The sequence below is a fragment of the Chelonia mydas genome, chromosome 26 (genome assembly GCF_015237465.2).
Source record: "Chelonia mydas isolate rCheMyd1 chromosome 26, rCheMyd1.pri.v2, whole genome shotgun sequence".
Taxonomy (NCBI): domain Eukaryota; kingdom Metazoa; phylum Chordata; order Testudines; family Cheloniidae; genus Chelonia; species Chelonia mydas.
Window position 1 is genome coordinate 1,261,271 of NC_057859.1, and position 236,189 is coordinate 1,497,459.

General features: G+C 44.8%; 6 protein-coding genes across 12 annotated transcripts; 1 reads left to right on the top strand and 5 right to left on the bottom strand.

Moving 5' to 3' along the window:
- Positions 1-2,833: 2,833 nt before the first annotated feature.
- Positions 2,834-41,265, bottom strand: LOC102946289 (disintegrin and metalloproteinase domain-containing protein 18). Of its 3 annotated transcripts, XM_043536414.1 has the most exons (15): positions 40,248-41,265; positions 38,469-38,530; positions 37,824-37,902; positions 35,979-36,055; positions 35,660-35,837; positions 33,977-34,042; positions 19,824-19,913; positions 18,603-18,801; positions 16,752-16,857; positions 13,409-13,592; positions 13,021-13,101; positions 12,498-12,606; positions 11,093-11,249; positions 4,258-4,290; positions 2,834-3,138 (listed from the first exon to the last, which is right to left on the bottom strand). In XM_043536414.1, the coding sequence occupies exons 1-15, from the start codon at positions 40,287-40,289 to the stop codon at positions 3,132-3,134; spliced, it is 1,470 nt and encodes a 489-aa protein (XP_043392349.1). In that variant the 5' UTR covers positions 40,290-41,265; the 3' UTR covers positions 2,834-3,131. The 3 variants fall into 3 exon arrangements, with proteins under 3 accessions (XP_043392349.1, XP_043392350.1, XP_043392351.1); XM_043536415.1 differs by lacking the exon at positions 4,258-4,290; XM_043536416.1 differs by lacking the exons at positions 2,834-3,138; positions 4,258-4,290 and adding an exon at positions 6,485-9,750.
- Positions 41,266-43,382: 2,117 nt separating this feature from the next.
- Positions 43,383-78,884, bottom strand: ADAM32 (ADAM metallopeptidase domain 32). Its single transcript, XM_043536417.1, has 21 exons — positions 78,833-78,884; positions 75,526-75,599; positions 68,767-68,828; positions 68,103-68,181; positions 66,750-66,826; positions 66,340-66,530; positions 64,901-64,977; positions 64,047-64,118; positions 62,112-62,278; positions 61,721-61,802; positions 60,882-61,018; positions 58,906-59,086; positions 58,527-58,616; positions 56,159-56,357; positions 54,445-54,553; positions 52,410-52,593; positions 49,493-49,573; positions 48,364-48,481; positions 45,505-45,667; positions 44,088-44,120; positions 43,383-43,559 (listed from the first exon to the last, which is right to left on the bottom strand). Exons 1-21 carry the CDS (start codon positions 78,882-78,884, stop codon positions 43,553-43,555), a joined length of 2,235 nt encoding a protein of 744 aa, XP_043392352.1. The 3' UTR covers positions 43,383-43,552.
- A 1,533-nt stretch (positions 78,885-80,417) lies between these two features.
- On the bottom strand, positions 80,418-130,088 carry LOC102946973 (disintegrin and metalloproteinase domain-containing protein 9). 2 transcript variants are annotated; one of them, XM_037886323.2, is made up of 22 exons: positions 129,899-130,088; positions 111,930-112,027; positions 110,811-110,875; positions 109,545-109,623; positions 106,213-106,289; positions 105,106-105,295; positions 102,242-102,307; positions 101,627-101,698; positions 99,839-100,008; positions 98,311-98,392; positions 95,226-95,359; positions 93,114-93,285; positions 92,887-92,979; positions 92,406-92,601; positions 91,781-91,886; positions 90,854-91,037; positions 89,893-89,973; positions 86,688-86,793; positions 84,729-84,867; positions 84,127-84,223; positions 82,468-82,592; positions 80,418-81,654 (listed from the first exon to the last, which is right to left on the bottom strand). In XM_037886323.2, exons 1-22 carry the CDS (start codon positions 129,987-129,989, stop codon positions 81,576-81,578), a joined length of 2,502 nt encoding a protein of 833 aa, XP_037742251.1. In that variant the 5' UTR covers positions 129,990-130,088; the 3' UTR covers positions 80,418-81,575. The 2 variants fall into 2 exon arrangements, with proteins under 2 accessions (XP_037742251.1, XP_037742252.1); XM_037886324.2 differs by lacking the exon at positions 129,899-130,088 and adding an exon at positions 119,052-119,070.
- Positions 130,089-134,019: 3,931 nt separating this feature from the next.
- TM2D2 (TM2 domain containing 2) lies at positions 134,020-137,195 on the top strand. The gene is made up of 4 exons (XM_037886477.2): positions 134,020-134,322; positions 134,803-134,890; positions 135,757-135,872; positions 136,263-137,195. Exons 1-4 carry the CDS (start codon positions 134,090-134,092, stop codon positions 136,474-136,476), a joined length of 651 nt encoding a protein of 216 aa, XP_037742405.1. The 5' UTR covers positions 134,020-134,089; the 3' UTR covers positions 136,477-137,195.
- Positions 137,196-137,815: 620 nt separating this feature from the next.
- HTRA4 (HtrA serine peptidase 4) lies at positions 137,816-160,925 on the bottom strand. Its single transcript, XM_043536166.1, is given in 13 exon segments — positions 137,816-139,324; positions 139,326-139,428; positions 142,829-142,864; positions 142,866-142,922; positions 145,842-145,899; positions 147,755-147,869; positions 151,042-151,074; positions 152,581-152,775; positions 154,217-154,421; positions 155,827-155,926; positions 157,922-158,194; positions 158,197-158,274; positions 160,865-160,925. Coding segments are annotated over 13 exon segments (1,398 nt in total). The 3' UTR covers positions 137,816-139,240.
- Positions 160,926-162,043: 1,118 nt separating this feature from the next.
- Positions 162,044-216,474, bottom strand: PLEKHA2 (pleckstrin homology domain containing A2). Of its 4 annotated transcripts, none has more exons than XM_037886336.2 (12): positions 215,975-216,474; positions 207,018-207,181; positions 204,174-204,230; positions 199,409-199,457; positions 197,708-197,805; positions 188,657-188,803; positions 181,346-181,492; positions 180,828-180,896; positions 179,650-179,720; positions 173,101-173,164; positions 168,596-168,673; positions 162,044-168,153 (listed from the first exon to the last, which is right to left on the bottom strand). In XM_037886336.2, the coding sequence occupies exons 2-12, from the start codon at positions 207,156-207,158 to the stop codon at positions 167,785-167,787; spliced, it is 1,290 nt and encodes a 429-aa protein (XP_037742264.1). In that variant the 5' UTR covers positions 207,159-207,181; positions 215,975-216,474; the 3' UTR covers positions 162,044-167,784. The 4 variants fall into 4 exon arrangements, with proteins under 4 accessions (XP_037742264.1, XP_037742265.1, XP_037742266.1 ...); XM_037886337.2 differs by lacking the exon at positions 215,975-216,474 and adding an exon at positions 205,435-205,547 and having other exon boundaries at positions 207,018-207,154; XM_037886338.2 differs by lacking the exon at positions 188,657-188,803 and having other exon boundaries at positions 215,975-216,197.
- Positions 216,475-236,189: the final 19,715 nt, after the last annotated feature.

The following is a 236,189-nucleotide window of genomic DNA, read 5'->3' on the forward strand; positions in this document are numbered from 1 at the left end:
CGCCCCCCGCTCGTGCCGCCCGACCCGACCTCCGCCCCCAGCTCGTGCCGCCTCACCCGAGCTCCGCCCCCCGACCCGAGCTCCGCCCCCCGCTCGTGCCGCCTCACCCGAGCTGCGCCCCCCGACCCCAGCTCCGCCCCCCGCTCGTGCCGCCTCACCCGAGCTCCGCCCCCAGACCCGAGCTCCGCCCCCCACTCGTGCAGCCTCGCGGCTTCCCCTTCTCGGCCCCCCGCATCTCCCCGTAGCTTCCCCTTCCTCAGCTGCCCCACCCACCGGCGATGGAGCCGCGGGTCAGGGCCCCCATCTGTAAAAGGGGGAGTCAAGCCCCCCACGTTTGACAGGGGTATAGTTTTGGGGAGCAGGGCCACCCTTGACCCCTGCACCGGGAAGCCTTTGCGGCGGGTACCAGCTCCCGGGGTTTGCAGTTGGGGGGGGCGGTACCACTGTCTCCCGCCCCCTCCGCTGTTAAAAAGGCGGGGCCTGGCGCTCGGCCCCCCATCTACAAAGGCTGCCGCCCCCCGCACCCAGTCCCGGCTGCTACCAAGCGCGCTGTCGGGTCCCGGTGCCTGGCCGACCGCCCCCTGCTTCTCCGGGGCCCGGGGAGCCCCCGCTGCCTCCCTCGGCCAGGCAGAGACCCTGCCCCCGCGTCGCCGCCGCCGGCGCCCAGGCAGCTGCGCCCACGGGGGCTGGGCTGGCTCGGCCCAGGCAGCCTGCGAGCGGGGGAGGCCGCAGCGCCCAGCAGAGCGCCAGCCTTGTGCGGGCGGCGCCCTCGCCCCTCTCCCAGCGTGCGAGGGAGAGACCGGCCCCGCGCCGTCCCCTCCCCCCGCAGCGCTCGGTCATGCCACAGCCCGCGGTCTAGAATGTGCCTCTGGCATAAGAGGCGGTACATGCACAGCGCTGACTTCAAGGTGTCATTGTAGCGGGGGCAGGCCGGCACACCCAGCCCCGCTTTAATTTACCCGCCACAGGTAACAATTGTAGAGAATCGGGCTCCGGTGCAGATTCGCAACCTCAGTACCTAGCCGGGGTCCTCAGTGCGCCGTACCCCCAGATCTACGCCCCATTGCTGCCTGGCTCGCTGGATTAAAGCTCGTGCCGGTGTACCTACCCCTGCCACAATTGTACCTTGATTTGTGGTGTCCCGATTTTATAGGGACAGTCCTGGTTTTTGGATCTTTTTCTTATATAGGCTTCTATTCCCCCCACCCCCTCTCCCGATTTTTCACACTTTCTGTCTGGTCACCCTATGTGGTGTAGATGTTCCCTCAGCCAGGGTTCATGGGCATGTCGCCCTGTATATACTGTGTGAGATAGCTCCTTACTGGCATTTCGGAAACTTTGATGTTTCCCTTTCAATGTTTGTTTTCTTACTGGTTTTAATGTCTCTAAAGGCAGGGCATTAGATTCCTTTTCGCATGATCAAATGTATAAAGAGAGCAGCTGCGGTTTCTTCATTGTGCTGGCCACAGAAGGTGTGTCTGGCCTGGAGCCAGAACCGGTACATTCTGCGCTAGCTCTGAGTAAGAAGTGCAGCCAAGGTGGTGCCAGGGGCTGGTTGCCCTGAATAGGTACTTTTGGTCTCTGACTGGATCATACTTGGAGTGGCTAGTCCTGCTATGGCCACATTTCTCTTTTTAGTGCACTAGCTAGATCTGAGCTAGTCAGGTATGTCTCCTTTACCTGGAAGTTACACCTTCCAGCTCTAGTGTAGACAAACCCCGAGTAAGGCCTTGTGTACACTAGGAGGGTTTTGCCTGTGTACTTACACTAGTATAGCTATACTGACAAAACCCTCTAGTGTGGATGCAATTATGACAGTCTAAAAGTGCTTAAATTAGTAGAATTTATGCTAGTTTGAGAACATGCTCTGTTCAATTGCCCAGTCTTCAGCTACATGGTTCTCAAATTATTGAATTCTGCAGATCACCAGAAAAGGCTCCTTTCACCTCATTTAGAGAAATATTTAACATCACTAAAAATAATCCAAGTCAAAATGGTAACATGAACTTCTGGATTTACCCAGCTCAAATAAGATATGTAGCTGTTTCCAGATTTTTTTTTTAAAAAAAATTATTTTGTAATTAACATCCAGTTGAGAATTACATAAGGAGAAGACGCCTCCAAAACAAAATCAAAAGGTTACAAACATTTCCTAGGCAAACTGAGAATCCATAAAGTTCACAGTTGAGGTGCAGGAAGAGAAAATATTCCCCAATTTTCATTGCAATAGCCCAAAGAAAAAAATATAATGAAGTCAGGTCAAAAAACTACTCAAGTCTAGGGCAATTATTATGAGTAATCAAATTACTACCCTTTAACTAAATTATTTAAACTACAGGAATTCTAAGGGCTTATACATGCCTTCTAGGCACTAGCCTACATTAGGCAGAATGGAGTTCTCACTGGGAACTCCTACATTCCCTAAGGAGGATGCAGTATACTCTCCCCAAATGCTTGCCAGCTCTGCTGGCCAGTGCTTGTGGTGACATGATCCTACCTCTTCCGAATCCTCATCTTGTGGTGTTTGCTCCTTAAGTGGTTTATGAGAGAACAGTTAATTGAACATCCTTTTGAGATGATTGTGGGAGCTCAAACCTCTAACACCAAGCTATTGTTTCAGGCTGTCTAGAGGCAGACTCAGAGAGCACTATGTTGATTATATCTGTCGGGCTGTCTTTGCAACTAGGACTAGAAACATCCCACCCTCAAATGAAAGCTTGAATTCTGCAGAAAGTGAAGTAACTCTCACCTCCAAAAGCTTCAAACTCATCATTAGCAAATGGGAAAGTGCAATTTTCAAGCCCTATGTCTGGCATGAATTTAGACCACTAGATAGAGATCAGTAAATACGTTTAATGGTTATGTACAGGAAAATGTACAAATACAACAAATTTAAGTTCAGTCTTTGCTTTACAGTACTATTACTTTTTTTTTTCTTAAAAAAAACACAACAAAACACTCAATCTTTATGGTGGGACAGAAATAGTTAACCTGAATAATTAAAAAAACAACTCCAAATTAAAAGCTCGTTATATGTTGCACTGTCCATTCAGAGGTTCCATGCTGGAAGTACTTTGCCATCTGCTTTAAACTGACTGCTTATATAATTTCCAGCCTTCTGGTGTTATTGGCTATACACTGTGGCAGACAGAAGAAGGGGGAAAACATATTGCTGTTAACAGAATCAAGAATAAAACAAAACATAGCAACATAAGCAAATTATTTAGCTGAGAATTTAGCCATAATAAGTATGTTTGTTGTCCGTCAGAAGGCAGACTCAAGCCCACTTCCATCATAAGGTAGCTTTCACTACTACCAGTCTAGCCTCAGACAGCAAACTATATTTGATGTTATAACTGGGCTTGAGTTTACCCTCCGACAGACCGACATATTTATTATGGCTGAATTCAAAAGATACATGGTGGTGAACTTGAAACAGGATACAGTTCAGCACTAAAAATACAGCAACAGATGACCAATATTGATGATCAGATTAATTTTGAAATAGTTTAGTAAATATCTTCAGACAAATAGTCAAGAAACAGGCTAGATTATTACTTTAATGATAGGGGTGGAGACAACTCTCAGACTGACAGTGTTTGAGAGTATTGTGAACACAGCTTGCTCCACTCTCGAAGGGGGAAGTGTACCTTATCACTCCAGCAGCGTGCAGGAAGCGCTGGAAGGGAGGGGGAGGAGCAGGGACAGGGCATACTTGGGGGAGAGGGTGGAAAGAGGGGGGGTTGGGTCTTGGGGGAAGGGGTGGAGTGGGGGCGGGGCCTGGGGCTGAGTGGGGAGCTTGGGGGGTCCGTGAAAAATTTTAAATCAAAATGGGGGTCTTCGGGTTGCTAAAGTTTGAGAGCCGCTGCATTAGGTGCGTATCTGCATCTTTAGGCACCTACATACCTTTAAAAATCTGGCCCAACACCACTATTCTATAATATGGTAGAGGAGCTATTTACAGAGACTGCTAACTTTTCTAAATAATTTAGGGATGAAATTTATCTTTCTTAATCACAGTTGGTAAATTTAAAGAACATGGTTTTAGCCACACAAGGTATCAATGCAGTGAATTTGATTGCTTATTTTGTTTCTTTCAAACTGTACTTTAAAATCAAGTTGGCAATGAAACGTTCAAATGTGCTTCAAAGTCACATTGCAACTACCAAATGCAGATTTTGACATGTAAATACTAAGCATATTCTAAATAAAAGAAAACTAGATACATGTTCTACTGCACTGACATGTGAAATTTACCTTACATTTTCTGACTGATCCATGTCTTCTAATCTAGATTATAAAACAGAGTGCTATGAGTAAAGCATACCATACACAGTCTCGTAGCTCTTCAGCATACAGTAAATTTATTGTGAAGATTACTTTTACTCAAGTAGTTTGGCTCTCTCTTTAACCAGAGGACACCCTCTCATTCTCCGTAGTGCTAAAATGGCCTTACATGCTTCTCTTTACCTTCCTATTTAGCCCTGTGGGTTTTCGTTGCCTTTTACACTGTTTCAGTTTTTATTGGAACATGTAGTCTTTGTTTGTATCTTAAGTGCTTTTTGCAGGTATTATTGAATTCAAACAATTTTCTTTAACTCCTTTTGCATTCTCAGAGAGTTTTATTTTCTGAAGTCCAGTATTTTGCTGTTATAATTCTTTCTACAGAAACTCATCAGACTTTACAACCTGATGAAATTATGGTTGATTCCATCTTGAGAGGACAGCAGTGTTAAGGCCAGCATGTCCCTGCAGCCCGCGCCGCTTCTTCACAACATTATTTTTACAAGGTCCAGGTTATCTGTAGAAACACCTTCTAGTCTCCCATCTAATTTCTCCAAGAAATCTAGAGAACAACCAAGGATCATCTATTTTTATCTTATTCTTCAATCCAAATGGTCTGTGCTGTGTAACCAAAACACTAATCAAGAATAAATAAATGTATCCTAACGTTTGGGGAGACACAAAAATAGTTGGTATAAACAGGGGGTTGGCCCGGGAGTGCAGTAAAGTAAAAGTATCCCATCCAACTTTGAAAACCTCAAGGATATAACTGAGCTTCCATTTAGCAGGGTTGTATAGCATCTCCTTCTGTAAACGAGGTTTCCTGTACTGCAACCCCTCATCTTGCTTTGTTTTTATGCCCCTTCAGTAAACTTTCTTTATTATTAATTTCATCTCCCAACTGAATGTCTTGGTTTAACCAAGTCTCTATCATTCTGGTTATATCACACTTCCTGAAAACATTCAATATGCTACTAGCATTTGTAGCAAGCACATTTATCCTTTACTTCTTTCACTCTTTTCTACATTTTTTTACTGGTTTCATTTTACCTTAAGAAAGTTGCCTTTGTGTCTGACCAACCTTTTGTGTATCTCTCACATCCACTATTGAAAGAGTCAGCCTGGAAATTCCATCTATTATGCCCTACACACTTTAAAAAACAAGTACTTTCCAATATGCCCCTGTGATAGGCTGTCTACCTCCCTATACAAAGCCTTTCGCTGACAAAACGGGAGATGTACACACTACCAAGCTACTTTTGGTGGCAAAACTCCACTATTATGCTGACAAAATAAAACCACCTCAATGAGAGGCTGTGATATTATCTGATTAAAATATGACCGTGTAGATCATTGTTGTAACCACTGTTATATATTTGCAACAAATCTTGTACAAAGGTTGTCAAGTAAGGTGCCTATGGAAAGGTTATGATTTGCTGAATATGATTATGCTATTTGTATGTATCATTTTTGTACGTGAAGTTATGAGTATTGGCTCTATACCTATATTTCAAATGTTTGCTCTTGGGGTAACGCCCACAAGGTATTTAGCCTGCACATCTTGAAGGAACTATACAAGTAGAATGGCCCATTAAAGAACACTTAACTTACAATGGAAGACGCCTATCTACTCGTAATGGACTTTCCTACTGTGACTAGGCAAAATCATGCATGGACGTGTGACTTGTCCATGTGAGTTCAAACACCATCTTGTTACTGTAATTTTCCACAGTAAGAACAATGGGATTCCCTCCACATGGCAGAAGATATAAAAGGCACTGGAAACATCTCCATTTTGTCTTTATCCTGCTCCAGTCTCTTTCTTGCTCAAGCCTCTTAGACTATGAACTTATACAAATGGAGGCATTCTAACCAAGGAATTGAGGACCTTCCAATGATTTGGAAGCAGCCAGAGACTTGACTTAAGCCAGCACTGGTTCACTGCTACAAGCCTAAACCAAGAACTTTGCAATCAATGTATGTATTTGATTCATTTAACCGATTTTAACTCACTTTTCTTTCTATAAATAAACCTTTAGGATTTTAGATACTAAAGGATTGGCAACAGCGTGATTGAGTAAGATCTGAGTTTATATTGACCTGGGTGTGTGGCTGGTCCTTTGGGATCAGAAGAACATTTTGTTTGATGAGCCTGGTTTTAAAGAACCACGCATCTTTAAATCCAGTGTTTTTTGGTGGTGATGCAAGGACTGGAATGCCTAAGGAAACTGCTTTCCTGATTTCTTGTTAGCTAGTGTGGTGAGACAGAAGTTTACTTTCATTGATGGTTTGGTAGATCTTATGGAGGAATAAAAAACAGTTACTCACTTCTCGCAACTGTTGTTCTTTGAGATGTGTTGTTCATGTCCATTCCAATCAGGTGCGTGCGTGAGCACGTGCACGTTGGCCAAAAGATTTTTCCCCTAGCAGCATCCATCGGAGGTCGGCCTGGGCGCCTCCTGGAGTCGTGCCATCATGGTGCCCAATATAGAGCCTTGCCGACCCGCCACCCCTTCCGTTCCTTCTTGCTGGCTATTCCGACGGGGGTAGGAGCGTGGGTATTGGAATGGACATGAACACCACATCTCGAAGAACAGTTACGAGAAGTGAGTTACCGTTTTTTCTTCTTTGAGTGCTTGTTCATGTCCATTCCAAATCAGGTGACTCCCAAGCCAAATTTAGGAGGTGGGGTTGGAGCTGTCCACTGGTTGGAGTGCTGCTCTTCTGAAGGCCGCATCATCTCTGGCCTGCCGGGTGATTGCACAATGCGCAGCAAAAGTGTGTACAGAAGACTACGTCGTCGCTCCGCAGATTTCCTGGGTGGGAACTTTAGCCAGGAATGCCATCAATGAAGCCTGTGCAAGCCTACAGAACATGTTGTAGGGCGGGTCTGAAGTCAGGGCCCTGAGCTCAGACACCCTCCTGGCTGAAGTTATTGCCACCAGGTACGCAACCTTGTAGGAGAGAGCAGAGAGCATGTTGCTAAAGCTCAAAGGGCCCCCCCCCCCCCGCCCCATGAGCTTAGAGAGGACCAAGTTGAGGTCCCAGGCAGGGACTGGTTGACAGACATGAGGGTACAACCTGTTGAGCCCCTTTAGCAATCGGCCAATCATAGGGTTTTCGAAAACCAAGTGGCCCTGTATGCCCGGGTGGAAGGCCGAGATGGCAGCCAAGTGCACTCTTATAGAAGGCAACAAGAGACCTTCCTGCTTCAGATGTAGAAGGTAGTCTAGAATGTGCGGCACCAAGGCTAGCGTCGAGGGCAAGTCGCGCTGCGCTTTTCCAATCTGAAAATCTCTTCCACTTCGCAAGGTACGTGGCCCTCGTCGAGGGTTTCTTACTGCCAAGGAGGACCTGTCTGACCTGGTCTGAACAGGAAAGTTCTGACAGATTCAACCATGGAGCTTCCATGCTGTAAGATGGAGCGACTGTAGGTTTGGGTGTTGGAAACATCTGTGATCTTGTGTGAGAAGGTCCAGGGAGAGCGGCAAGGTAATCGGGGCTTCTACCGACATGTTTAGGAGGGAAGTGTACCAGTGCTGACGGGGCCAGGCTGGTGCTATCAGTATGACCTGAGCACGATCTCTGCGGATTTTGAGCAGGACCTTGTGAACGAGCGGTATCGGTGGGAAGGCGTATAGGAGAGCCCCTCCCCAATGGAAGAGGAACGCATCCGTGGTGGAACCCGTGCTGTGATTCTGGAAGGAGCAGAACTGCTGGCACTTCCTGTTGCGTCGCATGGCGAATCCATCAGGGGAAAGCCCCACCTCTGGAAGATTGAATTTGCAACGTCTGGGCGAAGGGACCACTCGTGGCTGTGGAACGACCTGCTGAGGTGGTCTGCTAGCTCATTCTGAATCCCGGGGAGGTACAACGCCTGTAGGTGGATTGAATGTTCTACACGGAAGTCCCAGAGCATAAGGGCTTCCTGGCACATGGGAGAGGAGCGTGCACCCCTGTTTGTTGATATAGAACATTGCAGTCGTATTGTCCGTCATGACTGATATACATTGTCCGATTAGGTAAGGGCGGAATGTTTGACATGCCAGGCACACCACTCTGAGCTCTTTGACACTGATGTGGAAACGCAGATCTGCTTGCAACCAGAGGCCTTGATTTCTGCAGTCCCCGAAATGAGCTCCCCAGCCCAAGTCCAATGTGTCCGTCACCAACAACAGGGATGGCTGTGGGGCAGCAAAGGGAACCCCTGAGCACACCTGCTGGCCATCGATACACCAGAGCGAATCGAGGATAGGGCGAGGCAGGGTCACGATCCTGTCCAAGTTGTCCCGGGCTGGGTGATAAATTGATGCTAGCCACGACTGGAGCGGCCGAAGCCTGAGTCTGGCATGTCATACCCCGTATGTACAGGCTGCCATGTGCCAGAGAAGCTTCAGGCAGTTTCTCGTACTGGTGGGAAACTGCATGACTCCCCGGATCATGTTGTTGAGGGCTTGAAACCTCACCTGTGGGAGGAATGCCCTGGCTTGGGTCAAGTCCAGTACTGCCCCTATGAACTCTATCCTCTGGATGGGGAGACAGTCGATTTTGCTTCGTTTAGGAGCAGACCCAGGTTCTCAAAGGTAGCTCTGATAAATACGACCTGAGTTTCCACTTGGATCCTGGAGGAAACACCTGTACCTGATGCCTCCGCAAGAACGCGGCGACGACTGCTTTGCACTTGGTGAATACTTGAGGTGCTGCTGACAGGCCGAACGGGAGGACAGTAAATTGGTAGTGGGAAACCATTGACCACAAACCTGAGGAACTTCCTGTGGTTGAGAGATTGCAATGTGAAAATATGCGTCCTTCAAGTCGATGGAGGCCAAGGAGACCATGCGGAACTTGAGTTTCTTCACAAACTTGTTGAGCTCTTGCAGGTCCAGGATAGGCCTGAGGTCGCCTTTGGCTTTCAGTATTAGGAAATACCGGAATAGAAACTCTCACCCCTGTGCTCCAGAGGAACCTCCTCCACTGCCCCTACTGACAGGAGCAACTGCACCGCCTGTATGAGAGGTTGCTTGTGAGAAGGTCCCTGAAGAGGGACGGGGAAGGGGGCTGGAACTGCAGGAGGGCACAGAATTTGATGGAGTATCCCCGCTCTACTGTGCAAAGCACCCAGCGGTCCAAGATGATACGGGACTATGCATGGTAGAAAGGGGATAGTCGGGAGGAAAAGGTAAGGCAGGTTAGATCCAGTTCATGATCTGGTGCACCGTCCTCGACCGCACCTTCAAAAGGCTGGTTTAGGGCCAGAGGGCGGTTTGGGCTGGCCAGAGCCCTGGCTCGAGGATGGGTGTTGCCTCCTCCTGCCACTCCTGTTCCTCCTCCGAGAACCGTCCTGTCGGTTCTGCTGCTGGAATCTCTGAGGAGGTTGTGGGCGGAAGTGTCTCTGCTGCGTGGAGGGGGTATGCAGGTCCAAGGACTTGAGAGTGTCAGAGTCTTTCAGGCTGTATAGCCTGTTATCTGAATTTTCAGAAACAAAAAAAAAACAAAAACAAAAACAAACAAACAAACAAAGAGCGTCACCCTCAAATGGGAGGTCCTGAATAGTTTGCTAGATCTTGTAGGGTAACCCCAAAACTTGGAGCCAAGCACCCCTCCTCATAGCTACCCCTATCACCACAACCCTAATGCGGCCTCTAGGGAAGCATCGGAGACTAGCTTGCCTTCCTCCACCAAGGCTGTGAACTCAGTCCGGGAGTCCGAAGGGACAAGCGCCGTAAACTTTGCCATTGCCACAGGTGTTATACGAATACCTGCTTACAATGGCCTGTTGGTTCGCGATACGGAGCTGCAAACCCCCTGTAGAGTAGACCTTTCTCCCCACAAGGTCTAGGCGCTTAGCATCCCGTTTTTTTGCGGAGGGTCCTTGGAAGCCCTGTCTCTCACGCTGGTTAGCTGCATCGACCACCAGCAAGTCAGGAGGTGGGTGAGAGTACAAATGCTCGAAGGCATGAAATAATGCCTGGAGGGCACGAAATAATGCCTCTCGTTGTGCTTGGCAGTGGGTGGCAAGGAAGCTGGCGTCTGCCATAGGGTCTTAGTGGTGTCCACAATGGTCTTTATAAGTGGAAGGGCGATATGCGAGGGTCTGGAGGGTACTAGGATGTCCACCATGGGATCAGTCTCCTCTATCACCTCCTCAGCCTTAATGCCCAGACCCATGGCGATCGAATTTCCCCTGTAGCATAGACAAGATCTTAGTCCTTCAATCCTGCCTTGGACTACAGACTTTGGCAAGAAGATAGGAGGGGTTAGGTAGGCATGGGGGAGTGTAGGAAGTACTAGTGTTAACCAAGAGGTGGTCCAGAAGAGAGGTAGGAGGGAATCCAGGGGAACAGCAACAGGGTCGGTGTTTGAGCAGACTGTGGTTGCTGGGCATAGAGTCCCTGGGTTAGGACCTGAAGTAGTGGGCAGGCACAGGTTCCCCTATCAGCCACTGGGAAAGTAGCACAGAAGTGGATCAGAAGACTGCCTGAGACTTCAGACAGTTTGTCCAGTGGGACTTTGATACCCCTGGAAGAGGAAGACTATAGTGACCCAGCAGGAGGGCTGAGTCACAAATAGAGAGCTGGAGCTGCCATGGGCCAAACGAGCAATGGAAGGAGGTGCTAGACCTGATGAGAACTGATCCCTAGACCCAGCCATGAGGAGGCATCACAACAAGTGTGCACATTACAGCACCACTCAACTATTCCACTCCTATGGTCTTGCTCATGAACTCACCACCTTCCCCAGTGCCCAGGAAGATTCCAGATCCCTAAAAGAAAGGTCAGAGTTAGACAGGTGAACAAAATAAACTTACTCATCAACTTGTGATTCTTCCTTAGTGCAGCATCTATTCAATTCATTTCGTTTTATAATCATGACGACAGAACAAACAAGGACAGGCAGAAAGAGACAGAAACTTAGCAGAAGCCAGTTCTTCAAAGTGTTCCGGTGAAGTCTGTCAGTGATTGCATCTATCAAGGAAAGAAATATATCACAGATCTTTATGATCTGGGAAGTGGGGCCTCCACCAGAGGAGACATTATCCTGTATTTACCTGTTAGTGATAGAAAGGAATGGAACAAAAATGTGAATATAGCAGACACTTGAAACCTGAAAACATGAGATTCCCCAAACTGTCACACTTTCAAAAAAGGATGCTTTGAACAAGCAAGATACTTTGATACTTTAAGGAATGATTGCAAATAATGTTCAAAACATGGTACAATTGCCAGCTGGTATTCAAAAGTAGTTCAGGACCAGAATAGCACACTATTCCATTGTAGGACTGAAATGCATTAGCACAGCTATGATCAACAAAATCACTTAACATGTAATTGAGATTAGATTTTAAATCAGATCTGTCATAGTAAGAGTCTTAGATTCCACATTGTTACTTTATAACAGCCAGTTGACTGTACATAATCAAGATAGTACAATACATGATCACTTTCTTGTATCCAATAGCAATTTGTTTATTAAAATGCTGTTATCCATACTATTAAAGTAATAAAATAAAAAGAAAGAATAGTATTAAACTTTTCTCTTCTTTTTCACATTTAAGATGTAGAACCTCAGTTTATGTATTTCCCCTTACAACTCAAACTCTTAACTGTTCCATGGTATATATTTCAGATATTTTTTCTTTTTTTAGTGATGGAAAAGTACAGAGAAGGGCAATAAAATGATTCAGGGTATGGAACAGCTTCCATAGGACAGGAGATTAAAAGAACTGGGACTGTTCAGTTTATGATAGAGATCTATAAAATCATGAATGGTGTGGAAAAAGTAAAGAAGGGAGTGTTATCTCTTCACATAACACATGAACCAAGGTCACCTAATGAAATTAATAAGCATCAGGTTTAAAAACAAACATAAGGAAGTACTTCTTCACACAACGCACAGCCTACCTGGGGAACTCATATATTTGGGTTCAAAAGAGAATTAGATAAATTCCTGGAGAATAGGTCCATCAATGGCTATTAGCCAAGATGGTCAGTGATGCAACCCCATGCCCTGGGCGTCCATAAACCTCTGATTGCCAGAAGCTGGGACTGGATGACAGGGATGGATCACTCGATAAATTGTTTTTGTTCTGCTGGATGACAGGATACTGGGCTAGCTGGACGATTGGTCTGACCCAGTAAGGCCATTCTTATTTTCTTAAATGTTGCACTGGGAAAACAACAACACAGGGTACAGAATTTGCCAAGATAACTAACCACTTTTGAAAATACTGTCAATACTCCCTCCATATCCTTTTGATGAAATTTTGCAATCTGGTGGCAGCCAGCCAGACCTACAGTGACAATTTCCTCTGTTGTTGCACACCTGAAACAAAAAGGGGGAAAATGCTGTTTAATTACTTATTATACTTTGTAGTTGGAAGTCTCAAAATATGGGGAAATCCCATTATACATGCTTTTAGGAAACAGTTTCTCTTAGAGATCTCTCTTCTTTATAACCACATTCTCAGTTCTTAAAAACTAATCAGTCTGTTTCAGAAAATACATCAAATGTAAAGTACCACAGACTATTGTCTATAAAGAAAACCATGAATACGACTCTAAGTATCAGGAAAAACCAAACCAATCAGCCATAGCACGAAGACTTTGCATGCCAAAAGTAGCTTTTTCAGCCCAAAGTAGCTTTTTCAGTTGACGATTTATAAGGAAAATATCTGCAAATCCAAAATATTATTAATCCAAACAGTATTATTATAATAATAATGTTGCTGTTACTTACTCCATGGTCATTACATTTTTTCTTTACATCACAATTATATTTCAGGACAGCAGCATCTCCACATTTCTGGTTCATACAAATCTAAAACCCAAACATACATACAGTTCAAGGTCAACAGAAAGCATAGAAAAAATTCTCTAGGTTTAAGGGTCCTTTTCAGGCTGTTTAAGAGCAGAAAGCTGTTTACCAGATCCTGTTTTACCTCAAAATATTTGGAAACAGCTCTTGATTAGTTTAGAGTAAATCAGGGGACAAAACAGTTAATTTTATAACTCAGTAAGCCAGTGCAGCTCATCATTGCTCCAATATGAGTAGCAACTTCTAAAAAAAGTGTATGTTTACATGGAAAACATTTACATTGCTAACCATTTAAAAAAAGATTTGTTACCTTTTGCTTACCACAGAGAGTACCATCCTTCACCAACATTGGATCCTTCACTCGAGGCCCCTTCATATAATCTAAAGTTATGCATAAGGAATTCTGCACCCTAGCATAAATGACAGCAGCCTTTTCCTTAATGAATGGTCTATGACTTGGATATTGACAAACTAACTTCCCACACTGGAGATCTCTACAAACATATGAGAAGAAAATTAAAACTACATATTTGGCATTTGACAGTTCAAAATATTAGATATTCAAGCATACCATGATTTCTGTGAGAAGGGATAACTATACTCTATACAGAGGTTTGCTTTGGTTCCTTGATGCAAAACACCAAGCAAAACACCAAGCTTGGGGTGGATTCTCCAGGAGAATCCACCTCAAGCTTGGTAAGTTGTTTCAATGGCTAATTACCCTTACTGTTAAAAATGTGTGCCATATTTCCAGTCAGAATTTGGCTATTCAACTTCCAGCTATTGGATTTTGTTACACCTTTGTGTGCTAGATTGAAGAGCCTATTATTAAATTTGCATTCCCCATGTATTACTTAAAGAAGTACTGCTACAACATATATAAAACACAGGCAAAGAGACGTTGCACATGTGAAATATTCCATGCACAGTAAAAAAAAAGGGGTATTAAAAAATTAGTGTCTAGGTTCCTCCTCCATGTGAAGCACTTTCCCAAAGCATCCCGATACTGTGGCAAAACCAGAGGGACACCTCAGAGAACACTTCTTCCCACATAATACGACAATGATAGCTGATATTTTCTTGCCAGAAGTCTCTAGATTTACATGTCACTGACTGAGGACAGGCTGTTCTTACTAGAGGGACCAGAATGCTGGAATTTGTTTCCTGTGTTGGCCCAATGAAGCGTGAATTTTACTCCTGAGGGCATTCTGTGCCAAAAAATTAAAAATTCTGCACAAAAAAAAAATACCGTGCACAATATTTTAAAATTCTGCAAATTTTATTTGTCAAATAAATATGGAGGCTCCGGCATGGCACTGGGGAGCATAGGCCACTGGCAGCACAGAGGTGGGAGATCACTGTGCAGCCCCCCCTGACATGGACTCAGCAGTGAGGCTGCACCCAACCCTGACACAGCACAAAGACCAGGCTTTCTCCAGAGCCCTGCCCTTCCATGTGGGCAGGCAGGCTCAACAAGGCAGGATTCAAGTGTGGAGGGGCTTAGTGTGGGGGGACCCAGATGTGGTTTGAGAGGGTTCTGTGTGGGGCAATCTGGGTGTGGGTGGCTCAGTGTGGGGAGGATCTGGATGCACAGGGGCTTGTTGGGGGGTTCTGGGTGCAGTGGTAATGGGACTCTGCAGGGGGTCCAGATGAAGGTGATTGGAGCTCAGCGGGGGGGGGGGGTCTGGGTGGGGGAGATTGAGCTTGGCAGGGGAGGCTCAGTGAGGGGGTCCAGATGACTTGTCAGGGTGGTGCAGGGGAAGTGAGGCTCATCAGGGTGAGTTCTGAGTGCAGGGGGGTGAGGCTTGGCAGGAGGGTCTGGCTGCACGGGGGCTGGGCAGATGGGAGAGCAGCTTCCTGTACAGGGATCCCTCCCCCTGCAATTAAGGAGCTATGGGTGCAGGAAGTGGTGGGGGAGGGAGGAATTTGCAGAGTTTCCTGCAGCTGGGGGAGAAATCTGGGGGTGGGTCTGGCCTGGGTCCAGATCGTGCAGTGGAAGAGGAAGTCCCATCCTCACTAGCCCAGCCGGAACTAGCAGCGGAGCATGGTGCAGGGTAGGAGCCACCAGCCAGGTCCACAGTGATATACCTCTCTACCAGTTCCCTGGGCACCCCGAAACATACAGCTGAGGAGGGTTGCATGACCACTCTTCTGGCTCCCTTTGCTTCCCCATCAGAAAGTCATTTTTCTGCAGGGAACATTAATTCTATGCATGCGCAGTGGCACACAATTTCCCCAGGACTAGAATTTGCTAGTCTTGACTCTTCAGGGTATGCTGCAAAGTCCACCAATCCACTCAGACTTCTGCTTGAAATAAAGTGGTTATTTCTGCAAGGACTCTCTGGGTCACTGGTTAGGAATGACATTTTTCACTTCCTTGCTTTTTTATCATGGTATGGAGTTAGTGGTCAGTTTGTGATTTTTTTTTTAATGCAGCCAGTTGTCTGATTAATTGGTTTGTTTTTTTGCCCACAGGACTAGATAGTGGATATAAAAATTTTAAATTAAAATAAATTGCACCCCTCAGATCCCATTAAAATTAATTTAGAAGCAGATTTTTAAAAAAGGTTTTAAAGCATCTTTTGAAAGTATTTTATCAACAATAAAACATTCCAGTTTTAAGTTAGTTTTCTCTTCAATTTTAATTTCTGTAGGGCAAGAGGAAATGTAAAGTTTAAAGTGTATAGACTACAAATGTTTGTCTATCAAAGCATTTATCTTAAAGGCAAAAAGAGGTGAACTGAAATGCCTGGCAAGTGAAGAGAAGCTACACAAAACAGGAATTTCTGAACCATGGTGGGATGACAATAATCAACGGGATCGTTATTTACTATTTGTATTACAGTAGCGCTAATGCCCCCATTTGGTAATGAGAACCCTATTGTGCTACACACTGTAAAAACAAGTTAAAAAGATAATATCTGCCCTAGAGGGATCACAGTCTAGATTTCTGCTGAAGCAAACAGAGAGAAGGAGCTAACAGTAAAACAAGGACATTTTGCATAATAAACAGTCATTAGTTCTCCCTCTACCTAGCCTTTGTCAAACAGGATACTAGGGTTTATACTTTTGGCAAACCTACAGAAGAGCAGAATAGGTCAGAGAGGAGAATGAAGTAGAAGTATACTGTGTAACAGGGTGCCTTGCCCCATTAGGGTCCAATAAGCCTGGGGCTGGCCAGCCCTGTTCAATTTTTAGACCCTGCTGGAAGGAAGCAAGTGATTATAAAACCAGCAAGTGGCTCAGCTGAAGAGGCGCTTCAGGTAGGAGAGAGGCTCCTGCAATAGATCCTGAAGCAGAGGGACTGAAGTGCATGGTGTGTCCTCCTTTCAGTACTGAGAGAGCCAAGTGGGGAAAAAGCCTGTAGGAGCTGTAGCCTATGGCGGGCAGAGAAACTGTTTTGGTTTGATACTTTGCCTGAGTTTTCTGCTAAAGAATAAAGCTATGCCCTGAAAAAAAACCATGGGCATGGCAGTGAACTCTTCCTGAGCTGGGAAAACAGGCCAGCAGCTGTTTACATATAGTAAAAGTTCAGAAACAAACCGGATAAAAATTTTCAAAATCCAAGTTACTTTCAACACAATCAGCCAAGATGCCATGCTTCATCTTGTACTTCTCCCTATAGGGAGACATTTCTATTTCTCAAAACATACTTCCATTCGCAAGCCTGGTAACCGTCCCGATTGGAGCCGCAGTGTCCCATCCTATCCTTTTGACCATTAATTTCTTCATAACATGCGAGAGAGCCACTTTTTGAAGCTGCAAATACAATAACATTGATTAGACTTCGTCATAGACTTATAGAAGTCAGAGTTGGAAAATGCTTTGCTGGAACACCTAGCACATGCCAGTGCAGAATTGTTCTCTGCCATGTCTTCAGGTGCACTGTCGAGTCTAGTTTGCAGGTCAGAGACACAGGGCTGCTTCAAGCCAAACTCGGGCTTCCTTCACAGCTATTCAGTCATGGCCTCCTCCTAGAACAAGTGGGCGACCGTCTCTTTTTCATAAGTCCCAAAATGCTCTGCCAAGGCTGACTTCAAGACACAGGCAGAACAGGCAGTTGCCTAGAGCAGCAAAAATTAGTGGTAGAAAAAAGTACAGTAATTATTTATTTGGGTGACTATAGATTGGTAGAGGTATCTATTCACCTAGATCAGCAGAACCTCTAAAGCCAGTCCTGTGCTCTACCATAGGAAGGTATGTGTGTCAGGTGTGGTACTGAGAGTGTTTGACAACCATTGGAAATGTGTCAAAAACGTGTGTAAGTTGTTTCTGGAGTTAAAGGAATAGGTATGGAGATTTCCTATTAAACAGAAGATATGGAGAATGTGGGTGTAAGATAACACACTTAAGGCCACTAGAAACTCTGTTCAGTCACATACATAATAGGAAATGTTCTAATTTACAGGCTAACCTGGAGTATCCTCAGCAAGTTTCTGAAGCTAAATTAGCTTCACAGTGATTTAACCAGCCCTTCATGTGGAACCTGTGATGTGTTCCAGTTAGGGGCAAGGAAAGGGCTCCAGTCGTTATCAAAAGAGTCGGCATGAAGCAGCTTTTATTCCATACCCCAGGAGTAAATAACCTGTCCCTGATGGAGTAGGGGGCCTTGTAGCTGCAGGCTGACAGCATTTTATGAACCAGATCAGCCTGGACAAGGATGGCAAAGAACCATCAGATCATCTCATTAGGGTTACTAATATAATAATGTTTTCAACAACTGCTATAGTTATGCTTGCAAAACACTTTGCATGATAGCCTTAATGTGTGGTATGCATCTTTCTAATTTTCATAAAATGTGGGTGTAAGATAACACACTTAAGGCCACTAGAAACTCTGTTCAGTCACATACATAATAGGAAATGTTCTAATTTACAGGCTAATCTGAAGCTAAATTAGCTTCAGAGTGAATTAACCAGGCCTTCTAATTGTTCCAAACCAACCAAAGCAACTTCAAAAATGATTTTAGAAAGTCTATGATATGGTTAAAAAAACAAAAACTCTTCACACCAAAATACCACTGCCATTATCTCCTCTCCACTCCCCCCAACCAAAATGCCATCTGGACTTAGGGGAATGTGCAGGCTGCTAGGATACAGGTAGTCATGAGTTCTAGTCTCACCCTTTACACTGACTGGTCTTAATAAATCTCTGCACTACATACATGTATTTTATGTAGGGAGCTTTAACAGCACTATCAGCGGTATAGAATATAGTTATCCATATTTTAACCATGTAGTCACTGAAGCATAAAAAGGTTAAGGGAAATACTCAAAGTTACCTAGAAAGTTTGTGGCTGAGCTGTGAACAAAACCCAGATCTTTGATGCCATAAACCCAAGTCTTACCCAGCAGACCACAGTGCGTCCAGGAAGTTGCCTCAAGTATCTGTGCTTAATTATGTCATTTGTGACAAATAATAATTATCCACCTTCATAAGGTAGAAACACTGATGATAGCATTCTCTAGAATTAGATTTTGGAAACAAATAACTATCATTATTACCTTTACCAAAGAGTTTTTTACACTGTTTATCAGCAGTTTGGCAAACTCCTTTGAAACAATAGGCTGTGTTACGGTTGCATGGGTGTCCATCCATGACCCAGAAATCAGGTGTACAGTGTGCAGAGGAACCATTGCAATACTCTATTAGATCACACTCATCTTCACTAGTGCTTCGACATAATGTACCATTTCGCACAAACTAGTAGAAAAAAAAAACAGAAATAGGAGGCCTGTGCATGATATATAGAAAGGTTATAACTAGAGCTGTGTGGAGGATAGAAATTTGCAAAGGATTTCAAGATTTTGATATCTATCTTCTGATTAGGAACAACACCCCTACACTTCAAACTTCTCTATGAAAGAAAATAGCATGGGGAAAATCATTTAAAGTTGATCTAAATGTTTCATTTTGATTTCACAATTTTTATTTTAATATTATATAATATAATATCAAATAAAAATATTAAAGACAAAATTGAAATTATATTGTCAGAATTCTTTTCCCTTGTTTTCTTTTTAAATTTAGACAAAATTTACGTGATTTTGCAAAACATTTAGACTTTGACAGAACTGCACTCTCTGGCTGAAAATGGTTTCACTGACATTTTTCCAATCAGCTCTAATTATAACTACTAAGGAACAGAATTTATGCAAATCACAATATTTGATATTTATACTGATTAGTCAACATAACAGGAAAACCTAACAATTAGAAACACTTTTTTTAAATATAAGAAAGCTAAGTCTTTCAGCTTTTTGTTTTTAAAAACAAGTTTTTGCTTTGATGACTCGAATAACAAAAAGCTGATCCCATGAAACAAAGTGAAGATCAGCTCCCTTTTTCGTCATTTGAGTCATTGGCCTCTGCTTAACTCCTATGGCATGTGCACGCTCAGACAGAGTATTAAGTACATGTTTATACAACTGCTTCCATCAGGTCTCATTTACAATATTGCCTTGAATTATCAATATCATTTTGACAATATTTTAGGTAGCTCGATATGTCAACAGTGACTTGTTCTCTGGTTCTTTCTGTATATAAGTATAGAAAGCAATAATATATAGTATGCACAGTTTGCTCCAATCCTAAATACTGAACTGGATTATTCACATACTTAAAAGTTAAGCATTAAGTATCTGCAGTATCGGGGCTATTGTTAGATATGTGGGTTATAGTTAGAAAATGTGTTAGGTTCTGATCACTCAGGATGTATAGCTTACCCTACATTTCCAACAACAATCTCCAGTGATACATTTGATGTCTCGTCTAAATTTACAGGTGCGTTGGCAACACGGATCCCATACACATTCCTGAAAACAAACAATAGAAACACTATAGATTTTAGAATATACCACATTTTAATCCTGGCAAAAGATACCAGTTTGGTGGCCCTGGAAACTGAAGTCTCTTCCCCCCCACCCCCAAGGAAAGAAGTTAATTAAAAGTCCCTTTCTGACAGGAGGCGTTTCAAAAACATTCTCAAGGGGGCGGTTTGGAGGAAGTTCCCAAAGCTTCGGCTCATGGCTTACTGAATAATGCCAAGGACCCAGATATCTGAGGTAACTAAGCTTTGGCAGAAGGCTTCTGGAAGTATCAGTAGTAGTAGCAGTTCCAGAGGTTGCATGCTGTTGAAGTTGACACTTTAACATCTGCACTTGAGGCCACAGTGATATTTTAATCCCTGTACTGAAGCATGCAACATGGAAAGCGCTGATGCGTTCATCTATCTAGACTACAAGCAGAGTTCAAACAGCCACAGCAAACCAGACATTATTGGACAAACAGGTCTTGCCAGCTCCTGTATGAAATCCAGGTCTCAATTATGAATGCAAAAATATCATTGCACTGAGACAAAGTTCAGGATGTATCAAATCTGTGTACTACCTGTATTGCTATATAGGTCAGAAACCTGGAGCCTCTTGCAGGCAGACTTGGAGCAGCTAGAGGCATTCCATATGTGCTGTCTGAGCCAAATCTGAGTACAAAGTGGCTTGACTTTGTGTGAAATGTCACAATCTCACAGAGATTCGACCTTCCTTCAATAGCTCATTATATTCAAAAGCAACATTGCATGCTCTTCGGCCGATACACCAGAATGGACAAAAACACCCCAGCACAGCATGCTCTCAAACTCTCCATTGACACATGAAGGGGTGTACATCCTGACCTACCCAGCGCCATCCAGGAGGCCACCCCAGAAATTCATGGATTTGCATTACTGAGCCAGATCTGGGAACTTCATTGTACAATGCCTGGTGTGATGCTATCAACCATGATCAGTCTGACTGGTGCAACAGTCCTCCACATGCTGTATGTGTTTGACCATCATGGTGAAGCTCGCTCCTTCCAGTTCTCCCATCTCCCAGCCTGCAGTGGTTGACAAACAGCCTGATTCTTCACCCAAAGTCTTCTTCTAGAGACCCCAAAATGGAGTGATAGGCAGAATAGCTCATCTTCTCTTTATTCAATACACCAATTAGGCCTAGTTTCTGACACTCCAATTTTCGTTAGTTACTTTCTGGTTCCACACTTCTCTTGTTTGCCAGACATGATCTTAACACAGTCCTTTAATAGGCTTTTTTGTTTGGACTAATTTAGTCATTCTGTCTCCTTTTACATATTTTTCCAACAATATTTTGTTATAGGCATTATTACATTTTATGAACTTTCACTTCTCACAGCTGAGTCCACAAATAAGGTAAATTTTAATTTGTAGGCCCAATTATTACAACACCTCCTGCATAACACAGGCTATAGAAATTCCCAATATATTTCCTGTTTGAACTACAGCAAACCTTTTAGAAAAGCATCCAATATTGATTTTTAAATGGACAGTGATAAGAGAATCCACCATCACTTTTGGTAAGCTATTCTGTAGCAAGGTCGAGACTCACCAGAGTGGTGTCTCCTACTGGTCGCCCTGGGAATTAGCTCTTCTCCAGCCTTGGAGCGCCCTCTGCCAGCCGGTGGCTCACCTGCTTCTGGTCTCCGTGTCCCTCCCATACCCTGGTGCCCCTTTACCTTGGGGTTCTTCCCCAGCAGTACCCCCACACTCTGGGTCTCCCCTCCCAGGGAACCCCCAACCCTCTAAGCCCACCTTGCCTCAGTGGCTACTGCCAGTCATCATCTAGCCCCTGTTCTCTGGGGCAGGCTGCAGTCTGTAATGGCCGCTCATCACTGGCAAGGGGGTAGGACCAGCTGCCTCTGCCTATCCCTGGGCTACACCTCTGTAACCCCAGTCCCTGCTTAGGCCTTAACCAAGGCCTCACCTTGGAGCTCCCCAGCTCCTCTTGCCTTTCCCGAGCACTGCACTGCACTGCTCTGCTCTGCTCTGCTCTGCTCTGCATCAGGTACCCTGTGCTCCCAGGCAGCTAGGTCCTTCTCCCTCCAAGGCTGGAGAGAGACTGTGACCCAGCTCCTCCCTTAGGCCTTCTTATACTCCCAGCCTGGCCCTGATTGGCTGCCTCAAACCCGCACCTAATTGGCTACCCCGGGCAGCCCTTTCCCAGGACTGTTTTTAACCCCTGCCGCACCGAAGAGGGGTGACCGCCCCTGTACATATTCCAATGGTTAATTATCCTCATTGTTTAAAATATGTGCCTTATTTCCAATCTGAATTTATCTGGCTCCAACTTCCAGCCATTGTCTTCCAGACTGAAGAGCCCATTATTAAATATTTGTTACCCATGTGGGTACTTATAGGCTGTGATCAAGTCACCCTTGAACCTTCTCTTTGTTAAGCTAAATAGATGGAGCTGCTTGAGACTATCACTATAAGGCATGTTTTTCAATTCTTTAATCATTCTCTTGGCTCTTCTCTGAACACTCTCCAATTCTCAACATCCTTCTTGAATTGTGAACACCAGATACAATATTCCAGTAGTGGTCACACCAGGACTAAATACAAAGGTAAAACGACCTCTCTGCTTCTACTCGAGATTCCCATTTATGCATTCAAGTACTACATTAGCCCTTTTGGCCAAAGCATCGCACTGGGAGTTCATGTTCAGCTGATTATTCACCAAGCCCCCCAATCATTTTCAGAATCACTGCTTTCCAGGGTAGAGTCCCCTATACTATAAGTATGGCTTACACATTCTTTGTTCCTTGATGTATACATTTACAATTGGCAGTATTAAAATACATATTGTTTGCTTGCACCCAGTTTACCAAGCAATTTCAGCTACACTGGTTTAAGTTCTGGTGAAGTCACTTATAATAGAATCGTGCAGTAGCTCCAACCTTAACTTCAGAGAGGCTACTGTCTCTGAAATAAGCAGAAAGTCACTACACTGTTTTAAAACTTTAGTACTGGAGAACATTTTCTGACCTACCAGTATCAAACCAAATACTATTAGAATATAAAAACGGTTATGGTTGTTACACATATAACATACCTAATACAAAAACACAAAAGCAAGGAAATTAAAAGTCAAGTCACCTTACAGTACATATCCTCTACTCTTCTACCCACAGGCACACATTTTATCTTCATCACAACAGCCATACACCACAGATCATGAATCGCATCCTTAACTCTATCTCCTCAACCTCCCCTTCTGTGCACATCCTTTTACGGAACGTCCCCATCCCAATGCTATTAGTTGTGAATGTCTAATATAGTATATTTTTGTGTTTGGAAGGAGTAGATTAGTAATGGAAGACTGTCATCCCCAGAAGGGGCAGATAACATTGTGATAGATGGTCTCTGCTGTATACTAATTGTAGTAGAGTCAAGGTGTGTGCTTGTGGAGGGAGGAATATTTTGTTGGGAGGGAGGAGGTTGGTGAAGGGTGTGATAGAAAGCCAGCATGTAGTGTTCTTAACTGTTTTCACAATGAATTTTTTTGTATAGATTCATTTTGTAGGGCTTTTATGGGGCTTGATCCTGAAAGGTGCTGAGCTCTCTGATCTGAGCCAACAAAGTACTTAAACAAGTGTTTAACTTTAATTACATGAGTAGTTTCATTGACTTTTTCATATTTTTAAAGTTAAGCACATGCTTAAATGCTTCCCTGGATTGGACCTAGAGTACACAGTACCTTGTAGATACATTGAGATTGACACTTGTCTTAACATTTCAGAGAGGAGACAGATGAGTGAAGGAAAGGTATGCCTGGAGGGGTGGTTCCTGGAGCTGTGCGACAGAAGTATAGCTGCCAAAGGAAAAGGTTTTATCCGTCAGAAGCTGCACATAAAACATACTTGGATATGGGATAAAATATGGCATAAAAGCGTAGTTAATGATGGTGGTTTTATCTGTCAGCTACCTGTTGGTGAATAAACTGTCAGTTAAAACAAATAACATCTGTTGCACGAGCTTCCTTCAAGTTTATCAATTTTGAAGATGTCACTTAACAATCAAAAAGGCAGAATGCCATGGACAAATTTTAACAACAGTAATTTCAAATGCTTTCTATTATAAATTTAAAAAATCAAATAAAGCTACATTTGAAATTCAAAGAGAAATTTCACATTGAACGTCTATCTACATTTAGAGAAAAACAGAAATTTATGTTTCATTTTAAAGCCCATTTCAGAACACAACCCTGACTATGAGGTTGAGAAAAAGCACCTCCATAGCATTTCCAAGTTGAATGGTTTTCCTCAAGGGCTCCAGGTGGCCTTTCATCCAGAGGTCTTGTTAGCACTTCTTGGACCCATAAGGTATCTCTTATTTTTTTAATTTTCTCTTCAGTCTCAAGGTATGGAACTGTGAATTATTTATTCATATTAAATTTCAGGAATTTATTTCCTAACCTTTCGTGTGCCACAGTCACAGTCCTCTCCTTCCTCCACTATTTTGTTGCCACAGACGGGAGCCCTATAAGATGCATTCAAATACGGTTTGTTCAAAAGGCATTCTCCTTCTCCACTTGCAATGAAACTTTGAAAGTCTCCTATACTGCAGTTGCTAAAGGCCTTTGTCCCACTGGAATGTCTAAAACATAAAGTACAATATCATCGTTAAAATATTCTCCATGCTTTGTAAAATATATATCCTTTCATGCCACTGAAATACTTTAATAAAACAAAAATGACTTTGGTTGCAAAATTAAGGATTTTTAAAAATATGTCAACTGTCTGCCTTGTGGGTGAATGTGGCTATTAACCTGGCACCTTAAGTGCATTCACTTGCCTTCAACATTCTTCTTGGCTGAAATAAATTAAATAGAACTGGCAACCTCAAATTAACATAATTTCTCCAAATTGGAGGCCTCTGACGCAGCATGTCTGCCTCAATGAAGGAATAAATATAATTTTTTAAAATATGTTTGCAAGTTTGTGCTAGAATGGTGTTTGGGTCCCAGACAGACTGCAAGCTGCAGCCAACTGAGGGCAAGAAGCAGGCATAACATGCAATGGAGGATGCCCTCGTTAAATTAGGAAAACACAAGCAGAGCAGCAAAACCTTTCTAAACTGTTATTGTCTCAATCTCTCCACTAAAGATACTGCAGGCCACACCTTTTCTGTCTCTTCCAGAACACTTGTTTATTCTCCTCAGTGAAAACTTGACAGCAATTGAGGTTAGTTTAATAGTAATCAATCTAGCAGCTACAATTAGGAAACCTATAATATAAATACCAGATTTTTTTTTCTTTCCTGTCATCAGCGGTTATATTGAATTGAGTGTACTACCATGTACAAGCCCACTGAGAGAAGTCTGGAGCCCCAGTACATCATGTTTGCTGTGGTCCCATCCCCTCCCATTTCACCCCAGTTCCAGACATTCCAGTTACAAACATTGGGGGGTGGGGCCGAGATTATGGGGCTGGTACAATTGTCTCCCTTTTCCCTCCTCTTGTCATCACAGACAATAAAGCATCTCACAAGAAGACGGAACTCTCAGTAAATTTTATTTTAATGACAGATTACATTATACTAATATTAGAAACATTTAGGCCCTTGAGTAATTTTACATAATAGAACTAGTCATGTGAGTAAAGTTACTTACATCCATAAGAGTTTGCATGATTGGGCCCATAGTGAGTACACATCTGTACATAGCATAAACTGGAAAGCTTAAAAAAAGGGTGGAGAAAATGGAGAAGTGTGGACTAGTTTTAAACTAAGAGTGATTGAACATTTGAAATTTGATAATAAAAGACCTTATGATCTCTGAAGGTCCAAGTTAGGGCTTTTCCTGTATTCAGTGGCACATAATGAATTAGTGTATTTAATTTCAAGACTGTAGCTCAGCGGGAACATAGACATTAAAAGTCACATTGTTATCAACAACTGCTTAGATAGAGAAATAGGACTTAAAAGATGAGGGTAGGAGAGAGATTTTGTACTTAAGTGAAAAGCGAAATATTTCCTGTAACTGTTAATCTGTGAAAGTACTATTTATTTATTTTAGATTTTTACATCAAATTAGTGTTCATGGCAAGTACCTGACTGACAGGCAGCCTCAGATTGAATTACTCCCTTTATGCACATGACAAGCAGCAACAGTGCAAGTTTTCCTGCACTATGTCATTAATCTGCTTTAAATCTTGTGGGACCATCTCGGGGATGAGAAAGTAAGTCAGTCTGTTGGCTCCTCTGCAGAGATTCCCAGCTGATGACATTTGTGTTGGGATAGTTTGGTTATATGGAAACATACCAACAAAGAGGAGGACTGTGACCTATACCTATATCTATATCTAACACGGCAATCACTCTGAAACCTAATTCTATCTAGATATCCATCCATCCATCTATAGGTCACAGCCCTATTCTTTGTTGGTATGTTTCCATATATCCAAACTATCCCAACACACACAGGCGTACACACAGACAACTTCCAGCCACTAATGAACTGGGATGGATTTAAAACAGTGATATAGAGGTACAAAAGTCTACATACATCCTAATATGGCATTATTTAGAACGATAGCACTTGTATGCATATTAAAATGGTTCTAAATATAATAAATAATGCAATGCTATGTGAGGTACATAAATTAATAATAATTAAAAAAAAACTTACACTGCTGTGGTGTGCATTATGCAGGTGTATCCTGAACACTGACAATCCCTAGAATCATCATATGCTATTCCCAGACTAAGCCCGAGCAGCTGTGCAATGATGACTGAAAATGTCTCCAGTGTTATTGTTCTTTGATACTAATATAATAAGAAAGAAAGTGCTAAAAGTTCATTTAACTGTGGAAACAAACTGTGATAAAAATCTAATTTTTTTGTTTTCTGCCCTGCCTAACATACACAAAGATATCTGTACTAGACATAATATATGAACGGAACGCATACGCCATTGTAAGGAAACTGCTCTGTCCACTTCCAGGACTAGAAGGAAGTTACAAAGAACATGTGTAATCCTGAATTCAAACACTCATTAACGTACTTTTTCTCCAGAGGCCGAATCCTCTGTGCAGTGCCTAGTCTAAGCAGACAAGATGAGTGCAGAGTAGAAGTGTAGGGGCAAGAATCTTTCCATCTGATCCTATGGAGTGGCTACCGAGCCCAGTGGCTCAAATAATCTGTGATGCCTTTTTGGAGCCACCACCCAGAGCAAAAAACCAGAGGACCCCAGACAAGGATATCCTTTGGCTCCATTTCTATTTCATCATCCCTTGCATGCTGCTCCACAGCATGTGAGACAAGGGTCCTCTTCTCATGGTGTTTAACCTCTGAATGGCCCTGCTAAATTCTGTGTTCCCCCTGCACAGCATAGCTGCATTGATTCTGTTGCTAGGGGACTCTTCTTAGTTGTAGAGGTGGGTGCAAGATTTGCCCCTACAAGCAAAGGTCAGAACTGTAAGTAACCAATACAGTATATTACTTGTACAGGTAAGTAAATTCTATTATATCATACCAGAGCAACCCCTCCGGAATAGTTTCTCAGACACAGCTTTCCTGCAAAAGATGCCCCTACATAATTTGGTTGGTCCCTGTAACTAAAGCACAAAAAAGATTCTTGATCATAAATATATTCTTTCTAAAAACAATGACAGTCTAAAAGATTTCTAGTGCATCTTCTTTAATAATAAAGTAATGTTCTTCTTACACAAATAAATATGCTATGTCATGTGGCCGTAGAATAAGATGGATATTTTTCCACTGTAAAAACCTTTGTAATAATTCATCAGCTTCCCCTGTTATAGGAATTTTGTTACTATCTGCCCAGAACTCCAATGAAGACAGCACAATTGTCATATTAAGAGAGGTAAACATCTGAAAATGTAACAGAGGAAATACAAGATCAATTACATTATATGCACTGTAGTATTGGAAGATCTATAAGCAATGGCCATGAGTGTAACAAACTATGGATTGGACTGTCACAGAGTGTATAGCCACAGATGTCCCCATAATAAAATGTTGTAATCTATGTTAAGGAAAACACACTACTGAAAGATCCTAAAATCCAACATCTTAGTCCATATCAATCCTTTTCAACCTAGTCAATCAAAATAAATTCTCAGTTAGTGCATCACAACTGTCAGTTCTTTTTATTAGAGAGACAAGGTGAGTGAGGTAATATCTTTTATTGGACCAACTTCTGCTGGTGAGAGAGACAAGCTTTCAAGCTTACAAAGAGCTTTTCTTCAATTCTGTGTGAGCTCAAGAAGCTTGTCTCTCTCACCAACAGAAGCTGGTCCAATAAAGGATATTACCTCACCCACCTTGTCTCTCTAATATCCTGGGACCAACACGGTTACAATGATGCATACAGTTCTTCTTATGACCAAGTTAACTTAAAATAACTAAGATTATGTCTACACTGAAAAAAAAAAAACCAACAGGTGCATTCTTAACTTGGGTTAGTTAACTCAGGCTAAAATACCAATGCAGACACAGCAATTTCGATTTCAACTGAGGTTAGCAGTCTGAGTTCAACCCCAGATCATCCTATACACTTTAAACTGCACTGCTAACCCACGTGAAAAGTTGAGTTTGGAAAATTGCCCATCTGGGGAATCCTCGTGCCAAGATTGAGGCTCATCATACTACCAATACTGTATACACCACAAACATAACCTAAGGAAGTTTAAGACAGAAAAAGATTCACGGATATCATAACAACAGTAACAAGTGCCCACAATGAAGGTAGTCAGAGTAGTTTTACAATAAAAAAATTCTAAAGGGGGACACATTGCAGGTCCCTTTATTTTCAGATGGCTCAGAGTACCTGGCGTCTCTGATGTCTCTCAGGGGTGAATGATCTAATCCTGGCGGTGAGGAACATAAAATGGTTTTTAATCTAATTGCTGCAGACTGAGTATCCTGAGGGTGAAAACTGGTATTAAATAATCACCAGAGAATAGTATCATCTATAAAATATCTGGACTTCATGCGGTAATAATATTTTCTTCTCCTACTGCATCTTTCATCCAAGGTTCTCAAAGCATTATAAGTCTCACATAACCCTTCTGATGTAGGACACAGATAAGTATTATATCGAATTTACAGAAGAAAAAGACACAGAAATGTGAGGTGACTTAGCAAAGTCACACAGCAGGTCGGTGACAGAACCAGGAATAGAACCCAGGAGTCCTGATCCCAGCCCCCTGCTCTACCTGCTAGGCTATGACTACCAGCAAAATGACTCAGAACAGCCACATTTCCCATATGAATATTGAACAGAAAAAGACAGTAACTTACACTATTGACAAAGCCAATAAGCTGGACTATTTTCTCCGTTACAACATCCTTGTCTGAACCCATATAGTCATACTGAAAAATAACACAACTTTTTAGATTACAACAACATATCACTGCTGTGCAATGTTTCTTTGAATGTAACATTTCCCTTAGGAACTGATGCAGTATCCAAATGAGTTCTTTCTATTTGTGCCATTTCCATATTCTGGTACCTGCCTTAAAATATTCTCACCCAGTTCTCAGAGAAACTTTATCTGTTTTTCTTCATGTCATATCCTCCCAGATCATTTGGTAGAATGGACAAAGCAGCCATCATAAGAACATGAGAATGGTCATAATGTGTCAGACCAATGGTCCAGCTAGTCCATTATATTGTATTTCAACAGTGACCGGTGCCAGATGCTTCAGAGGGAATGAACAGAACAGAGCAATTTATCGAGTGATCCATCCCCTGTCATCCAGTCCCAGCTTCTGGCAATCAGAGATTTATGGACACCCGGAGCATGGGGTTGTGTCAGTGACCATCTGGACTAATTGATGGACCTATCCTCCAGGAACTTATCTAATTCTTTTTTTTTACCAAGTTATACTTTTGGCCTTCACAACATCCCTTCACAATGAGTTCCACAGATTAACTGTGCATTGTGTGAAGTACTTCTTTACATTTGTTTTAAATAGACTGCCTAATCATTTCATTGGGTGAGCCTGTGTTCTTGTGTTATGAAAGGAGTAAATAACACTTCCTTATTCACTTTCTCCAGATCATTCATGATTTTATTGATCTCTATCATATCTCCCCTCAGTTTTCTCTTTTCCAAGCTGAAGAGTTCCAGTCTTTTTAATCTCTCGCATATGGAAGCTGTTCCGTACCCCTAATCATTTTTGTTGCCCTTCTCTGTACTTTTCCCAATTCTAATATATCTCTTTTGAGACAGGGCGAGCAGAACTGCACACAGTATTACAGGTGTGGGCATACCATGGATTTATATAATGGCGTTATGATTTTTTCTGTCTTATTGTCCCTTTTCTAATGTTTCCTAACATTCTGTTAGCTTTTTTGACTGCTGCTGCACATTGAGCAGATGTTATCAGACCACTATCCACAAGGACTCCAAGTTCTCTTTCTTGAGTGATAACAGCTAATTTAGATGCCATCATATTGTATGTGTAGTTGGGATTACGTTTTCCAATGTGCATTACTTTGTATTTATCAGCACTGAATATCTTCTGCCATTTTGTTGCCCAGCCTCCCAGTTTTGAGAGATCCATTTGTAACTCTTCACAGTCAGCTTTGGACTTAAGTATCTTGAGTAATTTAATATAGTCTGCAAACTTTGCCACCTCACTATTTACCCCTTTCTCCAGACCATTTATAAATATGCGGAACAGCACTGTTCCCAGCACAGATCCTTGGAGGAGCGTACTATTTACCTCTCTCCACTGTGAAAACTGACCATTTGTTCCTACCTATGTTTTCTATCTTTTAACCAGTTACTGATCCATGAGAGGACCCTCTTATCCCATCACTGCCTACTTTATTTAAGAGCCTTTGGTGAGAGACCTTGTCAAAGACTTTCTGAAATCTGGATCACCCATGTCCACATGCATTTTGACTCCCTCAAAAAATTCTGATAGATTGATGAGGCATGATTTCCCTTTACAAAAGCAGTGTTGACTCTTCCCCAACATATTGTGTTCATCTATGTGTCTAATAATTCTGTTCTTAACAATACTTTCAGCCAGTTTGCCTCATACTGAAGTTAGGCAGTTACAGGCCAATAAGCCTATCTGTGAGTCATCTGGTACAGAAGCAGATTTAAACAATAGGTTACATACCACACTTAGTAGTTCTGCAATTTCATATATGAGTTCCTTCAAAACTCTTGGGTGAATATCATCTGGCCCTGGTGACTTATTACTGTTTAATTTATCAATTTGTTCCCAAACCTCCTGTATTTGTCCCCTAAAAGGAATGGCTCAGATGTGGGAATCTCCCTCACATCCTCTGCGGTGAAGACCGATGTAAAGAATCGATTTAGCTTCTCTGCAACGGCCTTGTCTTCCTTGAGTGCTCCGTTAGCACCTCAATCATCCAGTGGCCCCATGGATTACTGAGCAGGCTTCCTGCTTCTGATGTACTTGAAAAAAAATTGCTGTTAGTTCTTCTGTCTTTTGCTAGTTGCTCTTCAAATTCTTTTTTGGCCTGCTAATTATATTTTTACACTTGACTTGCCAGAGATTAATGTTCTTTTCTATTTTCCTCTGTAGGATTTGATTTCTGGTTTTTGAAAGATGACTTTTTGTCTGTAACTGCCTGTCTCTGTGGATAGACTGAGCCCAGCTCCCTGGACTTCTGCCAGTGAGCCCAATCCAGCTAGTTAAAGAGGGCTGGGCTACACCTCGGCCTGTAAAGGGCTGCTATGCTAATAGGCACCTGGAAGGAGGAAGGACTGAAACAGGCTGAGCCCTGGGGAGGAAAAGCCACACTGGAGTGGGAGAGGTCAGAGGCTCAGAGAAGCAGTCCTGCAGCTGCTGCTCCTCAAGAGGAGCAGAGCTGACTGAGGCTGGGAGGCTACCAGGAGCTGGAGTGCCAGAGACCCCTGGGAAGGGTGGCCCTGAAGCCTGGGGCCAAGGATGGAGTTAAGACTATTTTCTGTTTCTTGATAACCTCTGTTTAAAGAAAGAAATCTCCTTGAAAAGACTGGGTATGGCAGCACATGCTTTAGAAGTGGGGAGAAGCAATGGCCCTGGTGACCTGGCATCTCTTACTCTGTTGTTTAGCCATGGTGGTATTTTTTGGTCCTCTTACAGATTTTTTTTTTTTTTAAATTTGGGGTATACACAGAGTTTGAGCCTCTGTTGTGGTGTTTCATCCTCATAGGGGGGAAAACACCAAAGAAACCCACCACGGTAATATTTAACTTCTAAAAGGGGAACTATACAATTGTTCTCTAAAGCATGGGGATGCCATTAAAAGTTTGTTGCTGGGGTTAAAAGTACTGTGGCATTGTGGTGGGGGAGGTGACATACATACCCAGCCACAAGCCAAGCAAGTGTTAAGGAACTCCCGTGGTCATAATCAACCCCACCCTGTTGCACCTGTGAGGCTTGTCAGGCCTGGAGACAAGCCCTTGAAAGAGAGGAACTCCTTGCAGTTGCAGTGGCACTCAGAAGCAAGTAGACCCTGGCTCAGGCACGCAGACTGGGGGCCCTGTGTCACTAACTGACCTATAGTTTGTGAATGCTACCTGCCTAAGCCCACTGAGAAAGGAGACATGTTGGGCTGATTTTCCTTGTTGAAATCCCACCAGGATTAAGCCCTGACCTGTGTTCCCTCTAAGCTGCACGGTTGGGCAGCCACCCAGGAGTGATTCAAGTGCCGTGCACATCCAGCAGCATATGTTCAGGTGCCCCTCCTCCCTGTTACTTTGCATCCACATTGCTCCTGCAGCTGCTCCCATGACCCTCCTGCTGGCTGTGCAAAGTGGGGAGGGGGGAGGAAGGAGAAGGTGTTGATGTCAGGGTGTCCCTGCCCTCTTTCCCCCATCTCCACAGAGCCGGGGAGAGGGGACAGGACCCAGGACTGAAGCAGGAGAGAGCTGCTGTGGTCGGAGGTCTGAACTAGCTTTCCGGGTGAGTGAGTGTGCCTTAAAGGGACAGCACATGGTCTCTGAGACTTCCCCATCAGCCAGCTCACACAATTTCTGTCTCTGTCTCCCTCCTGCCCATGTCCATCTCCGCAGAGTGGGGGAGGGAAGACAGGGCCAGGAGACCTTTCAGTGAGTGCCTTAAAGACACAGTGCATGGTGTCTCTCAGAAACTTCCCCAGCAGCCAGCGCACACACAGTCTCTGTGTGTGTGTGTGTCTCTCTCTCTCTCTCACACACACAGACTTTCACGCTCCCCTCCCAACACATACTTGTATGACTGTTGTTGTTACTTCTTGGTACTTCCTGCAATGCACATATATTCTCTGTAATTTTATTCTTTCAAAGTGTGTTATTTTAGTTTTTGACTGGTCTATGCATTTCATAATTTTTTATTTCTCTCTTACACTTACATTTAATTCTTTGAGTGGTGAGTTCTAAAATGCCTAACCTGTCCTGGCTGGAGTAATTATTCCTATGGTAACTTTTAAAAAATATATATTATATCTAGGTTTTTTGTTTCTACTGGTGGTGCACATCCGCACATACCTTGCTTCACATAACAAAATTTATTCCACACATGGATGGAAAACTCAGAGGAAATATTGGCCCTGACCTTTATTTGCACTGAGGACTGGGAACTGAAACTGCCTGAAAGACTGCTTCCCTCTCCCTTACACAAGGAAGAGAGGCAGGTAAATATTTTCCTTTGTTTGGATTGTTTTGTATCCCCTGAAAGGGGATGGACTCACTAAAGGCACAGCCAGAAGGCTGTACCCATACCCCAGAACCAGATCACAGGGCTGGGGCTGCCCAGAGAACAATATAGGAGTTAAGTGAGGTGCCTGCTCTCTCTGCAAGGGGGCAATCTTGGGACATTAACCTTAGACAGTCAGAAATATGCATCAATTTTTGAACCTGCCATAGGATTAATCAAAATGCTTAAAACATCAGTGGGGGTAAGAGAGAAGCCACATCTACATTTTGGAAAGTGTGCATGCTCCTACTATGTGCTGTAGAGACAGAGAGGAAGTTTCTAGAGCTGGAATCAGCTTTTGCAATAAAAATTAAGACAATACCATAGGAAAATATAAATGATTAATTAGTTTAGACTTACCAGAGCCTTGTCCAAAATCACATGCATTTCCAGATATCTGGAGTATCTGATGAAACTCTGTTTTGACTTAAGGAAAAAAGTATATTAAGGAATTACTTCTACATTATATCTCTTGTGCTCATTAGTAGCAGTGTGAATGAGACACAGAGAGTAGAAGTCACAAAATAAGATAGAGCGAATGGCCAAGCTTAAATTAGTGCTATTCAGAAACAATTAAATCAATCTGTGGAAATAGCCCTGGACTTCTGAGAAGTCACAAATTAAGGAATGTACGAGATTCTAAAATCATCAACAGAGTTGGACTTCTCTTAGTTACTAGAATTTAAAAAAAGGAGAACAGTAATGGGAAAAATTAAATTAATAAGTGATCTCACAGCTGAGAATCCCTTTGACAGTGACATTCACTCTCCACTATTAGCAAAACCTCTGAACCAAAGTTGCGGAAGCAACATGTACAGCTGGTTCAGACCAGCCAAAATCTATCACAGACTCTAGAAAAGTGAAAAATCTGACATTTTGGAGCCAAATTTGTTCAGTCAAAGATTACTTGAACTGGTCCCCCCTGCCCAAAGGAAAAATTATGTGAGGTCAAGACCGCAAACTCTAAACATCTGTGCGGAATCTACACATCCCATCTGGCCTCGATCCATATTTTGACCTTTGAATGCCGCCAAAACTCTCTCTCTGGTGGGATAGTTAGGTGTCCTGCCATGCATACTGCACTGGCAAGTCACTGGCACCACCACCATTTAATTTCTCACCTTAGTTCCCAATTTGACCTAGTAATTTGGATCAGCACAAAGTCTGAAGAGATAAAGCTATATTGTTCTCTGAGGGCATGGCTGAAAACCCTTCTCCTAACCAGTCGTGTAGGGGCATTGATGTTGAGAAGTGAAAGTGGGAGGTAGAGATCCAAAAATATCAAAGGAGACTGTCTACATATGTATGTGTACTTAGACTCACACTTTACATCTAGAACTACCAATTTTCAGGTGCCCAGAGCTATGTCAGGTGCTGAATAGAGAGAGGATCCAGGGAGGATATTTAGGAGTCTAAAGGACTGGTCCCCCCTGCCCAAAGGAAAAATTAGGAGTGCTGTCCCACTGGTTGTTATTGGGCTTGTGTGCCAAAAGCCCTCCCCATCGAGATGGGAATGTCCCCTTTAGTAATATTACATCTCTGAGCAAGGTGGTGACATAGGACATCATGATCTCTCAAACCAGTTCAGGGCACTTGATCACATTCCCACAAGCATCCTAGAATCACTGCTTCCCAGCTACATTCTTTCCTAATAAAGTAATGGCTTCTTCTTGCCGTGGAGCAGCCCCGTGCTTCAATCCACGGTCCAGGAAGATAATGTGTGTTACCACAATGCCCAACCAGAAGAGGCAAAAGACTGTTCTTACCACAACTGAGTTGTCCAATGTCTAAGTATCAGACATACTGAATAAACCAAAATTACCACCGTGTAATAGCTTTGCCTTGTCTTTCAGACAAAACACAAACTGACAAATTCTGCCCTCGGTAACATCCTCGCAACCCCACACACTTTATTGAGGATGTACAAGTGTAACTGAGAAAAGAATTTGGCTAAAAATACTGAGGGTAGAGATTGTAAAGTAGATCAGATACTAACCTATGAAACATTTTCTCAGCAAAGCAAACAAACCAGAGAGCACCTACTTTTATTCCTGTATCCAGCTTCCGTGTCATCCCTTCACTCCATATAACAGAATCATTTTCTACAAAAAGCAGACTCTCGATGTTTTCATTCCATATTTGATAAACGAGATGCTGAAATCCAGGTGTAGAGTCCAAAGGTTCAATTCCATAGCTGACATTCTTTAACTGCAGTATCCCTCTGAAAAAGCCAAAATTATGTGAAGCTATAACATAGTTTGAATGAAACCACAGTCAGTCTGAAAAGCAACAGATACTGTAAATACAAAAACACCTTCTGAATTATTTAATTTCTGTATTTAAATAAAAGTGATGCTATTACCTAAGTCCAGAACAGGTGCTGAGTGTCACAACTGAATTTGGAAAACCTGCAATATATCCTTTGTAGAAACAATCACGCTAGAAAAAATAATTAAAGAAAAATTAATGGCTTACTCATCAGTAAGGGGAGTTCACCAGCCAAGAGCTGGAAATCATTTCAGTATTGAAATGTTGAGGAAGTGCACATCGATAATTATTTAAGCTGTGCTGTCACTCTAATTTTAAAGGACATGCTCCCAATGAAAAGATTCAAAGTATATGGGGACAAGGGGACCACAGTCTATAAATGTGAGTAGATACGAGTGAATTGGAAAACTCTAAATGATCAACTTTTCTGTCTTTGTACACCTCTCAGGGCTAAATTAACTTTTGTGGACCCCACCCCGCACTCAGCCCATGCTCTGCTCCGAGGCCGTGCCCCTGCTCTGCATCTTCCCTCAAGGCCCCGCCCACCCCTCAAACAGAGAGGGGAGGGAGCAGAAAAGAGGGGGGGCAGAGAGGAACAAGCAGTGGGTAGGGGTGGGGCGGAGAAGAACAAGCGGTGGGAGGGGTCTTGCGGGGGAAGAGGCTGAGTGAGAGCGGAGCCTAGGGGCGGAGCACAAACAGAGTCGGGGGCAGGGCCACAGTCCAGGCACCAGGGCCCCTTCTGAATGTGAGCCTGATGCCAGGGTGCCACTGTAAACCCAGTACTGTTCCCTCTACTGCAGGGGTCTCCAACGTGGTGCCCCAAGAAAGGTTGGGGACCACTGCTCTACTGAACTGCACTCTTCGGGAACTATTCTCTATTTATCTTAGGTACTTATATGGCCTCCATCACCATAGTGTCTGAGCACCTCAATGTATTTATCTTCGTGGCACTCATGTAGGGTGACCAGATGTACCGACTTTATAGGGACAGTCCCGATATTCGGGGCTTTGCCTTATATAGGCGCCTTATATAGGCCACCCCATCCTGATTTTTCACACTAGCTATCTGATCACCCTACACTCATGTGAGGTAAGGAAGTTCTATTATCCTCATTTTACAGATGGAGAATTGAGGCACAGAGAGACTAAGTAACGGCCCAAAGCCACACATGAAGCCTGTGCTGAGGAGAGACTTGAAACTAGGTCTGCCAAGTCCTAGACTAGCGCCCTCATCATTGGACCACCCTTCCTCTCCAATATTCCAGTACTATGAGCAAGTACTTTGAGAAGGTACTGTTAGCCTGTCGATAAAATTAAAGAGAAAACCTTAGGGTGCATCGCTCTTCTGAAACCAGCATCTGCCATTGCCATTAACTGCAGATTAAATCCTACTTTGGGGATCTGGGGAGAGCAGTTTATGGATAATAAGCTAATGTTATCTATAGTGAAATGCTCAGGATTGTAAGAAACCCATATTTCTTTTACATCTATGTTTTTCTTTTGATATTACATACAATTGAGATCTTCACAATTATGATATTGATTTTTTGAGTTTCAAAAATGTTCACAGCATTGGCATAACTCCACTCCAACTAACTTTAATGGGAACAAAGTTAGGTCAACACCAACATCTTTAGAAAATCCCACTCTAAAACTCTGTTATAGTGCCTTTACCACAGATGCTTTCTTGATAAGGCTGTTCATTTAATACAGTTCTAAATTTGAAAATAATAATCTTAGTAATTATAATGGATATTTGCACCTTTCGTTGAAGAAGCTCATACCAGGATTAGCAATAAATAAGAAAAGTCTAAGATACTTTCCAACAGGAGAGTCATTTTAATACTTAAAAATACAAGTAAAATCCCCAGAGAGTATTTCTAACAGCAAGTCTATTTTGAAAAAGCAAAACCTGCAAGACACAGTAAATAAATCTTACCTTAATATGTGGGAAATCAGAATGAACAGACCCCTCTTGGCTGTAAGTATACACCCTGAAATTATTGGGTAAAAAAACTCTATTAAAAAAAAAAGAAAAGAAAAAAGTTTGAATTCCAAAATAAGTATTATACATTCCTGAAAAATTAAAGAGCACTCACATTTATTTCAGCATGCTGCAATGATTTTTTCCACCCTTTAGTTCAGTTTCTTGGGTGATAATTTAATGTTTTATGTTTTCTTTCCGATTGGAAAATTGTTGAGTTACATGGGGTGACAGTAATGTTCAGCCTTCAAGGTACACAGCTACAAACCCTTTTGAGGATTCTAAGTTCTTTTCTTGTTTGCCAGTCAGCTTCTCAATCTTCTCCTTAAGTCTTGAAACTCAAGGATCTGTGAGAGTATTTCCTACTGAAGAATCTTAGATTCACCAATTGTCAGTGCATACTAATAAGAATAACAGGCTAAAGCAACAAGATGGAGAAGTATAAGTTTGGACTCTTACAGACAAAGAATAATAAGACTGGAACACAAAGGGAAGTTAAAAACAAGTCATCCAATACCTGACAGGATTTATTAGAAACATTTATAGTAACAGATCACACAGTACCCAGCCAAAGGGTGAGGAAGAAAGTCAATAACTTACTGTTGCTTCAGGAGAAGGGTATATGACCTCTCTTCTATTGTAATGACATAGGACACCTGATTCTAATGCATCCAGAATGACAGAGAAAAAGAAATTTACTAACACAGTATTTTAACTGGCTCAATAATTCTGCATTTACTAAACATGAACATAAATTTAAAGTGCTCGATGAAGAAGTACACTGCAAGTGTTTCTCAAGAGAAATGGACAAATTGAGATTAAAATACGCCAGACCAGGGTTGGCCCCTCTTGACATCTACCAAAATGTATTGTGTTGTGCTCTTCCAAAGCTCTACGCAGTGCAGAGTGACTCAATCTTTGATTTCTTAAACTGAATCATATGTTCCTTTTAAAAGCTCCTTGTCTATAAGCAACCACAGCTAAGGAGGAGGAGAAAATGTAGTTACAATCAATAAGCTGTGTGAAATCCTGCTCCAATTACCACAGGGGACAAAGTCATATATCAGTGTACACTATATAATTTACAGGAATATTGTATGTGGCAATATAGTTTCTATACAAAGGGATACAGCATGGAAAGTTATTTTCATGGAAGCCAAATAATTATACTGATTGTGCAAGTGAGCACAAACCCACCAGGGTTCATAATATCATGATGTACAGCTATCACAAAAGTGACTGTAAAACCATTTAAAAATAATTAAATACACTCATCAATAAAAATTATTAGATTTTAAAAGACAGGTAACATTATGTGCAAATTATTTACATAAGAATTGCCATAACAGTTGAGACCAGTTGTAGTCTAGTCTATTATCCTATCTCCAGTAATAGCCTGTACCAGATATGTCAAAGGCAGGTACAAGAAGTATAGTGGACCATTATGGAATAATCTGCTCATAAATTAAGTTTATTCCTAGCCCCCTTTCATTAGTGTTTGGATTATACCCTGAATAAGGAGGGTTTATATCCCTTATAAAAATTATGTTATCCAACAAAATTTTTGTTTCCTTTTAGCAGTCACACATAGGTTGCCTTTCATTTCCACTGAATATTTCATTGTGCTTACTCTTATTTTATACATATCATCATCATGTCCCCTCTTGTTCATCTTCCTTCTCAACTGAACTCTCCTAATCTCTCCTCAGACAGAAATTTTCCCATGTATCGAATTGTTTTGTTGCCCAACTCTGGACCTCTTCTATTTCTGTAACATTTTTCAGAAACAAGGTGTCTAGAACTGAATACAATATTTCAGGAGAGAGTGTGATATCAGTTTGTGTAATTGGCTAATAGTTTCAGCATTATTTCTATCCCATTATTTATATACACTTTATTTGTTTTTTTGACTGGAGCTGCACTCTGAGCAAATGATTTCAATGAGGTATTCACAGTGAACCACCGGGATCTTTCTCCTGTGACATTACATTAATTTAAAACACTTCAATACATGCAAATAGTTTAAATTATTCGTTCACTGAGCATTACTTTGCATTTGACAAGACTAAGACTGCCAGACATTTCAAGCCGATACCTGTAAGATTTTGGAATCTGAAACTTTTAAAAAAATGTTGTTCAAGAGATTTGCAGCTCCCCTTTAAATCTAAAGGTTTAAATGCTCAAGCACTTGGCCATATCTAGCTTAGTATATCAAGATGTTTGACTGTACAATATTTCATGATGGTACACAGAAATTATAAAAGCCACAAGAATTTGTGCATGGAAGGATTTCTAGTTGTACCTTCAGCTAAGCAAAATTATTATATTCCAGTCCATAATTTTTTAATAATTAAATTTCTTAATTATAAGCACTAGTACCCGATTTCCATTTTGATTTGATGTCATTGACCATGGAACCATGATTTGTATAAATGTTCGTTGAGAACCTAGAGAAGAAAAAATCTTCACTAACTATATTTATTAATATTCCCCCTGTCATACATCACCCTTCACTATCTGCCTAAACTGCTCCTTCCTATCTATCCTCCCGTTTCAATCACCAACCATGGCTTCCTCTCCATTTCTGAATGCATTATAAAACTGCCATCTTGGCGTCTGGCATGCTTGACTGACTCTCTCTTCAATCTGCTCTGTGTCCACACCCACCTTATTCCCCATATAAACGCACACTACTCCCCTAATCTTGGCTTCCTCTCTTTCTGCTTCATTCAGCGGACTGGAGGAAGCGCTTTTACGCTCTTTTGTTTTTGCTGCCTGTTTACCAGGCACTTTCTCCCTCTGAGCCAGTCAAGTTTCTTCTTCAAATGCAGGTTTAAAACTTTTCCCTTCACCTAGCTAAATGCCTTGCTCCCTTCCTTGAATTTGTGTCCAATGTGAAATTGTTTTATCAATGCCCTGATTTCTAGCTCTCCCCTTTTCTGCAGGCCCTCGGCTCATCATGCCCTGTCTCACTGTCCCCAGTTCTACAGTGTCACCTCCCTTAAGGCCTGTTGCTCTACACTGCTTGGAGATATGCAACACAAAATATCTTTCTGGAACACATAATGATGAACCCTGGGTGAGAGAACAAAATCTGCCAGGGCCTGGGACCCACAGGACTCCCTGAGTACCAGTAATTTACCTCAGAGGCCTGGCTCTCCACCAAGCCCCTGCCTTCTTCTCTTAGCTGGAGGGTATGGGATAGGGGAGCTGTAGGAGGGAGAGCAGAGGGCTTCTCAGTGCGGAGGGTGGCTCTTGAGGGAGCAGTGACACGGGGACAGAGTTGATGTTTCTGGGGGTGAAGCGGCATGGAGATGTCTGTCTCCAGGAAGCCAGTGAGATCAGGAGAGCTCTCGCAGCACCCACCCATATCGAATGACACCGGGGGGGGGCGTTTATCCCTGAAGCAGGGGCAGTTGCCAGAAGACCATACAGTGAAATGGGGATCTCTCTCCCTGGAAGGAGGGGGCAGTAATACAGGGTAGGTCTCTGCAATGCAGGAGAATTGGCATGGGGGAGTCTTTCTCCTTGAGTGGGGGCGGGGGGGAGGTCTCTCCCAGGGGGTCAGTGATGGGGTGTGCCTCCAAGGGGGGGCAGTAACATGGGGGTCTCTCCAGGGGGTTATTGATGGGGGCAGTGACATGGGGGGGTCTCTCCTGGGGGGATGTGACGGGGGGTCTCACCTGACAGGGGCAGTAATATAAGGGGTGTCTCCTTGGCAGGGGGGCAGTGACATGGGGGGGTCTCTCCTGGGGGGATGTCTCCCTGGCAGGGGGAGAGTGATGGGGGCAGTAACATGAGGAGTGTTTCCCTGGCAGGGGGACAGTGACATGGGGGGGTCTCTCCTGGGAGGGATGTGACATGGGGGGGTCTCACCTGACGGGGGCAGTAATATAAGGGGTGTCTCCCTGGCGGGAGGGGGAGTTAAATGGGGGGGGTCTCTCCCTGGGGGGCAGTGGCATGAGCCATGTCTCCCAGACGGGCAGGGGCAGTGACAAGGGATCTCTCCCTGGTGGGGAGGCAGTGACATGGGGGTCTCTCCCGGGGATGTGACAAGGGGTGGGGGTGTCTCTCCCAGGGAGGCAGTGACATGAGCCATGCCTCCTGGAGGGGTGGGGGGCAGTGACATGAGGGGGTCCCTCCCTGGCGGGGGGGTGGGGTGACATGGGAAGTCTCTCCCTGGGGGGCAGTGACTGGGGGGGGGGTCTCCCGGAGGAGCGGGGGGCAGTGACTGGGGGGTTGCTCTCTGGCAGGGGCCAGTGACTGGGGGGTCTCCCGGAGGAGCAGTGACGGGGGGGTCCCGTAGGGCGGGGGCCAGTGACGGGGGGGGTCCCGGAGGAGAAGGGGGCAGTGACTGGGGGGTCGCTCTCTGGCAGGGGCCAGTGACGGGGGGGGTCTCCCGGAGGAGCGGGGGGCAGTGATTGGGGGGTCGCTCTCTGGCAGGGCCAGTGACGGGGGGGTCCCGTAGGGCGGGGGCCAGTGACGGGGGGGGTCCCGGAGGAGCGGGGGGCAGTGACTGGGGGGTCGCTCTCTGGCAGGGGCCAGTGACGGGGGGGTCCCGTAGGGCGGGGGGCAGTGACGGGGGGGGGTCTCCCGGAGGAGCAGTGACGGGGGGGGTCCCGTAGGGCGGGGGGCAGTGGCGGGGGGGGGGTCTCACCCAGCGCCGGGAGGAGCCGGGCCAGGAGCAGCGCCAGGACGGGTCCCATGGCGCGGGCCGGCGGCGCCGGTTGGAGCCGGGAACGGTCGGGCGGTGACACGGCCCCGGGGCCTCGAGCCCGCGGGCAGCGCGTGACGGAGACCGAGACCCCCCCCCCCCCGCCGCATACACCCACAGGGGAAGGGGAGGACAGTCGGGGCCGTGTGGGAGGTGGGGGCAGTGTGGAGGGGTGTTGGGAGGTGGGGGCAGTATGGAGGGGCGTTGAGGGTCATGTGGGGTTGTGGGGAGGTGTGGGGCAGTGTGGAGGGGTGTCGGGGCAGTGTGGGAGGTGGAGACTGGGGGTGTTGGGAAATGGGGCAGTGTGGGAGGTGGGGGCAGTGTCGAGGGGTGTTGGGGGCCGTGTGGGGAGGGGACTGTGGGGTTGTGGGGAGGTGTGGGGCAACGTGGAGGGGTGTTGGGGGCCATGTGGGGAGGTGTGGGGTAGTGTGGGAGGTAGAGACTGGGGATGTTGGGAAATGGGGCAGTGTGGGAGGTGGGGGGAGGTGGGGGCACTGTCGAGGGGTGTTGAGGGTCATGGGGGGAGGGGACTGTGGGGCAGTGTGAAAGCGTGTTGGGAGGTGGGGACACTGTGGAGGGGCGTTGGGGGCAGTATGGGAGGTGGAGACTGGGGGGGGGGGGTTGGGAGGCGTGGGGCAGCATCAGGGGTGTCTGTGTTGGGATGCCAAGTGCTAACACATGCATTTCTCCCATTATGTTGGCAAATCTGTCACACATCCACCCTCTGTGCAGTGCATGTGGGAAGGAGAACACACCGGGAGCTACCTGAAGGCACGAACTACACTGCACTTTATGGACAAGCGAGATTTTATTCACCAAAAGCAAACAGCTTATAAAATACGTCACTGCAGCTATAATCTAGTCTCATTTTTTCTTCCCCAGGAACCAGGACCTCAGCTTTCTTTTCCTAGCTTCGGTTTATGCCTGGTCCATTTTAGTCTTCAGGTCTCTGCCAGCTGTAGCTCTTTACCTACATACTGTGGCAGAAAAGCAGAGGGTGGGGGAAGGGAACAGACATATCACTGCATATAGCAACAACAAGTAAATAGAACAACCAGGCCAGACTCTTCAAAAGGGAATTTTTGTTTGTTTGTTATGTTTATGCATTTCCTTAATGTGTCTAGTTTAGCATTAGGAGCACAAATAGTTTTAACAAAATGGACTTGATCAAATACACTGCATGCCACTGATTATTTATAAAAATATGCAACCATAACATTATGAGGTTTATATTTTTCACCAATACAAATATAATTATGGATATTCCAGAGCAGACGTTTAGAAAAACCTACTGCATAATGAGTAGATCGTATTTTGAAGAATAAACTGGTGTGTATTGAAACGACACCACTTCTGACCAGCTTTCTCAGAGAATCTGTGTTTTATCCTCTTTTCTGAACTGTGCTTAACACAATAGGATCCAACCCTGATTACGGTCTTGGAGTACTTGTGTAGTACTTGTGTAAATGGTAAGTGAGAGAGTGTGCTACATATTTGAAACTTACCTTCGATTATCTGGCAGGCTCAAGTCTTCTGATCTAGATTTAGATTGTTAAAAAAATGAGAGAGAAGATTATTTAAAACGAATTAAATGCTTCATAGTCTCGAAACTACAGAGTGTATTCAATTCTATCTCTTTAAAATTCCAGCAATTCAGAAGAGAATTTCTTGGTATCAGAGGTAAATTCTACTGACGAATACAGAGTTCCCATAAAATACATTATTTTCCTGCAGGACAGGAAGACTTTTAAAGTGCAATTTCTGTAAAAAAAAAATATTTATTATGAAAATGCCATATATTGATTTTGGCCCCTGTCCTGCATCAGGTTCCACTCGTGCAAATCCCTTTGTCCATGACTTACATGTAGCCTTGGCAGAATTAAATTTTTATTTTTTTATAACTCTGATGGATAATATCAATGTTTACTTTTATCTATTTAAATGTTCACAGTTGTGCAATATTATGGGTTTTAAGAATTTTTTTTCAATCTGAATTCATTTACATTTTCACAGTTGTAGAAAGTTATGGTGGAGGTCAGGCAATAATTATTTAACGACAGCAGACACTGAGATTCAATAATTTCAAACTTTCTGACCATTAAAACAAATTGTCAACATCACATGTCAAAACAGCCAAATTAAATACCTTTAAATCACAGTCTAATAACTTCTCAATCATTTTCCTTACTTTGCCTAGGGGCAAATGTTGATTACCATTGATGGAAATTTTTGTTGTTGTTGTTTGGTGTGTGTTTGGTGAAACTGACATTTACTGACACCAATGGAAATCTCATCCTTCCAAGCCTATTTACATAGGACTGAAACGGAGGCACAGGCACAAGGGCCCAAGCCAGTAGATTGAGAGACACAATTTGGCTCCATCTTTCTAAGACTAATTTGCACATCTCTCTTTTTCTTCATACAATTTAAATGCCCATAGTTGGTCTCCTACACTGTTCTTCACATTTCCATTTAGACTGGTGGATTTTGGTTGCCTTTCAAGTTTTTTAGTTTTCACTGGCATATGGAGCCACAGTTGTATGTATCTTAAATATTTAATTTCTCCCTTTTCCGTTGTGATTTTCCCCAGTATTACTGAATTCAAACCAATTTTCTTTAACTCCTTTTACACAGCTACAAGCCTGACTTTCTGAAATCAGTTTTTTCTGATACTGTCTTTTCTACTGCAACAGCGTATTTTAGCATAGCGTGTCCATTATTGCCTAGCTCACGTGTATGCTTACGAAACCGTCTCAGAAGTAAAAGCATACCGTTCCCAATGCACACCACTGACTGTACATTCAACCATCTCATATTCATGATCTTGCTCATGAACTCATCACCTCTACCACTGCCTAGAGAGATCCCAGATCTGTAAATGAAGGCTTGGAATTAGTTAATTAGGTAAAAAAAATTATTTACTCATCAGCTTGTGACTCCTCCTCCTCCTTTGAGCAGAATCTATTCAATTCATTCCATTTTACAATCATGATGATAGAACCAACAAGGACAGGCAGAAAGATACAAAAACTTAGCAGCAGCCAATTCTTCAAAGTGTCTTGGGCAGCTCTTTCTAAAACCATATCTAGAAAGGAAAACACATAACAGATTTCACAAGTCCAGGCTGCTCAAGTCCCAGCATTCTGTGTCGTTTATAAGGAGAAAGAGAGAGAGAAAGTTATCTGAGATTATAAAAGCATACAGTCCTTTCTAGAATAAAATATTGTTTCCATTTGGTTAAAAAATGAAAATTGTGATAACTTTGTGTACAAGTTTACTCATTTCCTGAATCTTCTTTATAGTCATGGCTTAATAATAAATGAGGGTTACTTACTGGAATGAAGTTCTTGGAGTATATTGCCTCTGCATACCCACAGTCTGTGGCATAAATATTTAGAGCAGTAAAATTGTTGGGACCACATACAACCACCCTCATAGGGTGACCAGATGAAACGGACAAAATATCAGGACACATGGGGGAAGCAAAAAAAAAAAAAAAGCAGCCGGAGCAGTCAAAGCTGCAATATCGGGACAAATGGCGTCCTGACCGCGCATCAGTCGGGACACCGGACAAAGAACTAAAAATCGGGACAGTCCCGATTTTATCAGGACATCTGGTCACCCTACACCCTCAGGACCTAGCATTCAGAACTGAGGTTACTGAAAGTTGACAGACTCACTCGTCCCTTAGTTCCAGTCACACAGTTGTAAGCCTGATTGAAAACTCCAGTGAAGTAGGGTGCATGAGTGTGGATGAGCAGAGGAACTCCAGTAACCTTCCTTTCTTGTTCATGAAATTGCATAGGCACATCCTTGCTCTTGGAAGATTAACATGCAGTTACTACCCAATTAAAAGGTATGGGGTAGGATCAACTGACTGGAAATTGTAATACTGCTCTCCGTAAAGGGACATCTGACGTAGCTCCCAACTCAAGAAAGTAGCTCATCTTTCAAAAGGCCTGAAATATGTTTCCCTTGCTTTTTTTTATCTTAGATATATCAGGAATATAAAGTCTTCTGTCCCTCTCCCTTGTTTTTGCTGGAAGTTTCACTTGGAGGACCCAGAGCAGTGGATTTGGGACTCAGGAGGACGTTGAATAACTAACAAAAGAGCTTTTCTTGTGAATGTTTGTTAGGTGTTTGAAGTAAAGTTTTACATAGTTTGAATAGAGTCACTTCTGACCAGTCAATCATATTTCACTTCCTTTACATCTGCGACATCAAATGTACTTGGTCATCAGTAGTGTCTTCTAGTAAAAACAAGGCTGGTAAGATCTGAATTTTTGGCATAAATTAAAAGGAAAAAATCCAAATCAAACAAAGACCCACCATACACTAACATTCAATTCCAGACCTTCTTTATACATCATAAAGCAGAATTAAGGACACAAGCCCTTTTTATTTTTATTTTTTTTACCTTTGCAGGTCAACTTTAACACTGAGCTTGTGAAATTTTGACTCCCCATTTGAGACTATATGGTTTAGAAAAAAAACTGACATAATAATAATACTGCGGTTTAGGTCGAATTCAATAACCATCTTCAGTAAAAGTTTTAGATTCACAGCAGCACCAATTTCTCCTTCTAGACTGAAAGCTCTCTAGTGCAGAGATTATCTTTATTCATGTACCTTGTACAGGGCTGAGCACATTGACAATGCTTAACCAGAAACGAAAAAGGAAGAAGATCTGTAAAATGGGGGATTACCCAGGAAAGCATGGATATCACAGACCCTCCTCACCACCAACACTGGATTTTTTTTACCCAGCTTCTGTTTCAGTTTTGGTTGCAAGTTTTAATTCCACACAATTGTATTCCCTAAAGTATTTTTTTTTACTTTCTTTAGACTTAACAGTTTTGAAATCAAAGTCATGGATTATGTTTTAAAATTAACTTCAAAACTAAGTGAATATTTGTATTTTGTAGTTTAAATATTTAGGGATCAATTTTAACAATGAAGAAAGAGAGAAAATGATTGTGCTAACTGAAGTGGACAGAGTGCAGGCAGGGATTATGAAAGCTTTTCCATGCAGTCTGATCCTCAGATGACAGATATCTTTCCAGATCTCAGAAACATTGTACAATATGGCTTGAATTGGAGACACTAGCAGTGTGTTGAGAGAGATGATTCAGAGCCTGGTGTATTAGCCCAGTGTGCCATCTATCTGCCAACAGAGGCTGTATATCTGTTTATAAGATAATACAATACTTCAGCATTTTCTCAACACAGACACTATTCTTATTATTTATTTGTATTATGGTAGTACCTATTAATAAGTATAGGTCAGACTCTGCTCTCAACTGTGTCTGTGTAAATCAGAAATAACTGAGACTAGAATCTGATGCTATGTCATTAAGCAAATGAAGTCTACTAGTATTATTTATTTATTTGTATTTATTAAAAAACTAACAGAACATATCTGGACACCCTGTGAACCTCAAAAATTCAATAAATTAAAAAAAAAATCCCAGCAACCTCAGTAGTAATATAATAATATTTAGTAAGCACATAGCACAAAAAAATATACCAAATTCCCCATTTCCTGTATTACAAATGTTTTCTTTTTTCACAGAAATATAGAATTTCAGTTTACAGGTTTTCCTCTTAGCTACCCCCATCATTGGTGGTGTGATTTTGTGGATATTATGATGGTATGCTTATCTAAGATGCCCATCCCCAGAGTATCATATCCCCACTCTTTTTCAGTTAGAGAAGAGTCTCTGAATTCAGGTCAGTGAGATGTAGGGCATTTGATTTACCAGATTTACTTGGATTACTAACCAAAGTCCAAAAATCGAAGCCCACTGTCAACACTTCCCCCCACTGGAGAGCCTTTCGTTTTGCAATTTGGAGGATTCCAGCCAGGATTACAATGACAATGTTTCTTATTGTTGCATACCTGAAAACACAGGGGAATGTAGCAAAATTACTCATTCAGTGAGTTTTCCTCAGAGATTAGTACTGTTGGGTACCTTCTAAGCCAGTGGGTTTCAACCTTTTGTCATTTGTGGACCCCTAGAAAATTTCAAATGGAGGCGCAGAGCCCTCTGGAAATCTTAGACATAGTCTGCGGACTCCCAGGGGTCCACGAATCACAGGTTGAAGACTACTGCTCTGAGATTACACTTTTCTTGTCAACCTCCTTGTTCTAGCTAGACCTGCTAGAACTGATCCTGCTCCCACTGATATCAATATGAATTTTGCATTTACTTTAGTGGGATAGGCTCAGGCCCAAATATTACTGAATAGTCTGACACTTCAGAAAATACACCAGACAATGAGCTGAAAATAAGACAGCATCTAACCTCCTCAAAAAGCTGTATAAATATAAAGCACAAACCCCTGTGAGGCAAGTATGCTATACTGTACTATTCCTTGCACAGAGAGGTGGACTGACTTGCCCAAGGTCAACACCAAGGTAATGGCAAAACTGAAATTAGAACTCAGGGACTTCCTAGTTTTCCCTGCTGTCCTCAATCCACTACACCAGCATGGTTCCTCCCATTGTCTGCAGCCATGTTAATTTTTTTTATAAATCTACACTAATTTGGTCATGTGCAGCTCCCTCCTGTTCAAAGATACAGATCTTGGCCCTTTTTTGATTTTTTTTTCCTTTTACTAATCTGCCCAAGCAATTCATTTCATAGTTATACTGTGCATAACAATCTCTTTCTCACATTCTAATTTTGTTACTGGTTCTAAGAAAGAAAAATGGTTTAAATTATTTTACTCAATTATTCCCATAAATAACTGACGGTAGCATAGTGATTTTGGACCCCAAGCGTAAGCCCAGAAGGGCTTTTACAGCCAAACCATAGACACTACAAAATGGGGTTTTATAAAGAAAGAACTTCCTGAACAATATTAATAGAAGCAGTAACACGAAAATAGTAACAGTATTGTTACTTACTCCACGACCGTTGCATTTTACTTGTGGATTACAATCATACCCCAGGACTGCATAGAACTGGCATGTGCGGTTTATACAAACCTAAACAACAAACAAACCCACAGCATAAAATTCCAATTCAAATGAGTCCGACAATCTTAGCATTCAGTATACCTCCTGCATGCTCTGAAAAGAAGCCTAGGATGGAAAGACCATAAATATTACACCTGTATGGAAATACCTTAATGCTTGCCAAAAGGCAACTGCCAATGCAGAATGAAGACAGTTTCATTGTTGCTGCCTGTATCCTATAGGAGTTGCAGATTAAGAAGGGATGCTCAGGAAAGATACTGTTAATAACCACATCTACAAATGGCATGTATGATTCTACTTTGAAAAACAAGGCAAAAGCATTTTGATTTGTCAATACATATGTTTTCTTAAACTGAATACTACTGTAACTGCTGGTGTTCTTTCCCTCCTCTGGTATAGTTTATATTCCATAGGCTGCTGAGTCCATTGCTAAGGGCCACTTTGTGCTTTTCCCTTAGAGGGGTGCATGAGATGTGGGAGGAAGAAAAGGTGCCTTTTTTATTCTGTTGTACAGCTCCAGTATGGGCCACACACAACTGCAGTTGCCTGCAATGCCAAGTTGGGGAAGGGAGTCAAAGAGTCCAGGGACTGCCTCCTCCTTGCAATCCTGGGGTACACCCCAAAAGGGAAAGACGGCCATGGCCTCAGACCCCCTCTGCAGTGATCTGTGGAGAGAGACTAGTGCACAGGGCAAAAGTGTGGAAGAATATGCTGCACCCCATAATGGGGTACAGTAGCAAAAAGCTCCCATGTGCATTCGGGAGCTTCAGGAATTCTGACTCTGAGCCTCCCCCTCAGTGGCATGGATTAGCATCACTCTTTGTTCTGGGCTGTGTTCAATTTCTACCTTTTTTATCATGTCCCCTCTTATTAATTTCGTTTCTGAAGTAAACAATCCTAATCTTTTCAATCTCTCCTAGTATGACAGTTTTTCTTGCCTCTAAATACTCTCATCACCCTACTCTGAATTTCCTCTAATTCTGTAATATTCTTTATGAGATAGGGTGACCAATGCTTCACACAATATTCTAAATAAAGGTTTACCATCAGTTCATATAATGGCATTATAATATTTTCCATATTATTTTCCATCCTATTCTTTATGCATCCTAACATCTTGTTCAGTTTTTTGACCACAGTTGCACATTAAGCAGAGGTCTTCAATAAATTATCCACAGTGATGCCCAGGTCCCTTCCTGAGTTGACACAGTTAATGCAGAACCATGCACAGTGTATCAGAAGTACATATTTTCCCCACCAATATGTTTTACTTTGCATTTGCCAACACTGAACTTTATTTGCCATTGTGTTGCCCACTTACATAGCTTGGTTATGTCTTTCTGAAGTTCCTCACAGTCTTCTCTGGTCCTGACTACCATAAATCGCTTTGTATCATATGCAAATTTGCTACTTCATTGATCACCCATATCATTAATAAATATAGTAAACAAAATTGGACCTAATACAGAACTATGAGGCATCCCACTGTTAATCTTTTGCTGGGATTAAAACTGCTCTTTGCTTCCTGTCTTTTAGGCCAGGTCTACACTATACATTTTTTTCAACGTAGCTCTGTTCAGAAGAGCGATAGGCTTTGGTTTGTTACGGACATGCCTACACCAGCAAAAGCTCCAACTGTAGATGCAGTATCTGTACTGGCAAAACTGTGCCAGTTTACTTTTGCCAGTAAAGTATATTTCGCTCAGGAAGGTTGGAATAACCTATGCCTGAAAAAGCAGCATTTTGCTGTTATAAGCTGTTTTTCCAGTGGGAGTGATTTTTGACAACACTTTGCCTCAAACCCCGTGACTACTTATTATCTTTAGTAGTCTCTTGGAAAGGACTTTGTCAAATTTAAATAAATTGTGTCAGCTAGTTCTCCTTTATCCACTACTTTACTAACACATTCAAAGAATTCTAATAGGTTGGTGAGACATGATTTTCCTTTGCAGAAATAGTGTTAGAGTCTATCATCTCATGATCTTCCAGATATTTTACTATTCCATCTTTAATTATAATTTCAGCCAATTTACCAGGTACAGATGTAAAGTTTACAGGTCTGTAATTCCCTGGATCACACCTAGACTCCTTTAAAAGCCGCATTTGCTACTCTCTGATCCTCCGGTTTAGTCGGTGCGGGGGTTTTTTGAGAGAGAGAGCAAATTTTTATGAGCAGCTCAGTCACATTGTACTTGAACTCCTTCATAAATCAGGCCTCTTTCAGTGCCTCTGTTGGCCAGAATTCTGTCCTCCACTTGTACTACTGCTTATTATTTTAGTAAATATTTGTTTTTCAATTATCTTCTACTCTAAAACCACATTTCAACCTAGATTTTATTTTTTATGTTGGTGGAGGGAGGAATCCAAAATCAAGCTTAGAACATGATCACGGTTGTACCCTTAACTAGGGTAACACTATTTTGTAGCTCCCTAATGACAATTACTTAGATTGTTAGCAATTTGTGGAAGGGACTGTCTTTTTTATATATGTTTGAATAGCACTGACCACAATGTGAATAGGACCTCTAGGCACTACTGTAAAACAAATAATAATGATGATTAAGTAGTAATACAGTAATTCTCTAACACCGTTTAAAATACATTATAGTGAATTAAAACAAGGCACAGGGATTAGTCATGTGGCTAACACTAAAGGTCTATAATAATCATCCATAATCACTCCAGACTGAAAATTTTCCTATGTTAAGTGAGTAAGTAAATAAAACATTAGTAATGAATAACCTTGAGCTATGTTGCCAAAGGGTAAATATTTCTAAAACTTAATCAAGTTTATAAAGCCCACATACATACTGACATTTTAGATGCTTATAAAATATTTCCTTACTTTACCAGGCCCACACTTTGTGCCTTCTTTAACCAGTAGAGGGTCAGTCTCTGTGGGTGGCTTCATATAATCTAAAGATACACATACATGCTCTCGCACTTGAGCATAAATGATAGCAGCTTTTTCTTTAGTGAATGGAATGCGACTTGGATATGTACAAACTAACTTTCCACATGTGACATCCCTATAAAATTCAATAGCAAAGGAAAATAAAATGATACATGTGACATCTGATTGATCAATACATTAGAAAAACAAAACTGCAGAAAACGAGTGGGGTATTGCACATACTAGATCGATATAAAGGTCATAAGCAGAGCAAGGAAGGCAGAAAACTGATCTTTGAAATAAGGAGAAAACTGATGCACATCCACCAGATTACTCTTGCCTGCAAATGGGAACGAGGCCACAGTGGGGCACACATAAGAACCTCAGAATGGCCATACTAGGTCAGACCAAAGGTCCATCTAACCCAGTAGCCTGTCTTCCGACAGTAGTCAACGCCAGGTGCCCCAGAGGGAATGAACAGAACAGGTCATCATCAAGTGATCCACACCCTGTCGCCCATTCCCAGCTTCTGGCAATCAGAGGCTAGGGACACCATCCCTGCCCCAGTAGTTATGTGCTTCATGGACATACAAGGATTACACTTAAGGTCGTGGGTTTTTTTCAGTTACGTTCATTCATGGCCCATGTTGGATCATATTAAAGAAGTTCTGTATTAAAATCACAAATGAGTTTGATTCCCCATAGTTTAAATTCCAGGGTATTACTAATTAAGAGGTCTCTTGGTTTTTGATACTGTTTCTCTCCCTCTCTGTGTGAAACTTGCAAGCTGCTAATTGGGTTAGTACATTCTAAGACAGAGTCGGTTCTCAAAGCAATTCTTTGTAACAACAACTACTCACACAGAGAGAGACTCAAAGCAATACTCTGTAACAACAGAAACAGCACCCAGAGGCTCCCCGCCCTTTTGTTGTATTCATCTCGCTTTGTTAACAATTGTGATTAAAACAGAGACAGAGGATGTATGTGGATGGATGCTTGGTGTGGATAATAACTGAATGATCAGGGAGGTGCCAGCCTGAGAATCCAGTGTCCATCGGCTGAAGAAGGCGTCAAGTGGAAATAACCAGAGGACCCCCGGAGGGCAGACTGGAATCCACCCAACAGCCTCAAGAATGGGAGAACCAAAGAACAAGATAACATCTGGCAGCATGGAGCCGTCAGGAATGTGCCATCTGCCGATTGATTCGGCAACAGCATGATGAAGCAATTCCCACAGACTGGCATAGAAAGAAATTCCTATAAAAATGGACTCTAGAAAGTGAGAACTTTGGGGTCTGATTCTGCAAACCAACTTCCAGGAGCGTCAGATGTGCATCTGACAAGGCCCTGCCCCCTCCTCATGTCCAGGCCACCTGGCCAGTGGCTTGGCATGAGCAACTCTAAGGCTGGTAACTATGATAACAACCTTGCAGAACCTGTGTGTGTGTGTGTGTGTGTGTGTGTGTGTGTGTATGAATGAATGAATGTGTGAATAAATATGAGATTGAATGGAATGATATAACTATAACTAACTGCTTACTATGATTCTTTCTGTATTCACAATAAATGTGGCATTTTGCCTTTTCCCCTTTAATAAGATCCTGCTGGTTTTTATTTTATTGGTATAACACCCACACCTCAACCTTTGTGTACCAAGTGCTCTTCTGGTGGAAGAGGAAGCAGGTGTGCAAGGCACTGAGGTCTATTCTGTCCAGTGTGGAGCATTACACCTAGTCAATAACCTTACTTGGGTCCAAGCACAGCTTCGCCTAATCCTTGCATTCCATGCTACAGGATCACGGTCTAGATGCTCACCAACTGCACATACTTTGAGAATGGCCAAGGCTAATGTATACAGAACACCTGAGACTAGAAGGAAATTTTATAAAGAAATTAAAGCAGCCTTACTAATGAACAGATAGTAAACGTTTGTCCCATACAGTAGAGGAAAGCAGAAAAGAAATATGTTTTTTCCTTAAAAACATACATCCAACTACAGATCTGAAATCCTTTCTTCGGATCATTCCCACAGTGTCCAAACCTATCTGTTTGACTATTGATTTCTTCATAACATGCAAGAGGAGCATTTTTAGAACCTGTAAGTTTTGAGATAAGATTGAGTATAATTAAAAGGAACACCAGATCATTTATTAATCTATCAGTACTTCTAACATGCCTATCATTGCCGTACCTAGGTGCTACACATGGATTAGAGAAAACCAGGAAGGATAAAAATCTGTATTAAAAAAATCAGATATCTTTCTGTTCAAATTGTATTTTTATTTAAATTAAATTATTTTTTACAAAGAAAAAAAGTAACTTATTTTAAAATTAAATTTCAAATTGTAACAACCTATCTTAAGGCCTAAATTTACTATAATCTACTAATCATTTAAATTAAATACAAAAATAATATTAAGCAGTATATTTGCTGCTGAAGTTTTAAAGAAAGTCAAACCACTGAACTGGTGGAAGTCACCGACTAAGCACCTGGAACCAGAGTTTGCTGAAGTCTTAAACTAGCTTTAGACATCAGTAGCCTCTTCTTCAGGTGCAAAGAGAATAATTTATACATTCAGTTTATTCAACTAGTTCAGTCCCATAGCTAGTTCATTCAAAGTTGAGAAACCAACTGGCAGATGAAAAAGCAAAAAGCTTGTTCTCCTCTTTGAATCTAAGAATAAAAACTAGGTGTGAGAGAATAAGATCTACTAGGTTCTAAAATCATGAAGGAAATGGTGACCTGAAGCAAACAATTCGATTCACTAAAATATTTCCTTTGTTTAACAAATCCATTAGTTTTAAAGTAAAACATGTTTTGATACATTGTCTTGTGTATCCAGCACATTTAGGGTTGTTTTATTTAACTAATTTTTAAAAATTGTAAATGTTGGGTTTTTGCAGTTTTAATTGAATTCTAATTTTCATCCAAATAGAGCTTGACACAAATCAGAAATAAAAAATGAATCACCGTTTATTTAAAAAACGAAATGCATCATTCAAAATTTTCTAACAACAAAAAAGCAAAAAATAAAGAATCTGAATAAGTGTATATTAAGCTACATAACTGCTTAAATAAATGTACATATATTGTATATCCTCCTGATTAGCAACAGGTAGTACCAGAATTCAAAGTAAAGGCTATATTTAGCTGCAATTCAACATGTTTTAATGGTTAAAATCAGTGAGAAGCAACCCTTCTCTAGGAAAATAGTGAAAAAGTACAAATGCAAAACATGATTAAATCTGATTATTTAGATCAAGGTTTCCTGCTTGCTGATTTGAATAATGATTTAAATTAAGCTACCCTGCAGCAAACAGTGAGATCTGTTCGGAACTGGTTTTCTAGTCTGCTATTTGGTTAGCAAAAAAGAAGACATATTTTACAAATGAATTTTAATTTACAGTCACCACTTCATTTTTACTTTACTTCTATAAAATCTAAGCTTCTGGATAACCTCCATGCCTTTATAACAATGTTTAATATCACTGGACGACTTCAGACAAGTCATTTGGCCTTCTGTACCTCATTTCCCCATCATCAATAAAAAGGAATAAACATGGTTAATCACTGCTATAAAGCGTTTTGGATATATGGATAGAAGTGGCTATGTAAGTCTTTCTTATTAATTATTATTATTATTACAGCATTTAGTGGAACTGGATTTTAGAACAAATTAGAACATAATTGTCTCCATTACCTTTTCCATAGATCCTCTGACACGCTTTATCAGCAGACTGGCAATGTCCTTTGTAACAAAAGGCAGTATTGTGTTCGCATCTGTGTCCATTCTGAACATAAAGATCAGCTGGACAGAATGCAGATGACCCATTGCAGTACTCATCGAGATCACACTGACTATCAGCCATGGGTCTACATTTCTTATTCTTTGCCTTAAACTAGAAAAAAGTAGGAATAAGGAGACTGTGCATGGTTTACAAAGATTATGGTCTATAATGTTTAAATAACAGAATTTATGTAAAGCACAAGAAAAGATACTTACAGTGAATAAGTAAATACCACCACCACATATATGCTGTTTAATGTGGTTGTCACTGACTGTGATGAATGTGAGAATTCTTTGTAAAATTCTTATATACTATATGTATGACTCCAGGTCACCCAGGGTTCTTTTAAATCATTTTCATCAATTTTTCCCTTGTCATGAAACATAAATTGATAGACTCCCAAGCCCTCTGTCAGAGTGGCCCTGGTGATTTAGCATATGGTACTCTTCCCCTACGGCAGTACAGAAAAAATGTCCCACCACGATGCCAGGAGACATCATACTGTTAGAGGTGTCATCTTTTGGATGACATGTAAAAGTATGATCCTTAATCTCAGAAATATTTCATTTTAAAGCCCTAATCCTGCAAAATTATGCACATGCTTAATTTTACACACGTAAATAGTCTGCTGACCCTGTCTGGAGAACTTGTTCCACTAGAAGATGCAGAGGTGGGATATATACCAATCTGAACTTCAAAGAAAGGAAGAGATCATCAAACCCTAGTGCTAAGGGAACCCTTATATGGGTGAAGTAAGGGAACTAAGCGGAAGCACGAACTGTAGATAAGGCACTGGACTGGGACTCAGGAGAGCTATGTTCAATTATCATCTCTACCACAGACAACCTTGACCATGGGCAAGTCACTTAATCTTTCTGTGCTCTGTTGCCCCAGGTGTAATATGGTGATACTAATATTTCCCTCTCCCAAACTTTGTCTGTCTTGTCTATTTAGTCTGTAAACTTTCTGGGGCAGAGACTATCGCCAACTATGTTTTGTACAAAAATCTGTATAATTAAAATAAACACAGAGGTGTTTGCGCTCCCTTGTGCAGTACTGTTCTCTTATTCTTTAAGTTGTAAAAACATTCACTAGCACTTCACATTTTCAAAGAAGGCAAAATTATTTAGTGTCATGCAGGAGACTGTGATTGAGAAGATTTGTGTTATAATCCTGGCTCTGACTGGTTTATAGTGTGTCACGAGACAAGCCCATTGTAGCATAGTGCTGACTCACCACCACGGCACCACCTGCTGGTCATCCAGGAATTAGCTCTCTCAGCCCCGGAGCATCCTCTATGGGCCGGTGTCTCACCCTCTGTTACCTACCCCTCTGCAGTCCCTTTATCTCCCCCACGTGTAGGCCCCACGTCTCTCCCGAACTACGGTGCCCCTTACCTTGGAGTGCTGCCCCTCACTCAGGGAACCCCACTCCCCTGAGCCCATCTCGCCTCAGTGACCCACTGCCAGTCCTCATCTAGCCCCTTTACTCAGGGGCAAACTGCAGTCTGCAATGGCCACTCATAATTGGCTAGGGGGTTGGACCTGCTGCCTTTCCCTGCAGCCCCAGTACCTCCTCAGGCCTTCCTGTCAGGCCTCAGCCAGGGAGGTCACCAGGCCTGAGCTCCCCAACTCAGCCTGCCCCATCCCCAGCACTGCTCTGTTGAAGTGCTCCCAGGCAGTTCAGTCCTTCCCACCCCAAGGCTGGAGTGAGACTGCCTGCCTCCTGTCTCACAGCCCTCTTTATACCAGCCCTATCGGGCCTGGATTGGCTGCTACCTGCCTTCCCCTGATTGGCTCCTCGGGGCAGCCCTTTCCCAGAGCTGGTTTTAACTCCTTTCTGTCCAGAGCGGGGTGCTCACCCCGCTACACCCATGCAGTACTCAGGAGCTCCAGTGGAGCCCATTGTGGCACTTAAATTCTACCAAACCCACAGATTTGTTGAGCTTTGACAAAGCTGATGAACTTCACCAGAAAGTTTCTAGGCCAAGACATTGACTAAAAAAAAAGAATAAAAGAATTTTCAAAATAATATTTTTCCCTGAACATCCATATCAGAAAAGTGTTGTCTGACTGAAATTAAAAATGTTCGTTAAAATGCTCCCTTTGGCCAAAGACCACCCAGGCAAATGTCAAGTACGAAGGACAGTTTTCACAAGGTGTGAGTATGGGTGGACACAAGTGGAAAGCTGGTTTTCATCTTTAACTATGCAGTGAACAGTGTCTCTCCAAAATTTAGAAATTGTGTTAAACATCTGATAATCCTGAATATATACCTTACCTTACAGTTTTGGCAACATAATCCAGTACCACACTTTGCTCTTGGCTTAAGTTTACATTTGTTAGTACAGCATTTATCTTTTGCACACTCCTGAAAAATAAACCATAGACTCATTAGATATTCTAAAATTTTCCTTCTCTAAAGAGTCTGTCCAAGATTCTCATCCCTTAAGAATAACAACTTGAAAGATCCCCAAAGAAAAATGAGTGTCAAGCTACAACAAGGTTAATACCAACATGAAAACTGTTTATAAATATAAGTAAGATCTTCAGTGACTTTCCTAAATTTCAGCTGGGTACTAACTCTCAAAGCTCCATTCTTCTAAACTGAGAACAGTGGAATTTTACACTACTTAGGCTTTCTGGTGTTGAGTACTAACCTTTGCTGAGCCACAGTCACACTGCTCTCCTCTTTCCACAATACCATTGCCACAGACTGCCCTCTTGTAGGACAGATTCAAATAGGGTCTGTTAGAGAGGCAGTCTTCTCTCCTATGTTTCATAAAACTTTTGAAGTCTCTAATGCTGCAACTGCTAAAGGCTTTTACCCCACTGGAATGTCTAAAAATAAATTATCAATGAAAAATTATACCAACTGAAGATATTTAAAGATTCCGGAGTACTTAACATCATTAATGCTACTTTCCAAAATATTCAGCTGAGGGTCTTTCACTTCATTTTGTAAATCTGCATTCAAATAATTTCTTAAGAATAAAAAATGGCAGAAATTAGCAACTAGAACATCATCCTTTTGTTTTATTATTGAGAAAGATATTAATATTCCTTTATCAGAGATATTGGCTAACTTAATTGTGCCTTTATCTTTCCAGAGGTAAAACATGGGATACCTAAATACGTTAGGGTTATTAACAGATAATGGAAATACATTTTCATTTATTTTCTTATAAACTAAAACTTTATGTGAAATATTAACAAAATCACATCACTGGATCATTTATAATTGCCCTAGTTTCCTTTAAATCACATATACACAAACATTACATAAATTATAAAGTGTTACAATATCCTGAGACATTTTATCAATATACAGATCAAATCTCCCTGTACCTGAAAAAAAAAACTGAAGTTGAACAATCTCATTGTAGAGCTAGATTCTGGTGATGGTTTTTGTAACACGGGCATCTGTCCATTAAAAACTAGAAAAGATATGCTATAGCTCAAACAGAAGTTATTGATTCGATGAACAAATTACCAGGTGAGGTTCTATGGCCTGTGTTATGCAGAACGCAAGAATAGATGAGCATAATATAGTTCCTTTTGGATTTATGAACTCATTTCATATAAATTAATTGCCACCAGCTACTAATGATTATTTGTCACAATTGACCTAGGCCCCAATACTGAAAACACTTCAGCATGTGAACAGTTTCACTGAGTTAGTCACAGGCATCTGTTTCCATAGGGCCCTTTGGCTGGATTTGACTAAGTGACAGCAGGGTTAAATGATCCTATTGAGAGTCCCCTGAGCCACTGGTTAGCTTATTGGCTTGTGAACACTTTCAGAAGCTTTCTAGAGCAGTACAGAGTAGCTCATTTTTAGCTTGTCTTGATCTGATCTGAATTGACTATATATAAGTAATGTCTGGTAAGACATATGTTATTGAAAATACAATTTGAGGCTTAGTCATATGACCTTGTATGTTTTATCCAAAAAATAATTAAAAGCAGTTTCCTGGAAAAAGAGCAAAGTAATGCCCAGTGAATGCCATGGGACAAATTTTGCATTGTTACATGCATGCAATCCCACAGATTTCAGTGAGATTGCCCCCTTATTGCAGACTTTGTCCAACAGAGTTTAGACTCTTTCCACCACTTTCAAGGGTTGAAAGGATTTTAAGCACATGACTTCCAGTAACTGTAATGATCATGCCAGACTTTGAAAATTAACCCTTTCCATGCAGTATCACACAAACAGAAAACTAATTAAATAAAGCATTACAAAAATATGAACAAGCCAATAGTGAATTCTGTTCCACTCAAAGCTCATTAACACAAGGAAAAGGTAACAAAAATCTATAATCAAAGCCTACTCTGAACCTTTCAATATAAATATGAATAATGTATACTTGCATTCAGATGTGAAAAATTATTTTCAGATATGTTCTTTAGAAATTAGTTATTTTTTTGGCATGCATAACTGGCACCCAAGACTTCCATTGACAACTGCCTAATTTGAGGAATCTCACACTTCACAGGAGGCACTCAGCACCTCACACAACCACTTAAATACGAATCCATGGTCGTTTATAATGATTGAACTTGCATGCCACAGGAAAACAGTTCTCAATAATAATAATGTCATGTTACATGAGGTATATAAATAAAAAAATCTTACACTGCTTTGGTGTTCATTATACAGATAGATCCAGAACACTGACAGTCCCTAGAATCATCATATGCCATTCCCAGACTAAGCCCCAGCAGCTGTGCAATGATGACTGAAAATGTCTCCAGTGTTACAGCCCTTTGATACTAAATAAGAGAAATAACTGAAAATCATCATCAAAGTAACTCAGATAAAGAAACAAAAACTATGATAAAATTCTAAACCTTTCTGTTTCCTTCCCAATGTAGTCAGGTCATATTTTATAAAAATGTCTGTACTTTTATGTAAAGAACCTCAAGATGCTTGTCTTCAATACAAGGCCAAAGTTCATGCTGACTTACATTCTGGAAAACTCAAATGAAAGCAATGAAGATGCCCAGGGTGTGAAAAACAGTGCAGAACTTGATATGCCATATGTAAAAGAAATGCATATTGTATTGCATATGGTAACTGTTCTTAAGATTCAATCCTGCAAAGTGCTAACTTCTAGCCTTGATGTAGCAAAACATTTAAAATTGTGCTTAACCTTAATTCACGAACAGTCCCAAGATAATGGGACTGCTTAAGTGTTTTGCTGGATTAGTGCCAGAGTACTCAGCACCGTGCAAAGTAAAGCTCTAAAGTACTCTAAAGGGCTAGGAGGAGACTATAGAGCAAGTAAAACCTAACATTCAAAGTTCTACTGCAAATTTTTCTAACCAAGTGCCTAAAATCAAGCATCCAAATGCATATTTAAGGCATCTAAATACAAATGAGCTGTTTTTCACAGGTGCTGAGCACCCACCACCGCTCCTTCTGAAGCCAGTGTTACAATGTTCGCTAGCAATGTAGATCCAATAATACTATACCAGAGCAACTCCTCCAGCATAGTTTCTGAGACAAATCCTTCCTGCAAATGTTGCCCCTACATAATTAGGGTGGTCCCTGTAACTAAAACACAAAAACAGATTCTTGAATATAACTATGTTCTTCGTAGCAGTGTTTAAAAGGACAATGTTTTTTGTGTCTTATAGTTTAACTTTTACTTTCTATTGTTTACCACATAAACACTCTGAGAAACCTGAAAATATTTTGTAAACACAGTACATCTAGAATTATATTTATAATAATTCATAGTATCTGTTCTATTATTTTTATAAGAGATGTTTGTTGGTCATGTGGAATTGTGTTGGTCCATGCTACGACAGTCTAAAAGATTTCCAGTGTGCCTTTTTAATAATAGAGAAATGTTCTTCTTACACAAATAAATATGCCATGTCATGTGGCCGAAGAACAAGGTAAGATTCTTTCCATTGTAAAAATCTTTGTAGTATCTCATCAGCTTCCCCTGTTGTGCGAATTTTATTATTATCTGTCCAAAACTCCAAGGAAGACAGTACAATTGTCATGTTAAGGGGTGTAAACATCTGAAAATACAACAGAAGAAACAGATGTTCAATTACGTTTTATGCATAGCAGTCTGTTAATTTTATAAAGAATAAGCTAAAGGCCCAACTTAGCAAAATGGACATCAACACAACAGCACTTGGTTGCGGGGGCACTTCTCTCCAACACCTGTAAAACTAAAAGGGGAATGGGGAGAGAAAAATGCAAGCAAAATACATAGTGCTTGCCCAGCAGACCAAACCCAACAGTTCTGAGAGGAGGGGTTTCTGTAAATAAAGACAGGTTTCAGAGTAACAGCCGTGTTAGTCTGTATTCGCAAAAAGAAAAGGAGTACTTGTGGCACCTTAGAGACTAACCAATTTATTTGAGCATAAGCTTTCGTGAGCTACAGCTCACTTCATCGGATGCATCCGATGAAGTGAGCTGTAGCTCACGAAAGTTTATGCTCAAATAAATTGGTTAGTCTCTAAGGTGCCACAAGTACTCCTTTTCTTTTTGTAAATAAAGAGAGGATTCATAAGTAAAGCATATATTCAAATAAATAACAGGTTTTAAGTCCACAACACTACAATTTCAGAGGCAAACAAAAATTTTCCTTTTTTTTTTAGTACAAAAGGCTGAATGATTGGAGGGGGGGGAGGATTTTCCGATTGGCAGCTGTTTAATAAGCCTAGAGATGCACCAATACAGCAATCTCTTCGAAGCTCCTCCTCCTTTGTGAGAAATAAGGAAGAAACTGAAAATTGGAAGCACTGAAGAGCAACCCTGGCTGGTGTCAACAGGTTTAGTGATATCAGGGCTCTGGACCAGTGATTACAGAGTGGAGATCTGTTACTGTTTGTATCTCTGGAGTCAAGCAGACACCTAGAATCAAGTTGACTTATGGCAAACAGAAAAAAAGATAACAAAGCTAGACAAAAAACTTTATAAAAGAAAAATACAAATTAGAAACCAAAAACAAAAGAACCAAGAGTCAAAACAAATGCTGAGAGAGGAATAAAACAGTTTTAGGGCTTGTCTACATGGGAAAATTTTCCAGTTATACTGTTATAATTATACTGGTATAGTTAACAGTATAATACCCCTGTGTGGACACTCATATGCTGGAGTAAGGGTGGCTTTTTTCAATTTAGCTTAAACTGCTAATAAACTAATCCAGAAAAAGGGACTCTTATACCAGAAGAAGAGTGTCCACTTGGGGAGGTTACACTGGCATAACTTAGTGGTTTATATTCACATGCCACCTTATATTGGTATAACTGCCCCATGTAGACAGGCAGACAGATTTTCACTTTCCTGAGGGACACAAATGGACAAAAACTGGGGACGGTATCCTGCAGAGTTCCTACACTCCCAGATGGATGAGAGCACCAGGGTCTGTGGGTGGAATCTAGGGTTGATTATGATTGGCTAACATTGTGAAAGAGGCTAAACCTGCCCACACTAGGTGCTAATGTGTTTTTAAACAGCACTGAATTAAAACGTTACATAACATATCTGTCTGAGGCAACAAGTTTAAAAAAAAACCACCTTTTTAACCAATCTAGACAAGACTTCAGAGAAATACAACACAAGCTTGAGGTGAAGCACTTAAACGTTTTTTCTCGAATTGCTATAAAGATCTCCTGGCTATCATTAGCCAAAAACTTGAGAGCCAAGAATTAAAATCAAGACTAAACAACTCCCTGGAGAAAATGAGAAAATCTATAAAATCTTTGACCTTTAATAACATCCAAGTAAAACATCCAGATTTCATTTCAATATGAAACAAAAAAGGCAGTAACTTACACTGTTGACAAATCCAAGAAGCTGGACTATTTTCCGTGTTATAACATCCTTGTCTGAACCCAGATAGTTGTACTGGAAAATAACACAATTCTTTAAGTAACAGCTAAAAATCATTACAGAACAACATTTTTTTGGTCAGTCATTTCCCTGATGAAGCAGTGGAATGTTCACATGAGCCTCAAATTCTGAGCATTTAAATGTGTCTAATTATTTTAATTCTCAGTTTCCTTCCAATTCCATAAACAAAATATGCATTGATCCTTTGACAAAATGGATACTATATATCTGATAATTCCAGATTCCATTACTTTAAGCGACATCCATGACTTCTTTGGCCTCAGCCTGCCACAGCAGCAGGGCTGGAGTAGCTGTCAGCCCCTGCCCAAGAACAACGGCAGGAGAGCGGCCTGGGGATGGAGCAGTCCCCAAGGCCGGAGCAGCAGCCTGGGGCATGGGCAGTGGCCTCAGGAGCAGCAGCTGGGTCTGGAGTAGCCCTTAGGGCTGGAGCAGCAACCAGGCTTGGTAAGCCCCCACTGCAGGAGCAGCAGCTGGGGTTGGAGCAGTGGTAAGCAGTCAGCCCCCGGTGCGGCTCTGACTGTTAGTCCTCCCCACCCCCTGAAGGGTATTTTTAGTAAAAGTCAAGGACAGGTCACAGGCTTACGTGAATTTTTGTTTATTGCCCGTGACCAGTCCGTGACTTTTAATAAAAATTCCCAAGACAAAATCTTAACCTTACTGATTATTACATCCCAGACCTTTAGAAGGACAGCCTTAAAACGATGCATTTTTATGACATGTTTTAAAAAGTAGCGGAAATATATGAAGTAAAGCAAATTTGACTGATATGGACTTACCAAACCCTTGTCCAAAATGACATACATTTCCAGGTATCTGGGGGATTTAGTGACATCTGACATTGACTGAAAAAAAAGCCTTCAACATTTCGTAATTATTTCAACATTTTACCTTTTGTATCACTTATTAACACTGTGAATATGAGGTACATTCCTTAACACTAGATTTTTAGCTTGAATACCTATGCTCAGCTGTGCTGCTCAAAACCACCACCATCATCCTTTCATGGAAAGAGTTCTATATTTCTGAAAACAATCATAACCTTAAAAACGTATGGTACATTATTTGTTAGACTAAAAATTTCAGTAATACAAATCACAATAACATTCCAAAAACTTCAGCATAATTTGGTCTTAAAATTTCTGTACCACAATATTAAGAAAATAGAGATGAGTATAAAACAAACAGACTACACAACTGATAACCCCTCTGATAATGACACTCACTCTTCATTATTAGCAAAACTTCTGAACCAAGGAGCCGCAGAAGTAATATGCACAGCTGGCCAAACCAGCCAAATGCCATCACTTTCCAGATACTTGAAAAGTGAAAAATTGGATATTCTGATGCCAAATTTTAGTTTCAATCAAAAATAATTTCCCCCTCCCACTCCACTCTATGAATTGGTCTCCCTCGTCCAATGGAAGCTTCTGGGGGACCAAGGTCTTAAGCCCCAAACATCTCTGGAGAACTTTATGCCTCCTATGCCATTTGGGTCTTATTTTTGCCCTTTGAAATGCCACCAGTTCTCTGGTGGGATAGTTAAATGTCCCTCCAGTCAGTCTCCACTCTCAACATTGGCACCAGCAACATCTTGTCTGTTGTCTCTGTGGTCCTCAATGCCTTCTTTGACCCAGCAAATAGGATCTACACATGAAGTTCTAGGAGAGGGATTTTCTTCTGTGGAAGGCCAAGATTGAAAATCCACCCTCTAATCAAGCCACGGTGGAAGGGCATCAAGAGTGAGCAGTTAAAGTTGAAGTAGGGAGCCAAAAATAAGGCATGACTGTCTACATTTGCAAGTGGAAATTAGACCTGCAGTTTAATGCTGACAGTGAGACTCTACTCAGGGAGATTTACAGGCGTTATCCTCATTCAAACACCTGAGGCCGGAGCTGTGCATGTGTGGTTAAAGCCACCCTGACTGAGATAGAACTATTCCCCTGAATATGGGACAGCATTAGTAACATTGTGTCTGCAGATACCGTGGTGACACAGAGCATCATGTTCAGGCTAATGGATCACACTTCTTTATGAATAACTTATTTCCAGTACTATTGTTTCTTACCAAAGTTACGGCTCTCGTATGCCCACTTTCTGCATATCATGCACATAATTAATAATTAAATCCAGATTCAAGACCATCACAGTGAATTTCCTGTGCCCTGGATTTCAGGTTAGACATAATCTCTATCATTATGATAAAAAGCAGAACTCACTTCAATATCTGTATGCAGCTTGTAAGACACCTTTTCTGTCACCTTTTCTCTCCCTATATCAGTGTAGTTGTTTGCTAAAAGTGGACTCGCAGTGTTTTTATTCTTTATTTGATAAATAATGTGCTCAAACCCAGGTGAAGAATCCAAGGGTTCAATTCCATAGCTGGCATTCTCAAACTGCAATAGCCCTCTGAAAAAGCAAACAGTGCAGGTTACATAAAGTTATAAAATGATCTGAATTAATCTGCCATCAGCTTGAGACCTTAAATGTTAGATACTATATATAGTGGGCACCATTAAAAAGTCAGCATTTTCCAACTGCTACCACACTAGTGTCTGGGATACTGAATTTTACTAGAGGTATTATTATAATTAATTATATTAAAATTATATTAAAATATTTCATTACTTGAGCCCAGAGCAGGTGCTGAGTGTCACAAGTGAATTGGGAAAGCCTTCAATATATCCTTGGTAGTAGCAATCATCCTAAATAAAAAAAATTAAAAAATCAAAGAAAAATGAATAGCTTGCTTATGCGTAAGTATAGTTCTCCAATCAGGTCATCTCCACTTATCCATACATTTTGGAGCTTCCAAAGACACTTATATGGAACTTGAAACCATCTAAAAATAGAAATGTGGAGGTAGAACACATCTCACTATTCTGACTCAAAATCTGAGGTCAGTGCCCGCCAGAGCAACTGGGCAGGGAGCTGGAGAGATGAGTGAGGGACTATAGGAGGAGGAACCTTTCCCCAAGGCTACAGAGTGGCTCCACAGCTGTTCTGCACAGGATACTTCATCCTAATGGCTAAAGTAGTCTATGCAAGGCCTTTACATGTTTCCCTGGTAGGATAGGAGAAAGGAGTTGGGAAGATCTGCATTGCAGATCCCCCAGACCACTCCCCAGCATGTTCATACTCACCCTGGCCTCCTCCCCCCACCTTTGGAGAGACGCCAAACCAGTAAACAATAGAGTCGTGAGGAGAAAGAAAAAAGATTAAACACTTTAAAAATTAAATGGAGGTGAGGGAAGGGCGTGCATCTAGATGGGATGACCCAATGGGAGAGCAACTAGTGACCCTCTTTTCTACCTCTTGGGATCCTTTCACAGATCCACCCTGGAGACCACAATAAAGCAGCCTGAGAGAAGGAATTAAGGGACCCATCCGGAAAGATGCTGCACTTCCTCAACTCCTATTGTTTTCAGAAAAAGCACATTAGCTTGTGTGAGGAAATCCTAATAAGTTAAGCAATGGATTACATTAGGAGAAAAGGCAGCTAGCGTGACACCAGCCTCAGCTAAATCCTGGAGTAGAGAATCTATGGGGGACAGTTTGTGATGGAGGATCTAAACATTACCTTAGGTAAATGTATAGGACAGTAGAAAATCCCCAATTTTCCTGTCCTGGCCTTCCCCTCTGAATTTAAGCACAAGTGATATGTTTGCTCCTTTAGTTTCCATTCTGCAAGTTAACTACTGTAAGCACATTTCAGTCTAACTAGTCGTTTCTTTGAAAAATTTGGTAATTAGCCAACCAAAATAAACTTGAAGTAAGTAATCTTATTGTTAATTCTCCATGGAGAATGTTTCCTTGAAGAAATCTCATGCCAAGATTAGTAGAATGTCAGCAATAAATAAGTAAAGATAGGGAGAGATTTTCTGATACTTAAAAAAATGTAAAATCCCCAGAGAGTATTTCTAACAGGAACTCTGTTCTGAAAAAGCTAAAAAGCTGCAAAACAAAGTAATTAAATCTTACCTTAATATGTGGGAAATCAGAATGAACAGCCCCCCCTTTGCTGTAAGTATAAACCCTGAAATCATCAGATAAAAATAGTCTATAAAAAGAGAATAAAAAATGTTTGCATTAAAAAATAAAGATTACACATCACTGCAAGTTTAAAGAGCACCCACACTATTTTCAACATGCTGCAATGATTTGCATCACCCCTTAGTTTTGTTTCTTGAGTTACAATTTAATGTTTTATTGCTTCTTTCAGACTGAAAAATTGCTGAGCTAGATGAGGTGCCAGTTATGTGCAGCCTTCAGATCACATAGCTACAAACCCTTCTGAGGATTCCAAGTTCTTTTGCTGTTTGCCAGTCAGCTTCTCAATCTTCTGCTTAAGTCTTGAAACGGAAGAATACATGGATCTCTGAAAATATTTCCTACTACAGAATCTTAGATTCTCCTATTGTCAGTGCACAATACTAGTAATAACTGAGGCTACAGCAAAAAAGATAGAGAAATATCAGCTTGGACTGTTACAGACTGAAAATTATAACCAATGATTGGAAAAGAAAGGGAAGTTGAAGACAAATTATCCAATATTTAATAAACCTTATTAGAACCTTTTTTGAGCCACATGACTGGCTTATAACAGATAAGAGCCAAAGGGTTAGGAACAAAGTCAATCACTTACTGTCGCTTCAGGTGAAGAGTATACGGTGTCCCTCCTACTGTAATGACATAGGACACTTTGTCCTAAACCAGCCAGAATGATAGAGAAAAAAAGAATTCAGTAACACAATATTTTGCAAAGCATAGTAATTCTGCATTTATTAAACATGAACATAAATTAAAAATGCACCACAAATGTTTCTTAACGGGAAATGGATGGACAGTAACATGGTTATCAGCGCAGTTTTAACATCTCGACAGCTACCAGAACAACTGCCCTGTATCCTTCCAATACTCTGTGGAATGATTGTCTGTGGTTTCCTAAAAAGGCTCATCCACCACTCTCCCTTTGACTGACATACACTGTATTCCACATGTTCAAGATGTGTGTCTGTGTTTTATGTCAAACACACAGGAGAAATAATTTAATAGCCAATTCCATCTCAAGATATCCAGATGTGTGCAAAGGCAAAAAATGCCAGTGATAGTTACCAGGTGATGGACATTGCAGTGAATAAAATGGGAACTGGTACATCGTAGCTTCGACTGGTGAGGGAATTTGCTGAAAGTATTATAGACTGCTGGAATCTAGAACCCGGAATCCAGTGGACAAATAGGATGGAAGTAGAAATAACACATTTCACCTAATTCAGAAGAGCATCATTCTGAAGTCACATGAAGGAATTCATCATTTTAGAATCAGCTGCTGCTTCTTACTTTTGTGAACAAACAGTTGAATGCTCTTGTTAATTTGGGGGGAGAATTACTGAAGATTATTGTTCAAGTATAACATGATTTAAGGCCGCTTCCTTAATCTCCAAGACATGTATGTAAATATAAGTTTTCATTGCCACTCTCTATTGTTATTAATAAAAAAAAATGGTGTATGTCAACAGAACCTTTCATCACAGGATCTCGTAAAGGTTTATAAAAATTCAAATAGAAAAACTGAAGCACAGAGGTGACATGACTTGCCCCAAAACAGACTATACAAAGAGAATTTAGAGCCAGAAATAGAACCTGGGAGTTCTAGCCTGTCTCCTACTCTGACCTCCAGACAGGGTGAATAAAAATCAATTATTTTTTTTAAAAAAAATTTAAAATCTGATTTTTTTTTATTTAAATCAGATTTTTGATAAAATGCTTTTTTAGAAAAAAAGCTATCTAAAGATAGTTTTAATTAAGATACATTATAGCTCAAAGACATCATGGAATAGGGATTATAAATTATAATTCTATAGTATGAGACAATATATTCATGTAATGTCTAAGAAAAGTTTTGTAAATGAGTTCCAATAGTTCATGGATTAGGGACCCAATCTTATGGGGTTCCAGGGGCTTCTGTATAGATTATTTAGGTTAATCTTTCTATCTACCCAATGGGACTCAGTGCTCAGTCTAGAAGATACCATCAGAGATGCTTAGTTTTGCAGTTCTCAAACTGTGCATTTGGGTCTCCAGAGATAACATGCTTGTTAACAGCAAAAATGTTTTAAAATAAAATAAAATAAATAAATAATATATAGAGGTGAGAAATAACAGACCTCAATCCTACTGTCCCTCTGCAAATTTGTGTAGACAGAGTCAATCCCTTATCTCTCTCTAAAAGTGCAAAGTTTCAAAATGTTCAATGAATAGAAGATTGTTGGGAGCAAAATAGACAAGAAGAAGAAGTCTGGAGATAAATGTAAGAAGGGAGGGACAGGCAGTAGAAACAAAAGTGAAACTGTTGGAGCAGCATATTCCAGAAGTCTTGAGGTCTTTCTGAGTGTAGCCTTAATTGATTTGAGATCTACCATACCATTCTCTCACTAGAAGGGAAAACCTATAAAGGCAGCAGGCCGTAAAAGAGACCCAGTTTGGGAATATTTTAATGAAGTTCCTCTTCCTGTAGCATGCATGCAAATTGCAAACAGTGCAACAAAGAAATGCAAGGCCTGGTTACCCAAATGAAACAACATCATAAGAAGTGTTCCTTCTCAGGAGGAAGCTGCATTGAAGATGATGAAGGGAACGTGTCTGAACATGGTGATGCAGGATCTTCAGGTTGTGACCAAAGACTTTTTTATTTCATACTTCTTTCGAAGGACTGCCTGTCTTCCTTCTGGACTATTCTTGAATTCTCATGTTGGAGCAAAAAATATAGTTGTTACTCTATGGTACTATCATTTTAGATGCAGCTGTGATAAAAAATAGTTGAAATAGGCAGATCTTCCTTTTACAATTTCACCTTTAAAGTAGTACTGAGTGTCAGTGAATGCAATGAATAATACTAAATGAGCAGTATGGTAATAATAATTAAATAACTGCATTGACTTATTTTGTTTAGGAGAATCCATCCTCAACATACAGGATTCTGAAGACTATCCACCTTCAAGATCACCATCATTTTCTGTAGTTTCAGAGTTAACTGCCAATGACAGTGTTTCAGCCACATCATGTATGTCACATAGCCATAGTATACCACCTGTAGCAAAAAGAAAAAAAAACACTCCACCATCCAGAAAGAACCATAGATAAATTTGTGATAAGAACCAGCAGATTACAAAAAGAGGTAATTGATGAAAACCTTGCCCAGTTTGTTTATGAAACAAACTCTCCTTTCTGTATGATTGAGAACCCACACTTCATTAACATGGTTCAGTCATTAAGACCAGGATACAGTCCACCCAACAGCGCAGATATCGCACGCAAATTGCTGGATAAAGTGTATGAAAGAGAAACTGAGCAGGGTGCAAGAAGTTTAGAGGATGAAATTGTTAACCTGAGTCTTGATGGGTAGAGCAATGTCCACAATCATCCTGTTGTATGTGCTTGTGTGACAATAGAAGAAGGGAATGTTTTCCTTCCAGAAACAACTGATACATCAGGAAATGCACACACAGCAGAATACTTACAAGAAGTAGCAGTAAAAGCTATAACAAACTGTGAAAAAAAATTAAAATGTCTAGTATGCAGCTTGGTCACAGACAATGCTGCAAATGTATCCAAGATGAGAAGAAATTATTTAGAAGAGAGTGAAGAGCGTCCCAAACTAATAACGTGCAGTTGCATTGCTCATTTGATGCACCTCTTAGCCAAAGACTTCGGTGTTCCAGAAATAAAGGCTAATGTTGTTGAAATTGCAACCTACTTCTGTAACAACTACTTTGCAGCAGCTGCTTTGAAAAATGTGGGAGGAACCAAGATAACTCTCCCACAAGATGTGCGATGGAACTCAGTAGTGGACTGTTTTGAGCACTACATCAAGAACTGGCCTAATCTGATGACAGTTTGTGAACAGAATTGTGAAAAAACAGACTGCACCATCACAGCCAAAGTTCTCAACACTGGACTTAAGAGAAAAGTTTTAATACATGCTGAGTACCCTGTAGCCTATTTCTGTAGCCTTGAACAAAATGCAGGGGAATAGCTGTTTTATGGCTTATGCTGTTGAAATTTGGAAGGAACTGAGTGAGATCTTAAAAAGAGAAATATGCAACGACAGAGTTAAATTAGAAGCATTAAAAAAACAAATGGGACAAACACTATCTCCAGCTTATTTTCTTGAAAATATTCTCAATACTCGGTACCAGGATCAAACCTTAACTGCTGAAGAGGAGGAGTTGGCTATGACATGGACATCCAGCAATCATCCCTCCATAATGCCAACTATAATGAACTTCAGAGCTAAGGGCGAACCATTCAAGAAATATATGTTTGCTGATGATGTTTTAAAGAAAGTCATACCAGTGAACTGGTGAAAGTCACTTAAGCATTTGGATTCAGAGACTGTTGAAGTGATAATCTCACTTTTAACAGCAGTAGCTTCTTCTGCCGGTGTAGAAAGAACATTTTCTTTCTTTGGACTAATTCATTCCAAACTGAGAAATCGTTTGGGACCTGAAAAAGCAGGAAAGCTTGTTTTTCGTTTCCAGATTATGAGCAAACAGGAAAATGAAGGTGAAGACGACTGAGTTAGCTGCAAAAGCCAATATTTTAAGTTATTGTTATTAAGTCATGTTGACCTGGCTGACATAATCGATTTAATTTTTTTTTAAATTCATTGAACTATTTTAGTTAAAAACAATTTTAACAAAAACAAACCTGATTTTGAAAAACTTGAATGTTTAACTAAATTCAAAAATTCATATGCTTGTTTTGTTAAAATATTATATGTTTGCTGTTGAAGAAAAAAATCCAGAATACATAACGTTGTTGTTTTAGTTAAATAAAACAATTTAAATGTCTGTCTGGTGATGTTCTCCTCCTAATACAGAATGGCAAGAAAATCCCCCAGATATTAATGATTACCCTGTTGAATTAGAGATAGTTCACCTCCCAATGTCTTCATAAATATCTGCTTCAATTACCTTTGGTAAATGAAATAACCAAACAATCATTCATGTTCTGATATAGTTGTAAAACTAATCTGAAAGGTTTTCAAAATAAATCACTTTAAAAATGTATAGTGTGTACCTTATAAAAATGAAACCTACATCTATCTCTGAATTGTGAAGAATATGTGTTAAGGTTATAACAACCAACAAGAATGCACTTGTATGTAGAAATCCATGATTAAATCGAGTCTTCCTGACTTGATTTCTGCAGAAAAGGACCGAGGGGTTACAGTGGACGAGAAGCTGGATATGAGTCAACAGTGTGCCCTTGTTGCCAAGAAGGCCAATGGCATTTTGGGCTGTATAAGTAGGGGCATTGCCAGCAGATCGAGGGACGTGATCGTTCCCCTCTATTCAACACTGGTGAGGCCTCATCTGGAGTACTGTGTCCAGTTTTGGGCCCCACACTACAAGAAAGATGTGAAAAAATTGGAAAGCGTCCAGCGGAGGGCAACAAAACTGATTAGGGGGGACAGAACTTATGAGGAGAGGCTGAGGGAACTGGAATTGTTTAGTCCATGGAAGAGAAGAATGTGGGGGGATTTGATAGCTTTCAACTACCTGAAAGGGTGTTCCAAAGAGGATGGATCTAGACTGTTCTCAATGGTAGCAGGTGACAGAACGAGGAGTAATGGTCTCAAGTTGCAGTGGGGAGGTTTAGGTTGGATATTAAAAGAAAAATGTCACTAGGAGGATGAAAAGAAAAGGAGTACTTGTGGCACCTTAGAGACTAACAAATTTATTTGAGCATAAGCTTTCGTGAGCTACAGCTCACTTCATCGGATGCATTCAGTGGAAAATACAGTGGGGAGATTTATATACACACAGAACATGAAACAATGGGTGTTACCATACACACTGTAACAAGAGAGTGATCACTTAAGGTGAGCTATTACCAGCAGGAGAGGGGGGGGGAGGGGGGAAACCTTTTGTAGTGATGATCAAGGTGGGCCATTTCCAGCAGTTGACAAGAATGTCTGAGGAACAGTGGGGGGTGGGGGAGGGGGGAATAAACATGGGGAAATAGTTTTACGTTGTGTAATGACCCATCCACTCCCAGTCTCTATTCAAGCCTAAGTTAATTGTATCCAATTTGCAAATTAATTCCAATTCAGCAGTCTCTCCTTGGAGTCTGTTTCTGAAGTTTTTTTGTTGAAGAATTGCAACTTTTAGGTCTGTAATCGAGTGACCAAAGAGATTGAAGTGTTCTCCAGCTGGTTTTTGAATGTTATAATTCTTGACATCTGATTTGTGTCTATTTATTCTTTTACGTAGAGACTGTCCAGTTTGACCAATGTACATGGCAGAGGGGCATTGCTGGCACATGAGGGCATATATCAAATTGGTAGATGTGCAGGTGAACGAGCCTCTGATAGTGTGGCTGATGTGATCAGGCCCTATGATGGTGTCCCCTGAATAGATATGTGGACACAGTTGGCAACGGGCTTTGTTGCAAGGATAGGTTTCAGGGTTAGTGGTTTTGTTGTGTGGTGTGTGGTTGCTGGTGAGTATTTGCTTCAGGTTGGGGGGCTGTCTGTAAGCAAGGACTGGTCTGTCTCCCAAGATCTGTGAAGTACTGGAATGCATTACCTGGGGAGGTGGTGGAATCTCCTTCCTTTGAGGTTTTTAAGATCAGGCTTGACAAAGCCCTAGCTGGGATGATTTAGTTGGGGATTGGTCCTGCTTTGAGCAAGGGGTTGGACTAGATGACCTCCTGAGGTCCCTTCCAACCCTGATATTCTATGATTCTATGAAATCAAGTCCACCCTGCCTGCAGGTATCACCACCTATAACGTTTATGGTATTGTGACTCATTACAGGAAAGACACAGAAACCCAAATTTAAGATTTAACAAACTTGAAGAAAAAACTATTTTCAAACCTTATGTAGCCCATGCTGCCAAGTTACATATTTGAAGCCTGAGCTAAAGCAAGTCAGTGAAGAGACTCCCATTGACTTCAATGGGTTTTAGAATGTGCAAAAAGTTATACACATTTAAGTCTTTGCAAGAGTGGTGCCTTAAATTGTACATTTATTTATCAATAGATTATAATAACTTGCCCTTTTATTTGTAGTTTTGAGTCCACATGTATTATTATTGATTTAGCAACCAAATTATTTTATAAAACATTTGTAGTTCCACTTTAAGGTTACTGCTCTGAGTGCCAAAGCACTTTGCCAAATATACATCCCTTCTCAAAGACTCATTGGCCCAACAAGGGACTGTAGAATGTTTCACTGCAACATTGGAAACACCTTACACACTATAGCCACAAATGTGCTACAAGGCTTGTAGCATTTAAAGGATTTTAACAGATTCTCACTGTAACTCCATCTGCACATATTTAGGTTATATAATTTAATATCTAATTATATATATAGGAACAACTGTATTCCTTAACTACAAGTACCAGATCTCCAGTTATATTTGAGGATATTCTCTGTGGATCTGTGATGTGCAAAAATATTTGAGAACCTAAAGGAGGGAAATATGTTAGTTATTATTTTTATGTAATAATACCATTACAAACATACCTAAATATTTGAATCAGACTCAAAGCTCCACTGTGCTAAGGGCTATACAAGCACAGACATAAATAGGTTCCTGCCCCCAAGGAATTTATCAGCCTGCAAAGATTTACATGCATGCTTAACTTTAACAAAAATTAAGCACGTGTAAGTTTTGGTAGGATCAGGGCCTAAAAAGATAAATGATGGGTGTGGGAGAGATACATTCAAATACATCCACTTTGTAAATATATTTGCTTTGAAAATGTATATCTATAAATCAGTAAACAGCTATCTATCCTCCACTGCCCCTCACTTTAGGCTATGTCTACACTACTGCCTATGTTGGCAAAATTTGTCACTCAGGGGTGTGAATATTTCACCCCCTGAGCGACACAAGCCACACTGACCTAAGCACTAGTGTGCACAGCACTAATGCGGCAGGAGAGCTCCTCTCCTGTCCACACAGCTTCTGCCGCTTGCAGGGGTGGCTTTTTTCTGCCGACGGAAGAGCTCTCTCCCATCAGAATAGAGCGTCTTCGCCAGATGTGCTGCAGCAGCGCGGCTGCATCGCTACCGCTGCACATGTACACGTAGCCTTAGTTATCATTCGTTTTCATACAAATGCTGCATCAGAAGCAGCCTTAAAGAGAGCCGTTTTACAGACAGATCCGCTGTCATCCAGCATGGCAGGGAATACAGTGAGAGAGAATTGTCGGAGAAGCAGACACACAGGTGGTCAGAGAGGAACATGCAGGGTGCGATACTATTTATACCATCAGAATCCTCCCACATCCTGCCTTCTCTTTCACTGGCACTGCAATAAATAACTCCCAGCCTGTGTTAAAGAGTCTCCACTAACTCCAGTCCTCCCTCCCACTCTGCTCTAGCTCCTCACTCAACTCACCTTCCCTCCCCAGGGGGTGTAGGATTTAGGGGGGCTTTTTGGGGCAGGGGGCTCCGTGAAGCAGGTGACTTTGGAGAGGGAATCTCTCCTTATTAGCAGTATCAGTGTGTGGGGATGGCTGGGGGGTCGGGATCTTGCCTGGATTCAGAGTATCCGGGGGGGTGGGGGGGTGGTTGGCGAAGCAGGTAGCTGTGGGGAGACTAAGCGGTGCATGTCTCTCAGCTGGGGGGTGACTCTGGGGAGGTCTCTTCTCTTGGGGGGCTGTCATAAATGTAAAGGGAAGGGTAACGACCTTCCTGAATACAGTACTATAAAATCCCTCCTGGCCAGACGCACAATATCCTTTTACCTGTAAAGAGTTAAGAAGCTCAGGTAACCTGGCTGGCACCTGACCAAAAGGACCAATAAGGGGACAAGATACTTTCAAATCTCGGGGGGCGGGGAAAGGGGGCAGCTTTTGTCTGTCTGTTCTGTGTGCTTGCCGGAGAGAGATCAAGAAAGCAAGCAATCCAACTCCATTAGAATTAGTCAGTACTAGCAAGGAAATGCATTAGTTTATTTTTGTTTTGGCTTGTGATTTTCTCTGTGCTGAGAGAAAGGTGTATTCCTGGTTTTCTTTTTGTAACTTTAAAGTTTTTGCCCAGAGGGAAATCCTCTGTGTTTTAAATCTGATTGCCCTGTGACATTAGCTTCCCTTTTAATTTTACAGAGGTGCTTCTTTTACTTTTTTCTTTCTAATAAAGTTCTGTTCCTTTTAAGAGCCTGAATGACTTCTCTATTGTCCTAAGATCCAGGGGTTTGGGTCTGTGATCACTTTGTAACCAATTGGTTAGGATATTATTCTGAAGCCTCCCCAGGAAAGGAGGTGTAAGGGCTTGGGTGGATATTTTGGGGGAATAAGAACTCCAAGTGGTCCTTTCCCTGATTCTTTGTTAAATCACTTGGTGGTGGCAGCTTACCCTCGAAGGGAAAAAGAGTTTGTGCCTTGGGGAAGTTTTACCCTAAGCTGGTAGAAATAAGCTTAGGGGGTCTTTCATGCGGGTCCCCATATCTGTACCCTAGAGTTCAGAGTGGGGAGCGAACCCTGACAGGGCGACTGTGGGGTAGTCTCACGTTAGGGGAGGCGGGGGTTCTCTCCTGTTGGAGGTAACTAGGGAGCATCTCTCCCAGTTTGGAGTGATTGTGAGAAGGGGCAGTGAAGCAGGTGACTATACGTCAGGGGTCAGTGACTGTGGAGGGGGTCTTTCCTCTTGGGGTGGCTGGGGGGTGGTGTGTGTCTGTGAAGGGTCTCTTCCTTAACAGATGATGTGGGGCAATGCAGGAGTTGATCAGGAGCTGTGGGGGTCAACGCAGGGGGGTCTCTCCGTTGAGGGGGATGGGGGATCAGTGCAGGGGACTGTGGAGTGCAGGGCTGTGGGGGGCAGTGCAGGGCTCGCTGGGGGGGGTCTCTCCCTTGGGGAGGTTTTGCAGGTCAGCGCAGGGTGTGACGGGGCTGTGGGGGATCAGCATAGGGGGTGTCATGGTGTTGTGGGGGCCAACAGAGCGGGTGACAAGGGGCTGAAGGGGGTCAGGGAGCAGTCAGTGCAGGGGGGTCTCTCCCTAAGGAGGTGATGGGGTGTCAGGGAAGGGGGTGATGAGGCTGTGGGGGGTTAGGGGACTGTGGGGCAGTGCAGGGGTGACGTGACGGGGGGCCAGCACGGGGGGGGTGACAGTGGGCAGGGCAGGGGGGTGATGGGGTGGGAGACAGCGGGGGGTGATAGGGGGCAGGGTGGGGGCAGCGGGGTGGGTGATGGGGGGCAGGGCAGGGTGGGTGATGGGGCGGGGTGCAGCGGGGGGGTGACATGGGGCAGGGCGGGAGGCAGTGGGGGGGTGACGGGGCAGCGGGTGACGGGGCGGGGGCATGGCATGGGGGTGACAGGGGGCAACGCGGGGGGTGACGGGGCGGGGGGCAGCGGGGGAGTAACAGGGGGCAGGGCAGTGGGGCGGGTGACGCGGCGGGGGGCATCGGGGGATGACACGGGGCAGGGCGGGGCGCGCGGGGGGGTGACAGGGGGCAGCGCGGGGGGTGACGGGGGCAGGGCGGGGCTCGGCGGGGGGCTGACAGGGGGCAGCGCGGGGGGGTAACAGGGAGGAGGGCGGGGCGGGTGACAGCGGGGGGGTGACGGGGGCAGGGCGGGGAGCGGCGGGGGGCTGACAGGGGGCAGCGCGGGGGGGTAACAGGGAGGAGGGCGGGGCGTGGGGCAGGGCGGCGGGGGGGTAGCTGGGGGGCAGCGCGGGTTCCCCCCCCCCCTCACCGAGCCCGGCGAGCAGGGCCTCCAGCAGCGCCAGGCGCAGCGCCCGCCCCATGCTGCGCGCGGCCGGCGGGTAACGGCCACGCCCGGGGGGAAGCGGGGCCCGAGCGCGAGGCGGACCCGCCCCGGGGCTCCTGGGCGGCGGCGGGCCGGGCCCGGGCGGGACTCGCGGGCGGGACCCGCCGGCTGCAGGGCACCGGCGCGGGGCGGGAGGGGACGTGGCGCCCTGGGGCGCTGCGGGGCAGCCGGGCGGGAGCGGGGAGCCCGAGAGAGGCATGACAACGCGAGGCAGCGGTTTTACAAAACTGGCATCTTTAATTATTACTGTTAAAAAACAAACAAAACCCGCAGGCAAGAGAAGCCCCTTCCGTGTAGCTCAGCCCTTAGGAAAGCGGCGTGCGGGTTTTCTGTCACTCCGCCTAGACAGCACGAGGTCCAAGCTCCGCCCGCCATGGGGAGTGCAAAGGTTAGACACGTACCATTTACAAACCGGACTAAGGCAGAAGTTCTGATTGTTCAAATAATATTCAGACATTAGGGCTGTTAGACTTACACGTGAAATCAGTAGTCATCTTCAATAGTCACCATGTGTGTAAAATTTGAGGAGCTACTTTATTTCCATAGAAATAGCGATCTCAGAATGAGGCTTATTGCATTACTGCCCTATTCTGCACATAATATTGCTAACGGTATGCTAGAAGTGAGAAAACTCTATTAATATTGAAGGCACACAATTTAACACAGTTATAGCACAGGCATTCACAAGTTTAAATACAATTAACCAGGCCTTTCTCTGGGGATATTTTCATAACTTAGATTCCCCTCCCACCCTGTACATTGAGTCATTCATGTCATGAACTGTCTACAAAAGACCTGGGAAGAAGTGTACCTTAGGCAGACAGAAAGCCTGGATAACTTTAGATAGGCAACCCCCAATAAGAGAGAAGAGAAACAAGCCAATGATAATCCTAAAAACAAACAACCCACCTTGCGATATATTTTTGATGAACTTGTACATATTTTAATAGAGTTTAAATCTTATTCTTTACGTTTATGGGGAACCACAGTAGTTCAAGTATTTTATTATTACAAATACAAACTTTATATATATTTATATAAGTATATATACAGACACAGATTTTTTGGCAAATATGGGGAAATTTACAAAACGAGTTTGTGCTAAGTGGCTAAGACAAAACGAGAAAGCTTAGCATTATTTTTAACAGTAATTGTTTTTTACCTTCTGTAATTTGCGTAACACATCATCGTGGCAGTCCTGCATCTACGACACTGTGTCAACATAATCTAGTGGAACATAATCCAACTTAATCCAACAATAAGGCCCTGGAGGTTTTTCGCCTTCCTCTGTAGCATGGGGCACGGATCACTTGCTGGAGGATTCTCTGCTCCTTGAGGTCTTTAAACTACAATTTGAGGACTTCAATAGCACAGATATAGGTGTGAGGTTTTTTTTGTGGGAGTGGTGGGTGAAATTCTGTGGCCTGCGTTGTGCAGGAGGTCAGACTAGATGATCATAATGGTCCCTTCTGACCTAAATATCTATGAATCTATGAATCTAAAAAACTTCACCTGGGTTAACATACCTCAACTGACATCCAAGAGCATCTTTTTTCAGATACAGATTTAAATCGGATTTTAAAAATAATATGCTTTAGCCAGTGTCAACATCCTGACTGACACTAAAATCAAAGTTTGAAAAGTAGGTTAAAATTATGTACATTGGGGTCAGTGGGGTGCTAGGGTATAAAGTGCTCAAACAATTCTCAAAGGGCCTACATAAACAATACGCATCATTCCTCTTAATATTTTGCAATGGCTCTTGCTGTCAGACTGTCTATAACGTAATCAAAACTCAAGAGCACTCCCTTCCTAAAACAAGAAAAGGCTACCACTTTTCGTACCTTTATTTTAATATCCCATTTAAAGTATTAGTGGTAAATTAGTAGAGGTTTCTGGTCTAGCTACTTAAAACTGTGTATTTAAAAAACATTTAAATTAACTGCCCTAGTATCCTTTATTGTCTATAGCCGAGTGTCAGTCAGCATGAAGTTAAAATTTTCTTTGTTGTTTAAAAAGTGTGTTTATATTAAACACACCAGTAAAAACATATACACAAACATGTTTATAGGGTAGTTCATCTTCCTTTCAAAATATACTGACATCTTATTTCACTTGTGCCCTTAGTTGCATATACAGGAATAATGGTTTCTAGTCCAGGCAAAATAAGAACATGTAAACAATATTTTGTTAAATCAAGTGGCCTGATTTTCACGGTTCCATTTTTTGACACCTGCCCGGGTAATAGGTTTTTTTACTCTTCATTATGCATATAGAAAGACAATAAGCCACATGGAATATTTAATGATTGTGTCTCATCATAAGATGGGGGAAACAAAAAGTAACTCCCAAGTGCTGTACTTTAAACATTATTTTACTGCAGACTGATCCACTTCCAACTGGATAGTCCAACTTCATTTTGCAAAGCCACAATACTCACACACGGAGCTAAGAACAGACTTGATGTATTCTGTTCCTGTAGCTTTGGTAGAGGTATCTTTGTTTAATATCTTACATTCCTTGTGTTTCCATCTCATTTTCCATATCCAGTACTGCAGAATGACAGCTCTCTGGGATAGCATGGGCCATTTGATAAGAAGGATAAAAAATTTCAGCTTGGTTTTAGTGAACAGGTCATCTTGTGAGAGGGTAAAAGAGAAACTAAAAACTATATGGGAGGTAAAGGTGCAGGTCGAGAAGGAAAATAGTGTCCCTGAGGTACGTTTTTCTGTTGTGGTGGAGGCGGCCTGTACGGGGGACAAAGATGTCAGTTTAGATATTACATCCATTATATGCAGATAGAGAATGATCCCTCTTCCTCCTGCTCTGTGTTAGCGTCATGTCTTTGATGGTCTCTCCCTGTGCCTCCTTCCCATAATTTCAGCTGTCACCTCTGCACTAATGACTCCCATCTAATGCTCTCTCTCTGCACAGGGTTTTTTCTTCTATACTATATGAAGCCTCTAACATTTCCCAAGTCACACTGCTTTCCCTAATTAAGCATTTTGGAGTGAATTTTTCCTCTACCAAAACCAATTTAAAACACAAATTACTACACAGTACAAACTATTTTATATAAGTGTCTGTTTGTGCTTTATTAATTAGCACCTTAAGGACACAGGCATCGATACAACATTTTATACATTTAAATAAATGGTTAAACCAAAAAAGTTGTATATATATATTTTATATATTTTTAGAGTGAAACTAAACAGAAAGATACAACTGGTGCTCAAAGCTGATCGAAAGCACCCACACTTTTTGTAATAATGTACCTACCATCAAGAGTGTAAGAGGTGTCATCAGAGAACATACATGTTTTATAAATTTCATTGCACCCCTTTTTTATTATGGCCCTTTCATTCACATGTGTAGCTTTATTATTTGGTGTATACATGATATGAGAAAAGCCCTTACACACATGAACCCAAAGACAGGATTAGAGTCAGAATGACAAGCTATGAGTTTCCCCAAATTGTGTGCTCAAGTTCTCAACTTTACATTTGCACTGATATGTATTATAAAGGATTTTCCCCAGTAGCAAAATTGTCATTACAGACCTTGCAGGTATCTTATACTGCTGCTGCTCCTGGTGTCGCTGAGGATGATTGTAAGGCTGGTGATAAGCTGGTTGATGATGATTAACTGCATAAGATGGCACAGTGAATCTGTTTGTTGGCGTGTCCTATGAGGAAATAAAGATCATCATCAGATATAAAAAAAAAAAATCACACAAACAGGAACTGGAGGAAGATTTGCTTTAGTAATTTCACTGGAATGTCGGGCCACTCACTAGCAGATTTGGAGATGTAATGGGGAAATACAGAAATGCTATTTCATGCTCATCAGCTAAATGGCATTATGTCAGTTCCAGACAGCTTAAAAGTGACAGAAGTTTAGAGACTGTAGTTTGAAAATAGAGAAATGCTGATCAAGAACATGTGGCTCTCTATCTAAGAGACACTCTGATGACCCTATGTCATTTAACAGTGCTTTGATTTACCCCTCTCTGAAATAGAGATAATGCAGAAGGGGAAACCTGAGGTGCAGAAGAGTCTGCTCTGGGTATGGTGAGCCACAGTGTCCCTGATCAGCACTCTTTCATTTTCAAACTACAATACTTTCTAGACTGCTTGTGGTTTCAGAGAATGCACTTCCAGTTGGCTCTCAAAGACAGTTTAAGCAACATAAACCATAAGAGTCCCATTCCCCCTCCCTTAAATTTAACTAGTAAGAAGTTAAGAAAATAATCCATTTCCTCACTGGCAACACCCCTTTCTACTACAGATAGTAAGGTACTACATTCAATATGTAGTTGGCTTATCTATTGATGTTACAAAATGGCAAATCCTGATGTGCTTTAGAAGGTTGCTGCTTGAGAAATGTTTAACGGATAAAACTAAATCATCTAATCCTAGTCCTTCCCACCACCCAAAAAAACTTTTACTTTGTTTAAAATAAAAGCCTCCTGATTAAAATAATCTCATTTCCTAGCAACAGTCTGATGTGGTATGTAACAAAAAGGGAACAACGTTACTATATTTTGATTGAAGACTTTGCAGTCACCTTTAATAGTTTGGCACAATTAGGTGTAGCAGTGCATTATAGGTCAGTAGAAAAATCTAGACAAGATGTTAGTATGTACCATCTCTATTTTAAAGCACATTTTATATATAGATCTTAAACATTTAATGAGACTGCAATCTCTCAGTTGTGCTTCCAAGATGGTATTTTTACTGTAGCTTTGCAATATCAATAATGCACTATACTTGGAATTACTTATATATTTTCTTCTTTGAAAACTTTTGGGCTTCAGAGGATATCTTCCTCATTAATATTATTGGTTGGTTCAACAGCACCATAAGGTGTACAGACAAATAAGAAAGGGATTCATCATGCATAGCCTATATATAATTTATAGGCTATTACTGTAAAATTTTAGGTCCTATAGCAAGTGTAGTCATTAGTATTTCTTACAATGTATACATTACACGTGGGGGCGGGGGGAAGAGCTGAGAAACGAGATTATATTGCTTTAAAAATCAAAACAAAAAACAAAACAAAGAACCCACCAACCAAAAACAGGTAGTAATAGTTTTGGAGTAATTCTTGCTTTTATTATCCATTTACCAATTCAACCTTCTATCCACTCTGTTACTTTCAAAACAGACAATAATTGCTCTCCAAGACTGAAGTGAGAAAAAACAAGTCTCACCTACCATGGGTACACTCCTCGAAGTATAAGGCATGTTCTGCTTGAAGTTTCCTGGTTCCGTCTCTGTGCGAGGAGGAGGAGTTGGCATGCTTGTATGTGATCTGGAATTAGATTTGTATTGACCACATGGACTGGTCAAGCATCTTACTAGAATTCAATAGGATCATCATCAACATGTTATGACACTTCTTACAGATACATACTGGCTGGATTTAAGTGTGTGTTTAAAAACTATTATTTTATTCCCTAAATTCGTCAGTAAAATGTATGTCACTCTTTACAGGTGCATATGTCCAGACATACTGTGAGCCTCTCTCTTTCAAGGAATAGATAAATAATGTTCCTTTGTCCCAAAGAATGTGCCCAGAAAACAGAAACAGACAACATCAAATGACACTTAAAGAAATGGCCTGAGGTCCATTGATATCAGGTCACTTGCCTCCTGTACTGCAACTGCATGAAATAAACCTGCCTGATCTCCACTCTTGGGAATCTCAGGTTTACATCTTAGGACTACTGACACTCAAGTCTTTGGAATCATCTTCTGTAGAGGACTCTGTGGTCAGTTTATGAAGTACCAGGGGTAGGGGTGGGAAATCTACTTACCGATGACAATGTGATATCGTTCTCCTGAACCACTGCTTCAGCGCCTTTCTCTTTGCAAGTGCCACAGCAGCAGCTAAAAGGAGTGGAAGAACCAGGAAAAAGAATACCAGCAACCCATCTCTCAAGGAGGTGTCTTTGTCTGTTAGGGAGAGGGTGAGAAAGAAAATCCGACAGAATTCGTTTTCATAGTACTATCACTACTAAGCACTGCAATAGTGCTGGGTTTTGAAAGGACTGATTCTACAATTTTCCACCATTCTGTAGAAAAGAAAAGCTAAAGTTGAGTATAATTGCCAGGTGCATGCCCAATGTGTTACTTTTTGGTGGTCATTTCAAAAGGGACAACATGTCAAAGAAGAGTAAAGTGTACGTTCTCCAATATCCCTGTGCTATAATAGTGTAGCACAGTAATATAGTAGTAACAGACTCTCTTCGATGTATCATCCTGAAGGGCCCGTCACCAGCTCAAGTTAAATGGGGCTGATACAGAGCTCCCCTCTTCCCCCACTCCCCTCAAATCCTCTTCACATATTGCTGTGGGAAAGACCACTATCCTCCCTTAGCTCAGGTTCACAACCTTAGAGTCATCCTCCCCTTCTCCATTCATCCAGGCTGTCCCCAAGGCTTGTGGCATCTTTCTCCACAACATGGTGTATGAAAAGTCATAGAATCATACAAATGTGGGACTCAAAGGGATCTCAAGGAGGTCACTAGTCCATCCCTCCACACGGAGCTTTTATGTCCCTTCCTTTCTCTCCTGATAGTTCAGACACTTTTCTATACTCTAGAGAGTGATTTTTCAGCTCAGTAACTACAACTGACTTCCCCCTAGAGCCCTATTACTCCATCCAAAAGAGCTGTCAATGTTATCCTCCTGACCTATTGCAAACCATGTCACTCCTGTCCTCATCTCTATCTCTGCTGGCTCCCCATTGCTTACCATATCAGGTCGCTCCTTGCCTTGAAGGTATTGCACCAGTCTGCCCCAGGCTACAACTTGGATCCTGTTTCCTACCACATCCCCCTTGCCCAGCCATGCAAGCAAGCAAGCTTCACAACTCTCTTCAGTTCCTTTTCCAATAGTCTCTTTTACACATGAAATGCCCTCCCAACCCCAGTGCACCAGACTATCACTCTCTCATCATCCATGTCCCTCCTAAAGACATACTTTTTCTGCTAGGCTCCAGACACTAACCCATGTCTGTCTAAAGCCTCCAGGAGTGAGATTGCACAAAACAATAACCAAAAAACATACTAAACTGACCATAAGATCTTTGAGGCAGGGACTGCGCTATATTTGTGTTTAGTGCAACACGAAGCAGAATCTGCACACAGATAATAAATGCTAATTAAATGGTAATGTAGTAGTATGATGTGCATAGTACCCCAACCCCCCTTCACGATGCATAAGTCACACATTTACACTGCAGGTGCATAGGCCTGCAGGAAAGAGAACACCCCCCCCCCCCCCAAGTATTATGGGTGTTTACTCAGACTGTGCATGCAATTGTACATAAAACAGCTGTTTCCATCTGCCGTTATATCTAGAAACAGGCCTTCGCATTTTGAATGCATAGATTGGAATCGACAGATTCAAATTGGCCCCCCCTTACAAATTTTAGTTCTAGGTTGGATTCAAAACTGGAATGGGTCCCCACTTCCAGTTTGGACACAACTACTCTTGAAAGATTTTGGCCCAGGATGACAGAAGTCATCTAAAAACAGCTGGGACTGCAAGATTTCCAACATTCTAGAGGACAGAAGTCTCCAGCACTACAAGATCCAAAGCCTAAGCTCTTGTGCTCGAAAGAAAACTCACTGCAGTTTCAACCACCAGCACTTCAGCCAGTCTCATTTCCCAGGACAGCCAGACAACTAGGCACTGTATTTGCACACTCTGTCCAAATAGCACCAACAGCAAGAAGGGCATGCTGCCCTGAAGTCACCGTCACTACTTGCCATTATAAGGAGGTCCACTGTCTATGCTTCCTCCGTATCCTTTCGTGTCACAGTAGGGAGGGGCCCAACCTGAGTCACAGTGACAGTTCTTGTTGCTATTGCACACCTTTAAATTAAAAAAACAAAAACACCCACATATTACTGCCATTGTGACTGTAACTCCACATAAGACTGATCCAGCAACTGGCAGAGGAAATGTTGCAAGGTGTCTTCAAAGGTTACAGCCCAACTTCTGAAACAGAAGGTTCCAAAAGAAAGGGAAATGATTGACCGAAAAACAGCTACTGCATCAAAAAGAAAGGATACTTAGCTCGCCGTTACTAGAGTTTTTTGAGATGCGTGGTCCCTATGTGTATTGCACGGTGGGGTCCACATGGGTTTCATGGGTCAGGGACTGGAAAAATTCTTGGTAGCAGTTTATTGGTCTACACCTACACCCTCTGCAGCTTTGTGCTCCAAACAGAGGGTGTAAGAGGAGGCATGGACCAACTACCTCTCCAGTTCCTTCTCTAATGCAAATCACTCTAGGAAAGGATATGAAGCAGAGGGGAAGGAGGGCAGGTAGAGAGGAACTGGAGGGCATCCCCTAATGCCCTTGGTTCAGAGCACAAGGAGGCAGAGGCGCGGAACAATGCGCACTACTAGCATAAAGTGTCTGGTCTCAAAGTGCATGTGTGCCCTACAGTGGAATACACACATAGGGGCCATCACTTGAAGAAGAACTAGTACTTCGTTTCTATACACAGAATCGTTCCCCACAACCTGCTCAATGTGATCTTAAAACCAGTTGTACTTGACTGAAAGCTGTCCTTGGTGCAGCAGTAGGTTGTGAAATGCTCCCACAGCCTCTCAGTCACCCCCTCCAAGACTGTCATTCCAGCAGCAAATGACACTGTAGCAAAGGAAGGTTGTGAGATAAGTTATAAACATGTTATCGGTTTACTATACATTTGTGAAGCACGGGGACATAATTTGCTGATAAGCCAACGTTTCTGATTAAATAGAGAAGGACTGAGAAGGCAAAAACAGTTGCAATGTATGAAAAAGAAGAGGAGTTTAATTTAAAAAGAACTAAAAATCCCCAAACCCATGCCCTTCAGAAGCTTTAGCCACTGTTACAGTAACCCAGAGTACTAGAACTTCTCTTCCAGCAATGTGGAAGTCCCTGCTTTCCAATCAGTTCTGCATGCTTATGCCTACTCTGAACCAGACAACTGCACTTTCAGCAGCAAGTGCTATGTTTCATCAATACAAAGGCAGCTTCCACTTCGACGACGAGGGTTATAGTTATGTAGCTCGTGAGACAGTGGCAGACATTTCTCAAAACTTTTTAAAAAATTCGTTATAATGTTCATTTTTATACATACACACTTACTGAACAAAAATAAATGTATCTAAGTTGTACCAATTAGTCTCTGAGGTTTTCATAGATTTTAAGGCCAAATGGCATCGCTGTGATCATCTAGTCTGACCCTGTACATAACCCATGCCAGAGAATGTCACCCAGTAATTCCTGCATCCAGCCCAATAACTTGTGGGTGAGCTACAGCATTTTTTAAAATCAAGATTGAGCATTCTTCTAAAAGATTTCATGTGCCGGAAAATCCACCACATCCCTTAGGTAGTTGTTCCAATGGTTAATTACCTTCACTGTTAAAATTCTGCGTCTTATTTTCCTTCAGTGGCCATCCGCAATAGTAATCAAACTATGCTGGCCAGACTGGGTTTGAGACCTGTTTAAACACTGTTTTGCCTGCCGAGTATAAATAATCTTAAAACTCTGTTTTATAAACTCTGTTTAAACAAAATCATTTCTGGACTAGGCAGCCTATAAACAGTTGTATTAAAAAAAAAAACAGTTTTGTAAACAGTAATGCTTGGGTTATACTAGCCAGAAAAAACATTGTATTAAAACAGGTTTTAAAACCTGTTCAGCTCACATTATTTAATAGCCAGTGAAGATGGAACATCAAGGTGACTTTCATGTTAACTGCACAGAAAAGCAACTTCACATAATAAAGCCCGCCCTCTAGGGCTTTCAAACAAAAAGCAGTGTTTCTACATTAAACAGCTTTCTGTTAGTTCAGGGGTGGGCAAAATTTTTGGTCCGAGGGCCACATCTGGGTATGGAAATTGTATGGCGGGCCATGAATGCTCACAAAATTGTGGGTTGGGGTGCAGGAGGGGGTGAGGGCTCTGGCTGGGAGTGCAGGCTCTGGGATGGGGCTGGGCATGAGGAGTTTGGGGTGCAAGAGGGTGCTCCAGGCTGGGACCGATGGGTTTGGAGGGCAGGAGGGGGATCAGGGCTGGGACAGGTGTTTGGGGCACAGGAGGAGGTCAGGGGTGCCGGCTCTGGGCGGTGCTTATCTCAAGCAGCTCCCAGAAGCAGTGGCATGTCCCCCTCTGGCTCCTATGCGGAGGCATGGCTAGGCGGCTCTGCACACTGCCCTGTCCGCAGGCACCACCCCTGCAGCTCCCATTGGCCATAGTTCCCGGCCAATGAAAGCTGCAGGGGTGGTGTTTGGGGCGGGGGCAGCATGAGGAGCCCCCTGGCTGCCCCTCCACACAGGACCCAGAGGGGGAGACATGCCACTGCTTCTGGGAGCCACGCAGAGTGGGCAAGTTATTTATTTTTAAGGTCAGGCTTGACAAAGCCCTGGCTGGGATGATTTAGTTGGGGATGGGCCCTGCTTTGAGCAGGGGGTTGGACTAGATGACCTCCTGAGGTCCCTTCCAACCCTGATATTCTATGATTAAGTCCCCTACCCCGCTCCCCAGCTGAAGCGCCAGAGCAGGGCAAGCCCCAGACCCTGCTCCCCGGTGGAAGCTTGAGGGCCGGATTAAAACATCTGGAGGGCCGGATGCAGCCCCCGGGCCATAGTTTGCCCACCCCTGTGTTAGTTACATTCTTTAGGTAGAGAGCAATGAAAGGTTTGTAGCACTAAAACAGCTAATTATTAAACACAAGTTACTGGGCTGAATACAGAGGTGAGTGAAATTCCATAAAACGAAGTCAGACTTGATGATATAGTGGTCTGTTCACACCTTAAAGATCTATGAATCTGAGCTTTCTTACTGAAGAGCACCCCGAGAAAACGATATTGCCCAATATGAGAAATACCCAAGAAATACTGCAGGACTTTCAGGGAGGAACATTCAGACCAGGCTGGATCAGAATAGAAAGGGACCTTTATGCCTGACTTACCCCATGTCCGTGGCATTTTTTCTCCACATCGCAGTCATAGTTCAGAACAGAGACACTTACACACTGGAAGTGCTGACAGATCTAGGGAAGTAAAAAGACACAAGAGTACCCCCAATCCAAATAAGATGGTTTTGGACGAACTAATATTATCACCTCCCACACCTCCTCCCCTCCCGTTCTCCAACACCTGTTTTACCCTGGACTCTTCTTCAGTTTATGAGTTCACTGCCTGTACTACTTCCACGCTACCTTCAATTAGTGCTCCACGGCAAGCTCACACCACTTGAAGAATGCACACTATTCTCTCACCCTGGAAGCTTTAAGACTGATATAAACTTGTCTGCTATAATAAGAAATTTATAAGGTTTCTTGCAAATGAGCTGCATTTTCATCTAAAATCCTTCCCACAAGGTCTTAATACAGAGCAGTAGTATCAGAATCATCCATGGTACAAATGTACAGATAGCAAGGTACCATACCACTGCCGGGGAAGAGTTAGGTGCAGCCCCTATGCTGAACTATAGGAAGGAAATAGTTCTCTCTCCTTTTCAGCCAGCTTGATAATTACAATGTATGGACGCAGACCTGAATTTCCACCCGTTGCCTGAAAAGCAGTTTTTGTATAGCTAGTTCTTCTTGATCACCGATTTCCAGAGATCCTGGGGCTTATCCAAACTTAACACTTGCTTTTGTTTCTTCTAAAAAGAACTTCCCTTAAAAGAAATTTATTCACAGAGTCCATTTCCAGGGAGAGTGTTACTCATTTAGTGTTGGGGAAGGAGGAGATGGGGAAGTAATGAATTGTTAAGTTTGGCATTAGTTGCATGCACCAACATGAAGGTGAATTAATATGTATGTGTATGCATGTAAACAAGGAGCTGCAAATGATATACACACATCTAACAACTCATTTAGGTTCTTCCTAGGAATATTTTAAAGTTATTAATTTGTTATTGCTTACTTTTCCAGTATCACATTTTGTGCCTTCATTCACCATTCCAGGATCTGGAACATCTGATCCTAGCTGGAAATCCACACCCCAGCATGTAGTGCCTCTGATGGGGGTTTGAATAATCGCAGGTTCAATCCCAAAAACAGGCATGGTTTTCACATTCTCACACTGCAGCTTCCCACACATGGCATTCCTACAATAATAGTATAATTTAAGGACTGTTATGATTCTGGTGTTTAATTCTTTCTGCCTTCCTTTCCTAATGGACGATTATTAAAGATCAGATGAGATACACTCCCAAATACTAACATCACACTGAAGTGAAGAGCAGAACAAAAGCGAGCTGTGCATCAGTCTAAAACCACAATGAGGATATGGATTTACCCCTGCTCTTGGCAAAAGTTTGTGATCCTCCAACCAAAGCAAATACACCCCTGCACCACCATTATGTAGCTAATGGAAAAAAAAAAGTCAGCGAAAGAGCATGTGTACATGACACCATTATTCAAAGTGCAGGTTCGTTATTTCCAAGATGCCTCTTTTTATACATTAATTTATTAAACTTTACAGCAAGAATTGTTTGAAAATTCATGCCCATTTAGATAAAGACTAATATTATAATAGAATTATAAAGTAATTTGAAATTTTTTGTACATTTATGTATTTGTAACCTAAGCTCCAATAACCCAGATTCAAAATTTAAGGCTTTAAAAGAACTTTTCTAAGCTACTCTATTTTGGTTTTTGAAAGACACACACAGCATTAGTGAAGGCAGATTATGGGGCAGTGTGTGTCCATGACAAATCTCTATTATCAAGCTGTGCTATGTATAAAGATTTGACCGCTGGATAATTCTAAGGCCTCTGAACGTGGATTTTTGGAGACTTTCTGAATGATACCTGTTATACATTCCCTCCCTCATTAAACCCAACTCACCAGCTGGAACACTTTTTGTAGTCATGGCCATGGTAACCACAGTTGCCAAACCTGTCACCTTTGGAATTCACTTCAGCAAAACAAATGTTAGGGGCAGCCTTTGCTCCTGCAAAGACAGAGGGGGAACTAGGTCACCTAACAGAGAGTCAGAGAAGCATCTCACACTGTGCACATACTTCTTTCTAGTCCCAAAACCCATGTCGCATCTGCAGCATGAATAATCGGAAAGCTTGACCAAAATACACAAATGGGGTAAAACTGTTGGTCCGGACAGGTTCCAAGCTAACAGTACTGAGAGAAAATACAGTCACTTAGAAAGAAATATTATTAGCTGGACATTAAGTCTTGATGAATAGATTTAGCCTTATAAATAGAATCTGACAACGTGAGTATATCATAGCAAGGAAATTAGTAGTACTTGAATCCACAGCACAGCAATGAATTTTATGGGAAAACAGAAGTTAATTTGTCATAAATGCCAGAAATAGTTTAAAATCCTTTGCCAATTCCAGCTGGTCTTTTCTTATAGACTAAAAAAACCTAAAATCCATATTCGTTAAACAAATTGGGTGTGTTCTCCTCTTTTAGCCATGGCCCTCCGAAACGTTACAATCATCATCCTTACTTGAGCCGAAGATAGCCTGACACTGCGCTTCGTAGTACTGGCAAACCCCATTGTAACAATAGGCTTCATCATTCTGGCACGGGTACCCATTCTGAACAGTGACGTCTTGCTGACAGAACTGGGAGGTCCCATTGCAGTACTCTGGGAGATCACATTCATTGGTACTCGCCCGGCACACAGTGCCTCCTGGAAGAAACTGGAAGGGGAGGAAAAAGGAAAAATAAAATCCCAAGTGAAGATGTAAAAAGCCATACATCAATATACATTCTGAAAATAAATCCAAAAACAGCCTAACAGACTGAACATGCACTTTGCTGAAGTCACACTTTTGTGCTGGACACATGCAAAAGTGTTCCCAGCTCAACAGAGACTACTTCCCTCCTGGACCCACTAATCAAGCCTGGCACTCCTTTTTCCTCAGAGTCAGTGGAGAATGCTTTAAGCCATGAGATTCTTCCAACACCATCCTGGGATCTCTTACCCGACATTTTTTACAGCAGTCGCCATACGCACATTCAGCCCCTGCTCGGAGTTTGCAAGTATCTGATTCACAGCAAGGATCACTTTCACATTCCTGTAAATTAAAGAAGTAAGAGTAATTTAGTGAATGATAAACAAATCATATCTGCACCCCTGCAGAAATGCAGGCAGACTGCATTTAACATAGAGTCACGTGAGCAACATTGGTGAACTGTCCCAGTTACTAACCTTTGGTGAACCGCAGTCACACTCCTCCCCAGCATCCACTAACTTGTTGCCACAAAATGGGATGCTATAGGTTTCATCAGGGTTGGGAACATTAAGCAGGCAGCTTCCACCTTTGTTTAGAGTTAACTTCTCAAAGTCTTCTGCACTGCAGCTGCTGAAATTTCTGGACCCTCTGCAACAGAATATATTAGCAATTCTTTACACAATGTCTACTTAGGGGTTATTCTTGACCAGCATTCTTGTGCTATAAAGAGTCAGTCTAGCAAAAATTAGAGCCAACAGCTAGAGACAGATGAGGACAATATAGTAAGATACCTCTAAATGTGGAATGAGACATAAATCTTTCTGCTACATTCATATAGCAAAAATCTTTACTTAAAGGAAAACTGACCACCCCTTAATAAAATATTTAAATAGTACCCATGAGTTCAATTATATAACCTCCTGATGACAAAATAAGGAACAGAGTCAAAATCAGAAAAATAATACAAGGGAATAGGTGTCATCTAAACAAAGGTCTGGGATCCATGAACTCCTGAGTTAAGTCATGTAACCTTTCAGTTCCCAAACACAAGGATAATATAGGGTTGTCCACATAGCAAGCTAATGAAAATAAGCTAGGGTGTGAATTTAAAGTGTAATAGCTATTCCACACTAGCTCCCCCTGTGGACATTTCTTATTCTGCACTAAAAGTGCCTTTGTGCAGTTTTACTCTTGGTGGAATTCTGTGCCACTGTACACGCGCAGAATTTATGTCCCGTACAGATTTCTTTGCTTTCTCACAGAAAAATTACTTTCTGACGGGGAGGCAAAGGGAAGCCATAAGAGCAGTCATATGACCCTTTCCAGCAGTATGCTTCGGGTACCCAGGGCAGCCGGCAGAGAGATAGATCACTGTGGGGCTGGGAACGGGACTAGTAAAGACCCAGCTGGTGCCTCCTACCCTGCACTGGGCTCAGCTGCTTGTCCCAGCTGGGCTGGGGAGGACTGGACTTCCTCTTCCCCTACACGGCATCTGGGGCTGTGTCAGACCCACCCCCAGATTTCTCCCCCACTGCAGGAGCTTCCCGCACCCACTGCTCCTAAGCTGCAGCGGGAGGGATCACTGTACAGGGAGCTGCTCCCGCATCTGCCCCCACCTCATACTCAGACCCTCCCGCTGAGCCTCAAACACACACACACAGAACCCCCACGACAAGCCCCACTCCCCCTGCACCTGGACCATCCCAAAGAGCCACTCGCACCCAGATCCCCACCCTACCGAGTCCCAACCAGCTGCACCTGGATCCTCACCCCATTGAGCCCTACTCCCCCAGCATCTGGACCTCCCCCACCGAGCTCCCCACACCCCGACCCCCCTCCCGAGCTCTGTCCCCCCCCCACACAGACCTCCCCATTGAGCCCCAACCACCTTCACCTGGACCCCCCTGCAGAGTCCCATTACTGTTGCACCCAGAACCCCTCCACAAGCCCCTGAGAATCCAGATCTCCCCAACACCTGCATCCCCCACTGAGCCACCCACACCCAGACTGCCCCACACAGAACCCTCTCAACCCACACCTGGATCCCCCCCACACTAAGCCCCTCCACACTTGAATCCTGCCTTGCTGATTCTGCCTGCCCACTCCTGGTGCACCTGGCACAGAAGGGCAGGGCCTGGGGTGTTTCTGGGGCAGGCCCGGTCTTTGCGCTGTGTCAGGGTTGGGTGCAGCCTCACCGTTAAGTCTATGTCCTGGGGAGGGGAGCTGCACACTGATCTCCCACCAGCACAAGTGGCCTGTGCTCCCCAATGCCATGCTGGAGCCTCCACATTTACTTGACAAATAAAATTTGCAGAATTTTAAAATACTGTGTGCAGAATTATTAATTTTTGATGCAGAATGCCATCAGGAGTAGCAGTTGAGCTTAGTCCACTTTAAGTGGACATCTTAGTTTATTCTGCATTAACTTCATGTGTAGATAACCCCTAATATTTGCCTTCCTCCTAAGCACGTTGTGAAAATTAATTAGCTGTTTATCAGAATGTTTTCAATAGTAACGGTGTCCTATAAATCTTTGTTCATCATCTATGAACATATCCTCCAACCTGGAATAAAGAAAAGTTACTTACGATGCTCCAGAGTTCATAATACAGTTTTCTGCTCCACACTGACAAACTCTTTCATCATCATGATTCATTCCCAGGTTATGACCCAGCTCGTGAGCAACAATTGATGCAAACATCTGCACACTGATTTGCCCAAACTACACAAGACCAAAACAAAAAGAGTGAATTACCGTCGTGTCTGTACTAGGACGAAGCCCATTTTCCCCCAGCTCCTTCAGAAACTTAGTACCAGGCTTAGTCACTGCATTAACATGATCTTCAGAGTCGGGTACCTAGACGGTTTATGCTTTCTAACTTGTACAAGTACATAGTTGACCGTAAATTGGTAATAGAATATAGAGCCTTGTGTCTCTAGCTTAACGGTTCTCCAGCTCTGGTCCAGGACCCGTGGTGGCCTGTGGAGCACCTACTTGTCTGTCATGCGATGTTCTCTCTTCTCTGTTTCTAGCTGCTACACAGCATTACAGAAGCTAAACTATGTCGAATAACTTACTATTACTTTTCCATATACACCATTCCCAGAGATGTCATGTGATCTTGGATGGGCAGAGTCATCTTCACTCTATTAGATCTGATGCATATTATGGGAACGTTTGAGAATCTCTGCTCCAAGTCAACAGTTTGAAAGGCAACTCTGGCTAATTTAGTTGCCTACTGAAATAAATTGGGAGATCCCAGTTCAATTTCCACTGGGCAGGTATCCACATTACAAAAACCGCAAGGGTGTCACTTAGTGTCAATTGTGATCGTTAGTAGAGAAGCTACCTGAATGTAGAGCTCACAGAGACTAAGTGCATGAGCAACAACAGAGGAACTGAACACTACTGCAGCCACAAGGCTGTTCTATAAATCCAGGAGTGACATCAGTTAGATTAAAAACACATGTGGTATCCATCTGCCACCACGTCTGCACTGTGGCACAGCTAAAGTTCCAGAACACCGGGCATTGCTGTTTACACCAGTGGCATCACACCTGTCCATGCAGAATTAGACAGATCATCAGCCACTGCACAACTAGTCCCGGAACTAAACCACTGCCTTTTCTTCACCTCCAGACCAATGCACACCTCCTTTCATAACCAGGCAAGCAGCAATTTGAGTATCTCTGGTGCAAGTTTTCTGTAACTATTCCAAGGAAGTGAGATTGCACAGTGATGATTTTGGTGCTGGCAAACGGTCTAAATGAGGAGTTCTGTTACTTGACTCCTTATTGAAATCTGCTCCTGCTGCTGCTTGTGGAGTGGCTGAAAAGCCCCATCTGCATATCGCTTTAGTTTCTCACAGTCATAGTGCTGTGAATTTCTAATTTTCACAATTACTGAAGTGATACTGATAGTTACATTGCAGTTTCATGCAACAGGATAGTTGCCTAGCTAAATCCTTGCCCTCTAATTTGGGAGTGCTCTTTGTGAATCCAAAGGTCATGCACAGACATGGGGATAGATTTCTACAGGAGCACTCTGCTGTATTAATTTAGATGGGATATATGGGTCCAAAGAGTGAAAGGTGTTAACACAAACCAGGCACTGTCCAACATGAAAACAGTATTAAACAAGGTTCAGAGTGTGGTACACAGAGACCTAAGCCTGCTTAGTACCATGGCAGAAGTCCTTTTAATTTTTTATTAAAGATACAGAAAGGAAGGAAAAACAGTTAAAGCACTTGAAATGTGAAGTATTAAATAAGACACTCATTTTAACATCATTCCTTTTTCTTCTTCCTTTAAGCTGGGTAAAGTTTTTAGAAAGAGGGAAAAAACCCTTGTTTGACAGTCTTTCAGATAGTATGAAAAATGGTAATAAGTAACTGTCGTTTTGGGGGAAAAAAAGAAATTAATTTAGATGGGCTGGAGCGGTCATTGTTGCTGTTGTTGTTAAAGTCCAGTCCCATTTCCTAGAAGGAAAAACAAGACATAACAAAGGGAGAGAAAAGAACAGCAAAGATAGAAAAAGCAGTTTCTGTCTTTGGTGTCGTCTTTCACTTGCAACTTCACAGCTGGAAAAACACAGGTCCAGCGCACAATTTTATTAGCCATTCACCAGCACTGGGTTGTTTACAGCACTGCTTTTAGTTTCTTCTTTCTGGTTACTGGCTTACAGCAGTATTGCAAAATATAGTTGTGGCAACCTAAGCCAGACTTATTAAACAAAAGAGGAAAGAGACAGAAAAGAGAAGGCATAAGGTGGGGAAGGAAAAGAACACACACGGGGAGGGGTCAATGACAAACTTTCACATCCCAGGTGGTGTTGGGGATTCAGCCAGAGCTGATGGAGGTGGCCAAGTCATCTGGCTACTTCTTTCTGGCCCAGGCTCGTCAGGACATCTTTCAGGATTGGGAAAAAGAAGGTCTGGGGCCCTAGGATACAGTTGAGTTGGCAGCCATGATGGAGAAGCTCGCTCCTTCCTCTTCTCTTTCAGTCAGCCAGCCCAGTGCTAGCCAGCTTTCCCTAGCAGCCTCTCACTCACTCTCTCTCTCTCTCTCTTTTTTTTTTTTTTTAAGGCCCCCACCAATTAGGTCTAGTTTCCGACACACCAATTTTGGTGAATTGATTCTCATACTGTTCTTGTTTACCAGACACGATCTAACAATGTCCTTGAATTATACCGAAATACCTTTTTTTTTTTTTTTGGACTGATTCAGTCTGTCCCTTTTTTGCACCTTTTCCCCATCAGTATGTTAGTACAAGTTATTGTGACATTTTCTGAACTTTCACTTTTTACAGTTGAGCTCACAAGTAGGGTAAATGTGTAGATCCAATTATCACAAAAACCCATAGCTCCCACTGACTTCAACCAGAGATATGGGTGTTCAGCACCTCTCAGAAAGGAGCAAGGCCTTTGATACTCAATGCTGCCTGCAGAGGAAGGGCATTGACAGCTCCTAAGGTCTTAGAACATGACCTAATCTGGGACTCTGAGTTGCAGTATGTATACAAAGGGGAGAGTTAAAGGAGGCAGAAAGCAGCAGCTAGTAAGAATTCTCTTGCTTTTAGAGGTTAAGTCAGATCCTTAATATTGTCTCCTTTGATATTAAAGATACAGAGTTCACATTAAAGTTTTATTTAAAGGGGTATTAAAGATATCCTACCACATTAATCCCTCCTGCATGGCTTTTGGAGCATACTGTTCCAACATAGGCCATTCCTGCAGTTCCGCCAAACCCCTTCTTCCTAGAGCACATTAGAAAGAAAAAAATTAAAAAAGAGTCAAGATAACTGTGCTGGAGGCACGACAGCCTATAATACAAGGACCAGCTGTGCCGCTGCTCAGTGCATCTTTCTGTGCCACATAAAAGCAGTCGTGATACTGCTTCTGCTTTTCAATTATCTGACAGGAAGTACAGTGCCACGAAAGCACGGCGGATATTAACACCATGCTTTTATTTAGACGGTGGTTTGTTTTTTAAAACTGGGACCATATAATTTAGAGAGAGTCAATGCCCACTCCACCCCAAAATATAAATGTAAGTAATATACCAACCCTATTTTTTTCTTTAAGTTTCTATTGTAGTGGTTTCTTTGTTATTCTCCATTAACTTCCCTTTCCTCAGCTTCCCCTTTGAGTCTTTAAATTTTGTTTCTCCAATGTTCTTATAGAAAGTCTGAGTGTAATATTACAACATGTATGGTGTTTAACCTTGCATAACAGGCAAGAGTACATCGAAGTCTTAATATCAAACTTTATAATATCAAGCTTTTTTTGTGTGAAATAAATTTGCTGGAAGGAGCTACCTGCCAAACTGCCCTCTGACACATTGTAAGTTACCAAGCCTACATCATGGGATCTCAGTACAGTATGCTACAGATTATTTTAGTAACAAGAATGTCCCACATGTGGCTTCCAAATATTAAACAAACTCCAGCTTAAGAAAGTGATGCTAATAGTGCAATGATGCAAAAGTGCCAGTGACATGGAGAAACAAGCTAATTCTACACAGTAAGGCTCAAACCATGTAACTAGCTTCTGGACATAGATTACAGAAACAGCTTGTGCTCCATTAAACCACAACATTCAACACTCCACAGCTGTGATAATTATGGACTTCAAGGGAAAAGCCCTAGATCTACAAGTCTATCCAATAAATGATGTGACAAAGGCTTATCTGTGAAGTCACCCACAGCTGTGAGCTTTGTAATAAGAAAAATTAAGAAGCATCAAGTTTGGAACAATCCAAAAATTGTTCTAATTTTAGGAAAAAGAACAGGAGGACTTGTGGCACCTTAGAGACTAACCAATTTATTTGAGCATACAGCTCACTTCATCGAATGCTCATGAAAGCTTATGCTCAAATAAGTTGGTTAGTCTCTAAGGTGCCACAAGTACTCCTTTTCTTTTTGCGAATACAGACTAACACGGCTGCTACTCTGAAACCTCTAATTTTAGTGATATCCCCATTTGTCAGGAACAAGTTGGTGCTGAATGTTCTCACTGCTTCAGTAAACAGCACGTGCAGCAGATTGTTTCCGACTGCTCATAGTAAAGCCGTTATCATGGAATCTTCATTTAATGTAACCTTTATGTCTGCAGTTACATGTTAATACAAGTAAGCAAACTCTCCTGGCAAAGCCCTTTCCTAAAATTATTTCTGGATGGGGAAAAAGATTCCCAGCACTTACAGAACAAACTGGGCACTGTCATGTCGTCGACGCGTGACAAGATTCTTCTCTCGCCACTGTACAAAGTTCCCCAGCACATCGCCTGCACTTCCGTCTGTGCTAATCAAGTTTTCATACTTCCAAATCTCCAAGCCAACCAGCACGATGCGAATATTCAGCATAATGTACATCTGAAAAGGCAAAGAAAAGGGGAATGCAGAGCAAAGCTGAGGATGGCCAGATCTGAGCATGCCATAGGATAAATTGTTTTTTAATATTATATATAATCACAGTACCAAAATCTAATTTTTCAGTTTTCCGATGTAATATGAATGTCAGTTTTCCAAATCATATATGTCCTGCTAATAAATTTTAGTAGGCTAAAGGACTAGTGCCTATATACCACAGTGATAGGGTGCTATAGAAAAAACAAAGATAGACAAATAGAAAGGATCCTGAACACGAACCAATAGCGTCCCCAGCAAACCAAAGTCAAATTAAAACAGAACACAACAGATCCATAGTTCTTAAGGCCAGAAGAGACAACTGTGATCATCTAGTCTGACCTCACCTGGATAATACAGGTCATCACGCTTCCCTGAATTAATTCCTGCTTCAAAACCAATAGTTGTGGCTGAACTCAAGAATATCTTTTATAAAAACAAACAAACAATCTTGATTTCAAGATTTCCAGTTATGGAGAATCCACCTCAATCCTTGGTAAATAAATACTACCACCACCTTACAGCTCCCTCTAGCTCCGTGGTGAGATGTTGTCGGTTCAACAGTGTCATAAACAATACAGCTAAGGGTAGCATAAAATCCCTCCTTTACCTGTAAGGGGTTAAGAAGCTCAAATAAGCTGGTTGGCACCTGACCAAAAGGACCAATAAGGGAAGAAGATACTTTCAAATCTGGGGGAGGCGGGGGGGGGTTGTTTGTGCTCTCTCGGGACAGAGAGAGGGACCAGGCAGGAAAAAAACATCTCCTAAACCCGTACCTGAAATAAGCATCTAAGATTACAAAATTTGTAAGTAAAGGCAAGGAAATGCGTTAGATTATCTTTTGTTTTAGCCTGTGAATTTTCCCTATGCTAAGAGGGAGGTTTATTCCTGTTTTAGTAACTTTGAAGTTGAGCCTAGAGGGGAAATCTTTTTATTACCCTGTAAAATTACCTTCCATCCTGATTTTACAGAGGTGCTTCTTTTACTTTTTTTCTTTATAATAAAGTTCTTCTTTTAAGAACCTGGTTGATTTTAGTGTCCTAAAAATAAAGGGTCTGGTCTGTACTTTTATTAAAGGCAATTGGTTGGTATATTATTCTCAAGCCTCCCCAGGAAAGGGAGTGAAGGGGGTTGGGGGGATATTTTGGGGAAATCGGAACGCCAAGTGGTCCTTTTCCTGAATCTTTGTCTAAATCACTTGGTGGTGGCAGCAATACCATCCAAAGACAAGGAAAGGATTTGTGCCTTGTGGAAGTTTTTAACCTAAGCTGTCAGAAATGATCTTAGGGGGTCTTTCATGCAGGTCCCCACATCTGTACCCCAGAGTTCAAAGTAGGGGGGGGGGACCCTGACAAATGGTAACTCCAAGGGAGGAGTGCTTCCCACTGAATCATCAACATCACTTCCAATAGGACACTGGATTTCCCTTGTTCATCCACTTACTAACCAGGTCCTGACCCTGCTTAGCAGGATTCTGACAAGATAACAGACCAAGGTGGTCAGTTTATAAAATTAAGTATTTAAGTTGCAAGGCTACAACATTCAATAATATTGCCAATTTAGACACAGTACAGCTTTAACTTACACTATCCAGGTAATTTGCTAGATGCACCATCTCTTCTCTCACAGCAGTTTCACTCCTACCCAACAGCTCATACTGCAATATAAAGAGATTTATTAATGGAAATAAGACGTAATTGACATGATTATAAGACACAAGAGGAAGAACAACATATTTTAAGTATTATTGTCAGGCTCCAAGTTTCATGTTTGGAAGATAAAGCCTGGAACTGCTCTCAGAAAAAAAGCACTAGAAGAGGGCAAACTAGTAGGCAGCACATTTACAGATGGAGTCAGATCATCATCTGTTCAAGAGAGGCAGAACAGGAAGGGAAATATTCTCCTTTGACCATTAGAATCCTTGACTGTAAAGCTCTGACCCTCTGAAGTTTTACTGTATATCCTATTTTGCAATGGTAGTAACATTGTATATATTTGAATTGTCTAGGTTATGTCTGGTATTGTCCTTTAATAAATCCATTTGTAATAATGAGGGCTGAAAGAATGTTTTAGTACAAAAAGGTACATTATTACTCTGCCTTAAAATGTTTTATAATTATTTGGGGTGTGGGTGTTTAAGTTACTTCTGAGCCCTCCACCATAAGCAAAGAACTAAGGAAAAACCAATATATAATCCTACCCTTTCTTTGTCCACAACTATGAACAGCTCCACATATCTTGTCTGGGGCAGTATAGCTCTTTTCCTCTGCAAACAGGAAGAAAAAACACACATTTTCTTTGTAGTCAACAAGTTCATCTGTATAAACAAAGTGAGCTCATCCTAATCCATGCTCATATTTCACACTCAGTAAAACAAGTGCTTTACAAATGTAATCACAGAATCATAGAAGATTAGGGTTGGAAGAGACCTCAGAAGGTCAACTAGTCCCACCTGCTGCTCAAAGCAGGACCAACCCCTACTAAATCATCCCAGCCAGGGCTTTGTCAAGCCAGGCCTTAAAAACCTCGAAGGATGAAGATTCCACCACCTTCCTAAGTAACCCATTCCAGTGCTTCACCACCCTTCTAGTGAAATAGTTTTTCCTAATATCCAACCTAGACCTCCCCCACTGCAACTTGAGACCATTGCTCCTTGTTCTGTCATCTGCTACCACTGAGAACAGCCAAGCTCCATCCTCTTTGGAACCCCCCTTCAGGTAGTTGAAGGCTGTTATCAAATCCCCCCTCATGCTTCTCTTCTGAAGACTAAATAATCCCAGTTCCCTCAGCCTCTCCTCGTAAGTCATGTGCCCCAGCCCTCTAATCATTTTTGTTGCCCTCTGCTGGACTCTCTCCAATTTGTCCACATCCTTTCTATACGGGAGGGCCCAAAACTGGGTGCAATACTCCAGATGTGGCCTCAAATCTCTTCCCTTGATCTGCTGGCAATGCTCCTATTAATGCAGCCCAATATGCCGTTAGCCTTCTTAGCAACAAGGGCACACTGTTGACTCATATCCAGCTTCTCATCCACTGTAATCCCCATGTCCTTTTCTGCAGAACTGCTGCTTAGCCAGTCGGTCCCCAGCCTATAGCAGAGCATGGGATTCTTCCGTCCTAAGTGCAGAACTCTGCACTTGTCCTTGTTGAACCTCATCAGATTTCTTTTGGCCCAATCCAATTTGTCTAGGTCACTCTGGACCCTATCCCTACCCTCCAGCGTATCTACCTCTCCCCGAAGCTTAGCGTCATCCGCGAACTTGCGGAGGGTGTAATCCATCCCATCATCTAGATCATTAATGAAAATGTTGGCCCCAGGACCAACCCCAGGGCACTCCAACTGATACCAGCTGCCAACTAACATCAAGCCATTGATCGCTACCCGTTGAGCCAGCTGATCTAGCCAGCTTTCTATCCACCTTATAGTCCATTCATCCAATCCATACTTTTTTAACTTGCTGGCAAGAATACTGTGGGAGACCGTATCAAAAGCTTCGCTAAAGTCAAGATGTATCACATGCACCGCTTTCCCCATATCCACAGAGCCAGTTATCTCATCATAGAAGGCAATCAGGTTGGTCAGGCATGACTTGCCCTGGGTGAATCGATGCTGACTGTTCCTGATCACCTTCTTCTCCTCCAAGTGCTTCAAAATGGATTCCTTGAGGACCTGCCCCATGATTTTTCCAGGGACTGAGGCTGTAGTTCCCCAGATTCTCCTCCTTCCCTTTTTTAAAGATGGGCAGTATATTTGCCTTTTTCCAATCGTCCGGGACCTCCCCCGATTGCCACGAGTTTTCAAAGATAATGGCCAATGGCTCCGCAATCACATCAGCCTACTCCCTCAGCATCCTCGGATGCATGCATCCAGCCTGATGGACTTGTGCATGTCCATCTTTTCTAAATAGTCCTTAACCTGTTCTTTCACCACTGAGGGCTGCTCACCCCTCCCCATACTGTGCTGCCCAGTACAGCAGTCTGGGATCTGAACTTGGCAGATGTGGTCACTAGGTTGCCTCTTCCATTCAGTAAGAGTCCCACACTTTCCCTGAACATCTTCTTGTTGCTAACATACCTGTAGAAACCCTTGTTACCCTTCACATCCCTTGTTAGCTGCAACTCCAATTGTGCTTTGGCCTTCCTGATTACACCCCTGCATGCTCAAGCAATATTTTTATACTTCTCCCTAGTCATCTGTCCAAGTTTCCACTTCTTGTAAGCTTCCCTTCTGTGTTTAAGCTCACCGAAGATTTCTTTGTTAAGCCAAGCTGGTCGCCTGCCATGTTTGCTATTCTTTCTGCACATCCAAAACACACCCAAAAGACAAAGCCAACTAAAAAAACCTCATGCAAAGTAATAATTGCTCTGCACATGTTTTTGACTAAAGACTGGCCACATAACCAGTAAGTCCTGCTAAATTTTGAAAGTAAGGGATTTTTTTTTAATTCCCATTCATGTTTTTTTAGAAAGGCAACACATATTTCTCTGCAGATTAAGCAGGGAAAATGGCAGTAGCTGTGATAAATAGTAACTGTTAGTAGCTGCTAACAAATGCTGTAAAGAGAACAAACATACATGTTTTTCACTTGCCGCACACATTTTATCGCTCCCATCTTTTTAGTCAAATTTAAACTAAGTGAAACAAGAAACCCCGAACAAGCTTTGTTACACCATTCTCATAACCATCAAAGTAACAGTCCCAGTTTCAGCAAGGCCATTGCCATTCTGGCTTCTGACACAGAACTCTGCTGATGAGCCTCAATCCAGACAGCCGCATTCCTGCCCTCATCATCCCCCGTCATGCAGCTCTGTCAACAAACCTCAATCTCTCCTACACAACCTTGCTACTTCTTTTGTACGAATACAACCTGGAGGAAACTGTAACCATTTTGTTCAGATATGATAGACCTATGGAGTTCTTACAGCAGGTAGAAAAATGCCTGTCAGAATCCTTAATTGTGGTCAGCTCTGAGAGAAACCTGATACACCATTTCTGTCTTATTAGTTGAACAGTCATAAAAGCAATTCCAAATTGCAGTGTAGAGAGAACACTAGAATACTCACTCGCAGCAACTGAGTCATGCTGGGAAGGTGCTCATCCTCTGTGTGTTCTCTTTCAGGGTCTGTGTTGTTAACTCCACACATCATGGGCTCCTTCTTCACATTCTCCATTCGATATATAATGTGTTTGAGGCCAGAGGAGGACTCCATCGGCTCAATTCCATATGTGACATTTTCCACTTGCAGCAGTCCCCTAACAATCGGATGAATACACATTACCGCCAAGCAACTACTAGACTAAATCCAGAGGCTGCCGTTATCCAGACGTTTGGGAAGGATGGACGAGGGAACAACAAACATATTACAGAAAGAAATATAGAATAAAGCTTGGCCCCACTCCTGCAGACACTTGTGCGCTGTGCTTAACTTTAAGCATGCAAGCAGCCTCATGACTTCAGTGGAACAACCCACGTGTGTCATATTAAGCATATTCATAAGAGTTTGCAGTATCGGGGCCTTAATCACAGACTCTGAAAACAGAAATGTTTCAGTTCAGTTAATGTTGCCAAAGCAGTAAAGAGCAGTGATGTGAATGTCAATAATAGACAAATCAAGAAAATCCTAAGGGTGCTGAAATTACCTCAAGTCAAAGATTTTTTCAAATTGAAGTTGATCATAAAACACTTTAAGCGTCAAGTCTCAGTAAAATTGCTAATCAAGATTTTATTTAAAAACTCCCTAACACTAAATAATTGCATACAATACAAAAATGATCATTTAAATTAACTTTCTATACAAGATTGTAAAAATACTAAGAACAGATGCAACAATTTCTGTTGGATTTACTGATAGCTGAACAGTGAAGTCAGTTGTTTTGGAGGGGTGGGGAGAAATTCTGGATTGGAATTTTTGAGGACAAACGGTTATAGTCCCATCAATCAAATAATTTTGTCTTAATCAAAGTATGTTAGTTTTGTATCAACAAAAGACTGCAAAAACATGATGGTATTAATTAAACACAATACTCTCATGCAGCCCAGCATCAACAGATGAAATATAGTTTGGCTCAAAACTAATTAAGTCAAAGGGAGAATAATATTCTGTTTCAGAGAACTGAATTATAACAATGCATAGCTGTGATAACTACATACACAAGAAGTGTTCTGTTACCTAAGTCCAAAGCAAGTGCTGACAGTTACGATGGAATCTGGTATCCCCTCCACATATCCCTGATAATGGCAGTGATCCTAAGGGAAAAAATAAAGAAATGAATTATGTATTATTTCTATACATACACAATGCAACTGACTACAACTGCTGCTGCTATTGTTCACCTTGCTGCACTAATGGTAGGAAGAGATCTCCTTCCCTAGCCTGAAGAAATGCGTGCATGGGATGGTACCATACATGTGTTTATCCTCCACATAGGTAAACATGGGGAGTTATTAATCTAAATACCAGGCGCTCTAGGACTCTTGTATTATTATTAAACACAATGAAAGCCAGCCTCCTTGTACCGTGACTGCAGGTCCGTTTCACAGCCCAACAGGACCAGCAATTCAGCACTACTGAACTGTCTAAGGGTACATGTACACTTAAAACACTACAGCCGTGTAGCTACACCACTGTAGCACTTCAGTGTAGACACCACGTACAATTCTCCTGTCTGTGTAGGCAGTGCTTAAATTCAGCTGGAGCCGTATGGAGCAGAGCTCCGGTAAATATTTTCAACCCCCCTGGAGTTTTCATGGCATGGGGAGGGCTCTGGGAAATACTCTATGAGAATTTAAGCCCTGGGTGTAGGTAAACTACCTCCCCAAGAGGCAGCAGCAGCTAGGTTGATGGAAGAATTCTTCCATCGACCTAGCGCAATCTCCACAGGGACTTTGGTCAGCTTAAATACGCCACTCAGGCATGTGGATTTTTCACACCCCTGAGCAACATAGTTAAGGCAATCTAATTTTCTAGTGCAGACCAGGCTAAATCCCACCCCATTCGCTCGCTTACCTGAACAGTAGCAAATATATTCTTAGGCCTGGCGGCCTCCACTAGAAAATTACGTCAGCATAACTACATCACTACACTGGGGTGCGAAAAATCCATCCTCTAAGCAGAGTAGTTAAGCCAACCTAAGTCCCTGTGTAGACAGCGCTAGGTTGACGGAAGAATTCTTCTGTCAAACTAGATACCACATCTCAAAGAAGTGGATTAGCTACACTGATGGGAGAATCCTACCTGTCAGTGTAAGTAGTGTCTACCCCAGTGGTTTTCCATCTATGTCCCCTAGACTCCTTGGGGTCTGCAGACGAGGTATAACATCTCCAAAGGGGCCTGCATCTCCATTTGAAATTTTTTAGGAGTGTGCAAATGAAAAAAGATTGAAAACCCCTGGTCTACACTGAAATACTACAGAGGCACAACCATAGTGGCACAGCTGTGCTGCTGTAGAGTTTTAAGATTTTACAGGTATGTCCACTCTGAAGTCTACTCTGTTGTATGTCTGTTCTAGTATTAATCAACCAGGCTCAAAAACACCATCTGTGAACAGTCTCTGGACTTGAAGCTGAGTTGTCCAACTTCAACGTTGTTTGTTCTCCCCTTCCCACCCCCCCCACCCCAATAAATATTTGAAGCTCAGCCCAGTTGCTGTGAGCCAGTGAGCAGGGCTTAAATTCTCCCCGAGTATTTCCTGGAGCCCCAGGGCACCGAGACTCCTGCAGGTTTGAAAATATTTACTGGAGCTCCGCTCTGGTCAGCTCCAGCTGAATTTAAGCCCTGCCAGTGAGCCATTCAGCCTTCCAGGAATGAATTTTGCATGATAAACCCTTTGGCTTATGTATAGCCTCTCTCTGGCTAGAGCGAGGTAAACATCTGCTATTATTGCCAATGGATAGACACTTTGTGCTGCCTAAACACGCCTCAACCAGCCCTGACGAGGCACTGTCAGGAAAACAGAACAATGCCAGATGAAAGCCATTATCCACTCAAGCTTGACTTCCAAAGAGATCCCAGGAGAAGACACAAAACGATCCATTCTAATGCAGCAATTCCATCCCCTGGGAGCGAAACATGTGGTTTCAGAGCCCACTAAATACCCAAGATTTACATCACACCCCCATCACAAAAACCCATACAGAAGCATGTCCAACATGCTCTGTACTCTACCTGGCCCGGTTTTGTAAATTATCCTCGGGGGCAAGTACAAGGCAAATGCATTTCATTCTGTGCCACACAGAATGTTCACTGCATTGCAGCTGTAGCTCTAAGGTTCTCTAGCAGACATATTTTGGAGATCACTGTAGTTGTCAGGCAGCTGAAATCATTTGTTCTTTGGCCTGGTGCCTTACAAAGTTCTTAAAGCATGTAATAATCCCCCAGAGCAACAGGGCTTGTCATAGCCTCTGGCTGAACTAAAGCTTCATTATAAGCACAAACTGTGTTCCTCCTCTGATTCAAGTACCTGCCTTTTCCATAGAAAGGAAAAGGGGGAAAAAAACCCTGAACACTCAGCTGCTCCATTTCCAGGCAAGAGATACTGTGCATTACGCCAGACACACAAACAACAGAGCAGACTTATTTTAAACAATGGGAGGGTGGAGAAAGTAAAATGGGCATATATTTGTTATGACATGAGGCACCATTTGTGTTTGTTCCATGAAACCAGTTAATCATTCTTTGAAAATGTAATGTCTAATGGTCATGTGGTGAAGCAAGGGGGGGTGGAAGCTGTCGCAGCAGCAGCTTGCCCATATGGGGAGAAGAGTTGTGCACACTTTTTCTAGTTAAGCAGTTCTGATTATAATCTAGGGACCACTAGTGCTATAGGATCCCAAACATTTAATGATCCAAGCAGTTGGGGGAGGAGTATGGCTAAGAGGGAGACAGTCCATGGAAGTCATTATATTCTATATCTGGTTTTATACTGCGTCAAAGTGCCATAAAGAGTTGTATCTGAGAGTCACTAAAGTGAACCCCCAACAGGGTGTTTTGCCCCCCTTGATTGCTCTGACACCTGACAGACAGGACTAACGCCCTGCAAGGGGAGGTGGCATTCAGCGAACAATAGAAACATTACGTTGCTCTTGTATTTACAGTTTTGAAACACCAGTATAACCAGAATATAATCAGAAAAGACGCTCAGTGGCTAATCAAAACAACTATTTCCTTTTTTAATTAAAAAAAATTAAGATTTAAAAAAAAAAACCACACACAAACAGGAAAAATTCAGTTTTTTAAATAAAACATGAGCGCACACCCACCCACCCGCCTACCCTCCCGCCCATCACAGAAAAGTGTGATTTTTCTACTGTTACGTGCCAGGGGCCAAATTCAAGGCATCTTCCTAGATGAGGAGTGAAATGTGTTGTGCATTTTGCAGATTAGAACCTACTCCTTTAGAAGAAGCTCCAGTCAGTTTCGTAATACATTACTCTTTAGAAATGCAGCTGTATGAAGTTCTAATCGCCCTCCTTCAACAAGGACACAAAAGAAAGAAAACCCACCTGCACGTCTGGATTTTCAGACTGCAACTTCCCTTCCTCGCTGTAGGTATACACTGTGAAATCTTTGGGTAAAAATTCTCTGAAAAAAGGAGGGGAGGGGAGAAATACAAAAATGTTGATGCAACAAGAAAACAAAGATCCTCAACAATAGTGGCAGTATTGAAAAATCTGTATTGAAATAAGGAAACTGATATTAAAAAAAACCAAACCCATGAACCATTGAGGAATTATGCAGTTACTAGGACCTATTCCTCTATGTAACTATACTATGGCAAAACTCAAGGTACTGAAATAGGATATTTAATGCAAGAATCTATCACCTCCTCAGGGATGAAACACAAAAAGACAAGAGAAAACATCAAAACAGAGCTAAATGCTCACTAGCTAGAAGGCAGGGAATAGAAAAGTGCAGCAGTCAGAGGCCAACTGGCTGCAGCTGGCTTCTCTATCTCCAGTTTTGAAGGAAAGCATATTGGGAAATATTTTTTTAAAGGGTGACCCAGTACTGAATTCAGAGATGGCCAAGCAGCCAGAAAGCAGAGAAGTCAAATTCCCATGCTTCTGAGGACCAGGGATCTGATGAATGACAGCCTGAGACCCCACAGCCTAGTGAGTTTGACCACATTGTCTCTTTTGTTTATTATTACAACATGTTGATTATGAGGAAGATCAACTTTAAAAAAAACACTTTTGACTGATTTTAACCTATTGTTATTACTAGTAACCCTTAAAAATCACTGTACAAGGACTAGAGAAAAAAATATCTATGTTCAGCGTGTGTTTACTCTGAACATTATAGCATTGTGTGTATAGCCAGTTTCCTCATTTGTGTGGATCTTTAGCACAGCAACTAGGGAGAGAATTTAAAAATAAAACTGTAGAAGTCACAAGCCAGCAGCTAAAAAAGGTAGGTGTTTTGTTTGTTTCTTTGAAGTGAGATCATGTCCTTTTAATCCCTGCCCAGATCCCTTTTGGGCAAGTCACTTCCTGTACTTGAGACTGATCATCAAAGCAGCTCAGAAAAATGTTTAGTTGGTACCCTACTGTGGGGAGATGGGAGGGAGGGAGAGTTAGTCCACTTTCAACTGTTTTCCTTTACAGGTTTAACAGAGCCAATGTGCAAACACACTTCTGACACACCACCTCCAGGACTGAAAACAGCATCCAGAACTGGAAACAGCATGTAGAAATCTAATGCAGTTGATAGGAAGTGAATAATCCCAGGGCAGAGTTACCAGAAGTCAGAGGGAAAGACGAGTCACTTACTTGTTTTTTTCTAGGTGAATTATGTGTTTCCTTCCCTCTACGTGAATGACATATGACACCTTGTCCTGAACACAAAAAAGAGAACACTTACACACTGTACTAACAAAAACACTCTCTCAGCCATCATCCAAACCCTGGGGTAAACAGCACCCACACGCCCAGTTACTCTAAATGTGCCATAATGTCACCGCCATCAGCCCTGCCATTAAGACCCTATATTCAGCTGCTATAACTCAGCCGTGAGGGTTTACTTAAGGTCATCACTATGCACGTTCATTCTTAGTTCAGATACATTTAGTTCCCAAACACCCGTGAGGCAAATTACTGCCTGCCTTGGCCACTTCTACACCCACAAAACCCAAGGGACTGAGCTAATAAAGAAATTCCCACTCTTTTTCATTTTGCTGATTTCAGACTGCAGACATAAACAAAATACGGGTGATCCTATTATGTCACATGGCACTCCAGACACAAATCCCAGCGTGGTTCTAACTCACTCATTTCAAAATTAGCTTTGTGCGTTTAATTATTCCACCAATAGCATGATCCTAAGTCTCCTGGAAAGAAGCTTAGTGCTTTTCATATAATCTCCTCAGCTGGGAAAGGACAATGTGGTTTTTATTACTGCATCCTTCAGCATGTATGTTCTGGTCATTCATGGCCTATTCTCTCCACTGCCTGGTACTATCCCAGTAGGTTTGGATTTGTTTATTTAAAGGGACAGTTCAAATTCACTTGTGACTACATTAATTATCACAACATGAGCAAGCACTGGCTTACCACCGCAGTCAGCTGCAAGTCATCTGTGATACAGCATCATGCCGTGGTCACAGAAATCCTGTTAATCCTGACAAAGTGACAGTCAGTTTAAGCCTCGAGTGCCTTAAAAGTGCACAGACTCTGTCCTACTCTGGGCAAGTTACATGGCTTGATGGGTCTACAACGCACTAACCACCATCATCTGAAAGCCAGCACAATGTCTTCCATATGTTGTGGGAGGCTGGATACTTGCAATCATTTGTAGTTACATTGTTCAGGGGATGGACTAACTGATTTTAGAGCCAACTTTAGACGAAGCTGATTCAGAAGCAGAGAATGATTTTAAACACTTCCAAGTACCTGTACTGAGGAGGAATTGGAGGCCGCTCGCTGCTCTCTTGTTAACCTCTGTGGATGTATAATTTCATAGGAAGACAAATGAGAGGTCTGCTGGAAACCTAGAAAAGAAAAAGCAAATGCCACCACATTCATGTCACTAAGGAAATAAAACAGACAGACCATGCTCACGGAACAAAACAACTTCTCTTTGAAAGAATGGTCCACGGGTTAAGGTGCAAGTTTGGGATTTGAGAGACCCAGATTCAATTCCCTACTCTGCCACAGACTCCCAGAGTGACCTAATACAAGTCACTTAGCCTCTCTGTGCCTCAGTTATCTATTGGTAGAATTAGGACAATAGCACTGCCCTACCTCTCCTGGGTGTTATGAGGATAGACACATTGTTAGGTGTTCAGATACTACAGTAATGGGAGCCATATAAGTACTGTAATAAATGAAGTGGGGGGTAGCTCCCTTTTATGAACACCCAGCCAGCCAGTTAGCTGTAAAATCCCTCTTGATGTCTGTTCTCTGCTTGCTTTACCTGTAAAAGGTTAAACCCACAGGTAAAAGAAAAGGAGTGGGCACCTGACCAAAAGAGCCAATGGGAAGGCTAGAATTTTTTAAAATGGGGAAAGAAACTTGTCATGTTAAAAGAACAGGAGTACTTGTGGCACCTTAGAGACTAACAAATTTATCTGAGCATAAGCTTTCGTGAGCTACAGCTCACTTCATCAGATGCATGCAGTGGAAAATACAGTGGGGAGATTTTATATATGCAGAGAACATGAAACAATGGGTGTTACCATGCGCACTGTAACAAGAGTGATCAAGTAAGGTGAGCTATTACCAGCAGGAGAGCGGATGGGGGGGCGGGGGGAGGAGGAGAACCTTTTGTAGTGATAATCAAGGTGCGCCATTTCCAGCAGTTGACAAGAATGTCTGGGGAACAGCGGGGGGGACATGGGGAAATAGGTTTCAGAGTAGCAGCCATGTTAGTCTGTATCCACAAAAAGAAAAGGAGGACTTGTGGCACCTTAGCAACTACCAAATTTATTTTAGCAGGAGCTTTCGTGAGCTACAGCTCACTTCATAGGACGCTCAAAAAAATTTGTTAGTCTCTAAGGTGCCACAAGTACTCCTTTTCTTTTTTCATGGGGAAATAGTTTTACTTTATGTAATGACCCATCCACTCCCAGTCTCTATTCAAGCCTAAGTTAATTGTATCCAGTTTGCAAATTAATTCCAATTCAGCAGTCTCTTGTTGGAGTCTGGTTTTGAAGTTTTTTTGTTGAAGAATTGCCGCTTTTAGGTCTGTAATCGAGTGACCAGAGAGATTGAAGTGTTCTCCGACTGGTTTTTGAATGTTATCATTCTTGATGTCTGATTTGTGTCCGTTTATTCTTTTATGTAGAGACTGTCTGGTTTGGCCAATGTACATGGCAGAGGGGCATTGCTGGCACATGATGGCATAGATCACATTGGTAGATGTGCAGGTGAACGAGCCTCTGATAGTGTGGCTGATGTGATTAGGCCCTATGATGGTGTCTCCTGAATAGATATGTGGACACAGTTGCCAACGGGCTTTGTTGCAAGGATAGGTTCCTGGGTTAGTGGTTTTGTTGTGTGGTGTGTGGTTGCTGGTGAGTATTTGCTTCACATTGGGGGGCTGTCTGTAAGCAAGGACTGCCCTGTCTCTCAAGATCTGTGAGACTGATGGGTCGTCCTTCAGGATAGGTTGTAGATCCTTGATGATATGTTGGAGAGGTTTTAGTTGGGGGCTGAAGGTGATGGCTAGTTGCGTTCTGTTATTTTCTTTGTTGGGCCTGTCCTGTAGTAGGTGACTTCTGGCTCTGTCAGTCTGTTTCTTCACTTCCGCAGGTGGGTATTGTAGTTGTAAGAATGCTTGATAGAGATCTTGTAGGTGTTTATCTCTGTCTGAGGGGTTGGAGCAAATGGGGTTGTATCGTAGAGCTTGGCTGTAGACAATGGATCATGTGGTGTGGTCTGGATGAAAGCTGGAGGTATGTAGGTAAGAATAGCGGTCAGTAGGTTTCCGGTATCGGGTGGTGTTTATGTGACCATCGCTTATTAGCACCATAGCGTCCAGGAAAGTGGATCTCTTGTGTGGACTGGTCCAGGCTGAGGTTGATGGTGGGATGGAAATTGTTGAAATCATGGTGGAATTCCTCAAGGGCTTCTTTTCCATGGGGCCAGATGATGAAGATGTCATCAATATAGCGCAAGTAGAGTAGGGGCATTAGGGGACAAGAGCTGAGGAAGCGTTGTTCTAAGTCAGCCATAAAAATGTTGGCATACTGTGGGGCCACGCGGGTACCCATAGCAGTGCCGCTGATTTGAAGGTATACATTGTCTCCAAATGTGAAGTAGTTATGGGTGAGGACAAAGTCACAAAGTTCAGCCACCAGGTTTGCCGTGACATTATCTGGGATACTGTTCCCGACGGCTTGTAGTCCATCTTTGTGTGGAGTGTTGGTGTCGAGGGCTTCTACATCCATAGTGGCCAGGATGGGGTTTTCAGGAAGATCACCGATGGATTGTAGTTTCCTCAGGAAGTCAGTGGTGTCTCGAAGATAGCTGGGAGTGCTGGTAGTGAAGGGCCTCAGGAGGGAGTCTACATAGCCAGACAATCCTGCTGTCAGGGTGCCAACTGCTGGAAATGGCCCACCTTGATTATCACTACAAAAGGTCCGTCCGTGTCCGTCCCCCCCGCTCTCCTGCTGGTAATAGCTCACCTTACCTGATCACTCTCATTACAGTGTATATGGTAACACCCATTGTTTTATGTTCTCTGTGTATATAAATCTCCCCACTGTATTTTCCACTGAATGCATCCGATGAAGTGAGCTGTAGCTCACGAAAGCTTATGCTCAAATAAATTTGTTAGTCTCTAAGGTGCCACAAATCCTCCTTTTCTTTTTGCGGACACAGACTAACACGGCTGCTACTCTGAAACTTATCATGTTAAGTATCCTCACGCCTTTTTGTCAACTGTCTAAATGGGCCATCTTGATTATCACTACAAAAGTTTTTTTCTCCTGTTGATAATAGCTCATCTTAATTAATTAGCCTCTTACAGTTGGTATGGCTAATTCCACCTTTTCATGTTCTCTGTATGTATATTTATATCTTCTTACTATATGTTCCATTCTATGCATCCGATGAAGTGGGCTGTAGCCCACGAAAGCTTATGCTCAAATAAATTTGTTAAGTCTCTGAGGTCTCTAAGGTGCCACAAGTCCTCCTTTTCTTTTTGAGGTGCCACAAGTACTCCTGTTCTTTTTGTCCTTTCTCTGTTGTTCTCTGGAGAAGCAGGGACAGCGCAGCAACGCTATAAGCAGTAATGCTGTGTAAAGTTCGAACCAGGTATGAAAAATTATCTTCCATACCTAGAAGGAATCATTTGGATAGGGCACGTTTAGATAAATGCGATCAGGTTTATTTTGGCTTGTGGATCTCCTCTGTGCTAACCCCCAGATGCTTTTGTTTGCTTGTAACCTTTAAGCTGAACCCCCAAGAAAGCTATTTTGGGTTCTTAATTTTTGGGATTGCTCTTTTAAAATCTAGCAACAGTCTAAGTTCCAGATGTATTTTTTTTCCTTTTTGTTTTAATAAAATTTATCTTTTTTAAGAAGGATTTGGATTTTTGTGTCCTAAGAGGTTTGTGCATATGCTGTTTGATTAGCTGGTGGCCACAGCTAATTTCCTTTGTTTTCTTTCACAGCTCTTTCCCTGAAGGGGCATGAAAGGGCTTGAGGGTTCCCCACAGGGAGGAATTCCCAAGTGTTCCTTCCCGGATCCAAGGAGGGGTTTTTTTTGCATTTGGATGGTGGCAGCGTTTACCAAGCCAAGGTCAGAGAGAAGCTGTAAGCTTGGGAGTTTAATACAAGCCTGGAGTGGCAAGTATTAATTTTTAGAATCCTTGCCGGCCCCCACTTTCTGCACTTGGAGTGACAGAGTGAGTATTCAGCCTTGACAAGTACCTATGATAAATCTGGAACCAGACTGACTCTTATAACTGGCTTTCTATCTAAGACCCTTTATTTTTAGATTGATACAAACAAAGGTATCAACAACGGACAGCATACTTAATATCAGGTATGGTATCTTCTTCATACAAATATAGGATACTATCCAACCTTATGCATCAAAGAGGGACAAACTAGGAAGCTTATACTCAGCATTTAATGGCCTGTCTAGAGGAAGAAAATAAATTCTGCCAACCAGCCTATTGTTCATGAAAGTATTGTACTACCAAGGCAGCAACATATCTTTAAAGAGATCAACCCCTTCTGAAGAGGGTGCTTCTGACAAGTGCAGGGGAGCACAGGTCAGAACACCACCCACCCCAGATAAAAACTTGCAGGCCACAAAATGACTTCCAAATACGCACTGCCACAAAACACAGTGATCACCTGAGAAGTGGACAGTAATAAACTAAGTTATCCAGACTGTCTCAAATAAGAAGCTCATTCAAGACTTGACAATCCGCGATAGTCTCTTAAAATACAAACAACACCTTACACCCTTCAGCATGTTTCAAAGCACTATACAGAAGCATCAGTATCATTAGCCCCATTATGACATGTGGGGAAAATGAGGCACAAAGAGGGGTAGGAACTTGCCCAAGGTCACCCAGCAGACCAGTGGCAGAGCTGGGAATGGAACCCCCACAACTCCTGAATCCACATCCAATGGTCTTTCCACTAGGCCACACTGCCTCCCTAGATTATACTAGAGAGGCTCCTAAAACCTACTTTTCTCCCTCCCCATGGTGTAGCAGCAGCAAACCCAGGCAACAAGTCCTACAAAATTCAGCAATGCCAGTCAAAGCTTTTACATGTTAAAGGCTGTTAAAGCACAGTAAGTCACGAAAGGGCATTTTAAGGACTTACTGAATGCATGCAATATATAATGAAGACGTAGTCTCTTTCATGAGAGAGTCTAGCATAGAATATTGTTGTTACATACAGGATTTGTACCAAAAAAAAAAAAAAGGACTACTTGTGGCACCTTAGAGACTAATTTATTTGCGCATAAGCTTTCGTGAGCTACAGCTCACTTCAGCATCCGATGAAGTGAGCTGTAGCTCACGAAAGCTTATGCTCAAATAAATTGGTTAGTCTCTAAGGTGCCACAAGTCCTCCTTTTCTTTTTGCGGACACAGACTAACATGGCTGCTACTCTCAAACCAGGATTTATACAGGCCCCCCAGCAACATGATGCAGATGCTTCCTGACAAGGACTGCTGGACAACTGAGCTGTTTAAGGAGAATCAGTTACACACCAGTTGTGGGATAAAATGCTTCTAATGCATTTACACTATAAAATAAGGTAGCACACGTGGGTTTATGATCAGCCAAAAAAAACCAGGGTCTGTGCTTAAGCCAATAGCCACTCCCCTTGGAAAAAGAACAGGAGTACTTGTGGCACCTTAGAGACTAACCAATTTATTTGAGCATAAGCTTTCGTGAGCTACAGCTCACTTCATCGGTGAGCTGTAGCTCACGAAAGCTTATGCTCATATAAATTGGTTAGTCTCTAAGGTGCCACAAGTCCTCCTTTTCTTTTTGCGAATACAGACTAACACGGCTGTTACTCTGAAACCTCCCCTTGGAAAGATGGTTATGGGAGCTACAAAGGGTTTTAAATACAACAGATTTTACTGGCACATAACGGTGGAATCAATGAGCTCACCAGAAGGGCACAAACTTTAAAACCTAAAATAAAGAGGGAGGGAAATACTTCTATTTCCTGTAACAATTTCCAAAACTACATTGCAATTCTTGTAGTTTATCATCACTGAGGATCTTCCACAAGCTACAGTCCAACTGGAGCTCATACTAGCTGTTTGCCACAATGGGAGGAAAAGGATTAGAGCAGCTATTTACCAATACACAGCACTTATCTTAAAGCAGCAGCTTAGCTTTGAAGAACAACTCCACTTTCTACTACAGATGTATTTATTGCTTTGTACGTCACACTTTGGGTCATCACCATGACTTAAGCACTCTCCCACTGGAGGCCTGCTCCATCACTTGAGAGTAGGCTGGAATTTTCAAAAGGCATCTAACAGAGTTTGAAATTCAATGGGACTTGGGTCACCAACTCTTTAGGCTCCTTTAAAAATACCATCCCTCATCATCGTCAGTGCAAGCAAACTGCACTGAAATTTAAACATCTGGTGGCGCTCTTTGCTTGGCCACTTGCTGCAGGGATTTTGAGGAAGTTGGGTAAGACAGTCTCTCCAACAGAGATTTGCATTAAAATAAGCCAAAACATGTCAAGTTATTAAAGCACCATGCCAGTTTAACAGTGCCTCTCCATGCTAATACTGCACACACATCCCAAAAAAACCTTTTATTCCAAGCACTGCTGTCCTGTGGTCCAGCTGATGGAGCTCAGCAGGTACGGTCCTTTAAGAGGACAGCAAATTTTTAACTCTGGAGTACCTTTCCAGTTCAAGTATTTGGCTCTGAACAAACAACAGTCAGTTTGGGGGGTCAGGGTCCATGTGTGTTATACACAGACTAGTAACATTTTGCATTGACAACACTGCCTTGTGTCACCATGGCTACTCTCTAGATCTAAGCTGGGGGTCCCCTGAGACTGCTCTTGATTCAGCACAGGTGTCCCTGTAGAATTATGAGGCCCTTCACACTTGAGCTATGTCTTCACTGACAAACAAGCTGTGGTTTTACCATGGCAGCAGCAACCCTGCTGTCAAAGCATACTGGAGACAAGGCTCTGTAGTTTTACCATGAAGTAAACTAGGTGAAATCCATCACAGACAAAGGATATAGGGTTCAGCCTCTCTAGGTACTTTACAGTAAAAGCTACAGGTGCCTTGTCTCCGCTTGGTTATCTCATTATAAAATCCTAAGGCATGTCAGTTCTCATTAAAACCAAGAAGCCTTTTTGTCAGTGAAGAAAAAGTTTGTGAGAGTTTTTCTTACTAGTAGATTCCTGCATCAGTCCTGCTGTTCTCTGACTGCTCAGAGCACTCCGCACTGTACAGACAGAGAAGGACATGGATCTCTCCTTCAGGGAGCTCTGTCTATATTAACTTATGCACCACAGTTCAGACATTTCCAACACAAGACCCGGGGGGAATCAACTTACCCATGGTGCAGCTTTGTGCTTCTCTCTAGTGGATCATTGTTGAAAGGGTTGACAAAAAGGAGTGCACCCTTACTATGAGATACTTAGCTCTGCCTTGCAAACCTAGAAAGGAACTGTACCATATGTTTAATAATGGATACTTCACTGAGAAGAAAGACACGAACATAAACCACCCCCAGTTTTAAACCAGAGAGTTTATCCAAGTCTGTTTTGCCCACACAAAATGATACTCTGCATGTCTTTGGCCTTTTTAAAGTGCTCTCAGATAGATGGGTTCTTGCCTCTCTGTACAATGGCAACTAGTTAAGCGCTAAATTAAACTTTGGCTTCCATGGCCCAGCCCATCTTGTACTCCTCTCAGTGTGTTGACGGAGTTTGGCTTCAGGAAGAGAATAGCTGAATACATCTCTCAGTGGACTGTCTGCAGTTGGCTCAGCCCCTCATGGGAGAAGAGATCTGAATATGAGGGACTAATCTCAGAACCAGGACTCCAGTCCCCACAATGCAACACCTCAAACTGCCACTAGACTGACAGGCCAATCCAAATCACATTTGTGATACTGCCATTAATAATAAAATCTAGCTCATATGTAGCACCTCTCATCAGCAGATCTCAAAGCCCTTTCAAAAGAGGTCAGTACCATTATCCCCATTCTACAGATGGGGAAACTGAGGCACAGAGAATTGAAGTGACTTGCTCAAGGTCACCCAGCAGGTCAGCGGCAGAGCGAGGAATAGAACCAGGTCTCTCAAGTCTCAATTCAGAGGTTTTAAACATTACCAGAATCCCATCTTATTCTCCAATACTGTGTCCTGGAAGCTAACTCTCCACTGTACTGTGATCTTGTGAACAAAGTGCTGGTTAAATTTGCCATCAGTAAGATCCTACATAACTCCAGCCCTGGCTATGTATTTGTCTACAGCACCACTCACCCTCTCTGCTGTCAGCAATGCCAATCTAGAAACCCCCATTCATCTACTTTTCCCCACAGACTCGTCCATGCATTCTTTTACTGCTCTCCCTAAGCCAGAGACACCCTCCCAGCTCCAATCCACTGAGCCACCCTTTCAGATCTCTCCTTAAGACTCAGTTTTTCTCCAGTGCTCATGAGAGGGGACCCAATAAATCAGCAGTATATTTATTGGTTTATAAAGTCTTCAAATGTGCACACATCTAAACTGAGCCACCACATGATCCTGATACAGTAGCCTTTATGGAAATACTGCTACACTTCCTCATCCCCTCCTCTTTTCCTATATTTATAGGCTTGCTCCTGTCTAGATGTATTGGCTTTAAGCTCTCTGGGTTTGTTTCCGCAAGGCATCTCGCACATCTTTGGGCACAGTTACAAAACTAAAACTTACAGTGATCTACAGAGGTACTGAAAAACAAGTCCACACAAAAGAAGACCTGCTTTGCCTATCTTAGGTGGCAAACAGCATCTGGAAGACTCTTCATAGCCCTGAAAAGCTAATCATTTTACTCACCAATAACTGGGCTTATGCCCAGAATTAGTTTTAAGGACCAGACAGGTTCTGTACTGACACTGCTGCAGTGACAAATAAAGACAGGAGCCCCAGGCACTTTTCCACCAACAATATCTAAGCAAAAGCAACTAGAGTATTTTCAGTTCCGGTCTCCCACACCCTGCTATCCACTCAGAGAGTGTCAAATCACACTAGCAAAGTGTAGCCACTCACAGTGCTACAACACTTCTTGGGGAAAAGGAAGGTGTAGTGTATGTACTGCAGTAAAACACTCTTTAGTTACGCTGATTTATTGATTGGAGGATATGCCAGAAGACTACAACCCCAGCTCACAATAGCCCTTGTTCATAAAGTCTAGAGAGGGTAACGAACATCCGACAGTCACATCCTCAGTCAGAAGATAACAGAGGGAAGGGCCACTTCCTTCCCTGGGATAAACCACCACAATCTACACTCTCACAAGTGACAACTCCCCACTTGCCACTTCTAGCACTTCCATTTTCAATTGCAGAGAGATTCTTCTTCACATCCTGTCCCAGATTTTTGTAAATAATTACTGTCCACTGTTAAACAGTTTCCATATCCCACACGAAGAGGTGGCTGCATTTGAGTGGTGGGTGAAGGGAACCCCATATACTTTGTGGAACATTTTGGGACTCCTTCAGGATAAAACATTAAGATTCCATTAAACATGGCAGATTTCACAATGCTGCATGCTATGCTGAAGGCACCAGTTGTGCACATAGAACTGAAAGATGAGGGATTGAAACAACGAGCAGAGCTAGAGTAACTGAAGGACGTTGGTGGACATGCGACTCTCGTGGGAAGCTGCATCTCAATGGATCTGGAAGATGAGAAGGCAGCGATAAGAAAAGGATGATATAATTTTCTACTACATATCCCAACAGGCACTTCTCTCCCCTCACCTTCTGTTCTCCTTCCTCCCCACGACACTCCCCAATTTGGAAATGTACCTTACATACACTGCACTAATCTTCTCTCCCCTTTCTACTTTGAAAGGCGTGTATTTTCTGTACAGTCTGTCATAAGAAGTTACGTTCTCTCATTCCTGTCTAGCAGAGTGCTTACTATCAAAATGTAAAATTAAAAAAGCAAAAAACTGTTTTCAAACAATTGTCCAAAAATAAATAAATTGAAAATCTCTTAGAAAAGACATATTATAGGTGTTATGATGATACTCACTCTCTAATATAGCCCACGAAAGCTTATGCTCAAATAAATTTGTTAGTCTCTAAGGTGCCACAAGTATTCCTGGTCTTTTTTCTCTAATATGGTAACACCCTGTTAAATAGAAAGATATGATTACTGTATTCCTATATGTCTCTTTAAACAAAAGAACAGTTGTAACTATTGTTTTGTTTCTGATATTTACACAGCAAAGATATGTAAACTCGTTAAAAACTTTCTAAATTTAAAAAAAGTTAAAAAGATAAAATATTGATGTTTAATTAAATCAAAGGATCCTACTTTTTGGAGGACAGCTTGACATGAACTTTACATAAATTTGCATTAGACTGCTTCTATGCTCCTCCTTCAATATGCATTTCCTCCCACAACCCCCCACCCCAAACCCAGTTTACTCAGTATTCCCCGTTTGGTTTTAAAGGCTCAATCCAATAAAAGACAAAAAAATACACATATCCACCCCTATGTACAAGATAACCAGAGTTTATATGGCAGGAATCTCCTCAGGAAACAAAAACCAACTCTGGACTTGCTGAAAAAGTGAAGCATTTAATCCCGAGGCAATCCCTGAACAAAAGAGTTGATTCTAGCACATACAGCCATTGCATTTACTCAAATACTTATAAAGAGTCTGACTAGCTACTATCTGAATTCCCCATACAACATTTCATCCACATTTAACAGTCCTAGATTGGGCACTAGATTCCAGTAAAATTCAGTCAGGAAAATAAATTAAGAAAGCAGAGTAAAATTAAAGAAATGAAAACAAAAAGCAATTCCCTCTTACAAGAAAGATCAGCTATTAAGCCATGCTTCCTTATCTTAGCTGGATAAACTAGATAAACACAGACCTTGGAAGGGATGGAGGTAATCTTGCAGGGTGTGGACCACTGTCAATCCCATCCAACACATACTACTCCCTCTTGATCAGAGCTGGTTCAGACACACTCAGCCCTGGTCTTCACTTGGGAAACGAGGTGAGTCCTTAACTCAAGTTAGCTAGTTCACAGGTCTGGGCAAACCCTAGGCTCCCCCACAAACTTTACTTTGACCTGCAAATTTGTATAAAAACTACAGACTGCCTGGTCTCCCCAAGGATTTTATCCCATGCTAGCTAAGAACACACGACTTTCCCCTAGTGAAAACAAAGCCTGAGTGTTTCTCAGGAAGTGCTTAGTGCCTTGGAGGACTGAGCCCCAATCTTGACACTTTCCAGCAGACAGATCACTTCCCAGTTACTACCCCTCATAAGAACTGTGTGTGTTGAAGCTCTGTGAACAAGTGCAAGTGACCCACTATATCTGCCCACTTGTTTTGAATTAGAGAGGTAACTGTGATAGGAAATAAAGGTTGTAGCGCAGAAATTAGTGACCCTCAACTGTTTCATATATAAGAGGACTGTGAAAGGGTAGAACTACTTTTATACTCTCTCCAATATAAGTGATTTTACGGATAATTTTCTTATTTTTTTATAAAGCATCATAATTTGATTGTCTGCAGCACATTTTGCAGTCATCTGCAGCACTGCCTCTGTATTCTTCTAGTGATGTTGCTTCCTGCCATTGGATCAGGCTGTACTGTCTAGTCCAGGGGAGGGCAAACTATGGCCCGCAGGCCAAATCCAGCCCGTCAGGGCTTCCAATCTTGCTCCCAAGATTGCCAGCCCTTCCTGCCCTGGCCCCGCGCCGCTCCCGGAAGTGGCCAGCATGTCCGGCAGTGGCTCCTGGGGGTGGGGCGGGGCAGGCAGCTCTGTCGCACGCTGCCATCACCTGTGGGTACCATCCCCAAAGCTCCCATTGGCGGCGGTTCCCCATTCCTGGCCAATGGGAGCTGTGGGGGGCGGTGCCTCCAGGCGAGGGCTGTGCACGGAGCCCTCTATCCCCCGCTCCCCAGGGGATGCAAGGACGTGGTGCTGGCCGTTTCCAGGAGCAGCGCGGGGCAAGGGCAGGCAGGGAGCCTGCCTTAGCCCCGCTCTGCTCCACTGCCACCCCGGAGTTGCTCAAGGTAAGTGGCGTCAGGCTGGAGCCCGCACCCCAAACCCCCCCTGCAACCCAACCCCCTTCCCTGAGACCCCTAGCCCCCCTGCACCCCAACCCCCTCCCACACTCTGACCCCCTTCTGCACCCCAACCCCCTGCCCTGAGCCCCGAGCCCCCTGCTGCACCCCAACCCCCTGCCCTGAGCCCCTTCCCGCACACCACACCCCCCTCCCACACCCTGCACTCTCTCCCGCATCCCAACCCCATGCCCCAGACCTACATTCATGGCCCTGCATACAATTTCCCCACCCAGATGTGGCCCTCGGGCCAAAACGCTTTCCCATCCCCGGTCTAGTCATTTGTACCACACTCCTCCTCATACCTAACCACCTGTTTTGGTCATTCTTTCTTAAGTGTAATTTCAATTGTGACCACATTCACAAGCAGAAAAGCAGCTGCACCCATTGCAATTATTTTGTCTCATTAATATTATCCTAATGACTTTTTCAATTAACCCGGCTCCAACTGCCAAGTGGAAGGTGTGGGAGGGGAAGGTGAGTCACAAGAGGAACTTTGCAAGTGGTCCACTGTGTGTGAAAGTTTGAGAAACATTAAAATATAGCACACAATCATATAAGCCCTGGACAGTTTTAAGGAAGCATTTTAAGTAGTTAGGGCCCTTTCTGCTCCAGCAAGAGGATCTGTAGATGATAACTAGTATCATATGACTTCTCCCACCCCAGCCTTTACAACCTAAACACATTTACAGATCTTTCCATGGTTTAACTGCAATCAGAACTACAACACAGCATCATATAGTCTGTGTCTACATTAGAAGATATGCCCTGACTGTGACACATTGCCAGTGACTCCCAACTCCTCCCCCGTTCCCTTCAAGTGGTGTTAAAGACCCTGGTGTGAACAAAAAGTCAGCTCAAGCTTTGCTATGATGGGCAACAAACTAGCAGTTAAAACCAGATCGTTTTCCTAGCATAGGTCACACCAACTGTGTGATCCATTAGTTCAGGCTGCTGCTAGCCAAATCAGAGCAATAAAGGCAGGTAAAAAACTCACCCCACCTCTCTAAACAAAGAGATCAATGGATGCAGAGATTCTGTCACTGAGAGAAAAGGAGTACTTGTGGCACCTTAGAGACTAACCAGTTTATTTGAGCATGAGCTTTCGTGAGCTACAGCTCACTTCATCGGATGCATATGAGCTGTAGCTCACGAAAGCTCATGCTCAAATAAACTGGTTAGTCTCTAAGGTGCCACAAGTACTCCTTTTCTTTTTACGAATACAGACTAACACGGCTGTTACTCTGAAACCTGTCACTGAGAGAAGACCCTACTCCTGGCAGCATCCCTGGACCCAGCAATGCAGCGGAAAGACCAGCAATAACTGTACTGCGTGACTCATGCACAGGGCTCCCCTTTTCCTGGGATCTTTTGGCTCTTGCTGCGTGGATTTATGTATTTAACTCTGGGTGGGTATATCACCACCTCTTAAAGGGAGAGAAGAGACTAGACTTTGACACCAGCTGATTTTGCTTGCTCCTTCGCATGGTTATTATGAACTTTACTACACAGAAGACCTCCATTAATACTGCAGCAACTGGGTTTCCCTACTTCAAAGTATCCTACTGAATTTCCAATTCACAATACTGAGCCTTCTGGGAGAAAAAAATGTCACATGGAAGCACATGGAAAAAACAAACAGCGTTGTTCAGGTGTGCATTGGACTTGCTGTGGGAGTACCTCCAACCCAGGAATTAGCTCATTTACCATAAACTTGAATGACTCAGATACACAATAAATTAAACCTAGCAACTCAGAAAACATCACAATTAGCAATAATAATGAGTTCTAACCTACTCATGATTATTAAAACATTTATAAAAAGATACCTATTACTGTAGTATCTGGATGCATTAAATACTTAGAAATATAATTAATTACAGCGAGTAACAGGAAAGGTGAACTGCACAATTCATTTTACGCTCATGCACAACAATCTTTTCCGTCAACAACATTAAAGCACTGTGGGGGCAGGGAAGGGGAGAGACCTTAGAATTTTACTGCATTCAAGGCCTTCTATGGGATTAGAATACAAAGAGTGTACTTCACGGCAGAAGCAAGTTTTCATCTTTCATGGCTTTGGGGAAATTAAGATGTTTCAGCTTTGTTTTGAAGATATTGCTTGGGCTCACTTATGTATTATTTAGAGATTAATACAAACCACGTCCTCCTTAATGCAAATGCCAAGCTGCGTGGGAGAGCTGTACGCAATTTAGGATGCAGACCCAGAATGCTGAGAGTTTAACCAATGTTGTTGAGGAGCCTACGTGTCTCCTGGTCTTCAGCAAATGTGCGATCAGTCTACAGAAATGCACGTAGCATGCAGGACGGTGGTATGTGCGGAACAAGTCTACCACCAAAGATCCGCCCGCTCATTTAAAGTCACCACTTCCTGCAGCCATACTGATCCCCGAAGCTCATACTTCATAGGCTAGGCTGTGCCTAACACTTACGCCGTGCTGCTCTATCTTCAAAGCACCATAGAAACAAGTCAGGCTCTCCCCGTGCCAGAAAGAGATTCCTCACTGTCCCACCCTCAAACTTTAATTTTTTTATCCTAGACCAGAAATCTTGGGAGTCTTCCCTGACCCGAAACTTTCTTATTTCTTGCAGTATTTTCCCTGGTCTACTCATGTTTTCCTCCTTCAGAAATAATGCCAGAATCCATCTTTACCTCACTCCTGCTGAAATCCTGATCCACGCCTTAATTGGTAATAGTCTAGACTGTATACCATGCCTGCTTCTGGCCTTTCTTAATTCCTACGCTAATGTCCAGAAGGCACCAGATGACTACTCTCTTGTACAGGAAGTGGGACTCTTTGCCACCTTCCCTGGCTACCAAGCCACCTCTAAATCCAATTTTTTTTAAATTTTCATCCTGGTTTTCATAACATACCAAGTACCTGCTCCACTGTCTCTGACCTTAGACAGTCAGTCTCCAAGCTCCCTAACTTAGACTCTCATCTCCCCCAAGCCCATCATACTAGTATCTCAGACAAATTAAGTATGGTGGCCATTTTTGGTTACCAGAACAAACTAGACTTCATACAAGTTGAACCACAAGAGAGGATATACACCAAGATATTTAATGTTAACCACAGGTTTCAGAGTAACAGCCGTGTTAGTCTGTATTCGCAAAGAGAAAAGGAGGACTTGTGGCACCTTAGAGACTAACCAATTTATTTGACCATAAGCTGTCGTGAGCTACAGCTCACTTCATTGGATGCATACTGTGGAAAGTGTAGAAGATCTTTTTATATACACATAAAGCATGAAAAAATACCTCCTCCCACCCCACTCTCCTGCTGGTAATAGCTTATCTAAAGTGATCGCTCTCCTTACAATGTGTGTGATAATCAAGTTGGGCCATTTCCAGCACAAATCCAGGTTTTCTCACCGCCCCCCCCCACAAACTCACTCTCCTGCTGAGTTAACCACATAACACAAAGTCCCATAAAGCTCAGGTAAAGCCAGCAGTTAACGTTTTTCCAGTGTCAAGCTACCATAAAGTAAATTTTCAAAGTTCTTTTTTTTTTTTTAAATAAGCACTGAAAGAACCAATGTTAGCTATTTTTAAGTTTATTCTTCCTCCTTTTATTCCACTACAGGGGAAAACAACTTCCTATCCCCTGACTCTTCTGCTGAGTTCTTTCCCCATAGGTGTTGCTGAGACGGAGGAAGCTCTCTAAGGCAGCTCAGCAATTTTCAAGCATTAAACAAGAGAATTCTCAGAACTGAAGATTGCAACTGCCAGGAAAATTCAGAGCATAAATGTTGAGATGTGCTTTGAAAGTAACTTTTTAAATTGATAAAATATGTAGTTAGAAAGTCAGAATTGGTATAAGACTCTAAATATCAGGGAAAAAACTAAACCCTGAAAGTCAGAAACTCTAGTAAGCACAAGGCATAGCTCCTCTCCCACGCAATGTTAGAACATTTTATTACTATATTAGACTAATACTTGATCTTTCTAGGGGTACAGGTAGGAAAAATAATACCCAACATACTTAACTAATGGCATTTACTAATTAATGTACATCTTTTTGTGATAATGGCTTCCTCAGTGACTTATCAGTTTCCGAGTGACGCTCCAACTTCCGTCTATTTATTGGGGTGTTTTCAAAATAATCATAGAATATCAGGGTTGAAAGGGACCTCAGGAGGTCATCTAGTCCATCCCCCTGCTCAAAGCAGCACCAATCCCCAATATTTGCCCCAGATCCATAAATGGGCCCCTCAAGGATTGAACTCACAACCCTTGGCAGCTGTGCTCCAGGAGTCCCCATGGTAGGGGTGCTTCTATCACAGAAAGCTCCCCCTTGACCAAAGTTTTAGGCATCTACATGAAGCTCGGGCTGTGGAGGGGGGCTTGCTTTACGAAATGCTCCCCTAGCCAGAGATTGGGGAGTGCCAACTGTGGGGTTCTGATACAGAGTGCTCCCCTAGCTGAGGATTTAGAGGTCTGGATACTAGGATTTCCCTGAAGAGGGGAACTCCTGTCACTGAGGTCTCCCCTTTGCCTGAAGTCTGCATGCCGAAAGCACCTCCAGGTTGGGAGATGTGACTGTAACAATTCAGTTCAATTTTATTAGACCACATATGACATTATGTCTTTTGCAAATACAAAAAAACCATACACAAACTAAAAAGGTGACATCCATGTCATACTATTAAAATATCAATCAGAACGCAATAAAAACCTCTCTTCTTCAGCACAATGCTAAAAGAGCAAAAAACTGCCACCTATTTAATTACTAACAGGGACTAAAATACTAAAAACATTACCTTTTGAGAGGGTGATAAAGATTCTTTTTCATACAGAAGAAGAGGTAAAACCCAGCATACTCTCAAAAGTCAGAAAACTCTATAATCCAGAAGATAATGACGTAGATCAGCAATTCTCAAACTGTAGGTTGCGACCAACGTTCCCTCTAATTTTTGACAGACCGGGTGTGCAAAAAATTTCTTCTGTGCAAATTGTTGTGCTTCTGTGCAAATTTTTGTGTGCAGTGTTTCGCCGTGTGCACAGGGTTTAGGATCTGTGTGCACACGCACACGCGCACCGCTTAGAGGGAACAGTGGTTGCAACCCTGTTTTAATGGGGTCACCAGGGCTGGCATTAGACTTGCTGGGGACCAGGGCTTCACCCCTGTGTCACAGGGCTCAGGTTACAAGCCCCCCACCTGGGGCTGAAGCCCTTGGGCTTCGGCTTTGCTCCACACACACACCCGGGGAGCTTTGGCTTTGACTCACACACACACACCTGTCCAGGGCGGCGCGGGCAGGATCAGGCTTCAGTGCCCGCTCCTGGAGTCACATTAGTAATTTTTGTTGTCGCGGTGCAATGAAGTTTGAGAACCCCAAGACAGAGCTTCCAACACTCCAGGTTTACATGGGAAAAAATGTAGATGTGAAGGATCTTTTCCATATCTGCCTTTAAGGACACTAGTTTCCCTGGTTTGAAAACTTAACTGAGTACCTGCCTTCCCTAAATGAGATTTTGACAACTCGTTCAAATTTGGTTCAAAAACAAGGGCCATTTTCAAAGCAAAAAACCAAAAGGCAAATTGGGAATCACGAATCACAGCTAGATCTTTTTGCTAGGTATATCCCAACGGCCTCCCCTTTGTCCCAGCTCCTGGGGTCCCCACATTTACTGCGAGCGCTCTCTGGGCTCGGGCCCTGCTGCCCAGAGCGCACCCCTCGCCGCAGGCCGCCCCGGGCGTCAGGACTCGGCGAGATGCTCTAAGCCCCGGGAAGACGAGGCAGGGGCAGGCGGCTGCCACACGGCGCTGCCCCGACACGCGGCTTGGGAGCCCATGAGCTCTGTGGGTCCTGTGCAGAGCACGTCCCTTCCCTGAAGTCTGGGGTCTGTGCTGGGACCCCCTGGGTTCAGGACCTCCCTGGGCTGGGAGCCCGGGGGCGTGGGGGGGCTGCTGCCCCCCAGCACTGCCCCTTACCCAGGCTGGGGACTCGATGCTGCGACCCCCCCGGGGTCGGGCCCCCTGTGTGCGGGGAGCCCCGGGGGAGGCGCGGCCAGGGGCCCCCGCCAGCCCCGCCGCGGGCTCTTCCCGGGAGCCGCCCGGAGCCGCACTCACCTGGCCGCCCCGCCGGCAGCCCCGGCCCCGCGAGGAGCAGGAGGACGAGGCCGCTCCCCGCGGCCCGGGCCCAGGCCATGCCCGTCCCCATCCCCGGCTCCAGCTCGGGCGGCTGCGGGCCTGGGGCAGCGGCCGCTCTGCGTCCTCTGGAGCCTGCGCGCCGCGGCCTCCTGCGCCCGCCGCCAGCCGCCTCCTGCCGCCGGCCGGGGGTGGAGCTGGGGCGGGGACACCCCGGGCCGGGGGCCGGGCGCTGGGGGCGGGAAGCGGGGGGCTGCTGCCACCCCCCCGGCTTGAAGTGGCTCCCCTCACACAGGGTTCGCAGGCTGGTTCAGTGGCTCTCAGCACCCCCATGGCTCCCGCCCCCCTGCCCGGGGCAGCGACCGGCGGGGGGCCAGGCACAAGGAGCTGGGGTGGGGACACCCCGGGGGCAGGGATCCAGGGGTGCGGGAGGCACCAGGAGCTGGGGGAGGGCCCATCCTGGGGGCAGGGTGGATGACACTTGGTAATTTCGGAAACAAATTCACGCATAAGTGTTGCACGTTTACCTGTGTATCTGTTGAAATTCAGACAGGTGAACTCCGGATAAGAGAAAATCAAAGAAAACTAAACTAGCTCTCGAAGTGTCAGGAACTGTTACCCAAAATTAAATCGAGGTCCTTGCTCACCTCTGCAAAACAATGCCTACAACAAATGGTTTGCTCGACACAGGTAGAAGAAGGGATGAATGAGTCTTCCTATGGCTCAGACTTTGGTATTATAATAAAACAAAAATCAAGGGATATGAGAAAAGCATTGAAGATGAAGACTTTGGGGGAAATTCGTAAATATGAAACTAGGACATGTTTAATTTCTGGGTTCTGGGATTTAAATACAGGTTGTCTGATGCCCTCGAAAGGGTGGGAGTCAGAAGCTGGAAATGTCTCAGGGAAGTGACATTATGAAGGAAATATGTATTTTAATAAAAGTGCAGTGTGCATGTTGGACATATCATTCCCCCCCACCCCACAGGAAACCATAGCCGGTGATAATATGAAACTAAACCACACGGCATAGTGACTCCTCTACACAGGCAGGTTTTACCATGCCATAAAACAGGAGCTGTACCTTGCACTATAACCTAGTATGTTTGCTAGCTTTCCTGGACCTTATGTAAGACCCTGACTAACAGCTTAATGTTAAACATTTCTTCTTGGTTATGTTTTCTCCCAAAGTGGCTACTATAATTGATTTATTCGGGGGATATTATCTGACACCTTTGAGAGAAAACAATACCCCCAGTCTGCTTTACTGTAGTGGGTAACATCCTGGTTATTGGTCGTAGAGCAAGAGACTCCAGCCTTAAAACCTAAGTGATGGCCCAGGAGACCTGAGGGTCCAGTGAGGGCACAAGGATGAAAGCATTATCACATAACTGGATCCTTCACATCGCGCAATTGTGATTTTATAAATATTTTAAAGAAAACCTAAGGAAAAAAGACATTGGTATTTCAAATCCCCATTACTGGGTAAAGTGGGGCACTCTCCTGTATGTTCTTAAAAATATTTTTTTAAATGAAATGTTAGGTCTTTGGTTTTCTTGGAAGGCCAGAAATCAATTAAATCCCTTGCAGAAGCTGTTGCTGGGAAACACCATCAAGGCATGAAGAACACCTATGACAGAAGATCAGACAGCAGCATATAAGTCACGAACATTGGCCCTGATGCTGCAGTCATTAATGTGTAATTTAATTGATAAAATAACACAGGAGAGGGGCTAAGGCTTGCCTCTGCACATTCATTAATCAGAGGGATCCTGGCTTTTATTAGATAAACAGTTCTCCATGAGGCAGCCTATGGAAACTTAGGCGCAAGTATGTTTTAAAACCAGTATGACCTCTCATCATCCTCAAAAAGTGGTGATCCATCAGCTAGGTTCAGCTGAGGGATTGAAATAGGGAGAGGTAGGGCAGGGAGGAAATTAGGGTCCTCTCTACTTTGACACCTCTTGTAAGAAAGCTGTAGAAAGAGTAAGAAAAGGCACATCACAGAAGTTCCCATGATCATAGCTAAGCATTAAAGCTATTTTATTTTCTGATGAACAGATGGTTCAATGGGAAGCATGCTTCTTCTGGAGTCACTATCTCAACATGGTAGCAGGGGTGCTGTAAGGTGGTGGTAGTATTTATTTACCAACGGTTGCAGTGAAGGATTTGCCTTCACTGGAAATCTTTCCATCACTATTGGTTGTTTGTATAAAAAATATTCTTGAGTTCAACCACAACTACTGGACTTGAAGCAAGAATTAATTCGGGGAAGTCCTATAGCTAATGTTATGTAGGCAGTCAGACTTGTCAGGGGTTCTTGCAACAAATTTTTTGGTGGCCTCAGAGTGCGGCCACCAACTCTTGCGGGTGGCCACGCTGACACTTTTTCCTACAATTATTTATTTTACCTAAAGTTAATAAAATAATACGCACACATATACACATCCAAATCATTGTAATTTATTAATGTAAGGGGTTTTTTTGCGGGGGGGGGGGGGGTGGTGGTGGTGGTGGCAGACAATAATAAAAATCACACACAGTTCTCTCTATTCTTTACTGGACCTAACAGAATAGAAACACAAATAAGGTGCTTTGCACGTTCTTGTCTTTATTATTATTGTTTCTTTTGCTTTATGGTAAAAGAGGTGGTCTGTATAACAATTCTGAAGTAAATTTAAAAATGCTTTGACATAATAGAAGTCCATATAATAATGAAAAACACATCTGGGTGGCTTAGGTCTGGGGAGGGGACAGACGGCTGCAGCTGGCCCAGGGCTCCTCTGGGCAGGTGGGGGGGCTCAGGGCTTCCTCCGGACAAGCGGGGGGCGCAGGGGAAGCACTCCTGGTTTTGGCCAGCCTGGGGCTCCCCTCCAGGCAGGGGGGGGGGGGTGTCCATGGGGCTACAGCCAGCCCGGGGCTCCTCCGGCCACAGGGGTGGGGTGCTCGAGGATTCTCTGGGCCGGGGGCTTGTGGCTCCAGACGCAGGGGGTCTTGGGGCTCCAGCTGCTGGGAGGGGAGTATGGGCAGAAGGGGTGGAGTGGGGGTAGCCTCCCCAAAGGGGGGCTCCACCTGCTGCCCATGCCCCCACTGCTCACCTCCTCACCCCCCGCCCGCCTCCTGTGTCCCTCCTCACTCCACCCCACTCCCCTGCCACAGACACCCCCCGCCCGCCTCGTCTCTCCCCTGCTTGCAGCCAGACCCCCCCTGCCCACCTCATCACCCTGCTGCTGGCTCGCTGCTTGCCTCCTCAGCCTCCCTGCTGCTCGCCTCCTCACTCCCCCACTCACAGCCAGCCCACCTGCCCACCTCCTCACCCTGCTGCTGGCTTGCCACTCACCTCTTCAGTCCCCTGCCAGACCCTCCCTGCCTGCTGCTCACCTCGCCACTCGCTTTCTCACCCCCTTCCTCACCGCCTCACCTTGCTCCTTAAGCGTTGTGTGTCCCACCTGTGTCTCCAGAGAGGCCGCACATGCAGGAACAACAGGGACGAAGGGGACGGGATGAGGGAAACCCCTGGTGTCCGCATTTGAGAAACAGTGCACTAGCTGATCAGAATGGTCTTCTGGCCTTAACATCTATGACTCTGTACTTGAATATCTTGGGTACCAGCCTAGAAGAGATACCAAGGACCCGCTGAAAGCCCCAAGTCACAGCAGGACTCGGGCTCTGAACACCCCAGCTGGGCCCTAGGATCAGGGTCCTGGGTGAATGCTACTGACCCAAGTCCAGCTGCTTTGCTTTGTGTGTGGATGGAAGGAGCTTGGGGCTGAAACCTGGATCACTGTACAGTGTAGACACATCCTAAGGCAACAACCACTCCACCCACCCAGAGCTTGTGGCCTTTCCCCGCCCCCTCCTCACCCATTGGTCGCCAGGGCCGGGGGAGGAACCAATCTTGTTACCGTGTGCAGTAGTACCGCCCCTCTCCGCCAGCCAACCCAGCTTGCTTCATGCCTGTCGCTGATTGGCCGGTAATGTGCGGATCTATTGGTGGAGTGGGCTATTCGTCTCGAGATCCCGCCTCCTCGGAAGCACTCCGGACTCCCATTGGCCGGGAGGAGGTAGGTTGCGCTCTCGCCGGTGTGGCCTAGCCGGCGTGGTTTCTGGCGGTGTTTCCTAGCAGCGCAGGCCGGGTGGGGGTGCCGGGGAGGCGGGCAGGGCGGGCACGATGGTGCCGGGGGTCGGGTGGCCGGTGAGTTACGTGCTGCTGTGCGGGCAAGCAGCGCTGCTGCTGGGGAACCTGCTGCTGCTGCAGGGCGTGTCCCGGAGCCACCAGCACAACGCGACCGGGGCGGAGAGCGGGGACCCCGGGGAGGCCGAGCTCGAGCAGCCCGCGGGCAGCCCGGCCCCGGCCTGCGACTACGGGGACCCGCAGGCGCCGCTTGTGCTCTGCACCTACCTGTGAGCGGGGGCGGGCAGGGGCTGCTGGGGGAGTGATGGGGGGCTAAGTGGGGGGCGGGAGGAGTGATGAGGGGCTAAGTGGGGGGCGGAGGAGAAGGAGGAGAGGTTGGGGGGCAGAGGACGAACAATGTGGGGTAAGGAGAGGGCTGGGGAATGATGTGGTGCTAAGGCAGGGAGCGGGGGCACAGCGGAAAGGGCAATGCGAGGAGCTGGTCTGGTGCTGAGAACAGGGTTATACTGGGCAAAGAGACTCCTGCGTAGTGGTCAGCAGAAGGGGGCATTCAGAAAGGGATGACAAGTGACCGACTGGGATAGATGGGGTGATAACAGGAAATGGGGCACCTACAAGAACGGGTGACAGGGCTAGGTGAAGGGGAAGATAGGGGACCTCAGTGTGATGTTTTCTCTTATAAATTACCTTAGTCTCCCTCTCCCCCCACTTTTAACTGTGTGAACCTGATGGGTTTTGATCATTTACAGGCCAGAGGAGTTCATTGAATGTGAGGATCCAGTAGACCATGTTGGAAATATTACTGCACAGCGAGAATTGGGTTACGGATGTGTTAAGGTGGGGTGAAAAAAGATGATTTTGTAACTTCTCAGAGAGTATTCACACACTGGGGTGGTCTTGGATATCCATGGACCTTTAGCCTGAATGGAACTTCTCTTTAGAAGCAGCGGGTGGTTTGTAATAATTGCACACCAAAAGTGCTATGCCAGCATAAGGGAATAGAATACCTCCCCCAAGAGCTTTCTGCTGTAGCTCTGCAGCCAGTGGATTTGGGGATGTGCTTCTCCCTCACCCAGAAAAGTTTATGGATTGTGGAAGTTCCCTTTCCTGGCAGAAGCAATATTCAGGACGTGAAAGGAAAAGGTTTCCAAGGCACTTGCTCCTCCTGATCATGGAACTCTTAGGGAAGACGTAAAGGTGCAGGGTCCACTTTTCTATCCCAAAAGCAGCTTTGTGAGGGTGAAAACTACTCTTTTCTTTCTCATCCCTCCACGGTAATCTGCTGTGCTTCCTATGGGGAAAGCAACAGCATTGAAGCACTTGAGGTTTTTCAGTTAGCTGATGTACAAGGTGATATATTGTGGACTACTGGCCACTAGGGCACAGTTAAATCTTTGTCCACTGACAGAGAATTCACAGCGATATGAGTGTGTGGGGAGAAGCACAGAGCGTATGTTAATGAAACTTGCAGATCATACTAAACTCGGAGGAGTTATAAACAGCAGGGAGGACAAAAATAACGTAGTGACTGAACAAGACTGCAGGCATTTACTGAACCAACAATAAGTATTAGACACTTAGTACTGAGGGCCCTCTCCCCTTTTACATTGTGATAAGAAAATATCCTTTTAACTGGCCTTTTTCTCCCTCCCTCAGGTAAATAATTTCTCAATTGTGTGTGTGATTTGTTTCCCCTCTGACAGTTTGGTGGCCAATCCTATAGCGACGTAGACCACACTCCAGTGCAGTGCAAAGCACTAGATGGTATTGAGTGTGCAGATCCTCGGACTTTCCTACGAGGGAATAAACCATGTATAAAGTAAGGTTTATTTCCTTCAGAAATGTGTTACATTTTGGAAGATAGGGTTGGTAGCTAAGACATCATTGTAACTTGCTGCTTCAACTATTGGCCGGGTTGTTGTAACTTTGTATGTATTTTTATCCTTCCTTTGCTTAATGGATTTTCTGCCTGCCTCAAGATACCGTGGGAACTCCTTTGTGTTTTATTAGATTGCATTGTTCATTGGCCCATAGTTTCATAAGAGTTATAATATGTAAATTCCCCAAAGTCCATTAGAGGGAGCTATACTGTAAAAATTGAGGCAGTTGACACAGCAAAGGCTCAAGTTTATGAAAGGGTGTCTTTTCTCCTTTCCTCAAATGAAACTGTATTTGAAGTTTTAATTTATTCATTCTTCATTTATTGTAGGTACACTGGCCACTACTTTATAACCACTTTACTCTACTCCTTCTTCCTGGGTTGTTTTGGAGTGGATCGATTCTGCCTGGGCCATACAGGGACAGCAGTGGGAAAACTACTAACTCTTGGAGGACTTGGTATCTGGTGGTTTGTTGACCTTATTCTCCTTATTACTGGAGGGTTGATGCCTAGTGATGGCAGCAACTGGTGCACGACTTACTGAACAAAAAAATACTATTTGAGAATTGACAGCGGGAGAAGTTAATGCGGCATCTGTCCCTATATGACTGGTTACAATTGTTCTGCAGATTCAGAACAGCCTGTTTTTCTGCATTTTTTTATTTTGTATAAATACATTCTGGATTTGCAAAGTGAATGCAGTTGCAGAACAATGCTATGCCTAACTTCTTTGTACATCCCTCAAATTTCATTTACAAAGAAAACTACTCACTGTATATTCTTCCTATTCATGGGGCAATTTTTTCTCCAGAATAACAGATTTGACACTGCAGTTAAGTATTGTACCTTTCCTTTGGATGTTCACTTTCATGCTAATGTTTCAAGATAGCATGTGCTAAAGTGCTCTTTTTAGCCTCTCCACTATAAAGTGTAGCTATTCCCATTACAGTAGATTTCAGAGGTTCATTGAATTATAGAAGTACACATGATGAAACTTTCCTTAATGACAAACATCAGTGTGCTGTGGAAGTGATCATTTACTTAACTCAGTGATGTGCGTAAATGGGAGAAGCTTTGAGCAGCACAACTTCGTAACTTTTTGAACATTGGTTCCTAGGTCTTATACACTGCATTGTACAAGAATACTTTAGAGCCCTGAACCTTCTCGCCTTCGTAAAAGGCGCAGCATCTACAAGCACAGAAAGTCAAGCAAATGTCTTCAAATAAAGTGTGTAGAAAAACAGGTGCTGCTGCACTATCGTAGTTGCTGTAGTGGGTGTCAGTCTGTTCAGCCTTCTCTGCAAAGCTCCACTCGCCATAGTTTAAGTTTCATTAGCTGTAGGGTAAAAATAGCTAAGGAGACTTCGTGTGTGGGTAGTTGGACTGAAATTAACTATTAAAGCTACTGGAATTAAAGGGAGGAAGTGAGGTCATTGGTATATGTGAATGAATTTGCTGTGCTTTTGACTTGTGCTAAACAAGGTGAAGGAAAGGTAGAACAACTGTAAAGTAAGTTATAGAAATCTACGGCACAAATACAAGCACTGATTTGTAAATTTTGGCTAGGGTCAGATTCACCAACCACACTGGTAACAGGAACTTTTGGCATTGATTTCTAGGGGAAGCTGCAGCAGGTTTTCTAGGCAAGTGTGTGTTCTGAAGACAGCTGTAGAATTCCACTCATTTTCCAGGATTGGAGGGGAAGGGGAGGAATATACTAGGGCCAAAAAGAAAAGGAGTACTTGTGGCACCTTAGAGACTAACATTTTTTTGAGCATAAGCTTTCGTCAGCTACAGCTCACTTATCTGATGAAGTGAGCTGTAGCTAACGAAAGCTTAAATTTTTTTGAGCATAAGCTTTCGTCAGCTACAGCTCACTTCATCAGATAAGTGAGCTGTAGCTGACGAAAGCTTATGCTCAAAAAAATTTGTTAGTCTCTAAGGTGCCATAAGTACTCCTTTTCTTTTTGCAAATACAGACTAACATGGCTGCTACTCTGAATACTAGGGACAGTATAGCTAAGGGCCAAGTCCAGGTTTCTCTTCAGGATATTTGTAAGATAGTGCAAGTGGAAAAGAACATATCTTCCCGGGTGTAGCTCTGTTCTAAAAAGGCAGTATCTCTAGCAACTTGTATGCTTAGTTAAAAACATGTATGTTAAAGGTTCACAGCAGTGTAATACACAAATATACCACAAGTGTAATTTTGAGGAGGAATGGGGAGGAGGGTACAACTGGTGGAGGAGTAACGGTAAGGCAGGGGTGGTAGAAGGAGGACCACAGCAGAAACTAAGAACACAAAAACAAGCGAGGGAGACATGAGGTAGCATTAAAGAGTGTATGTAAATGGAATCTGGGCATTTTAGTAGTACAGGAACCACTGGTCCAGTCTCTGAAAAGCATTCCCACATCTGTGATTTTACGATAGTCCACCATTATGAACTCACACAGAGTAGCTGATATTTTCAAACGTCCATTCACACCTTTGGAGTCAAACATTTTTCCCTCATGCTTTATCAAGGGAGTGTGGTCACAGTTTCCAAGAGTGACAGGAACTCGAGGCTGCCTCTGGTTTTGGTGGAGAGTGAAGGGGCCTGACTGCCAGGGAGCACGTGCCCAGCACTTTCTGAAAATCAGGCTGTTCAAGCGCTCTGTCTGAGCACCCAAAAAATTAAAGCACCTAAAAATTTCTGCTCAGTCTTAAAGCTTTAGAAACAAGGAAACAGCTAAACTCTTAGCTACGGATGCACTATACACATGGAAAACTTATCTCCTGGAAAGTGCTATTTTTCCAAAGTCAGTTTTTTATATCCACAAAATGTTACAGAAAAAGCAGATCTAGAACAAATGATAGTTAACTTTCAGCAAAAGCTCCAAAATTCATTCAAGTCCCTTTGACTTCAGCCAGAATTTGACCAGGCCCCATGTTCTCAGTAATAGGCGATCTGCACTTAACTTCAATAGTATTTCAAGTTTAGACAATAGAGTTAGCTTTGTCCACATTCTGGACTAAAACCCAGTATTTTTTGGCTAGCTTTAAATATGGAAAAGAAGGGGGGGGAAAAATCATACTTCAGTAGTCACTTTCAAAAATGTTTGAAGTAAAATACACTGGAAAAAATCAGTTTGCTTTCTCTTAGTAAGAATTTAAAAAAAATCCTATATGTCTAAATACTGCTTTCTAGACCACCTGTGAAAGTTTTCCCTACATTATACTAGAAAACTGCGTACAGCATAAGCTTTGTCTTAAGCCACATAGTGCAGGTCTGACTTTGTTTAATTAAACTATTTCTGATGGAAGTCAGCCTTTAATCAATTTCATCTGGAATTATATTCAAGATCACATCTTCATTTCCTCGATGAACCACAATTGAAAGAACATCATTGTTTTTAAACAGCTTCACTTACATCCTCTGTCGAGGTGACTGTTTTTCCATTAATGCTGATAATCACATCACCATCTCTCATGCCAGAGCAGCAACAAAGAAACCAGAGACTTTGAATCAGATGATAAAGCAGAGAGTAAGCTCCAGAACCTAATCACCGCCTGCCCTCGTCACAATGCTGAAATCTATGTAAAAGGCCAGTGCTGTCTGTGTAAAGATACGCCTCAAAATAGGTCTTGAATACAGGTGGGGTCTACATAATTAAGGACTTCAAAATTCAACAAGGGCAACTTAAGTCAGTCCACTACTCTAGAGGTAGCCACTGTAAATTAATTCAGATAATCTAGTTATTAGAATTACACACAAACAGTATCACTATGTAACTAACGCAGTCATCAACTTCTGCATACAAGAGAAGAGGGAGAAGACAACACCTGTAATAGAAAACTCTCCATGCAAGGAGAATCTGCTATGTGCTAATTCTTGCTTGTGCGGATTGCCCACACTTATCTCAGTGACTCCAAAATTCCTCCCTTCTAGAGTGCATGCAGCATTCACAGGCTTGCATAGATCACACCCCAGCTTCTAACCATCTGTATCCAAATGTCAGCGTTATTGCCTCAGAACTATAGCATATTTCCTTGAATGATCATTTATCTTTTTAGCATACACATTGGGGATGGGTTTATTAGAGTCACTGGGCTAGCTCCAAGCTGCTACATACGATGCAATACAACCCTCAGAAAAGGCCCTATTATATAGAAACAAGGCACGCAAAGAGCTGTTGGTTGGTAACTAGGTACCTATTCAGTGTAACCAGCAGGACTAGAAACAATAGAGAGCTGCATTGTGGTATTAAGTACCACTATGCAGGGGGACAAGAAATTTTAACCAAGGTTCCAATTTTTACTAATTAAGTTAATGGAAGTTTTGACAGACGTGTACACCCAAAGAGGTACCTGCTGGAAAGGGAAGCAAGAGGGGGAGCAGTCCTTTTAGTTATAGGTGATCTGAATTGTCTATCATGGAGCATGAATCCACTGTAGGACCACCCATGCCCCAATTCAGTGATAGAAGTCAGACAACGAAGCTGGTTCACTTGAGCTCGGCCTTCTTATGGAGAGGTAGAATGCTCAGCCCCACAGTCAGACTCATTAGCTCTGGGCATCAGCCTTTACTGGAGCCACAGGACCAGGGGGAAGCGGAGAGGGATGCATAGGAAATGCTATCAAACTGGGACTGTGGATGAACTTCTTAAACACACACACACCGCCCGCCCCCCCCCCCCCCCCCAGATGGCTGGGTTTATTCCCTTGAGTTTTAGCATGGGACAGGTCTGGTGTCTAATATTCTCCCTTCCTTCACCCCCTGCACTGTTCTAATATAAACACAGTCTTAGAGAAAAGACTAAAATTGTAAAGTGACATACACACAAAATGGGGAAGCTTTCTGACACATATGCTGTAAACACTCTCAGTCAAGTAAAAATGGGAAAGGAAACTACAGTACCAATCACACAGATCCCAAAAATCAGACATCATCAATACACGTGCAAGAAGTTCAGCAATTTTTAATGTGAAATAAAACACTACAAACCTTGGAAGAGTTCCAAATTGCAGACCTTATTGTTTAGCAGACTAAATTCTGCATTAGTTACTACTGTTGACTTAAATGGGAATACACATGGAATCTTAATCAGGCTAGAATTTTGCCCATCATATTTAAATCCTGTGGTTTCCTGTACTAACTTAATATTTCTGGGGAACTGGGTTCAAATCTCATTTAGGTCATAGGTGATCTGAGCCTGGCAGTCTTGAACTAGTCCCCTGGTGGTAGGGTAGATGTTCACATCATAAAACCACTACACAGTTTAGTCCAGTGGAACAACTGGACTCAGCAAAGACTTGTACTGAAGTAAATCATGTTGCAGGCCAGAAAACTAGGATATTGATAGAGCTGTGTGCATAGGTCCATCTGCATTAACACCTGCCCACATTCAGGCTATAGCTGCTGCTAACAGAAAACCTGATCTTGCAAGCCTGCCTTATATGAGACTCCCATGGATTTCACTGGGATTTCTGGCATGTGGTGCAGACTCACCTCTCTCACTTACCTTCACAGACTGTACCTGTTCTACAGTCAGAGGTATGATTGCAGCAAATATGCATACCATGCTGGCTTTCATTTAGCTAGATCAAAGCCAGCTTGAGTAACAGCAACAATGTAGCCATGGCAGTAAAGGCAGCCACAGAGGCGAGCTTCTCAATACATACCCAGGGTCCTGGGGCAGGTTGTTCTCCGGCTAGTTGGAGCTGGGCAACTACGCTGCTGTTGTTACTCGTATTCTAGATCAAAGCTAACACAGATGTGCCTACATATGTTGTAATCACACCTCCCAGTTGCAGTGTAGACATGCCCAAAGAGGAAAGCAGTAGCATTCATGTGGTTTTTCTCCCCATTGTATATGGTATCAGTCTGCATGTGACAGATTCAGCACTCCCTTAGCAATTCTTCTTGAACTGAAACTTTGGAAGTCATTCTCCATTTCTGGTTTAAAGTACAACAGAATCTACTAGCCTTGACATCTAGACACTTAAGACTGGAAATAAGGTATGAATGGTGAGAGTAATTAACCATTGGAACAGTTTACAAAAGGTCATGGTAGATCTTCCATCACTGGCAACTTTTAAATCAAGTCTGGAAGTTTTTTTATAAATGATCTGCTCTAGGAATTATTTTGGGGAAGTTCCCTGGCCTGGGTTATACAGGAAATCAGACTAGATTATCATAATGGTCCCATCTGGCCTTAGAGTCTATGAATTAATATGATTCTACTCTTCTGGTCTCAGCAATGCCCTGAACACTGGCAGCATTTTGTAGTCAGGGTATACATGTGTACATACAATACATAATTACAGCTCCAACGTGTTTGTTTTATGACTTACTGCTAGTGAGCACCACCCTCAGTCTGCTGGAGATTATAAGGATGAAAAAAGTTATGAAGAGTTAAACTACATAAATTCAACCCTTTTCTACTCAAAAACACGTTATATAAGTCTCAGTGTTTCTAACAAAAATACAAAAACCCAACACATTTGATAAATCTGTCCTGATTTAAGGCACAATCCTCTACTCAGGCAAGTCTCCCATAGACAACAGCCAGAATTTTGCCCAAGTACAGAAAGCACAACAGGACCTTTCATCCCAAACACACCAAAATCATTTGGTCTTTCAGATTTGAAAATGCTCTAGGTATTTTTAGAACAAGGAGGGGGGAAGGGGAAATGGATTCCGACTTGAACTGATCTTGTACTTGTGATGGCCACTCACAGAAAGTCATCCTGGTGTGGACTGTGTGAGTGAGCAAAATATCAGCCTCCATTCAGAGACCATAGCATTAAAGAAGGTTGTATAGATCTCTTACATGAACACTGCAACAGGAGCATTTGAGAGGCCCCTGCAATGCCCATGAAGAGGCAGACGGTGCAGCCTTCATCTTTAGGTTCTTACCTTGCAGCAGCAGTTCCTTGAATCACTTCAAAAACAGACTCCGGAGTTCAGGTCCGGGAAATCTTTATCATAGATTTTCAGTTCACGGATGAGACTGAGAAAAGAAATCATGGTGGTAAAATTCTTCATGTGAAATACTAATCAGCCCATTACTGCCTAATCCATTAGCTCGCAGAAGGCCGAGGAAAAACAGTGTCTTTTTTAATATTGCCAATTCAGAAATGGATCAGTATTATTCTCTCCTGGTATTGGGACAAGACGACCCAACAGATTTTAAACTGGCATAGCTATAAATGCACAAACATTCCTGTTTGTCTAGAAATGCAGACACTTAAAAAATTAATCCTACAGCAAGGCTGTCAACATTCAGGGATGTTTTTTGAAAGCATAATGAATTGATGCTATGGCTTGCTGTCAGCGAGTCTCAATGCAAAGTCCTAAATACAAACATTCACACTAACAACTGGATTCTTATGCTCGAAACAGCTTTTTTAACCCCTTTCAGACATACTGTTTTTAAAGTTGTTTTAATAACAACCAGCACAGCATGTGGAGGAGGTGACCAGCCCTCTGTGGAGAAAGAAGTGGTTCGGGACTATTTAGAAATGCTGGACGAGCACAAGTCCATGGGGCCGGATGCGCTGCATCCAAGAGTGCTAAAGGAGTTGGCAGATGTGATTGCAGAGCCATTGGCCATTATCTTTGAAACTTCATGGCGATCGGGGGAAGTCCCGGACGACTGGAAAAAGGCTAATGTAGTGCCCATCTTTAAAAAAGGGAAGGAGGATGATCCTGGGAACTACAGGCCAGTCAGCCTCACCTCAGTCCCTGGAAAAATCATGGAGCAGGTCCTCAAGGAATCAATTCTGAAGCACTTAGAGGAGAGGAAAGTGATCAGGAACAGTCAGCATGGATTCACCAAGGGAAAGTCATGCCCGACTAATCTAATTGCCTTCTATGACGAGATAACTGGCTCTGTGGAGGAGGGGAAAGCAGTGGACGTGTTGTTCCTTGACTTCAGCAAAGCTTTTGACACGGGTCTCCCACAGTATTCTTGCCAGCAAGTTAAAGAAGTTATGGGCTGGATGAATGGACTATAAGGTGGATAGAAAGTTGGCCAGATTGTCGGGCTCAGCAGGTAGTGATCAATGGCTCCATGTCTAGTTGGCAGCTGGCATCAAGTGGAGTGCCCCAAGGGTCGGTCCTTGGGCCGGTTTTGTTCAGCATCTTCCTTAATGATCTGGAGGATGGTGTGGATTGCACCCTCAGCAAGTTTGCAGATGACACTAAACTGGGAGGAGAGGTAGATACGCTGGAGGGTAGGGATAGGATACAGAGGGCCCTAGACAAATTAGAGGATTGGGCCAAAAGAAATCTGATGAGGTTCAACAAGGACAAGTGCAGAGTCCTGCACTTAGGACAGAAGAATCCCATGCACCGCTACAGACTAGGGACCGAATGGCTCGGCAGCAGTTCGGCAGAAAAGGACCTAGGGGTTACAGTGGACGAGAAGCTGGATATGAGTCAACAGTGTGCCCTTGTTGCCAAGAAGGCCAATGGCATTTTGGGATGTATAAGTAGGGGCATTGCCAGCAGATCGAGGGAGGTGATCGTTCCCCTCTATTAGACATTGGTGAGGCCTCATCTGGAGTACTGTGTCCAGTTTTGGGCCCCACACTACAAGAAGGATGTGGAAAAATTGGAAAACATCCAGCGGAGGGCAACAAAAATGATTAGGGACTGGAACACATGACTTATGAGGAGAGGCTGAGGGAACTGGGATTGTTTAGTCTGCGGAAGAGAAGAATGAGGGGGGATTAGATAGCTGCTTTCAACTACCTGAAAGAGGGTTCCAAAGAGGATGGCTCTAGACTGTTCTCAGTGGTAGCAGATGACAGAACAAGGAGTAATGGTCTCAGGTTGCAGTGGGGGAGATTTAGGTTGGATATTAGGAAAAACCTTTTCACTAGGAGGGTGGTGAAACACTGGAATGCGTTACCTAGGGAAGTGGTGGAATCTCCTTCCTTAGAAGTTTTTAAGGTCAGGCTTGACAAAGCCCTGGCTGGGATGATTTAGAGTTGGGGATTGGTCCTGCTTTGAGCAGGGGGTTGGACTAGATGACCTCCTGAGGTCACTTCCAATCCTGATATTCTATGAAATTTATTATTTGGTGTCACTTTCCCCTCAGAGGTATGTTTGCAATTTTCTAAACTGAATATCATGCTACTATTTCCTGCTGACGTTTGAAAGTTCCCTAGGACCCTTGGTATCCCTCTGGATTCCCTCGTCACCTGCATAATCGCCATTACTATTAATACTGCTGTAGAACTCAGAGGCTCCAATCTAGATCATGGCCTCATCTTTGGCATTGTACAGATGCCTATGAGAACAGTGCCTGCCCCCAAAAGCTTGCCAACTAAGTGACTGAGGGTGTGGGTCATAATCAATACATATACATACACATAAAGCAATTATATCTGTTCTATTATAAATAGATGAAGTGTTGGCTTAGCCTACCCGCACAGCACTGCACAGGAGCAAATTCCACTCTGTTAGAGGAAGTTCTGTAAATGCACCAGAATCTCTCCAGCTCCCAAGAAGAGAGTTATGGCTGAACTACTTATTGACTATCTGCTTGGCTGTCTTGAGCTCTCTGTCCTTATAGTGAGGGTAAGTCTTTGAGCTGGGAGAGGGGGGGTGGCGGGATGACACACCTGCACCAGTTTTGATTGCGCTAGCACACTAAAATAGCGTCTAGCTATGGTGGCGTGAGCAGTGGGAGGGGCTAGCCGCCCCTAGAATGTAGCTGTCCAAGTTGCTAGGCACAGACTCAGGGCTGTTAACCCATCCGGCTGCTTGTGTCACCAGAGCTACGTTCTATTTTTATTATGTTGGCTCAATCAAAGCTGGTGCAGGTACGTCTCCTCGAGCTGGGAACACCCCCCACCTCAAACAATAGACAGTGTGACAGACTGCTTGAAAGCTGGTGACGAGTGCAGAAAATAAAGCTTACTTAAAAGTGAGAGGAAGCATTCGGAATCCCATGTATTTCTTCTTGGGTCAAATCGTCCCTAGAAGGACAGAGTCAACATTCATGAAATCAAGTAAGACACACCACAACCGTACCCCCAGAAACATCAGGCATTTGCTTGGAATGTCCAAGGGGAAAAGGGGATTTTAGGAGCTGACAAAACAGCTCCAATTTTAAAATTCTGTTGGGTGATTGTGAGAGTAACTTTTAGAAGGATAACAATGTTGAATAGAAAAGCCACATTTATGGTATAGTTTAAGTTTGCTCAAATGTTTACATCAGAAGATGGAACTATGGGCCCACTGATGCCACGAGAATGGAAAACAGCTATGTTCTTCCACGGACTTCAATGGGCTTTGGATCAGAGCCTTCAACAGCAAACCTCACCCTGACAGGGGCCTCGGGAACAGGGCTGTGACTGGACACGCACATATGTGTAGGTCACAGGAGATGCACAGTAGTAGAGGCTGCTTATAGGGACAGAGAGCGGGATTCTGACATCTCTTTACTAGTCTCTGTGAAGGCTGTCACTGTCCACCTGTGGATGGACTGATGGATGGAGGTTTCTGGCAGTTCCAGCTGTGACTCACTCATACTCACACAGTGAGAAATTTTATTCATGTAGATGAGTCAATGAGCTAATAAAAAAATATAAATCCTAGAACCAGCAAGTGAGGATGTTCTTTGCATGTTACATGAGATGGAAACTCCTCAAGAATGGGACAGAGACACAGAGCATAAATGGAGGGAGTGGCTTGGTCGGGTGACTCTAAACTAACATGCTTGTGAGGAACCTGCAGAATACAGCATGCAAAAGGTGCTTAATTCTACTAGAATGAGGGCCAGGTTAAACACCAGCCACTAAGAGAGCATCATATCTCACTGCAGCGCAGAGAGTACCCAACAGGCAGAAGGGGGTTGCAATTTTGCCTTTATTCCCATTTCCCACAGATGTCCCGCATGGCAATCTCTCCAGGAAGAGTCCTCACTTAGCCCCCTCTCCTTCATTCCCCTAATGCAGCTGCCTCCTCATTACCATTCCCAATGCTGAATACAGACTGTGAAGAGAGGGGCTCCCTCCCTGCCTCCACCTGTAGGGCACAGCGTGACGTCTATACCGTGCTCCCAGGCTGCTTAGAAGGGAGGTATCCAAACACCCCTCAACACGTCGTGTCGATTACCAAGCTGAGCTGGGAGCTCAGCTCCACGGTGGCAGCACAGCATGCTCTCCCAACAGTTAAGCTGGCCTGTCACTCCACCCCAGACTCTGATCATAAGTTAGCAGGTTTGTGAACAGTGACCTGAGTGCTTTTATTCCAAGGTCTCCATTCCCAAGGGAATTTGGGTACCAGTGAGAAGCCACAACGCCCATGAGCGCACCTCAGCTGCAGCTCCATCAACACAATGCTGATGGCACAACTGCCCGTCTGGGACAGCTTGAAACGGTAGTTCTAACATGGCATGTTGCGTCCAGATACGTGTTTCCTGTGTGCGCCAAGTCCCCACCAGGGCTGCATTCTTACCACATGATATGGGTTTGCCCCCCCATAATATGCTACAGAGAAATTTCATGTCCATCTGACCAAGCCACATTCCAGTCACTTACACACAAAGGTTAGTTAATCTGAATTAACTGGCACACTGGGAAGATAACGTTCTCTCATTAGGACGAGTAATGTTGGAGAGGATGACTAATGAATACTAAAATGGTATTTTAGTCTGTGCGCAACACACGGGAGAGACCTTCCCAGTTTAGAGTATATCAAGCCATTCATTGTAATTGTCACCCGGCCATTCCTCCCTCCATGCCCACATCTGGGTCAGAGGAGTGTAAGTGTGGATAAGAGATAGACAGCATCACAAAAGGTCTCATCTGCTGAACACAACACTCCTACCTTTCATCTGCCGGTCGTGAGATTCTTCTAGGAACTGACGGATTCGGTCAGAGGGGATTGCAAAGGAAATGCCAGCCGTTACCTTCAGCGTATTTATCCCTACAACTTCACCATCCTTCACCAAGAGTAACCAGACCTGGCTTATACAACACCTCTTACTGGGACACTTTTGGTGCAAGGTTTGCAAGAACCAACAACGTACCATGCTACTGGGGTGGCAAACACTTTCACAGCAAAATTGACCCAGTGCTGGCCAGAATGGCATTGGAAAATTAGTTGATCATATGACCATAGGGACATATAAAGGGACCAGAGTAAAGCTATCTACACTGCTGAGTTTGTTAACACTACTGACAGTGACAAGTGCAAGGGAAGAGTAACTAACCCCGTTTCCCCCACCATTTAATTCCAATTAGTGAATACAAATGTACAATTATAAAGACTCCAACCTGAAAATAAAGTGAGGAGAGACTCAGATCCAAGGACCCCGGAACACCTAAACACTGGGCTTTGGGAGGTCTGAATACAGATCGTTAGGGTAAGTGGAAACCATGGTATTAGCAAGTTCAGAATGGTATAACCAGAGTCCAGACCCCCAGCAAAGTGTTTGATGCAGCTTAGCTGGAATCTAACGCTAGCAAACCATGTGCCTGCAGTAAGAACGCAGTGCAGTGCTAATCCTTTCCATGTCTTCGCCCTACCATTTACAGGGGAGCCATTCTTTCTGCCTTATTAGCACCCAGGATCTCACCCTGCAGAGTGACAGACAAGTTCTACTCAGTTAATGGGAGTTGTGGGTGCTCAGCATCTGGCAGGACTGAACACATGTGGAGTAGCCACAACAGCATCCTGCCATTGCTTGTACACACCAAGAAAGGTGACGGTATTTGAAGCGGAAAGTTTGCAGGTTGTGTTAGTTACAAAGGCTGCCATGGTTCAGAGGGTGCAGTCTGTCAGCTGCGTATTAAGCACATTCAGGGCCAGATTTTCTAAACAGCTCAGCACATGGCCGCAGTTGTCACCATCAACCTCAGCCTGGTCCAGTCCACACAAGAGATCCACTTCCTGGACACTACGGTGCTAATAAGCGATGGTCACATAAACACCACCCTATACCGGAAACCTACTGACCGCTATGCCTACCTACATGCCTCCAGCTTTCATCCAGACCATACCACATGATCCATCGTCTACAGCCAAGCTCTACGATACAACCGCATTTGCTCCAACCCCTCAGACAGAGACAAACACCTACAAGATCTCTATCAAGCATTCTTACAACTACAATACCCACCTGTGGAAGTGAAGAAACAGATTGATAGAGCCAGAAGAGTACCCAGAAGTCTCCTACTACAGGACAGGTCCAACAAAGAAAATAACAGAACGCCACTAGCCATCACCTTCAGCCCCCAACTAAAACCTCTCCAACGCATCATCAAGGATCTACAACCTATCCTGAAGGACGACCCATCAGTCTCACAGATCTTGGGAGACAGGCCAGTCCTTGCCTACAGACAGCCCCCCAACCTGAAGCAAATACTCACCAGCAACCACACACCACACAACAGAACCACTATCCCAGGCACCTATCCTTGCAACAAAGCCCGTTGCCAACTGTGTCCACACATCTATTCAGGAGACACCATCATAGGGCCTAATCACATCAGCCACACTATCAGAGGCTCGTTCACCTGCACATCTACCAATGTGATCTATGCCATCATGTGCCAGCAATGCCCCTCTGCCATGTACATTGGCCAAACTGGACCGTCTCTACGTAAAAGAATTATAACATTCAAAAACCAGTCGGAGAACACTTCAATCTCTCTGGTCACTCCATTACAGACCTAAAAGTCACAATATTACAGCAAAAAGACTTCAGAAACAGACTCCAACGAGAGACTGCTGAATTGGAATTAATTTGCAAACTGGATACAATTAACAGGCTTGAATAGAGACTGGGAGTGGATGGGTCATTACACAAAGTAAAACTATTGCCCCATGTTTATTCCCCCCTCTCCCCCCCACTGTTGCTCAGATGTTCTTGTCAACTGCTGGAAATGGCCCACCTTGATTATCACTATAAAAGGTTTTCTCCCCCCTCCCCTCCCACTCTCCTGCTGGTATTAGCTCATCTTAAATGATCACTCTCCTTACAGTGTGTACGGTAACCCCCATTTTTTCATGTTCTGTGTGTATATAAATCTCCTCACTGTATTTTCCACTGAATGCATCCGATGAAGTGAGCTGTAGCTCACGAAAGCTTATGCTCAAATAAATTTGTTAGTCTCTAAGGTGCCACAAGTCCTCCTGTTCTTTTTGCGAATACAGACTAACACGGCTGCTACTCTGAAAGTTGTCACAATGGTCACTTCTGGGGGCTGAGCTCTTTAGTGTCCACTCTGTAGTGGGGATAGTGACAATGGAACAAATGAGGCACAGTTCTCAGATTCTGCTTTCTCACACTCTTCTGCCCATCAGTTCTCACAGGTGCTCCTTGAGTTTAGATGCAGAGTCTCCCCGGGATAGAATAATGTTTGTGATGGGTAGCTACATTTTCAAAAGCATTCCCAGATTAAGACAAGGGCTTTCTCAATATTTCGAATAGCAATAGCTCAGTTCAGTTCACTTAACTCCAGGGTGAAATAGACTCATCACGTGTGTTAGACTGTAAACCACAACACTAAATAAATGTAGAATCAAAGTGGAATTTAAATTAGAATGGGGGCGGGGGAGAAAACCTGATTCTCTTCTTGCTTGCCACGTAATCCCACTAGATTAAATGGAGCTATCCCTGATTTATGACACTGTAGGTAGGGCTGGTGGAAAGTTTTCTGTTGAAACTGTTCTTCAAAACAGAAAATTGGATTTTCAATGAAACAAAGATTTTTCACAGAAGAGTCTATTTTCTGTGGAAAAAAAATCTTTTCACAAATATTTTAGTCAAAATCTTTTGGTTTCAAATTTTTCAGTTACAATTCAGAAAGTTCTTTGGAACTTTTTGATGTAAATGAATAGGGGTTTTTTGATCCAAACTTTTTGTAAAAAAAAAAAAAAAAAAAAAAGTGAGACCAGGTTTAACTGTAAGTGAAAAGAGAATTCAGCCTTCATGGGGTTAATGACTTTGGGCTTTACTTCACATAATAATGCCATCATTTAAATTACTTTATTCTACTAGCAGCTACAGTAAATAAAATAAAAGCCCACATAGGACGGTTGGCAATAAATAGGAAATTGAAAGGAACTTTAGAAATAGGCAAAGATTGGCAGCGAGGAGGAAAACTTACCAAGTTCACCAAGGGCCCACCTGAATTTCCATACTGCAAGAGAATACAATTGGAGAGGACATTACAGTCGCATTAAGGCCACCACTCCCTGACAAAATTTGCTGGAATCTGAGGAAGGCACTTTTGTATTGAAATAACCCCGATACCGATAATTTGCTGGGGGATTATTAGGGAGAGTTCTAGACATCAGTGAGAAAATACCCCAGTGTGTAAGGGTGCAGAATAGTTTAGGAACTGCAAGGCATACGAACATGAGCCTTCCCTTCTTGCAAGAAACTCCTCCCCCTTGGCAGCTGCACACAGGAATAGTCAGGCCAAAGGCCCTTCTGGGCATCCTTGCCAGGAAGCATAACCCCTTATCCACAGGTAAATGAGTCCTGAAGGCATCAGACCCTCTAGCAAGGTCATTGTGCAGGTAGAGTCTCTTTACTGATGAAAGATCTCACAGAACTGACAGGCTATGGGAGGGCCTTGGTCAAATTTGCTGCACAAAGATGGTTGCATCTAACTCCCATTCATGTCAGTCACTCATGAGCCACCCCGCAATGAGAAGCACAGACTATGGCTCCAAGACACATTTAGGGGGATACTGGAGTCTGTGTGCATTGCAGCAGTTGCGTGGCCTGGACTCCTCTTTATTTCCAGACGCTTAATGGCAGTGAGGGAAGCGAAAGCCACACTCAACACTTCCCTAATGCTCCTTTCCCCCATAAGCCGTTGTTGTGGTTAGCACAGAGGTGGGCAAACTACGGCCCGCAAGACCCTCCTGCCCGGCTCCTGGCCCCCAGCCCCTGCCCTTCGGTTCCCCCCTCCCCCGCAGAGCGGGAGGGCTGCGAGCTCTGGCTGGGCCCCGCAGCTGCAGAGCTGCAGCCCGACCCGGTGCTCTGTGCTGCGCGGTGGGCGGCTGGCTCCAGCCGAGCGTGCGGCTGCCCGTCCTGGTGCTCTGGGCAGGGCAGCTGTAGCGCCGCCAGCCACGAGCGCTCCAGGCAGCAGGGGGCGTCAGATAGAGGGCAGGGGAATTTGGGGTGGTGGGCAGGGGTGTGGATAGGGGCTGGGGTGGTCAGACAGCAGGAAACAGGTGGGGTTGAACGGGGGTAGAGGTCCTGGGGCGGGGGGGGGCAGTCAGGAATGAGAGGAGGGCTTAGATGGGCCAGTCAGGAGCAGGGGTTCCAGAGGCAGTCAGGGGACAGGGAGGGGTGGAGGGGCCAAGCCACACCTGGCTGTTTGGGGCGGCACAGCCTCCCCTAACCGGCCCTCCATACAATTTTGGAAACCCGATGTGGCCCTCAGGCCAGAAAGTTTGCCCGCCCCTGGGTTAGCACATGGATGTGAGGTGAATGCAAACAGGAGAGGCATCCATGAGACCATCTCTGTTAATTACAGTGTGGTTCACACAATGAAAAGTTTGGGAACACTTTGGGCATCATTTTCTAAGGAACACAGGAACCCCAGTGAAATCTAACAGGAGAACTCTCCGCTGCTGTGGACATGCCTAAGGTCCCCACCCCTGAAGGGGAAGTCTCTAGACTTGGCACTTACATTGATGATGGCATCTGTCTGAATGTATGCCATGTCAGAGTCCTTCAGGCCAAGCTCCTTGCTGCCTCTCTGAGTGCTGCTGACGATTCCTGTCGTTACGGTGTTTTGTAAGGAGAAGGGACTACCCAGCGCCACCACAAACTCCCCAGGCCGGAGGTCAGAGGATCTTCCCAGCAGTAGTACAGAGAGGGCAGTCTGGGGAGGAGGCAGAACAATGAAACTGGTCACCTACTGCTAGACACCGATTCCTTAGACTAGTGCAGAAGCCCACAGGCTCCAGGAGAGGGAGTTTGCTCTGCTGCCTACAGAGTAGATACTCAAGTGTTATTAAACACTCTGAAGTTCAGGATTCCTAGGTTTAATCACTGAATGCTGACATGAAGGAGAGGTCTTTGTACGGCAGGGTTCATTCAGATCAGCACATACTTGAATCCTTGAGGGCATGTTATCTAAGGGCTAATTGCTCCTGGCACACGAGTGTATAGGAGGCAGCAAATAGCGATTGGATACCAGGGTGTCAAAAGAAAGATTTCAGCCGAATAGGTTTCAGAGTAACAGCTGTGTTAGTCTGTATTCGCAAAAAGAAAAGGAGGACTTGTGGCACCTTAGAGACTAACCAATTTATTTGCGCGTAAGCTTTCGTGAGCTACAGCTCACTTCATCGGATGATGTAGCTCACGAAAGCTTATGCTCAAATAAATTGGTTAGTCTCTAAGGTGCCACAAGTCCTCCTGTTCTTTCTAGTAAGAGCTGTGTACTGCCTCCCACGGCCCTGCCAGAAATATTAGCCATTCTCTTCTTTTCACAGTTTGGAAAGAACCTCTGCCCTGCTGTCATTAATGGGATGGCCGTAAATCATTGCACTGCATGCATCACCTCTCTTCTTCACTTTACCAGTATTTCAGTGTGACATGCTGTGGCCATATTGACTCTCCTTTCAATTCAAAGGGGCATTCAGCTTAAAACAATCAAGGTCACAATGACTCAAACCAGCCAACAATTCGGGTTCAGGAGTTTTTAAATACAGCTCCAAAGATAGTTCTCTTATGAAAAGAACATGAACAATTCCTTTGGGTAGATTTACTTCCCCCCTGTGGCTTTGCCAAGAAGATGGTTCCTATTTTTTTTTTCTTTTAAGTAAAGAACAAACAAAACACCCCCAACTAATTCCCACAGAGAGACACAGAATCTCTTACAGACACACACCTCGTACAGAGATACCAACTGGGCAACAAAATGAAAGTTTACTCCAAGCAGGTGGAAGGTTTGGAGTGTTTTGTTGTTGTTGTTTTTAAATACCTATTTGGAGTAAACTAATTCTTTTATTAGTGTAACTAAAAGTTATTTGGAAAAAAAACCAACAGTATCTTCCTGCAGCTACTAAATGAGAGCCGCTTGTAAACAGAAAAATAAGGCATGTACTCGAACTGGGCAAGACCAACCTCTGCGTTGGGGCAGCTCCTAAACCCAGTGCCCAGAAAGGTTATAACTATGCTTTTTCCAATACCACTATCAGTCTTATGGAGAAAAGACCACTACATACCGAACACATAAATATACCTGTTTTGAGTTTAAACCTGAGTTTATTTTCTGCTTCCCTACCTGATGGTCCTCTCCAGAGAGCTGTCATACTCACATCAGGATATATTTTGATCAGGGCTATGTCCAACTTGTGGTCGACATCTTTGACTTTAGCTTCGTACTGCTCCCCGCTCTTGAGCTCCACTCTGATTCTCTGCTTATTGGGGAGGACGTGCGCATTGGTGACAATCAGTCCTTCCTCTGACACTATGAATCCGGAGCCACTGGACACAAGGACTTCTTGGCTTGAGTAGGACACCCTGTGCAATGAACGAGTTATGTTGTTGCTGTAAGTCTGAGTTCGTACCAAGTTTCACGCTGAAGAGGCGTGCTTTCTGATATAAGCCTCATAATAGTAGCATAATGTTAATCTTCATCCTAATCCCCCCCCCCTTTTTTTTTTTTTTAAAAAGAAGGAACAGTACTGGGAATATCTTAAAAGCTACAGCACAGGTTGCCAACATGAATGTCCCTTGTTCAACCAGGATCCTGGGGGAGCAAAAATTCTGTGTCACTAAAACTACATTAGATTACTAAAATGGAAAGTTTTAAAATAATGTGTATTTCTTTATAGTTTTTTCCATCACTCTCAGCTTGGTCAATGAAACTACTCGGCAACACTTTTTAAAAGTCCATTTCTAATCCATTTTACTTTCTGGTTCTCATGCTGTGGCCCAGTGCTGCAAAAGTTGGACTGGAGATGCTGTCGGGGAATCTTTGGGTTTTGGTTTTTTTTTCTTAAAGTCATAGAAACATTTATAAAAAGAAAAGGAGTACTTGTGGCACCTTAGACACTAACAAATTTATTTGAGCATAAGCTTTCGATGCATTCGATGAAGTGAGCTGTAGCTCACAAAAGCTTAAAAGCTTTTTAAAAAAAAAAACGAAAAAAACGAAAGCTATAAAAGCTATAAAAGGTTTTCTCCCCCCTCACTCTCCTGCTGGTATTAGCTCATCTTAAATGATCACTCTCCTTACAGTGTGTATGGTAACCCCCATTTTTTCATGTTCTGTGTGTACATAAATCTCCTCACTGTATTTTCCACTGAATGCATCCGATGAAGTGAGCTGTAGCTCATGAAAGCTTATGCTCAAATAAATTGCTTAGTCTCTAAGGTGCCACAAGTCCTCCTTTTCTTTTTGTGAATACAGACTAACACGGCTGCTACTCAGAAACATTTATATTTGTTTTAGCTTTCACAAGTGCTTGTTTATATAAAACCTAACTTTTGGGCCAGATTTGACAGGAGCGTCCCTATTAATCAAATAGTAAACAAAATGGCATTGCTTACAAGCATCAGGCTTTCTGATCTTGCATTTTAAGCCTCTCCGGTGACATTTCTATAGGATTGTTTTACTGTCCACAGCAACAGCCCAGGACAGTCTACTCCCCTTTCAGTTTAAATGGTGTTTACATGCTTAACTATAATTAATCCTGATGGGAGTTCCCTGTGCCAGTCTCAGGCACATCCAGAGGAAGACAATTTTATGGATTTCTTCCTCCGCACCGTGGTCTATTTATTCAAATGTTCATGAATAAGAACTTGCTCTGCTACTTCTATACCATAGTTCAGAGATATTTGCAAAAAGGGCTCCCAACCACCTCTACCAGCAAATTCATTAGGAAACAGTTTAAAACCAACAGCCTTAATTTGGCATCCATACCTGCGAAAAAGCTCAAGATGGACAACAGCTGGAGCAATCTTCTCCACAACATCAGCAATAAAATTAAACTTGTACCTCAGGCTGTCAAGATGGAAGGAGCCTAGGGGCAAAGGTTTTAATTCCTGTTTATCATTTTCCACTACACATGGAGATCATTACAGTAACGAGCAGCCACTGACTTGCTTCTCAAACTCTCACCATATAAATCACCATCTGCTCACTTTCAAATGGACCTAGAGATCAGACTGCAAGCTCTTTAAGAGGGACTTTGTCTTCATTTACCTAGCAAAATGGCTCTAGATCTCGACTGGGGCTTTGGGCACAATCATAATTTTAATATTCAACAACAACAAGTTTACAGGTTGTATCTCACGCACAAAGGCTTTTGGGAACCATCTGATCACCAAGACCACCCACTCTCCTCACCCTTCAATATTCTGCCCCGTATTAGTCCTTTATTCCCAGCCACTGACCAGTGTTTATCGGATTGTTCCCCATGGACCTTTTTGTGCTAGAACAGACACCTTAGCTGCACATATTACTGCTCCATCTGCTTAGTCTGTGACCAGTTCTCTGCACCTTCTTAAGGAACATCTACTTCATGATTTTTATATAGGGTTGATCTTGTTAAATATGGAAATATTCTGAATAGCAGAAAATAAATCAGGTAGACAATTACTTGGACATAAGCAGAAGTTTGTAGCATAGACAGGCTAACATGCCAAGGGTGTGTTTTTTTCCCAGGCATGTGGTTGTACTGGTCATTATGTTTGAGGTCTGGATGGAATTTTCCCTCTCAAGGGAATGCTGGCAAAGACCCTAGGGATTTTTCACCTTTCCCTGGGGCAGTGGGTGGAAGTATGCAGTGTTATTATTAGATGGATCATATATGGAGAATACAGCATTCAGTTACTCACTTCCACTATGTTTATTTTAATATTAAGTCATAGCTGGCAGTGAAGCATAGAGGGATCCTACCGACTGGATTCCATTCAATGCACTGTTGAAGTAGAATAACTGTTTAGTTGAACTGGCCCACCTTCAGGCTCTGGGAGATGCAATCTGGATTCCTCCCACACAGCATCTTAATCTTCAGGGAGAAGTGGAGCAAAACATGTATACCGAGAGAGACTAGACCCCAAAGAATTCAATTAAAACTTGGCTTTCCTTATTTGCCATGCAAGAACTCATTGCCAAAGACATAGAAAACGGTTTTCCATCCCACTAGTTTAATCAGCACCATCGTGTTAGGCTTTTAACTCTCCAAATCCTGCATTTACAGATTAAATCGGCAGTCTCTCATACGGTTAAACCTAAAAGTGTCTACCCTTGGAACTTTGTTCCATAATAGCTATTTCAGTATAAGTTCCCATTTGGACACACACATTCCAGAATAGCTGTTTCATTAAGTATCCAAATGTAGACTAGTCCTGGAGGAAGAAAAAAAAAAAGGAAAGAAAAACATAAAAACACCCTCTGGATAACCCTGCCGCTGAGCTCAAAACCCCGTGCTGATAAAGTCAAGCCTCTGGTCCTGCACCTGGCTGGATCCTTCACTCTGGACTTGGCCAGTTACAACCTTAGGGAAAAATAGCATTTACACACCCTCTGTGAAACTCATTCATTCAGTCATTCCAAAAGTAGCTGCACGATCCCTGCCTCACCCAGGAACAACGGGAAATGAAAAACAAACCTGATCTCACAGAGAAGTAAGAGACTAGACGAGAGTAAAACCGAGAAAGTGACAGGTATTGAACTCTGGGAAGAAAGGAGGGAGAAGGCACCTAGCAGGCAGCGAGTGCAGGAGAGAAAGCAAGGAGAAGGGATGAGAAGAGTCAGGTGGCAATAGAGAGCAAGACCAAGGAGAGGAAGAGAGTGAGCAGGAGAAGGGGGCAGGCAGATGGACGCTGCGTTTGTTAGGACGGGCTGGCTGCTTGGATGGGGGGCAGGTTAGGTAGCGGAGAAAGGAGCTGACTGGTTAGGGCAGCTGGCCGGACTCGGCGTTTCCCTGCCCTGTGCTCGGGGGCAGGCATCTGGGGGGCGCAGGGAGAGCTAAGGGGGGAGCCCCGAGGCGGCGGGTCAGCGGCTCCCTTACCTGGCTCCCCGCAGCCGCCCTTCTGCACGGGGATGGCCGCGGGCGCGTCCCGCAGCCGCGCCCGCCGGTTCTCGGCCCGCAGCTGGCACGGGCTGCGGTAGGTGCGGCCCTCGCTGCCGCACACGGGCCGGGGGGACTCGGCGCATAGGCAGGCGCCGCCCCGGCAGCGCAGCCCGTGGGCGCAGAGCCGCCCCTCGCCGGGCGCGCAGAGCCAGCAGCAGCCGCAGCGGTCGGGCTGGAGCAGCCCCCCGGCGGCCAGGCAGGGCTGGGGGGCCTCGGGCGGCAGCGCGCCGGCTCACACACCGCCGGGGGCGGCCAGCAGGAGCCCGCAGGGGGGCGGCCCCATGGCTGCACTGGGGAGAGGCGCACCCGGGCCGGGGGCTGCCCCAAGGTGTCCCGCCGTCCGGCGCGGCCCGGCTCCCTTTAAGGGCTGCCCGGTCCGCAGCGCCTCCCGTCGGGGAGGAGCCCCAGGCGCGGCCCCTGCCAAGCCCAGCGGGCGGGCTCCTGCCGCCGGCCCGGGACTGGGCACCTTCCCCAGCGCAGCGGGGCCCGGGCGAGCCTTGGCCATTAGCCCCGCGGCAGAGCCGCCCCCGGGGCAGGGCGCAGAGCGGCGGGCGGTCGGGGCGCTACGGCCCCGTCCCGGGCAGGGGTTCCCGGTCACAGGCGGCGCCAGGGCTGTCAGCACCCGCCCCTGGCAGGGGCCCCCCGTCCCCGTCCCCGTCCCCGTCCGGGCCTTGCGGGCTCCTGCCCCGGGGGAGCGGCTCGGCCCTCGGCGCAGCCAGGGGAGCGGGGAGCTGAGGCCCCGGCCACGCTGCTCCGTTAGCCCTCGCTGGGCTCCCACCCACATCAGTGCGTCTCTGGGCCCATTAGTAACCGCACCGGCCCCAGCGGGGTGGAGTCGTTAGGTCGGTGCAGTGTCACTGTAGACGCCCTGTTACTTACATCGCCTGTTACCGGCTTTCAGGAGCCATCCCGCCAGGTCCCAGGCTGACAGTACTGTGGAGACACTCACTCCTGGTGAGGTCGCACGCTGCTCACAGGAGGAGCCAAGCGTGCGCACACACACACAAGCGATGTAATAACTGCAGTGGATGCAGCGTAGACATGGCCTAAGCTAGTGCTGGTCCGTGCAAGGTCAGCGTAAGAGTCCTGTACTCCAGGTCTGTCCTGCCCTGTGGGCAATGACCCAGCGCCGCCCTCGCCCAGGGGTTGTTACCTCAGTGAGCAAAGTTTGTAAAATGCTTTGAGACCCCTGGCTGAAAGTCTCTGACTGGACATGGTCATGTGGCAGTATAATAATACCTGCATCTGTAATTTTCACTCCATGCATCTGAAGAAGTGGGTTTTTACCCATGAAAGCTTATGCCCAAATAAATCTGTTAGTCTTTAAGACGCCACCGGCCTCCTTGTTATGACTGGAGTGGTGCTGGGGACACGTGTGGGCTGTAACCCTTAGTGAGTGCAGTGCCCGTACCACGTGTGCATACTTTAGGCTAACAGTGGCCTCAGAGAAGCAGTTACGACTTAATTGTGCACTGCACTACCCCATTGTGTCAGTAAGCTCCCTGGAGGCTGTGTGAGATGTGATTTGATCATAGGATCCTGAAGTCTCATTCTTGCAGAGCTACTCTCTTGAGTCTCTGGGAGTTGGGTAAATCACTTGGCTCTCTCCTGCCTTGAATAAAAACTGGGAACTATGCTGTAAAATCCACAGAGCCTGAGATTTTGCAGCATAGTTCCCGGTTTTTATTCAAGGCAGGAGAGAGCCAAGTGATTTACCCAACTCCCAGTGACTCAAGTCAGTGGCTCTCGTCTGAACCTTCTTCCATTTATCAACATCCTTCTTGAATTGTGAGCACCAGACTAGATACAGTATTCCACTAGCAGTCACACTAGTACTAAATACAGTGGTATTCCTACTCCAGATTCCTGTTTATACATCCAAGGGATGGCATTCGCCCTTTTGGCCCCAGCGTTGCCCTGGGAGCATATGTTCAGTTGATTTTTCAACATGGCCCCCAAGTCTTTTTCAGACTTGTCACTTCCCAAGATAGAGTCCCCTATCCTGTAAGTATGGCCTACATTCTTTTATTCTAGATATATACATTTACATTTGGCATTATTAAAATGCATATTGGTTGCTTGGGCCAAGCTTACCATGTGATCCAGTTTTCCCTGTATCAGTGACCTGTCCTACTCATTATTTACCACTCCTCCAATCTTTATCATCTGCAAACTTTATCAGTAATGCTCTTGTTTACTTCCAGGTAAATTGCCAAAAAAGATAAATAGCTTAGAGTCAAGAACTGATCCCTGCAGGACTCCATTAGAAACACACCTGCTCACTGATGATTTGCTGTATACAGTGACATTGAGATCTATCAGGTAGCCAGTTTTTAATCCATTTAAAGTGTGCCATCTTGATTGTGTATCATATAGTTTCTTAAAGTATAATGCAGTACTAAGCCAAATGCCTTGCAGAAGTCTATTACATCAACACTGTTACCTTTATCATCCAGCCTTAAACTGTCTTTTTTGATGAGATTACAAGACCTATTTTCCACAGACCTACATTGATTGGCATTAATTATTACTTTCCTTTAATTCTTTATTAATAGAGTCCTGTGTCAGCAGTTCCATTATTTTCCATGGGATCAATACCAGGCTGACAGACTTATAATTATCTGGGTTGTCCCATTTACCCTTTTGAAATATTGGCACAACATTAGCTTTCTTTCAGTCCTCTGGAACTTCCTCAGTGTTCCAAGAATTATTGAAAAATATCAATATTAATTGTTCAGAGAGGTCCTTGACTAGTTCTTTTAAAACTGTTGGATGCACATTATATGGACCTGCTGATTTTTAAAATGTCTAATTTTAGTAACAGCGGTTTGACATCCTCATTACTGTTGGATTAGAAAATATTTCATAATTATGATATACCTGCACCATCTAGCTTTTTCCCAAATCCAGAAAAAATATTTATTGAATACTTCTGCCTCATTATTGACAGTTCTATTTCCATCTAGTAATGGACACATACCATTGTTAGGATTCCTTTTGTTCCTAATATTTTTAAATTCCTTCTTATTGTCCTTAACTCTAGTGGCCATAGCTTTCTCCTTGTATTCTTTTTCTTCCCTTACCAATTTTCTACAATTCTTCATTTAGAAAGAGAGAGAGAGAGAGAGGCATATTTTATATCTATCTACCTATATCTCTCTATATATGCTTTCACTTCTCTTCTACACCAGGTTGGGTTGTTTTTTTTAACTAGTGTGGCCTTCTCTCTCATTTGTAAAAAGAAAAGGAGTACTTGTGGCACCTTAGAGACTAACCAATTTATTTGAGCGTAAGCTTTCGTGAGCTACAGCTCACTTCATCGGATGCATACTGTGGAAAGTACAGAAGATCTTTTTATACACACAAACCATGAAAAATGGGTGTTTACCACTACAAAAGGTTTTCTCTCCTCCAACCCCACTCTCCTGCTGGTAATAGCTTATCTAAAGTGATCACTCTCCTTACAATGTTAAATTTGTTAGTCTCTAAGGTGCCACAAGTCCTCCTTTTCTTTTTGCGAATACAGACTAACACGGCTGTTACTCTGAAATCTCTCATTTGTGGCTTTTTATGCATCTAGTAAGACATTCTTAAACAGTTCCCAATCATTATTCACATTTTTGTGTTTAATTTTTTTCTCCCAGCTGATCTGACCCAATTATTTTCAACTTCGTGAAACTGGCCCTTTCGAAAAGCACCAGCTGTATATGTTATTGGTTTGGACTTTATTCTTTTTCCACATAACACATGTAATCAAGTCACAGTCACTTGAACCTAAGCTACTTTTAGTTCTGTGATCAATTACTATTTATCAGTTAAGATGAGGTCTAATATAGAATTCTCCCATGCTGGATGTAATACTTTTTGAGTTAGGAAATTGACATCTCTAAAACTTTTAGAAATTCCAAGGACACTTTAAGGAGACCTCCAGCATACATCACTCAGATTGAAGTCACTTATGATAACTCTGCTTTTTTCCTACACATATGTTAGCCATTGCATTTATCTGCAAAAGAGTTTAAAAAGTGATAATGGTAAAATACAAAAACACAAAGCACATTCTTTAAAGATTTCACACAGGTTTTTTTTACTACAAAACAAGCAACAAAAATTTTTCACTACAAGTAAAGTGAGAAGCATTGTATCATTAGAAGATTTTTCACGGACCCAAAAGTCATCTTTACACAAGTGCAATTCACAGCTGAGAATTATTGGTGCAAATATCACAATCAAATGCACAAGCAGCTCACAAAAGAATTAAACAAAAGTCCAAATTCTAATGATGTATTGTTTGTTTTCCAAACTTCCACTTCATTCAATCTTACCACATCTGTAACTCAAAACTTCACTCTACGCAACTGCTTGGGGACTGCTAGGAAAGAGGAAAAAATCTGTAGAAAATATTATAGGCTCTTTACTAATTCTGTCTTCCTGTATTGTGTGTTACCCCAAAATATCTTCAACATCCCAAGCTATGGACCACCTGCTAGCCTGAAAAAATGACTGGAATGTCACATGGAAACTTATTGTTCACACTTTCCTTTGGAAAAAAACCAGTCATTTCATCCCACATTTGTTAATATCAACATGTCACATGATCAAGAGGTCTAGTCTCTAGTCTAGGTGTAAGTACCTCTAAGCAGAGGGACCCTCATCTAAGGGCACTTGAAATACATGGCAAATATTTACAAAAATGGCTGAAGCCGTTTTGGTGCCTTCATATAAAATACAAACAGAAGAAAAACGACGAACATTTTCTCACACCATTCTTTCCATTCAAGTTACCTTAACTCTGCACCCATTTGTCTACTAAATCTGGAGAAACTAATCTTTGTGGTCCACACTTCATTTCCCAGGTGGTCCTTGCAAGACCCCGGTGGTAAATAGCACGACTATGCATCTGTACAAACGCAAGACTCCGCATAGGGGGCAAACGCACATTTTAAAATATATTAGTTACTAAAAAGTGCTGCCAAGCTCCACGTTGATCAAGCTGTTTGGCCTCTACCATGTCGTCCATTGCATTTTGTGGGAATTCACTGCATACAAGGGAAGGATACCAGAGCTGGGGTGAATAACATGAATGATGGTGGCACTGTTTTAGCACAGTGAACAGGAATTAGTTTCCAAGACACATTTTTGTCTGCCACTATCCTGTGGCCTTGGAACCAGTCTCAATGCCGTTTTGAAGTTATGGGTGGGGGAGAAGACAGAGAAAAGGGGACGTAGCAATAGTACTAAAGCCACTGGTAGCTTCTTCCTTGGATAATCAATCATACCTGTGCAATAAACTCAGACTTTGCCATTCCAGGCCCTTGGACCCCTTTCAATAATAATTCATTAGAAATACTTAGCATCTTTATGGCAGTTTACATCTTCAGAGCTTTGCACAACCTTAACTATGGTTCGCCCTGTAATTAATGTTCTCAGACACAGGGCTCCCTCACGGCAGTAAGTCTGAGTGATGCCACTCAAGGCTTTATATTCACAATCACGTCAAATGGTTACATATAGTCAAAACCGGATGTTTTATTAGCTAAACAGGAGGTCAGCTGAAAAAACAAAACAAAACCCACAAGAATATAAAAGAGAAAATCTAGTGCAAATAAAGCCAAAGGGGAAAAAAACCCAATCTAAATGTAGACTCCTACAATTCAATAATATAACTTTTGCTGTACCATTTACATTGATTCCAATTCATATTCATTGTTTCAACATTTCCCACGGTCTCCCATAGAACTACTGTTTGAACTGACTGACATGAAGTGGGGGACTCCATTCAGTATTTTAAATAGGTTGACAGGAAATATAAAAGTATACATTTAGTTGTTTTGACTAGAACGGAAATATAAAAAAGTAAAAGAATTAGGCATGGATTCCTGAAATCTGTCACCCCAAGCATGTAACATTATTAAAACATGCTCTGGCCAACTGTGTCCACAAAGACAAAAGGTACAACTACATTCAGGCTGCATTACAGTCATGTTGACCTATCTGCATTCACCAGATATTACTTTAAAAATTCTAAAACTGGCCTCTCTCTCCAAAAGCAGGGCATCCTCAACACGACTAGAATCTGAAAATATGGGGCTTAAGCAATGCATGTAAGCGCTACTTTAATTTCATTCTGTGGTGAGTCAGTACGTACGGATTTTCAAGCTATCCTCCCTTCTTATCAGGCAAGCCCTCATTTGTCTTTTAAATGTTCATTACAACTCTGAAGAATATGGTGGACGGAGCAAGGAATATGTGTCTGACGTCCATTGTTTTTCTGATTCCCCTCCCCTGCTCCGGTCATAAAAATTGTAGCCTATGATTCTAGTGGTCACTTTTGTTAGTATTACTGTTCCCATCACAGTAGCACACATTATGCACACACCTGATTCTGAACTGTCAGGGCAAAGGGGGGATGTGACTGATGTCTATACAATCATGACTGGTGCGGAGAAAGTAAATAAGGAAGTGTTATTTACTCCTCATGACACAAGGACTGGGGTCACCAAATGAACTTAATAGGGAGTAGGTTTAAAACAAACAAAAGGAAGTACTTCTTCACACAGCTCACAATCAACCTGTGGAACTCCTTGCCAAAGGATGTTGTGAAGACCCAGACTATAACAGGGTTCAAAAAAGAACTAGATAAATTCATGGAGGATAGGTCCATCAATGGCTATTAGCCAGGATGGGCAGGGATGGTGTCCCTCGCCTCTATTTGCCAGAAGCTGGGAATGGGTGATAGGGGATGGATCACTTGAAGATTACCTGTTCTGTTCATTCCCTCTGGGGTACCTGGCATTGGCCACTGTCAGAAGACAGGACACTGGGCTAGATGGACCTTGGGTCTGACCCAGTATGGCCATTCTTATGATAAGAGTCAGGGAAATAGGTCTGCAAACTGTGGCAAAGGTTCCAAGTTAATCTTTGAGCCCTCACTTCCAATCCTGGCTCTCAGTATAACATTGATCAGAGCCTAAACACCACAGCGATGGGTGCCCTATGGAAACCTGAGATGACAGATACTGTTGTTCTACACAAGGGTTTTCAGTCTTATTTAACAGCTGTGCTCAAGTATGGTTTAAATGTGGTTTTAGCCAGGGCTGAAATGGATTTTGGCTGGCCAGTGTGGGTTACAAAAAAACTCTTTGGTACAGGTAGAAATGGAAGCAAGAACATATATTTCAGTTTAGTTATAACATGATTTGGCTTCATCCATACTCATGGGCCAAATCATGATAAAGCTCCACTTGGCCCCAAACTGAGTTTGGACCAAGCTTCCATATAGTTCTCAAAACAGCTAAATCCTGTGCAGGCCAGGACAAAACAAGGGATTTTCTCCAGTGGAGTAATATTAAGCAGAGTTTGTAGGGCACATGGCATTGCTTCATGCAGCCAATGACAACCGTCAGACAATAAAAAGAAGTAGAAATCTTTGCTATCTCAAGACCACTCCAAGAGATCCCAAACCTACAGCTGCTGCAGTATGATTGGAACATTTAAGACAGAGGTTTCAACTTCAATTTATTAGAGATGGCAAGAGCATGCACACGTCTGCTTTAGGGCACGAAATTCCATTTGGAGTCTTCGGCAGGGTTTACACTAGCCCTTTTTCCCCTTAAAGATCTCTCACGCTTGCTAACAGGAAGCGGCTAGCATAGGCAGAGTTCTAGGTCCCCACCAGCTTTTAACCATCTCATTTAACCCTCCTCAGAGCAAGTCTGCAGTCCATGGCAACAGTCCATGGCTAGCACGGCTTCACTGGGGGCCATTATCTACAGCAGCTGCCTTCTGTTCGTAACGGTCAGTTTCTTGGAGTGTAGGTAGCACTGAAGCTACAAATAGCTGGAACTTGCAACCCATTCAGCAATGTCTTAATAATAAAGCAAGGGATGCTTTTAATTACTTACGATGGTTTGAACTTGCTTTAGCGTTGGATATGGGTTTCTAGCTAGATGTGCTGCTTTTTAGATAAGCAGCACCTCATCCTTTGTGCTTACTCAGACAAAATTCCCAAGGAAGTCACTGGTGGGTTTGTCTGAGTAAGGGTGGGAGGAGAGGCGGCTCGGTACGGAAGCAGCTGGACACACAAGTGGAAAGAATGGAAACTCCCCCCTACGCAGAGGCTGGCAAAAGGCCTGTGAACCACTGATGCCCTGGAAATAGCGATGTAAGAGGTGCACCTGCCTTGTACAGGCTTTACAAAGTCTTCAAAAAAATCACAGAACAACCTGAGCCACTATTAACCCCCCCCACAGGAAATAAAGAGACAGGAAAGAGAGTTGTGTGATGTCTATCTGAGAGTGATTACTTACCCACTTCTTAGGTGAAAAAGATCAAACACTCTCTCTGCTGTAAATTGCTTTATACCCTTTGTGCATCAGCTTGTTTTGTTATGGGTTAATGCCACGTTTGCATTGCTTAAAAAGAATTCTGCTTATTTCTGTGTAAAGGTCGAGAGTGCATGCTGGTTGGATGGCCAAATCATCCAAATTTCATTGTAAATATTCTGCTTTCACTACATATTAATTAATACTTCAAGATTCAGGCATTTTAATTAAATCTTTGTGCCCAAGTGTATGCAATACAAGATTGGATACATACCTGAGAATATTTTTGCCACAGATATTCAGTTACACCTAGTCTGCAAAGAAGTGGTGCTATCCTTGACTCACATTTAAAAAAAAAATATATATATATATATATACCAAAAAACATGTTTGTTATCATCAACGCATGAAGCGTTACATAGGTCTGAACAAGGAGCTTTCTCCAGAGTCTGACATCATGTAAAGGCCACGGACAGAAAGGAGTTACTACAAAGAAAATAGATTTGTTAATACATTGTTAGTTGGCCACTGTGAAGAGCTGGTCTCCTAGAAAACTGTTTTCAAGTTGCAGTGTTCTTTCTTTTTATAAACACAGCAGATTTCCTAGTGTGACCCACTAATTCCTTTTTGGCCTGTATGGGGGAGACTTTCAAAGGCACAAATGGGAAAGAGTTAAGCATCCATCTCCTACTGAAAGTCCATGAGAACTGGGCACCTAACTGCCCTCTGTGCCCTTGACAGTATCTTGTCCTATATTTCCTGCATGATTCCCAAGAATTCAGAACCACGGTATTTGCTAACGGTAGTGCTGTTTTGCCAGGTTAGGCACCGGGGGCTGATGCTTCCCAATTTACACCCCGTGCGGTCACCATTTATGCCTGCACAAAGTGAGCACAAAATGTCACAGGGATGTCCTCCTAATGAAACAAAGAGCTGCCTTTGCTCCTGACAGTTCTCGCTGCCTTCCGCCAGCAGCTGCTTCACCACTCTGGCAGCGTGGTTGTACACAAAGAAACCTAACGGGCTGTTAAAGGTGGGCTTTCGGCGACGGGTGAGGAGAGGGGAACTGTCAGAAATATGTGACCTCCACTTCCTTTTCTGGGAAAGCAACACTATCAAGGGAAGTGGTTCTACCTAAAGCTCGTATCACTGGAGAGAGTTGGCAAAAACAGGACAAATTCATCCCGGGCAATTAAATGGAGTTTCACCAGAGATTAATCTGGCCCAATGTGCTTAGCACACGTATCCACACTTGTACTGAGGAGACCAGCTCTTTCAGTCCAAAATCTGATCTGTTTCAGCAGACCGAGTACGTCACATTGCAATGGTTATTACACAAGTGGAGTGCTAGGCTGGCTCGGGTTAGCTGATACCGCGATGTGTCTGGGGTAGAATCAAGGTACCTTTGCATTAAACTGCTATCAACAGAGTTCATCATTTAAAAAAAACCTGAAGGCGAAAAGAGCCTGGGTTTGGTTACACATCAGAGGTCCGGATGTTCTCGTCATCCAGGTTAAACACAAATGGCTTCTCTTTAATGTGCTGGGGTTCAGATCTGTGCCGTACACGCCGCTGCTGCATGGCTCCAGCGTCACTCTCTGTGAAGGAGGGCACAAACACCGAGTCTCTCATATACCCGGGCATCTCCTCGATCACGGGCTGCTTCCCTCCTGGCTGTGGCACTGGTGTCCAAGGCTGCCAGGACGGGGTGGAAGGGGTTTTGCAGAGTGCTTTCCTCTCCTCCCCTGGGTGTCTCATTCGGGGCAAGGAGGGGATCAAGGAGCTTGAAAGATTGGAGCCCCCAGGCCTGCTCATAGAAGAAATGGATCTCACGAAGGACATTTCCTGCAAAAAGACAGGCAGAGCAGAGGGGGGAAAGGTGGGGGTTAGTTCCTGTAGAAATTGCTCTAAGCATCCTGGAGGACGATTCTAGAGATCAGGACTTTAGCAATGTATATGCTTCAGGCTTCAAGGGAAGGACAAGAGAATTAAGTGAACTATGCAAATCTGAATTCAATTAGCTTTTGCTGTTGCTGAATCTTTTGCCCAGGCTTCAGGGAGCATTGCTGATATCATAGCCAAGCTCGACTGAATGATTTCTCCTAACTTGTTGTTTTTTAAACTTTTTTTGGATGAGTGGTAGACAAATCCAGAGACAGCATGGTCTCATCCTGGAAACTGACTAATTCACTGAACGTTTGCACGAGCCGCTAAATAAATCATATCAGCTTAAAAATAATGGATCTTTAATTGATGTTAAATGTGAAAAGGAAAGGATATGACTTACCCTTGGGCGGCTTTTCAGGGCCTGCATCGCCCCTGTGATTGCTTTGATCCAGCTGTGCATATCCTCAGGGCTGTCTGCCTGCAAAACATACCAGCCAAAAATGAGATTTCTGCCTGCATTTTACAAGTCACATAGAGCAGAAACAGTTCAGCCACGCTATCCAGGGGGTCTGGCCAGTGCATCTCTGATGTTAACAAGTACCACAGATAGAGCATGTGACCAGCTTTCCTTAGGTCATACATCTTATGACCTTCTAGTTCAGCCCAGATCTATTTTATAACTAAAAACCTTGCTCAAGTTCTGTGAAATTACTTCACGTGTCATCAGGATTTCACCCACTTGGAAAGTCCAGAATGGCTGAAATGTACCAAAAACAGCTTGACTTTTGTTTACATTTATGAGACAATCTTCAGGGGTGAGTAAATCATGCTTAGCCTGACTTCTAAGGTATCCAAACCCAAAAGCTCAGGAAATCAGCACATACTGGGCCCTCAGGAGGCACTCAACACGCTGCAGGATCAGACCCATTATTAGCAGCTCGCTCCCGTAATTCTCCTGCAGGGTGATTTTTGTCTGATGAGACAACACCATATGGCCAACCTCTTTAAAAACCAAAACAGGGCTACCCCCCTCCACCCCCACAAAAAACACAAAATGTAAGTTACAAACCAACTCCACCAGGGGGCAAGAGCTATACAAAGAATGCGGGGAGCAGAGACGTTTCAGTGAGCCTGGCCTCCTCACCAGCGCCCTCCCGCCCCTGCGCTAACCGAGGGAAACAGTCTTTAAAAACATGAGAACCCCCCCTGCCCGCAGCCATCCTGCACCGCCCCTGAAGGAGGGACATGAAGAGACCAAACAGGCCTTTTCTATCTCCGATTATTGTGGTCCCACTGCAGTCCCGATTTGGGCCAGAGGACAAGTGGCACAGTGCTGTATTTGGCTGTCTTGCAGGAGACTGGCAGTCAGGTCCCACGCTCTCAAGTCAGCAGGGATTTGGGGCTTTGCAGATGTAGTTTATTCAGTCCCTGCGTGGCAGGAGGCACCTTACGTTGCTTTCAGGGAGCAGCTGGAGACCACACTGGAGCCAAGACGCACCCACATATAAACTAAGGCTGAGCCTGTCAGCTGAAGCAGAAGCTGATAAAGCCCAGTGATTTTCCAGGCCAAACTGAATTCTGTGCTGCAGAACCTCCCCCATGGCTCTGCACACGCAGAGGACCGTCCGGGGGGCCCCGAGACCAGGCACTCTCCTGATTACAGTGGTTCCCTCTCTGCCAGGTAAACTCCTTTCTCCCACATACACAAACAATTCCCAGGCGCCCACAGAACAAAATCCTGCACAGCAGCCACAGGAAAGAGCTTTGCATGCTCAGGCCTTCTGGGTTCCCTGGATGCTAGCCCGGCTGTGAACAAGGTGGGATCTGGAAGGGCATTTTGGATACCGACGTGTGCACAGAAGCCCGAGGTGGAGAAGGAGGGCGATGTGAACTGGAGAGGCTGAGCAATAGCCTTTGCTGGGCCCTGCTGAGCTCCTGCTTCGCCAAGCCTCGTATTTGGATTCTGGGATAAAAGGATGGTTTGTGAGCCTCCACTTTATGCTTCAGAAACAGAGAGGCTACAGCTGCCAGTCCTCTGGCATTTGGCTTTACAAGCTGAAGCAACAACCAGTCTGCAGAGCAAAATCAGGCAGCTTGTTACATGAGTCTGTGACCTTGTCTATGGGAGGAAACTGCCTGTCACAGCTATTGCAGAACAAGCTATTCTGCAATAGCTCCCAACTGGAGACTATTCTGGAGCAACAGTGATTTTTATTCCAGAGTAATCAGCCTACTTCCAAAACACTTACTTCCAAATCAGAGTAATAATTCTGGAATAAAAGTGACATTTATTCCAGAATACAGTGTCCACTCAGGGAACCATTACAGAATAGCTATTGCAGAATAGTTTATTTTGCAATAGGTATGCAAGTCAATTTCCCAATGTAGACAAGGCCAGAGAGAGGGTTTGATGCTCTGTTCACCATGGCAGCCTGCTCTCCACACGTAAGCATTTCCTGTGGAAGGGTTCACACAGGGAGAAAACAGAGGATAAAGATGTGCCCTTCTCCAACAAGCGCTAGGGATGATTCCCCTCTTGGTAATCCCCACCACCCAGTACTGCAGAGGGATGCTGGCCAGTGAAAACAAGCCGTGGGTGGTGCTTTCCTGCAAGGAGTTGGCTGCCTGTTTGCTTCTCACATGTAGCTAACCACATTCATACATCAAGAAGGCAACACCAAGGGGTCTCCAGGGAGCCCACAGGATATTTTCTTTTAAAGATGTCACTTGCTTGGTGCAGCAAACACACATACTTATCCAGTGCCCTAATCCGCGACATCACCAGCCCACACTCTGCCCCAGCCTTGGACTGTAGGGAGCATGAACCAATTGTCCCTGCGGTCAGAGGGGAATGGAGTCTCTCCAGCCCTTGGGCTCTCTGCCAAGGTGTCCCACGCGGGGCTGGGTGGAGGTGGTGACTTCTGTGATAGAGTTGCCTGTCTGACCAGAAATGGGGCTGAGACACATCCTGACTCGCCTCACCCAGAGGTCCCCGCACAGAGATTTCAGGGTGATGGACATTTATCCCTGGGCTGGACGAGGCAAGGAGAAGCTGGTGGGCACCTCTAGGGGGAGACAGAAGCTCCACAGGACACCCAGCTCTGAACGGAGCAAAGACCACGGGGCGTCTATTCACAGGGCCCTGAGCAGCGTCTCACACGAGTCGTTCCAGGCAGCGAGATTCCTTGGGGCATGGAAAGCTTCCCTCAGTCGCTTCTTCTCCCACTGCCCCGAGACCTCTGGGGACTCAGCTCTCCTCTCAGTGCCCCTCCTTCAACCAGCCAGAGGGGGCACTAGATAGCAACATGGGGCACTTCCTCTCCCCACAGGCTGAGAGCAGCCACTGACCCCTTACCAGCCCAGCAGCAAAGTGCTGAGCAGACACTGGGCTCCCGAACTGGCCAGGCGTAGCGTGGGATTTCCTGTCCTCTTGCAGGGGTGAGTGATCTGGATTTCGTCCAAGAGGCAGCTGCAGCTGGCTCAGACCCGCCTGGCTTACACAGGCATTTGCAATGCTCGGGCCAGATACTGCTCAGTTTGAATTATTTTGTTTTGGGTACTAGCTCAGCAAATAAACTAAATACACCCAAAGCCTCAGAGCCCTGAGTCGGGGACAGGAGGCAAGCTGGGGCACAAGCTCTCAGAGGTGCACAGATGGGGGCTGTGGAGCATGTGTCCCCAAGGGCTGCTGCATCTCTTGAACTGTTGTAGTGAAAGAAGACAGCTGGCTGTAACTGCTTTGGTGGGTGTGCAGTACACACTGCTTTGCATGGTCTCTGCTGAAAAAAAAAAAAACAACACCCATCTGAAGGCGCGTGTGTGTGTGTGTGTGTGTGTGTGTGTGTGAGTGTGAGTGTGAGAGAGAGAAAATCAGTCTAAAGGTTTGGGGGAGTGAAGTATTGTCCTTAAACTGATGTTCATTTTGCAATTTCTCTGGCAGATTGAGTCAATGTGTAAATACTACCCAGTGTAGACACACTCCAGGTCCCTACCTGTCAGCCCTTTCTTTCCTGTCATCCCCTGGAGACTCAGAACATATGTCTATAACTCTGTACGTACAGGGCCAGACTCTTCCTGGCCGTTTACTTCATGTGATCATTAACGCCGTTGCAAAGCAGATGTAAAATACTCCCAAATCGGGATTGTAGCGTTCTGCACTGGTGTAAATGACTGCTCAAAACACAACGTAATGGAGAATCGGGCTGACAGACTCCCAAGCATTCGTTTTGGCTGGCGTGGAAAGAAAGAGTTAAGAGGGGCTAGAAGTAGAGGATAACCAGCTGCTCTTAGCGAATGTTTGCACAGTGCCCTGGAGAGGGAAAGGGTGAGATCTGAGCATTATCATTGTGTTAAGATCAGTATTTGCCCTAAAAAGCAGCCTGCACTGCTGCAAGCCAGCCCACCGTTCACTTTCCATCCTCCATGTGGCACTAGGAGCTGGGAATGATCAACAGCCCTGGCCTGACTGACAGCAAACTTCAGGACAAGGAAGCTGCAGTCATGACTTTCTCCACTTGGATTCTCATCTAAGTGCTGGTACTTTCGTGTCTACATGTTTCTTCCTGCCCACACAAATAGCTGCAATTATAAATATACAGAACTGGAGAACTGAAACCACCAGGCAGTTTTCTTCCCTCCCCCCCCCACCCCCTTCTCTGCCCCCCTCAACTGGAGCTTCGAAGCTGAGCTGAGTTGTACACAAATTCACCTACTTGTGTTTTCTGGTTGAAAGCCCATCAGGGAGCATCCTGTTTAGATGAATGTGACTCACACCAACTGTCAAGAGCTAAATTTACTGCCTAATAAAGTAAACTCAAAGCAAAACAACGGTCCCCATTAGGAGCTCATGTGCAGTACAGATTATCTAACCGTTTCAAAGTCCTCTTAAACTAGGAATGATTTTACCTGGATGTAGAATGTCCTGGAGCTTGTTATGATTTCAAAGAGATTGTCCCGCATGAGAAGGTCACTTGAAAAAAAAGAAAGAGAGAGGTTACCCTGAATTCAACATATGCAGGATAGACTATTTCTTCTTTATGCTCATATCTAGAGAACATTAACAACAAAATATTCAATGCAGACCTTGGATGTCTTCAGTATTGATCTTAAGAAACACAGACCTCAATTCTATATAACTTATCATACACCTTGTTTACACGTGCACACTGCAGTCTGCAAGCCAAATGATTCTCAGCCCCACTTTATACAAAAGTTCCATTTATAAATAGTTGATAAGGGATAATAAATGATTAATAGAGGTTTTAAATAAATGGCTAATCAATTGTTAAAGTCTAGCAGGTCAAGGGACTGCTTATAACCATAGATTATAACCATCTACAACACCTTCTACTGATGTGCTTATAACACATACTATTCCTGTCTCTTTGATTTATTAACTGTTTATTTGGATCCTAAGTGTGACCTAATTCTCTGTCAGTCACATGGTTTTTAGAATCCTATAATATCAGGGTTGGAAGGGACCTCAGGAAGTCATCTAGTCCAAACCCCTGCTCAAAGCAGGACCAGACTCGGACAAGCTCTCGGATTGGTACCCCTTCCTGCTTCTCCACGTGGGCACCAATGATACTGCCAAGAATGACCTTCAGTGGATCACTGCAGACTACATGGCTCTGGGAAGAAGGATAAAGGAGTTTGAGGCGCAAGTGGTCTTCTCGTCCATCCTCCCTGTAGAAGGAAAAGGCTTGGGTAGAGACCATCGAATCGTGGAAGTCAACGAATGGCTACGCAGGTGGTGTCGGAGAGAAGGCTTTGGATTCTTTGACCATGGGATGGTGTTCCAAGAAGGAGGAGTGCTAGGCAGAGACGGGCTCCACCTAAAGAAGAGAGGGAAGAGCATCTTCGGAAGCAGGCTGGCTAACCTAGTGAGGAGGGCTTTAAAATGGGTTCACCGGGGGAAGGAGACCAAAGCCCTGAGGTAAGTGGGGAAGTGGGACACCGGGAGGAAGCACGAGCAGGAGCGTGTGAGAGGGGAGCGCTCCTGCCTCATACTGAGAAAGAGGGGCGATCAGCGAGTTATCTCAAGTGCCTATACACAAATGCAAGAAGCCTGGGAAACAAACAGGGAGAACTGGAAGCCCTGGCACAGTCAAGGAATTATGATGTGATTGGAATAACGGAGACTTGGTGGGATAACTCACATGACTGGAGTACTCTCATGGATGGATATAAACTGTTCAGGAAGGACAGGCAGGGCAGAAAAGGTGGGGGAGTTGCACTGTATGTACGGGAGCAGTATGATGTTTAGAAGTGTGAGCAACAAGGTTGATGTTGTGGTGGGAGTCTGCTATAGACCACCGGACCAAGGGGATGAGGAGGATGAGGCTTTCTTCCGGCAACTCGCAGAAGTTACTAGATCGCAGGCCCTGGCTCTCATGGGAGACTTCAATCACCCTGATATCTGCTGGGAGAGCAATACAGCGGTGCACAGACAATCCAGGAAGTTTTTGGAAAGTGTAGGGGACAATTTCCTGGTGCAAGTGCTGGAGGAACCAACTAGGGGCAGAGCTCTTCTTGACCTGCTGCTCACAAACCGGGAAGAATTAGTAGGGGAAGCAAAAAAGTGGATGGGAACCTGGGAGGCAGTAACCATGAGATGGTTGAGTTCAGGATCCTGACACAAGGAAGAAAGGAGAGCAGCAGAATACGAACCCTGGACTTCAGAAAAGCAGACTTTGACTCCCTCAGGGAACTGATGGGCAGGATACCCTGAGAGAATAACAAGAGGGGGAAAGGAGTCCAGGAGAGCTGGCTGTATTTTAAAGAATCCTTATTGAGGTTACAGGGACAAACCATCCCGATGTGTAGAAAGAATAGTAAATATGGCAGGCGACCAGCTTGGCTTAACAGTGAAATCCTTGCTGATCTTAAATACAAAAAAGAAGCTTACAAGAAGTGGAAGCTTGGACAAATGACCAGCGATGAGTATAAAAATATTGCTCGGGCATGCAGGAGTGAAATCAGGAAGGCCAAATCACACCTGGAGTTGCAGCTAGCGAGGGATGTTAAGAGTAACAAGAAGGGTTTCTTCATGGTATGTTAGCAACAAGAAGAAAGTCAAGGAAAGTGTGGGCCCCTTACTGAATGAGGGAGGCAACCTAGTGACAGAGGATGTGGAAAAAGCTAATGTATTCGATGCTTTTTTTGCCTCTGTCTTCACGAACAAAGTCAGCTCCTAGACTACTGCTCTGGGCAGCACAGCATGGGGAGGAGGTGACCAGCCCTCTGTGGAGAAAGAAGTGGTTCGGGACTATTTAGAAAAGCTGGACGAGCACAAGTCCATGGGGCCGGATGCGCTGCATCCGAGAGTGCCAAAGGAGCTGGAGGATGTGATTGCAGAGCCATTGGCCATTATCTCTGAAAACTCATGGCGATCGGGGGAGGTCCTGGACGACTGGAAAAAAGCTAATGTAGTGCCCATCTTTAAAAAAGGGAAGAAGGAGGATCCTGGGAACTATAGGCCAGTCAGCCTCACCTCAGTCCCTGGAAAAATCATGGAGCAGGTCCTCAAGGAATCCATTCTGAAGCACTTAGAGGAGAGGAAAGTGATCAGGAACAGTCAGCATGGATTCACCAAGGGAAAGTCATGCCTGACTAATCTAATTGCCTTCTATGATGAGATAACTGGCTCTGTGGATGAGGGGAAAGCAGTGGATGTGTTGTTCCTTGACTTTAGCAAAGCTTTTGACACGGTCTCCCACAGTATTCTTGCCAGCAAGTTAAAGAAGTATGGGCTGGATGAATGGACGATAAGGTGGATAGAAAACTGGCTAGATAGTCGGGCTCAACGGATAGTGATCAATGGCTCCATGTCTAGTTGGCAGCTGGTATCAAGTGGAGTGCCCCAAGGGTCGGTCCTCGGGCTGGTTTTGTTCAATATCTTCCTTAACAGAACGAGGAGTAATGGTCTCAAGTTGCAATGGGGGAGGTTTAGATTGGATATTAGGAAAAACTTTTTCACTAAGAGGGTGGTGAAACACTGGAATGCGTTACCTAGGGAGGTGGTAGAATCTCCTTCCTTAGAGGTTTTTAAGGTCAGGCTTGACAAAGCCCTGGCTGGGATGATTTAACTGGGAATTGGTCCTGCTTCGAGCAGGGGGTTGGACTAGATGACCTTCTGGGGTCCCTTCCAACCCTGATATTCTATGATTCTATGATTCTAATGATCTGGAGGATGGTGTGGATTGCACCCTCAGCAAGTTTGCAGATGACACTAAACTGGAGGAGAGGTAGATACGCTGGAGGGTAGGGATAGGATACAGAGGACCCTAGACAAATTAGAGGATTGGGCCAAAAGAAATCTGATGAGGTTCAACAAGGACAAGTGCAGAGTCCTGCACTTAGGACGGAAGAATCCAATGCACCGCTACAGACTTGGGACCGAATGGCTCGGCCGCAGTTCTGCAGAAAAGGACATAGGGGTTAGAGTGGACGAGAAGCTGGATATGAGTCAACAGTGTGCTCTTGTTGCCAAGAAGGCCAATGGCATTTTGGGATGTATAAGTAGGGGTATTGCCAGCAGATCGAGGGACATGATCGTTCCCCTCTATTCGACATTGATGAGGCCTCATCTGGAGTACTGTGTCCAGTTTTGGTTCCCACACTACAAGAAGGATGTGGAAAAACTGGAAAGAGTCCAGCGGAGGGCAACAAAAATGATTAGGGGACTGGAACACATGACTTAGGAGGAGAGGCTGAGGGAACTGGGATTGTTTAGTCTGCAGAAGAGAAGAATGAGGGGGGATTTGATAGCTGCTTTCAAATACCTGAAAGGGGGTTCCAAAGAGGATGGATCTAAACTGTTCTCAGTGGTAGCTGATGACAGAACGAGGAGTAATGGTCTCAAGTTGCAGTGGGGGAGATTTAGGTTGGATATTAGGAAAAACTTTTTCACTAGGAGGGTGGTGAAACACTGGAATGCGTTACCTAGGGAAGTGGTGGAATCTCCTTCCTTAGAAGTTTTTAAGGTCAGGCTTGACAAAGCCCTGGCTGGGACGATTTAGTGGGGTATTGGTCCTGCTTTGAGCAGGGGGTTGGACTAGATGACCTCCTGAGGTCCCTTCCAACCCTGATATTCTATGATTCCATGATTCAATCCCCAATTTTTGCCCCAGATCCCTAAATGGCCCCCTCAAGGATTGAACTCACAATCCTGGGTTTAGCAGGCCAATGCTCAAACCACTGTGCTTCCCTCTCACAATTTTAACTGTGGCAACATCTATGTTGGTGAAGTTCTAGGATTGTGCCAGCATAAGGTGGGGCAAAAATTAGCCCATAGCTAATGCAAGTAAAACCCAAGCTTGGAGTTCACGCACAAACAGTAACTGCATGTCTGCAGAGCCCCTGTTCATTGCCACAACAGACCATGATCCTCCGTTTAGGAGGGTTGCTGTCCTCAGGTATATATTGAATTCAGTGCTCCAAGGGCAGAGGGGGAGGGGATGAATTCTGGCCAACCGCTGACTCCCCCCGGATGTATATGGGAAGCTGCAGCCCCACTCTAGATCCCCAGAGGGGCACCCCACCTCTCTTCCCTGAACATAACAGCGGTTTATTCCACCGTTGCAGCCTGGGTGGGTGGGTGGCTGCTCCGCTCGGGAGAGGGTCTCTCTGCACTCTGCTTAACAAGGGTTAACTCAGAGCAGCTCCACCCTCTGTACGTGCAGGGCGTAAATTCACTCCTCCTGAAAAAGGGAGTCCCAGCATCCAGGTAAATAGATGGGATTCCTCAGATGAAAGGTGCTAATTGAAATGGGATGTCTAGATACAGCGTAACTTGGCTGGGCCAGCAATCCAGGCCAGCACAGGGAGCTGGGTCCCAACTCCAGATGGATAACAGGAAAACAAAATAAAGGGAAAATTAGAGGTGCTACATACTGGAAAGATGCCCTCTATGAAAGGCCTGGGTCCAGCCACAAACCAACCCTGAAAAACTGCCTGAGATCAGCAGCAGACCTGTGACACAGGGGAGGCTGTGAAACGTGACCACTGGGGAAATCCAGTGAGACACAGCGTAACTCAAACAAGGAAGGACGAATCTGAGTGGTACCCGAGAACACAAGATCTGAGGAGAAGCAGCTCGTGACAGACCTGGCTGGGAACTCAGCTGTGGCAACTTGAACTACAATCTGCCCTTTGCATCCTTTATGTGCCCCTCTTCGTCACATCCCTTTTTCAGGTGGGGAACAGAGCCACGTAGAGGTGGGGTGATTTCCTGATGCTCACACAGACAGTCAGTGGCAGGGCTGGGATTAGGACCTACCAGTCCTCACTCATACCCTAGTACGGTCCTCCCAAAGGAGCCCTATGGGCCACTGTGGATTGGTCAGACTCTCTCGTTGTTCCTTAACTTTCCGTTAGTCTCCCCTTCTTTCCTTGCCTACTTGCTCCACTCAGAGGGTCCCCATGTCACCCTCCCCATCCTCCTGACACTGGGTCTCTTCCTAGCTTCAGAGAGCAGACAGACATGCTTGGGCAGTGCCAACCATCTCATGGGCAGAAGCAGATGCGACCGCAGGATGCCTGGCCATTAGGAAGCGTTTTCCATTATTTCTGACTGTTAAAATGCTCTTAGAATGCCAGGGGCTCTCCAGGAGCAAGAGAAGAAATGGGTCCCGAGAGCAGCACAGCAGCAAGAAACAAGGCTGCAAAACCAGGTGCAACAGCCCAGGATAACACAGGACGCCTTTTCCAGGGCTGGGGCTGCCACTGTGATCTGTTCCAGCCCTGGCTGAAGAGAGAGAGGGGCCTGTGATCCAGCCTCTCACACCCCTTGAGCACTCCGTGGTCAGAGTAATTTATGTCTCCGAAGTGCCTTGTATTCAGAAAGATCCCAACACGCTTTACCCAGCATAGTATATAAACTGGCATTGCTTCATCTACTCAGTCATACGGTCCTCATCGCTGCAGTATCTGAGCACGCACCCTCATAGCCACCTTATGCAGCAGGGCGCTGCGAGCACCTCCACGGACAGATGGGAAGCTGAGGCACAGAGGAATTCCATGACTTGCCCCAAATCACTCAGGAAGTCTGTGGCAGAGCCAGAAAATGGACCCTGGTGTCCCCAGTGCCCCTGCAAGGCTCTAGCCACTAGCCCATCCACTGCTGGGTTGAAACACAGCACTGTGGGCATGTCTACACAGCCTGCAGCAGCCAGTCTCAGAGCTGGGTCGACAGACTCCAGCTTGCACTCCAAACAGCCGTGTAGACATCACGACTCGGGCTGGAGCTCGGGCTCTGGAGGCCCCCTCCTCCCTCGCCGGCTCAACTTCAGAGCCTGAGCTCCAGCCTGAGCCGCAATCTCTACACAGCTACCGCCAGTGCCGTGGCTGTTGGCACACCCGGGCTAGCACCTCTGAAGATAAAGTCCTTTCGTGACCACTCCACTTCACTTCTAAAGGGACTGAATCCAACAGAAGTGCAGGAAAAGACATTACCCGGATTTGACTAGACATTCGTGGGTCTTGAGGACGTCCTTGAGAAGGATCGAACGCAAGGGCTCCTTGTCCTGGGGAGACACGACAGAACAGAGTCAGTGGGTCTGCATCAACCTCGCGGGCTGCTCTGGTGGCACTGGGAGCCCACTCTAGTGCCCAGGAATTTTGTGAGACCTAAGAGCAACCTTCAGCAAAGCCTCCATGGACAGAGTCCTGGCCCTTGGCCCCCGGCTGGAATAAGGAGAGAGGTCACTGGGCGGGAGCATCCCCAAATGGCGGCTCCATGCAGCATCTCTCACCCCCCCAAGCCCTAACCCAGGCGCAGCACCCAGTGAACAGCAACTGAGAAGGGGAAAGCAGAGGAGCATGGCAAGGTTTTGCATTTGTTTCTTTTAATCTGTTGGATCGCATTCAATTCGCCCCCTTTCCATTCTTAGCTCAGCACCCTCCTCTCCTGTCTGTCTCCAGTCTTTGAGAGTCCAATGGGCACCTCACAGGTATGAGGGGGCGTACATGAAGTGGAACGTGCAGCCTGGGTCACTAAGTCCAGACCTCTGCTGTCGCAAGCAACCCCCGTCATATAATCCCATCCGTAGACTTATCAAGCTGCATTTTAGAACTAGACTGATTGCTTGCCCTCAGTGCTATTGGGAGGCTGTTCCAGAACCTCATTCCTCTCAGTGATGGTTAGAAGCCTTCTTCTAGTTTGTCCTCTAAATGCATCCATGGCCAGTTACAGTTGTGATGGTGCATGCCAGCATGTGTCCGTAGGTGTGTGTGTCGGGGGTATGCTGGGAGGGGAGCGTGCACGCGTCCGCGTGGGGTTTCTTGCTTGCAGAAACAGGACTCAGAACTCCATGGTGGTTCAAGCAGAGGAACAGCCCCCGCGACAGCCAGCTTTGTGCCGCGTTTGTGTCAAAGGCACAGCTCCCCTGCCTGTCCCTAAGACCAGCCACTGCACCTGCTCCCTGCACTCCTGCAGCATGTGGGATCTGTTCTCAGCTTTAGCCCCAATTGTGGGGTTTTCTCCCACAATATTTTCTGTGCTCAAAATGTTGATTGATTTTAACAAAAGCCAAAAATGCAGCCTTGCAAATGCCAAGCCCAATACACCCATGAGCGGAGGGACAAGTGGACAAGGTCACCCAGAGAACTGTGAGCAAGAGGGGGCTGCTTACCTGCTCGCACTTGAAATAACTGATGGTAAAGTCATCAAGAGCAAAGTACCGGCGTTTCCAGCTCTTCCTCTGAAAAACAGAGAGAACAGTCCCTAATGCTTCCAGGGTTGAGTTCCAGCCTCCCCAGCTCCTCGGAAAAAACAAATGGGTCCTGAGAACCTAGGGGTCGCATCTTCCAAAGAATGAGCATTGGTGAAAGCTGTAAGCCTGCTCCACCAGGAAACAGGAAGCTCAAAGTTAGCAGCTCATAACTGAGGGTACTAAATCACCTATCACTGCTCGGACACCAAGACCTGTGCTGCATCAACACGGCCCCGCTCCCTCCTCCTATGCAGAGGAACTGTTCACGCCAATGTGACACCATGGACCCCGAGAAGTGAAAAGCTCCCCTTTTGGGCACAGTGGTGTGGGGGAAGCAAGAGGAGGCTCAGAAGCAATAAAATCAAGCCCCCTTCAAGCCCCCCCCCCCCCGCTCTGCTCCATGAAGGACTCAGTGCGACTCTGCAGCACGCACTCACCACATTCCCCTGCTTCACACAGTAGCCGCTCTTGAGGACGGGTGGTCCTGCGGACGGCTTGGAGGCAGAGGTGGGTATGTAGCTCTGGGAGCGTCTCAGAAGAGGGTGAGTGGCCAAGTCGCCTCCGTCTGCTCCTTCCCCTCCATTCTGAAACAAAAAGAAAACAATACTTGGAAACCTGCAAACAGCCTGGGGACGGGAGAGCGGACGGCGCATGCATGCTTGAGCCTGGCAGAACAGCCGAAGGAATTTAGCAGCCCACCCTCTAATCTACGCCTGCCCCCTGCCACAAACAAGTGACATTTTATTAGCCCAGCTGAACACCACACCTGCCCCACGCAAACACGAGAGCAACGTTTGCAAGTGCCCTGATTTTCAGAAGTGGAAAAAAAAAAAATGCACAAGCTCCGCAAACCTTGGCTTCGGGGGTTGGGATCCTGGTCGGCACGCCGCAGCTTGGGAAGTCTGACACAGAGCAACACCAAGGAGCTGGCCTTAGTCCCACAGAAGATGCGGAGTCAAACACTAGCAGGATGCACTCATATGACGCGCACTTTACATGGACGAAGAACGGGCTAATTGACAGATCTCAAAACGTAGTTGTTGTCAATTAATCAGCTTCAAATGGGGGGGTTTCTAGTGGGGCTCTGCAGGGGCCAGTGCTAGGCCCAAAGCTATTTCACCTTTTTACTAGTGATCGGGAAGTAAAAATAAAGTCACTGCTAATAAAATCTGTGGATGACGCAAAGATTGAACATAAGAACAGCCACACTGGGTCAGACGAAAGGTCCATCTAGCCCAGCATCCTGTCTTCCGACAGTGGCGAGTGCCAGGTGCCCCAGAGGGAAGGAACAGAACAGGGAATCATCAAGTGATCCATCCCCTGTCGCCCATTCCCAGCTTTTGGCTGTCAGAGGCTCGGGACACCCAGAGCAGTAAGTTGTATCCCTGACCATCTTGGCTAATAGCCTTTGATGGACCTATCCTCCATGAACTTGAATCCAGTTCTTTTTTGAACCCCACTATAATTTTGGCAACATCCCCTGGCAATGAGTTCCACAGGTTAACTGTGTGTTTTGTGGAAAAAATACTGCCTTTTGTTTGTTTTAAAGCTGATGTCTATTAATTTAATTGGTTGACCCCTTATTCTTGTGTTATGTGGAGAGGTAAATAACACTTCCTTATTCACTTTCTCCACCTCATTCACAATTTTATAAACCTCTATCATATCCCCCCTTAATCAACTCTTTTCTAAACCGGATGAAATTCTGTGGCCTGTGTTATACTGGAGAGTCAGCCTAGATGATCTAATGATCCCTCCTGGCCTTAAACTCTGAATCCGTACAATGCAGCCGGCACCACACGCAAGTGCACGGGGATGTGAAGTGGTTTATTTGCACCCAGCCATGTCACTCAGAGCAGGGGCTGCCCAGAGACGGTTGCTGCAGTCTGCATGTTGCAAGATCATTGGCGCAATATGGGACACCCATCCTGCTGCACGAAACCAAATCTCTCTCATGCAGAGCTCAGTCTCAGCAGGCCAGTGTCTCTGTCAGGCCTCATCTCATCTCTGGGTGCACTGCAGGCATCTGACGCAAACTTGCAGCACCCTGGGCCTCTCCCAGCCCCCGGAAAGTAACACTGGGGATTCAGAGGACTGGAATTTGCTGTCCTGCACTGGATGTCGTTCCTTTCCTAAAGGGCCCCCCTCAGCCCCTGGCACACGGGGACAGCAGGCCCATTCCAACCCCAGCTCCTTAGCTGGACCAGCCACCAGCCCAGCACCGGGTGAGCTGGGATCACAGAGCTGCACATACAGACGCTCATCCTGCAGCTGTCCCTGCCATTTGCGAGCAGGTGCCCGGCTCACCAGCCCAGCAGGAATCTCGCTGCCAGACAGCTCACAGGAGCAGACACAAAGGGGCCTGGAGCAGAGAAAGCACATCCTGTTGCAGCTGCCAGGCTGGGACTCGGGCACGGCCGCGGGCCCCACTCAGAAGAGGCTGATGGATGGGGCATGTCAGCCCAGCCCGCGTGGGCTCTTGCTGGCCCTCAGAGCAGCGTCAGGACACTCAGTCAAACCGGCCGTAGCTGTTCCTGTGCTCTGTGGTTTGCCTGCAGCGCATCCCACACCACAGCGACACCAGGGCAATCCCGCAGCTGGCGGGAAGGGAGCCCAGCTCCAGCAGCCTGCAGCCGCCCCCCTTCGCCCTGCCTGTCCGGGGCTGGGAGGGGCCCGGATAGGCACTTCCTGGGAGACTCAAAGGGTGGAAAAACGTGGTAGAAGTCAGCAGACAGACACGTTTTCCACTGCCTGCTGCTGTGCCATTGCTACTCTGCCCTCATTATATAACCCCGAAGAAACAGGCACTCAGCCCAGCCCCTCCTGCCTCCTTCAAAGGCAGAACTGAGGAGGAAGGGGGGGGGGGGTAAAATGTAACCACTGTGCACATCTCTCTCTCTCTCTCTCTCCCCCTCCTTTCAGCACAAGTTTGAGGTTAGTGAATTGTCAGAGCAGCGGCCCCTGGCTCTTACCAGTTGGCTTGCAGGGCTCGCTCGGGTTGTCCTTATATGGCATTCACGCTGGTGAAGAGGACTGGTGCGGTTAACCAGACAACATGCCCCGATGTCTCACCCTCCGCTGTGCACTTTCGCCCACCCTCCACGACAAGGCTTTGATTTTTCCAGGACCAAACTAAATCAATCAAAATAAAGCAACTTGTGCCCAAGCCAGCCCTTCACTCCCTTCCGTGCACCCCTGAGCCAGGCAGGGTGCTCTGCAGCCCACCTGGCTGGTAGGAGGGAGAGATGCTTTCGCAGCAGGAGAGCAGCAGCCCCACGCCCCCGTCACTTGGATTCCTACAAGCCCTTTGCCACGCATTGCAGCACTTGGTGTTTGGAGAAGGGCGGAGCAGAGTTGAGGGATTAGTCTCCCACAGGGAAGGATGGAAGGTGCATCGTTAGGGACATTAAACTAGGGAAGACATTTCCCCAGAGGTTAGGCTGTAAGGAGCAATCCTTCACTGACTCCCAGAGAAATGGGCCAGAGAGGAGCAAGGCCTTTCCATCCCTCCTATCAATGAGGCCAGGACTCTCCTTTCCTCCTGGCTGGAGCCACAAAGCTGCACCTGAGGCAAGGCAGAGAGGCCATGAAGGAAGGGGAGGAAAGGTCATTTCACCAAGGGCAGCATCAGAAATGCAGAAAACAACTCAGCAGCTGGCATCCTTCCCTCAACCCCCTCTGCAGAGCGAAAGCAACTCTAAAGCAAACAGAGGCTGTGGATGGAGATTTAGGCTTTTGCTAGAGAACAAACTAACCCAAAAGCAAACCCCCAGCCCCCTCACATGGGAGAGCAGACCAGCATTCACTTGCCACATAAATCACATGGCAGGGTGCCGACTTAACTGCTGCTGATTTGTTTTTAATAGACAGTAAGCTTGACTCCCAAGTGACAAGAGGCCAGAATACACAGCACCATTGTGTGCCCAGCTGCTGCTGCCCTGCTCACGCAGGCTGCAGGCTCCCTCTGCACTCCACAAAGCAGCTTAGTGTCAGTGCCAGGCGGAGGGGAACCACTGGCTCGCAGCCACCGGGCCGCAACGAGGAGCCAGGGGAAACACTGAGCCAGAAAGAAGGCTCGGTCCTTTCCCCCCCGGGTATCAGGGCTTCACCATGATGCCCCCGGCTGGGGCCCGCCAGAGCCTTGCAGGGAAACCTGTAGACACAGACAAGAGCTTCCCAGAACAGGGATGAAAAATGAGATTTGGGCAAGGAAGCGAAGCAGAGTCAGAAACCCAGGCAGGGCGTCAAAGCTGCTGCAGCTGGGCCTGGAAACCTCCCCTTGGATTCTCAGCCTGGACTGCAGCCAAATGGAAAGCGTGCGGGGAGGGCCTGGGCTTCCTGCCAAGGACTCGGTGCCCAGGGAGCACAGCGCAAGGTGCATACACCAAGAGCCTCAGCTGCCAGCCCTGGGGATTCATCTGCACCAGCCTCCAAATATTCCCAGCGAAAGCGACAGCGAGTGGGAGTCGAAGGGAGCTGCCACCTTCAGGGAGGCAAATGCTACTGTGTCTAGGGACAGGCTTGTTCTCAGTGTAAGCCCAGAGCAGCCATTCGCACCAAGCTAGCATGGGGGTTTTGCACGGAAAGTGGTACCAGACTTGCTGAGCGAGTGTGGGGCCAGTTGCCTTTCTGTGCCTGTTTTCTGGTGTCCTGGTGGAGGCACAGGAGACACCAAGGCTAAAACCCCACGTTCCAAGGGAAATCTCTCATAACCTTCTGCAGTTCTCTAGCGCCTTCCACCCCAGGTCTCAAAGCACTTAAAAAATGGAAATGCCTCCCAGTGCGGGCCCCTGCAGTGAGGATCAGCACCCAGGATGCTCAAAAGCATTATCCCCATTTTCCCAGGCTGGGAAACTGGCACAGACCTAGGAAGGGACACAACAAAGGTCACCGCACCTAAGATCAATGGTGCAGCCAGCAACATCACCCATGTCTTTTGACTACCGGGCTGGTGTTCTAACCAGCAGGCCAGCGCTCATCCCAACAGCAGTCCTAAAGACACGGTAGGAAGGATGAAAGTGGTCCTTTGAATTGAACACTCTCCTACCTTCCTAGAAACGGTGAAATACATCTCCCTATAGAGCTGCTCCACTCAGGTAGCGAGCCCCACACACCACCAGGGACTGGGATAGGAGGAACTGCTTCAAAATGGGAGGTGAAAACACCCCCTGGAAACATATAGAGTGATAGAATTTAAGGCTAGACGGGACCATTAGATCATCTGGTCTGACCTCCTGCAGAACACAGGCCAGAGACCCTCATCCAGCGACTCCTACTTAGAGTCAAAGCATCTCTCTCAGAGAACCAAGCAACTTGGACTTAAAGTGATGAAGAATCCACCACATCCTGAGGTGAGCTGCCCCAACGGTCATTTACCCTCCCTGTTAAAAATTTGCACCTTATTTCTGGTCTGAATTTGTCTAGTTTCAATTTCCAGCCACTGGATCTTTTCCTGTCTTTGTCTTCTAAATTAAAGATCCCTTCGCTATCACAAATCTTCTCTCCTTGGAGGTACTAGACCACAATCAAGTCACATCTTAACCTTCGCTCTGATAAGCTAAATAGTTCGAGCGCCTATTCACACAGGATGGAGCTGTACAATTGTCTTGCTCTGCTACTTCCTGCCAGCAGTCTCCCTTAGACATGTACATGGATAATGAGAACATACATGTTGAGTTAGGATTAAAAAAACCAAAACTCTGCTTTATCCCATAATTGCCCCGTCAGGTCTCTTGCACCTCCTTCTGAAGGAGCTGGTGCTGGCACTATCAGAGACAGGCTACTGGTCTAGATGGATCACGGGTCTGATCCAACCCTGGCAATTCCTATGCTCCAATCAGGCCCAATTCTGCACCTGTGCACATCTGTATGGCCAGGGAAGAGTTAAAAACGCCTGCCAAGGAGAACACCGCAGTGACATAATTCTCCATTCTATTTTTAGGCATGTGACTGATAAGAGCTGAAATTAGGCTGTCAAAACACCAGAAGGTGGAAGTTGCCGATGGTCATGCACATGCCCCTCCCATGCGTCAAGGGAAAGGGAGAGTGGGACTACTGGAGAAAGGGGGGTCTCCACACCTTCTGTGGCATCTCCCAGCTGCTGTTCAGGACACCAGCAGCTGGAGCTAGGGGAACCAGGCAGGTGATCTGGCTCTGACCTTCCGTGGGCCTTGAAGAAGTGGGGAATTGAGACAGAGACCAGGCCACAGCTAAGGGGCATGAAAGCCGAGGCAGTTTGCAGCTTTGCATGTGGCTCCATAAACCCCTTTTGGCTCACTGCACTTTGGAGCCAGAGAGAAGTGCTGTGTGCAGCTATTTATAAACCCTGAGTGGGAAGGTTTCACAGGCACAGACCTGGTTTCCTGAACTGAAAGTGCAAATCAATTCCACCAATAGAGGAAGTGTGTAATCAGACTGTGTTACTTCAGAGAAGGTCAGACAGCCTCCTGCCTCTTGCCCAGACAGCTCAGAGCCTAAATGTCAGACTCAGAGATATGTTCCAGAGAGATTCCCCAGGCAACAGATGTCACATAATGGGTTAAACCGAAGCAATGACACTCAAGATCCTCCCTCAACAACCACACTGAAGTTCAGTCACTGGAAATGCCTCCAATTTAGCACCAAGTTCTGCCTCACCTCTGAAAACTGGAGCAAGTTGCACATTTGAAGGGTTCAGACTAAATTCTGGGTGAAAAAGTTACTCGCTCGCACCAGAGCGTGCAGCTCCCCAGACACACGTGTGCGAGAGAGACGGCAAGCAGACCAAAGGGGTGTGATTTAAGTCCCCAGTTTGGTACTGTCTGAAGCACCTGCCACTCAGTGTGAAGACCTGCTGATTTAGGCTGCGTTACTGAGGTTGCTTAGACACATAGCCCATCAGGGACTTTCTGGTCACACTTTTCAGCTAAACCCATCTCCCTGAGGCGTTTCTGGAATGCCAGTCACCATAGTATCTAGGTGTTGAGACATCAGCCCTGCCACCGATTTCCTGTGTCACATTCCGCTCTGCGTGTCCCCGTCCCAGGACGGCAAGAGATTTTACCACACCCTGGAAGGGCTCTGGGTATATGCCAATGACCAGATTTCATCCCCTGACATATGCCTGCCTAGCCGCACTTCATGCAGCTCATGTGACACTGTTGCTCCAGAATCTGCCCCAGCTGCCTATCAGTTTCCAGGAGGGATCTGAGGTGTTCTTGGCCTATAAAGACGTAAATGGTTTGGGCTCAAAACAGATGCAATGTGGCGAGGCGCGTGAGCCAACAGTCCCCTGGTTTAAGAGGGAAGGTGTTTTTTGTGAAGGAACCTCAACTTGGACCCCTGGAAACCAGATTTATTACCCTTAGGACTTGCTGCAAGATCCACCCATTTCCTGGGAGAAACACTGGGACGGAGTGGAGGCAGCTGGGGCTCTAGTGGGAGGTTATTTGTTGTGGGCCTCATGCACAAGCTTTACTGTTGTAGCGTGTGAGTTACTATACAAAGCGGCCTAGCTTGCAGTCTGTTGTCTCTGTGTATTAAACGATATTCCCCCACTTGCTGTATTGCTTCATAGTTCAAGCTCCTAATTTGGGGGGGGCACTGACTGACTGATTGGGATTTTTATCACAGAGGCTGCCGATGCTGCCATCCTCACATGGCACATTCTGGTTCCTCCCAACTGAATGCACATTTCTGAACATTCTCTGCTAGCACAAGCCAGAGGCACACTCTGCCAAGGCAATGCAACGCAGACACGCCCAGCTTACCTGATTGACAGAGATAGGTGTGTGCACAACCACCCCGCCAATGATCTCCGTTTTGTAGGCCACCTGTGGTTTCTTCTCCTGGGCTTGGGGTGCAATGGGGGGCTTTGTAATCTCTGTGGCTGGGGGCAAACTACCACTCTTTGGCACCTGTGAACGACAGAAATGGGGGAGTCAAATCTAGCCCCAAACCACCCATCCTGGTAGAAATGAAGACTTAGCAGGTTTAGGCTTAGGGTCTGCAACTGGGACACTGGCCTGTCCATTCTCCTGTACAAATACAGCAGTGCCCCTTTAAACCCCACCACCAAGACACGCCACATCAAGGTTAATGAGGGTGTGGCTCCATCCCAGGTAGTTTGCAGGAGAGCCCGATGACACGAGGAAAGAAGAGAGGTGGTGGATAATTAAACATCACCTGACACGAGTCTATGACCTGCCACTGGAGCCCTCTGCATTTGTGCTCCTTTAATTGTCCTGCTCTCGTTACCGCCAGACTTAACGATTAGCTTTTGCAAGTCTAAGCAGGTCGGCGACAGCACATCTACAGCAGTGTGACCCCAGCAGCGGGCAAGGCGGCGGCTGGGACCCAGCTTTGTATTCCGAGCACGCTGAATCATCCCCTCCCGAACACGGATACACCACTAACCAGCAAGACGTAACAGCAGGACAAGGCCGCTCTACTCCCACTTCAGTTGGGGGAACAGCCCTCTCCGTGTCCTGGGGAAAGGGCACGGATCTGGGCAGGAATCACACACACCCCCTCATGCATTTCCCTGCGTGTACGTGGCCTGTTTCTCTTGCTGTTGTCATTGGTCTTTCCCAAACCGGCTCCTGAGACTCAGGGATGTTCCTATGTAAAGTTACTTGTTCTTCCTTTGGCTGCAGATGAGACTGCAAATCTGGCTGCTCTGTCACTCTGCAATGGGTGTGGCATAATCAGCCACAAATGCTCACGGATCCTCCCCGGGCAGGCTGGACGCAGCCCACAACCCTCTGGCTGAAGCTGAAACCTTGGATTTTTCTGGCTAAAATCAGAGGCTCGTCGCCACAAGCTGGTGTAAACTCAGGATGGATTCTCTGAACAGTGCATGAGCCCCCACATGCCAGAAGGGGCTCCCTCTGGAGCAGGTCTGGTCAAAGTGGGTCACCAGGAGCTCACCCATCTTAACTGGGATGGAAGCTAATGGGTGTGCTTCCTCACTGGCCTGCACTCTGTGTCAGGCATGTGTCAAAGGTGCCCTTTCCAGTCGGGTTGTGTTTTACCCACACTTCACACAGGCTGAGTCACACCACAAGCAGTGGGGCAGGGGAGAACCAGGCTGCGGTAACTCTGTGCAGGCGAAAGGAAATTGCCAACCAGTTCACATGGGGTATGTCTCTACCGCAAAAAACCCTGCAGCACCGAGACTCAGAGCCTGAGTCAACTGACTCCAGCCCACGGCACTCGGGCTGCAGGGCTAAAAATAGCCGTGTAGACATGCCTGCTTGGGCTACAAGACCCTCCGCCTTCGCTGGGTTTCAGAGCCCAGGCTCCACTCGGAGCAGGAATGTCTACACGGCTATTTTTAGGCCCACAAACCCGAGTCAATTGACCCAGACTCGGGGATGTGGTGGTGTGGCGGGTTTTCCTTTGCAGTGTAGACATACCCAGAGCTGGGGGGAGGGGCGGGGTTACCTGCCTTACTCAGAGACTTTTCAGTCACTAGGGATCCAGCCCTTTGACCCTGCCCTTCGCTCTATTTACCCACACTGTTCACTTCAGCAGTATGTTTGGGGGGGGGGGGGAGGGGAACTAACCCACCTGCGCTAAGTATAGTGCCAAAGGAAAGAGGCTCAAACCCAAGACAACTCCATTTCTACAGCAACAGTTTTGTTATCTGTGTCAACAATCGCTCTCCTCTGCAGAGCTGGTCTAGCACTGGCAGCAGAGACACTGCAGAGAGAGAAGGGAATGAATGCATCCAGGTCCCTGAGCTGCAATACTGGTATCCAGTTTGTCAAGTGCCTTCACAGGCACAGGTCTCCTCCAGGCCTTTTGTCTCCGGGGAGCCCCTGATTCTCATGCATGATTATTCCTTGCCTTCAGCATCCCCCAGACTGAGCAGAACATCCCACTCGACAGCAAGGGGATGGGACAAAGACACTGCACTACGCACTGTAAGCCAAAGGAGAAGATGTTGCTACTGGAAAATGACATGGGACAGTGCAGGTGTCCTGGGAATGGTTCTCCTCCCCCCATGTGATTTGAAGGTTTCTTGATTGCTAGCACAGGCTAGAGGAAAGAGCTCCAGGCAGGAAGAAGACAGGCACTCCTGAGCTCTAACCATTGCTCTGACACAGACTTGCTTGGTGACCTGGGGCGAGTTGCTTAACTTCTCTGTGCTTCATTTTCCCTTTCTGTAGAAAGTGGATAATATGAACATACCTTTGCAGCAGGGATGTTGGGAGGATGAATTAGTCAAGGTCTGTGCACTGCTCTGAACACGTCAGTTGCTGTGTACGGGCTAGGTACAACTATCTGGATTGCTTTCATATCAGAAGCGAGCTCACGGAGCTGAGAAACACAGAGTCTCAGGGGATGTTCCTGCTATTCCCCTCGTTAGACTCATCATGTACTTTGCATTCAGTGTGTAAATTTGCACTCCTGAAAATAAGGGCTTAGCTACACACATGGTTACATCATTTTTACTTAAGGAGCGATTTAAAACCAGGTTAGTTAAACTGGTGTAAAAGGCTGTGTGGACACTCTTCTTTTGTTTGAGAGCAGGCTTATTTTGGTTTAGCTTAAGACAGTTAGGAACAGATAGAAGCTAGCCCGAAATAGAGCACTCCAGAAATGAGAGCGTCTCCACACAAGGGTGTGGACCAGTTTAACTGAACCAGTTTAACTGAGCTGACTCAAGTTTGAGTGTAGATAAGGAGTGAGAAGAGGAGTGAATAGTCCAAGACTTTCCTGGCCAGACCAGAACAGACAGCTACGGTCGCCTACAGAAAGTGATTCAGTGCTGAGCTAATCAACCCACTGGTCAGACATATATCTGCAGCATGAAAAGGCTCAACAGAAAGCATTTTGCTGCTTTGCTGACAAACATATTTTCTCCAGTTCATCTTTGGAGTAATAATCCAAGCAGTAAACTCCAGGCAGTTCTCAAAAGCCAGGCTTCGCTAATCAAATGAAGTAGCCAGCCTTCAGTGGTAGGGAACAGGAAACATGACCATCTTAACACACCATCGCTTCCTGTTTCAGAAACAGCACAGCTGCTGTGACAGAAAGCAACGAGGCAGAAGGTTCCCACACCCGCGGGAGCCCAGCACTGTGCAGCATGTCCTCAGCAACGTACACCTGTGCAGCATGGTCCGGCGGAACTTTCTGCGGTTGTCACCCTGTGCACCAGGCCGCCAAACACGCGGGCGTGACGAGCAACTGGCCAGATTAGAACTTCTTGCGCAACATGCCGCCTTTCATCTGTCTGCATCTTCTCAAGCGTCACCGAAGGGAGTGCAGACAAGGAGGTCTGTGCACGTCAGTGCTGGAGGAGCTGGCACACATGGCCAAACCAACGGAAATGGTTTCACAATGCATACAAAAAGGGAGTGTATAGTAGGGGCCTGAATCTCTGCATGCATTGCTGCTAGGGGGTGCCCGTTCGAAGCCAGCTCACAGCAATCAACCTGTGAGTCAGTTTTCATCTGCAAAATGGAAAAAATAATTAGATACCTCTCCAGGGTATCTATTGCAGGTAACTGCCCCAACTACTACAGTATCTACGCACCTCAGAGTCTCTAATGTACATATTCTCACCCCCACCACCACCCCCGCGAGGCGGGACAGTGCTATGATCTCCACTGTACAGACAGGGCTAAGAGAAACCGAGTGATTTGCCAAAGATCACATACGAAGTCTGTGTGAGAGCAGGGAACTGAACCTGTCTCTCAATCCAAGAGGACCTCCCTAAGAGCTGGACCATCCTTCCTTCCCTGCTGTGAGGGTTACCTTAGTGCTGCCCATGTAGAGTGCTGAAGAAATATTTCGGCAACTACAAGCAAGTAACAAATCAAGCTTTGCACAATACTCATCAAGATGGAGATTTTCAATGGCAAAGGGCAGTTAGGGGCCCAGGTCCCACTGAAAGTCAGGATCTCTCCCCATAACTGCAGTTGCACCTTTCAGAACCTCCCCATAAGTGACTGAGCTGTTCCAGGCTACAGCGGCCCAAGCAGCTTTGAGGATAGTCAGCCGGGACCATGACAAATGCAGAAAAACAATGGCCTCACAGTGGGAGGAGCATGGACTGGAATCTCATGCTTCAGCCCACAGGGGAGCCCGGCGCCTCCTGGCTAGGGCTACTCACTTGTCTGAGAACATAAGATCGGCCATACTGGGTCAGAACAATGGTCCCTGTAGCCCAGTATCCTGTATTCTGACAGTGGCCAATGCCAGGTGCCCCACAGGGAATGAACAGAGCAGGTCATCACCAAGTGATCCATCCCCTGTCACCCATTCCCAGCTTCTGGCAAACAGATGCCTACTGCAATTAAAGAGGAGAGCAGCCTGTCCTACTTAATAACGGTCCTTCTGAACGGTGCCTCTTCGCAAGCCGGCTCTCTCTAGACAGGCTACCTCTGCTGTCCAGATGCTGGTGCCGTGCTCGCAATTTTACACCCCACACCCTAGCTGGGACCGACAAACCTCTCTCTCTTCCAAAAGACTATGAAATAAGGAAATACCAGCCCCGGGCTGAAGTGCCAAGGGAGGTTTAGTATGGAAACAGCCTTTCTTAGAACGTCTGACTCTAGACGTGCTTTAACTGGTTATTCTGGCATGTTCAATACAATATTGACACACACGGACTAATTCTGTATCCTGCACTTCAGAATTCCTCTGCCACCTAAGGCAGCTAAGCCCTGTGCATCAACCTGAGCGTATGTACCATGGGGCCAGGACAAAGAAACTCTACACAGCACACTGGTCTGGAATTGCTGGAGCACCAGTCTCCTGGGGTCTCTTTCTGGTCTCCCATCTAAATGAGTTTGTAGCCATATTGATCCCGGAAATGAAAGCAGAAGCGGCATATGCTGTTTGTTGTTGGCACAACTGATGAGCTAGCGTTTCAGCACACCGGCTCCGATGCCAGATGAAGGGCCCAGCTAGCCCAATTCACTCACAGAACCCTAGAATATCAGAGTTGGAAGGGACCTCAGGAGGTCATCTAGTCCAACCCCCTGCTCAAAGCAGGACCAATCCCCAACTAAATCATCCCAGCCAGGGCTTTGTCAAGCCTAACCTTAAAAACCTCTAAGGAAGGAGATTCCACCACCTCCCTAGGTAACGCATTCCAGTGCTTCACCACCCTCCTAGTGAAAAAGTTTTTCCTAATATCCAACCTAAACCTCCCCCACTGCAACTTGTACATATTCTCACCCCCACCACCACCCCCGCGAGGCGGGGCAGTGCTATGATCTCCACTGTACAGACAGGGCTAAGAGAAACCGAGAGATTTGCCAAAGATCACATATGAACTCTGTGTGAGAGCAGGGAACTGAACCTGTCTCTCAATCCAAGAGGACCTCCCTAAGGCCTGGACCATCCTTCCTTCCCTGCTGTCATCTGCTACCACTGAGAACAGTCTAGATCCATCCTCTTTGGAACCCCCTTTCAGGTAGTTGAAGGTTGCTATCAAATCCCCCCTCATTCTTCTCTTCTGCAGACTAAACAATCCCAGTTCCCTCAGCCTCCCCTCCTAAGTCATGTGTTCCAGTCCCCGAATCATTTTTGTTGCCCTCCGCAGGACACTTTCCAATTTTTCCACATTCTTCTTGTAGTGTGGGGCCCAAAACTGGACACAGTACTCCAGATGAGGCCTCACCAATGTCGAATAGAGGGGAACGATCATGTCCCTCGATCTGCTGGCAATGCCCCTACTTATACATCCCAAAATGCCATTGGCCTTCTTGGCAACAAGGGCACACTGTTGACTCATATCCAGCTTCTTGTCCACTGTAACCCCTAGGTCCGTTTCTGCAGGACTGCTGCCAAGCCATTCGGTCCCTAGTCTGTAGCGGTGCATGGGATTCTTCCGTCGTAAGTGCAGGACTCTGCACTTGTCCTTGTTGAACCTCATCAGATTTCTTTTGGCCCAATCCTCCAATTTATCTAGGGCCCTCTGTATCCTATCCCTACCCTCCAGCGTATCTACCTCTCCTCCCAGTTTAGTATCATCTGCAAACTTGCTGAGGGTGCAAGGCACACCATCCTCCAGATCATTCATGAAGATATTGAACAAAACTGGCCCCGGACAGACCCTTGGGGCACTCCACTTGAGACCGGCTGCCAAATAGACACAGAGCCATTGATCACTACCCCACTGTCTGGGTCAATGTATTTGCAGGTCTTAGGAAAGGCAGCACATTAATTCCCTTGCCCATTTTCACTGCATTTGGTCTTTCAGTGACTATAGGTTTCTACTCAGCACCCGGCCACATTGCAGCTTGGTAACGGGAATGGCCCAGAGAAGCCAGACCGTGTGAGCAGGCACACGGGAGAAAGGAAATTCACAGGGAGCAGGTGGGTCAAATCTCACACCCAGAAGTCTTGCAAATATTTTAAGCGGCACTGTCCTTTCTAACTGCCCTGTAGAAGGCAGGAGACTCCCCTGCTGGATTTGTCTGATGTGCTGAGCTACTAAAGACCCAGTCAACCAGTGAGTGACGCAGGCCAACTAGCCAATCTAGACACGCCAGAGGATCCAAGAAGGCCCAGCCAAAGTTTAATAGTTTGGGTTTTAGGGGTTTAAAAAATCAAACAGGCTCCTTTCAGCAATAAACAGATGCAATTCTTTCTAAAAGCCGCATACTAGGGGCCCGATTCGCCAATGGCCAGCACCTTGTATCCTCACTGACACCTCTGCAGAAGGAGTGTAGAGTGGAGGTAAAGCTCTCTCAGATCAGAACAGTAGCATTTTACATTAACTTTCCACAGGTGCAAATGACAAAAGTGTAAGGCACAAGGAGAAACAGATCAGTGTCCTTCAAGTCTAGCGTTAATATTCTGCTAGTCACACTTTGGAGGACATTGCCAACAGGGCAGTTGCCATTCCTCTGGGGCTGGTTTGGGGCTTTTACAAGTGTAACCTGCACCCAGAAGTGAGTGGAAGGTGCAAATCAGAGCAGGTGCAGCCAAGCAGCTCACCCTCCATTAGGCAGCTGCAGGGACCCAGATTTGCATCCTCAGTTCACTTGCAGAGACAAAAAAGCAAGTGCAACGCACACCAGCGAGAGGCAGACCAGGCTCCAGCCCTTTGGGAAATGAATCCTTTGTATTTTATTATACGGCAATATTGTAGGTGTACAGCGCACCACATGATCAACCGATGCTTGGAGAAGAGAGTTCTTTGCTAAAGATCACTGCTTAACTTGTCCAACATCATTCATCTTGATACATGATTTATAATAATCTAGGCAATAGACATCAGTGTATGAGGCAGTAAAATCCATCTAGCACTGTGACCATTAGGTATCTCGAGTCCTTCAATTCATCCTTTTAAAATCATATGACTCCTTCAGTGGATCTGTTAGGTTCTGGGATGTCCCATGATGAGTCAAGCTTCAAGAACCTTAATCAGAACAGACATTCCACCAGCCCATTTCTACAAACTGAACACTAAATAGACTGTATACGGACAGCTCTATCATTCCGGTTCACTTTTATGCTTAAATTACCATCAACAACAGGGACAGGCAGCATCTCTCATTGTAAGGAGCATTAAACAGCCAAGGAGAAGGCAAACCAGGAGTCACTGGGCCACTGTTAACTTATGGCTATATAAATGCACTGGTATATGAGAGGGAAAGACAGAGACATGTCCAGTCACATTCTCTCCCGTACTGTGTCCCAAAATACAAAGCGTTTGCTGTGTCAAATCTCATGAGACCAACTGTACCAGGAAGGAGAAAAACTGAATAAGCAAATTACTTTAGCACAAGAAAGAAACCCTTTGATAGCAGCAGCAAGAAATCAGTTAGACACAGATCCCAGGCTTCAATAATTACATTAACACAGTGGCACCAGAACACATAAGGGTGTGTCTATCTCCATTAGAAGCTTCTCTTTTCCAAGGGTTTAATCATGGTCACACGCAGCAGCTGTGCCTGGGAATACGGAAAGTGAATTTATCTTATCTTTGTTTATAAATATAAAAGTCTCTCCAGATTTAAGTTACCGGAGAAGGAAAAGAAGCCACAGAGATCACTCATCTGAGGCCAGATTTTCAGAATACTCACTTACTATAGTTTTCAATGGTAGCTACTGGTCCTAAGGACTTCTGAAATTCTGGCCCACATTGTGGGTGCTGAGCTTAGAACTTAGGAATCCGGCCCTGTGTCTTTTTCCAGCTCTAAAATCTCTTTAGGAAGCTTCATAACCAAAAGATCAGCCCCTTTTCTTGGAGTATTTTCTTTCTTCAATTAAAATCATGCAAGTCATTAAAACTTGCAAAGCAGCAACTAAGCATGCAGAGCGTCAATAACTTCTCTGTACTGCCCGGGAAGCTGCAGCAGTCCCATTCCTTCCAATGGGAGCTGAGGGAGCTCAGGAGCCCTGGTACAGTAATGCTGATGGTATCACGATTGCTTTATAGCACAGAGCCGCAGGATGCTGAATGTGGATGGATCAGAGCAGCTCCCAAGGGGACTGAAGGACAGAGCAGCAGCTAGCTGAGAGCAGGGTTTCAACTCCTTTCCTGGTTTTGTGGTTGTGAATCACAACCTCAGCATTAATTAGAACATGACAGACTCAAAAATCTGAGTAGGAATTTCCTGCAGAGTTAGCAGTGCGAACGCCACATCAAGAGCGGCTCAGACTCAGAGCACAGCTGGCTCCAAGAGCAGCCCGTTTCTGGCCAGACTCAACCATTACCTTTCAGCAGGTTGCAGAAAGGAGATGGGGGATGAGGTCAGAGCAAGAAGTTAAATATGGCTTTTCCAAACATTTCTCGGACAGCCCCACTGCCCAACAGGGAAGTGCAGAAAGCAGTGACAGCAGCGTTAACATACCGTAATCTTGCTGGCACGGTTCAGAGCCTCCACCCAGTCCTGTAGGTCCTTTTGATCGCTGGCTTGTAAGAAATGCCGCTGAGATAAAGCATTGATAACTATCAAAGAGAGGGGGGGAAAAAAGAGAGGGAACCCCAGTCAGTGCTCAGCCTGGTTAAATTAATTCAATAAGAATACCTTGCACATCAGCAGCACCTCTCAACTTCCAACCCCACAGTACCCTGCAAGCATTACCTATTTCAGCCTTGCAACCACTTGACTGGAAAATATGCCAGGAATCACCACTGAGCTGCAGCCACCTCTGGGGTGGAGTATGGCAGCTGTTTAACTGCACATTGCCACACTACACAACAGTTCAGGACTGGCTGTGAAGAATACCACAATCCAACTGAAACCACAGAGGGAATTTAGGGGGAGAGAATGGAATGACCTGAACTAGAATTTAACCAGGGCACTCGTGGTAACATGCTTACAAGTGCCCTGGGAGCTGTTATGACCGCCAGTGGTAAGAACCACAGTTTTAAGTTTCATCTGCAATGATCAAAGGAAGATCAAATCCTGAACAGGAGTCCCATGGGAGTCTGGAAAGCTCTCTTGGGACACGCATCCCCTCCTCTCCACCCCTGACTTCTCAGCTAGTGTGGCCTTCTGGCTTGCAGCAGCTGGGTCAAAGGAAACATCCTCATAGGATTTCTGCATTGAAAACCTTGAGACATTTTGAATTGCACAAGGTTTTGTTGAAACCCATGCCTCCTCACGTCAGCCATCTGCACTTGCAGGGCCCTGCCGCCAACGCACTCTGTGCTGGGGTATCTGGAGTCCCAAGGAGTTAAACCATAGCACTCCCCATATTTTAGGCACATGGGATTCTATAGCACAGCACAGCAAAGCAGCAAGCTCAGTCATGGCGTGGGAATATGCTACCTGCTCTGGGTTTGGTACTGATTCATGTCCCCTGCACACAAGTATAGAAAATTGTGGCACCCCTGCTACCCCCCCCCCCCGCCGCACCCCAAGCCCTTTGAGACAGGTATGTGCTGGTGGTGTTGTTTCTGCTGCTTTAACTCTGAGGTAAGTTTAGTGCTCGTGAAAGTGAGGAACTTTTGTGGCTTGGGTAAAGCTGAGGGCCACCGGGAAGGGAAAACAATCCCAGACCACCTCTTCTTTGCAATTACAGGCACGCAGAAAAATACATTGTATAATGCACTGCAGCATTAGGGTGAATATGGGGGAAGCCTCCATTAGTGCAGAGAAGCACTAGGACAAGGTTGCTCAGGCTAGACAACCACCCACAGTATCCAGGCTACTGGGGGGGACAGGGAAAAACCGAGGTCCCCTCCCCCCCAAAGGATTCTGGGAGAAATCCACCCCTGTGCGGAAGACGCCAGCACAAGGATCAAGGCACCATTTAGCCCTATGGGTTTCAGAGGGACTTAAGTGGTGCATAGTCCTTTGTGCTGACTGCGCTGTACAAGTGCGAATTTCACCCTCTCTGAAAACATCCCTCCAGCAACACGCAGTATCTCACACTTCTGGAACACCATATACTAATGAACAAAGAAGGCCCAGGGATAATTGCAGTTTATGAATTCTCATGGTTTATAACAGCACCTAACCATCCAGTCCTCCCGTCAGAGACCTGTCATTATGTGAGCTCTGGGCATTTTGATGCTTTCCCCCGCCATCATATGTTACACTCACCAAAGCAGAATGGGACTTTTGGTTTTTGTTTTGGGGTGGCGACGCTGACCTGAAGAGAAACAGATTTTTAAAATAAAGCACGTTAGCGGCAGTGAGATGGGGCAGCATCTGCTTCTGTTAGAAAGGACACATTGTCTTCCATTCTTCAGCACTGTAATTAAGGCCATTTATAAATCATGAGGAAATCAAGCGAGCCTGAGTCAAAGCAAACTTAACATGACAAGTGAGAATGGCTCATCAGCACATCCTTTCTCACATACCTCCTTCGTCTGACTTGTGTCTCACTAGATGTGCCTTCCTCACCATGGGCCCACATGTACCTGTGTCCCGCGCAAACATCCCATGGTTAGTGTTAGATAGCAGAATTGCACTTGGATTTCTTCAGGGGAGAGATGTATATGCATATCTACACCACTATATGGCTCTGGTAACTGCAAATTTAGTTCATGGATGTGGCTAAAACCTTGCATACAAGATCTATGCCTCTGCTGAAGATGAAAGAAGTACTAGCACCTCGCTAGCAAAACCTGTGCTTTACCATGGTTCTGGCGACTGGCGTTAAGAGAGTATGTGCATGTTCACACCTGGGCATGCTAACAGATGCAGATCACCTAGAACGGCTATTTCAGCACAGGGTACACATGCCCTAGAGTGGCGTAATTCCTCTTCCACACCAAATCTCTGATGCGGATACACTGCAGTGCTACTATTTTACTACAACATTTTCTTTGGTGCAGAGTCGCTTTCTTTTGCTGGTTTCAGAGTAACAGCCGTGTTAGTCTGTATTTGCAAAAAGAAAAGGAGTACTTGTGACACCTTAGAGACTAACCAATTTATTTGAGCATAAGCTTTCGTGAGCTTCCGATGAAGCATCCGATGAAGTGAGCTGTAGCTTACGAAAGCTTATGCTCAAATAAATTGGTTAGTCTCTAAGGTGCCACAAGTACTCCTTTTCTTTTTTCTTGTGCTGGAAATAGACCATCACTGAGCATGAAAAGGACTGCCTTGCAGCAAACCAGGCGAGCCTGTGTGTCACAAAACCACCCCAGATATGTTAACAGGCAAAGTGACAGTTGGCCTTTAGCGGCGGATATATCCTGTGCATATCAGAATGAGATTTATGATGCAAGTTCACCAGCACTGCTACTCACGACGAGGTGCCCCACAGCCGAGTTAGCTCAGGAACTCATTCATATCAGATTTAATAGAGACCACGTGTGGTAACGAACTCAGCAGCCCCAAAAGAAGGTCACTTCAGAGAGCAGCCTTCATCTGCTGTTCTCCCTCTACTCCAGTGCCAGCCACACTGCACAACAAGGATGCAGATTCTTTCGGGGCCCTGGAAGTATGATTTTCCGTTGGACCGAATGCACTCTGTGCGGTAATTAAGAAAACTGAAGGGAAATAACAGTGGTTGCTCCCTAAAGAATAGGAATCATTTTTGTAAGAGTAATATTCCCGGGGGCTGCAGGCATGGCCTTTATAGAGTATATTTATTTTGACAGACCGCATACTTCTGAACCAGTCTGTAATACTTTAAATATGCTTTCTCAAGCAAACCTCCATTTCTCTGGCATGTTCATAATTGGTAGTTAAAGCCATTGGTATAACCCAACCCTGCAGTTTTTGACTGAATCCAGAGCTGTAGCAATTTTCATTTAGTCTAAAATATATATAATTTATCAGAGAAGTTCCTTCTGAAATGGGGAAGACTGCATCCCTCAGCATGGCTTCATCTGAGCTTAATTTATAAATCATGAATCAGCAGGAGCAGAGATCTGCTGGGTCTTTTTCCAACGACAGTAACCAAAGCTGTAACTACAGTAACCCGCCCCAGGCCAAGATCCAGAAGGTCGAACTTCCAAGCACATCAAGGTGGCACATACAATCCCAACTTGCCTGGTCAACAGAGCCGTGATATTAGACACATGACTCTCTGTCAAGGGATTTAAAGCACAAGGTGTGCTAAGAAAGCAACATTTCCTACCGCGTATTGTTCCCTGTGCTGTTTGCACCCACATGGCCCCCCTTACAGTCTTTCTGGTGGATGCTGTTCCAGCTAATCTGTCTTGGCCCTGTACCACACGAGCACTGCACACAAATGAAGTCGTAGGAAAAGATGCACATTTTGTAGATGGGCACAGAAAGACTAAGTGATTCACTCAAGGCCACATAAAGAATCTGGACTAGGGCAGAGGTAGGATTTGAACCCAGGACTCCCACATCTCAGCTAGTGCCTTAACCACAAGGCAGTCTTCCTCTGGGAAGAGAGTCTCAATGTTTCCAGAACAGGGGCTGCCTGCTGGCAAACACAGAGGCCACCCTGTGCTCAACACTAGCTCACACCCACCCCTGGACACTAGTGCCTGCTATATTAAGGCGGGGAGTGGGGATATTGGCCAGGGTACTAGACGTCCCCTCCACTCTTCTCTAAAAGTCCCCTAGTATATTTAACATTCCTTAGGCACGCCCCAGAAATTAGCAGAAGGGACCTTGGTTGGACATATCCAGAGGACAGTGACTGCTCCTGGCACTGCACAGCAGGGACAGCACTGGGCCTGAGCCAAAGTTCTGGCATGAGGACTCGAACCCACAACCTTATGTCCTAGAGGGGGTGACTACAACTGAAGGGAACAGACACTGAAGACAGACATGGGGGATCTGATTCTCTACCCCCTTGCTCTCTGGGCAGTCAGTTACACCAGTGCGGAATGGGTGTGCAGTGCTACCAAACATCCAGGGTGGAGTGTGATGTGTGGCAAAGGACTCCCAGGGGGCAAAGAAGCGGAGAATCAGGCCCTGAAACAACAACACGGCAGCCAGCCACACAGGAAGAGGAGTAGCCTTCAGAACGGGCACTTGGAGACCCTGCCCTCTAAGGTAGGCGTCAATTCCACCTGGAGGAGACACACCCACGCTAGCTTTGATCCAGGTAATGGGCTAAAAACCGAAGCAGAGCTGCTGTGATGCAAGCAGTGGGAGGGGCCAGCTTCCCCGGGTACGAGCCCATCCGAGACCACAGGCAGATAGAGGGGATGGCTGGCCCGTCCCATGGCTCACCCCTGGGGCCCCACAGTTACAGTCAGTGCACTAGCTCAGCCGGAGCTGCTGCAGGCAGGTGTCCTTGGCTGGAATTTACACTCTGGTCTGAAGCACAGACAGACCTGAGGCTGCGTCCGCATCGGCGCTGGGGGTGGGATTCCCAGCCCCCGCGGATGTCCGTGCGTTACCTCTCAAGCTAGCCCACCCAAACTAGCAGCGTAGCCAGGGAAGCAGCGAGGGCTGCCATCCCTCCGGGACTGTCCTGGAGTCTCCAGGAATTAAAGATTATGTCCTGTGATGAAACCTTCCGGAATTCGTCCAGTCAGAACTGGCGACCCTAGAAGCAGCATGGGCCAGTTGTGCCAAGGACAAACCCAGCAGAACCCGGTGGGTTCGTTCTCAGCACAGCCGGAGCCCATGCCACCGCTGGCCACGGCCCATGCTACCCTTCCTACACGGCGCTGGCTCGATGAGCGGGCGGGAGCCGGTATCGCTCCCCTAGCTCCAAACGCAGACAGACCCACATTTACACAGGAGAGTCCTGCTCAGCTGGGTGCGGCTTTGAATCAGAAGCTCATTCAAGTCCCCATGGAAGCGTCACAGGAGAGGCACGTAGGAAACAATGCACCCTCTACTGAAGCTCGTTGGGACAGGGCCTGTCTCTCACTAGCTGTGCAGGGCCCAGCAAAATGGGCCTGACCTCATCTGGGGCCCTCTAGGCCCTCCTGTACTACACATTAAATAACCGCAACACAACTCCCGAGTCTCAGAGAGAGCCGTGTTGAGCAGTGGGTGATGTTTACATGACACCTTGTTACTGATTATTATTTACTTAAACTAATTACAAACCTGATAAAACACATAGTTATGCACGTGAACCAGGTTCAGCCGGATGCTGAGCGAGACTGGCACTCTGAGCAATGAAATAGATTTAAAATGCCGTCTTCCAGCCGGGAAGTTTCATCTGCAAATAGCTCACGGCTGGGGCATCAGGCCCGATCGGGACTCTGTACTGGTTGCCCTAACTAAAAGCTTCCGGGTTCTGTGGCTCTGCATTCTTCCTCATTATTGAAATACCTCCTTCCTACCCAGCAATCCTGCCGGCCTATGTGACATCATTTTACAACGGAAATGCAGACCTCTTTGCTACACGAGAGACCTGTCACAGTAGAGCTGGCAGGACTCAGAGGATCCGTTTGGCAGGCAATTCCACAATTTCAAATTTTCGAAACAAAAAAAAAAAAATTCAACGTTTCCCAGGAAACAAATTTCTGGAAAAAATGATTAGTTTCAGGTCGTTTTGTTACCATTTCCAACTTTTTAAAACATCAACTTTTTTAACACTAAAAAAATACCAAACCACCTTATGAGTTTAATTTTGAAAAGTTGTTTCAAAATTTAAAAAAACTGAAATGTTATATTCCTCAAAACATCAAGATATTCTAACATTATTGCAATGCTTAGTTCTGGGTTTTTTCTAAACAACATTTCATCAAAATCGGTAGCTTCTTCAAAAAACTTTGAGTTCAACAAAAAGGACATTTTTGGTTGACAAACATTCTGAAGAACAATATCCTCACCAGTTCTACCCAGCAGTAGTATATAGAGCAGATAACTCCAGACTCCTACAATTTTCTGTACTGGGCAGACCATTAGCTTATTTCTAGGTCTAGTTCACCTCCCCCCACAGCACAGCAGTTCTGAGACACCACCCTCCCGTTACCTTGGATATATAGGTCAGCGGCAAAGATCCAACAGCTCCTGACCCGAGAGCCAGATTCTGCAAAACAGTCAAGAATGTTAAGAGTTAAACAATAAACAGTCACAAACCAGGTGAGCTAGAGGATCAGCTTACACTTTGTTTACGGAAGGGCACCTTAATACTTCTGTCCTCACCGACAGTCTCTATAAGTCAGCATTTTACCATGGTGTGAGACCCATCACTATGCCTCAGCAAGGCAGTAAGGGGTGCACTAGTTGCTGGGTAGTTTATTGCATGGGAAAGTTGCTCTGTTCTTTAACATTAGCCAAGGGGCCAGAGACCACGGCACTGGGCATAGATTATAAACGAAAATGAAATAAAATTTGCTTTTAGCTGCGTTTACAAAAGCCACACAATGAACGCTAGTCCAAATGGTGACTGGTGCTAGTCCACACACAAGAGATTCCTACAGCTCTCCTTTTATTCTTATTATTTTAATCACTGTAGTAAATGCCACGACCACTCCAGGAGCTGCCAGCCACAACAGACACAAAACTCCAGACCCCTGGCTACTGGGTGAGCATATTCTGCATGACCCCATTTCTAGGATGACAGATATTTTAATCATTTTTGTTACTGTCTTTACACTGAGATATGAACTGGAATGGGGACCTAATAAAGTCTCACTCTGACATAGTACTTTATCATCTCTTCAGGGAATAAGTTGTATAAAATATCATTGGCGTGGTCTAAGAGAGCATAGTATACACAGAGAAACTGATTTGTTGCAGTTTCCTCTTGCAAAGAAAGAGGAAAGTCTAACAACATACATGGCAGAAAGCATCCTGCATCATTTCATTTCTGAGGCCTCAATTCAGCAAAGCAGATGCTTAACTTTACGTATGTGCCGAAGCCCATTCCTATTCAGCAAAACACTTAAGCAGGAGCTTAACTTTGAGCACATATGTCTCACTGAAGTTAGAGGGACTTGAGGCGTGTGCTTAAGTGCTCTGCTGGATTGGGGCCTGAAAGTAGATGCGGCTCATACAAAACTTTACACAGATTATACTATTTAGCAAAATGAGAAAGAGGAAGATACAGCTCCCCACACCCCGCCCCCATTTGATACAGCAAGCAGCAGGCATTTCTGGCTGATACTGACTCATCAGAATAGCTCCGCATTCTAACCACAGCTGTGAACTGCCCTAGGAGTAACATCTGGGAGAGTGACCAATCACTGCATCCCTATGGGTCAGAGCCAACATTGAAAAGAAACTGTTACCCCACATTCCACCTCCATCTTTGGGCCTGCGGCTGGTTCACCACCATGGAGCCGAATGGTTCACTGGCTGAGACCAGAAGACATTCTAGTTGTATTTGTCTTGGATTCAAAGTCTAAAAGGGTGTGGAGGGGGAATTCAGGAACATTTCTGACACACGGCTCACACATACTGATAACAGATACTATCCAGTCACATTTCAGCTTCCCTCAGCAAGAAAGCACGGCACAGAGTGACCCATCCCACTTGAAAATGAAGGGCTGCTTCCAGCTGCACTCAGGCTCAACGCTGCTTCAGTGAAGTGACCCAGCACCAGCTTCCCAACAGAGGCCTGATCCAAACGCTCTGAAGCCAATGAGAGTCTTTCCACAGATTTCAGTGGGCTTTGGATCAGGCCCCAGAAATGGGAGTGAGTGAGCACCATACTTAAAAAAAAAGAGAGAGAGAGAGAGAGAGAGAGACCACCCTCTGTAATGCTTACTGAGCATGGTGCAATATAGTCACCCCATGTTGTGGCAAGACAGAATATGAAAAGGCACAATAGAATCTGCTATCCCTACTACCACATCCTTTGAGACACTCCCTCCATCCCATAAAGGCATCTCTTCTATGTGACTTAAAGCATCAAGGAAAATTAGTGATGCGAGACAACTTTACGGGACATGGCTTCCCCAGAAACAGGCATCAGATAATCTGACACAAATGGACATCCAAATGGCGACTTTCCATTATGACACCCACGAGATTAATGATGGGATGTTTTGTGCCAAAACAACCCAGTGACTGAACTGCAGAGAGGATTTCACCTCACCAAAATCCTGATATTTGCAGTGTTATTGGAGCCACGGTGGTCCCAGGATCCTAGAGAGACAAGGTGGGTGATGTAGTGTCTTTTACTGAACTAACGTCTCTTGGTGAAAGAGACAAGCTTTTGAGTTACACAGAGCTGAAAAACTCTGTATAGCGTGAAAGCTTGTCTCGCTCACCAACAGAAGTTGTTCCAATAAAAGACCTTACCTCCCCCACTTTGTCTCACTGGGATCCTGGTAGACTGTTACGTGGCAGTTTTAACATCAGAATGGGAAATAAATCATTCCAGATTGCTGACAAGGACAGGGCTCTGGGCACAAGGAAACCCACTTTCTCCAGCACTGAAGTTGCGGTCTCTGCTTGTCTTAACTAGTGCTCGAACCTGGTGTAATAAAAATGGGGGGTGGGGAGAAGAGAAAAATAGGGGGGGTGGGAAATGTGAAGCCAATTAAAAAACGTGATCCCAGTTTCTGGGATTTCAATAGCAGAATCTGTCTAAATAAACCCTGTTACTCCCATCATTAGAGTCTGAACACCAGCAGCACTGCTAAGGTGTCCAAGGTAACTGGGGAAAAAAGATCTGCGTGATCAAAAGCCAGCTCTAGCTGTGAAATCCTAGCACTGAACTCTTGTAACAAATGCATCCTCTTCTTAAGAGGCACTGAGTGGGAGGGGCAGATGCAGCATAAATCAGGAAGCAGAAGCCCTTTCAGCTGTGAAGTATGAAAGCCATGGAGATCTGCAGTGCTCCACGGAGTGCATTCTGGGACCTCACCTGGGGATTGTCCATATACCACAGAAGACAATTGGCCTGGGTGTCCAGGATGAAATATCTTCGCAGAAACTTGCCGCAGGTCTCATTTTCTTCAATGTCTAGAAACCCACAGATACGATTCTGTCGATCCACATAAGGCATTCCGGGCTTCTTGTAGCATCACCCTAGAAAACATAAAAGCCTGCCGATGATGCCAGGGCACTCCCAACCCCTACCCTAAGCAGCCATGGCAGTGAAGTGTTCTTTCCCTGTTCTAGGTTGACTTCATATTCACACACACCTCCCTTTCCGTTTCCCTGTCTAGAGCTGGGATGACAGCTCAGTCACCAGGTTTGGGCATGCAGGCTAAAGCAGCCGAGCGTGAGGAAGAAGATGGTTGGACTGGGTTATATTTGACACACAGATATTATTCTGTTCCACTTTCACATTTAACCGGCCGTTAGCAGGTTGGTCCCGCCACACTTAAACGGAAACATTTGTGCAAATTCCACCTCCTTGAGGTTGCACATCATTTCACAGCCCAAACGTCAGGAAACTAAACAACATATACCGGGTATTTAGCTTGGTCTAGAGGCTGAGCTCCTCATCGCAGGATGGTTGAAGTAGGGAGTAGAAGGTTTAGGCCTCAATCCTGGCAGGCTCCCACACCCACGCAGAACGCGGTTGGATTCAATGGAGCTCCCAGTAGGGTTTCAGCAGCATGGTCAGCTGCAGGACTGAGGCCTGGGATTGTATTCAGACTGTTATCCAAACTTCCTGGTGCCTCTGCTAGGGACAGGACAGAACCAAACCCTACCCCACCTTTGCATGTTTCTGCTATTAGCAGACAGGCCACCACAAACTGAGGAATTCAAGGTCACGGCGAGACAAAGACACCAGCATAACAATTCTGGACACATTCGGAAGCTGGGTAAATAAAACAAACAGACCAGAGTGACCAAAATAGCTCAGCTGAGGAACTGCAGGAGTTAAGAGAGCAGGGAACTTCCAGGAACTACAGATGGACCTAATCACTACAAGCTGCTTGCAAGCCCGACAGCACTACTGCAAGAGGACTCAGAACACTTCACTGTTCCCCACCCTGTCACAGCACAAGGGCCACCTGGATGGTCACAGAGCAGCAGCAGGCCAAAGAGAAACAACAGACCCAGGACGGAGCAAGACATCATCCCGTGCAACAGAGCAGCAGCTGGTGATGCAGGGAGGCCTAGGAGGACCCCACCCCCTTTCTACTCCACAGGCATCTAGGAGACAGCAAACTCAAAGGCCCGCAGCCCTTGGCCAAAACAAACAAAACAATAATTACAAACGGGTGAGCAGCCAGGAGAGCTTTATGGCAGGAAAAGCACAAGTCACTCAGCCCCTGAGAACTGCAAAGCCTCAAATCAAAGCGAGAGAGAGCCTGTGTGCACGCACACACACACTCACTCCTAGGGAATGGAAAATAAACTGCAACTCCTGCAGAAAGTATGTGTAGTTGGGATGCAGAGTCAGCAAGACAGCAATGATCCGTCCTCTCTGGGTAGAAACATGTCACTAAATCCACTCGAGCCACAAACACCTTCCAACACTACCCTTGTTCCTCAGGGCCCAGCATCTGCCACCGAGCCTCAGGGCTCCTGTGCCCTACAGGAACATTGTTCTGCAAAGGGACAGAGCATGGCTCAACAAGGAGAGCTCAACAGTTGCAGTCTGAGCAGGAACAAACTGTCCCTTTGGAGAAGTTGAGAGTTTTTCAAAAAGAGCCATAAGAATCTGGGCAGATTCAGCCCTACGGAGAAAGAACCTCCCTCCCTGCTGGCCAAGAGCTCAGATACCACAGAGAGAGACCCCCGAGAAAGTCAGTGAGAGAGAAGAACAAGATGCGAGGTTTGAGAGCGTGATGGTTAGAATCCTGGCGACTGGTCCTACGAGCACCCGCAACTGGTGTTGGTGCAAGGGAGGAAGATTTGGGACCTAGCTCTTCGTCACCTTGCAACACTGTCATTTACAGTAAGTGCAAAGTGGGTGCAAAGCCCCACCAGTCTAGAGTGGCAGCGCCTCACACTCAATCTGCAGGGTGTGAACGACTGGGGCAATGGAGAATCAGGCCCTTTAAGGTGGAGCTCACTGCAGATGCGGTCTATGGGACTGATTCTCCACTGCCTTGCACACTGTCGCCATTTACATACATGTACAGTCGGCACAAAACACTACCCACTTTGCACTGCTCCATGTCCCAACACAAGGTGCAGAGCAGTGGAGAATCAGACGCTGTATGTAGGTAGCTGGAAAGGCACCATATCTCAGAAACGCCTTGGGCAAGAAGCCTCTTAATTACTGTGACTCTTGGTGGATGGAATGGGAGGTGACCTATATCTCGTAGAAGGGCTGGGTACAAATATACCACAGGTGGAGTCTGGCTGTGAATTAGCAGGCGCGTGAAAGGCAGCCCATGTAAGCACCACTGAAATGGGCAGCACAAATAAAGGTCTTCTACAGATAAGGAGAAAATACGATTTTTTACCTTAAAAATTGTGATGGGTGGTCTCAGGGGGCACCCCTGTAGAAACGTACTGTCCTGTAGTTAGACAGATGGGACAGAGAATAAAATGTCTGCTGTCATCTATTCATATTTTCAGCATCAGCGTTTGGAGCCATGTATCACATTCAGAAGCAGGGTGGGAAGTGACCAGGGAGACTTGACTGGCCTGGAAGCAGCACCCAGCAGAGACAGGGGGCTGTTTTGACAAAGGTCACCTCCTAGTAAACTCCTATTGACTTAGGGGAATTTTGAGCAGTCTTGCTCTGAGGAGACCAAAGGCTGAAGGGCAGAGTGTGGGTAGTCTGGCTTGCTGGCACGGGTGAGAGAGAGAGAAGGCAACACACCGAAAATTATGAAGACCTTTGGATGTCATTAGAATCAGATTAGCCATTTGGCCCAGACAGAATAAAGGATACTGTGAAACAGATTTGGAATCAACGTTAATTATTAATATATTAAGCCATTGCCTCTAGACACATGACAATAAATATCATAGCAGAGCACTGTTAAATACAAACACTGGGCCCAGGCCAAGGCAGGAGGACAGCACTGGCTTTCCCAGGCTCTGCAGACATGGAGAAGCTGTTCCAGTTTAACTAAAGGTATGATTTTTAAACCGATATAGTTAAAGCAGCACAAATCCCTGTGTGGACACTTATTTTTGTTTCAGAGCACACTGATATGGTTCAGCTTAAATCAATTCCTGACTGATTTCAGATCAACAGAAATAAGAGTGTCCACACAGGAGTTTGCACCAATTTAAAACCAATAAAAAATTCAGTTCGGCTGGTCTCTGTGTGTAGACTGGGCTTCAGAAATGCCGCTGCTAATAAAAAGTAAGACAGGTCATGGTGATTCAGAAGGGGAAGAAAAAGGAGACACACACACCATCTGGTGAGGAAGCTGGGAAGATATGCGGCCCATCAATTCCACCAGGAACAAGCTCAGGGCCCAGTTCTGCCAGCTTTACCACATGCTGGCTCCACAAGCCACCCCACTGAAATGAACGTGACCACTCATGAAGTAAGGTGCTGAGCAAGGGGGCAGGTTAGGCCCAGAATGAAAGAGCCGATTAGCCAGGTGCTATCAAGTTGCAGAGCGTGGATTAGCAATACACTGCTCCTCAGGTGTTTACAAAGCTGTTCAGAAAGGCCGTTCCCTGACAAGTCCGGACAAGTGACATTCCCATAGTCATGGGGCCCTCAAAACGGTACAGTTACAACTCAGCAGCACCTGTGAGCAGTAGCCAAACTCTACTTGGAAGTGACCCCTTATAAAGATGCAAATTATTTTATGAATCTCAGTCTTTAGTCAAGGCCCTTAAACCACAGAGTTAGTACAAAGTGTAAAGAAATCGACTTTACTAACAGAGATAAAGGGCAGCCGTATCACGGTACTAACAGGCGATAACAGATTAACGACACTCGAGCACCAGGCACTTCTGGGCTGCAGAACCCCTTCCTCTGCAGTGTTATGTGAAAGGCTGGTCAAAAATGCTGCCGTTTCTTATGGTTTTGCTCTGCCTCAATTAACACGAGCTTGATCAAGAATACTCAGATGCTCAGCTCCTTCTGCACAGGAAAAGGTGACAGTGACCAACCTTAGATTGCACTTTGAGATACAAAAATCAGTGGGCAGATGAGATAATGATCACGCTGAGCTTTAAGTTCTGGAATGTACTGTTTTTTAGCATGCTATAGGGAGGCAATCATCATGCAAACCCCTTACTCTGGTTACAGTGATCCATTTTCCAGTATGCTGCAGGACAGAGGTTGCACTTATCCACCTGTCTCCTTAGAACCATCCACAGTTTCTCTTTCCCATAAGCTCAAAATAAGAATAGCATCTGCAGTTCCACTAGGTGGGGGTTTTCCCCATCTTCCAGCTCCAGAAATCCAGCCGGAGTCAGGAAGAGTTTTCCCAACAAAATTTAGTCTTGTTATAATATTCAGCACTTATGTAGCACCTGACACCTTCAAAGCACTGTACAACGTAGTCAACTGGCTGTACAGTTAGATGCATTCTGGGAAGTTTACACCTTCATATTTCACATCCGACACTGTTCACTGCTGGAGAGAGAACACTAGACTGAACATACCATTGACCTGTTCTACTGTAGCATTTCCTACCACATGCATATTTGCACAGAAATACTGTTACCCACCATGAGTTCACAGCCCTGAAACAGGTTTAAGACACGCTAATGAGGGAATCAGAGTAGCAGCCGTGTTAGTCTTTATCCGCAAAAAGAACAGGAGTACTTGTGGCACCTTAGAAACTAACACATTTATTAGAGCATAAGCTTTCGTGGGCTACAGCCCACTTCATCGGATGCATCAAATGGAACATATAGTAAGATATATACTACTTACTATATATTCCATTCGATGCATCCGATGAAGTGGGCTGTAGCCCACGAAAGCTTATGCTCTAATAATGTGTTAGTTTCTAAGGTGTCGCAAGTACTTTCTTTTTAATGAGGGAAGAATCACAGGCTAAGGCTAGCAGAGTCAACGATGATTTGAAGGCGTCTTAATTCATGGCCAGAACGTTTGCCTGAAACTCAGTAACCAATTACTTCTGTTCATCAATTATTAGAACAAAGAGCTGACAATCACTGGAGCAACGACACAAGCTGGAACAGATGATACATATTTATATTTTCTGTATCCTACAACAGTGGAAGACAGTACCGTCTGAGACACAAAGAACTGACTGCAAAAAGGGGAAAAAACTCAGTTGTGCTTATGCTTTACAACTACTTAACATAATTTAGAACCGCTAAGGACTCCCTGAAGGCCTAGCAATCCGGAGAGCATGTCCCGTTATAACTTTAGATTACATACATTATAAATTATGAACAGGACAATGATACTGAGCACATGAAGTCACAGTTTATGGGAGAAGTTTCAATCTGATTTCTGGAAGCCAGTCTGAAATCTAACACTGATTTAAAGAATTTCCCAAGACTAGCAGTGGAATTAGGCCCTTAGGATCTCGTTACTGGTTCCAATTTATGTCAACACAACACAGAATGAAGTTCTCTTGCTTTCTGGGATTCCTTCCTTCTATTGCCTTTTCAACACAGTTAGATGAGCAAAATATTCATAAATTCACCCCCTTCCAAAAAAAACAAAAACAAAAACCACACCAAAATACCCCCAAAACAACACAACCCTGGCCTGGTTCAACTAATGTGATGACACCAGTAAAGAAGTTACTGGACAAGATTTCCAGCACAAGACAACCAACCTCTCTGATTTCCACCCAGGATACAGGAAGAGTATGGCACTGCTCCCTGAATAAAACAGCCTCACCAGGTGTTATAAAATGGAAAGGGAATCATTCAAATCACATTCAAACCCAATTACAGTTACTGTCAACTCAATGACCTGTGATGCTGTGAGGGGGCAGAGTTCCCAGGAACTGAATCCCAAAATCTCAGTTATCAAAGAGAGGGATGCTTTTCCCTCGTTTTGTCCTGAGATGCAACGTTACAGGGGTTTCTTCACTTTTTCATCCCGCTTCAGTGGCGCTGAACAGCATCATCATCAATGCAACTCTTAGAGCAAAAAGCATATTAAGAAAAAAGAAATCTTCGGACTCGGTGTTCCTAAAATGACAGTGCAAAGTAGCCATTCGATAAATTAGGGTGTGTCTACATGTACATTAGAGAGACAAGGTGGGGGAGGGAATATATTTTATTGCACCAACTTTTGTTAGTGAAAGACAAGCTTTTGAGTTGACACAGAGCTCTTCCTCAGAAGCTCACGAGCTTGTACTTTATTGGACCAACTTCTGTTGGTGAGAGAGACAAGCTCTTGAGCTTCTGAGGAAGAGCTCTGTGTCAACTCAAAAGCTTGTCTTTCACTAACAAAAGTTGGTGCAATAAAATATATTCCCTCCCCCACCTTGTCTCTCTAATATCCTGGGACCAGCATGGCTACAACAAAACCACATACATGTGGATATACAGGAAAATTAATCCCAATTAATTAAGGGTGTGAATTTGAAGTGAATTAGTTAAACCACATTAAATCCCTGTGGGAATACCATGATTCAGAATTAAAGCGGCCTTCACTTCCTAAGTGAATTAAACTAAACCAAATTAAAACACCATCCACACAGGGATTTAATTCAGTATAGCTAATCCACTTCAAATTCACACCGTTAGTTAATTTGGATTAACTTTCTGGATGCCCCCATATAGACAAGCCCTTAGATGGTCCCGTATGACACAGCTAGGTCAGTCTAGGGCACAGTGCAGGAGATCACACTGCAAGGGACTACAGAGTTTAGGGATTTGTAAATGGAAGAGTCATATGTTGTGCAATAAATGGGTATTCTGCTGGCACCAGACACTGAGAGCCTCTGCACTTGGTATCCTTGAAAATAATGGGAACCAAGATACTGGATCCACTCCAAGGAAACAGCATCACTGTCAACATGGATCTATCTACCTTTTTAACGATTTGTACTGGGCTTGTCACCTCGTACCTGGATCTACAGCATAGCCAATGCTTTTCTTACAGACAACAGAGACAGTTTCCCTCTCTCAGGAGTTTAAATGTGAGATGACACGGGACTACTTTAGCTCCACCGCTGTCTTGGGCCACCAAATTATATCCACTCTTCCACAAAGCGTCAACAGTTCCCAAGGCACCACCTAGTACACAGTTATTAAAACATGCTATGCTATGATGGATGATCGTTTAGACCTTTTATGACATTACCACATCTGCAAACTCCACTTCCTTTTATCTATGCTCACTAAAGAGAGCTCACAGAATTCTCCCCATTAACTCATAGAATGCTGACAGTTTCCAGAGGAAGGGCAGGTGAACAGGAGAACAGATGTAAATATTCTGCGGAATAGGTTCAGCAATCAAACTCATGTTAATTGCAAACATTTGTTTTTATTAAACAATTAACCGGCTCAAAGGAAGGCCTGACAGTAGTGAGGTTAAACTATGTCATTACAGCATCATTCTGTTCATAAAAGAATTGTCAGAGGCAACTTGATCTAGTGAAACTAACCAGGAGACTGGGATTCTGGACCCATGATCTCATCCTGCCTTTCCCACTGACCATATATTAGTCACTTAGGCCCAAAATTTTGGGTGCCAACAATCTGAGACACACAAAAGTCAGTGGACACCATTGAAAATGTGGGCCTTAACCTCTCTGCTTCAGTTTTCCCACCTGTAAATATTCTGCGTTGGGAAGGTCAGAGTGCCACAGAAACACAACAAATTGTTATCGATTATGAATCATGAAACTGCAGAGGTCTTTTGCTATGGATTCAGGCTATGGGTCCAGGAGCTGCTAAGAAAAGGTTCTTGCAATATTCCAAGACTGACAAACCAGCCCCATCCTGACTTTTCCCTTTTGGGACAGAACCCCATGGGAATGCTGACAGCTTCCTCTGTATACAAGATAGCAACATACTGAAAGGAGACCAAGACATATACAGCCTTTAACTCCCATTAGTGCTAATGGCAGTCAGGCACTTGAAATCCTTTCTATGGGCCAGACCCAAAGTCCTCTGAAGTCAGGGAAAGACTAATTCGTACCCATGAGCCCTCCTTCAGACCCAAGGCAGGAATACAGTGTGCAGAATAAGGATCAGAATAGACCACATAGTTGAATAAAAACCTTCACAAGGATCTTACATGGTCTTCTCTGACCAGCATGAACATACCTCTTAAGACGCTAAACCAAAAACCCCTCCTGAATTCCAGTACATAACCAGCCCCAGTTCCCTATCGAAACTCCGGGCAGCATAGGGCGCCCTTTGCAAGCTCCCTGAAGGATGCCTGGGCATAAAAAGCCCTTTGTGGTCTTCAGTGGGCCACGTGCACAGCGCCAAACTCTTCTGAGAATCAGCTCAAACTGCAGAGAGTATCAAAGAGCCAGGACTTTGTCTGTGAGCAGAGGCACCGTGGGGGCTCCACAGAAATACCCCCAGTGGGAGCCCTTGGCACACAGAGTTATTCTTTCCAGTTTGAGCCAGGCGTTGCTAACTAAAAACACCGGGGGAGGGTGCTCAGCGCCCAGGGAACCCAGGCGGCTCCGCGATGCCCCGCGGCCACAAAGGCCTTTCCCCGCGCTGCCCGGGGCGCGCAGAGGCACCTCCTGGGGCAGGCTCCAGACAGGCAGCGCCGTGCGCCCCGGGGATGGTCGGTCCCCAGGAGCTGCAGCCAGGCGCTGAGCTCCGACCCCCCAGCACCCAGACCCCGCCCCCCAGGGGCGCTCGGCCCACTGCACCCCTCCCTTCCCGGGGTGCCCCCCAAACTCTCACCCCTGCCCAGGGCGCTCCCCTCCCCGCAGCCCCGCGTCGCCTCCATCCACCCCCCGGCCCGGGCACCCTCCCCGGGGGACGCTCCTGCACCCCTCCGGGGCGCCCCGCGCCCGGGCGCCGCTCCCCACTCACCCAGCGGCGTCTGCGGGCGGCGTCGGGGGCTGGGGCTGCGCCCCCGGGGCATGGCCAGCCGGGCGCTGCGCTCACATCGGCAGCCGGGGGCGTGTGGCTCCGGCGCCTCGTTTTTTCCGGGTTAATTTTTACGTTTCGCGTTCGCAGCAAACCCAGCCCCGGATGTGAGTGCAGGGGCCGGGAGCCGGCTGGGTGCGCTCAGGGTGCGGGAGCGCTGCGCGCCCGGGAGCCGGGGGCAGCGGGGACCGGCGGGTGGGGCTGGGGAGGGTGCCAGAGACCTGCCCCCGCTGTGTGGGGCAGACCCAGAGGCCCTAGCCGAGCCCGCTGCCTGCAGCCGAGCGCGTCGCCAGCCCGGAGGGGGAGGAGGGGGGTGACTGTACAAATACAGCCTCACCCCTGGGCAAAAAAGTGTAGATTTGCACCAATTTTTTTGTCATGCTTGTCCGCGCCTTCTGGCATCGCCCTGGCTTTACCCTGCCCGCCCCAGTCCACACAAGTATCCGTAGCCAGGGTCAGCACCTGTGGTTTTCATTCAGCAGCCGCGACTTTTGGGGGTGTCCCAGGCTTCAGCGTCAATGAACGTGGCTCCGCACGGGAAGGGCAGGCTGCTGAAATAAAAAATCTCAGGACTGCTAAACCCCATGAACCAGTTTTGTTTGGGGGGTGGTTGCGTTTTGTTTTCCAAACCACTTTTCACCAGTTCTTACAGCTGTGTGCCGCTCATGTCATGAAAGATGTCATGGTGATGCACAAACAGAAGGGGGCAGATTTAAAAGTTGCTCTGGGAATCTCAACTCATCCGCTTCCTGACTTGTGCATGATTAAAATCTCCACTGTAATGATGCAGTTACATTTTGACACATAATTCAGGCCCCACTCCTTAGAAAACATTAGGGCACATGAGTAGTTCCGTCCAGTGAATGCACATCAAGTTAATCGAGTGCTGACACCTTGCACAATCATGGTCTCAAGTTGCACCTGCCTTTCCTTTAAAATCCACTGAGATATATACATCAACCCACCGCAGAATTTGCAGGTTGCATCCGCAGCTGAAAAATAATTCTACAACAAATCAGTGAATCATACCAGGGGTTCCTGAATCAGGACCCTCCTGCTGTGATACTGGCTGTCTGCTTGAAAGGCAAACAAAAAAAAAAAAAAACCACCCCAAAAACCTGTCTAGCATATTACATCAGCAAACTGCCTGTGATGTGATGGCCAGTATTTCCCCAGTGTGGAATTGAGGGCCATAAAGTTTTACTTGGTGACAAAATGCAACTGAAAGCCAAAAATGACTGGGATTATTTATAAGATTGCTCCATGTTGTTGTTCATGAAAATGGGGCTGGATGAGTGAACAATGTCAATATAGCTGGTTGGGTAGCAGTGAAATGCTACCTAAGGTCACTTTTAATACACGCCTCTACTGTCACTCATGTGTACTTCATTAAAATGTTGCAAAAATGCAGTTTAGAGTGGACATACCTGTGAAAGCAGTTTGAGTCGCTATGTTCCTTTATCGATGAAGTAATGGGCCCATTCCTATCTTCATGAATCTCACTGAACAAAGCATTCTTCCCACCCCACCCCCAGAAAGCTTTCCCTGTTGTTTGTAAAGCAGAAGGCAATACATCATGTATAAGGCTAGAACAGTTATTGAGCCAATGTCTAATTCGCCCTAGACACCTCCTCCGCTACGGCAAATAACCTTTCTTTATGCAATTGAATGAAGTTCCTCATGCTCCTGGTTCTGTAACGGCCAGAGTGAACTTGCACAGAAACTGTGTGATAAGTGTTTTCTTTCTCCATGGAGCAGTTTTGCAGAGACCCAAGTCAGAAATTCCGATGAGATTTTGAGTATTTTTCCAAGCAACGCAAGTAACAATCTCCAACTCCCCACATCTTACTTTTTTAGAGAATGGACAGTAGTTTTGAAAACCTATTATGCACTATCTGGAGCATATTAGATGAAATCTTGTTATTACTTAAAATATTTGCTTCACCCCTAAGCATTTCCTGTGGTCTGGGTCATTTTTACAACAAGTTTTTTTCCCTTCCATGCTGAAGACATCACCCAACTGCTCTTACTGCAACTGTGTGTGTTCATTGTTGTCTGACCATATTCGGGGCCTGCACTTCCTGAGAGGCAGATAAGAACCACATTGACTGCAATCAAGAGTAGGCACTGACCCATTGCAGAATACTGCAGAGCGAGGCACGGGCCCTGTTCAGCAGGGCATTTAAGCATGTGCACAAGTCCATGCGTACTCAGCACCAAGCACGTGCTTATCTCTGGCTGGGTGAAATACACCGCCAGGCAGAGGAGCAGCACATGCCTAAGTGCCACTTAAGACTTCCACCTCCGCACAAGGTTGCACCCAGGGAGCCCAGCCGTGGGTGAAGGAGCTATTGTTTTCATAGCCTGCTTTCAAACCACACATTAAATGAGATTATATGGAACATGCAACTCCTCGGCAGTTTCACAGTCCCAGCCACAGATACTGGCTTTTGCCTATTGGCCATGGCAAAGCCTTCAAGCCGTGAGTTCCTCTCGATGCCCCTTCCAGGGGCGTGAGCTTTTCCTTCCTGGTTTATCATCTCGACAGTTCCATCCTCTCACAAATATTTTGCTGTTGAGATACAGCCCTGCAACAGACCCAAACGTCTCATGGAAACTGTAACCCAGAATGGGTTATTACATCCGGAGAGAACCCCTGCGCTCCCTCCCCAGCTCTCCCTCTCAACCACCCCAAGAGCTGCTTGCAGGAGCGCGGGATCCTAGATACCAGTTCTATGTACTTCAGCGCTGTTACACCAGACCTGGATCTGGGCAGAAGGATCTGTTTGGCTGCGTGCAGTTAGAGTGGGGTGGGCGTCTGAGATGAGGGGCAGTGATCAGGAATTAATCACGCCACAGCAAATCATTCAAAGAACTGTATTTTTTTCTCCTCGCTTCCCCTTCCCCCAGCTGGCTGATTCGTGTCTGCCTCTGGACATCATCTCTGCTGGTGACAGTCAGAACGAACCACCCCTCGCCTACCTCCTCCCTCAGGAAAACTCAGAATCATCATCAGGGTTTGTTATTACAGTACCCACACAGAAGACAGCCCTTGTCCCAAGAAGCAGTGTGAACTCACAGATAAAGAACATGCACCGACTGGATGTACATTGGTGGACAGATTCACTACCTGGGATAGTCTAAATACTCCAGTCAGGTCCCATAGCCTTTTCCTCGCTGCAGGTTTCCTTAAATAACAGAAGCCGCAAAAGTCTCCAGGTAAGTAAAGCAGCACATTTAGCCTCAGAGACTTACCCCACTTTCTCCAAACTGGGGAGGGCACTTCCCTGCTCAGTAGGAAACCTGTCCCAGCCATTATAGGACACCCGACCTTCCATGTCCTAGCTACATCCCCCACTATTGAGGGTAGGCTGCCTCCATTTATAGCAGGGATCACTGCCAACCTGGAGTCACATGACTCCTCTGTCATGTGCTCCCTGAACTCAGTCCCCTTGGCCTCAGGAGCCCAAGCCTTAGAACAGGAGACCTGTGCACTGTTACCCAGGAGTCAAGGGGGTCTGGGTCTCCATTGCCACGCACCTTGTGAGGTCATTTATAACAAGCGCAAAGTGGGTATAAAAGTCTACCAGGGTGACTGGGTAGCCTTTTACATTCCCAATGTACCGGGGCGCACGACTGTGCAAGGTACAGGACAGTGGAGAATCAGGCCCAAGGTTTATAGGGAAAACTATTGCATCATGGGTTGCAAAAGGGGATAAATACCCAAAGCCATGCTGCCTAGTGAAGGTTGCTCATTCAACCCAAGCAGGTGACAGGTTTAGAGGCACTTCATGATACCCTTTAAAATGTCTTTTTAGGTGGGTGCAGCTTCAGTTACCCTCTGCTTAGGTGGCTCCTTTTTAGCTCACAAGGTCATGTTTCCTAGTCAACTAGTCACCAAGGTGTGACTGGATGCATGGTGGTGAATGCAGTTTTTATCTTTTCTGTCGCTTAGATGCAGTCATAAATACTTGTACATAATGCAGCGGCAGTATGCAAACTTTCTGTGTCGGAAAAGAGTTGGGTGAACTATTCTCAGTAAACAATTTATCTGGTGAATGGAGCCTCTTTTTCTTTAAGTGGATTATCCATGGCTGGATTTGGCTTTTTCACAGCTATTTTTCTTACTTTGAATGATCTAATTGCTAGTTTATGCTAACGTATTTCAGCCTGTGGGCTGCTTGCAAGCTATTTGCCATTCTGTATAATTGTTCACCTAAGTTACATGGGGCCAGATTTTCAAGAGCTCAGCTCTCATTAAGACACCAAATTAAGTGGCCAGCTTTTCAGAAGAGTTGGGTCCTGAGGCCTTTTAAAAACTTAATTCTGGGTGCTAAGCACTTGAAAATGTGTCCCATGCTGTTGTTCCTGCTTTTTGACTGGCTGTCTCCCAAGTTCCCTGGGAGATTCCAAGCCAGCTGCCTGAATACATCTGACATGAATACTTGTGCTCTTGTGCAAAAGCACATTTACACGAGTATTTACGATCCTTCCCCTTTCTGCGAACAAAATGGTGCTTGCACAGATGATAGAAAGCAAAAAGTAAACACAGGTAAATACATGTGAACACCCTCAAAATAAATTAATGCCTTTTATTCAAATGAGACAAAGAGGATGAGGTTTTTCTTTTATTGGACCAACTTCTGTTGGCGAGAGAGAGACAAGCTTTCGAGTTACACAAAGCTCTTCTTCAGGCCTGGGAAAGGTGCTCAGAGTGTCACAGCTAAACACACGATTACACAGATAGTTTACCACAAGGAGTTAGGGCATATTCTAAACGTATGTCTACACAGCAAAGACAAAGCGGCCAGCTTTTCAGAAGGGGTCAGCACGTTGGGTCCTGAGGCCTTTTAAGACGACTCGGGCTCGTGGGCCCAGGCTAACAGGATGTTTCACTGCTGTGCAGATGTCTGGGCTCGGGCTGGAGCCCTAGCTCTGGGACCTTCCCACTCTGCAGGGTCCTAGAGCCCGGGCGCCAGCCCAAGCCCCGTTGTCTACCCAGCAATGAAACAGCCCTGCAGCCCGAGGTGGCTAGCACGGGCCAGCTGAGGGTGTCTAGTTGCTCTGTAGACACATGCACCCTAAGAGACCCGTCTAACTCCTTGGGCTAAATTACCCATTTGATCTTGTGTTCAGCTGCGATCCTCTGAGCACCTTTCCCAGGCCTGAAGAAGAGCTCTGTGTAGCTCGAAAGCCTGTCCCTCTCACCAACAGAAGTTGGTCCAATAAAAGATATCACCTCCCCCACCTTGTCTCTTTAATATCCTGGGATTGTCACAGCTACAACTCCACTTTTGTTCGTATAAACGTGTGTAACAAAGAGTTAGACCTCCCAATCTGTGCTTTTTCGTGAGTCTATCCAATGAGTTTGTCTCTTCTAATTATTCTCTGCTTTCCACTCCCTTCCCCGCTGGAAAGCGCTGGTTGATGTCTGTTAGTATTTCAGACACTGGGCTGGTCACACTTAGCAGAAACGTCTGTGGGCTCTGCTCTGTTAAGCAAGGCTCTGATCAGCGTTCTCACGGAGGTGGCCACTTTCTGCTGGATTTCTCTTTCAATATTTCCACATGCAGCACAGAAATGGCATTTTTCACGGGCGCGCTCAGACTACCCCTGCCAACTCTTTTTTCCTTTTTCTTTCTGGCTACTTTGCAGCGATTAAAACGTTCCATGGCCTATTTTTAGATCGGGCCATCTTTTGCAGACCTTGTGACGGCACGAAGGCCTGGGTCTGAAACAGCCCTGTTTTCTACGAGCAAAGTCACATGGGAGCGGATCACGTGGGCACTCCTGATATAGCTATAGAATCTGGAGCCTTTTCTCTTTTCGCCCATAGCTGATAGGTTTTGTTGCCACTACAGCTTACTATCCCTCTCTCCAAAGGGAGTTTGTGTATCTACATATAACTGATCAATGATCCCATAGTGGCACCAAGCCTCAGAGCCCCCAGCTCCCCCTTCTCCAGCCACTGGGGCTGAGGGAAGCAGAACAGAAACTCCCTGATGAGGGTGTTGCGCCAGCCCCCTGGAGCAGCAAAAACTTCCTCAGCAACAGCTGGGATCCGCAGCAGGGCAGGGAGAAGCCCAGCCAGAGCCCCCTGCCTTCCTCAGCACTCTCAGAGGTGGCTGCCCCTCTGGAGACATCAGGTCGAAACTCCCCATTTCCCATTCCTCCCCCCATGGATTGGCAGAAACAGAACTTGCGGGGGGTGAAGGGGGAGGCATTGGAACCTTTCTCAGCAATAACCAGGAGGAGCAGCAGGGGCAGGCAGGGCAAATCCCAGCTGGTGTGGCCTACCTTCTCCTTCCACTTTTCCCAGGCCATCCTCACCCCTGGGGCACCATAGGAATTGCCAGGCTGGATCAGACTCGCGGTCCAGCTAGCTCAGTATCCGGTCTGCCTGCGACAGTGGTCAGCGCCAGATGCTCCAGAGGAAGGCACAAGAACCCCACAGTCAGCAGATGTGCAATCTGTCCCCATCCAAACTCCCAATAGACATTGGCTTAAGCCTTAAAGCAAGAGATTTTATATCCCTTCCAAATTTTTTATTAACATTAACTGTTATAACTCTGGATAGTCTTGTTAGCCATAGAAGTGTTCAGTTCCTCTTTGAATCTTGCTCAGTTCTTGGCCTCAATGGCATCATGCGCAGTTAGCTCCACAGTTATGTGTTGTGTTAAAACATTTTCTTTTCTCACTTTTGCATTTGCCACTTTTCAGTGTCAGTGCATGTCCCCTTGTCCTGAGTTCTGAGGCAGGGAGACTCAGCAGACTTCACTACAGTCTGAGCTCTGGACATGATTTTCTGTTGGCCCCATACTCTATTTCCAGCCTCCCTTCCCCTGCCCTCCATGCTTCCCGCCATTATTATTACTGATTATTTGTATGATTATAGCACCACCAAGCCCCAGTCATGGACCAGAACCCCACTATGCTAGGCGCTGCACAAACACAGAACAAAAAGACAGTCCCTGCCCCAAAGAACTTACAGTCTAAGACTAAGACGAGACAACAGCTGGATACAGACAAAGTACAAGGAAACAATGCGACACTCTTGGGCAGCTGTCCAGCTTACCCTCTCGCCTTTCTCTCTCTCCCCTTCCTTGTTTTTCTCTTTGCTCCTACTCACTTGCCCCTTTACCTTACCCCAGTCCCATCATGCAATAATTATGACAATACAATAGATACAATTCACAAAGAAAAGAGAAATGGAGCTAAGAAAACTTACTGCCATTCCAGTAGTGCCGACTCCAAAATGTTCACAAGTCATAAGTCCGCTTTCACTTGAAAATCATGAATCAGTGCCCCCCCCACCATGAGGTTGGCTTAAATATGATGGGATTTTAAACAATAATAAATGTGTGTATGGGGGGTCTGTTTGTTTGCCTGCTTGTGTCTTTAGGGTTCAAGTTTTCAAGCTTTCCCCCACAATCATGATGTCTAGAAATGTCCCCCCTTTTAAACAGCAGCTGAGATGCTAAGATAATAACATGACTCCAGGAGCTGGGGCTTTAATACAATCCCCAAAATCACAAGTGTTGGCACCCCGCCATTCTCCCCCAGTCACTCTGTTTGCACATTGTGCTGCTTATCTCCACCATGGGTCGGCTGTTTGTCTTTGTCAACTGTAAGCTTTTCAGGGCAAGGCCTGCACTGGCCTATGGGTTTGTGCATCACCCAGCACAATGGGGCCCCTGATCTCAATAGGGCATTAAGTGTTACCACAATATAATAGATAATAATGGCCACATGCTGCATGCAGAACACACCCTTCATTATGGGTTCAAAGGCACAGTGTGGTGGGAAGAGGAAAAGCGAGATCTCCCAGCAGGGCTGATTGTAATAAGCAGAAGCTGAATTAGTCACCATGAAAGTTTAATCTCTTTAGTCTCTGTGGACACACAAAGTGCTACTTGTTCAGGGCTGTGTAGCTCATATGACCACGTAACATGTGCTTAGAACTGATGCTTCAAGCTCCCTGCGACGAAGAGCGTCAGCCCTATGGAGCCATCTGGCTCTGGCTGGGTGGGGTGCACAGCAGGGTCACATCCTCTAATGCAGCATACGGTGATGGGTGTGCCCAGAGCAGACTCAGGGGCCATGATTAGTTCATACCCAGGTCTGGGTATATTTATAGTCTAGCCCAGGCCCACAGCTATACAGTCAGGGAAAGATAAACCCATCCTCAAAATCCTTGAGTAAACCTGAAAGAACATCCAGCTCTGCATAGGGTTGGCTAGTCGGGAGGTTAGGGGCATAACCCCAGTGAGACTCACCTCCCTGGCAATGCCCAAGGCCTTTGCTGTCCATGGCTGACATTTGTCCTTTTTATTGATTCGTTCTACAGGCAGGATGTCCCGTGGTTAGGGTACTAGCCTAGGACTTGGGAGACCTGGCTCCAGTTCCCTGCTCTGCCAGAGACTCCCTGTGTGACCTTGGGCAGCTCTGATGATATAAACTGTGTCCGCGCTGTGGGTGCTTTGCTGGCACACTATATGGTCTAGCACTTCTCATACAGACCTGGCCTGAGTGAGTTCCTAGTTGCCAGGGAGGGTAGGGAAGCGACTCAACCACTTACTCAGGACCTGTTATAGTGCTAGCTTATGGCTTAGCTGTGAAATGAAAAGCAGTATCTTTGAATGTGCTTTTCAACTGCAGAGTTTATTTGACTTACGTCTGGCTTGGTCTCTTGAGATTTAAACAGAAAACAATCTGAGACCCTCTGACTCTAGTGCAAAAAGAAATTAGGGCAAACGTGTCAGCTGCTAAACGGTTAGTTTTAACAACATCCAGCATTACAGTATTACAGCTAGCAGGTACGCTGGTTTAACAGCTACTGGTGTATTTCACATTTCCTTTCTTGTTGTAACAGCTGAGCTTTCGTAATGAAAAGCATGACACTGCACGGCATCACGTCACAGGGAACTCAACAGCAATTTACCAACAACAGCCACTGCAACGAAAATGGGATAGTGAAACTGTGTTGAATCCCCTGCGTTCCTCGTCCCAGCGCTGGAGCCTCTCTGGGGCCCATTGCAGTCATCACTGAAACAGCATTCCAGGGTGGCCCCGCTCGCACTCCTGTACCAAGCCTGGTCACAGAAGGACTTGTAGGAACAAGACTTAATGACGCTATCTGAAAAGAAACACACGCGTATAGGCTGTTACATACTGTCATGGCAGTAGGCTACTGGATTGAACAAACTCTTTTTTCCTGGGTTAAGCTGATATGTCAAGTCCCATCACTGAGTAAGCTAGAGATCTCCTTTATGCTTGAGAAGTGGAGTAAAAATGTCGCCCTTCCTGCCCCCAGAACTGACTCTCTACCAGGAGATACATCAGCTGAGACAGTTGAACAGCCATGCAGTGCTGCACAGTGAGCCTGGGGAATAATCCACAGAACTGATATGGGTTCAAAGCCCTCCAGAATCAACTCTCACCATCCCACTATGCAGTAGGTGGCGAAGTATTGTTCACAGCCACACTGCTTGAAAGGCCAAAGCTAGACAGCGAACCAGAGGCAGAACCCGGGTTAGAATTCCGGCCCATCTGCCTTCCAACTCTGTGCTCTCTGCTCCACCCCACACTGCTGTCCCTCAGCTCCTGGGCTGGAGGGAACTCGCTCTTTCTGGTGTCAGACTGTTCTTTCTGGAGGACCAGAACAGCGCATTGTAAAAAGGACTTTCTCCGGGGCAGAAAATTCTTGCTGTATATCTCAGACCACATGTGATTCTTTCACAGGATGTCCGTGCCCTGTGCACTCATGGCTGAAAGCAGAGAATGCCACCAATACCCACAGCAGCTGCTACTTCTTAGCCAGAAGTCAGCATCAGAGCTGCGACTGTGGGCAACAATTATGGAAACTGCTGGGAAAAATGCCAGTTGCACAAAAAGCAAAACGTTTTGGAGTTTTGCTTTAATTTTATCTTTACTGTTTCCTACAAACCAAGAGGTGATTGCACACAATCAAGACCAGCACATCTCTGCTCGGGGTACAATTATGAAAATGCACAAGATATAGAATTCTTCACGGACTGGAGTTTCCCCAGAAGAAAATCTAGGGGAAGATGGTGAGATTTTACTTTTGACCAAATTCCCATTAAAATATCAGTTTCTGCACACAGACATTCTCCAAGTGATCATTTTCCCCAACTGTCCTCTGGTGACCTTCAGAAATTCCTATGGCTTTTAGGCTGCTTTCATGCCGAAGGATTGGAAACATCACCACTTGAATTAAACTGTACATATTTCTGCATAAGCCAGCAAAAAATAAATACATTCATTTCTTCTGCTCAGACTGTTTATGTTTTCATAACTGGAAAGGAATCTCCTTGAGCCTGGACTATTTTACGTATTTTATTTATTCACCTTTGTGCTTTCCTGGAGCTCTCATTGCTCTACTCTCTGAGCTCCTCGGATATACTAATGGAGTTTTCTGCACATCTCTCAAGAAATACTTTCTCCATTAAACTGAGCCACAGCGAGGGTAAGGCCCCGATTCTCCAATGTACTGAGGTACTTAAATATCTTTGAGTATCTGGGCCTACGTGACTTGCTGAAGGTCCAGCAGTGAATCTGTGACAGAGATTAGAATGGGGCCCAGCTCCTCTGAGTTCCTTACCTGCAAGCCAGCCCATCCTTCCTCTGACTGGTTCGTTGAGCTAACAGTGTTGCTTGGTTTGAATGGCTCCTGACAAAGGCACGTCCCAGTGGAATGGTATCATATTGACAAAAGCGCCCTGTTTTTATGCATGGTTCAGTAATGGGAAGTCTTTTAAAGAGCCAGGCTAATTAGCCATTGGTAAACCTACTTACCGAGGGATGTGGTGGATTTTTTGTCACTTGGAGTCTTTAAATCAAAATGGACATCTCTCTAAAGGAGGGGCTCTCGCTCAGCCAGAAGGTCTGAGCTGGATGCAGGAACCACTGGGTACAATTCTCTGGCTCATGCTATGCAGGAAGTCAGCCAAGATGCTCAGAACTGGTCCCTTGGGGCATTAAACATCTCTGAATCTGTGAGTTTTGGCTCAGCGTAAACGAACCCGCTGATTCAATGCAGATCAGACCTCATCCTTGTTAAAGCTGAGCTGTGAACTAACCACAACACACTTTTACTACCTATAAGCAGGCTCACCATTCTCCTTACTTACCCTGTGCAGTGAACAGAGTCTAAGGCCCCTGCTGAGCACTCTGCTTACTCCCTCCCGGCCTATGAAGCCATGTTAGCTGTTAGGTCATTAACACTTCACTATATTGCTTCCTAGTGGAAATAAAGTCAAACCAATTCCAGTGCTGTTTCTGGCAAGTCTGCTTAGCCCCAGGAGACTGGCTGGCTGTTTGCTGTCGCATTTCAGCAGATTTCTCCAGCCTGAACATTGACAGCAGCTAGACATCTATTTAGATGTCTCACACAGGATCTTTGGACTTCCAGGATGGCCCAGGACCCAGGACTGCTGTTTTCCATTTGGCCTTCACTGTGACTTTTACTCAAAAGCTTGGAAGCCTTTGCTGAGTCCTTCCTGCACGGCTGCTGGCGCTGAACTCCCAGTGCCAGAGCAGCTGGAGAAACACATGCAGGCTCTGCCAAGCCTCAGTTCTTTGATCTTGCAATCTGGACGAACCCTCCTGCTAGGACTGCCTCTGACAAGCCCTTTCTGTGCATCAGGTCCCCTCTCAGCAGCAGACTCTGGACATCTGCGGAGAATGCCCTTGGGGAAAGTGCTGCGTCTTTTCCTGGAACCAATTGAAATCTAAAACGGACATTTTAAAAATAAACTCCTCGCTGGGGAAGGTTTCCCCATCTCCGTTTCTGAGCTCTTCCTCCTTGGGTTCTGCCGGGGACCCTTTCTCCTCTATAGCACGTATCCATTATTCTACCTTCTGCTCATTTTGTGGGGACTATTTTTTCTCTGCCCAGAGTCATCCCCATTCTCAGTCACCTTTGCTGGCCTCCTAACCGCATCCCCCCAGTTCTCCCACCTCCATCGACTGCTACCTACTCCCCTCCTTTTCAGCACTGTCTGCCCCTCCCATCTTACTCCAAATCCAATTCAGAATTGCTCTAATGGCTTTGGAAACACTCTCTGCCTCACTCCAACTCACACCTTCAAGCCTGGATCCATCACCCCTCCTTCCTAGCTCTCCCCAGGTGATGACTGAATGCTCCTTCATGTCCCTAAACCTTGCTCCTCTTCCTCCAAGACACTGTCTTTTCCTCTTAAAGTCTCTTTTCTCTTTAGCTTGCAGCTGACTTTTTTAAAGAAGTAATTGATGCTGCTGCGTGTGAAGTGTTATGTTCCTGGTATACGCACATGGAGAAGTGAGATAAAAACAGAAATGCTCTTGCTGGAAAGTTGCAATGTAACATGACTTTATGTCTTAGAATTCAGAACAATAACACACAAGAAGCCACAAGACAACAACACACAAGAGCACACCAGAGAGAGACAAAGCAGGCTGCTCCCTAAAACACAGAGGCACAACTCACTCCACCATACCTTAGGTGGTAAGGCCCAGATCTCACCTGTCCCTGCAGATCCCAAGCCTGTAACCAGGCCCAGAACCCGCCCGACACCTGGCAATTTAAAATGATAGCCTACAATTATAACAGAGTTTTCGATACACCACATAAAGGTCACATTGTAGGGAAAATGTGCGCTGCGGAGCCTTTTGGGCCTGACCGTGGGCTTGCTCCCCTAGACACTATTCACTAGTGACTGCTTTGTACTTGTCGACAGGGACTGACCTGTTGCAACGATGGTGGAGCAGGCATCTGCATAGTGAGGACAGCCGTGGGATCCCTGCTGGTTGCAATCATCCTCATTCGATGCAATGCAGATGTGGCACTTGAGAGCCTTCCCTTGGCAAAAAGGACAAGAGACGAGCGTGAGTGGAATTGTGTTGCATGTCCTTCAGGCCCAGCCTGCTTGGTGTTGCTTTTCTGATCAAACAGCAAAAGTATGTGTGAGGGTTGTAATGCCACACTGCACATCCGCAGGAAAGCTTGATCATGGGTCCCTCTGCATGACTTGTCAGGAACACAGGAGTTCCCATACAGCATCAGAAGTCATAAATCCATCAAGTCTCATAGCCTGCCTCCAATGACCAATAGCTAATGCTTCAGACAAGGGTCCTCTTTGATCCCTGTGGTGATTGGTTTATGCCCTGATTCAGGAGAGCCAATTATGCATTATTGCTGTCTACACTCATTAGCAATGCTCATTAAATTATCCTGGCCTTTTATCTGTAAGCACCTGGAGGATAATAGGGTTATAAGGAATAGCCAGCATGGATTTGTCAAGACCAAATCATGCTAATTCAGCCCAATTTCCTTCTTTGACAGGGATACTGGCCCAGTGGATGGAGGAAAACAGCAGATGTGATACAGCTTGATTTTAGTAAAGCTTTTGACAGGCCCACGTGACATTTTCATGAGCAAACTAGGGAAATGTTGGTCTAGATGAAATTACTATCAGGTGAATGCACCACTGGTTGACAGCCCAGACTCAAAGTATAGTTATCCATAGTTCACTGTCCAGCTGGGAGTTTCTCTTTCGTGTGGTCCTGCAGGGGTCTGTACTGGGTCCTGCACTATTCAATATTTTCATAAATATCTCAGATAATGGAGTAGAAAGTACACTTATAAAATGTGCTGATGACTCAAAGCTGGGAGGGGTTGCAAGCACTTTGAAGGACAGGGTTAGAATTCAAAACGACCTTGACAAATGGGAGAATCAGTCTGAATTCAGCATGATGAAATTCAATAACGACAAGTGCAAAGTACTTCACCTAGGAAGGAAAAATCACATGCACAGCTACACAATGGGGAGTAACTGGCTAGGTAGTCGCACTGCTGAAAAGGATCTGGTGGTTGTAGCGGGTCAGAAATTGAAAATGAGCCACCCATGTGATGCAGCTGTGAAAAGAAGCTAATATTCTGGAGCGTATTAGTAGGAATGTTGTATGTAAGACAAGGGAGGGAATTGTCCCGTGCTCCTTGGCACTGATGAGGCCTCAGCTGGAGGACTGTATTTAATTCTGGGCAGCACACTTTAGGAAAGATGTGGACAAATTGGAGGGAGTTCAGAGGTTAGCAACAAAAATGATAAAAAGCTCAGAAAACCTGACCAATGAGGAAAGGTTAAAAAACTGGCCATGTTTAGTCTTGAGAAAAGACAACTGAGAGTGGACCTGTTAACAGTCTTCAAATATGTTAAGGGTTGTTCTAAAGAGGACGGGGATCAATTGTTCTCCTGTCCATTGAAGGTAGGACAAGAAGTGATGGCCTATTTCTGCAGCAAAGGCGACTGAGGTTAGGAAAGGTTTCAGAGTAGCAGACATGTTAGTCTGTATTCTCAAAAAGAAAAGGAGGACTTGTGGCACCTTAGAGACTAATCAATTTATTTGAACTTAAGCTTTTGTGAGCTACAGCTCATGATGCATCCGATGAAGAGAGCTGTAGCTCACGAAAGCTTAAGCTCAAATAAATTGATTAGTCTCTACGGTGCCACTAGTCCTCCTTTTCTTTTTGAGGTTAGGAAAAACTCTCTAACTCTCAGGGGAGTTACGCTCTGGAACAGGTGGTGGAATCCCCAGCACTGGGGCTGGATTTGATGCCTTTGCAAGGGCCCTTCCAGCCCTACATTTCTATAATTTGATTTGAATGTCTCCCACTGCAGTGAATTTATGCAATAACCTCATTATCACACAGAACTGTGCCCATAGTAAAGACAATTCTCTCTGCTATGTAACATGCTTGATTCTGTCAATCAGTGATTGATTGGGAGGAAACACCTGACTGGTGCTTGAGCTAATTAACTGTAACTTTTCTTTGCAGAACCCATCAAAGGTGCTGCTCTCAGGAAGCAGTAAAGGGGAGAAAGTATGAAAGATCATTTATAGCACTATATCAGGCCGTGTGGTCCAGTAGGTAAGGGCCTGGCCCGGGAGTCAGGAGATGTGGGTGACCTTGAGCATGTCACTTCACCTCTCTCTGTGCCTCACTTTCCCCTGTGTGCGCGAGGGGGAGTGCTTTGAGCATTGTGGGTGGACAGCTCTAGATTAGAGCCAAGTCTCTCTCACACATGCAAAATATATTCAAATAATCTTCCAGAAGTGACTCAAGCTGATGAAAGCAGAGCTAAATCAGACCCCCCCGTTCCTTCCCAGTTCTTGTTCTGCAAAGTCTTCCTGATGTTACTCTTCCCCCTTTCCCTTAATCTTACAAATCACCAAAAAGAACATTTTAATTAAAAAATTAAAATAACCATTTATAACTCTCTGTGGCCTTTGTGCCAAATTCTGCTCTGATGCAACTGTTTTTGGTCGCGTTTTCAGATACTGCGGCAACAGGCCCGATATACAAACCTGAACAGCACAGACACCCTTGCAACCAGCGGTTTTACCCGGAAAATCATGGCACAAGAATTGCTGTGATGATGCCGTGGCCTCGGCTGCTCTCATGGGAGAGTAATAGCTGTAAGAAAGGATTGAGCAGGGGGCACTGGTGCAGTTCTGGTTTCCAACCCAAGCGCCATGCTATGGGAAAGGCCCACACACCACACAGACTCCACAGGAGCCTGAAGATATGGGTTAATCCAGCCTGTTAGTATATAAGCATGTCAACTTGGACTCTAACATTGGGGAGGCCTGTCCATTACTCTAACACATCTCTATGAGCTCCTGGGGCAACCCTCCCATGCATCACTCTCAGGCTTTTACATGGTGCCTTCCAAACAGCAGAGAAGAAAGCTTTGTGCTAGAGTAGGACGTGCCATGGGTTGAGGCTCTCTGCTTGGAGAATAGGAGCAAAGTCCCTCCGTGCTTCACCCAGCAATCGGTGGTGCTCTGGCTGCAGCTTCTCTGACCTCACACCCCCACAGGGGCTCTAACCGCCACCTCCAGAGTATTCTCAGCTCCTGCCAGCTGTGCACACAGCAGCGTGTTTGGAACTTAAACCCATAACCCCAGGGTTGGCCCAACCACGGACACGCTGGCATGAGGCTCTCCGGCATGCACGCTGGACACGGTGTGCCTTTGAATGAATGAAGCCCTGTTGCATGCAGCACCTTGCATCCCAGTGGGCTGCACAGGAAGGGATTAAACACAAGGGTACCAGACAAAGTGAACGGAGGACATGATGTTAAGGGGCAAGGCACAACGATGGTCTTTCGATTTCGCGATGAAGAGGGCCTGGAGAGGTGATGAGGTGACAGACAAGGAAAATAGCCTTGTTGGCTGGCTGGTGGCTCCATTTATCTGGGGTGATAACGTCAATAGCAGCTATTTGACCCACTCCTTTCCCTGCGGAGCATCACCTGACACAGACCCGCTGAGAAGGTGTTAACATGTTTGTGTCACTTGGGGACGACAACAGACTTTAAAGCACAACACAGGTTTACAACACCTGCAGACCAAAAACCTCAACAAAACTCGAGAATCCCATTTGTGTCTAAACCTTGGTATCTACGGGCGTTTGATATTGAACCATCCCTACCGAGATATCATGTATGTGGTCGGCTGCGCCTCATGTCGGTACCCACGTTCTCAGCAGAACAGAGCCCTCTCGTGGCCAGAAACAGAGCTCCGGGTACCACTGGGAGAGCAGCTGGGTTTGAATAATCTTGGCTGCCTATTTTGTTGTTGCTGATGATGTATTACAAGGGTCACCTCAAAGGAAGCGAGGGACTGAATTTCAAAAGGGAAACGGGACAGTAAAGGGGGCCAAATGACAGTCAACACTAGCCACATTCCCATTCATGAAGCCCTGGCTCCTTCCCTGTGGTGCCAGTGCAGTGCGGGCGAGTCCTGAAAACCCAACACTTCTGCGTGGAACCACGTGGAGGATCGGTGGTGCCACCCTCCTGTGAAATGGCAGTGTGAGCACCCTCCCTGTCGGGGAGCAATTCCGTAGTCAGTGGGAGCTTGACTTGTGTAAAGACCGAGTCAATATTGAGTATGGACATCAGGATTTGGCCGTATAGGCTTGGATATGCCCCTGACCTGTGCATCTGACTGTATCCTGGCCCCTGTATATGCACTGCCTTCCCCTCCCCTGGCATGTGCACCTGGCTGTATCCTGCCTCCTCACCCCCCAGGATATGAACAGATGGATACTACACCCCCCCGGTACAGGCATACTCCTATGCTGGCCCCACATGCACATGTCTATACTGGTCCCACATACTGCACAGAGATCTCAACCTCTCCTGTCAGAGAGAGGAGAACATTTTAAAATATCAGCCATTGCAAATCACAACATTTCTACCACGTAGTGCACAACACAAACGACGGTTATGGCAGTAACAAGTTTCCATCTGCCGTCCCAGCCACCCCTTCGGAACACTGCGTGTGAATCTGGCTGCATTTACAAAGGCTCTTGCCTCATTGCTCTAAGGTGTCACCCGCTCGCAAACCAAACAGCTCCTTGGTTTCTGAGTATCTAATTGCATCTCCCCCAGACGTCATCGTAGAGCTTCTCCTAGCCCACCGAGATGACTGCCAGCCCAGGCTAGGGAGGCAGAATGAGGCTTCCAACCTTCCATCGGAGAAGCGGTCAGATAAGACTCCCCACCATCACTGCCTGAATGGGAAGGGAGCTGGCAGGAAGAGAGAACTCTTGACAGGGGCCTTTCCTGCTGGGAGGAGAAAACATCCTTGGAAAAGGTTCAGAACAGCCTCTAGTGAACGAATAAAAAACGCCAGAGTCTGTCCTGTGAGGTTGTCTAACGGCTAGTATTACCCTTCCAGCCTTGTTGCCTTTGGTTCTGCTGAGAAGCAAGTCATAAGGCTGCACTCGACTATAGGAGCCGTAAGTTTACGTAACAACGCACTGTACACATGGCATGGCACCGTCATCAGCAAAAGAACTTCTCTGCCTCCCTGCTTCAAAGTCGCTTTTCAAAGGACTGATACCAAAGAGCTACGTTTTAAACTTGCAACCAACATCCTGGCAGCGAAAACGTCACCCTAATCAGGGAACAACTTGGATGATCCAGATCTCCAAAACACAAGGAACCAGCCATCTCTCTTGGGAGAAGCTAGTTCTGGAGTTTCCATATGGTGCAATGTGGATTTTACGCCTGCATTTCAAACATGCTGAAGAGGAAAGTGTGAAGGGAGGTTATTTCCCTTTGAGCCCTCTCCGAAAGAGAAGGCACTTTCCTCTGAATGAAAGTGAATTCTCTGCTGGGGAAGGAACGCACTGTCCGACAGGTGAGGTATTATGCTCTACAGAGATGAAACAACAGGGCACAAGACAGATAGATAAGCTGGCAGCTAATAAGCAGTGCAAAGTTATGCCAAGAGCTGTTTCTTCTACCATCGATTTCCACTACGTGGCACTTACTTTCTGCTGCCAGGCACATGAAGATGACCAGTGCCAGGAGGGTCTTCATAGCAGACATTTCCTGGAGTCTCTGGAACGTTCAGGACAGTTTCTGGTTTGTATTAAGGTCTTCCAAGTAATCTACCAGAGTGATGGGCTCAGCTGTCCAAGGATAACATACTTAGCGCACAATCTGTGGTTAATACCTTCTCAGCCACAAGGACAGGAGGCAGAATCCAAGGGCACTGCCAGACCTGCATACAGGGAAGGGTTGAGTGTAGGCTGTGCTCTGGGCATTTCAAGGCATAACTTAGTTTTCAAGGATTTTTTTATCCCGTGAAAGAATGAATCAGGAACAGTCAGTGACTTACTTAATGCACCACGGGTGGCTTTGGAGGGACCTCAGTTTTAGCAAAGCACCTGACCACAATATTCTTCCATCAATTTAGACGTAAGCTCCTTAGGGCAGAAACTTTGTCTTCATGCCTGTCAGTAAAGTGTCTAGTACATGTAGCACTATACAAAAGACAAATGATAATGATACGCCTGGCTTAGAGGAGTACCCCTGTCCCTGTCACTTCTAATCTCTAGAAAGCACAATTCAGATACTTCTCCTTTGAGTGAGTAAGTATTGGGTGAAATCAGGCTCATTTAGATGAGCGAGGTCTATCTCCAAATCACTTCTTATAATCACTATGAAAAACAATCCCACAGGCAGGAACTGAAAGCTAGGTTCCCTACTTTATCGGGGTTACCCCTGAATCAAGGGTCAGAATAACACAGGCCGAAAGACGCAGCATTGTTTAGTGGTTCATGCAGGCAATTATGAGACAGAATACTCACAAGCTAATCCTGTACCACTGTGACCTTGGCCAAACTCAAATAATGTGGCTGTGTCTCAGTTTTCCCACCTGTTCAAAGAAAAGGGGGAACAGTGACACTGCCCTACTCTTGCCAAAGCATTCTGGGATCCTCACACAGAGAGGAAAAGTATCAATGATCATTTATTTAAATCCATTTAACATGCACCTCCCCATTGCTCTGGCTGCACATACGAGATTTACTACCCAGCTCCAGCAAACTACACAGCCTTGTTTCCAATCTGGGGAAGTCTAATGCAAAGGATCCAGTTATTTCTCAGATGGGGGAGACGGGGGTACACGACTCAGAATGGCAGGGCACTGGGTAGTTCAGCAATTGTACACACTACTGAAATGTCCTTCTTCCCTTACAGAGCTGTGTCCTGGCAAGGTGAACTGAGCTGCTGGAAATACAGCATGGAAGCAATCTGCTGGGGCACAGTACAATGTTCCACTCGTTTTTGCAGCTTCTGGAAAACACTGACGTTGCAGTGGATTTTTAAAACGCTGGTAAAGCTCGATCTACGGTGCTAAAAAAGGAACCCACCTCCTCCCATTTGCTGCAGCTCAGGCTGGACACAGGTCTCCCATTCCCAAATCCCCCACCTCCATTTACTTTGAAACTCCCCCAGCCTGAGGGTTATCAGTGATGAATATTAACACTGAGCATTTACATTGTGCAATGCTTCCTTGTCCTTCATGGCCCCGCGGTCAGGCTGGGAAACACCTGCCTTTTTACAGATGGAGAAGCTAAAGAGGAGAGATTAAGTGATTTACCTAAGTCCATCAAGGGAATCAGCGTCAGAGCTGGGATTAGAACTGAATCCTGTCTCCTGATCTACGACAACTCTCTATTCACCCTTCTGCAGCCAGCCCGCCTGCCCAAAGTCTATGCCACCATGTGAATCCACAAAATAAGGGGAACATCCCCTCAAATTAGTATGAAACTATAAAGCACGTGACCTAAGGGCAC

Excerpts from the sequence above, each read along its gene's own strand:
- LOC102946973 (XM_037886323.2), bottom strand. The coding sequence starts at position 129,989 with ATGGGGACGGGCATGGCCTGGGCCCGGGCCGCGGGGAGCGGCCTCGTC. Across the intron at positions 100,009-101,626 it reads TAGCAAATTACCTGGATAGT|ATGTACATTATGCTGAATAT; the intron begins GTAAGTTAAAGC and ends TTGCCTTTTCAG. Across the intron at positions 95,360-98,310 it reads ATGCAGGAGGGATTAATGTG|TTTGGGCAAATCAGTGTGCA; the intron begins GTAGGATATCTT and ends GGTCTTGTGTAG.
- PLEKHA2 (XM_037886336.2), bottom strand. The coding sequence starts at position 207,158 with ATGCCTTATGTGGATCGACAGAATCGTATCTGTGGGTTTCTAGACATT. Across the intron at positions 204,231-207,017 it reads GGTATATGGACAATCCCCAG|AATCTGGCTCTCGGGTCAGG; the intron begins GTGAGGTCCCAG and ends ACTGTTTTGCAG. Across the intron at positions 173,165-179,649 it reads GAATGTCTAGTCAAATCCGG|TGACCTTCTCATGCGGGACA; the intron begins GTAATGTCTTTT and ends TTTTTTTTCAAG.
- LOC102946289 (XM_043536414.1), bottom strand. The coding sequence starts at position 40,289 with ATGGTTCCATGGTCAATGACATCAAATCAAAATGGAAATCGG. Across the intron at positions 38,531-40,247 it reads CAAATCAAAATGGAAATCGG|AATCAGGTGTCCTATGTCAT; the intron begins GTACTAGTGCTT and ends TGGATGCATTAG. Across the intron at positions 16,858-18,602 it reads TAAAAAACTCTTTGGTAAAG|CTTCAAAAAGTGGCTCTCTC; the intron begins GTAATAATGATA and ends TTGTATTTGCAG.
- TM2D2 (XM_037886477.2), top strand. The coding sequence starts at position 134,090 with ATGGTGCCGGGGGTCGGGTGGCCGGTGAGTTACGTGCTGCTGTGCGGG. Across the intron at positions 134,891-135,756 it reads TGGGTTACGGATGTGTTAAG|TTTGGTGGCCAATCCTATAG; the intron begins GTGGGGTGAAAA and ends CCCCTCTGACAG. Across the intron at positions 135,873-136,262 it reads GGGAATAAACCATGTATAAA|GTACACTGGCCACTACTTTA; the intron begins GTAAGGTTTATT and ends CATTTATTGTAG.
- ADAM32 (XM_043536417.1), bottom strand. The coding sequence starts at position 78,884 with ATGGGGCGGGCGCTGCGCCTGGCGCTGCTGGAGGCCCTGCTCGCCGGG. Across the intron at positions 66,827-68,102 it reads CTGATTTCCCACATATTAAG|GATGATTGCTACTACCAAGG; the intron begins GTAAGATTTAAT and ends TTTTTTATTTAG. Across the intron at positions 49,574-52,409 it reads CAAAGTGTGGGCCTGGTAAA|GTTTGTATAAACCGCACATG; the intron begins GTAAGGAAATAT and ends TTTGTTGTTTAG.